The sequence below is a fragment of the Lepisosteus oculatus genome, chromosome 2 (genome assembly GCF_040954835.1).
Source record: "Lepisosteus oculatus isolate fLepOcu1 chromosome 2, fLepOcu1.hap2, whole genome shotgun sequence".
Classification (NCBI taxonomy): domain Eukaryota; kingdom Metazoa; phylum Chordata; class Actinopteri; order Semionotiformes; family Lepisosteidae; genus Lepisosteus; species Lepisosteus oculatus.
The window spans coordinates 60,202,570-60,426,451 of NC_090697.1; the positions used below are offsets into that span (position 1 = coordinate 60,202,570).

Here is a 223,882-nt window from a genome sequence, read left to right on the forward strand (position 1 = left end):
TGAAATGAAACACAAAATAAGTCTTCGAGCAAGGTATAATCAAGTAAAGGTGAAATTCATATTGAAAAAGAATGTGATCCATCTACAAAGGACAGAATGATCTTTAGTATTCTCTCTTTTAGTACTGTTTTGCAACCTCTGTATGACTTGGAACTAAGGGACAGAAATATTCTACATTTTATCAGGACATTTTAGTCAAGAGCTGGTGCCTCTTCTCAAGAAAATCAAGCTTGGTCTCAAATGCACTTTTAAATATAATGACAATTCAAAGGCTGCAATAAACTCAATGGTCAAATAGTCAAAAACCTTAAAATCAGTGTTCTTTGATGCTCATCACAGGTGCCTATGGCAGCTGCTAAAGAAAGCAAATCGGCAGCACAGACAGTGGTAAAATACGTCTCACAAAGAGCTTAAGAACCTATATAAAAGTTACAGGAAAAACCTCGTGAAGGTCATCCAGATGAAAGAGGTCTCACAAAATCCTGATTGCCAGGGTCTAAAATTTGAACATAATGCATTTAGAAATACTGTTTTGAGAGATTTCCTGCTTGTACAGTGCATCAATGTAATTATTATACAGTACATCATACAAGTATTTTTTTCAGAAAATATAAATGTACACCTGGATATTCAGTCTTGGTCAGTTTATAGTTACAGTTCATTAACATTATAAATACATTTGGAAGCTGTTATACTCAATAAGTACTGTATGTGTTGTAAGAAAATTGATAACATCAGATAAGAGATCAGCTCAAATCAAAGGTTCTGATTTATGAAAAAGAGTGTGTATGTTTTTTTAACTGAAATATCAACATTATATCTACATAAAATTTCAAAAATGTAACTTTGGTTAGAATATTGATAAGCATTTAGTCCACTTATATTTTCTTCATTTAATGGACAATAAAAGGACAGGACCTTTTTGCCGTATAGTGTCCTTATCTACAGTATAGCGTGGGTCCTAATATGGGGCATTAGGTCCCACACATGGTCCCAGTAACACCATATGATGTTATGGACTCTTGTAGTCTATATGATATGACATCTGAAGTGTTCCTCATTACCAAAGCAAAATTATAAGCAATGTGCAGTTATGACTGGGTACTGTCGTTACAGAAGTACTGAAAGCCTTAGGCTCAGGCTTCTTTAAAAAGGCAGTGACATAATTTTCCCTACTTTTCAGTCTTATACCACACTAATTGCCTGAGTAGTCCACCTCCAGTGTGCTTTGCAAGAAGCCAGTCCATTATTTCAAAAAGTATAATGGAAAGTGAGGAGCTTTTATAGACAGTGTCACAGTTCATTTTCATCTGAACTTTTTCAATCAGTTTTAAAAGGTAACGTGACACTTTGAATCTTGGGTTATACACTAGGATTTACTGAGAGCAACTTCTTTTTCCTTTCTGATGATAACTATAAGTGCTCAACTCCAAATCCATTCATCTTCTGCTGACATTTTAACTTTACTTTTACAAATCTGTAACTTACCACTTGCATTCAACTGCATTCTATCCATCTATGAATTGGCTTCATTACTCTGCTCTCCTCCCCACTGATAGCTGATGTGTTGTGAGCTGTCGCATCATCCAGGTGGATGCTGCACATTGGTGGTGGTGGAGGGGAGTCCCTTTACCTGTAAAGTGCTTTGAGTGGGGTGTCCAGAAAAGCACTATATAAGTGTAAGCAATTATTATTTTATTATTATTATGTTATTATTATCCTGGCCTTTAAACATGTATTAAGTTTTCAGATGTACCAGATGACTTTACAAACTCAAAATGCATTACTTCATTTTTTTATAAATAGAAACTTAATTTCAAATGTCATATCTGATGTTGTCATCCATTACATTATCTTCTGCTATAGTATTTGACTGATCTTTTGTAGCCTGACATCATATCACATCACATACCAGGAGCACCTTAGAGCTTATCCTGGTCAGTACTGGGATTGGAGACCTCTAGGAAAACCATGCTGGTGGTGAAGTAGTGTTAGTGTACCATCCATACTTCCATTTTCTTACCACATTCTTCCAATCCAGGATAGCAGGGAACCAGAGCCTATCCCGGCAAGCAACGGCCATTAGGCAGAGCACATATTGGACCTGATGCCATTGCATTGCAGGGCAGACACACAGACACACACACTCACAGCACAGTTAGTTTTTCGAGAAACCAGTTACCCTAACAATATACCTTTGGACTGTGGGAGGAAACGTGAGTACTCAGAGGAAACTCACATAACACAGGGAGAACATAGAGCACTAAGTGCAGGCAGATAGTACCCCTGGTCAGGAAATTGAACCCAGGGCCCTAGCACTCCAAGGAAGCAATGCTCACCACTGCCCCACTATGGCACCATGTTAGTGGGCCACTAAGTATTATTCTTCCCTCTAGACCACAGTTTTGACCAGAAATACTGGTCTGTAGATGGTGTGATCCTTCGTCTTAAAATGCGTATCTGACTACTTGGTCATTACAAGATCTCGTGTTGCTTTTGGAACAAGTAAAAGTGTTAACCCTGTTTCCTGGCTGAATTCCACTCACTCCTGAACTGCTGGATAATGTTGTTGCCACACATTATTCAGGAAGGTATTATACATCTTAAGTGGGTCTCTTTCTATGCTTGAACCACTTTGAGATCCCATGGGATAGAAACCACTGCATAAATGTAAAGACTTATTATTAGGAAAATAAAATCTAATCAGGAATATCTTTATCCCCACAAGTACAAAATGTTGCACTAAAAAGTATTATATTATATATTATATATTTTTGCTTTATTATGTTGGAGATACAGTATGTGAAATACATATAATATAATGATATTTATAGAACAGACATATTTTATTTCCCTTATTGACTATTAAAGGTCAAATGGTTTCCTAAAATAAAAAGTTACATTTAGAATAATTGACATGTCAGTTTTCTTCAGTGTCATTATATATATTTTTTGTCAAAATACTCTTTTTTGAGTTTTTTTATCCTCATAAATGTTTCTGTTCGCTCAAGATGTATACTCAAATGTATTTGTGATGAGAGATGCCAGTAGAATAACTATAGTCATTAGGTGTGGTTTATATTCTTTTATTGACAGTAATTCCACACACGGAACGACACTACATATTCCATAGGCAAGTAGCGACAGTAATATCCTTAACATTACAGCATGTCTGAATAAATTCTAGTGCAGATGTAAAGATAAATTTGAGTGGTATTTTTGCAGTTTTCATATTTACTGTTCTTATAATTGGCATTTATATGATTTGTCATTAATTTCCTACTTGTGTACCATGTTTTGTGTATACTTTCACCTTAATTTCACCCACTTTTTATTATGGTTACAGCAAGTGTTTTATTTTAATCCAAACCTTTATGAATTACTATGTACAGCATTACTTAACACAAAAAGCAACACAAAGTACATACAGCATGCATAGTAGGACTAAAAACAAGTAAATTAAATGAAAACGAAGTTAATGGTAATAACTAACACAGTAAATATCTTCTTTAATGTTCTGTCATTTACTTCATGGATTTTAAACCTGAACTTAAGGGCACCGTGCTGAGGGTCATAATTGTTTTTCCATCCATCCATTTTCTAACTGCCTCTTCCAATTAAGAGTATCAGGGGAGCCAGACAAGGCAGAGTACACCCTGGACAGGATGTCAATCCATCGAGGACAGACACACACTCACACCAGGGACAATTTTCCCAGAACCCAACCAGTATGTTTTTGGACAGTAGAAGGAAAGCAGAACACCCAGAGGAAACCAATGCAAACACAAAAACATCTAAACTCCTAGCAGATAGCACTCGAGATCTGGAATTAAACCCAGGATTAGGTCTACTTTTAAAAGACATCATGTAATGATGAAAGCAGAAATAAAGAGTATCCCACTATATAAGTTCTAAAATGTGAAACTTCCTTTTGATAGTATAGTACAGCAAATGTCAAACATCTTTGCACTCAACCATCGGTGCTTCCTGTAAGTGTACAGTGCAACAAAAAATGTCACTGCTACTCATGGATTCAATAGCAGAGCTACTTTGTACATTCCTTCAACAGCAGTGACATTAAACGTCTTTGCTAGAATGCCAAAATTCATTTTGACGTTTTGTTTGCAATTTTTTGTTGCTTTCATGTTTGATTCTTTGGTCTCTGTACTATACCAACAATACTGATTAGAAGCCTTTAAGATTAAATTAATCTGTACTTAGAAGTTTACTGTTGCTCTATTCAATAAGAATATCTTTTCAAAATGGCATCTTTAGAATAAGATGTTAAAGTAGTGATATATGTTACAGTGTGAGATATGAAGGAACAAGCAGAGGTTACAAACTAAAGGTTAAAAGAAAAAAATATTTTTATTTCTGTAGAGTTTATGCCTCAGTTGAAACATCTATTTTTTCGCACTTTTCAGTATAGAATCTTTATAAGATTGAATGGTCATGTGGGAACAGGAGTTGACTGGTTAGTGGTGCTAATTCTGAGAACTCTACTTCTCAGAGTTGTAGAACCTCAAATGGGGTCTGAGCACATAGCCTATTATTGCCATACAAAGCTCTTCCCTATTTGCAGAGCAGGTTATTCACTGAATCTACAACACTCCAATATATGTACCTGTGTATGTGGTCTAAATTAACAAAAAATGCTTAGGCAGGCAGTGTGGGAATAGGTTTTTTTAAGCATGTTGAAGTAAGTTCTGTAGTATGTCTTTTCCAACAGAAATCTTCTCCTAGATAAACAAAGGAAGCCTACACATTAGTGTCAATCCAGGATGAGCTGTTTTGTTTATTTTAGGGAAGTTTTGAGAGTAGTGATTGGAAGAATCTTAAGTATTAATCTTCACCCTCGGGACCATCTGTACTGGTGATTCTATGGTGATATGCTGGTGAAATTATAAGTATTTTGATTTACGATAATTGTTAATTGTATAGATTTGTAGTTTGTGATAAAAAACATTTTAGATTTATATGTGGGGAAAACAAGTGATCTGACGTTGATTATATTTGATTGCTAAACATAATGAATTAGCTATTACAGCAATGTTTAATTACCTGCTTATGTCTCATTTACCTTCAGGTAACATAATTAGGTTCTGGTCAATATGAATTTTTATCTGCTAAATGACATAATGTTCTTACAGAAGTCAAGTTACATTTATAATGGTCATCGTTTTTATAATTAGAAAACTGTAGCTGAGGCTTTGAGTGAATTATTGATGCTAGAAATAAGTAAGTCATCATTTTGTCTAAGTTGTTAAGACCACTACAATACATGTAAATAAAACAGTTCAAAACAGAGCAGTACTGTTGAGCAGTATCAGGAGGCTACAGTTCCTAGTTAAGAAAAATTCAAATTAGAGAAAATATTTGCAGATTTTTAAAATGTGGAATTGCCAGATTTTATAGATATTTATACCGCATCTTCTGTTATTTTATTGTCTATCCACCAAATCTTGATTTGTCTCAAAGAATCTAGAGACAAAGTATTCATGGGCCTCTAACTATACCAACAGTTCAGATATATTCTTGGCAGAAATCTTTACAAGCTGGGGGTAATGATTAATTATTTTACCAACTGATTTATCTGCTTGGTCAATTTCCTGCTTATTTTCTAATTTAAATCAATTAGAAAAAATTTTAATAACTCTAGATACACTGTACAACAATACAAAAAGGTTCAATACCAATTGATAGAGAGGCTCATCCATCAATGATGTCATAGCAAGCCTGCAGCTGCTTGAGACGTTGCAAGGTGTTAGACCTGGCCGGCCTTAAGATAAATTGGACCCTGTGTGGAGTAGAGGGAGAACTAGGAAGATGAGAGATTTCTTCATGCGAAAACAATCTGATCCATGAGACTGAAGTCATGGTCTAAGGATGAGGTCAGGTTCAAAGCCATGGTTTTCATTCAGAAAAGTTTTAGCGAAGGTGAGGAATGAACTCCAGAGAGAGAGACCAATATCAGGCACAGTGTGATTTGAAGTGAGGGTTTAAATGGAAGAAAGTCGATGGTAGAAAGCTGGGGATAATTAATTACCTCGTGCGGTGGCGCTTAGGGTTGATTAGGTGCTTGCGGCAAGTTGCAGCCGTAACACCAGGATTGTTATTGGGAGCTAAGAGATCCCTGATCAACCAATACTAATTTTGTCTCAAGCGGTGCTGAACCAACTGTGTGTTTATTGCTTGGAGAATCTGAGTCGAAGGCTCAGACTCTGACAGGGGTGTATGTTCTTCCAACATACCCACCTGTCAGGCCATTCAACTTTTAACTTGCTGAAAGCTCCAAAACGCCATACAGTAGACAGGAGAGTGCAATTATGAGAGTGGAAACACATCTCTCATAGATTGGACTGCAAAACTGCACGCACCTGACAAGTAACGGGAGTCTCTGATGTGCTTTCAGCTGATAACACCCAGGCTGGGAGTTGCCACTCTATCTCAGCAGTAGTATGTCATTCACTGCCTGGAAAGTTCTTGTCACAATCTGCTAGTGAAATTCAAACTCCAGATTGAAATTGGTGGCGTCTGGGCCTCAGGGCTCAGTGCTAATTCTAAACAAGAGTCTTTACTAGTTCCATCACTCAGGAACTACCTGATTCAGTCTTTCTGAATTTTTTAAGGCTGAAAAGGTTTGGACACTGCAGCAGACAGGAAAATTGGGAATACTTCTTGAGCATCCACTGTGTCTTCTCAGTCAGTATGTGGCATAGCTTCAGTTCAGTAAATGGAAGGAGGCTTTCTCAGATTCTCAAATGGAGTTGGCTGCCTTTCCAACCTCACATCCACATAGCATTTATCACAGAAAGAGGGGGAATGTGCATTCAGAAAAACATTAAATTAATGGAAGTGGTTTGGAATGGAAGAACAAAATGAGAGAGAGAGAGGGGGCAGGGACAATAACCTTTTGGCTTCCCCTGAAATAGGATGACACACTTGAGTGGCTTTTAAATGAATCACAGCTTTGACATTTCCACCCAGAAGAGGACTATCCTATTATGCCACACTCCACTGCCTCGCTGATGTGGCTGTTCTCCATTCCCACCTCCCTCAGCCTCAGACTCCATCATTCAGCCTATACCTCTCTCCCTTTCTGTGCTGTGGCAAGAATAGGAAGAGATAGGGCACAGTGGTCTGAAGCCATGCAGAGGTTAATGAACAATAGCCTATGAAAGCCTTTTAAGTCAGCAATAATTTTTACCCTAAACAAGCAAGACAACTACAAACATGTTCAGCCTCAGACGATGGATTTCCGTGAACAGAAAAATCTCTAAGTGTGGGAAACAAGTGCTTTATGTGGTCCATTAAATAATGAGCAGCACAAAAGGACTGCGCCTCCCTGCAGGCCTCAAAAGGCTTTAATCAGATGTCAACTCAAATTTCTTTCTCATATATCGGTCTTTTAAATAGAAGCTAAGTAACTTGGAAAACAAATCCAATCAAGAAATCAGTTAAGTGCCTCAGAACTAAAATAACAGGGTAAAAGGTTAAAAAAATATTCAGGGACATCGTGCAGTAAATATCTGAGTAAGGCTCAATGATGTCTGATACTCTGTTTAGAGTACTGTATATGTAACACAATACAAAGAAAAGTAAGTGATGTCAGGCTTCAGCCTCAAGAATGCACCACAGTCACAGTATTTCACATAGTTTTAATGTCATCATTTTGAAAACCTGTCAGGATATGGGTAGATTACAAGAGAAACTAAATATATAGAATACCAGCTGTTTGTTAAATGTTAAATAGCAATGATAAAACCATTTTTACTGTAGTTTTTTTAGAAGAGAAAGCAGTCTATCCCTGTTTATCAAGGAGTCTCAATTCTAGTACTCGGGGGTATATTTGTTTTCCCTTTTAATTTAAATATAAAAAAGTTGCTGTCTCCTATATATAAATAGATGCTCGTATTTCCTCCTCAAAGTCCAAAAATATACTGGTAGGTTGGCATCTGGGAACATTGGCCCTGGTGAGAGTGTGTGCATGTCTGTGTTTGTCTGTATGTCTATGATGGACCAGTGTCTTCGTCTAGGGTGTACCCTGCCTTGCACCTGTTGCTCACTGAAGGCTCTGGTTTCCCACAGATCTAAAGTAGAAGAAGCAGTTAGAAAATGGGTGAATGGATGTTATTTTCTAAGTAGATTCCCTATGTCAGGGTGACTTACGATACATACAATTCCAATCAACATCTACTTCTTCCTTTGCACCCTACAAATATGCCGACACAGATTCCTTCTCTAACTTTAATAATCTAACTAATAATCTAAATATTCTGTAATATAACTTGAATACTTTAAATAAATTTAAGGTAGTCAGAGGTGGCACACTTATCCTTCTATTCAATTAAAATGTTAATGTCTTGTTTGTAACATCTTGTTGTTGGTGGCACCTTTAATGTGTAAAACAAAATTCAATAATCTGACATTTAAAAAATTAGAGATGTGGGGGGACCTTTAAAAGGCAATAAGGCCCCTGAAGGTGCGATTTCGAATTCCAGAAGTGAAATTGATTTTTTCTGCTTTATTTTTCTTTACTGCTCTGGTTTACTTGTGTTTTCCAGCTTTTGTATCCATTTTATTTACTTTGATGTTTTTGCTCAATCTGTCTTCCATTATACAGAATACATAGATGTTAATGAAAGGCTCCAACACAAATTATGTGTTAGTCCCACAATTTGCAATTTAGGTATTACAAACATCTGGACTGGTCTCAAAATCTAATGAAGTAATTGCTTCTCAGGGTGTGGGGATCAGGGTGGGTGTGTGGGGGGGAAGGGGTGTGACATTAATGCAGTATGTTGTACATTTTACAACATACTAATTTAGAATTGTCTTCACAAAAATCACAGAGAGAAAAAATCAGTCTTTGAGGATCTTTTATTTTTCTAGTATAGCCTATCCCTTCAGCTGAAATTGTATTGACTCAGTAGATTAATTTAACCAGAAAAAACGCTATCATTAGCAGGAATCTACTTCATCTCAAAATAAAATAAACAGGAGACTAAACATTTGCAGTACTTAGTGGAGAAGTGATTTAATTAATTCAAGTGGGTAGCATAAATCTGCTTGTCACTTAAATAACCAATTGAAATGAATTAAAGGCACCATTATGTAGAAGTGTAATTGATAATTACCCTATATACGTCCATAAATCATGCGTTCCTGTTTGGTAGCATTTCATTTCCTTCACATCAATTTCTTCCAGCACAGACATTTGGTGTGTAATAGACCAGTGAATGCTGTATTCCTGGTACTCGAACACACAAAAGGTTACAGGAAATCTTGAAAAAAGCTTTATGGAGGTGATTCATTTTCAGTCCTTTATCTTAACAGGAGATGTGCTTAAACTACTTTCCATACCATTTTGTAATTCATGCCTTAAAGGTTTTACCAGTTATTTGTGTAGACAATGTCCTTGAACAAACAGATTATAAATCTAAGGAAAATCAAGGTGCTAAATATTAATTAGTTTACTGCTTCTCTCATTGTTTCACAATGCTCAAAGGCAGAACCATCTAAAGACATTTTTAATTCCACTTTTTGCACACATATACTGTATAAAGTCAGTGTTAGAAGTCATTGCAATTAGAGTGAGTCAGTATGATGAACCTGAAGCTAGTTTTGAAGAGTGGAACATACTTATGAATATATCTCACACTAAAATCCTTTCAAAGTTATGGTGCCTTTTAAAAGCAAGCAGTTGGTAAGGGAATTATGGGAATGCATATTAACTAGTATTCCCCTCATTAACTCAACGCTATTGGTCACAGAGCCTTCTGGTTGATAATATCTGATAATAGTTATTTTAACTTCATTTTTACTCTATTTCCCATTCATCACCCAGTTCTAAATCTATCCACACATGTTGCCTTGAATTCCCATAGCTTTCAATTTAATAGTTAACCTTTGCTGAGAATTGGTTTTAGAGATCAGGCAATTCTATCCAGCAATAATAGGACCGTTAAAACTGGACAAGTAACAGGATGTAGGTGAGCTCATTTTTAGAATTAATTATTTAATCTGTAAACTCCAAAAAGCACAAAGTAAATTTCTTATTTTTATGTCGTTATACAAGGTGCACTTAAAAGTTCTACTAAAACACCCAAAACATAATGATTTCTAAACATTTAGGAACCACAATTGCATTGTTTTTACAGTGCAACTTTAGTATCCTGACTGCATTTAATATATTCGCTCAGAGAAACCTGGTCAAGAAAAATACTAAGATTTGAAAAACACTTGCTGATGAATAGCACCAGGCTTCAGAGAATCATATCCCCCAATCTAAATGATTATGAGATCTTTCTATTTGTTTTAATCTACAAACGTCCGCTTTCTGCCCAGACTTCATTTTTCAAAGGGGTTATAAGATGACGTCTTTAGGAAATTTAAAGAATAGATTGGCTACTATCTGTCCTCAGGGTCCTTTCCACATGTTTGCCTTCATTGGTTCTCTGCAGATATGAACTATTTTCAAGACAGGTATATTGTTGGCTATTGCATTGTGATTTATGGCAATATAATTATGTTATATTGCAACAGTTATTGATCCTGCTCCATCTGGCTTCAGGAAATCCAAATAAATGAGATATCAGTCTGAATGATTATTATTGATGACAGGTATAACCACTAAAACCACTGATTGATTGACAAATTGATTCCACAGAATGCAATATCATAACTGCATAGGCAAAATATCAATTTCACTCATCAAGATATTTAAATTGGCATCTTTAAATGAATCATAGCAGGTGTGTGAAATGAACAAAACAATTGCAATAAGCCTATCAGTGGCAGATCATCCATTACTGAGTGAGCCTTCTGGTTAATAATATCTGATAATAGTCTCTGTAGATTTTTTTCAAGTATGTATTTACTGCAAAAGCTTTTGCAAGAAGTATCTGAGCCATACTGCCTATGATAGGATCTGTAGACACATTTGGCTTCTTATAAAGTATGGCCAGCATCTATTTTAATCATTCTTTCTTCATTCTTCGCTTTCAAAATCCTGCATTTGCAGTCATTGTTATTTTTGGTTTGGTAATGTTGCTATTTTGCCTCCGTTCTGTACCGTTTGATAGCCTTTAAAATTGGCATTTTCACGTGATTGGGGAACCCCCCTTTTTAAAGGTCACTTTCCTAAAATCAATTTGAAAATGTCATTATTAGATATTATACATCATATCTACCAGGAATAATTCTAAAAAGTTGAATGAGATTGTAGGTCAACAATTTCACCATAAACATAGTAGATTGAGAGGATGATACTGTTGATTTTCTAAAATATATAAATATTTTGATCATTTTTTGCATTGTTCCCTTAAGATCTAACAGCTCTGAAATGCTAAACTCCAAAATGCTGTTATTTTGACAGCTAATTATTTTTAGGTTAAATTAAAAGCCCACCTTCACCTAACAAGACTTAATTTTCATGTGTTCAATTTTGATTTCTGAAAGTTTCTGTAATGTCATTTCAATGATAACTGAATCAATTGTTATGACAGGCATGAAACTGTTTGAGACACAGGGTTATACGTATTTAATACTTCCCATTAAATAGACTCTTCCCTATTTATTTAATCAGCTACATCATAAGTTGGAAATTGTAGGGGAGTTTTATGTTCTCATAGACACTTGATGTTCTAAGAAGGTTTTATTTTAAAATGTAAACATTTTGGGGAATCATACTACAGTCTCTTTCACTTCTTATTCCTGACAAAGCTAAATGTAATTAAATATATTTTGTGGACTTTCTAGCTTTAAAAATATAAAGATCATCTGAAGCATAATATTTAAGATAATTGATTAAATGCTACTCATTTTTGGTTAGTAAAGACCCACATTTCAGAGACAAAAGCATAATCTTAAAATATATCAAAATGAAAAATTGGCCTGGGTGTGAATCAGTTTAGAGTTTTTAAGTGAAAAGAGTTAAGTGACGTTTTAGTGCAACACTGTAATACATTCAGTATGTCACCTTCAACAAAGCGTAATAATTAGATCTTCTCACCAGCGACTGAAATCCCATTGTCACCAGCACTAATCAAGACCACATCAATGAGACAAACAGTCATCTCAAAAGTGGAACCCGTAAGAGTCAGCAGCTTATACAGGTATACTGTAAATGACCAAGTACACTGTCATTTCATTTATGCCAGTACTGACTGGTCCTAAGTAAAAGTGTTATAAAAAACTCCTATTTGGAGTTCTTCCTTTTCGCACAGCCATGTAGATAAAAATCTGATTTTATGAATAAATTTTTTATTAAATAGTACTTCTTGTCACCTTAACTACAACATACATTATTACAGCACACTATTTGTATTTTTCTCAGCTGACACTTTTATCCCATGTGACTTACATCTGTACCCATTCTTTCATGTGGGCATTTTACTGTAGCAAAATGAGTGAAGAATTACTGAACAGCCAGGAGGATTAGAGCCTTAAAATCATTCAGTCCATGGCCCCCATCTCCCCTCCACAAAGTTACCAAAAAGTACATTACCTAAAATATATTACCACCTGCAATTGCTGTTTCTCATTTTGAACACTAATGAATTGCTTGTCAGTTGTAAGTTTAATTGCCACTTAATAAAGTCATGTCTCCTTGTCATTATGAGTCATTGTCAATTTTCTCAATCTTAACTCACAAATATTTTCCCATTGGCTTCTATGACAAATGTTAGCCGTGCAGCTCAACAGATGTCCCTTTTGATGTTTTGCCGTTTTCCCCTTGGTCTTGGTCTATGGTCACGGCTTACTTTGTTTTATTGTGGATTGTTATTTTTTTGTGTACTAAAGAAAGCATGAGCTGAAAGAGTCACAGATTTTACCATAAAAAATGCTTAAATGGCACCACCAGTAAATAGCAGTAAAGAACCTCTCATTTGTAGATAACCAATCTAACCAGTATGTTATACTATGTTTTTTCCTCAAGCAGCTACTTTCGAATGACTCACCTTCTATAAAAGTGTTATTTTTATCCATCTTAAGTCAACCCATGATTCACCAGCCAGCTGGTTTTGGAAAAACGTATTATAAGTACCTTCTTCAATTTAATTATCACACACACCAGTCCCTGCCCTCTACATAAATGTGTCTCTGTTAATACTATTTTCCACTGTGTACTGTAAATTAGAAACATTACTTTTCTTCTCTCAAAAGTTTAAATAGAATATTATTAACTGAAATTGCAAATATAAAAATCCAAAGATCAAGATTAAGAAGTTTATAGTCACAGAAAATAAGGCCTGCCTGAGCAATATCAGTTGAGACAATTGTTCCTTCATTGCTTGTCCCTATAATTTCTCCAGCACCCTAGGTAACAAGTAATGACTATTCAACAGCAATCAGCTCTGTTGATTTTAAAGCCAGTTACAACCATTAGCTCTTATAATTTAATCATACACAGTACTGTATGGTCATTCACAAGACAACATGTTTTCCATTTCCATCCACACAAATGGGTATTCTTTGCACTAAAATTTAAAATCCTTAGCCACAAATTCCATTTTCAGACTGTTATACTCAAAATAGGGACTGCTGCAGGTGGTTGATTAGCCCACATGGATAGCCTCAGTGCACTGAAATTATTTTTTATAACATTTTGAAATATCTAAGACTAAAAGATACCATGTCTGGTAAGAATCACAATTTTGACGAAAATAATATTGCAGATAAATCTAAGTAGACATCTCAGAATATTTTCTATGCTTCTTTTGTAAATGAAGAAAGACTTTGTCTTAAATCAATTGTAAAGGAAAAACAAAAATGCAGGGAAAAATCTACTATAGAAGTACCTATTATAAAACATGGTGTGCTTTTACTGTAGTCAATAGGCAAATGTGTGAATAGATACTAGAATAAAAACCATAGGTTGTGTTTTTGAGTAATGATACTGAACAGCATTTTCTTATCTCTGAAATACCACTAGGAGGAAAACTTGGCTGCATATTAAGGATGCAGAGACACTGATGCAAGCATTTTTAATATATTGATTAGTGTAACTCCACACTTGTTATTTGGCTTAACACCTAAAAAACTTAGAATATACAGTAGCTGTGATACCACTTTCCCACATCTGTAATTGTAGTAAAGTAGTATTAATAATGTCGTACTCAATGTATTACTCTTGTGGTAAGGCTAAAAGTTGAGTTATCAAAACTGTGCTGGACCTTCTTCATCAACCAACTAAACTCTCTATGGACAACTACCCCTTTTATGTACAAAAGCTATTGATTCCATAAAGAGTGTAACAACACATTCTTTCTGATCTGTAAATGTTGAAATTGTGGTTGTTACTAGGCATCATCTAATAAGGGATGGATGCTCATACCAGGTGATGTAATTAGTACCAAAGGTACAGTATGAGAACCATTACACTTATATTTAAGTAAACACCAGGGCAAACACCAGGAAAATGATGTTTAATGCAGACATGAGCTGAATATTATATGTAGGTAGCGAAACCGTAAATGTTGTATCTAAAATGTAAATCACTGAGCATGTACTGTAGAGGCTATCAAAATATATACTCATATTTTAAATCACATAATTAACAGTATATTGAAATTGTACAATGCACAAGTAATAACACATCTAGAATATTGTGTACACCTTATATCACCATGTTACAAAAATTACACTGCTGCTCTAAACAAATTCAGAGATGACTGACAGATATGATCCAAGAAAAGCGCCACTCTATTTTTTACCTTAAATAAACAAGACAAATGGAATTATATAAATCTTCAAAGAGATTGACAAAGTCTACTCTATGGACTTCTTCAGAATCAACTGTGAAAAATCAACCAGAGAACACAAATAGAAACTATAAGTGCAACTAAAACTGAGAACAGGTGTCTTTACACACTGTGTTCTGGAAGAATCGATCAAGCTACTCAGTTATTCTGTTGCTGTGTTACTGTATTGTAAAGCAGCTTTTGCCAATAATATACAATTGTTCAAAAGACTTAGACGCAATCAGTAGTTACAATTTATGTTTGTCATGAGCATCAAGGATTTACACAAAGTTCCCACTAGTGTTTTCTACTGTTATAATGATTTTGACTGTTATTAATACAGCTTAGTTTGCGAATGAAGATCATTTTCATTTCAAAATCTTTGATAAGCATGGAAAAAATCTATCAAAGTACCTGTTTTAATAGTTTATTTACTGTATATTCATATTGAGCTAAATCATCAAATACCAGCTCACAAGTACATGAGCACTTTTACCAGTCAAATATGACTGACTATATGTTATTTGTTCCTCACCACTAACATAATTTATTCATTTGTTTTCAACCATAAAACAACCATAAAACTTAACTACTTACACTACAATATACACTCAGGATTAACTTAGCTTAAAACAGAATTGCTAGAAAATTCAGTAGATCACTGTAGAATAATATAGAATTAAAAGCTTTTCCTCAGTATAGATTCTTGTACTGTATTTTTGGTGCAATTTGAAATCCATAATATTAGTTTTACTGTCCAATTTTAGATTACCATATTGAATGGCTTCACCAAACAACATTTATTTAATTAGGAATGATAGCACATAATATATAATTATGTACAACCTTATAGTTATTAACTGTAAGTCAACTTGGACAAAAGTGTGCTCTAAATAAATTATTGTTAAAGATTTTAAAACAATACTTTTAATTAAAATGTCAAATTTAATTGAATTTGTAGGAACTCATGCCCTCATTATCAGAAGCTGACTTTTAATTTTGCTTTGCAGGTAGAAACACAATGTTTATATATTCTTTGCCCAATACACAATTTGTTAGAGAGACAATTTTGTAAGGCAGATGCTGGACATTCATAATTTGAATTCCATTTTAAAGGCCATATGTCATAATATGTGTGGCAAGTTCCATCTCTGTCCTCACAGTGTTTAATATTAAAATATAATTGTGCCTTTGTGTGTCAAATGAACCAGTGCCCCCATCAGGAAAATTTCAAATGGGATTTCTTGTCTAGCAGTGACCTCTCATTGCCTTGGTCATGTAATATTGTCCTGGACAATGAGGAGGTGCCATCATTAATCTTGGGCACTGACAAAGGCCTTCGACACCAGAATTACAGTCAGAATTTGATTAGGTTCTGAGATAATGTGTATAAGGTGTACTTGTTTGAGATTAATTTAGAAAAGAAATACTTTGTTTCAGAAATAACTGGAGGAAATGTCTTTTTCTTTTTACCTTTCCAATTTTACATTAACGTGAATTCTGCACAATGACTGTTTCCTGTGTCCCAGTGGATGCAAGTGTATCAAAATTATTACTCATTAAGGAGAACAATTTCTGGAACTTTGGTGTGCTACAAATCAAAATCAGGGAGCATGTCACTCTTTATTATAACTCCACCAGCTCAGAGATGGCCATTATTAGTTCAGCCAAGCAAAATTAATTGGTCAATGGTATTTAAAGCCTTTAAGGGGATAAGAGACTCTGGAGACTGCAACCAATTATTGCAGTGATTTGATTTGTATTTTTCAGATGAGACTGCTTTCACTCAGCCACAGAAGAGATGTTGTTTAACTTTGTTGTTTTCCGTTTTTAGTGCTTGGGCTTTCCTTGTAGATGTCCAAATATAGGTTATCCTTTGGATATCCCAATTCCATATACATATATCCAACCACATGATCACCGGCTGGGGTAAAAATATGACTGCAAAAGTATAAAAAAAAATCTCTCCTTGAAAATATCTCACCTTGAATTCTAATGTTAATCTACCTTAAACCACACCATTGCGTGTGTCTGTCATCATGATTTATTATCAGGTTACTTATTATGCCAGCAGCCATATCACCCTGCAACTCACAACTAGCACTCACTGAAGCTAAGCAGGAGTGAGCCTGGTCAGTTTCTGTATGGGAGAAGCCCTGGGAAAGCTAAGGTTGCAGCTGGAAGAGATGGTAGAGAGGCCAGTAGGGGGAGCTCACCCTGCTGTCTGTGTGGGTCCTAATGCCCCAGTATAGTGATGGGGAGGCTATACAGTAAAAAGGTTCTGTCCTTCGGATGAGACGTAAAACCGAGGTCCTGACTCTCTGTGGTCAAAAATCCCAGAGTGTTTATTGAAGAGTAGGGGTGCTACACCGGTGTCCTGGCCAAATTTCCCGTTGGCCTTTACCATTCATGGCCTCTTAATAATTCCCATCTATGAATTGGCTTCATTACTCTGCTCTCCTCCTCACTGATAGCTGATGTGTGGTGAGCATTGTGGTGCACTTTGGCTGCCGTCGCATCATCCAGGTGGGTGCTGCACATTGGTGCTGGTTGAGGGGAGTCCCCATTACCTGTAAAGCGCTTTGAGTGGAGTGTCCAGAAAAGCACTATATAAGTGTAAGTGATTATTATAATTATAATGGGGACTTCCCTCCATCACCACTAATGTGCAGCATCCACCTGGATGATGCGACAGCAGCCAATTCATAGATGGAGATTATTAGGAGGCCATGATTGTTAAGGGCCAATGGGAAAGAAACACCCAGGGATGTTTAATGAGCACAGAGTCAGGACCTCAGTTTTACGTCTCATCTGAAGGACAGTGCCTTTTTTTACAGTATAGTGTCCCCGTCACTATACTGGGGCATAAGGACCCACATAGACTGCAGGGTGAGCGTCCCCTGCTGGTCCCACTTACCTTAGTTTTTCCCAGGAGGTCTCACATCCAGGTACTGACTAGGCTCACACCTGCTTAGCTTCAGTGGGTTATCAGTTGCAGGGTTATATGGCTGCTAGCTAGCATCATGAGTAACATATGATGAACTGAGGTACAGAATAGCACTTGTTATTGTGTTTTTTTCCTCAGACATTTAAAATGCACAGACTGAGATGGTTTATAGTGTATAGTCTGTGCTGTGTAACTGTTTTACCACAAAAGGCCACCAAAGTTCAATAAAACAGTAATGGCCACTGGCTACACATTTTCAGCTTCAGGGATCACATGGATAGCAGCTGTTTTCAAGTCACAAATGTAATGAGCCATATAAAGTGCTAACTTTGCCTGAGTGAAATTTAAAATGAACGGGAATTATACTTAACAGTATATTGATTAAAATCAACATATGACAAGCACAAGGTTGTAAAGGCTAAAAATAATAACATCAAAGCCATATAAATGAATTCCTATTTTATGGTTACCAATATCTTTCTCAGGAATTTAGTATTAAATTATCAGTTCAATTGATTATTATTATTATCATCAAAATTAAAATAGTAATGGAAGTAAATAACCTAAATAATAGCTAAGAAGTTGATATCCATATCAATGATATAAAAAATTCTTTATTTTTTTCCCCATATCATTACAAAGTGATTTCTTTTTTTAACCAAGTTCCGTCATGAAATGCAGCACTATCCTGATGTTATTGAAAATTGCTTTCAGGTGTTAGCCATTAGATTTCCAAACATGTAATTCAAATGCTTAAGTAATTTTACTTTTCTTTGCCTGATCTGCTATGAATAGGGCTTCTGGCGCACAGTTGTTGACCCATATACTGTAAGTAAATTTAGGATTTTTTGTGATTTTAAGTACTACACTAAAGCAAGGAATTATTATTTCAGTGTCAATGTCTTTGTTTAACAAACTGTGTTAATAAGTAAGTATACTATTTTTTAGTTGCTCATTTCTTACCTAAAGTATGTGGCAATCTTATCAATAAGTCTTCTAAACGATATAATTTAAAATATCAATATGTAAGTGTCTTTGTCCTGTATAATCAGCATATTCTAATTGCAATGCATTATAGATTCTGGAGTGAGGGCATACAGTATTCCATGGATGTTTCCTAGGCAACAGTCATGTGCTAACTCTGTAATGTTACATTAGATGACTGGTTAGATCTGGGGTATTGTGATAAGACAGTAAGACTGAGGAGTAGCTTGCTGAACGTAGTTCGTAGTAAGAACACTGTCCTAAGCACTTTTTTCCAATTATTTTAATTTCATAGCAGCATGCTACAGTTATCAGACCAAATAAGCATTAGATACTGCTACTTTGATGGTACACTTTTTAGTACATCCAAAACTACTTTGACATACAGTACAGTGCCTTGAAAAACTCTTGTAAACTCTTTACTTTTGTAAAATTACAATCAGTTGCATGCACATTTTTTAAACATAATATTTTTATTTAAAACCTGAATGCTCAAGCTGATGACTTGAAGGGTAAAATATTTCAGTAAATATAAGCAAAAGCTAAAGAGAATAACTGCAATATGTTGATTGCATAGATATTCAAACCTATGAATTACAGCTACAAATCTTTCTGGGTAAGTCTCCACCAACTTTGCACACCAGTCAAGTCTTCCCACAGATTTGCAATGTAATTCACTTCCAAGACTTTGACTAGCCTTCCATACATTTAATACAGAGAATTTCATACATTCACTTTCTTATTGGCCACTTATGCTTTGGAACATTGTCCTGCTAATAGTGAATTTTTAGTTTTGTTTTTTTTTTTAATAAATTCCAGCTAGATCTTTAATTGTTTTTGTAGTTCTACTGTATGAGTAGTAATCTAAAAGCAGATACTGTATGGCTGAAGTAAAATAATTTCTCAACCTACCATTTCAGAAATGTTTATAATTTAAACATGAAGATTTATCACATAACAGACATTGGAAGAAGACAAGAGAGACAAGATGGTGATTCTTGTCCTAACTGTATAAAAAAAAAAGCAATGGGTAATGAACAGACATTCTGTCACATGACCAACTGGAGGAATACATCCAGATAGGCTGCCATCGACATCTGCCTTTTTAAAAGAGAGCAGAAACTTTCTGATATGCTGCACCACAAAAGGAGAGAGCAATAGATGACTGATAGACAATCTTGTGAAGTGTGAGTTTTGCAGAAAGAATTTGATTTCTAATAGTGTTTTTGCAGCCAGTAAGCAGCTTAGCTCCTTAGCTGTGTTTCAGCTGAAACTTTGGAAGACGTCTGCAAAGACAAAGACAGACTGTGGGTAATGTTTCTGAGGTGAAAGAGACTTTACAAATGGCTTTTATTTGTGCATCAAAACAGGACTCAGGATAAAACCAGACCCCCATATTTCTCATAGTAGTGCATGACTTGAGGTCACTGTTTGCAAATTGTATGGAATTCAACAAATGGGGTGTAACTGGGGACAAGCAGGGGGTGCTCACCCTGCGGTCCATGTGGGTCCTAATGCCCCAGTATAGTGACGGGGACACTATACTGTAAACAGGCGCCGTCCTTCGGATGAGACGTAAAACTGAGGTCCTGACTCTCTGTGGTCATTAAAAATCCCAGAGTGTTTATTGAAGAGTAGGGGTGTAACCCCAGCATCCTGGCCAAATTTCCCATTGGCCCTTACCATTCATGGCCTCTTAATAATCCCCCTCTATGAATTGGCTTCATTACTCTGCTCTCCTCCCAACTGATAGCTGATGTGTGGTGAGTGGTCTTGTCGCATCATCCAGGTGGATGCTGCACATTGGTGGTGGTGGAGGGGAGTCCCCATTACCTGTAAAGCGCTTTGAGTGGAGTGTCCAGAAAAGCGCTATATAAGTGTAAGTAATTATTATGATTAAGATTATGATTATTATTATTAACTTCCCTGGGATTTTTGCACATTGCCTTGTCATGAAAACTCACGAACGTTTTCTAAAATTGCATGAGAAGCCACATTTTTTTGTTAGTTTTAAAGTTTCAAATTTGTTTACTTTTTGTGGTAATTTGTTACTATGACTTAAACTGAGAATGAGAAATTGAGAGATTAAGGCAGAGTGACATAATACCAGAAACTACTATGCTGTGACCCAGACTGAACTCTAATGGACTTGGTGGTCTATTCTTGTTTTGTGACTGGTCATTACATTTATAAAGTGATAGCTAGATACCATTCCCCAGTAAAAAGTAGAAAGAAATTTTAATAGACTCTTTATTTCTTGCAAATGTACATGTCAGAAACGTATTGACAAAAAAACAGGTCTCAGCAGAGTTTGAAAGATTTCTTCCTTCTAAATTGTCCCATGCATTGAGAACCAGCAAGGTTAAAAAAGTCAAACAAGGCTTTTAGGGCTCAATCTTCCCTCCAGTATTTACAGAACCTTAGCTCTCTGACCCTCAATCCAAGTGCTTCACCATATATGGCCCTTCCAATTCATAGCCAATCTTCCTGTAGTAATTCCTTGTACCCACACCTGAAAAACAAAAACAAAAAGGCTTGTAGGCTGTAGTGCTGTGCTGCAAATAATTAAATACATTAGTTTTAGGCTTGCTAAATGGAATCTTAAGGTACATAATTTAATAGTATACAGTATGGCTCTGAAAAGTACTGCATTATACTTCCTCTATTGATAATACAGCTGTTACATATGCGTAAAATGTTGCAGCCTATCTTACTACAGTACATTTTAAACAAACCTCTTCCCACTCACTAATTTCCTATGAGATTTTGCTGACTAAAATCAGTTTTAAAGAATGTGCTGGCTAGTTGCAAATACAAGTCAGTGACCAAAACACCGAAGATTGGGAGAAGTTTGATTAGATGGAGATCTCTACTTATAAGCTGCTGTAGAAAATGTTGCCATATACTTAGAAAAATTCACTGTGTATTTCAAAATTAGCTGTATATAAAAAGCTCTGGCGCCCCCCTTTGGATCCTTAAAAATTGTATTAGCCCACGGATAACAAATATTGCATTTAAACAAGATATTAATTAATAAATGCATAAATAATATTGCCCTAATATGTTAATATATTGCAATATACTGTATATGAAATACTACTGGCCTATGCAAAGTTCAGTTTTCATTAACAAAATAAATATTGTCACATGCCCCTTTGTGCAAATTAATTGGTATAATAAAGCAATAATGTCTTTTATATGTATATATGTTTATATGTATTAAACCTTTACTTGTTCTTTTGCAGACTATGCATGCTGACGCAGCTACTGTATCTATCTTGGTTAAAGGTTGTTTAAGTTAAGAACATGGAGGTCAGATAAAGTATATCTTATACTACAGTACGACCTGTGTCACTGATTTTCTTATGATATCTTATATCTTATGATATCAAATTTATCTGCACCTTCGCAACTATCCCTTGGTCACTTCTCACTCTGCAGGGGGTCCCAGCCTCCTTGTCCATAAAGGGGGGATTCAAGGGAGATGTGAACACATTTTTAGTTTGGTTTCATAACATCATTAATCTTAAGTCTTAGCTGTTTACTGTTTTTTTTTTCATGCCACTTCGAGGTGTAATGAAAAATGAAACTATCAATAAAACAACCACTAGGCCAGGTACAGAGAAACATACCCAAAGCTCTTTGTGCAGTGTTTATTTGTTCCACCTGTTCTCCCTACGACCTGTGAAGAGAGTGTGTGTTGTGCCCCAAATCAGGGCATTCTGTTTACGATTTAAGCCCAGTTCATCTCATGCAATGTATTGTAGATGTCTGATGAATTCTAATGAAAAATCTGTGCTTCTCAATGGAATATCTGATAATTATGTCACAAATACTAATGGTGATGCAAATAGCTTCACATAATGTTGTGAAATGCTTCTGTGAGCTGGGAAGCCGCTAATCGAAGGTGGTATAACTCGTCTGTTTTTTTCTTAGCAGCTAGTGACAAGTGAAAAAGTGGTGTATCTCTTTATGAGAAATGTATCTGCCATGTCTAGTTTCCCTGGTTTTCAGAATACTGTATGCCAGGTTCTGGTTAGGTGGCTGCACAGCTCTGCACTCAGATTGCTTTGTTATATAACAACACTCCTGGGTTTCATGAAGTTTCTTTTTTGCCTGCAACAACATTGGGATCACTGTTTGTTTTATTGGATTCCATCCAGATAATATACTTTGAAAACCCATCTATTGTTGATAAAGCCCATCATGGTCAAAAAACAACATTTGTCTGTTCATTTGAACAGTTCATTGAGTCACTAACAATTCATTGTGAAAACACTTGATGGATCAGTTTGTATCCCTATAATCTACAGTTAGTCTGCTGTTCCTGCAGGAAGAATAACGTCACATCCAGAATGCTATATCACCCTATAATTCACAACTGGCAACCCACTGAAGCTAAGCAGGTGTGAGCTTGGCCAGTTCCAGGATGGAGACCTCCTGGGAAAGCTATGGTTGCTGCTGGAAGAGATGTTAGGAGTTTTTATCCTGCAGTCTGTGTGGGTCCTAATGCCCCAGTATATTGATGGGGACCATAAACTGCAAAAAGGGCACCTTTCTTTGACTTAGATGTAAAACCAGGGTCCTGACTCTTCGTGGTCAGGATAAAAATATTCTTAATCTGATATCTGATGTGTGATGAGAGTACTGGTGTACTTTGGCTGCCATCACGTCATCCAAGTGAGAATTATACATTGGTGGTGGTGGAGGGGTGTCCTTATACCTGTAAGGTGCTTTCAGAAAAGCACTTTATTAATGTAAGAAATTTTAAATTGATGCCAAGAGGAAATGCCACCATTGAAGTTCTTTTAAGAAGAGAGACAATCTGGAAAAGAGGGGAAATATATTTTGTATACTGACAACAGGATATTTATATAGAATTGAAAAAAACAACAACTTGGCATACAAATTGGAAAAAGACAAATTCCATAATCTGTAAAGGTTTCTCTTATCTGCATTTTTCATATTTCAAGCTAAGGTTAATCCATGTATGAAGTAAAAGCAAGCACTGCAGAAAAGAGCAAGTTAATTAAGTGAGATAAAACAGCTGGGTGCTCTAGATAGGCTAACAGTCCCCCCCCTCTCACCGTGCCCCACATTCCACCCTTTCTCATCTCTCCCTCTCCTCACTGTGACTGGGTTAGTCTAGCTGTGTCCTGGTGGCGTTTGTGTCAGTGACTGGTGATTTGAGCGTGGCTCAAATGGAAAATTCCTTTCCTGCCCAATTAACTGAAGAAGTCAAGTCGTCATTTGCCCTGTCTTATCTCTAATTAGGGGCAGGTGTTTTCAGGCTCTTGAGGAATCAGAAGAAAATAAAGCCTGTGTAGAAATGGAGGAGGCTTTTTTTTATTAGATTCTTTACTCATTTTGATCTTTTGATCTTTCTTTTTTACATGCATTTAGATATTCCTAAATGCTCTGGAGACTGTATTCAGTGATGATGAGAATACTTCACAGCACAAATTATACATCTGTTTTACTAGTGCACGTACAGTATACAGTAGATTGCCATTTAACCAACAAACAGAGGAATTACCCTCTATTCTCAATGCCATAAAATATCAGCTTTTCGCATGAATGTGTGAATCTTGCCCTGGATGATACTAGTTACTATTTGCATATGTATTTTTTTATCATCAGCTTTTCACCAGGGTTCTCTTGAAAAAGCTTAATGTGTTTATCAAAGCAGTACAATTTAATAAGGCAGGCTCCATTATTACAAGCAAGCAAATGCAAAGCTCACCACTGAGCAAACTGCATGTATAAAGATTTTGAATAAAGATTTTCTGCAAAAAAGCAATGATGAACTTAACATTTTTTCAATTTCTCTGGTAGTTATTTTTGTCCTGTTCATCTTAAAGGAGGTAAAAGTGAAAAAGATTGTCAAGGCCAGAGTTAACATGCAAGACGCAGAGCCATCCAAATGATTCTGTCAGCATCAGGGGTGACGTATTTCTGAATTAATAGAAAATGATTGCTTTCTTGCCTTGCATCACTTACTAGAACATTGGTAATAGTGGTGGGAGAAAAAGCCTTTGACATTTAAAATTGTTAAGGAACAGTTTCAAGTTAGTCACATGATGAAAAGCTCCTATTAATACACCTCCCACTGAGGAAATATCATGCTAACTGGATCCCATATCCAGGGGAGCTGTTCCATTAATTTTCATACACATCAGTATGATGTTTAACATTTATGTGAGTGACCAGCTTTTATGTACTTACTTGTTTGAGAACAATTTAGAAATGAAAGGACAGGAAACTGGAGTTATGTTTAGCCCTTCCTTGATATTTAATCTTTTATTTTCCAATTTAGAACCCAAGCTAATTTCAGTTTTGTGGAAGATGTTAAGAACAGCATCAAGTTCTATCATTATATTTTTTAAATCATTCAAACACTGTCCAGAATACAAAAAAGTACAAAACAACAGAATTCTAATTCTTCTAGAGCAGTTGTTGTGTTAATTGTTTTATCTTACTGCAAAGTTATTCTGAGACAGTTTGTTGTCTCAGTTTGTTGTCGAGACAAAGAAGAACCAGGTTGATGCAGAGTTACATCAAAGTAAGTATTTAACTGATTTACAAAATACTAACAAAAATTACATCAAGCAAAGATCAGAGATAAAGGAATATATTAAATTAACAATGGTTACAGTTTTAGAATATAGACATGTAAAATGTTTTCTCAGCCATGTAAAATGAACAACACATCCTGTATTTAACTGATTAGCATTCAGCACCTCTCTCCTATTTTAATTATCCAATATCTCTTACAACTTTACACTGCTCTTGGTCTTCAGATTATTACTTCAGGCAGCTGTTTTACCTTACATATGGTAACGTAACTTCTTAAAACCTACCGAGGATTCATTTTCTGCTCCCATGGGTTTCTCCAAGTAAAATATTGTCGTTAGGACGTAATAATGGACTTCTATTCTGATCAAGTACCATAACTTTTAAATTAATAGACTTCAACTAGCCAAACTAATTGGTGATTTACATGTAAAATTTAATTTTTAATCCTTTAATTGATTTTTTAATAAAATCCAAAACAGAAAAGCAATCCTCTGAAATCCATTTTAAAGTGTACATAGAAGATCAAAGTCTGTATGTGTAGTACAATAGCAGAATAAGTTTTTGACAAAGCAAGTTAATACAAAATCTATTAGTTTTTGGAATATTATAGCAAGTTTCTAGATGTTTTCTACAGTAAACTATTTTAATTTACCTGACTTTCAGGCATATCAAAAGATAGAGGTTCAGTTATATCTCAGGAGAATCTGATTAGTGATTTCTGATTTAAATTGTTCTCCTATATAAGGCAACATACCTATTTACAGCAGATCCATAACTTTACATAGAAAGCCTGATTGAAAGGTTTCAAAACTATCAGTGATTAATGATTATTTTGGCAATTACTTAAAAAAACCATGGGGGAATGGAGTACCCTAGAAAAACATCCAAGGTCATCCATTGACAAGGTACGACTTGAAGTTCAACACTACATTTCTCATGGCCATGTCAAACTCGCCCAGCTTTCAAACTCAGACGTCCGTGTAGCAACTCTTCTATGTCCTTCAGACTGACTACCTGACGGCTGCATAAGAGACTGAAGGAGCCAGGGGAAGTGGCAGGCTAATTGAGGTCAAAAGCATTAATGAGAGGCAGGCAGCTGGACCTGACAGCAGCAGGACTAGCACTAGAGAATACTGGAATTATTAACAGACACATTAAAGTGCAAAGTATCAAAGGTACGTTTGTTCTGGAACTAAGACATCACACATAAAATATATTTTTTATAAACTGATATTTGTTACAGTGGATTTCTATTACAGACTGTCTTTGGCTTTAGGAAAAGGCCATATAGTGTTTTTCCTCCCTTAAATGAACATGCCTCTTTGTTCAACTTACATCTCTGCACATTTATCAACTAATGAACAAGATTGATGTTTTGCAATTGAAGTGGTGAGGAATGTCCAAACATCTTAAAAAAGGACATTGCAAACAATGACTTAAGGTTGAGAGCATTTCTAAATCTATTAAAAGAGAAGTATTACTTTCACCAACATGCTATTACTCATTTCTGACTTGTCATGTGCACTATTAATTTTTTGGCATTAATAATACCACCTTATATTTGTATAGCGCTTTTTACCGGATTCATTTTGTATCCCACTGAAGTGCTGTACCCTCTGGGTCCTTATTAACATGCCCAGGAAAGAAGTGAGGAATATTCCAAATAAACCAGAAGGATATATTCAGGTACTGTATACTAAGAACATCTGAAATATAATGTAGCTATGGATTATTGGTTATAATGCTTTTTAAATGGCATGTGATAATGACTTCAAGTAGTTCGGGATCTTGGTATGTTGTCCAAAATACAACACCTACTATATTTCAATGTCATAATGTGGGAATTTTAGGGAACCAATGTAAAATCACACTGCCAATATTTTAGGGCTCCATCATATAATCTAAATGCAGAAAATACCTCCTTCATGCCCACTAATACCATATTCAACAACAACCTAAGCTTCCTTACATCTCTGCCATGCAAATGATAACAAGACCCAGGCTTGATGAGTTCCCCTAATTCCATGAAATTAGACTGCAACATGTCTAAGCAACCGAACCACTTTTAGACCCAAAGAAGGCTCCACAGCCAAAACGTTGCATTTTCTATTTTCTCTTTTCTCTTTTCAACTTAAAAAAAGGACCAAGTAAAGGTAAATTGCATGCCGAAAAACAGAAAGAAACACAATGTTTTAGGCTGTTGAGTGTGAAGGAGAAAGGAAGGTAGCAGGAATGCAAAAACCCAGGATAAAATGGTAAACCATGTTTTAAAACTCTGGGATCTTGGGATCGTCTAAGTCCTTTCCACTTGTGCCTGCCACAAGGCTGGCATTACAACTGACCCTAAACCTTCGTTTTGCAGGTGGTGGGCCCACAAGTGTCTGGCTGCCTGGCCACCAGGCGCTCTCCGGCAAACGCCACCCCCAGGCCTGGCTCCAGGGGCAGATTCCAGTAACCCTGTCTCGAGCAGGGTGCATTCAATCTTAGTAGTCTATACTGTCTATAGTTCTATCATGAGGGTCTTTTTTGGACTGTTCTTTGTCTGACCTTTCAACTCAGACCTCCAGATGGAGAGGAGCCAGTTGAGGTGGTTTGGGCATCTCATAAGGATGCGTCTCGGTCAGCTTACGCTGGAGCTGTTCCGGGCACGTCCCACTGGGCAGAGACCCCTTGGCAGACCCGGGACACCCTGGAGGGATTATATCTCTCGGCTGGCTTGGGAGCACCTGGGGATCCCCCAGGAGGAGCTGGAATCTGTTTCTGGGGAAGTTTTTGCTGTTGGCTGATTTAGGCTTGCTGCAACCACAACCCTCACCAGGAAAAGCGGAGTGAAAATGGATGGTTGGATGGGATCTTGGGACCAATTAGTTACTAGCACCTGAACAATGTAGGGTTTCTTATCTACCTCTGCCCAGCTCTAATTTTCCTAATGTTCTTATATTCTTTAAAGGACAAGAAGTATCAGAAAACCTAGTGGATCCAACAAAAACAATTCAGCAGCAACCACCTTCTCATTCTATGTCTTCCAATCAAGTTTTGACCAAGCCTAGGATCAATAAACATTCACAATGTAGTAGTTCAGGTGGGTAGCTCCGTCAGCATGCATAGGCTGCAATGGAACAAGTAATAGGTTTATTCCATGCTGAAACGAGAAGAGAGAAAACACAATGTTTCATCTGTGGAAGGCTCCACGGCCGAAACATTGTGTTTTCTTTCCTCTCTTTTCAGCATGGAATAAACCTATTACTTGTTCCTTTGCAACATTCACAATGCTTTGTTAGGAAATTAAATTAGTGTTATACACAGTTATTTAAGGGCTTAAAGCACCACCGTGTGACAGTAGCCACTAAATTAAAAATAACTTTAAATACTATAAATTTGTGTCAAATTAATAATAATAATAAGAATAATTGCTTACACTTATATAGCGCTTTTCTGGACACTCCACTCAAAGCGCTTTACAGGTAATGGGGTCTCCCCTCCACCACCACCAAAATTGATTGATTTAAATATTTTCAAATAATATCTGGCCAGATTTCAGTAAAACATTCTAGTATTACAGAATATATTTCCTTCTGTCTTACAATACAAAAATATTTAAAAGGGTAAAAGAAAAGTATAATGTCTACACTGAGGGAACCTTTTACTCAATCTTGGATGTATAATGTTTTAAGCACTCACTGGAATAACGAACATTGAACACGAAGGAGGATGGTGTTTCTACTAATTATTTTAGAAAACTGAGAACCCAAGACACAGTTCTATGTGCTCTCACATTACTTTCCGTAAAAAGTGAAGAAACACCTAGTTCCAGGGTGGATTGTTACAACCTCACATCCCACCTTCGAAAATAAATTTCTAGTTCAAGCAAGTACCTGAGATTACAGCAATCTTTTCTGATCCATGTTCCTCTCGAGCAATTCTCTCGGCCTCCTCCATGAGAAGCATACCAAACCCCTGTGAAGAGAAGAGAAGTCAGTTAGCACTCAGCAGGCCATGTGAAGACAAAGTCTGATATACACTTAATGGTTTGCAAGAAACAGTCTAATAAAGCAGATAGTCTAATAAATAGCCATAGAATAGCTAAACCAAATGAACCTAAAAGGAGGAAATGTATGCAGCGAAACAATGGATGTAACTGCTACTGATCAGGACCATACAAATTCAAATACATTTGATTAAAAACCTAAAAAGCTCTGAAACCTTTTTTATCACAGTTAAACTTGCCAATCACAGCACAGCCAACCAATTACAATCCATTCAACTAGTGTAACTGATCTGTTCAAGGTCTTTTCAACACTTCAAATCCGTCTTCTTCAAAGGCTGGAAAAAACAGTTAACAGACACTTGACTGAATGGTTAGTGGTGGGAGTGAGGGGTACGGGGTATTTTGTTTCAAGCATTCTTAAAATGACTAAATTGAACAAACTGCCTGTTTCATTATTCAAAAGTAATTGGTGGTTTAAGTATTATAAATGTGACCCACAAAACCTGCTCTAATGTGGCTCCTCAGAACCACACCTTTCCAAGGTATACTGACATGAGACTGCTATAAATCTCAGTAAAGGATACAAAAATATTTATTTCAATAATAATATTATATAATGTTTAAAAGATAATAAAGTCTACAAAAGCGACTACTTGTAATTCAACAACAAAACAAATTTAAGACCGCATACAGCACAACTTTACAGTAATTGTCAGATACGTCACAAACAAATTAGCCACCTACATAACTGAAGCTGACATTGAGATTCCTTCAATAAATTATTGGAAAAATACCATAGGTCTGATCAGTTACCAAGAATCCAAAAATGTAAGTTGGGCTAAGTGGTCTTTCCCATTTGTCATCTCTTCTAAGATTCAAAATGGCTCAATGGGCCAACATTGTTTATTAATATGAGTGCCTGCAAATGTTACACACCTGGTGCTGGAACTTGCTGGGGTCACGGCTGCTCACAGGTACCACACTGCCGTACACATGGAGCTCCCTAACAATGGATACGCCTCCCTTCAGCTCAGAACGGAAAGACTCTGGGGAGCACTTGCGCAGGCGCAGAAGGCCTATAAGGATGTCTTGCTGTGGGTCCTCGTAAGACAAGAAAGTCTCCCAGCCACCATTTGCCACATAGTCTCTGCGCACCAGCTCCACCTGTCCGACCACATAGACACAGACATTAAGCACGCTGCAGCCTTGGGGCTTTTATTGAGTAATTATATCAGATATCACCCGCTGCTTGCCATTTATAACCTCATTATCAAGGTAATGCTTTGGGGTCATATCATTAGGCCTGGTCTTCTCTATTGACTATTTCTACTACAGAGATTAAACTTTTCTTCAGAGACAATGCCTTTGTTTGAGAGTAATAAATATGTGATAATTATAATTAACCAGTTAAAATAAAATCTGTGAGGCTGAAAAAACAACAGCAACCAAAAAAGTGTTTATTAAGTTTCTAAATAAGCAACTATACAAATACAATATTTTACTTCTTATGCATAAAATTGGATACATATTTTGACAATTTGTCCTCCAGACCCCAATACATTATATTGTTTAAATACAGTGATCTTACAAAATAAAATCACACCTTATTTACAAAATAACAAGGAAACTGGCAGAGTGAATTTAATCCCCGTTTGTCTGGGATCAAAAACAATGAAACAGTTGTTCTTTTGGACTTTTGCACTAGACTGAAACATTCTGTTATTCAAGGACAATTCAAGAGTGAAAATATTCTACAGACTCTATAGGCTATAGAAGCACAACAAATTGTGACAAGGACTCAGAACTTTTGGAAACCAACTTAGATGTTAGTGTATTGACTTAGCTGTGAAAAGGTTAACTTTAATCTCCAGGAAGAGGACATAATTAACTTTGCCCCTGTGCAGACCTTTCTTATCAGTGTGCAAGCTGTTATTGCTAGCAAGCCTGGATCAGAGGTACTATCTGTGGTTGTCATCTGTCTTGTTTCTCTGTCCAGTGCTATGTTATCTGCTGGCCGCACCTCCCCCTATATCCCCCAACCCTGAACTATACTTGATTATTGTCCAGTATTACCTCTTTCTTTCTTTGTGAGACCCTGTTTAGAAGGCCCCGCTCCACAGACATAGTCTGGGGGTTTTTGGACTTTATACTAAGTGAAGAGCTCTGAAGGAACGTTTTTACTAGATATTATGCCTAGGTCTTCTCTCTTCATGAAGCCCAGAAAACTTGAGCCTTCTAACTATGCAGATTAGACAATTGTCTAGTAAATCTGAAGATATATTTTACAGTTCTAGTCTATTAAAGTTTTTTTTAACATGCATGGCATTCACAAAATGATTACACAGGACTAATAAATACAGTATTGTTATTATAAGAATAACATAGTTTTTAATGTTTTATCCCTATTTCACGTTTATTACTATAAGTATGAAGTTTCTACACAAAATAATAATATTCATTAAGTATATTAAATAATTATAAGCTTAGTTCAACATTTTCTCCATCTTTAGTATAATTCTACTTACTTGGTAGGGTTTGACTTTATGATGGATTTCCTGAATGCCCACCTCTCTAGTTCTCACATCTCGACACTGTAAACAAAACAAAATTAGAAAATGACTCAAACAGAAATAGATATAAGACAGCCTAAACATCTGGAGAAAATAAAACCTTCTTTAACTGAAGATGGCCAGGATGGTTTTTGGAAACATGAACCATATTCTGGCCCTGCAGAGGATTATGGGACAGTATTTTTAATATTCTTTCTTCTGCTTGATATACATAGTAGCACAACATTGTCTGAACTCTTAGGACAGTGTGATCTCTAACGTCTCACCTCAGTGCCCATATCCTTCATTCGTGCCAGAGCCAGCTCCCTCAGGTTGCCATGTTCAACACCAGAGCTTACAAGAGGCATGGGGATGTCTCTGTGAGAGGATAGCACTGTTAGTAAGATTCAAGGTCAACAACAATCAATATTCTTACCCCACAGAAATGACCTTTCCTATCACACACAGCAAGTCACTGTGGAGAGACACCCCTTTTGAACATAGCCTTTCACAGGAAAATGTGATTCAATCAATTAACTTGACAGTGGAAATAAACGGCAACATGCTGTTTTCTAGCACTACTTGAAAGCTTATTGTGTTACTGATCCTTCCAACTATAAGAGACTATCTATCTCTTTTACATATGGCTAAGTACAAGAAATCAACTATCCATAAAATGAAATAACCAACTTTTCTGCAGATATTTAGAACAAGCAAATTTCTAAGAATGTTTTCTTTTTTTGTGTGTGTGACAATCTTATATACATATAAATAAAAACTTTCCACAATACTTGTGTTTGGAACTTCTTAATCTCGCTGGTACACTCTGGTGCTGATAGGATGCTTTCCTATTGCTGAACATTTCAGTAACTCTGTCATGATATCCTGTCATTCCATGAGCACATAAAACACCTTAAAACAGGACATATTCTAAAACAGATTACTTTTATAATTTATGTACGTATATGCCCCTTAAAACCTTGGAGTCCAGCTCATAGCTCAGTCTTTGTAGTACATTAACTTTTGTTAACTACAAGGTACATATCAAAGCAGGATTTGTCTTTGAACTTTATAAATTCAGAAACTAACACTTCAGCAGTTCCAGTATATCCTCCCTTTCAAAACTTTTGAGCTACAAAGTTATTCAATTAGATAAACATATTAAGGCTTTCTAGATTCCCAAAATGTTGTTTATGTGTTTTGAAATGTTTTTAGTATTAAAGTATTAGTTAAAGCATCCAAAATACCTTTTAAATGTTTATTTGAGAAAATAATTAGATTAACTAACCTGAATGAAAGCCAGGAGACTGAGCTCCCACTGGGCATACTTCTAACCAGAATTACAACTGACCTTTGCACCCGGTAAACGCGGGTCCAGGGTGGCACCAGAGCCAGGATGCGGGCTACCAGGTCCACCAGTGTACTGGGTGAGTAGCTCTTGTAGCGGCCGGTCTTCCACAGCTCATACAGTCCTGTGCCACGGATCACCAGTGTCGGATACAGTTTCATCCCATCCGGCCGGAACGCAGGATTCTCAAAGAACTCCTGAAGGGAAAGGAGAAATTAAAAACAAGAAGTTTAATATTTAAAAAAAACCAAAATACATCACTTGTAAAATTACACTGAAACACTTCAGAAACACAGCACATATTGACATTAGTTCAAGCAGGTCAACATATTGACATTGTTGATTTGTTGTTACAATGCTAGAACTCAATCCATTACATCTTCATGTAAGGTAATTCATGCTAGCCATGTTCCATTATTTTTGGGGGCATTTTGGGATTCACATAGTGTCTTGCTCATTCTCTAATGATGCCCTTCAGGATCATACCTCTTATTGTGATCCCTTTCCTTTCTTCCTTTTGATTATCTTTTTTTCTTTGCTTCTCTCTCACAACTCCTAACATTTACCCTCCATCGTCTCATCACATACTCTCAATTTTTTACACATTAAATCTCCCCACAAAATATCTATTACACTACAGGAATATTCACTGTGACTAGTACCTGCTCTTACTCTCTTGGATGTTTTCACATGGAATACCTTATGCACAAGGCAAGCTAGTATTCATTCATACTCTGAGGCATCCAGTTTTATCTTTCTCTCACCCTTTAAGTATCAGTCACAAAAAATATCTCACAAAATACCCCTTTCCCTCTGTCAATCTGCAGCTGTTGTTGTTATTCACAATTTTCTCCGTAACACCTGAACTCCAGTTCTCACTCTCATTTAGGGTATCAGACAGCACTTCCTTCCTACAGTACTGACTGCTCCATTATAGCACTGGTCCTAGAAACCAACAGTGCACTTCTTCACACTTAGGCCTGGCAAAACAAGTTACCACACAGCCCATTTGTCTAGCACCTGTGACACCCCTCAGTCCAGCTTCGCTATATATAGGGTTAGTCAAAACATTGTCGACAAGCATACAAAAGCATAAAAAAATCCAAACCTTCATGGCCCTGTGTGAAAAAGTGATTGCCCCCTAAACCTAATAACTGGTTGGGCCACCCTTAGCAGCAACAACTGCAATCAAGCGTTTGCGATAACTGGCAATGAGTCTTTTACAGCGCTGTGGAGGAATTTTGGCCCACTCATCTTTGCAAAATTGTTGTAATTCAGCCACATTGGAGGGTTTTCAAGCCTTAACTGCTTTTCATGCCACAACAGCTCAATTGGAGTCAGGTCAGGACTTTGACTGTGTGTTATCTTTGTCTAATATTTCAATTTGTTTGATGATCTGAAACATTTCAGTGTGACAAACATGCAAAAAAATAAGAAATCAGGAACACTGCAAACACTTTTTCACACCACTGTATGCTTGTCGACAATGTTTTGACTAACCCTATATATAGCGAAGCTGGACTGAGGGATGTCACTGGTGCTAGACAAATGGGCTGTGTGGTGAAATGCCAATTATTTCACTGGTTTTTTCTCCTCCACAGATGGCGTCACCTGTAGAGAAATCATTTTGTGTTCTCTGTTATCATGAAACAAGATTAAGCGTTTCCATGCAGCGGAAGAGAGTTATCGACAGCATTTTGACTAACCATGTTCCGTATATAGCTATCAAGCATCTTACTTAGTTTCATCGGTCAGCTATCCTATCAAATCTGTCTCTACTAGAACCCTTGTCTGGACTTAACTCTGTCTTTTGGGCAGGGCTGTTTCTGCATACCAAATACTGACACCTCCAACAAAGAAGCAGTCGGATGGATTTACTTCCCTTTGCTGTGTGCAGGCACAGATAAATTCTCTCTCTTTAGTCTACTCTCTTGTAAGTCTCATAAAGTTATCACAGACATGGCTCATTTCATAGGTGTCTTATACTCCACCAGCCCAGGGGTGTCTAGTTCTAGACTTTTTTCCAATTACTCAGCATTCATCATGGTGCAAAGATACTCTTGTGTAAGCCTATCAGTGATTTCCCAAGGCTTTAGAACATAGTATCTTTAGCGAAGTGGTCCCTTTGGCATTACAGACACCAATGAATCTGCAGGTTCATGTGAGTACTTCTTTGTTCAATTCTACTTTAGGCACTGAAGTACTTAGCAAAAAATAGGTTATTGACCTCCCAGCTGGTGTTTTCCCAGAGGAAAGAGTGCATGGACCCTATCCACATATAATGGTATGAAAGCTGAAGCCGTAAGGTGGCTGATACATAGACATTGTGGGAATAAGGTGAAGATGGGTGGGTGATTCTATTTTTGGGGTTTAACACATTTTTAAAGAACAAATAGTTCTATTAGCAGTAGATGGAAGACCTGCTTGTTGCACAAAGCTAAGGTATGCGTATACGTGATCTGACAACTGGAATCAATTTCCTGTCGTTAAACTCTGTTTATTTTTAAGTTTATTTTTAAGAACATAAAATATTTGAAAATAACACTAATATGAAGCCCACCCATTTACAACACAATATTTTTAAAATGTATTCCAAATAAATGACCCCATTAAGTGTCTTATGCACAGGTAACTTATTGTGACAAAACATTTCGGTGAGGGAAAAATAGCTTAGGTTAATGTTTAAAATTCGTATTTCTATAAAGTACGATTTTTTTCAGTATGCATTGTATGCATAAATAACCCCATTCGCAGTTTTTTAATGGAAAACGTTTATCACAGTCACTTCCTTGTGATGTCTTGCAATGATGTAAATGATAGAAGCTTCTACGTTCACAGATTGTCAAATGAATGAAGTTCACTGTGCCTCACAGAGGAAAGGCAATTTGTAATGTTGATGAACAGTAACACTCAGAGGAAAGTGTGTAAGGTAACAGCAAGAGAAAAAAACTCAGTAAATATAATAGCTCTATATTACAATTTTGCAGTTTGACTCATTCCGATTGCAGAATGAGCACAGCTAATAACATCTTTCCCTCTTCTCTCTGGACTTCTTGCCACATTTCTTCATTACCTGCTCCATTACCCTCAGATCCACCCTGCATGAGCTTGACTTAAATCCTCTTTCACTGTGTCAGTCAGAGAACGATTCCAGTTCTGCAAACAAGGTGCCTCCCAAACAAAGTTTTCTATTTTCCAAGTGAAACCTGTATTATTATTATTTCAGATTTTTGCTTCATTCTAACTCTTCACAAAAACTTGTCTTCCTTTTCGAAGTGCTCCTATGGTTTTATGCAGCCTTCATTGCACACTACCACACTAGATTGAGGGAATAGTAAGCTTTATGCAATACAGCAACTAGAGATATTTACATGGTATTTTCAGCGTAGTGACCCGTAGTGATACTGCTACAAATGGTAGGATAAAAAGTGCTGAAGACCAATATGAGGTCAAGTGCATTAAAACACAAAGAATAACAAAAATATAATTACTTTTAAAGGATATGACCTTTTTTATATTGGAACAATAACACTGTCTTGACACTACTTATGTCTGAGCATGTAGAAGCCTAACATGAACAACACCAGTTCTTCAGGGTTTAGAATCAAGAAGGTCTCTTTAAATGATCAGCAGCTGAACATCACATTAAACTGGTCCAGATAAGTCAATGATTAGCTGAATTAGGTCATTAAGAATCTAGGTGGAGTACGAAATCCCACAGACAATGAGCCTCCAGCCTCCAGGACATGTTTATGAATTGCACACACACACATACTGTATATTCATTGCTGTGAAAGGAACAATGGAGTGATTTAGCAAGTTTCTACTCTTTTCCATCACATAGAAACAATTCTATGGCCATTTTTCTTCATGCAGAAATTCATGCAATTGTCCACTGTACTAAGAAAACAGATAATCCTCTGAAGTACCTGAAGAATTTTCTATGTTGCAATATATTGCAACTTCTGAACGTATCCAAGACGTAAATGCACTGTAACAAAGGCCTGTAACAAATTGACTTTTCTTTAGATCGAATGCATTTAAGTGTTGAGGTTAGGACATGTTTAGAACAGTTACTTTCATGCTCTTTCCAGCACTATCAAGAGTAGGTTATCTTTAGCAATGTGTATAGTATAAACCACAAAATTCCCATAAAATAAATCTTCAGTAATAGCCAGTCTCTAGTACACCCCAGGCTATTGAAAATATAAACACCATGTCCATTTAAAAACTGGGTTATGTTCTTTATCCTATGTTCTGAACCCAGCTATAGTTCTAAAAGCCCAAGTCTCATTTTCTTTAATATTGTGATATATGTGATACTTGCCTTCATTAGTTATTCGTTGCCTTTTAAATTCAGATCTTTTTTTTGTTATACCCACCGAGTTATGGAATCCATGGCTGAGTGTTTTTTTTAATGTCATGGCTCACAGCTATGAATCATGCGACATCACACAGGAAAGAATAAGGAATTTCAGATACTCCTTTGACCTGCCACCCTTCTCACCACTTCTGTTTTATAAATGTTATACGTTACGTAGTCCTTTACTGGAGGTTTATCTCCGGTTGGAGATATTTGGCTTCTAAGTTTAGCAAACACTAATTCAGCATAGCATGAGGTGGTTAAGATTTCTCACTAAATAATTTCAGAATCAGGATGTGGAAGCTATAACTATGATATGTGATTTCTTTTCCTATGTACATTGTTTTAAATTTCCCTCAAAGGTTTGTACAATTACTTTCACGAAACCAGATTAATTGTGCTTTGAGGCATGACATTCTGAAAATGCTCTGAAGCACGAAGGCTAAATGTAACCAGTTACATTTAAAAGAAAAAGAATCCAAGGTGTGTAAAAAGATAAATTACTAGATGTTTTCGGCCAAGAAAATGATGTCCACAGTTCCGCAGCAAAATGATTAAGTTTCAAAGGTAAGGCTTTAAAAAGTCTCATTCATTCAAAAATATTGCATTTCAGAAATAAATACTTTAAGACAGTTGCTGATGGGAGATGCTATTACTGTACTGTCCCAGACTGTGAACAAGGAACTGGAAAAAAATCTTCTAAAAAGATCACCAGGATCTCAAAGGCAGTATAGCCTCTGACTGAGCAATAATGACAGTGCCATTACTCAACTGAGCTCTAGCACACTGATAATGGAACCATATCTTAATAGAGTGCACATCCTATAAACCTTCATCCTCAAGAAATATTGGATTGGCAGGGAACAGAAAGAGAGCGACAACAAATAAAAACTACAAAGGCTATGTGAACTTTGAACTTTTTCAAAGTGTAATGTATACGAAAAACAGTTTTGAAAAAAAAAAACACAACCTAAGATTGATAGCCAAAGCAGTTTCACAGATGCTTATCAGTTTTATCACCACCATTTACACAAAAATGAAAATGAGGCCATCATTGCTCAACATTTTCTGACAAACTCAGTGATTCTATCCAAGTGTAGATTTAAAAAGGGACAACATTTCAACTTCCACAATTCATCATGGGAACCAATTTAATGCACTGACAATTACTTGTGGAAAAAACATTTTTCATACCAGTAATGTTGTAAAACATCTATAGTTCCCCACTATCCTCAAAACTTATCTCGTTTTATCTCGTTGCTCTTCTGTGGATTTTTCCCAGATTATTCCCAGGCTATTCTTTCTTTTAAGGTGGAGACCATGAACATATAAGAATGTTAAGAAAGGCTAAAAATAAGGGGAGGCCAATTTGCAGTACATAGTATTCCAGCCATGATCTAATCAGACTACAACACATTTTAGTATATCCTCTCTTCCCTTCAGTTTTACAATTTACACATTTTATGCATCACAATTTCTTTACTGTTTTTGGTTTTGTACGTTTTCCAGATGTTTAGAGCAATGAAATTATTACAACCCTGGAGCCATGTCCCTGTTCATCACTGACAGAAGCACCATGACAACCCTTTCACCAGCTAATCACAGATGGTAAAATGTGGTTTCCCACATTGTAACGTTTTTGCTAATCTACTGATGGGTTTTCTTCTACGGTCCTATTGCTTAACTCTTTTAGTCATATCCCAAAGTCATGCTACTTTAAGGATCCAAAACCCAGTGACTCCCAGTGGGCTTCACAGCATCCTAAGGGAAGTTGTGTTGGTAAACATAACCCTGTCTCAAATCTACAATCATAACATGGAGACGATAACCCAAACCATGAACCTTAAATCTCACAAGATTACACACCAACAATACACCCAGACATAAATTAAACCACATAACACAATTATAACTTTCACCCACAACCATATAACCATATAGCCAGATCTATAATCCAGCTGTCTTTCTTTTTATCTTTCCTTTTGGGATTATTGATAACAATGTTTCCCCTCACACTAAAGCTTGTAAAAGGAAAAAACAAAACATGCAGTGTCTGACCACATGCTTTCTTCCACGCTTAAATTCAGTTGGCAACTCTTTAACTATACTGTAAAAAAAGGCACGTGTTTGGACCACAGAATTTTTTTCAAAATTGAAAAACTTTTTCCCACATTTAGGGAGCTGTTTACTAAATTACTCCGCCAGCACAAAGAAAATGGCATAGAGGAGATGGTCTCAGGCTGTCAAAGTAAATATAATACAGAAGACTATACAGACAACTCACCCCCATATCACATAACTGAACATTACTGCAGAAGTACGTTGCACACTGCTAGCATTTTGTAGTGTCCATAGCTGTTTTTTAAACCATCTACCAGTCCAGAGCTGACATAATTAAAGTCTATTTCATTGTTTTCAAAACATAAATATGCATAAATATAAATATAGAAATGCAACATATTCTGTTGGTTCAGATACTCATCTTTGTTTTATGTCTCTCCGTATTTATGTGAAAGCTAAAGGGTTTCAATACAATTCATTACCACACACACACAACACAGATCTCTAATACAACTTTCGTGAAAAAGCCACGTAACTACAGTGAGTTGAGCTACTGTATGTCCATTAAAGACTGCCCTAGTACTCACAATGAACTGCTCCACATCTCTTTCCAGCCCCACATTAGGAAGATCCGGCATCATGTGTGCCACTACTTTGAATCCAGCATCCTTGGCTAGGTGGAACGACTCACAGACAGCCCTCACTGTGTGACCCCTGCAGACAGACAGATAGACAAGGGGACAGTGAAAGACATTTATTTCCAAGTTTATTCATCCCCCTCAGTCAAAACCAAATCTAAAATTCCAATTATAATCTTAAGAACACCTACGAGAATAGTTTTATATTTAACATTACATCAAAACCTCATTTCAACAAGTTTAAATAAATTGATGTCAACATTTCTACTCTAGGGTTTGTTTTCCATTGATCATGTTAAGGTAAAAGTGTCATATTATGTGATGTGTTCAAATGACAGATAATACAAATCCCCAGAGAAACATTCAAATGTAATCATTTTGGATGAATGCCTGAAAGAGCAAATTCCAACAAAAATGAAGAATTCTGTGATGAGTGCACACTATAAATCAGACCAATTAAGTCGCTCCAATTAGATGCTTATGTTGTATGAATGCAGTTGATTGAAAAAAAGTTTTAGAACTTTATCTTGACTTGAAAGAATTTTAGCACTAAGAAGTTTAGAATGGTTTATTATTTGAGCCAGTTTTTGTGCCAGTTGCCCAGCGCCTGAGCTCTGACCTGTTAGTGTCTCTGGCCACATCTTCATACACACTCTGCACACCAATCTCCAGTCGAGTACAGCCATATGACAGCATGTCACTGAGGTGGCGCTTGAGGCAGTAGTCTGGCCGTGTCTCAATGGTAATGCCCACACACTTAGTCTTACTGCGCTCTGAGTACCTGAGGGGAAACACACTATTATGTTGGGTCTTCTAAATAAAAGAGGTACGAGTTCAAACACAAAAGGAATATCAAAAGAGTTTTTATGCTAGTAAAAAGAAGCCATTTTCCATATTATTTATTATATCCCTGGAACAGAGAAAGATCCCGAAATAAATATTTGTTTTACTCAAGAACATTTAAATTTAAACATAAATACAACTGCTTTTTAACTACTCCTATGCAATATTTTTTTACCTATTTGTACATTGATAAAAACAACCCCTTGAAGATCTATTTTTTCTTTTTTAGACATAAAAAGGTTTTATTTCTCTTATTAAAAATCTGAATGTCTGTATCTTCATGATTTATTTCTGTAACATTAAAAAAATAGAAGCCATTTATTAAAGTATCAAAATCGTCCTGACAATTTTCCACAACATTGTTTTCAAATAATTTGTGTAGTTGTTCAAAAATTCCTATCCTCTTAATAGAAGCCACTATATAAATCTAACAAGACAAAAATACCTTTGAGGTTAGAAGAAAAAATTCTAACTGTAAAATGAGCACTGTTGTAACCTAGTCAAGTTGCAAAACAAAAGATAGAGAATAATTAATAATAATGTAATACTGGCACCTGAATTTTCAATATATCAATTTTGAAGGCTTAAGGAAGTAGTCATCTAGTTAAATGAATAACAAACTAGAAACTTCAATTATTCTAATTGAACTGCAATTTGTGACTCAAACATTGAATGGCAAACAAGACTAATTGCCCCCCCCCCCAAAAAAAAAATAGCAGAGATAGCAGAAGACTACATTATGGATTGAAGAAAGAATTCTTGCTCTGTAATCACAGTATTTTCTTTGAGGTGTCATTTATTAACTGTTTTAACTGTTCCATATCCCTTCAAGGAGCAAACTGAATTTACAGGAAATTTTGAAAATACTTTTCTCGGCCTGAGAGGTCTACCCCCCTCCATCCTTCTACTCTGCTCTTTCAGATCCTCTTCCTATCTGGTCCCTATCACGTCACTAATCCCTAACTCTGGGAGAACCAGATAACCCGCCAGCTTCTGAGTCTATTGCTGGATGAGTCATGCTGTGATCATACACCTCATTCCCACTGGCAACAGAAAAGTAAAGAAGGAAGCTTTCTCCTTGAAATGTTGCTGACCCAGAATGTTCTCTTCTATTTTTGCTTTTCTGATATAATTCACAATATTCTCCAAGGCCTGCTGCCCATTGTAATAAGGCGGTCAGTAACAAAAAAGAAGCAACTCTCAACAAGGAAACAAAAGTTTAAAACCTCTTACAACATCTGAAACTCAGATGAATATTTCAGGATAAAGGAAGATGAAGTAAAGCGAGAAAGCAAATGTGATAAATAAACTCTCTTTTAACTCTTCACTTTAGTCCACATATAACAACAACATGAATATATTTTTTATTGATTCTGGAGTACAATACCTCCTGTATGTAGTGTAGCATGTTCCCACATGTTTTCACAAGAATTTCCTCCCATCTCCCAAAGTTGAACATACCATGATACGTTGACATGTAAGATTACACAGGGCGAAAAGGTGATAAAAGGTGACTGAACACAAAACTGATCAGGAATTAAAAGGTATGTTTGAAACAAACAAAAAATGAAATTAGCTTGAAAAGTAACTGTTATAAGCTTTAATGAGTCTTTTTTGCTTACATAACACTTTAAATTAAAATTATATACTGAGAAAATATAAAGAAATGTTGACCCTAGTGCTTATAAAGCCACTATCCTGTCTGTTCATAATGGCTTCTGGGAGGTGGTAGTATTACGAAAACTCCACTCTGCCAGAGCCAATACCTTGGGAAAACCAAAATCAATGGTTGTTTTTGCTTGAAAATATAAATATTTGTTGTTTTGCTAATGAAAGGAATGTGCAAAGTTTCTAAATAAACTATACCTTTTAGAAAGGTACTGTTTAGAAGAGGAGCTTCAACAACCTGTGGATGAGATCTACAACCCACCATGTAACAACTGCTGTTGACTAAATTCACATTCAGGTTAAGAACTGTTTCTTTTTTCCTTATTTTTTTCCTGTTTTTGCTATGGTAATTTAAAGAAACATAGGGCGGAAATTTGGTGTAAATAGCAAACCTTGTGTAAACCTTGTAAATAAACCTTGTGTAATAGCAAACAACTGCATCAGTTAGCACTTGTTTAGGAATCATCTGTGTGAGACTGTTATACTGAAAGAAAACTGTTGACTTACAGCAAAAAAAACTTTCCTAGTACAAGAATTTCTCAAGTTACATGATCTTAATTTGTGAGATACAAAAATACAGATTTGAGGTCACCTTAGCACACTTGTGCTAGCATAAGTAAACTTAACACAGTGTTTGAGGCAATATACTGTACACTGTGCACACCTAGTTTGCACTATGCAGCTGAGCTCTCTTTGTCTCCGTTTTTTGCTGCTACTGCTCATCTTTAATCATCGCACTCTAAACTAAACAAAACCATAGAAAATCATCTTAGTTTCATGGTTGTTTCAACGATTGCTTATACTGAAAATCTAAAATATAATCAATAAAATCTACTGTGTAAAATAAATCTTTACACTGACATTCATGCACAGAATTTAATAAAGCATTAATGTATATTTAAAAGACTACTAGTACTATTCATACAAATATTTTGTTCCATTTTTAGGTTATATACACTTACAGTGTAAAAAAGAAAGATGCAGACAATTCTATGGACACTATTCTTCAAATTCTGCTCACTGCCCACCATGTACAAAGGCCTTCCCTTCACATTTTACATGAAACTGATAAACATCAACAATCAATTAGCTTAAAAATCAACTTTTAGCCCGACTACATAAACGTCTTATTTTTATTTAAAAACTTGCAAACTTTGTAGTCATATGTAACTCATAAGATGTGCGAATTAAACTATTCTTTAGTGTAAACATTAATGTATTGTCTATTGTCAACACTTTATTTGGTTTAGTTTTATATTAATCAAATTTGGGATCTACTTGTCTTTGATATAGTTGTTAACCTACCTTAAATCTGTATATGTTCTGGTAAAGTCTTTATGTATATAGAAATTGTAGGACAAAAAAAAGCATAAATAAGTATAATTGTTTTGTTTCACTGTATGCTGTGCTCCAGCTCCCAGTTTTGCTTTTACTAGATGAAGTTAATTATGCTTGTTCACACATTTGAATAAAACACTCTTCATACATTTTTCTGGTACACTTTTTTTTTTGTTGTTATATATAAAGATAGTGTAGAACATCTACATCACAGTTTACCAAATTACCGAAATGTGCAAGATATTTATATAGATTTTTGCAAGATAAAATGTGTCCAAGATTACTAACATTAAATATGGTGCTGATTAAAGTTCTGTTGCAATTAAAACTATTAGCCATCCCACTTATAACTAACTGAACATCACATTACTTAATAAAACTGGCTATGTTTCTGAACAGGGACCTCTGAAGAACTTAAAATAAGAAATAATTTTGCATAATTTAGTTAATACCACCCAACCTGTTTTAGTTGTATAATAAAAGTGAAGAAAACAAAATGAAGAACCAGCACACTGATGGGAATCAAGCACTGTATACTGGGGATACTTCAGAAATCAATATGACATCCTACTGATGCTGTTCACTTTCTCCAGTGGGCCAAACACAGACTCCGCTCACATTTCTGGTATCCCCAGTCTGCAGTAGTGCTTGTCCATTTATGTGGAGTTACTGCACCCACAAGCTATATTTAACCAATCCAATACCACCAATAAGAATTTACAAATAATTAGTTTTACAAATCATTAGAAATGTTTGAACGTTATAATAGGAGAGGGAATAAGCATTGCTATATTTACTACCACTAAGGACATTTCAATCTCACCACAAATGGATCTCCTTTTCCATTAGAATGAAATTGAGATTGGTAACTAAAATAATTCAAGTATTATTAGACAGCTTCAGAATAAAGGTAAGAATATTATCACAATTACAGAATGTAATGTTATGGGTTTGTGGTGACCTTTATCTTCTGGTTTCAGATAGTAACATGACATAAAAATAACACAAGAAAATAAATCCTATTTCAAGGATAGTTTTTGGTGGGGGGTAGTGCTACTTTTTAAGTTCGTAACTTGTTTTTACAAAAAAATAAAATTCACTCTGTTCACTCTGACACAAATTTCTAAGCCACAACCAAAGGCATACCAGACACTCTGCTCATGCTTCTGAAAAAGACAGTGTGCTTGATTCCTCAGGTTCTCCTCCGCCCCTGTCCCCTGTCACAGGCACAGATAAGATATGTGCCTGGAATCGAACATGCCCTGGGAGAGAGGTGGGCTGCTCTGCCTGATTAACAGCCAGAGCAATTAAACTTATCGTGTCATCTAAATGAACTGGCAGATCAGCTGGCATTGATAAGCGGCCACCACCTTCACTTCAGCTGCACGTCTCCTCGGTAATCCAGGAGACCTCTTCCACAGAATATTACCTATTATCGCAGAAACTGAAATCCCAGATGGCTTTCCAGTCTCATAACAACTTCAGCTAATCTCAAATAAAGGGTAGGATGAATAGCATGAATAATAACATAAAGCCCCTTTATATACTTCTACGCCCACTTCTTAAAAAAAATGTACTAAGTCATTAATCGATTTTATCAGGCATTTAATGTAATTCTCCTAGGAGCTGCTCTGTAAAAGTATATAGTGAGGCAAACAAGAATCAGCTTAACCAGTGGGAAAGGTCTGGGTAGTGTGTGTATTGTATATATACAGTATATAAATACATATAAAGTTATAAGCAGAAGTTAATTCCATGTTCAAAATTAAAAATAAGAAAAAATAACATTCTAGTTATGGTGCATTTTTTATGTATGCCATCTATAGAAGTCAGCACCACCTTCATCTCAACTGCGCTCCACGGGCCAAAACTGTTGTTCTCCCTACTAATCTCTACCTCTGCTTGTTGTTTTGCAGGTCACACACTTACTCGAAATTCCATTTGAACCACCATGTGTAAATGTACATACCGTTCTGCCCGTGATATATATAAATAATACAGAAATATACACTCTTATGTGAAAAGCTTAATGTTTGGCTACAATATGGAAGGATCTAAAGTGAGCTGTTCATGCAAAGAAACCCTTACCTAGCACTAGCAACAAGCAGTTCTGCAAGGAAGCATGAACCAAAATTCATAAAAGTCAAAGAGGCTGCTAAACCGGTACAGGAAAATGTCTAATTGAAGCCATTGCTACTCAAGGTGGTCTAATCTAAGGGTTCACATACTTAATAACATGGTCACATTTACTATTGGATTTTATTGGTAATTAATCCACATATATAATATATTATACCCACCTGAACTACTATAATATATTATGTCTTTAAGTTATGTTTAATCAGGTTATCTTTTATTTATGAAGACTTCTTTCATGAAGGAACAATCAGTGAAGAATTCAAGGGCCAAAATCCAAGTTCCATACAGGTCACAGATGTATCTCTATTCTAAATCTACTGTACTGTAGGTAAACTAAAACAGTATAAAATATGTTGTTCTTCAAGCATAATACAAGATACAGTAAATGTAGGGACAAAGCAAACATTACTGCATTATCTAAATAGGTAATTCCTAGCAAGATTATGCGATTAGGAAGAATAATTGGAGTTATGCCACTGTAAACTAAATAAAAGTGTGTTACAAACTCTACTGTGATGTTTAGATACTTTTTGGGCATATCCGAATTTAACAGATTTACTCCCAGTTGCGCAAAGCACCGGCCTTTGTGCCCATAAGACACTCCAGTTTGCTCAGTGCATAAAGAAATGACAGAGAACACTGCCCCTGGTCATCATTATAGTGCGAAAAGAATGGTCTCAACTCACACAAAAACTGAAGCTGAACATTAATAGATGAAGCTCTAGGCTGGAGCAGGCAGATACAGTAGCAGTGCTGCAGGTGAATCCACAGCACAGCAGAGACTTCAAAGCCTGCCCTTTCAGAAGAGAGTGAGCTTGATCAGATCGCAGGTCACAGCCAGAGGTCGATTTAAGCACTTGATGGGCCAGTGGGGTAGAACCCTTATACTCCACTGCTCCATTTTCATCATAAATGTCACATGGGCTCTTCAAAACAGCACAATAGTCTCTTCTTTAAAAATATTAAACATAAAAATAAAAAAACAAGACCACAACCTGCAAAATATACCATTGAGTTTCATGATAAGCAATTTTAACTTAAATATCTGCAGTCAAAGACATATTGTTCTTTTTTATTGACAATATTGATTTTGTGGAATAACAGTTGATTTTTGAAAGCCTCTGACCCAAATTGAGCAGCCTTAACAAGGAAGTAAAACGGTATTTGACAAAAAAGAAGCATCTGGCAAAAAGAACACATCGTAACACACAGCAAAAACGCTCATTCATCTCTGTATGAGGATAAATCAAGAAAGCAAAATGTACTATTTATGAAAGACAGCTGCCCTATTGTAGAGTGCACCATCACAGTAGCAAGAATGTTTTTTGCTCATTGTGGCTTTCTAAAAGTGTGATATGCTAAGCTAATTTCTAATATGACACAAAGTGCACATTGAAAAAATACTCATAAGTACCATGTGAATGATTTTGAAAAAGGTTGACAAGTGTATGTGATGAGCAATGACCTAAGCAAAGTGTTTCTGCTGCTGGAGAGGACCATGTGCCCAAGACTGATAATGTAGGATATCTGCACAAATTAAATCACAATACAGCAGTAAACGGCAGTGTTTTATATAGTACTTCGATCACTGTTACCAATCCCTGGCTGAAACAAGTGGTTTAAAAAAGGGAGAACAAATTGCTAAAAAAACACAAAATAGTTCTCCAAATAATATTCTGTTGTGTTTTAAACCCAAAATTGTGCATTTTTGTACGTACCATCAACAGAGATAAAACATTTGGGGATAATTAAAATAGTTAATGGGCATTTGCATTACAGTTTGGCACATGAAGGAAACTCATCAATGATGACAAAAACTCAAAATGGCTATTATTAGCTTTCCTTGCACCATGCGTGTTGAATGTTGCGAGAAACTTGGGAAATGTAGAGAGAAATATAAAAACAACAGACATTCGGCACAGCCTTTTACGATGCTGAACAAATTCTCTCTTTGTACAGCCTCTTTTAGGCCTCAACACCATTGAGGTTGATGTATAAAGTATAAAAAAGGCCATTTCCTTCTTTATTCATAACATCTCAAACATACCAGATTTTAAATATTTTAAACATACTACACTTTAACCATTTATACAATACTTTACCCAAGTTAAATGGCATTGTGTTGAACTTCAGGAACGAAGAGACATGTTCACTGAGGCACAACAATTTTATGTAGGTTTTTGCAACTCTGTGAATTTAAAGTTTGATAAATCAAGGCGCTCTGCTTCATCACTGGCGTTATGTCCAGTTTTGAACTGACACACACTTGGGTGAAAGGCAGCAGCGCTCGCACCACCTGCTGGCCATTAACTAAAACAGCAGTCGGTTCACACCAAAAAAAAAAACTAAATTAATAGAAACTGAACATGACAAAAAATTGATTTCAGCAGTGTGTATTATGCATAATTACCTTTACTTGGGATATGGTCTCTTTCAGCTTGGCAAAATAAAGACAGTTATTTTGGTATGGGTATGGTTTTTTGGGTCCTTTAAGCACGAGGTATTGCATAAGTTATTTTGTAGAGTATTTTCAATGATTTAAAAACAAACTTCTGAACCTTTGAATTTGAACTACCTCACATTGACTGTGTGTGAATCTGCAAAGGCATACAGGCACAAAGCAAGAAGAAATTTTGGTCTGGCTTCATGTTTATGTTTTCTAGTGTTCTAGTTTTACAACATGATGGTGACTGTAAGCCGGAGCCTGTTTTTTCACAATTAAGTTTAAAAAGACAAGACTGCATCCTTTCTGTCTTTTCTAGGTGGAGGATCTCTTTTCAAAACTAATTATCATTAAGGACACTATTTTAAATCTAAAATTACAATGCAATTTAAAGCAATTACTAATGCTAAAATGTTAACTGTAGAGATGCAAGTCTGAAGACACACCATCACAAGTATTGTCCACAAAACAGATTTCCACTGATTCTGTTACTAGAATCATGTGAAATCATCTGCCAATTCTGTTACCGATCCCTGGCTGAAATAAGTGGTTTAAAAAATGGAGAACAAATTGCTAAAAGCCCTTTTTCCAAAGCCCGTCTCTGCAATACTTTTGACAAGACCTTTTTCAGATACACAAAGTCAATCCAATCCAGCAAAATTACAAAAGACCACAGAAATGTTATATGTTTAACAGGAAAACAAATGTAACCTGAAAGTAATACCACTGTATGCTATCTAGTCTAATGATACTGTTTGTTTTCAGCTGCAATTTCACAAAAACTGAGATTCTTAAAATATTGTACTGCCATTAGAAACAGAGTTCTAATAATCATCACCTTGTCAGACTTTTCACAAGATCTCAAGTCCACGTAAAATAATTAAGTATAATGAGCACTTCAATCCCCAAAATCCCCACCCCCCTCACAAACTTAACTGAAGGAGATTCTGATAAAAGAATAAGTACTGCACTGAAAATATATCGGAATCTTGTAGAATACATACTTAAACCTGTTCCACCTCTGATTTCTGCTCACAGAGGCTCAACAGCTTATATGATAGGGGTCCTATAATTCTATCAGTGAGCATACTGTAGATATCAAGTTGTTCACTGCACTGTAAAACAGTATTTCTTACTGTACACTGAAAGAGATTCACATAGAGTCCTGAGTCGATTCAAATTCATTCTTTTAATTCTTCAATCCAAGACCACCTATGTGGACCCAAATCGGAACATTTACCAGCAAGAAATATCGCATTTAGGATCATTATTCTAATAATCAAATCAGAGGACAGATCTATTCAGATCAATTGGAGGTCTGCAAAAACTAAATTCATGCTGTGCGGAAATCCATCTATAAATGACCTATGTGACATAACAATTCATATTCCTGCAGTGAGCAGTCAACATGGATGTACAAACTAGTACCAGTAAAAACCATGAATCTACTCTCCATTGAGCAGGTTTCCCATAAGCACTAAGGCAACTCTCAACCTTTGACCTGGGATGACATTAACAAGCCATACACCATCCACAAATTACCAAAACAATGACAGTTCCAAAGCATTAAGTTGACACCTGCCCTTCTATTAAACTGTCTGCAAATTAAGCTGATGACAGCAAAAAGACGAGTACAGTGTTAAATGCTCTCCACTCATAGGGACAGCACTTTCACTGTTAGAAGAAAGGCTAAGTACTTATCTCAAATTAACAGATGGTAAAAAAACTGATAACAGAGAAATAAAGAATCGTGGACATGACTGATTTCTATTTCCAGCTGTTTCAGAACTAAACCTGTTGAAGGAGGGAAAGATATACTGTGAGGCACTGCTATTTACACAGGTTGCCCTGCAATGACAACCAAGGAGTTGTATATAACCTATGTCTTTAACCCATTTGCTGTATACTAAAACAAAGAATATCAAAGTTACCCACTGGAAGCATGACTGAGTGCTGAATAAGCCCAAAAATATATCACTACTGGTAATTACTCAAGTGCTCACCAAGATAGAAATTAAAACATGCCTCATATGGCACAAAGAAAGGTTTATATTTAATAGTACTAACATAGAAGAGGCAGACGTGTTTTGGGTACTAGAAGCACCCATGTTTAACAAACACTAGTGATGCCTAACTGTATCCTGCGAATTGCAATTGTACTTAAGAAAGCAACAAATGTTACTGATAAGCCACTGACAACACTACTACAGCAGACAGGAACGTTCTCATGGACTGAAGAATTGCCAATGGAGCGCCCATTCATAAAAAGGCGACAGAACTAAAAATGTAGACCAATAAGTTTGAATTCCATGTGCAGCTGTGCAAACATGAACTAGAAATAAACTATATTAGCACATACTTGGAAATAATATCCTAGGAAATAATCAACATTGAGTTAGATAAAGCACGTGCTTAACTTGTCAGAATTCTTCAAGCAAGCAAAAGTAGTAATGGATTCAAACCGACCATATAATAAGGTAAATTTAGTTTTTCAGAAGGCATTTGATAAAGCTCCTTATAAAATATTGTAAGATTACAGACTGGAAGCATTCAGGTAAATATGTGTATTGTGATTCATATCTGGTTCATTTATATGAAATGGTATACAGATAAGGGCAAATGCTCAAACTGAAGTCATATAATAAGCACAGTACCACAGGGATCTGTACTAGGACCCTGATTTCACTTTATGACCTCATTTAAAACACAACATACAATCCTGTATCCAATATACACAAAATATATTTTTTCCCTGGAATCATTACAGAGAAGGACAATCAGATAATCAGATACATTCCCAGTCTTAAAGGAATGACCTACACCGATAGACTAAAAGAACTGACACTTTTTAGTCTTCAATAGTGATAAGTACAAGAGAATGTGTTTCAGATATGAACAAAATCACTGCAATAGTGTTCTTCAGAATCAAATGAGAAGCACAAGCCAGTGGACATGGATGGTTAGTGCACATGGATAACTCAGATAAAAAAATGTGTTATGTCACCTCATTTTTCAATACTTTAAACGAGGAAAAATCTTCTTGAGTACATAAATACCTCCATATTACTGCATATCAAAACACTAAAACCTGCAAATTGCAAATTCCCAAACACAGCACATCAACGTGATTTTTCATTGAACCAGAAACAGATTTGAAAAGAAAGCTGACTTCAAATGACGTATTTACACTTTTGCACTAGTGACTGAGTTAAAAGTTTTGATTTTATCTGGGAAGTAGTCTGTGTCTATTTAAAACAGAGCTTGAGATATTTCATGGGTATGTTTCTAAAGAGATAAAGCGGCTTTGACCGCCTAGGTGACAAACCAACTTTGTTCAGCCTAATAAAGTCTAGCAATTACTCTGTAACAACAGTGAAAACCTATCAGCTGGAATGACAGGATGGTATGCTGTTCTACAAAATAGGTAGAAACAGCCAATAAAAAAGTGTTTAATGATCCCCTTAATAGCAATCAGTTTTCTTTACTTATCCATCCAATCAGAGAAACAAATGGGGAAATGCTCCAAAGATTGCAGCGTTTGCACTTTGAGGGGAAAAAAGCACAACGCTGCCTGTCATTCTGAAGTACCATGCAATTTCCTGGTCAAAGTTGCTACAGCAGCAATAAAAACGTATTAACTTCTCTAATGCATTCTTTTTGTGACAAATTTACCCTCAGACTCAGTGAAGACCCTTGGCTTGCTGACAATGACAATATTCAGATTAAAAGAACAAGCTGCAGTGATCTGAAAAATATACCAGTTCACTTCCCCATAAGTTACTTCTGTTCTTTAAATACAATACCTATAACTTTAATACTCAGTAGTCACTTTTCTTTTTCAGTCAAGCTTTGAATTTTTACTCCCTTTTCAAAACAGTGTCTCATTCGTTGTGTTCATTGTGTTCAGTGCAGGCAGCATGTTTCCCTCACATGTACCATTTGAGCCCAGTGGAGAACAAGGTCATTGCTTTTGCTGTTTATTATTGCCTACCTCCTTGTACTGGTAACACAGCAATAATTAATAATTATTTCAGGGTAGTTATTTTTTAAAATACAGGAACGCCAGTGTACATCCAAACATCCAAAAAACATCCAAAAGCAGTGTGCAAATAAGGTTTACTACTACATGAAATGGGATGAGACTGGACAGATCTGGAGAAAAATATTACAGCACTGGTAACAACAGCAGAAAAAATTAGAGCAGATATAACAATGGGGAACTAATTAATCAGGAGGAAGCTCAAAATCGCACCATCAGAATCATATATTTTGCTGTGAGCAGGCAATTTTATTATAATCATTGACAAAGATTTCACCATGATGAGTCGCTTGGATTCCTCACTGGTTACAGATGAATACACAAACTTCAGTTAGACTGAAAACATCTGAGTAATGCACTTCAAGAACTTCAACTTTACTTATACTACAACTCAACTTATAAGCATAAACCAATATATGTACACCTATCAACCAACAATATGTCCTTATATATCCTTATTCAGATACTCATACATAACTTCCCTTTACCAATCATTCTGACAGTGTGTTACTCATTCATGTTTAGAGCTGCAAAACACGACAGGTGCACCTTAATGCTGTTAAGTTCTTTTCAGGATCAGTAATATCTTAGGACGTACAATACTGCCAACATAATTTGAATGTATAACAAATGAAATTTTAGCAAAATCAATGCAAATAAAAGAATGCTTTCCAGTTGGTGAGTAACAATGCACGTTACTAAGTCTGGTCCATAGTCAATAATTCTACTTTGAGACACTTTAGATCTTATAAACTAAGGGTATGTTCACGGAATAAATTAAGAACATCAATTTCCCCATCTATTTTAGGTACCTTATACAATCCTCTAGTACCCTTCTTCTCTTTACTCCAGTAATTCTTGCACAAGCTTCATAAATTCAGTATACTTTGTATTAAACCTCAACTCAGACAAATTTAATAAATTTCACTTTGAATTGCCTCCAGAATTTCTATTGACTGATCATTGCACCTGCATTCTGTTGCTAAGAACCACATGACTAATAGTTAACTGATCCAAGGATCTAATCCAACCGTTTCTTGAAAGAGACGACTAAATGAGATCTTTAGAAGTGGGACCATAGTTACTGTTTTCATTTTCAAAGGTATTTTAGAAAAGGGATTGAAGGAACCTTAAGAATTGAAAATTACTTCCTGCATTTATTTTACTTCCTTTTTAAAATTGAGTTGTTTTTACTCTTCTGTGCTTTAAAAACAGTTTTCATAACTAACAATTATATCAAACATTTTGCATCAGTGCTTTTCAGAAGACAAGAAATGTTTTTGACGGGAAATGGCAAGCTACTGTAACTGGCAAAGGACTGATCTATAATTGCTAAGCAGTGCAAGATGTCACTACTTATGCTTAACATAGAGTGTCCTCTAGTGGAGATATGAGCACAGCTAGACAGGCTACTCAGTTTAATGTTAAATGAAAGCACTTATAATCAAATGTTAAAAGTGCACCACACCAGCTAGAAACATGGGAAATCAGAGGAAATTGCATATTGCAATTGACCTTAAGATAAAAGTAAATGCAAAGGCGATTATCTTGTACTGAACATGTAAGACTTTCTGCTGTGTGAGAGTACAAAAATAATGATGAATGTATGAGAATACAGCTCTGGTAAATTGTATGGTTTAAAACTCTATTTGTATATACCTGCATGAGGTCTGTGTGATCCATGAAATATATCATATAAAATATAATAAATAATTGCATTAGAAACTTTACTAAGGAGGCAGGGTTATACTAATTTTCAGGTACTAGTTACTCCTACAACCAAATCTTAGAGTTTAAGAACAATCCAACAAAGCCAGCTTTAGTATCATGAACCTCTAGGGCCAGAGTATTAGTGAATTGTCTGCACCCGACTTAAGTAAAGCCTAAAGAATCAATCACGTTCTGGGACCTTTGAAAAACACAACATAAAAAAGGTAAAAATGAATATACTGGAAGAGTGCCCAGGCTTTTGAACATGCCACATTCAGTTTTTTTCCTTCAATCTGTTAAAATCAGCAAATAAACAGTAATTGTGTATACAAATTTGCAGAAAGATGTCATGTTGAAATTTGTACCACACAGACCTTGTGTCAAGTCCTTTTCACTTAGAGATTCATTAGAACATACAATTTGGCCGGGGGTGGGTGACTAAACTTTTGCATACAACTGTAAATTCCACTGAAATATTATGGCATGACCTAAAGCAAGCTATTCGTGCAAGGAGATCCTCATTAGTTAGCAACTTGAAAATAATGCTTTCCACCTCTTTCGAGAAGATCTGTCATGGCCTACATTTACCCTTCCTGTTTAGGCTCCACACAGAAGCAGTTAAACAAACCAGAACTGTAAGAGGAGCCACAAAGCAGAGGAAAAAGTAAATGTGAATGCTGGGGCATTACAAAAGATGCAAATGTACAATGTTATCTTGAGCAACACACGTTGAGTTACCTGACAGCCTCAGCTACACTGTTCGAGGTGTGGCCTGAGAGTGCGTCGTGCAGGCTCCTGATGAAGTAGTCTCTGTACTCTTCTGACAGGGCCATGAACGTTCCGCCCATTACAATAAACTCCACTTTGTCCACACTGTGGCCCAGCTGCTTCAGCTGCACAGGAGTGCAAAAGAACAGAAGGAATGTTAAAAATGGGAGATGGCAATATCTCATTCATGTGGTTGACTGTAGCTTATAGTGGAACTTTTCACCCAGACACACTGGGTTCTGTATCTAATAGGAATCTGTAGAAACAAGAGGACATCTTTCACTCACAAGTGTAGTATGATTCCTGACAGTCAGAGAGGTACAAGCACAAAACCTCCCATAACTGCTTATAACACAAACCAGTTAAAGGCATGTAAGACACCCTTACCCCACTCTGTTATTCCTATCATTTTTTAATTTAAATTCCATACATTTCATTCTATTATATTGTGAGGCGCTGTTAGACTTTTCCTCTGTGAAGTAGCATCCTTCACTTCCCTAAATACTGCTTGGACCTGTATTTATCTCCTGCACAAACTACAGACTTACTGCCTTTTGATCTTTTATCATTCCTATCATCTCTGATATCCTTTTGATTAAGCTTCCAATGGCTACAGTCCCCAAAATAACACTAATGTAAGTCTCTCTTTAATATCTGTTAATCTCTTAGAGTGAATGTATACTTAGTGTCATATTGTATACAATAAATCTCAAGTCATGTGGGTAGTTATCTAAAGTTATAACTGACTGCTGTCAGCCAACGACTACTATAGTTGATACTATTTCTTAAATAAGTCATTGTTTCCAGCTTTGCTGGCTCAATAGTGTTTCATTATGGTCAGATCCACTGTAGCTTTCTTAATAGAATTCTTTCTCAAAATAATTTGCTACTGCTTTGACATGGAAGATTGCCAATATGGCCATGAACAACATATACCTATTCTGATTACTAGACCTGAACCCTCTTGCTTGTTTAGCTTGTGTATATAATGCTGTTAGCTGGCAGCCATAGGAGAATACATTCAACTGACAAGAAGACAGAAGCCCAAGGTCACCAGCAAAAGACATCAGACTGTGGGACTGGAATCTCTGAAACCTTTGTATTTAGTCTAAAGAGAAATGCGTAATATTAACATAAAAATCTAGAACAGTTTTATACCTATCCAACACCAGCTCTCAAAAAAATAAATGAAATATCCCAAGTTAATAATTTACTTTTTTTTCTAATACTTCATTTAGAATGATTCAGAAATACTGTACATAAAAACATCACTGTATAGTGAAGCTTATACAAAGAGTCTTGTCAAAGCATAGGCAAATGAGGTCACTGCTATTAGTACATAGATGGAATATTTTGGGGAACATTAAAAAATTATATAGAATATTTAAACTAAAGATGAAACTGACATGTTAGTTTTATTTTAGGAGCTGTAGCCATTGAAATCCATTAAAATGGAAAATATGCAAGATATGTGAACTAGCTGCAAATGTTTGCTGTCAAATAACTAAAATATAAAAAATAAAGTAGCTTTAAATAAACAGGATTGATTTTCAGTATTGTGGCATTACGCGGGGGCATGTCCAGTGTGAAGGCAGAGCCCTGGTCGAAGGGCAATGCCTCCCCATTGTATTCCCAGCTGTTTTGGCTTCCAGTTGATAAGCCCCAGCTGGGCGGGACCTATAAAGGCACACTGGACACCCCCCAACAGGACAAGCAGGGCCACCCCCGGAAGGGTGTAGTTTACACCCACAGTCCTGGAGGGGATAGCATCCACGTAAGGTTTTCTTTTTTGCCTGTCCCATCACACGCTTTCACAGGGGTAGGCAAACACACGTTTTTATTACGCACTAAGTTTTTGTTTTGTTTTTACCTTACGTGCCCAGCTCACTAGGCTGGACCCCGCTAAACAGGCAAAGTCCCGTCTGGTTATCGCTGTGTTAGCAGTTCTTTTTCCCAGGCTGGACCCTGTTAAATAGGGTAAGCCCAGCCTGAAGGTAACACAGCACAGCGGTACACTTTCTTTTTGTTGCATTTTTTCCACTATTTTTGTAATATTTTTGGTCCCTGCTTGCCTCACACAGGTGCTTCTGTCCCCTTACCCGGGGCGTAGACTTTTTACCGGTGCTTGCCACGGCACATCCCACTACCCAATGTCACAGTATTTACTAACCGCCCATGTGGAAACAATACAGCAAAACCAAATTAATCAAGAATATTGCAACAAGAATAGAGGAACAGCCTGATCATTCCATCAACAGTGTATTATGCTCACAGCTTTTTAAACCAATCTTATATAGGGACATAGAAAGACAAAGAAAGACAATGTACAAAACAAGACTGGTCTGTTGCTGCACGTATGCTTACCTGCTCTACACGATGGCGCGTCTGAAGGTAGGGGTCATAACGGGCTCGAATGGCTCTCATAGAAGTAGGCTGTGGAGCAGAGGAAAGCATTTAGGAGCCTTCTGTTCCTTTAAGTTATTAGAATTTTTGTCATTCTAAATTTTCCTCATCAAAAATTAAGCCAAATTGTTTTTTGCAAAATGGTAGGATTATAAGAAAGATTACAAAAAAGACAAAGCCTTTATACCCCCCTATATATTTTAGGTCCTGTCACTGTTCCAAGTCTGAATAGAAGATCAAACAGAAACAGAGAACACCTGTACTCACCAGCTTCCCATTAACCAGCGCAGTTTCTCACAAACAACTTTTTTTTAACCTCCCAACCTGTGTGCAAGCTTGCTATGCAACTTTGTTTAGCTCTCAGCCACTAGCATTTTACCTCATATCCTGTATAGGACTGTGTTGAATATTCAAAGTCTGAGTCGGGACCACCCGGGCAGTACCTGAAAAACACATTTATAAAGCGAGGAAGAAAAACCTAAAACTTCTATCAATTTTATCATTAAACACATTTGTTAACTTTAAGAGGTTTCACATAAAGATGGGTTTCAACATAAGCAACATATTGTGTTCAACTGCTGTCTTTGTAGAAATGTAGGCATGCTTAAATACATGAATGTTTTTTTTTTATTCAGTATGTATAGAAGGATACAGAATGTAGATAATAAAGCTTTCCCATGAGCAGAGCTGTAATGAGTCTAACATTCCAGAGAAGAGATAATGAGCTCAAATTCCAGGTGTCAAGCTGCTGTTGTTTCCATGAGCAAGTTAATTCGCTAAGATTGTTCCAGTTAATGCCTTGCTGTACAAATCAGAATTTGTTTTATTATTTAAATAAAGAACAAAAAAGTGAATACCACAAGATCAAAGGTAACACACTACCAACAATGATCGCTAATGTGAAGACAGCATTTCTAGGTTGGTTATAATCTACCTTACAAGGTAAGGATAGACAGTCAAGACAAATCAAAATCAGACAGCTGCAAAGGCCAAATTCTAAACTGCAAATTCTAGGCTATACTTGAGATGCCAAATTCTTTATGTTGTTTTGTTTTTGTTTTTTTATTCTCGTGTACCTATATCCACCCCATATCTTAGGCTTTGACTGATGTTTTTCACTGTAAATCGCTAATAAAGCAAAAGAAATTTCCAGCACACAGAGCCCTCTTTATCTTTTCTGTGGTAATCTGTGATTTTTTTAATATTCACAAATTTGTAGAATCAAGCACTGGGAATAGAAAAGGCCTGAACAAAGTAACCTGAAAAAAAATTACCACAAAAATGCTTCATGTTTCAAGACAGCTCCTCCCATCATGGCAACATCTCATACTACCAATTGGACCTTCAAATATAAAAAATCTACTGGATTCCCCAGGGAAAGGTATACTGTGTGATTGCTTGTGCAGCGCATTAATTCTCTCATCCTGAATAGTGCCTGCGGTGTGTTTAACACCTAGGCATTTGCAGTGCTACCAGTGACTGCTGAATTAATGTGCTTTCCGACATCTTAGATCTGCTGTTTCCTATATGGTTTTAGAATAAAAACATAGATGCAAATTCTTGCAGACATACTTACACACAGATGTTGCCTGTGAAGTTGATGTGAGGGCAGCGATGAGGTTTGCACATGACAGCAACCACTGCTATCTGCCCGGAATGAAAAAGACACAGCACACTCAGAATATTTAAGTAACTTCTGAGAATACGGACATGTTTGGACAGGGGACTCTGGCCTTGGTCTTAGAGAGGCCCAATAGGTTATGCTGAATCCCGTATTGCAAAGATTAGAAGAAGATGACGTCTTTGGCAGAAAGATTGATTAGTGAGAACAGTGACTAATAACTGATGAAATAAGACATGTGCAACAGAGTTCAGTTTCAGTGAAAGCTAGGTCACCTACCCCACTGGCTGTCCGGATGGGCTTGGCCTTCAGCTTTGGCACCAGAACCTGCCGGTATTGAGGTGGTACCGCTGCAATGATGTCCACAAGCCGAGGCTGTGAGGAGAGTCCATACTTGGCGGATGTTTTTGTTTTCAGTCTGCAGGGCAGGGTGGAAGACAGAAATTAATTTTAGATGAGTATCCCACTGACTAGTTAACTAACAAGTTGAGATATAGTATTTGCAAAGTCTTTAATTTCTTAAATAAGCTTAGCTCAAGTATACCTTTAGATGTCAAGATTGTTCACCAGTAAGATGTGCTTTCTAACTTTGCACTTTAGTGTACTTTAAGCCAAATAATATTTTGAGAATGTAAAAACAAAAACAGACTAGTAAATGCCAAGTTGTTTTTTGCTGCCAAGAATTATTGGTGATATTAAAATTTTTACTATCACTACAGTCATACTACATGTTAGAGACCAGCTTAAATTTAACTGAAAAGTACTGCATGTATAACAAACTTTAAAGTTAAGTCCTAAAGCAGGGGTGGTCAAATATCATTTAATTAATTCTAATACAAGTCTTTGATGCAATTAAAAATCACATTTTTACAAAATTTGGTTTACCACAATCCCTTAACAAAATTATCAGAATGGCTGGCCTTTGAAGTAACATACTGTCCAACCCTTTATGAATCATTATGTTTGTCCATAAACCCACATACATGTAATTTATGGACTTTCAGGCACAATAATTGTTAGGTGAAAATTCTGCCAACTAAAAACAAAAAAGACTATGACATTCTCTGAATATTGTTATTGTATTAAATGCATTCCACACTCAACCAATAATTTTTTATGTTTAATTTATGTACATTTCTATCACGATAGAAGATGAAAGATCAACATACTTGTTGAGGTTGATATCTTTTCCCTCTTCATGAGCCTCCACCAACTGTTTGATCACATCTGCAATTGTCATCATCATCAGCTCTGCATGGCTCAGGTCACCTGCCAAGCACACACAAGAACAGCTGATTTCAGTGAAGGGAAAAATTGCACATCAAAAAAGTGACTGAGGGAATAATAATAATTATAATAATAATAATTGTTTACACTTATATAGCGCTTTCCTGAACACTCCACTCAAAGCGCTTTACAGGTAATGGGGACTCCCCTCCACCACCACCAATGTGCAGCATCCACCTGGATAATGCGACGGCAGCCATAGTGCGTCAGAACGCTCACCACACATCAGCTATCAGTGGGGAGGAGAGCAGAGTAATGTAGCCAATTCATAGAGGGGGATTATTAGGAGGCCATGATTGGTAAAGACCAATGGGAAATTTGGCCAGGACGCCGGGGTTACACCCCTACTCTTTTCGAGAAACGCCCTGGGATTTTTAATGACCACAGATTGTCAGGACCTCGGTTTTACGTCTCATCCGAAGGACGGCACCTGTTTACAATATAGTGTCCCCGTCACTATACTGGGGCATTAGGACCCACATGGACCGCAGGGTGAGCGCCCCCTGCTGGCCCCACTAATACCTCTTCCAGCAGCAACTTTAGTTTTTCCCAAGAGGTCTCAATTTGCAATTCAGGAAAAGAAACTCGCCAGTAGTTGTGGGATTTTTTAGATTACAGTTCTATGGAAAGAAAAAAAAACTTAAGTATATATAAATAAACTCTAAAACTTACAATAAAAAACACTTCAAAATCACAACCTAGACAAAGTTTTCTTCTGTTTTATAGTGTTCACTATAAATACTAACACTATTTTTAACTTTTTAATTGCTTCCCTCCATTGTGTAGAAGATGTAAAGACTTACAGTAGGTTAGTTTATGTCAACATACAGTAAACAGCTAAGTCTTTTTTTATGATCATTAATGATCTGCTACATTGACAACAAGTCATTAAGATGGAGGACAAAGACTAGGGCCAATTAAGAGCATCCAACAATACAATACACAAATGCTAACATTGTGTACAGTTCACATTGTTATCTCAAAATGTGTAAAAACAACTATGAAAGGTTTTGACACAAGATACTGTCACCCTCGTATACCTTTCACCAATGTGTGTATTTTTCATTTGTATAAACGACATAAAATAAGTAATACATTTTAAGAATTAAATGGAGGCTTGACTTTCGTTACTTTTAAATAATGTGTCATCTCAAAACAAATAGCAGATGTTGATCTTATTATAAGATAAGTTCAGTATAATAAGTTCTAACAAAGACTACATAAACTATATGACTATATAACAAAGCTATATGACCCTATGTTGTGGTTGAGATTTGATGATTCTCAGCGACCACATACAAGAATGTGTTACACTGGCAAACACTTTAATAAAACATCATAGGAACTACTTTATCTTAACATCACAACATATACTTTCTGTTGTATCTAGGATAAATATTTAGAATCGCCAAGTCTTACTTTTCTTTTTCTGCTTCCCCATTTTCTTGTATTACGCTTTATTCTGTTCAGTTTCTGTTAAAATGTTTTTAAAACAACAAAAATCTGTTCTCAAATAAAAATATACATGCATATGCCGTGTCGCCTTACTATAGCGTAAACATCCTGTCTCTTACTTGTATCAGCCACATGCAACCAGCCGTAAACCTAACTGTCGAAAAAGTAGTAAACGGAAATACTTGCTCTATTTTAAAACTCCCCCTACATAACGGAAACATGTTATTTTGAAAACCGTTCCTAGATTTAAAAAACTGTCAGCAGCACGTCGTAAATCGTTTTTAGTAGTTTTGTGTGGTAATGTTAAAATATTTATAGTTTGTGTTTTCTTTACTTAACTATTCAGAATTGAATATTTATCAAGGGCCTTATTGTAATGACAATTGCCTCCATAAAGTGTTTTTTTAAACCCTCCAATTGTCATTGCACTTCTTTAGTACAGTACCTTTTCAACAGGCTTTTTGACTACTATAACAGGCACAATCTTTTAATACACCTGAGCCTTACTTTTATCCAAAACTAATGCTGTGGAATAATTCATAACAGACTAGTCCACAACACCATCTACATGTTAATCTGGAATCTCCACCAAAAGATACTAGTACAGTGACATTACTAAAATTAATTTCAATAATTGTAGACTGTCACATACTGTACTTGTCCCGTTGTGTGACATCAGAGCTGTGATAAACTCTCCTGTTGTTTTTAATATGTTAATGTACATGGGAAGCATATTTTAAAAAAAAATCCTATGCGGTTAGAATCGATTTGGAGGCATGGGGTTTCAATTTAAGATATACAACACTTCGCTGCGTTTATAAAACTGTCAACAAACAAAATGGATACAAAGGTTTTCAAATTAAAAAAAAGCATGCATTAACTTGAAGAAGCCTCTTATTCCTGGTAACAATCACAGCAACCTGGAGCCTATCCCAGAAGCATAACACACCATGTGGGATTATACTACAGACAGGATATTAGTCCATGACAGGACACACAAAGGACAATTTAGAGACACTTATCAGGCTATCCAGTATACCTTTGGGCAGGAGGAAATCAGCCAAAAAAATGTAAATTTGCTGAAAGAATATTATCCTGAACGATGTAAATTCAATAAAACGCCTATTCAATAAAAATAGAAACATATACTGCAAGAATATTTTATGTATATTTTGCAAAAGAACAATAACTTGAAAATTATGTAAATGTATTGGTTAAAATATGGTAATAGATTTGTCAAAATTAGTAGCCCTGCTATATTTGATAGGAAATGTTAAAATACGTTTTCTTATTTTTAGAGGCTTTTCTCAGATGCGATAAAACGCTCCTAGACATCAGTCTTCAGAAAGCACGCAGAGAAAGAGAATGTTTAGAGTGACCTCTACTGGGAAGGAAAAGCAATACATCAGGATGTACTGTTGGAAAACGAATGTCTTTGCTACGCAGTATCTTAATAGGAGCATTCACACCACATTTATGATCTTATTGTTAGCAAAAGTGAAGGTATTGTTAAACCAAATAAGACTGCTTTTTCAGTATGTCATTTTCAGAAATCCACACTGCAAAAGGGAAACAATGACACAAATTGAAACAATTGCACAGTTTCATAAATCTCTAAATGGCTCAGCTTGATAGCCTAAAGACGTACATACCTCTCAGCACTCATAGCAGCCAACAAATCTTTTTCTGGGCTAAAGGACAAACATGTAGACACTGAGATACGAAACATCTTAAACAGCATTAGCTGTAGCTCACACCAAGACTATATGCTGGCTCTTGACAGTGGGCAGAACAGTTACAGGACTCTACTGAATCCATGGAACTGGCACCTACACAATATAAACACATACCTGTAGCCTAATCAACAGAAAGGGACATTATGAGTAAGAACAGACCAATCAAAGGCATGCATTAGAAAATAAAGCATGCACAGATTATTTGCACCAGGGCAAAAGAACCATTCCTGCATCAGTTTACAGTAGGGCAGAGGGGGAGGGTTCTTTTGCAAGACTGAGCTACTGCAAACACATAGCTTATGCACTAGTTCAGAAATACTGAACTTTTTATAAAAGGTTCTATCCATTTATAGCCCAAAGCCAGAAATGCTTCAATGCATCTCAGTTACTGCATTAAGAGCAAAATCCGCCACGTCTTGCAATTAGGCAGCCAAAGAAAACATTCATATGAATTGTAGTAATGAGCTCTAAAAGAACATTGACTGATGTTGCAAAGGCCAGAGTTTCTGATTCAGCAACATGGCTGCATAACCAATTTCATACACCCACCACCTTCGTTGTATAGTAAGTTCATGCTCAAGAATCACACAGAAAAGACTTGCACGTAAGGAGAGATATGATTTTTATGTTTTCTTGCACAGTAGTAGAGGTGTATCAGCTGCTACACAGTTCTGCCAACCGACAGGATGAACTGAACATGGAAAAACACAAGAAAAATTCAAATACAATATTGTCAGAGTTTAAATATATTTTAACATTTTTTTTTCTGTTTCTGTGAGTCAGGGGTGATAAACTGTCAAGACCAGCATATTTGAAGAATTATGATTTGGGTAAAGAATAACTTTTTAAAAAATCTCCTATTCCATCTTCTAGACCTTGCTGAGTTTAATGTGATTCTCAGTGCAGATATGAAGGCTGTCATTATTCCACTGCAATATAGAGACAAAGTTTACGAATCCCCAATATTATTATTGGAATTACCCAGCTGAGATGAGCTGACCTGAGTGGAAAGTTGACAAAACATACATGTACTTGATAAAGCTGATAAATTTGACAAGCTCATGCAGCTCAGAATTAATCTTTTCTGAAGCAAGAGAATCTCTTTGTGCTACAAAGTATTGCACTCGCTCTACAAAGAAAGATTTTATTTCCTCATCTGAGCTACAGGTCTGTTTACTGTTCTAGTCAATACAGTGACTTCAGCAGTGCAGACAAATGTGCATTAATTCCGATTCAGATTTCAAATTCATATTTTCAGAAACAAATATATGTTACAAATTTCCTAACTTTTAAGTTTTTTTATACTTTTACAAAATGGTATACATTCCTTAATATTCGTGCCTTCATAGTATTCACTGTAAGCAAGCCCTTACCATAACATAATCTATACTGTATGATACCATAAAGTATCATACAGTATAGAGTATTCTGTGTATATTATTTTCAATATGTGAAAATGATCATGTTTCTGATTTCATGTTTTCAAAAAGTAAAAGAAGATGAGGAATGTGATTGTTTTAGCTGAATTGCTCACTTTGGCATAAATTTAATTTTTAGATTGCATGTCAAACCTTTGTTGTAGACCAATGTAGCAGTAAAACATTTTGTAAATGGATTCATGTAACATTTTAAGTGCTCAAAAATTGGTTGGAGCACACTCCCTTGGATGGAATTTATCTGTTCTAGCTTCCAAAAACACTTCTTGGAGAGGAATAGGAGGAAGTGTGCAGAGGAAGGAAACTAATGTTGTGTTGTGCCCCGAAGCCTACTGGGTCTCTGCAACACTGCACTGCCCTCAGAGCATTTCCTTTCATTCTATTTTGCAGTATCATCACAACTACAGAGTCCTGTCATAGCAAAAAGTCAAACAATTTACCTAGAGGTAGATCCAGGAAGAGGAAGAGTACACAGTGTATAAGACACAAGCAAGACATGAAAAATAAAAGAAAATCCCAAGACAGAGACAAAACAGCTTTTCTAATTATGTAGGCTGCTATGCTCCTCAAAAGATTGAGAATGTATGGTGAAGAACCATCTGGGCTCTATGGAAAGAGAGGGATGTGTGGGTCTTCGGCATATACCCAGATTGTCACATGTGTGTGTCCAGCTCATTTTTCTGTGGGACAGCTGCACATAGGGGTCCCTTTGAATAAAAGAGGTGATAACAAAAGGGGTGATAATGGATCTGTTCTCGCCTGTAAACTGAATGGCCCCAATGACTGAAAAAATAACTCACTTCAGGACTTACCGAGGGAAAGTATAAGCATGAGAAAGTCTGAATTCCAATTCTTTACTAACATCCAAAGCAATAAATGAGGAAACAAAAACATATTGAAACACATGTTTTACTCATTTTATTTGTTTCACAAAAATAAAACCATCACGCTTGATTTCAAACATATTGTGCTTGATAAAGAGATGACACTTTTTTAAATGCCCCTGATATTGGAATTAACATGTAATTTAAGAGCTAAAAAATATTAGTATGCTTTGCAACAATACTTGTTTTGTTGCTTAGTATTACAGGTATGAATGTTTTGAAGATACCATTTATTTTCCACAAAATGCTTAATAAAAATTACTCTCTCAGATCAGATTTGTTTTCCAAAGCTTTGAAAGACCCTAGTGAGATTAAACAACTGGGAATTTAATTGGTATTTAAAAACCTACTACCTCAGACTATTGATTATGGTAAATTATGATCCCAAGAAACTGATGGACTTGCCTGATCAGCCATCTCAGCTGTGTATCTTCTAACTTGTTATTTCATACAGTCTAAACCAACAATCATGCATTTGTTAAAATGTGTTAAGCATATTGGTTAACACACAAGAAATGATGCAACATATTAGCAGTATCTTTAAACAATGAATGTTGGATAGTATGACAGCTGAACTAAACTACATTAAATATTCCTTTTATAAACATATTACTTAGTAAATGAAGTGAGTGGAAATAGATAAGATCACTTTATTGGCCATTTACAATTTCTTGTATTAGGAATTTGTCTTTTCGCAAATAGATCACACCGATTTATATAACAAAATAACATTTCAAAACTCTAGTCTTCACATCTGAATATCATATTGTACAATAATTAATTATTAATTAATTATTAATATTATTGGTATTATTACTATCATTTACAATTATTAGCATCTTCTATATAAGTATTAAAATAATAATTGATGTACAAGAAGGGCTGCAGTTTCACAATTGCTTGTACGAAACAAAAGGACACCTTTCATTGATTTTACACTGTACATATACTGTGTAAAATGTACTGTAATATGTAATATGTAAATTTGAATTTGACTGCTTTTTAAATGTCAATGACTTTTAAGTTTTTATGTTACTTGATTTGCTTGAGAAGACTGATAAATAAATTACTGTATGAAATATTATAACTTACCTAAAAATTGAATAAATTATTTCAAGGGGAAATTTGTGCTGAAAGCAGTTAACGTTCTACAGAACAACATGCTTTTACTTCGATTAAATATTTTTTAAAAGGATCTGTCATCAGAGATATAATGCAGTTTGAGAAAGCTGAAGAAAATTAATATTTAGGAGGTCCACCATAAAGTTCTTTAAAACCTGGCCATTTCTGAACTATGTTGATCATTTGAGCTTCTCTTCTACTTCCTAGACCTTAAATCTTCTCATGCCTACAGATGATACTTGTTATGTGTGATCTTTTACTTTTTTTGCTTCTTAGGGACTGTTAGTGTAATTACTATTTAGTTAAGCTGTTTTGTGTCTTCTGTCTCTTCCTCCTTTAGTTTGATGTCTTTTTGTGAAGGAAGATTTGGGAGATCTGAGAAGGGAAATTCTGTATTTTTTATTTTCATTTTTTTTCATTTCATTAATCTCATATAACACACTGTACCAACAATTTACATGTTCACTAATAACATGTAATGTAATTTTTGCAACTTATACAGAATGTATTTTAGTTAGTTAACAATAAACAAATTTCTTAAAAATTATCTTATCCTCACCAACATGGCGTTGCGTGGTTGTCATATTACTTCCCTTATTTGACCTTATCTGTCGGAAGAGGTGGGTGGGGTTACTGTAGGTTAAACATGGCTGCTGTGATTGCAAGGGATAGATTCAGGAAATGAAACAGGTGGAATTCTTCATCCTGTCGTGGAGCTGTTTTGGTTGAAAGGCAATCTTTAAATTTAAAAGAATTGTAAATAGACTTTTAAACTCAGGAAGAACCACAGGGCCTTATTTATCCGGAAGCTAACGGTAGTTTTTCAGTACGAGAAACGTAATTTTTACTAGCTACAAATGGAAAAGAAAATGCATAGTTTATTTTAAAAGGCACTTTTTGAGAAGTGGACAAAAGCTGGAAGTTATGTCACAAAGCTGTGGGAGTAGATAGTGATTTTTAAAATATATTTAAACTTAAAACGTTTTGTTCGTTTTATAGTAGAACTGTTGCTGTTGATGTTTCTCCGTGCAGAAAGGAGTATCTGGTTTGTCTTCACAGTAATGTAATTGAAGACCTCTACAGTTCATAAAATATTTATAAACCTTTAGAAAATGGCGTTTTTCAAATGAGATGATTGACTTTAAGGGTTGTGAATAGTTTTAAGGTGAAAGGTGACACGCATCAGTGGATTTTCTTGTTTCACAGCTTAAGCAAATGCACCCTTCTACCATAGGAATCTTTGAATATCATATTTTAGTCAATTATTCTTACACGTAGTACGTGAGAACTTTCGTCTTGGCGTTTCATAATAAAGCTATTTAGAAAATAAAACTCGACAACAAAGAAAACATTAAAGATAAACCAGCGTCATCAACAAAATCAGTTTGTTGTGCATCGGAAAGGAACTTGGATCAAAATTAAATATTCCGGTTCGCTAATTTTTGCTTGACTGGAAGTGGACGGAGCTCTGAGTTAATTACGTACATGCGAGTTTTTCCTGTCTGGAAGGGAATTCGTACAGAACTCGGTTTCGTCAGAAAGCACTGGCTTACTAGACTTTGACGTCTAAATGCATCTGACTTCACTAAGAGATTGACAGGGATATATTTCCAAAACAAGTGACCTCGACGTGGACAGGACCGTCCGCTAGTGAAACATGGGCGAAACAAACGTCAACGACTCCAATGTGAAGGTTGCAGTCCGGGTTCGGCCAATGAACCGGAGAGGTAAGCATGACCTTAGTTGTGAAACAGGTTACTGTTGCTCCTCTTGCTGGGTGTCAGCCTAGAACAGTCATGAATTTGAACAAAAAGGGTTATTTTTCAGTATAGTGACATTAACTTACTGGGAACAGAAAGAACAGTGGTCATGTTTTGAAAAGTTTATAATACATTATAGTTTGAAGGACTTAATGTAATGCTAATTGTGTATTGTATTTCATGCAAATTTTTTATTTTAGTTTTTAATTTAAGTTTTGGTTTCAGTTGATGATGGGGTGGTAGAAAAGGTATTGGTTTCTCAGTGCTCTTTGGGTAATGAGTGATTGTTGTTTTTATGTAGAGACTGTAAACAAATCCCCATTTGACTTTGCACAAATTAGCTAAATATAATCTGCTAGTGTTAAAAATACTCTAAAATATCAGCAACATTTGTGCCCTATGTTAAATTCAGTAATCACCTTTTGCCAACATGACCTGTTTAATTTCCAGTTATTTCTGGAGATAACCATGAATTTGTGTGTGTTCATTTGCTAACAGCAATGTGTTCCTTGCAAGAACCCTCTGTGGACAAAATGATATATTTAAGGATTCACCCTTTAAATAGCGACTCTTGGACTAGTTTAATCGGTTTCACTTAATTGTTTAATTGGTATTGGCAATACAGACAGTTTTCTCAGAATGTCACCAGCACTTGGCAAAATAAAAAAGTTTTCTGTGTGCACACATCATTACCTGTGGGTCTGTACAGGTAATGGACAAAAAAACAGTCACACCTGGGTAAATGAGGAACACCCAAGTATATCAAAAGCAAGGGCTTCTACACAGGTATTGCTTATGTGTTAGACTAATTATACTATTGTAGTAACATCCCAGTGTGCTTAAGGTTGTATATAAAAATGCTGGAAAAATCTGGTTGCCAATAGGTTTTTATTATGGCCTCAAGGGTAGACTTCGGTGAGTTTGAAAGCCAAGTGATTGTTGGAATATTTGTCAGGTGCTTCAGTGACAAGAGAGCTGAATATGATGATGGTTCATGAGCAGCAGTGTCTAAGGCGATGTCTTTTCCTCTGAGTTCCATGCTGACATCATTAGGAAAGGGCAAAATGGCGTACTCCAGGACTGTGATATTCCTGCATTCATTTGATGTGCAAAGCAGAAAGCACTTCTAGATCAGTTGTCTTCAAATTTCAACCTGGTCCAGTAGCAGATAGTTTATTCAAAAAAGCTCTGCTGAGAACTCCACAGAGACGGATACCACAGTTGTGTTGTAGTGCACAAATCACTCCTTTAACTTGAACTTTATTGCCATATGTAACCGGTACATGTATTGGTACAATGGAATTCTTGCTTACAGAAAGACTCTTGATTGTAAAATAAACCACAAAGGGCAGACAGTTCATTTAGACCATTTACAAGCAAGCTCTAGATAATATACAAGAAAACAGTTCAAATGTAAACAATGCAGGCATGTAAACCATGACCATGATCCTTATACATGTCATAGTACACTTGTGAATCCAGTGGTGCAGAGACCACAGGCAATGGACTACAAAGTATTGGAGAAATGAGATCTGGTCAAATGAATAATCCTTCACTATGTTCTTGACAGAGGAAAGCAGATGTGGTGCCAAACTAAAGAATTTACAGCTCTGCTTGATTCCAACAGTTAATAATTCTGGTAGTTCTGTAATGCTGTGGGGCCCTTGTTCCAGCCACCATTTGAGTGCTCTCATTCTCTTGCAAGGCAAGGTCAATGCTGAGCACTATGCAGTGTAACTGAGTGGTCATCTTCACTGAGTGGTCATATTTCTTCCCCACTGAAAGGAATTTCTTCCAGGATAATGCCCCCATCTGCAGAACACATCTCCCAGTGGTTTGATGAGGATAAAACTGATAAAATCTATGTCATGACTTTATTTGTTAGTGGAGCATTTATGGAGTATTCTGGAAGGTTTTCTACTTGCATTACCCAGGTGTAAGTTGATGGCTTTCTGGTGGAAGAATTGTGCTGCATTCTGAGTTCTTCTGAGTCCCAGATGCTGGTAGGGTGTATGCCATAGTGCATACAGGCCATACTGGTGGCACCTGGTGGCCCAAATATCCTTTGAAGTGACTTTAAACTGTTTTTTCTTTTTTTGTCCAGTACCTGCAACTCAATCACTGGGCAGAGATGCACCTGAAGCACACTGCTAAGCATAAATTACAGAGTACTACACTGCAGAACCGTTAATTATCGCACACACAAGCAAAAGGACTCCCTGACATCTTGCAGAATGTCTCCTGGATGGGACTTTGAAGGAATAGCTGCTGCAAAGCAGCAGCTGAACCTAGTACACCTTGTCAAAGTTGTTTTGCCACAAAGCAAATCTTGCTCATCATTTCGTGAAACTAGAAATGGAAAATTTCAAGATAAAAGATGTTGCAAGAAAGAATAAATATATTCTTTTCACCACTGAAAAAAAAATTACTGATAATTAGTTGCAGAGTAGGGTGGTACATTAATTGGCTTCTAGGAAACTTGGCCCTGGTATGTGTGCCTGTATTTATGTCTGCCAGCCCTGTGATAGACTGGCATCCCACCCAGGGGGTACCCTGCCTTGCTCCTGTTGCTTGCCTAGATAGGCTTTGGCTTGAAATGACTAACTCTGAAGTAAACTGAGGTTATCCAGAAGGAAACAAAATATTCAGAGCCATCCAGCAGTGGTTTTCTGTAAGTTCTGGTTTCAGCTGAGCTCGGTAATTTAATTGAGTTAAAATTTGATTTGATTTATTTTTGCTGTGTCAGATTATTTCAGCAGCTGTGTCTATTTAACCAGCAGAGTAAAGCGTTTTCTTGCAGTGAGCCCCGAATATCCTGTCTCTGAGATGTTCTGGGCATGAATCTCCTTTATTAATGATTGTTGATGTTTTGGTTGTGGCTGTTTAAACCTTGCAGACCTAGTTTCAGTTAATGAGGATGCCTGTCTCTGAACATAGTCATATGGGGCTCCTGATGGTCTAGGGTTCTTAGAGTGTAGACATGTTGTATTACAAGAGAGCAATGTGCTATCCGGCTCTTTGCAGAGGTGGAGTGGTGGACGCTTGCCAAGGGTGTGTGTATTTACTTTTGACATGTTGGTTTTGTTTGTTTGAATGCTGTCTCTGCATATCCTATTGGATAATAGTTCAAGTATTTTACCGGGGAATGTTAGTCTCAACATGAAGCTTAGTTTACACCTGGTTAATGTGATCTGACCTGATTTGCAAAATTCACTAAGTTACTGTAACTATGCTAGAATCCAATCTACAGTGTGCATGTAAATTAGGAAGAGCAGTGATCCTAGTACAGATTCCTGTGACATTACTTTCCAGCTGTTATTCTCCCTTATCCGTACTCTGTTTTGTATTAACCAATCCCCAGTGTAAAGATGCATTATCTTAAATATTTACCACCTGCAAGGACCTTTATCAAAAACTATTGCCTGTTTAGAGAACTGACAAGTAAAAAAGATCAGCTTTTTCATACTGCATTTTAATTGTCACCTGTAAACCTGTTGTTATACGGGTGGTGACAAATTATTTCTAATTAGTTCCATGTCTTTACACATACTTAAAGTCTTACCTCTTAAATGGTTCAGTTTTCTTGTCCTTGTCATGTATGATTCCAACATATTTGCAATAACATGTCCTGATGAGTGAGCAGTGGAAGGGTTTTAATTGTATGTTTTTGTCTATTTTAACTTAATACAATTGAGATTTATCCATGGTATTTTAGTTCCTGTCACACTTTCATGCATTACTATACATATATTTAATTAAAATATCATAAATTATTTTTGATAATTTAATCAGGTTTATTCATTCCTTAGTAAGCAACTGAGTGTAATAGTTATTAGTCTTTTCCATTTTCTGGATGTTTTCTATTTTTATCTGTGAGAATACCTTGTTTCATCCTCTTTTGTTCCTTTGCTGTTGTAAAACTGGAAAAAAAACATTTCGCCTCTGTTGCGGTGTTTTAATCTCTCAAGACATCCTCTTTTTAAGATGGCAAAAAAAAATCGGCTCTTTTTTTGGGAGATGAGAGAGTGCAGCCGTTTTTCTGCAAGTTGCTTGAACACAAATGGCCTGACACTTATGAAGCTCATCAACTCTGATAGTGATACCTGGATTAGTTATTAACTTGGTTATTAATGATCAACAGACTCTCTCACTTTTCCACAAAGGGACTACAGTACTAAAATGCCAGCACTACAACTTCAGATTCCCACTTTTTTAGAAAATAGTGAATCACTATCTTTATTACAACAACTACCAAAAATGTACCAAAACGAGGTACATTCATTTGTCTTACTGCTACATTATTAGCATTTCTACAGATTCTTAAAAGCGGTCAGCCTGTTAACCTTATCAGCTGTTTCTGTGACATGTAGGTTCTGAATTGGATACTAATAATGTTTTAAGTTCATGCTGTAAATTATCAATTTAATAAGTAATGAGCTTCCTGAAACACAATTCTGCAATGGGGTGAGTCAAAAAGATTAAGATGTGTTATAGTATCTTAGCATTTTTATTGCTATATACAGTAGCATATTTATATAAAATCAGAAATAACTTATTGAATGAGCCAGGACTTTTTGATAGTATAGCCAGTTAGAATTTTGAATATTTGTTCTGATAGATGTGGAAAAGAATAGTGACATGATCAATAAGGCTTAGGTGCAATAGGTGCTAAGAGGTTAAAAGATAGTCTGTTTTACTGTGTTCATAAAAGAGAAATGCGAAAACCGTAACATTGAAATTTGCAATTTCAAGCATGATGTAGTTAGCGTCCTTAACTCCTGGTGCAGTTTAAAGACGGTGAAGCAGATCTCACAGCAATCAAATAGCAGGGTGATTTCACCATCGTTATTCTTTGCTGTTTTACCTGTAAATGTAGACGGCATGCTATACAGTCTCACAACTTAGAAAATTTGGCTTTAGTTTGGAAGTAAAAGTCTCCCCAGTCAGTAGCTTTGATCAGCTGTCCAGTCATTCTCCTAGTAAGGAGCTGATCCGTGTTTCAGTTAGAGGAGAGTTTATGTAATATGTTGGTTGTCTTAATATAAATGTTTTTGGTAAAGCTGATTGCACTAAACTATTGCAAATAAAATGAATGATGTAAAAACATTTGAGTAACATTCATTGGTGGCACAGCGGAGCAGTGGTAGTTTTGCTACCTTGTAGTGTTGCGGCCCTGGGTTCCAGGAATCTGCAAGGAGTTGGCTAGGTAAATTGGCTTCTGGGAAAATTGGCCATAGTATGAGCGTGTGCATTTCTGTGTCTGTGTGTGCCCTGCCGTGGGTTGCTTCCCATCTAGGGTGTATTTTAACTTGTGCCCATTGCTTGCCATGATAGGGATGTATTTTATTCTTCATTAGGCCAATTTCATGAGTCATGGTATACTAATCAATTAAGCAGCAGGTTTCAGCTTAATAGAATGTGTACTTTTTGAATTATTTATTTTTATAGAGCAGGTTAGCAAAGTATCTTCTTTACAAAGTTTTTAAAATTGAGTTAAGTTAAAAGGGTGATCCCAAAGAATGTGTTTGTAATGTTTTGAGTGAAAAGATTCATTTGCCTTTAAAACAATAAATAGTTTTAATCATGTTCTAGGTTCTCAAATTAAATTCTTTGTGTATATTCTGGTTTATTTCTGTTATTTATCTGGACTTATTTAATTGGATACTTTTAATAATTCTGACTAGTCCATAGAGAGCTTTCATGGTAACTATCTTTAATAAACTGAATGGTTTGATCTAGAAATCCTTAAGAAAAATCCTTTTTATAAGAACATAGTTGGAACAGAAACCAGGTGTCACTGTGACCTTGAGAGAAGCTGAAATTAAGACCCTTGTTCCAAACCATAAGCCCTTCAAAAAGTTGTGAGACTATAACATTTTTTGCCTTAAAGTGTTTGGTTGATTTGTGTTAGTTTTCTTCTAAAACTGCAGCCAGCTTCCATTTTTTAATGTCTCCTTTCTGTAGCTCCTAGAAATTATCCATCATAAGCAAAAATGACAGAGTTGGTTACTGTGATAGTCATGGTTTTATGAAAGAGATATGACCAGTTTATGTTAAGTCCATTGGCATTGAATTTGGCTGGATTAGGTTTTATAAATATGGATTTTTGCTACACTTTTATTTGCTCCTTTCATTGTCTCAAGTTCCATGAGTTTTAAAAAGCTAGTTTTTCCCATTCCTTCAGCAATGTGTACATCTCCCCAGTCCCTGCCCGCCGACACGCACATGACTGAGTGCTAATCCTTATTGCAACAGAAATAAAAAAAAAAAGGTTTGGAACACCTTTTTTTATGAGAATGTTAAATTTCAGTAGACTTTGGCAAGAAGATCTAAACAGGCTGCCAGAAATGCTCTCTGTGTAAACCCTCAAGTATTAGAAGTTGAACAGATTTCCCCTTGTTTCCAAATAATTACAATTTTTCCTTTAATTAGTAAATATTTGTAACTGGAATTTTAACAATACTTGTTAGAAAGGCATCATTCAGTATTTTTTTGTGATAAACATTTTTATGTATTAGTAAAAAAATGTGGACTGATTCGTTCAGTATTTTTGTAACTCTAGTTTATTTGGATATTTTGCAAGTTTTTGTCTAGGCTTCTGTTGCTGTGCTACACTTCTCTATCTTACCTCTGGCTGCAGTCTGGAATGGACCTATTATTTTTTTCTCCCTGGTGCTGACAAATGAATTAGTGATGATCAATGCCATCAAAATTATTTTGAGCTTATCTCCTGTACTACATTTTAAAATCAGAGATGACACGGAGTTACTTGATAACAGTACCTATCCAATTGAAACTGTATACTATATATGTAAGATAAGATCACTTTATTAGTGATCAGTTATTCACTTTAAATATACATTTTCTTGCATTAGGAATTTGTCTTTTCGCATAACCCAGCTTGCTCTCCATGAGACACACAGACAGGGAGAGAAGCTTGGGGTAGAGTGCCGGGTGAGCCATTGCACAGTGCTCCTGGAGCATTTGGGGTTAAGGGTCTTGCTCAGGGGCCCAATGGAGTAGGATTACTCGCCGGCTATGGGATTTGAACCAGCAACTTTCCAGCCACAGCCACAGATCATTAGCCACAGAGCCACCGCTCTGCCACTAAATATGTAGTTTCATATTCTAGTAATGCCCTTGTATGCTGTACTGCATTGTCTTCAAACTGTATGCTTTTTCTCTAACCTATAGCCCCGCAACTAATTAGACACTATAAGAGAATCTAGTGTTCTTGATTGGCACCTTAGAGATACAGTATAGGGAATTTCATCGGGTCTTTGTTTTATCTACCTTTTCAAAGAGTGAGTAAAATTCCTTTGGCATTTAGAAAAGTAATATGGAAATATAATAGTTCTATTCAGTGTTCCAGGTCTTCAGTTTTTATGTTTTGTCATGTGGTATCCCTCTAAACTTTGGCTGAATATTCCCACTTAACAATCTTAAAATCTGCTAATTATGAAACATGATAAGCTTCTTTTCACTTAACAATTGTTTTAGTCTACTTCAAATATAGTCCCAGAGCCCATTCAACTTGTTTTTAATTTCTCTGCAGTTTGTGCATTTAATTTCACTAGTTGTTTACATTTTCTGACTATTCTTTTATTCTTTTAAAGACTATTCCTTTCTGCATAAAGGATTTGTAAGGTCTGCATAAACACAACTGCAGTATTTAAAATATAGTTATCATGATTAAAACATCATCCTATCTTTAGAGATATCCTTATCTTTATAGAGTCTTCATTTCTGCCATACATATTAAACCCAGCTGTAGTGAGAGTGGCCTAGGATGGTCATTTATTTTATATTGTGTAAATTACTAAAAGGATTTGTAAAAATTAAATAATATAGTAAATCCTAGCAGCTCATGTTTACTGGCTTTTAGGCACCAGTCAAAGACTGTATTCTCTCCATTTACTTAATTTGCAAGCAGCTGGAAGATAGTACCACCATGCCTGTCTGCACAAAGTAAATCAAGTTTTTAAAAACTAAAAGAGGGCATTCAGCTTCTTCCACAGGCGTCTTACAATCTGGACACAGAAGAGTGTTGCCTTTTGATGGCAATACCCCAGATGAAAGCAGTTATAGAAAATAAGTCCACAGCGATATGATAAATTTAATGTTTTACAAGTCTTGTCTAAACAAAAGGCTGGTGCTTTATAGTTCAAGCTTATTACATTTACATATGTAGACAAGGATCTCAAATATTGTATAATGCTATTCTGCTTCATCTGTACCAGTCGCTGAAGTGTAAAACAAATTAGATCAAACTTTCCCCTTTTTCAATTTGAAGGCATACTAGTTAGAGTCCCCACTTCATGTTTTGTGTGGCTGAGGTTCAAATCCTGACATAAGTCAAAGGTTTCAAATAGCAAAAAGGCTCTATCATTGCCACATACTCGCCCTTTGGGCTAGGAGTATTGATTTCCTGTAGTCCAGATGGTAGTTTGTCAGATTTTCTTATCCATTTGATGAGAGACCTACAGTAGCCTATGTTTATTGTGTTTCCTAAATCCTCACAGTTGTGAACCTAGCTGTTGTCTTATTGCCTTTGCATATTCAATAATGTTGAAGCTGTCCTTAACATAAGTGTTTTTTGTTCTCTTTAATGACCAATGTGTGAAAAATGCTCACCTGTGCCTTTTATTGGTTCTGAATTTGTGATGATGACTCAAAGAAGCTGCATATTTAAAAACAATTAAAGACTTTGCTGTTCATAGTTTTCTATAAGACTTGTTTCTTGCCTTAAAACTCTTTAACAAGCTTCTTGTATGTGTGCTCCGACATGCAGTACTGTTTTTGTACATGATTTGAGATCTCTGCTGTTCTAAATTCCTGTTAGGAATTACAATATTATGCTTTACTGCTGACCTGTTACCTACATTCTAAATGAAAAGAGGTTTTGTATAAAATGTTTTTTGTAGGATGTGAATGGGAAATGTAAAGTAGTGGTTTGGGCATTAGACTTGTAACTGGAAGGTTGTTGGTTTGCGTACTTGCTGTGAATACTGTGATAACCTTGAACACAGATCTCTACCTTAATTGCTGTAGTCTACTCAGCATTTCTATAGGAAACCTTGCAATGGAAAATTAGGAGATAGCATGGTCTTGTATGCCTTTAGGCTTGAATATAGACAACAGTATTTTATAATGTAGGAGCTGATTACCATGTTTGAAACTCTTGTTGTAAATTTGCAAAGTATTATTTATTTATAATAACATATGCTCGTATCTTTATGTAAGGGAGTAACATAGTAATGTCTAGTTAATACACATTATGAAGTTGAGATTGTGAAATTAACCTTTCTTGCTCTTATTTCCTATTCCTTCCATGACCTACTCTGTAACATTGTTACATTAATATTGTAATGTTCTGTACTGAGTGATCTTTGATGTTTATAGTATTTTCTAGAATAAAGAGTGCCTTTTTGCTTTCTGTACCCAAGAATTCAAATTGTACAGTAAATGTATTGGCTGCAAATAAACTCTTTGAATTAGTACAGTTGCTTCTTTTCTTTTTTGTGCTAAAGAACTGTGATTAAAATGAATTAATGTAGTTTTACCCTGATAAACGTGCCCTGCAGATTCTTGTAATTCTAGAGAAAGGCTTAAATATGTGGTTTTGTATCTGAAAACAAGGTTTAGGGTGATGCATCTGGTTTTACACAAACCTTACTTTACCTTCTGTAAACATAGATATGGGTGTTAGGTGTTGCGAGAAAAATAGTCCCGTTGGTGAGTTGTAAACACAGATCCACCAGGAGAAATCTTGGACAAAATTAATCCAAATGATGTGATGAAATGATTAATGTAGTAGACATGCTCAGCTGCGAGGAGGGTAGCAGTTGTCTGGGGCTCAGGAGTGACTCGGTCAGTAAGGCATTTGTTCAGAACACAGACTACGGTCCAGACTCATGTGTATGAATCCTTGTCATGTTGCTAGCAGCTGAATGTCACATGGGTTCTCCAAGCGCTGGCACACAGCTGGTGTATAGTGGCTGTTAGTTGGACAGGACTGTCTTGCTTTTTAGCAGCACAATGGCGTTTGTAACTTACTGCAAATGGCAAAAAATAATTTGGTGTTCAGAAAAAAAAAGAATTTTAAAGCTAAAGAAAACGATAGACCATTCGACTTTTAAAAATTAGTTTTTTTCTGCTAGCTGGCAATGATGCCTTTAATGAGATCATTTCTATATTGCCAAATGTTAAACCATACTATTGTTCCAAGGTACATGTGAGTGAAAATGCAGTATTTGTACATAGTTAAGCGTCCTGACCACTGAACCAGCACAACTGTGTTTTCTTGAAAAGTAGTGTTTTGGGGTTCTGTTAGTGTGTGCAGGTTAAGTGATGTTGGTATTGAAAGCTCACATTTTCACAGATCGCCGTACCTCTTCTGTGGTAATGTAATAATAACAATAAAAAACTATTTTATATAGCTCCTTTAAAGGTGGCTTCTCAAAGTGCTTTGCAGAATGACAACAACAATAAATAAAAATAATACACAAGATAAAACATAATTACAATATACAGAGGAGACCGTGGTTGGTGGTACTAAGAAAAATAGAAGCAGAGTGGTAAAAAATTGAGCCAGTTAAGTAAAGGCTCTTCTAAAGAGAGCCTGGATTTGAGTTTGAGTTTAGAGAAGGTGACACTCTGATATCCTTGAGCAGAGAGTTCCAGAGCTTGGGGGCATAACAGGAGAAGGTCCTGTCACCCATACAATGTAGAGGAGCTTGAGGAACAGTTAAGAGACCAGAATTAGAAGAGCGAAGGTTGCGAGGTAGGGAGTAGGGCGATAATAGTTCAGACAGGTACTGAGGTGCCAAGCTATGCAGAGCCTTATAGTTGCGCATGAGGATTTTAAAGTTCACATGGAATTTGACAGGAAGCCAGTGCAAAGACTCCAGGAGAGGAGTAATGTGATCACTTGCACTAGACATGATCAGGATTCTGGCTGCCAAATTTTGGACATACTGCAGTTTGTTCAAAGTAGATTTAGATACCCCAGCGAGTAGAGCATTACAGTAGTCAATTTGAGAGAACACAAATGTGTTGATCAGGTTTTCAGCCACAGTTAGTGATAACATAGGGAGTAGTCTAGTGATATTTCTGAGGTGAAAAAAAGATGTTTTGACAATATGCTGCACATGTGGGTCGAATGTTAAGCCAGAATCGAATATCACCCCAAGGAGCTGGGTTATGCAAAAAGACTAATTCCTACTGCAAGAAATTGTATAGGGCTAATAAAGTGATGTTATGTTTTTCCAATTTAGACTGAAGCTAAATGTAGAATTTTTCCATTCGGGATGTAGTTTACTCAAGAAACAGCTCAAGACAAAAGCGTTGTGTTGTCTCAATGTAATAGTCAATGTCTTGTATTCTTCCTCATATAGAAAAAGACCTTAAAACAAAATGTGTGGTGGAGATGGAGGGGAACCAAACAATCCTGCATCCTGCCACTGGCAACCTTGGCAAGGGGGATATCAGGTAAGACTCTGCTTGCTCTTTTTGGGGAACAAATCTCACACAATGTCCAGGGAAATTAAAGGCAATATAGGCCTTGGTTCTGATTCTAAAGGAAGAAATGCTCTTAAGATTAATTAGATAAATCCCTTTTTTTCTTGACAGTTTGCTTTGTCAAGATTGCATTATTTAGTAGTTAATAAAATATTTATTTTGGGAAAACTGATTTTTGAAATCATTAATTGGTATTGGCAACACGGCAACTACTAAGATGATGTACTCTTGCGGTAACATACAGTAGCCAACCAGTTTTGGAAAGTGTTCTTCCAAAGTTATGAAGAAATCTGAGATCCACTCTAGTCTAGACTAGTGCCTCCTGGTAGCTGTCTGTTTCACCTGCTGAGGAGAGAGTGAGTGTAAATGGAGTCCTCCTTATAAGCATCCTTTCTTTGCCTGCATCCTAATATGCCTTGCCATGTGTCAGAGCATAATTCTCTTCACTTGACTGCTGCTTTCTTTCAAAAAGTCACCATAGCAACAGCATAAGGTCATTTTCAGGCCAACCTTAACTATTTCCTCAGCTTGACTAAATGAGGATGTAAAAAAGTTTGCTTTACCATCTACTACTGATCATAAACAATTTTGGTGACTTTTATTGGGGGTAAACTATTGGGTATAATACTCTGAATCTACCATCTGTCCTTTCACAATTCTGTTACACAAAGCTAGGTGGGGAAGCATCCCTACATTAAATTTCAGAGTGTAAAAGTCAGTGTCTGGTTGCATAACCCTTTGAGTCAATAATTGTGTGTTAGCAGCCCACTGAGTTCTGCCTTCACTTTTGTCTTCTGCATGTAAAATGCAGTATTTAAATTGGATTTGAATTCAGTCTGTAGAGAGACTACAGCTTTCGCTGTTAGTTTTTGTTTAGAGTTTGTCGTTCTTTTAAAGCAAGCTGTCATTCTCAGCAAAGCTACTACTTTGTCACGCACTACCTAAAGTCTCTTTTTAACTACCCATTTAAAAATGGAGACTTTAATAAGTGATATAAACTAAGTGTGTAAAACACCAAATCTTGGGATAAACTCTTTTAAGTGCCTTTCATCCTTCAAATATGTTACAGGTTCATAAAAGGGTGTATCTTTAGCTACCTGTATGGGCTTGTGTTAGAAGAAGCACCCATGTGATTCATTTTACAAGGGTACAATAAACCTGTTTCATTACCTGAAGGAGTGGACCAATTACATTTCTTTCCTTCTGCAGTTTACAGCACTATGACACAGTAGGGGAGTGGTTGCATGCAGGCTTCGGGTACTAGATGATACAAGCAACATTAATCTGATATAAAGTGACAACAAAGGCATTAGCGTGTGACCTACACTGAGCCTATAGCATCACAGTCATTCAAGCCTTACAAGCTTTGCAAAATTGAACAGGATGAATGTTTTGAGGGTCTGCTGTGTACAGGACTGCTAAAGCAGATATTTTAAACTAAGCGTGACACTAAGGTGTGACAGCTGCCTAGTTTCATGCTTTTCTAAAAATCAAGCAGATTTTTTTAAAAAAACAAACATTATTTAGGTCTTTTGCTCAGTTTGATAATTGCTATTTTATCATTGTCGTGCACTGACCTAAAGGAGCAGAGATGCATGATTTAGGTTATGCTTTCCAGCAGATCAGTTCATTATTGCTGCTGAGGATTCCCAATCATGCTGAATGATGCCGTCTGGATTACATCTGTGATCACCGGCATTTAGGGCTCAGCCTGTATTGTGAGCTGAGATAGAACAGATGTTTTAAGGCTGAAGTGTGAGGATTGACAGTCTGTGTCTCAGAAGTCAGTGTTGCAGTATTTTGGTATTGTAACTGTCATTTACATAGCCTCTTAGAAAGCCAAGTTAAGTCTGAACATAGAGGCATTCTTGTAACCTTGCAAGACGAAAATCTGCCCAGTGCCCATTCGCTTCACAACACAGGGGGCTTATGTATTGAATGGCATGGGTCTATAGGTTGACAGCTACCAAAGAATATATATAAATGAATATGCAACAGGCCAAGTAGGGGAGGAAAAAGACAGAAAAGCATGATACTTATTTTCATAACATAATTTTGTCTTTCATTTTAAACCATCAGATTTCCATTTTTTGTTGAAACCGGTTTTTCATTTCTCTATGAAAACCATAAACAAAAATAAGGTCTATAAATGATACAGATCACTCTTCTTCTGAAGGTTTAATTTAAATACACAGGAATCCTTACAGAAGTAATAGTCTGAAACCATAATTGCACATGTGGAATCTAGTTGTGTACATCAAAGGTTATCATATGCAATATGTTAGGAATACAGTAACACATTTGTTAAATAGTGTAATCTGATGCTTATTTAAAGCAAAATAACTTTTATTTAATACAGATGTGCCTGTTTAGAATTTTGACTGTTATAATGATGCATTTACATGTATTTTACATTCCACTTAAATAAAGCATGAGACAGACATTAGACTGTTTATGTATTACAATTATATAAAAGATAAATGTTGCACTTTTTGAGGTGTTTTGTTAATAACGCAGTATAAAAATCAGATGCATTTCCTATAATAATACAAGGGAATCTGATATTTTAATCTCCCTACTAACAGACACGGCTCTTCAGTACTGGCACATAGCATTTCTGTTCTTTAAGATGAAAGGGCTTCTCTTGCCTATTAAACATTCATGTGCATTATTTATGTTGTTCAGCTTCTACAGTGAAAATGCACTGTTGGCTTCAAAACTAGTCCTTACAAAGTGAGTGCTATATGGCCTTTCTATAGGTTAGACAGGACTGGGTGGTACAAGGTCAAACGTAGGTGCTAAATATTGCTGATCCTTGTCTGAGACCTATTTGAAGTGCAGAAGTGACTTGGGTAATCCGAAGAAATGGTGATAGGAGGTTAAAGATGATTGTTCTTATTAGAATCCTTTAAGGAGCGTGCACATCTTGAAGATGGGTGAAATTGGACAAGCGAGCTCTTCCCTTCCACTGTCCAGGGACAATTTTTCAGTGGAAAAAATCCAACCTTAGGCTTGCAGGATTGTTGAGTTGCTCTCAGCTTGTAGTTCTCTTCTTAGGAATGGGCTAATGTAGATCTGAGTTTCTAAAGGAAAAGTTTAATTTATAAAAGGTGATTTATGGTAGATAGGAGAATCATCCACTGTTATCAAATATCCCAAATATCTGGAAGAAAACACATTAAAGGTTGTCTGCGGTTTATCTTAACCAGTTTAGAAATACCATTCATAATTGTCAAGTTCACTTCTAGGACAGGGTAGGACAGGGTAGTCAACAATGTGTGGTTGGCCCAGGTGCAGCAAGAAGCAGTCCGGGCTTGTATTGCTGTCAAACAGGAATGCTGTGCAGATCAAGTACTGCCGAGAGGGAGGAGTAAGAATTCAAATTCAAACCGGAACACAGAGCTTTGCAGTTGTGTGTGCTAACATTTCTGTTATCCCAGACATTAATGGATGATAAAGACATATTGTTAAGTGGCATCAGAAAGAGCTAACTTTGTTTTTTTTTAGTAGTGCAACATGTGCACATTAAATTCTGTTGGTGTTTTTAGCATTAAAATGATCACATCAGGAAGTGACATTAATTACATTAATCATTTTGTTCTTTGAAACACATGTTACAGTGTTGTGTGACAAATGCATTACCTGCCCATTTTTTACAAACTGTTCTCAATTTGCAGATATGTGGTATACAACTAAAACATTAACAATATTTAAAGTTTAATAGAATTGATTTTGATAGAATGTGATCTAAATGCATGCGGCTTCTGTATGGATGTACACCGATGTTTAACACCTCAAAACTGGAATTTCTTTTTTAAAGTGTTCTGTTAATCCTATTTACTTGTGAAAGCATGTGGAAGTATTAAACACTCTAATAATAACAGCTAATAATGTACATATAAATTCTTTGCTCATAGGTGGATAGCATATCAGTCTATAATGTATATCATATCTAATTATTATATAGTTAAAGAACGGGTAAATGGAGAAATCCTTATTTGTTTCAGATTTTTTAAAATGAAACTGCAGTATCTTGCACCCCGGCAGATTTTAAAGTAGTATATTCAATAGGTGTTAAAATATTTTTCTAAATATTACTGTCAAAAAAGCACTCTTATACCAGAGTACGGGTACCATCAAAACTTTTCGTTTTCACTCTTTATAGATTTAAGAAAAAGAAAAGGATTAAAAAACAGGAGCCGAATGTATTATGAGCACTCGGATATCTTCTGAAGTTATTTTAGCCTTAGCCTTTAGTGCAGAATGCAGCCTAATGCCCTTTCTTTGTATTAAAAGCCAACAACATTTGGAAGACCTGTGCCAGGGTTGTTGTGGTGATTTTGGTTTGAGTTTAAGTCTAATTCTTTAACCCCAAAGCTATATTTAAAAAGATTATAGCCAAACCTTACACACGTGAGAAGACTTCATGCATAGCTGTTTGTGGCTCAAGCAGGAGGCCCAAGCATTCTCTGCTGTGTGAGGTGGCCTGATCTCTTCTGAATTTGAATTTTTTTTCAGTGGGGAAGTCTCTAGGCACAGTAGATGTTGGCCCAGGGCGCACTTGTTTCCTCACTGACTGGAAACAGGATGCCTTGTACTTTGCTGAGAGGTAGCAAGTAGCTTTGCACACACCATTTCAGGATGCAAACCACATTGCAGCCTAAATGTGTAAAGATTGCTATGATAGCTACTTAATGTGTAGTCCTTCTAGTCCACATTGTATAAGGTCTTTAATACCATTAGCCCTGTAATTTTAATTTAAAGGCTCCCAATTATAAATAAAAAAGTTAATCAGGTGGTTGTAGCAAAATTCTCCAGTAGAGTAGGTTGAGAAAGGCATAGGCAATATGTGTGCAAACTGGATTTTTACCTGTTTTACTTAGAAGATTATTTAGGTCATAACACATTAAGTATACGTTTCCACATGTGAGTTTTTAATCAATTATAGGAAATTTGAAGAGTTCTTATATAGATATTAATATATCTAAGTCATATAGCTCCAGAAGCCAGTGTACAGACGATTGCAAAACCTTTCAACCTCAAAAGACAGTTTCTTTTCTTGTCTTTGTATAGAATGAGATTAACGAGATATTCTCTCTAATCGTTGCAGTATTAAATTCATTAATATTCATTAATAAACAATGAGATGTGCCACAACATTGCGTCTGTTTTGCAAAATGTAATGCTTTAGTTATGTACCTTTCAGGAGATGTTTAATAGTTGCAGTTATTTCCTTTTAGCGCCACTCCACCCTTTAGAGACCAGCTATATTTTCTATTGTTACTTGTACTGTACATACCATTGAAATATTACATACCCCCAAGGGGTTATTGGCATTGCAAGTAAGATTAATTTTGAATGAGACATGTAATAGAAGCAATTATGGCTTTGCTGCTTCATGCTATTAATATTTAAACAGTGAGGGATTACATTCACCTATGCAACAGGCTGATCAAATAAGTAAAAATACAAGTTTTGTCCATATTTAAACTGCGATCCTGTCCTCCATGTCATATTAACTATAAATATAGTACTTGCAGAACTTATATTTTCGTAAACGGTTTATTTCTTTATTTATGCAACTAAATTGAGATTGAAATGTAAATGAAAATAGTTGGGGAGAAAAAAACATTATTGTACTCTGTTAAAGAATAGAAATACTTAGAAAAAGACAATGGTTTTAACTGACGCAAAGTGTGTTTTAAAACTGAAAGCCTGTTTCTGTTTTATACTGTACCTTTTTGCAAACTCTTTATTTAGGATGGGGTTGAAAACTCTTTATTCTGGGACTGGCAACCCTTTGTTTTGTGTTGTTGTGTGTTAATGAGGGTTGTGCTGTGAACTGTTAGGGAAGCCTGTGTGTCTAGGGAGTCTGCAGCGATGGGCTACCTGGGGCTTCCATTGCTGACAGAGACAATAGGGAGGATCTTTCCCACATGACATCATGGCTTTCCCCAAGCCCAGGACCGATTAATTCTGGTGCATGAATGGGACTGCTTGCTTTCTTTTATTTTTTTGTTCTATAAAATTATGGCTTGTTTGACCCCATTTTCTCCCTCTTTTGCTTGTTGGGGGGGTGGGGACTCTTTCTAAGCTCTCACTGTTATACAGTAAGAGCACCGTTCTTGGGGGTGGGCACTGAAAGAGTCGCAGCCTGTATCTGGTGATTTGTGTCTGGATTCTAGTAAAACTTACTTGACTGTGCTTTAAATTACCCCAGCATTGTTTTGGGTTTGTTTAGGCACTCTAGTCTAAGAAATACATTACAATACTTTTTTACGTTTCTGACTTTTGGGATACATTAGCTTGATATAATGAATCACCAGGTTATCATCAGCCTGATGACAGTGGTTTCTTCTACAATACTCTTTATTTGTTAGTTAACATAAAATACCAACTATTTTCCATCGCTAAACAAAAAAGCAATTCAGATTTGTTTAGTGTGATAACTCATTTCTTACAAGATAATATATAGACATTTACCACATGAACTTGTTTTTTTCCCCACTAAATCCTTAATGTGTTTCTTCCCTGACAGAACAGTGGAATAATTGATTTTCTGTACATTGAACAAAAAGTTACTGTGTTCCTTTCATGCTATAAATAGAAGGTGTTAGTTTAAAAAAAGATTACTGTTTTGGAAGTTTTGATTAATTAAATCTTTCCATTTGAATCTTGTCTTCCAGAATGTCAATTCACATTGTTGGGAGATGAAATAGGTGGATTTAAGTTCTTATTTCCTTAAAAGCTAATACTGTTTTAATACTTTTTACACCCCTTTCCCCCAATTTAAAATCTTTTGTATCCATACCTGTGAATTAAAATTTAAATATTAAATTAAAGGAAGCTAAAATTGCATACTACACCTGTAAGACCTGATTAAAAGTATTGTGTTCAATTTTGTTCACCACATTAAAGATTTTGTTGTTTAGTGCAAAGAAGAGTGACAAGAACATCCCGATGTTTAAAGGAATATCCTACCTACACTGTTAGGCAAATCTTTTTAGAGTTTAACTGAGGGGACTTGAATGCAGGATTCAGAAAGGCATTGACAGATTTACCCAGTGATCTTCAGAAACAGTGAAACACAAACCAAAGTACACTAATGGAAACTAAAGGGAAGTGCATTTAAGGAGGCACTTACACTTTACACAAAAGGTTGTGGGAGTTTTGAAAAAGATACCAGCCGGCCAGTCAGTGCTTGGATTTCTTTCAAGAAACATGTGGGTGAGATCCTTGCATGAATTAGCTACTAGCAGCTGTACAAGCTAGATGGGACCAAAGCCTCCTTTTTTCTTGTTTGTAGCCTTACTGATGCTAGATTTAACACTACAGATGCCCCCATGTCTGTAGCAGAGTTTACAGAAAATTAGCTCTTGCTGTCACAGTGAGAGGCTTACAGGTGTCTAGCACACTCTTTAGGTCATTAAGATAAGATCACTTTATTAGCCATATACAATTTCTTGCATTAGGAATTTGTCTTTTCACATACCCCCGCTTGCTCTCCATGAGACACACAGGCATACAGATGGGGAGAGAGAAGCTTGGGGTCAGAGTGTGGGGACAGCCATTTATATGGCACCCCTGTAGCAGCTGGGGTTAAGGGCCTTGCTCGGGCCCAACAGAGTAGGATTCCTTTGCCGGCCGCGGGATTTGAACCGGCAAATTTCCAGCCACAGGCGCAGATCCTTAGCCACAGTACCATCGCTCTGCCCAGAGCGGTGGCATAATTGCATGTAAGGTTGAGGGTCCTCTGGAAAATTCTAATATATTGATAGTGCAGAATCCAGGTGAATGTTGGCTGATGATGTTGCCGAGCCTCATACCTGTGTTGTCCGGACTATAAGACTTAACCTGCACTCTGTGCAAATGCATTTATTGTTTGAGCCCTGATCACCTAATACTTATCTGATGTTGCAGTTTTTCTGGTTACTAAATCTGTATTGGTTTTAATCTCGTGGGTAACTTATTTTGATTTACTTGACCCACATAAGAAAGCTGTGAGTGTGTTAGTTATGGTACGCCAGTTGCCCAGAACTCCTCGGTTCCTTGGGACTATATTTTCTTTTTTTACCCCTGATGGGATCATAAAAGATGTCTTGTCCCATGTTGATATAGTTTTACTTTCGAGCCCTAAGCATAACCTCTGGATGATAATTTCTCTGAACCATCACCAGAACTGTTACTTAAAAAATCCAAACCAGGGGGCTAATGTTACTGTTAGGGATTAACCGTTGCCGGGTCCAGTCACGCTTTGATCAGCTGGTGCTGAAATGCTCTGCCAGAGGAGCAGTTACTTAGCACGGAAGGAAGTCGAAATTGCTGTGCTCTTATGTGCACAGCGCTCTGCATTGCTCACAGTTATCTAGCAAACCATTTGTGAGAGTAATAGCTTTATCTCTGCAACCCATGTGTCATCTTTGATAAACAGTTGCTATTTCTGTAAATGTATTGTCTGATCCTCACCCATTCTGAACTGTAATACTGTTGACGGCAATATGTTATCTGTTTTGCTCTTTACTGTGATTAGTCTACACTATCACAGAAAATCCAATTTAAATGTAAAATTTTATCTCCTTCACATCTGATTAATGTGTTAAACAGGAGCGATTAGAAATTATACAAGGATTTGTTAGCAATTAAAGAAGAGTGTATTTGAAGCCCATAGGGCATTATTTTTAGTATGATCTATTGGCAGAATTTAAGTACTTTTTTCCAAAAGTTTTTGTGCAATAATTTTTTTTTTTAATGAAGTGTATATAGAATTGAGGCATGTGATTTCTGATGTGTTTGCTGGTTTTTAATAGAACAGTTAAGCCATTTATTTTTAGCTTGAAGTGTTAAGTGCATTGCTCTGCACAGTTTGACCCAGTTTTAAGACCATTTATTTTGCTATTCATACATAGAGGATGCACAGTTGCATCTAGTTTATGGTTTGCTCCTGCAGACATCTTCATCATCTGTGAAAATAAAGTAAGATGAAGATAATACAGTAAGGTGACACCAATAAATGTGACGTTTATTCCATTACCAAAGTTTCATTATGGTTAAATTAAACAACTGGAGTTCTTTTCAAATGTAATGTTTAACAAGGAAACTTGACATTTTAAGTGTTCAAACAAATAAAGTAGAAGGGAAACAACAATCAAGTAAATTAATTTTTCAAAATAAGTCCACTTATAGTGTAGTCCTTGGGGACTCCTCAGACAGTGCTCTCTAGATTAATGAGAGTGATACTTTACTTATCAAGAAAAATAAATATATGACTGAAAGATTTGAAAATGAACCTTCAGTGGTGAATATCAGATATATAGTTGCACAACAGAACTTTAACATGCTGTGCTAATAGTTAAATTATCCATCTAATATAATTTATATATCTATTGGACTACCATATGTAAGCTGAAATCAACATTTGTCTTTGTATGCCACTTAATTCAATTATATTAAAGGTAATGATATACCTGTTCCTGTTCGGAGTTTTTTAAAGGAAAATGTATTCCATATTTTTTTTAGTACTTCTAAAAAATAATGCAAAACAACTGATGTTCATCTTGGATAAATTACTCAGCCATCATATTTCTGCCTTTTGTTTTATTTATATACACATTTGTTATTGATATAACCTTTTTGGTAAGCATTATTAAAAAGCACTTAAACAGGGTGTACAAACAGTGTTTGGAGGCTGGAAGTAAAGAAGGCTGCATGAATTCATGCATTGACCCACACTTGAAGCTATTGTAGTCTTACTATCTACTGAAGAAAAAACATGGATGTGAGAAATGGCATTGCTCCCTGAAGTGAGATACAGCTAATGTTTTCCATGTTCTGTTTAGATCTAATCTGCCAGTCATAAGACGGCCAACTGATATAAATAGTTGTGCTTTCCTTGGGAGTTCTTCTGCAAGGCTATTCAAGTCTCATTGAAAAGGCGAAGCTGTGTACTGCTGATCAAAGCATTTTATAGTACATTACATTAATAGTCGTGTGTCGAAATAGGGGAGCCTTTTTTGTTTTCATCACAGAATAATTATTGGAGCATATTTCAGACTTTTATCTGCTGATCTTCTGTAAAAAAAATATCCAGTAGAGATTAGAGTTAAATATGTATCCAGTTTTTCACCATGTTGGCAAGCACACAACAGTACAGCCAACTGCTGGGAATAAAGCATGCAGAGACTTTGTCAGTACAGGATAAATATCTGAAAGTATTTTATCTGTTTGAGAGAGTTTTACCATAGACAAAAAAAGTGCCGTTTTAACTAACATAATGCTAAACATGTTTGATAATGCTCTTTGAGTTCAGGACTCCTGCGGTTGCAATGAACAGATATCTGATATAGTCTTTACATTAATGTATCCATTAAGGTAAACAATTGCTTGTATGGTGTAGAAGTTCACTCATTCATCCATCTGTTTTGTAGTTGATTTCTCCAGTATTGAGTCGTGGTTGGGCTGGAGCGTATCCCAGCAGGGAGAACCCATAGGAAACTGATGCAAACATGAGGAGAACATAAAAACCATGCACCTGGCACCCCAAGAATTTAACCCTGGGCCCCAAGGCTGTGAGGCAGCAAAGCTTAATACTGCCCCACCTTGCTGCCCTTAAATGATTCAACAGCAGAATATTGTAAAAATTGTCCCTTTCACTTCTGAATGAAACAAATGATTTTTGGGTAGTTTTTCATTTGCAGGTGATTGATAGTTCTGATACAATGCCGACACCTCCATCAATCACTAAAGAAGCCAAAGTGCCATAGACTAGAGAAAATGGCATAATCTGGTTTGTGCTTCACACTGATTTGCTGTGCTACGGCTGAGAAAGACATTTGTACATTTCTGTTAGTTTACAACCACTTTTTAGCATGGTAAAAGTATACTTCCATATAAAATGGCAATCCTATTGTGGTAGCTGTGATGCTCCTAATTACATTTAAAACTTCACATCTGTAACATTAAGTATAATTAATAATTGTATAGTCAAAGAAAATCAGACAACTAGAATAGGTCTCCTTTGTAACTGGTGTAGATGTAAATCAGTTTTTTTAGATGCTAGAGAAATGCTGTCCTAAACTTGGTTAGTCAGTTTGTTTTCTATAAAATGCCCAATTTCTTTAAAGGAGTGCCTTCTACTCTGTCCTTAAAATGTTTTTTTTTTGCTAATTACCCTCTCATACACAAGTTTGTGTCCTCCGTTGAGTTTGAAATTCCTAAAAGCTATTAATAAAGCACTGTCTCATTCAGCAGCATAGTTCCCAATGATTTCGATGTTGGAAGTCTGCAGTTTTAAATCATTTCTGAAAAGAACTACTGTAGAGCTTTGGCAACAGCTCTTCACTCTTTTCTTTGTAGTCTCTGATACTTGAGGTGAATTTCAATATGATGGAGATGGGGGGTGGATAAATAACTCTTAGCTATTTCTGGAATGTTAGAGCTGAGGAACTGTAGTTCTTCATATGATACCGACAAAGCTTTTTTTTCTGCAAACAAAGCCTTGGGTTTTTAGTACATAAAGATGTAGTAAAATATTTATTTTTTAATTGCTATGTGAGGGTGTTTACGTGGTGCATTGTGATAAGGTTTGTGGAGGAAAACAACTTAAGCCACTTGATTTAAAAAGTAAATATAGATTTTATCTGTTATATATACAGTATATGTATTCTAGTTTTAATTCCTTAATACAGCCCTTTTATGAAGTCGGAATCACCTTAGTCTACAGTGTAAAGTGCTGGTTCACAAGCAGAATGTAGGGGCAAAATTGGTTTAGTGAATCTTTAGTTTTGCAGCTTATTAAAGTGGCCTGTTCTGTTAGAATTGTGTAGATTCACATCTCCTTGTGTATATGATGTGATTGGCTTGCACCCAAGTCTATTATATAGGACTAAGTGGTTATTGAAAGTGGTTGATATAAAAGCAATTTACATAATGACCTCCTGAAACCATTATAGAGTTTTTTTTTAAGTGTAATCACACATTAAATCTTATAGGCGCAATTTAGTTTTGATGAATTTTATACTAGAAAAATGTTTGCTGCTTCTATCTTGATCCACTGTACAAACACAGAGTATAGGTTATGCTGCATGTGTTAATTCAATAACTTGCCTATTGAGCTAAGCAGACCACTTTGCAAGGAGAAGTATATCAGTACATTTACTTTTTCCAGAGAGGCATAACATTTAACTTTTAACTGTCTTTGCGTAGGTAGAAATTAGCCAGTTTTAAAAAATCAAATTCAGCTGGTTTCAAATAATGATTTCGTTTTATCCCACAGTTTTCCTGCTGGAAAGCAGTCTTGGGATTTTATGTCTTAACATATGAAAAATAGAATTTAATTTTTTTTTCCAAATGTAAAATACACTAAATTTCCCTTTTCTTCTTTCCTTTAATCCCCATGGGACAACTATTCTTCGCTGTTCCCTTGGATGACAGGTGCCAGCAAAAGGTAAGCAGTTTAAGCTGGTATTCTCTGGAGGGTTCCCTCTGTTTGTGTGGTGTGTCAGTGAGGAAGTTGTCTTCTGCTCTCTTTTCCTTCTGGTCTGTCTGCTGACTGAGCTGGTTCTGTGTGGCGAGGTGTGGCACAGTGCATAGGAGGAAGCAGGAAAAGGAGCTGTGTGTAGGGAAGGCTGACTGAAGATAGAAGCTAACAAGCATGCAAAATATTCTTTAAATCCTAAACATTTTTCTCTGTTTCCTGAGGAAGCTGAGTCACTGGCCTCCTTACAATGCAGTGAGTGGGCTGAGACCATTGTTTAACCTGGTATTAAATCTGAGCTCTTAGTACAAGTGAAAGTCAACTAATTTTTCCTGTTATATTTCAACTACATGCAGCAAATCCCCAAACACACTGGAGTCCTGTGGTTTTCCCCATGTATTCTACACCTGTGGCATAAATTGTAGCTGAGTGGTTGTCTGTCAGAAATTTTCTTACCAAATACAGCTTTGATTGCTTTGTTCTGTGTTTTTTTTAACCACAAGCAGTATATCTCAATATCATGAATGCATGCGCTAATATGTTAGGGTTCTACATTGCCTAGTCCTGGAGAGATGTCTAAAAGACCTCAAGTTGTGTTTATGATACACTGTGTGTTGGTTTTATCAACTTTAGCTTTACTGATTTAGGAAATGAAGCAAGACTATCATGATCACTAGGAACTTCAGAAGCATTCTGTGATGGTCGCCATCTCTCTCAGAACTGTACTGTTTTTCTTTTAAATGGAAATTGTCCTGTGTTTGTGTCTTAGCCCCCATAAGCTCACATGAAAACATTACCCACGTTTTGCAGTTTATTTCATCAATAAATCCTGTCCTAATTCTTTTTTCTAGGTCTTTGCCTATGATTACTGCTTCTGGTCAATGGATGAGTCAGAAAAAGATAAGTTTGCTGGTGAGTTAGTTTGACACTTTTGTTTCGATATTCCTGGGTTTATATGCACTTGGAAGTCTCCAAGGACTACGGACTTCATAACGCAGCACACACACCCATCATATCAATTTCTCTCATAAGCATGGTTTCTAGATGGTGCTGAAAGTGCTGAAAACTAGCTTGTAAGTGGGTGTTGGCACTGGCCTTGGGTTTCATTTGCCCTTTCTAAAAATCATCATACTCTCTGGCATAACAGCTGTAACAGAGAACAAATGATGGTCCCAAAAAGGACCAAAAGTTGCTTGTTAATATGTCATGTCATTTACTAAACCGCTTCGTACCATGCGGTGCCGCGGGAAGCTGGAGCCTACCCGGCAAGCAACGAGCGCAAGGCAGGGTACACTCTGGACAGGGCCCCTGTCCGTCGCACGGCAAGTGCAAGCCAATCATACATGGGGACAATTTGGAGGCCATGGTAAAGAGCGAGGGGAGAAATTTGGCCTGGACACTGGGATAACTCCCTACTCTTATCAAGAAATGCCCGGGGATCTTTAATGAGCGCTGAGAGTCAGTACCTCGGTTGAACATCTCATCCGAAAGACGGCACCCACTACAGTGTAGTGTCCCCGTCACTATACCGGATTAGGACCCACACAGAGAGCTGGTCCCACTAACACCACTTCCAGCAGCAACCATAGGTCTCCCATCCAGGTACTGTCCAGGCTCAACCGTGCCTAGCTTCAGTGGGTAGCCAGTTGAGAGCTTCAGGGTGATATGGCTGGTGGCATGCTTGTTAATATATATATTTTAAGTGGTATAACTCTGGAGGTTAGGGGTAACATAGTCATTAAATATAATTAAGCATATTAATCTCTTGGGTGACGTGGTGACACACCTTAGGAAACGGGGGCCCTGGGTTCCATGCCATACTTGGGATGCTATCTGCATGGAGTTCGTGTGTTCTTCCTGTGTTAGTGTGGATTTTTCCAGGTGCTCTGATTTCCCCCCACAGTCCAAAAACACCCTGGTAGGTTAATTGGCTTCTTAAAAAATTGTCCCTAGGTGTGAGTGTCTGTGTTTCTGCCCTGTGATGGATGGGTGTACCCTGCATTGCTTCCATTGCTCCAGGGTAGACTTTGGCTCCCAGCGACACTGAATTGGAGGAAGTGGGATGGAGGATGGATGGATATTATCTGCTTGCCTAAATAAGGAACATGTTTGTGGTGGAATTGTAAATGAACAGTTGCTACATTGCCACCATAGATAATGTAGTCTTCTCTTCATGAACATGAAGGTTGGGTAAATAACCATGTTTTAAGGTACAGGAAAAGCTAAAGAGATTTTTTATTCTATCATTTCTTGAACTTACTGAGTTATTGTGAAGAATACTTTTCTTAATTCATTTTAAGCAGCAGTGTAATTTTTATAGTTTGACGAGGAAAATTGGAAAAATAATTATTTTCATGTCTTGAAGTCCTTCAACTCACTAAAATAAAAAGTAATTAATAATAAATATACCTGCAAGAAATAATCATCATGCTCAAGGCTGACGTCTTTAGGAGATCAGATAGTTTTTCTTTGGATAGAGCATGTTGTCTTCTAATATAGATTCCAAGTGCCATTCCAGGTTTGCATTTGACCTTTATGGGAGGTTGAATGTCACATTCAAAGTCATTGTTGTAATGGCAAAAATGAATACCTGTTTATTTTCTGTGGTAAAAATTATCCTGTGTGTGTCCTCTTAGGAGTTCTACGGTAGTGTTGTGTTTAACCTTTAGTAGAGGTTAAAGATCACTTGCAAGGACATTTTTCAGCATATGTTGTTTCCCGTATGTCTGCATTAGTAATCAGGACCCTAATTGCACTGTAAGGCATTGTAAGAGATAGGAACAAGTAATAGGTTTATTCCATGCTGAGAAAAAGAAGAAAGAGAACACAACGTTTCGGCCGTGGAGCCTTCTTCAGGTGACACCTGAAACGTTGTGTTCTCTTTCTTCTTTTTTTCAGCATGGAATAAACCTATTACTTGTTCCTTTGCAGCCTACGCATGCTGACGCAGCTACCCACCTGAACTACAACATTGTAAGAGATAATTGCATTTGACCTTAAGGCTAGACCAGATATAATGAGCAATGTAGTTTCAGCTTCTATACATGTGCCAGAGTAACCATAATCCTATATGCACTTTTCAGGACACTATGTTAAGGAGATCTTTAACTTGGGCCTTTAGCAAAGGTCAGATTCTCAAAGGCTAGCATTTTTATGACGGTAATGGATATTGACAATAGGGCATACTTATGTTTTCACAAGATTGCTAAGTAAATTCAAAATGATTTTAGATTTAATTCAGAACTGGGCACACACCTTTCATGTGCAAGTAACCGAAATATTAAATACAAAATGCTCATTATGAAGAAGTAATGTTGAGTTACAGTCCATTAAAAACAAATTGATGCTCTGGAATCAGTTCACAATGTGCAAGCAGATGCATTCCAGCATTTAAAGGAATGCCCTGCAGTGATATGCTGAAAGAACTGAACATTTTTATTCCTGAGTAAAGGAGACTACAAAAGGACTTAATTCACATACTCCAGAGTCTCGAAGGCATTGACACAAACCTGGGGACAGAAGTAGAAGCTGTGTAGAGGTGCATTATGAACTGAGAAAAGGAGATGCTGTTTTTTAAGAAGGGTTGAATGAGTCTCTCTGGAGTACTCCAGAGTCTCTCTCTGAATGCTGTTGAAACTAATAACCTTGGCTTTTTTCAAGGTATGGTTTAGCGGAGTTCTACTCAGATCAATTAGCTTTTACCTTCCAGAAACGCAAGCTGGGGTAAATGACCCCCTCACATTTGTAACCTTTCATGTACTCATAAATTATCATGATAGAGTACACAGGGTTACCTGCATGTCTACTATGTTGACTGTCCATTCAGTAAGGACGTACAAGAAGATTTTACAGATGAACTTTAGGGAATGGTTGCAGGTCATAGGCAAGGTCATTTTTAAACCAGAGTATATAAGGGTTTCATGGTAACCATAACCCTGTCTGCAATCACTATGATACTGTTTTCTGAACAGCAGGAGTTTGATTCTGGCTGCATATTGACAATGGAAAATAAAATGGTGGTTAGACAGGTCAAAATGAGGTTAAACTCAATGATCACTATATCCATTGTTACTTGAATGGTACTACATTTATAATTGACCAAAAGACAGTTATTTGCAGGAAGAGCAGTGCTTCCAATGTTAATGCTATGATCACTAAAATCACACTGCTTTTTGAGTTAGTTGGCCGAACAGTCTTTAAGACTTTTTTGTGATGGGCCCACATTATTCAAAACGGTTAATAACCCATTGCATGTCCAAAAATTAACAACTTTTCATATGAACTGTAAGGGCTTTCTGTTCAAGAAAATCAAAAGTTCACATGTAGGTATAGAAAGGGAATACAATGACATTTCACTGACCTCTATTTTTGTCACATTCAATGCCTTTCTTTGTGTAGTTGCATAGTACTGTAGCTTTAAAAGCAGTTTCAAAGTTAGCAATAAGAAAGTGCCAATAACAACTGGAGACTTTCAGTGCTTATGTCTGTGACTGAGTTTGAGTTCCTCTGTCTTAATACTTGTACGTTAAATACACAGTTTGGGACATCTCTGTGAACTGATTTATCAGGTGTATTCATCTTTATTCTTGTCATTTCCTTTCAGGCCAAGATGTGGTTTTCCAGTGCCTTGGGGAAAGCCTACTACAGAATGCCTTCCAGGGCTACAATGCCTGTATTTTTGCCTATGGACAGACAGGTAATTAGGTCATCTGAGAATAATGAGTCTTTTTAAAGGTTAATGTTTGTTGTGTCCAATATTTACATGCATGTGAGATAGATGAGAATGAATTATGGGAATTAATATTAATTAACTTTTGCCCTTTTCACACTGAGATGAAGACTGCTATATGGTTGTTGCATGCCTGGCAGAATGAAGTAACTTGAGTGGTACAGTATGTAATAAAAACATTCTATAGGAGGTGTAAAGTCACTGGATGTGTGCTTGATGGAGACAAAAAAAAAAAAGGACCTAGGTACAGGTACAGGAAAGCAATTTTGGCACACCACTACAGTACTGTACGAAATTAATTGGGTTACTTTTACTTTTAAAATAAATGAGGGCTTACACCATTGAAACACTCTGAAGAAGTGGATTTTTAAAAGGAGATTACCCTAACACTAGAATAAGTATTTTTTTTAACAAAATAAAAAAAAAATCCTGATAAAGATTTGGAAAACAAGTATGATTCTTGTATTACTGTAACTAATGATGACAAAACATTTGAGGAATGAATGGTTTAATGGAAAAAAACAATTCAATCTGTTTGAATTGTGTAAAATAATATGTTTATAAACTGCAAGCTTTTTGAAAGCATTCTTTGCCCTGAAGAAACCAATGTAGTTTTCCATCAAAGAACAACAAAATGTTTGTGTGACTAATGCGTTATGTGAACTTTTCCACACGGTGTGTCTGAAATGGTTTTATTTTGCTTAAGCAGCATAGTTTAAATGCAGCCAAATATCAAAAGCAAACAATAATTTAGTGGGTGATCAATCAATGTTCCAATGTGGCAACAATCCTAAACAGGAAAATACAGCATGTTAAGTTAAGAAAAAATGTAATGTTGCTGTACTGGGATCGACTTGGAATGATGTACACAAACATAAACAAAACTACCAATCTGAAAAGAGAAGAGAGAAAACGCAACATTTCGTCTGTGAAGCCTATTACTTGTTCCTTTGCAGACAACGCATGCTGACGCAGCTATTCACCTGAAAAACAGTCTACTCACTTTCCTTTTTTTACTGTTTCAGTGTTCTGTTTTTAACTTTTACATTTGTGATCAAGGGTTTACATACCCCCTTAGCTATTTATGATTTCAATTGTTTTAAAAAATATTGGGGAAATTGGACATACATTCTGTCTTTGAAATGCAGAAAGACATATTTTTTCAAGTCTTTTGCAAAACTTGAGAGATGCTCCAAAATGGTAGCAAGTTGTTTCAACATTTGGGATTTCAGGTTCAGGGAAGTCCTATACCATGATGGGTTCTGCTGACCAACCTGGCCTGATTCCACGTCTGTGCAGTGCCCTGTTTGAAAGGACACTGCAATACCAGAGAGAGGAAGAAAGCTTCACAGTGGAGGTATCCTATATGGAAATATACAATGAGAAGGTCCGTGATCTTCTGGATCCTAAAGGGTACGTGAGATTCTTGATTTGTGATTTAAGCCCTTGCATTTAGCAGGGCTGTTTTGGATTTTGGTATTTTATTTCAGTTAACCTATTTATTTAAAAAAAGTTACATATACAGTATGAAATGGCAACATCAGAGGAATAAAAGTGCTGAGACCTCAATTTTATGACTTTGTCTTTGGTGTGCTTTTTCCCCAGGAGTCGTCAAGCTCTGCGAGTGAGGGAACACAAAGTTTTAGGGCCATATGTGGATGGGCTCTCTCGACTAGCAGTGACCAGCTATAAGGCATGTCAATGTTCTGACTGTGTGGCCGAGAACAGAAATGCACTTGGTCCTAGAAAAGCAAATTCTTCTGTACTGTGGGATTGTGAGCACAAAGTGCTCAGCCATATAGCATATGTTTATACATAGTATGGTAGTTATTTTATTTTAGTTATATTTAGTTATTAAGTACCATACCGAGACATCCAGAAATCACTGTGAGAAAGTTGTGAGACTTCAATGGATAAGGTTGTGAATGGCAAATGGAGGATTTTTGATTATTCTTACTGTTGTATGAATGATAAGTAATGATTAGTGAATGATACAATTATTTGAAAGTGATTTGTTAGTGTTAGAATGTTAATACATTTTACAATATTTTCTGAAATATGGGGAAAAAAATTTGAGTTTTACCAACACTTGAGAATCAATGTATTGTTCACAGGATATTGAGTCGTTGATGTCAGAGGGGAACAAGTCTCGCACAGTAGCTGCCACCAACATGAACGAGGAGAGCAGCCGTTCCCACGCGGTCTTCAACATCATCCTCACACACACGCTCAAAGACATACAGTCTGGGGTAAGACGGAAACTGCACTAGTTTAAAAACTTTGACCACTGTAAAATTATCATACAGACCCACAGGCCAGTGATTTTCCAGCCATGGTAATAACAAATGAGAGTGAATTTGTGGTTTTCTTTACATTTAAGATATTAAGCCATTAAATGGATCAGGCAGTTTCTTAATTAGTGCAAGTTAGTGTTCTGGATCATATTGTCTGAAGGGGATGTGCAGTTGACGTGTTCTAAACTAAAGTCTTCTTGCCTTCTCTTTTCTGTAAAATCTTTCTAATGTTTTTAGACAATTTAAGATGTTTTTAATCTTAAATCTTGGATCTGTTGACTTTGAATGGCCATTTGCGAAGATCTTGGTGAGATTTGTTTTAATGAGTGAGTATATACTCTTGTAAGTTTAAGAATTCTACAAAGGTTCCTGACAATGCAGCCTTTTGTTCAAAGGAAGAAAATAATACAAAGAATTATACAAATAAAATTATTTCTATTATGTCATTTTGTGACTTGGGTAACATTTTCAGTTTTCTGTTCATTTACACCTTTTATCCATGGTGGTTTGCATTTTACTACACCAAATTGCATAACTACTGGCGAGTTACCAAAATAAAACTTTGCTAAAGTGAAAATCTGTAACAGTCAATGACTTCTTTATTTACTTGAAAACAGAGTGGCGTGACAGCTGTGTTATGGAAAAAATTAGAATTGTTGCATATCATTGCAAAAGTAGGAGTTAACGTTCCCCCTTTACTCCATTGATGAAACAACTTCTAATTTCTCCACCTGATCTGCTATATAGTGGACCTTATGGAATATAAAGGTGACTGCTTTACTTCAGAGCAAGATGAAGTCCCAGCTGACTTTATATAAAGTGCTTTGATCCTTTTTCAAAATCTGCATTATAGCCCTATATTTATAATATTGTGTGGCCTAGCATATAAGAAGGGGAATTAAACAATCTAAACATGTTATTGTAAACTAATTTCTGTACAAAATAGTCTTTAGAATTATGATTAGAATTAAGCTTCATCAGTCTAGTATGCACTTGGGGTACTAGATTTTGTAGAACATTGTCCTTGACTGCATAATCTGAGGGTCGGAGAGGCAATCTGCATCCTCCTTTGCTCTGTGAAACTCTATCCTATACAAGTCACCAAGAGAGTCTGACTCAACAAGGGAGGCTATTGTTTTCAGATAGGACTTTAATCTGCCCTTTCTCCCACACAGCTACCTTCTAGTGTCTAATTTCTCTTTCAGTAGCAATGCACACTTCTGTATTTTCTTAATAGTGAATTTCAATGTTTTTCTTTTTTTGTGCCAAAAATGATCATCATACTTATTAAAAGTTCTAAATTGTTAGTATGCATCAAGAGCCCCAGTTTTACAACTAACCCATAAGTCTCCTGAACAAAGACAGATTTGTTTAAAGCTTAACATAATGCCCATGATTGTCAGAATGACTGCTAAAGCTCTTGTGGTGCTTGCTAACCTTAGCTTTTTTTCTGACACGTAACTTTGAAATTGATGAAATAATGAAATTAATAAACAGAAGTAGAACCTGGTTTACTGTAACCTACACTCAGTTGTTTGAAGTACAGCACAGTGCAGCACTGTTGTGGTTGAACTTCAGCATGTGTGAAATGTTGACTTTGTTATTGCAGGGCTTCAGAGCACTTTAAGCATGTTTGTACAGGTTTAAGAATTTATTTAGTCCTATAAAACAAAGCTTTGTGTACCTGATACACTCTGAGATCGTTGTGCATTCATTGGCAAATATAAGTGCTGGAAAGTCTATTCAAGGTGAAATGTCTCATGAGGTTTAACCTCTCATGTAGCACAGTCCATCATCATATTTTCAATTAGCTGCAAGATTACTATATTATAACATTACAATTTGCTTCAAATGATAAAAGCACCTTTTTCATGCCTCCTTTGCCAAGGCTAACCACTCTTTTACAGTTAGTCGGACATCAGGGCTTGTTTCTCACTCTTCTACATTTTCTGTACCTTTTTGTCTTTAAACCTTCTTAGGGACACCCATCTAAAAAAATAGTCTGGACAGTATTGATGTTTTGTAAAGGAAGGAAAATACTTTAAATTTAGACTGGTCAAGAAAATGTAGTTGTCATGCATGTGCCATGAGTTGTACCACAAAGAGAAACCTAATAATGGAATAGAAGTCTCACAATGTACCCCTTCATACCTATTATGATGTAGGAACAAAAACATATAACAAGGGTTTACACATTGTACTGTCATGCTTCAATGTTTTATAGCTGTTATACTGTAATCTAAGTATAATATTGCACACAGCAAATTTGTGTCATAAATGACATTTTCTACAGTTGGCAAAAATAATTTTAGTGCATTAATATACAATGCATAATAATTATGATTCCTTAAGAAGTGCCAGTTATAGGAATTGTTTATGGGAAGTAAAGCCAAAACTTGAGGTTTAGTAGTGGATAAAGTGGAAATATTGTTTGTAACACTTTTGCCTCTTAATGTTTGTGTTGAAAGATGTAGTTAATTCTTTCTAATCACTATTCAAAAATGGTATGATTGTTTACATTTTTATCTCCCCTATTTTTATATCACATTGCTTTCTTTCTTTTGTCTAGTTTTGACTGGTCTTTGAATATGCAAATACCTGTATCTTCAGAAAGAGATGATGAATAGTGTGAATTCACTGAGATCACTTGTACACTCACCTGAGAAGTTTAAGGCCAGTGCAGAGGGGATTTTAAAAGTTGCACTCATTCTTCACTCTCCTAGAATTGTGTCATAAATGACAAATCCTTTTACTTCAGTCATCTAGAGAGGAGACATTTTACATATTTGTCTGTCTTTTAAACAGTACCATACATTGTTGTTTGTTTTTTTTAAGCAATATAGGAAGGCAGTTTTACTGCTAAGACTTTTTGAAGTTAGTACAGTATTTCCACTTTTATATTCCAGACATGTGGGGAGAAAGTGAGCAAACTAAGCCTGGTGGATCTGGCAGGCAGTGAACGGGCCGCCAAAACTGGAGCAGCAGGAGAGAGGCTGAAGGAAGGCAGCAACATCAATAAGTGAGTCTAGCGTCTCTGTGTTCTTGGCACACTGCAGAACTGGTCACCAGCTGGTGCAGCTAGAATTTACCTGCACTTGGCGTTACTTCAAGGATATGTGGGTTTGAAAGGGGGTTCATTTGCTTTCTATAGTGGATTTAAAAGGTGAGGTCTAAATGCATCTCTGGCATGTTTCTCTATGCTCTTCTCCTGTTTGGGTATTTTCTTGACAGATGTGATGTAATTTTTAACCATAACGTTTTCCTAAAAGCTGTCTTGTGTTTGCCTTAATGCTTTGTGAAATCAGTTAAAATGGGTCGTTGGAATATTTTAAAAATTTGAGCCAGCAAAACTGCCTTGTATTACATTGGCTGTAAAACCTGGTTATTTGACTGATAATCCTTAGATCTCTGACCACACTGGGGCTCGTCATCTCTGCCCTGGCTGACCAGGGAGCTGGAAAAAACAAGAACAAGTTTGTGCCATACCGAGACTCTGTGCTGACCTGGCTGCTGAAGGTGAGCACCTCCCTCTGTAGGACTGTTATTTCTGAGGCACCCTTAGAAGAATACTCACTTCTGCACAGGCATTCATAATCACAGATTATCAGATAGTGAGGAATCAATTCTGAGCATTCTGATGATGTATTTTTTATTTCTTGAAAAAATTCCTGTATTTTTTAAAGCAATCTACTACACTATTTTCCAAAGCATTTCTGGTTTACATCTTTTGTTGTCAAGAAAATTAATTGTCACTAATCCTGTATTTGACATTCTTAATCCTGTATTTGTTAATTTAGGAAATCTAGCATAGCACTATTCAGTTCATTTAAACTATTTGAGGTACTGTTTATTGCATATCCTTTTACTTCAGTTTTGGATTCTTCTGTTGCTAAAATGATAGATTATTGTCTGCAGTGATGCATATTTGAATAGTACACAGGACTTTTATGCATTTAATAGCACTGGTGCAGGTTATTTGTAAAAGAAATTTAACAAATGGAATGCACCTTTGAAATCCACCCAGAGTTTTCTGGATTGGAGCTCTTGTAAATATTTCCAAAATTTGATTCCAACTGGAGCTTTACTGTAATTAATTACCCACTGGTTAGTTTGTAAATACTGTAGCAAATTATGCAGTTCGTAGTTAATTAATCTATCAATTTGTTTCTTTGATGAAGTGGCCAGTGTAAAACAGTCTTAGGCTTTTACATGATGTGAGGCACTTTTTTCAAGGCCAGTCACAGCAAGGCAGTGCCAGCAGCAGTATAATCTTTGTTAAAGAGCACTGATACCTAATAATAATGTCATGTACAAAAAAAGTTAGCCATATTAATTGTCATTGGCTTGGCACCATCGCTCAAGAGATTGAATACTATGTTTGAGAATTCCTGAATCACAAAAGGAATGCTGAGTGTTTTTGCAAATGAGTTATTTTATGTTTAACTATATCTAGGGTATGACATTTGACAGTATCATCTGCAGTCTTGTGTGATGAAATGCTTACCTTATACCATCAGAAAAGCCTCTCACAAATGAATTGATAGCAGATTTATCAATTTTGTTTGGCAGAATCTACAACACCTACAGTACCTGTGTCACTGAACATTTAAATCCACTATGGCCTTTGGATTCTCTTTCAGTGGTCTTAAGGGGGTTGAGAAGAGCCTCAGCTCTTCCATACCTTTGCTAGTTGTACTAGTTGGAGGTCTTGGTTGTAGGGATCTGGGTTCTTAAGGGTGGTGCTAGAAAAATGTCAAGTTATGAGTCACTGCTGACTTCCTGGATCTGAAAAATTCTTTTTGGGGTATTCAGACTTTTATCTTTTGATTTATCTTTTTGGATATGATTCTCCTGAGTAAGGAGCTTGCATATCTCAGCTTTGTTCTTGCCATTCTTAGAAATTCAGATGTCATATTGGACAAGGTGCATCATTTGCTGGAATAAAGGAGTATGCTGACAACATGGTGTAGTGATTGTGTGACCCTACTCTGTGATTGCAGTGTCCATATACTGTATATCATGATGCAGATAGTTGTTTGAGTGCATTAGAAAGAATAACATACCTTTGTTGGATGGTAATATCATAATTGATAAAGGACTGGAACAGTAAAAAACTAAAGTGAATGTCTGTAGTTTAATGCTCTTCTGTGAGGCTCAGGTAGTCAGATGACCAACATCTGACATACCAAACAAAATCATCAGCTTTCATATGAAATGCTGTGCAAATATTCTGAATAAAATGAAAAGACAGGGTGATTGTGGATGTGTTAAATTTCATGTCATTCATGAGCACATAGATTAGCATGGACTCTGGTATATCATCATAGCCAGCAGCCATATCACCCTGCAACTCAAAACTGGCAACCCACTGAAGCTAAGCAGGTGTGAGCCTGGTCAGTACCTGGATGGGAGACCTCTTGGGAAAAACTAAAGAATCTGCTGGAAGAGGTATTAGTGGGGCCAGCAGGGGGCGCTCACCCTGCGGTCCATGTGGGTCCTAATGCCCCAGTATAGTGATGGGGACACTATACTGTAAACAGGCGCCGTCCTTCAGATGAGACGTAAAACCGAGGTCCTGACTCTCTGCGATCATTAAAAATCTCAGGGCGTTTCTCGAAAAGAGTAGGGGTGTAACCCCGGCGTGCTGGCCAAATTTCCCATTGGCCCTTACCAATCATGGCCTCCTAATAATCCCCCTCTATGAATTGGCTACATTACTCTGCTCTCCTCCCCACTGATAGCTGATGTGTGGTGAGCGATCTGGCGCACTACGGCTGCTGTCGCATCATCCAGGTGGATGCTGCAGATTGGTGGTGGTGGAGGGGAGTCCCCATTACCTGTAAAGCCCTTTGAGTGGAGTGTCCAGAAAAGTGCTATATAAGTGCAAGCAATTATTATTAATTATTATTATCATACATGTCAGGTGAATGCTGGACCTTAGGATCCTGAAGAAAATGCTGCACAATTAATCTTACAAGGGTCGTAAAAGAGACTGCTCTGAAGACTTTAGGATGCTATCAAAAGAAATTTAGTATCTTTTGTCATATCTATGGATAACTGCAAAATGAGTGCAGAATTGACATAGCAAGTTATAGGATTCAGAAAATGTCTAATACGCTGTAGAGCTGTTTGCTCTTTATTGGTAGTGACAGTTTCGGTGCCTCTCTGTCCTCTAGGACAGTTTGGGTGGGAACAGCAGGACTGCAATGGTGGCAACGGTCAGTCCTGCAGCTGACAATTACGACGAGACGCTGTCGACATTGCGCTACGCCGATCGTGCCAAGAGCATCGTCAATCACGCGGTCATTAATGAGGACCCCAACGCCAGGATCATCCGGGAGCTGCGCGAGGAGGTGGAGAAACTGCGGGAGCAGCTCACTCAGGCTGAGGTTTGTGTGGATCATGGTTTATCTAAACACTCTGTGATGGGCTCAGATTGCTCTCCAGCAGACAACAAGGTCAAACACCAAGAATTGGGGGTTCCATAAAATAGGACGGAGGAGGCAGCAAAACATTTCTGTAGTACAAAATGAACATTTTAATATAGACTTTATGGTTTAGTATCATTCTATATTTCTGAGGTATGTTGCTTACATTCTGACACCAGCACATCTGATTTTGAAACCAGAACTCTTGATTTTGAGGGCATAGTTTCCGATGCAGATCTAAATTAGTTATAGGTGCTGATGAAATCTGTCAACTATCAGTAATGTGGTTTGAGTTGGAATTTTGGAAATAAAGTTGCAGCCATCCTATACGGCAAACCATTTTAAAATAGTTTTTCTACTTCACATATCATTTATGGAATTAGTTTTTTGTGGAGGGGCACAAGAAACTACTGAATTTAAAGAAGTTGGCCGATATAACACTTAGCGCAGTCATTCTTCATGAACAAGTCTGAAGTATTCATTCTGATCTTATTTTTCAACTCTGTTGTCGCTGTAATTCCTGAGATTTTAAAAGGCTTTTAAAAGTTTTTTTTTTTAAGATTAGCTGTCAGGGTGCATGCAACAGTCCTTGATCATGGAGAAGTTCAATCATCTCATATGCCGTTTTATAAGTTTTTCCAATTTTGTCTCTTTTACAGTCAATGAAGGCCCCCGAGCTGAAGGACCGCCTAGAGGAGTCAGAGAAACTGATCCAAGAGATGACCGTAACCTGGGAGGAGAAATTGCGCAAGACAGAAGCAATTGCACAGGTCAGTGGGAAGTAATGTCTTTCCCAGAGCCTTGATGGTCAGCTCTTTCCAGATCTCCTGACATTCCACAGGGAGCCATCCGGTAATCTCCCAGCTACAAAGAGGATCCTGAGCTGCAAACTGATAAAACCTAAACTATAAATAAAATACATTAAAATTAACAAAAGTAGTTCATATTTAACTATTAATAATGTGCTTTTCTGGACATTCTCAATAGTATTTTTCTCTCAAAATAAGATGATGTATGTTTCACTATGAAAACTAAAGATCACAATATTTAAAATATTTGATGATTTATCATTTATAATGTATTTGTTAATATTAAAATGTCATGATCACTCTGTGGACTGTTCAGTCTCAATATGCTGTAATCGTTGATCTCTAGGGATCTCTAGTAAACTGGCATGCTGTGGCCTGAAATGCACTTTGCTCTTCATGTGACAATGGGATCATGTATTTTTCAGGAGCGTCAGAAGCAGCTGGAGAGCCTGGGAATCTCCCTGCAGTCCTCTGGGATTCGAGTGGGAGAGGACAAGTGTTTCCTCGTCAACCTGAATGCAGACCCAGCTCTCAATGAGCTTCTGGTCTACTACTTGAAGGTCTGGTCACTATCAAATGCATTCAACATGATTCTTTCTGCTAGTGACGATTTTTATAGTTAATTCAGAGATAGAGTTATGTAGAATTTCCCTGATCAATTATTTTAGTGCGGTAATGTGGGTATTAATGTAATGTGAAATTGAAGTGTGAGAAGAATTATAACACAAGCTTCAGAATTGTTGCCTCTGTCAAAAAAGCATTAGTTCCCTTATAATATTAAAATAAATGCTAGGTAGATTTGGCAAGATTCCCCTACTTTAAACTGTGCTGTGCACACTTAATATCACCCTCTGTTTCTCGGACTTTAAAATGTAGATCTGCCTATCGATGCATGAAGGTATTCTCAGCAGTTCCTTTTAGACTACAAAATGCCCTGGAGCAGGATTCACTAATTACTTCTGGAGATCTCCAATCCAGTTTGTCTGGATTGAAAAACAATTGAATGTTATCAATGAAGCAAGTAATTTGGTCACATAAAGGATCATTGGTCCTTGGAGGCCAGAGGTTCTTTTTGTTTTTAATCAACAAATTAATTTAAAAAAGTAGTCTTAACTGATCACATTGCTCAAGGTATTTAGAAAGTATTCTTTTAAAATATACTTTTAAAACATTCTATAATTCTCAACCTGTAGTTACTGTATGTTACAATAGTGAGTTCAGTAATGTTGGGTTAGTTTTATAGTAGATGATAAGTACATTTCCAATTAAGAAACAAACTGTGATGTTTGAATTACTCAACCGGTAAATATTTGGGTGTAGCTTGTGCTCTGTGATCCAGACTTCTCAAGTTCAAGGCTGGTCATGTGACTAGCAGAGCAGGATTTTCCAGGCATACAAGATGTAAGATTGTTGGGATTAATTGGTCAGGACATTCTTGGGAGCCTGTAAAACAATACCCCTGTAACTTTCTGGGTGACCACAGGTTTGTGGCAATGTCTGTAAGTGACATGCGCTCCTCCAGTCAGCTCTAGACCCTCCAGTTGGTTGCTGTGGAGCAGGTAGTAAGTCACAATTGAATTGTTTGAATTCCTCATTCCCCTTATGTGGTTACATGGGGGTGTTGCTGCAAACTGAGAAGGAAAACGCTCGCTACTGTAATTTGAGTGTGTGTATAATTAAAAATAAGAACATAAGCTTAATGGCATCAGTGGAAGTATGGCATTTTTAAGCTAGGATACCTCCTTGTGTTGAATGGAGAGACATGATTTGAAATATTCATATTATCCTCTCTGCTTTACCCTTCCAGATTTCATGAGAAAGGCGTTTTTTTTGTATTGCTGTGAAAGTTAAAATATATCTTTAGAATATGGATGGATGCATGAGCAAATAGGGAATTAATGTCTAAGTGGTGCTTTTGGGGAATTTCTGGAATCATAAGTTGACCTCTAATGGCCATTCTAAGCAATGCAATTTTAAAGGTAGCAAAACAAGAGCTGCTTTGCATTTTGTCTCTTATCAGTCCTTCTTAATGAAGAAATTGCTTTGCGTTTATTTTATCCAGTCTTCCTAGTGTGACATTATAAAGAAGTCTATATGTCTCTAGCTTGAAACTAAAGGTCAGGGCAAGGGCCGTGAGAGACCAAAAGTGATAATGAATGTCTAAAATAAACATGGCATTTTCAACTTTGATTAAATCAAAACTTAAAAAATTATAAATGTCACATTGACAGCTCTCTTTTCTTCAAGCTTATCTTGTGCAGTGAATTGAAAGTAATCAATGCATACCAGGCTTAGGATTTGCATTTGGTGGGTGGGCCAGAGTTGCAATGTGCTGTTTTTGTGGAGAATTTAAAGTAAGGAGAATGATTGCAAATTATTGTCAGTTAAGGCCTGCCGATAATTCTAAAAAGAGGGTTCTGATGCTGTATGATCTTTTAGGACCATACTCTGGTGGGGGCTGCAGATTCCCAGGACATCCAGCTGTGTGGAATGGGGATCCAGGCAGAACACTGCGTCATTGACATTACTGCTGAAGGACAGGTCATCCTGACCCCACATCGCAACTCCCGGTACTATAGCAGCATCTCCCAGCTCAGTTGTTATAGAGTTAACCTCTTAATGTGCCCTGTAGTCCTGTGTGAGCTGTCAATCATTGACTCAGAAGGGGTAATCAGTTTCTTATCAGTGGTCCTTTTTTTCACACCAGAAGGCAACTCTGAGTTTTTTTTTCCAATGCCTAACAGCAGAAAAAGGCTCTCTAGCAGTGTATTAAGGTTTTTATAGCAATGGCAATTTATTGTTGTTGCTTTCAATAATTTTTATAATTTATTTTTGTTATGTGAGAAATTTCATTCCAGGTCCAGTCTTCACAAAACATTATGTAGAATTTTTTCAAATTGATCAATTTGTCCCAAATTTTTAACCAAGCTACAGTACCTGACAGGCTAGAAGTGAAAATTCTGACCCCTGAAGACCAAAACAATTTTTTCGCCTGCTGTTTTGTTTTTTTTCATATGTTTGTCTGTTGAGTGGACACATTAAGAAAAAAAAAACATTTGACTGTTCATACTCAAAGCCAGTGGGGTTAGCTTCAATTTAAGACCTGAACCAGGCTCCTGCTATGTTCTGTTACAGAGATATACAGTAACAAAATGTTTAAGGGGAGGAAATTTCAGGCGGACATTGGCTAAAAGGGCCTAGGACAGTAAGAGCTAAGGAGCCAATCCTGATTCATGGTTTAACAAGTTTGTCTTGATTCATGTGCAAGCTAACCCTGAGTGTTGACAGGTTTCCCCCTTTGTGATCCTGTAGGACCTGTGTGAATGGGTCTGCAGTGAGCAGCCCAGTGCAGCTCTACCATGGTGATCGGATTCTCTGGGGGAATAACCACTTCTTCAGGTCAGCACTGCTCTTCCACTTTTCAGGGGAAGCCTGAACAAAAAAGCTAATTTCGAAGTTAAACAAGATGGTCCTAGGTTAATCACTCCTTTTTAAACATACAGGCTCAATTCATGTCATGTTGATTCTAGCAGTTTAAGAAAAGTGTGTACATTTTACTTGATTCTTTTCTGTGGCAGTGTTTCTAATTTACTTTGAAAGATATTATGTGTAATGTGTCGAACACATTAATAAACCACAAAATCCCAAACAGCACCTCACACAAAAGAAAGAAAACAAAAAAAGAGGAAAAACTTGATAATCGAAGACCTTGACCCATTATATTGTATTGATGCATTGATCTATTTACTAATGTGGCACACAGACATAAGAAAATAACAATCTAAGTTTCAATGTTAGACAATGTTAATAAGTAAGTGAAATCAATAATTCAAATCTAGTTCTTGCAGCCTTTGTTAACAGTGGTTGTCTGACAGTATACAAGCTTCATTTTGTAGTGGCGCAGTACGATTATGTGTTGAATGAAGAGCTGGGTGGTTGGACAACTTTTCTGCGCACAGACTGATGAGGCTGTTCTCTCTGCAGGATTAACCTGCCGAAGAGGCGATCACGGGGGGAGCGTGAGGAGGAGGAGGGCGTGATAAAGAACAGTGGCAGCAGTGAGCAGCTAGAGGGGGACGGGGATACGGCCAGTGAAGTCTCCAGTGAGGTCAGCTTCAGCTATGAGCTTGCCCAGACTGAGGTGATGATGAAAGCCCTGGGTAACAACGGTGAGAAGGAGTATTTTTCCTTTAAAGTGCTTTCAGGCTTTATTTTACTGTAATGGAATGGGGACAGACTGTGGGCAGGGTTCTTTTTCATCTTCCACTGTTCTTAGTGCCTTATGAGCTACACTCAGTAGTTTTTGTTGGCAGTCTACATTCCTTTCCTCTTTTGGTGATCTCTGTTTAAAGCAAAGGGAGTTAAACTTGTGTGACACCGCTTGATCAAAATTGTTTTTTTATTTGGAGCACTTGCAGATTTAAAAAAAATCCCTGTATAAAGCCAATACCGGTTTAATACACAAGGAAAAATAACAGGCAACATTCAAAACACCACTGAAAAATATATTCCATGCCTTTTAATGTTGGAATGCAAAAAAAATCCTTAAATTGAGGAGAAGATTTAAAAAATTGGAGGTTTCTGGTAAAAATGCTTGTACTATATAAATGTAATTTATTAAATAGTCACACATATTGACATTGGAGTCAGATGCATTTCTTTCAGTACAACAATATGATTAAAAAGCCATTTTAAAACTCCAGTAACTCACACTTGACACATTAAGAAAATTCCACTCTTTTTTGCGTGGTGACATTTTTTGTCTGCATCGTGCATTGCACAAAAGTTGCCTGTTCTAGGTTTGGGGCTGAGGTTAAAGCCGTCTATATTTAGAACTGAGAGCATAAGGGTAATTTCCCCATGGCCAGAAAATCAGATAGTCTCGACTCTGAAATTAAAAAGTTAAGTTATACATTTTGTTTCATTTAGGTTCATTATTAGTGTAACAATACAAATAATGGATAGGAAAATTAATACTTCCTTTGTACCAATTTCAGTTTTTAAATCTTTAAACTTCAGTACAGCAGAGAAAGCTAATGCTGTCCTTCACTGTCTCTTGTTTCCTGTATTAGAATGATTTGTTGCAAATTTAAATGTTCAAGTTTTCTACACAGTCTTCTTTCTGAGAGAGTCAGACTCTGAATAATGCACAAATCTTGGCTACCGACATCTGTTCCATTTTGTGCTTAGTTTTGGCTTTATTAGTGCTGCTCTTTTTCATGTGGCATTCTCAGGCTGTGTTGGTGTTTGTTGTGAAGTATAATGAGGGGTCTCTCTCTGTCTGCCCCCAGACCCCATGCAAGCGATCCTGATGAGCCTGGAGCGGCACCACGAGGAGGAAAAGCGCTCGGCGCTGGAGAGGCAGCGCCTGATGTATGAGCAGGAGTTGGAACAGCTGAGACGGCGGCTCTCCCCCGACAAGCAGCAGCAGCACTACCGCAGCATGGAGCGCCTAGCTGCGTCCCCCAGTGCCCAGCAGAAACTGCGCCAGTGGAGCGAGGAGAGGTGAGCTCAATGAATAAACTGGTCTTGAAGGTTCATACATTCTGCTGGCTTGTACGTTCATTGATCTCAGAGTTCTTGCTTTATTTTACATTTCAAACAATTGCTCATGAAGTGTTCTTGGGCTTTCACTATATCCCCCATCTTGTTGCGTTTACAATCCACTCCATCACACAATTTTGCTTCAACTCACTTCCTAATTATTTAATTGTACATTGGCAAAGAGAAAATAGTAAGCAAGGACTGTATATGTCCAAGCTCTGCAATGGAGTGAATGGAAAAGTCTGTACATTGGTTTCGGTGATGTGTTTAAAAATAGTAAAATGAAACCAGGACCGTTTTTATTTCATTCATTGCAGAAATGACATGCAGCAAAAAGGCAAATATTACAGGGAGACATTGATTGTTTTTATTTAGGGTTAATAAATTAAGTCAATTTAAATGAATATCCACTCTGTAGGGTACTTCTAAAGAATAGCTTATCATGAATCATAGTATGGCAATGTTTTAAGAAGCAAAATGTTTTTTGCAACCAGGCATTCAAGTAGCCTTTTCCCGTAGTCACACTAGCTTAAATCAGCTACCCAAAACTAAGGCTTTCAAGGTAGAAAATTATTCCTTGAAACCTGATAGTGCTGTTAAATCTGTATCTAATGGTATGCTTTTGTCATTGTGACATTTTTCGGGAATAATTCTGACAACATGTCTGTGTCCGGCCCATCAGAGAGGCAGTCCTGACCCGCAGCCTGCGGAAGCTGAGGGAGCAGATTGTCAGGGCCAACCTGCTGGTGCAGGAAGCCAGCTTCATTGCAGAGGAGCTGGAGAAGAGGACAGAGTATCACGTCACCCTGCAGATACCTGCTTCTAACCTCAATGCTAACAGGAAGGTCAGTCCACATTAGAAACTGATGTGAACAAACTGAGGTTATTGTTTCTGTTCTTTCATTAAAGATTACTGTTTTATGTTGTTTTTTGGGCACTTGCCGCAGAAATTCAACAAGCCATTTTTTACAAACATTGGAGGCCAAGTGCATATTATTAGGAAATGATGCTGGGATAAATATTACTTTGAAAAGGATTTTGGAATTTGGACTTGATGTCCATGATGGACATTTCAAAAATATGAAGAGAACTCGCTGCATCACCTGCGAATACATATCTAATTCAAGGCCCTTCAGGACAATTCCGGATCACTCAGATGACACCTTCAGCAACCTTATTTACTGCATCTCTTGCAGAAAATGCCCAACTATCTACATTAGGGAAACAGGAAGGAGACACGTAGTCAGCTTCAGAGAACATCTTAGGGCTGTTAGGATAAAAGATTTCACCAAGTCCGTAGTTTCTCATTTCACCTCTAACGGCCATGATCACACTGATCTCTCCGTCTGCGTTCTCAAAGAAGGGTTTCTTAACTCCTATTGCAGAAAGACATCCGAAACCAAAATTATCCGGAAACTAGGTTCACACCTTCCCCCTTCTCTCAACGACAGACTCGTTTCCTTCTAATCCTCTCTATCCATTTGCAGGTTTCGACTTCACACCTCTCTCCACTTCGTACCACCTGACTCCTGCCTCCCCCCTGCTCTCACCTCTACACTCCCGGCTTTTGTTCTCCTAAACTATATAATCTCGGCTTACCTCCCTGTCTTTTTCACACCTGAAGAAGGCTCCACAGCTGAAACGTTATGCTTCCTTTCTTCTCTTTTCAGCATGGAGTAAACCTTTACTTGTTCCTCTGCAGCCTTTGCAAGCTGACGCAGCTACCTGCTTGAACTATTTCAAAATATATATCCCTTGATGCATTTTTCCTCTTACTGATTAAAACAGAATCACTTTGGATTGTGAACCAATTTGTAGGTGTGTAGGTGTACAAGAGTAGCAGTTGTACATTTGAATTTGTGTTTTATTGGGAAAGCTCTTGATTCAAATTTACACGGAACAAAAACAGATGCCTAATATTTATTGTAGTTTAGGTGGATGATATTTATTTATATTGGGTGATTAATATTTATTGTGTTGTCTTGCTTGTCATGGGACTATCATTATCTATAGGTATTGACTAATTTATTATATTTGAATAATTTATTAATGACTGCAATAGGATTTTTGTTAATAGTCATTCTTAGCGATATGCTATCAGCAAACTGAATCACCTCTGCTCTCCGGTCTACACTTGGATTCTAGTTTATAGGCTGTACAGGTATAACAGCAGGATTACTGTACCATATCAAGTGTGCGGATCATCAGTCAGTGTGAGAAGGAGCTGGGAGACCATGCCGATGCAGGGTTCACCTGTGTTTCTCTTTCTCCCAGCGTGACGCGGTACTGAGCGAGCCGGCAGTGCAAGTACGAAGAAAGGGGAAGGGAAAACAGATCTGGGCTCTGGAGAAGATGGAGAATCGACTGGTGGACATGAGGGAGCTTTACCAGGAGTGGAATGATTTTGACGAGGACAACCCTGTATGGCAAAACGCTTTCTTTTTAGGCTTCTTACATGATAAATGTGATGTACTTTTTATGTCTAGTTTATTTTGTTTTCTTTGATGCGTCTTTATTTCCTACATTAAATTTTGTCTTTTGTTTATTTCATTTTTGTGCTAATCTTTTTTGGTCTTGTTTTCTACATGTGTACTCTTGATTAATCTTCTTTTTCTCGTTTTTGCCTACTGGAGTGCTTTTGTAATGTGCAGCTTAAATTTTCTTGCTGTGTTTTCTACATAGCCCCTGGCTCATGAATTACAAGATACTAGCCATGTTAATAGGGATTCAAATTGGTAGATTTAGCTAAGACATTGGTATAGTATGTACATACTGTATATACTTTATGTATTAGGCTGTTTTCTCTGTGGTTACTTGCCTCCACTTGGTAGTGCTTACTTTAGGATTAGAGAATCAAACCCAGTATATTTTTCCCTTGGGCTTTGTTAATATCAAAGTTAAAAATGTTTTAGTTGTCTTGTTATAGTAGTCTTGTGCATCTCATTGTTTTCTTTTCTTTGGAAAGGCCTGTGTTATTAATACAGTATTGAAATCTATTTTTCTTCACTTTTCTGTAGGTAATGCGTTCCTACTTCAAGAGGGCAGATCCATTCTTTGATGAGCAGGAAAACCACAGCCTGATTGGTGTGGCCAATGTTTTCCTCTCTTGCCTCTTCTATGATGTTAAGCTGCAGTATGCAGTACCCATAATAAACCAGAAGGGGGAGGTAAGGCAGTTCAGTGGATAAGTGCCATGAGATCTGGGTTGCAGTTTATCTGGTACTTGGCTGTCTTTTGACATAGTATTGAGAATCCTCATTCTTCTAATCACTTTGACCAGGGCCGTGATCATAATTGTGTAATTACAGAAGCTTAGTTAGTTTCGATCACTCATGATCATTTCATTGTAGAAATTCTGAACATCACTGGAGGCATTACTAGTGATCTAGTGATGTAGATTTAATTGGTCAGATGGTGTACAATAATATGTTTGCAGCATTTAATAAGTCGTCCAAGATTTATGATCTAGAAAACTCTCCAGCAGTGCATTACAAGATTTGTACAGCATTTCTTATTGGATTGGTAATTCGGTATTTGAGTAGGGACATGCTTGGTTATATCTTTCAGATAATGTCTGTTTCGTTGTATGATTAATGTAATTCTTTTGCAGGAAGGTGTAGTTATCATAGTCCGGATGTGAACTGTAGATGCTTACTGATACCAGAGTTAATCTTCAATACCTCTTTTTTTGTTTTGAGTCTGGGTTCACTCAGAGCTTTGTTGTGTGAAAACAGTACCTTTCTGGTAGGTTGCAGGGCGGCTCCATGTGGAGGTGGTGAGAGTCAGTGGGGATTTCCAGGAGAGGCTGGCTGGAGGTGAAGACCCAGAAAGTAGTGCTGAGGGCGAGGTGCAGGACCGCAAGCTAATCTGCATGGTAACCTCATCTTTGGCCCTAGTGTCATATTTGAGCACCCAGAGCTCCTCTTTAATAGTAATCCAAAACAAGCATAAAGTGTGTCAGATCTTTTCCTTGTTTAGAAGAACTAATGATACTCTCCACAGCACTGCCTCTATTGTGGTTGCAAAGCTTAATCCAAACACGCATGGAAAACCTGCATTTATGGACATTCCTTAGGATAAGAAAATGTCCATAAAAAAGTCCTTTCATGGTTTCAAAATGTCTTTCAAATGAATTAGCCAGAACATTTAAATACTACCATGCATCATTTTAACCGGTATTATGCACTCTAGTGAAATATAAATTCAGTCAAATATTAAAACTTGATTGACTTTGACCGATTGGATTGCACATTGTTTACAGTGTTTTAGTAGAGAGACACTCATTAAGATGTAAAATACTAAGTAGGTTCCTTCATAGTCTTTTCAACCCTATCAACAGCTGAGTTATTTTAGCCTTGCAATATAGGACTCCCCTTTAAACCCAGGAATATATCTGGCTGCTATTCTTCTGACTGTAACTTTCAGGCAATACAATGGACAGATATTTACGATAATCTAAGGCATGCAAACCTAACAAAATTACATGTTTGTTTTTCTTTCCTGATGCAGGTAAAGATACTTCAGGCCACAGGATTGCCACAGTACCTGTCCAACTTCGTATTTTGCCAGTACTCATTTTGGGACCAGTCTGAACCTATAATAGTTGCCCCAGAGGTAGACCCCTCTGCTTCCTCACCAGCGAGTAAAGACCCCCAGTGTATGGTGGTTTTTGACCACTGCAAGGTGAGTCTATTATTGAGGGCAGGACTGCTAACTGCAATTAGCAGTTGAATAAATTACATTAATCCTACCTGGGTAATGGGTATGTAACTGCCAATTTGAATTAGTTAAGCCTTTTTGTATACATTTTGTTTTAGTTTTGAAGAACATGAACAATGTCTGGGCGGCACAGTGGCACAGTAGTTAATATTGCTGCCTTACAGCTCTGGGGCTCTGGGTTAAATTCTGAACCTGGGGTGCTATGTGGAGTCCATATGTTCTCCCTGTGTGTGAATGGTTTTCCTCCAGGTGCTCCAGTTTCCTCTCACAGTCCAAAGACATTGCTTCTGTGAAAACTGGCCCAGGTATAATTGTGTGGGTTAGTGTCTGTGTGTGCGTGTCCAGTGGTGGACTGATATCTTGTCTGTGGTGAATCCTGCCTCATGCATGTTGCTTGCCGAGATAGGCTCCAGGTTCCCCACACCCTTGTATTGGATAAGCAGTTAGAAAATGAATGGATGGTTGAACATTGCTCATTTTTCCTCTATAGGAACTGGCTGTGACTGTGTCAGAGGACTTCATAGAGTACCTCACAGAGGGGGCTGTGGCAATCGAGGTGTATGGACACAAGCAGACAGACCCACGAAGAAATTTTGCACTGTGGGACCTGGGCATCATTCAGGCCAAAACACGCACCCTCAGAGACCGGTATTCATGCTTATTTCTTCTGCTCATCCACAAATGTACAGATTTGATCCTTTTAATTTTCTTTTAGGACACTAATTTGGTAATTTACAACCTTCAACAAGTTACTTGCATAATAAGCCCTACATATCTGTCACCATCTTTCATTATACTAATGCAAAGGTAAATATGGATTCAAATATGTATATCGGTGAACTAACTGTACTGGTAACTGTTTATATTACTGTTCATTAAGAAATCCTACAATTATCATAATGCAACACCAGATGGTGGTGTTAGTCCACCTTGTGCCATTTTCCTAGCTGCAATTATCCATTATTTTTGTGCTTCTTAATCTTTTTCTGATATAAATAATTCAATCATTTCATTTTTTGTCCATATGTTGTTTTTTAATAGCAAATCATTTTTGGTATGACATTGAGGAAATAGCAGAATATTATTCTTTCTGATTTGGTGCTCTGTGCTTGTGAGAAAATAAATATTGGCAAAACTGTTCTACTATCTTAAATATCACTTCGAAAGAGGTGCACAGGTCAAAAAGTCACAAAACATCTGAAAATAAGTATCCAGTGATTATTTAATGACTAGTGAGAAAATGTATTTTGGCATATTTTCAATGATAATACTTAGTGATGTTTAGTGTTTTCATGTTTCCTTTACAAATTAATTTGGAATATACACAGTAACAAACCATTCTGTATGATCTGAATTGTTTTCTCACATTTTCTAATTTCTTATTTTCATATGGCATCTTCTTGTCAGTGTGGGTTTTCCAGGTTAACTTCAGTTGCTTTAGGAATGTTTACACTTGAAATTGTCATACATGTAAAAACGATCAAATTCTTTCACTCTGTCTTTTCATCCACGTTGTTTTTAGCTGAAAATAATTGCATTCATATTTTTAAGTAAGATTGAAATACACGTCTTCACTTTAAATAGCATAAACCAAACTTAGTGCATTTAAATAACACTCAGCTAAAATGAAGGTAGAAGAAATTTTTTCAGTCATAGTGTTTGTGTGGTGCAGGTGGAGTGAGGTAACCCGGAAGGTGGAGCTGTGGGTTCAGATCCTGGAGCTCAATGAAAATGGAGAATATGTTCCAGTTGAGGTTGTTGCTGCAAAGGACGTTCGCACTGGAGGGATCTTCCAGCTCCGACAGGTTAAATGTTTTTCTTTATTTTAATATCTAGGCAAGCTACTTTTACAAGTGCAGGTTAAATGGACCATAATTTTACTTTTTTCCCCCAGGCTGTGGTGGAATTCTGTGGTGACACTTCTATCTTAAATTGCAACACGTATGAAAAGGAATTGCATGATAAAGCTGCATTCTCATGTCAGTGCTTGGAATGCAGTGTTTTCTCATTTTAGAGATAGCAGGTTGAACATCACCTGGCACTGTCTGATCAGTGAAGTGCAATCGGTTGAGAGCAGTAGGTTTTGTTTGGGTGGACAGTGAATTTTTTGGCCTGAATGTCCAGCACTTATGAGACTGCTATGTTATGTTATGAGCTGTGAGCTGAGTTGCTGCCACTTATCTGTGTTTTTGGTGTTTCCTTAGTGTCTTTGTATTGGAGCATATGTGCATATTAGCATTAAATTACACTTGTGCATATGACAATAAACTGAACTGTATGAATCCTCTGTCCAATGCATTACTCTGCTGTTTGCTTTTTGGGCATGCAGTGTGAAATTGTACGATTTTGTGTTTCAGAGGATGTGTGCATATAGTCCGCATTTTTCCTGTGGTGATTAAAGCATTCTTGCAGCAAGTTGTGTTAACGAAAGATTTGCAATTTTAGTGTTAAAAATAAAGGCGTGTAATTCAAACGTCTGTGCAGCGATACCAACGGCACTTCCGTTAAGTGAAAGTAAAACTGCTATGGATGCTAATTCCCTTTCAGCTTCAACAAATGGCTGCATGATATTCTGTGATCAATTGGTTACTAGCAAACAAGTTAGATGGCTGTAACATTCTGTGCATTATAAGCGGTATTTTGTTTGCTCGTCTGCTGTCCCATGATGAAGACGGTTGACGTTTTCCTTCTTTCTCACTCAGGGCCAGTCCAGGCGGATCCAGGTGGAGGTTCGCTCAGTGCAGGACTCCGGCACCATGCCGCTCATTGCTGAGTCGGTGCTGGCTGTGTCAGTGGGCTGTGTAGAGATACGCCAGGCTCGTTCTGCCAAGAGTGGTGAATCTCAAGAGGTAGGTCTCAAGAGGTTGTGGCTCATTCTGTAGAGGAAGGACTGTGCTTAAATTCTCTAGCATTACAATCTGAAAACCATTACTGACATATCTATGCTACGTAGTATGTAACTACCATCGTTGTGTGAATGGTAAGAAAGCAATCCAGAAATTAAAACCAGTGAAAACAAAGTCTAGAATAATAAAAAAAAGACGTATAGGCTATACTAGATTGTCACTAGCAGAAATGAGCACTTCTGTTTGTTCTGTTGACGTGCAGATATTCTTCAAAGCTGGTATGGAGTCAAAAATAACAGCTGCATTTTGGCTTATATAATACAATGTAGATGTAAATGAAAATCTGCGTTACATTCATGTGTAAATGAAGTCACATGGCTTTAGGATGAATTCAGTAAGTTACAGATAGAACGTTTTTATAATCTTTTTAATCCCATCAAGTTAATGGAGCAAAATATTTTGCTTAGATGGTGCCCATGTGTTTCTGCATGTCAATTCAAGAGATCCCATTATTAGTACTGTTTGTGTTAGGCTGTATTCGTGGATAAACTGGTAATAAAGAGAAGAGAAGTGCAGTGATTCTAATGATAATTTTATGTGAATATTTTGGTATTTGTACTGAAACACTCAAACAAGACATTTAAAGACATAAAATATATATACATAGTAAGCTGCATGAGATCGATATGTTATGTTTGTGTTATAATAACTAGTACTTAGTTGAGTTACCCACATGTTGATCATTAGGTGAGGTGTCAAATATTCAACTCACACTAAAGTGAGCAGAGCTATCTTGCACTACGTTTGGTAGTTCTGTAACTTATACTTGTTTAAGTATCAGTGAATTATTTGTTTACTAAATTTTTACAAGCACTTGAGTTTATTTTTCCACTTAACAATGTTTGAAAGTAACTATTTGTATAAGAGCTATTTAGCTGTAGTATAAATATATGTTACTTTTTAATTGTTTTTACATTTAAAAAGGGTTGTTGTTTCCATATTTTATGGTAGTTATGGGCTCATTTGACCTGAAAAGAGAATTCTCGGGTTACAAGAGCCAGTTACTAAAATAACTATGTATTCCAGAAACTGTTTTGACTTGTATGGATAATATGACTAAATGTTTCTTACAGTGGATGTGGAACAGCTTGAAACAGATTTTATTTTTATTAACCGAGATTCCTTTTTTGAAGGTAGAAGATGATGAAATGGACAGTTATCAGGTAACCTTCATACATTTTGTCCAATTCTTGGAAAGCTCATCAATGAATACATGCACTCTCCTGCTTCTGTTTACGATACATTTCTTTTATTCATTATTTTTTCACTGAACTTGGAATGTTGAGAAAAACATTGGAAGCTGCTTTTCCTTTAGTAAATAATGTTATGTGACTTTTGCATTGTACCAGTGTTATTCGTTTCAGGACTTTATTAATATGGAATTTATTAATATGATAAGTACCATGTTTAGAATCAGTCCTGTTCATCTATGGGCCTTTGAGCCAATGTGAAGCAAAAGATGAGTAATATAGAGTGTGTTGGAGAAGTTAGGTGACATTTTTAACCTACATGGTGGGACTTTGATGCTTAAAATTTTTTTAAATCTAAATAGCTACATTATTTTTTTGTATTTAATTTGCTAATATTTGTTGCTCTTAAGAGTTAGAATAAATGTCATTGATATATAAAATGATGTACATGGTGCTTTTGTAAGGGTGGGTAAAGACAATAAGCAGATGAGTGTTGTGCTGTGACACTGCAGGAACGCGACCTGGAAAGGCTGAGGCGACAGTGGCTGACTGCCCTGACCAAACGACAGGAGTATCTTGATCAGCATCTGCAGAACTTGGTCAGCAAGCAAGGTAGGAACACGTACCACACAGCTATAAACCTTCTCACATTTTTAGAGACTGCGGTGTGCTGTAGGTTTAGGTCTTCTTGACCTCCACTGCTGGGTGTTGACTGTTTCTTTAAAATGGAAGTTTACCTGGGTGTCATACTGAGAAAATTCTTATTCTGTATATACAATATACTCTATCCTCGTTAATCTATAGATGCTATCATATGGCTGTCTTGAAAAATAAAAATTTGTTGTGCAGGATACTGCATTCTTCTTACCATTTTGCTTTTGAGTAACATTTGAAAATACCTCAGCCCCTTTCTCAATAGGGCAATAATCTAAACGTTTTATGTTTCTTAACTTTAAGCTCCTACACCAGTCTTAAGCCAAAATCAGAAACCTTAAATACATAAAATACAGAAAGTGTGGAAAAATTAATACAAGTGATAGATGTATAGTAGCTTTGAAAAAAATCTCACAATATTAATCTGATCTTTTTCATATTGTAACACCATCATGAACAAAACTTTGTCTAACTTTATTCAAAATTAAAAAAGCGTTGTTCGGTTACTTGGTAACTGCGGTGTTCAAAAGTTATTTAGCCAGTAAAATGCAAAGTTGATAGGTATTGATTCAAATATGGCACTACTGTGTAAACCAAGATGACTCTTTTGATTGCAGACTGTTCCTAGTTCAACATAAGATGCTATTATCTTTTGATATAAAGATTACATTGAAACCTCTGAATATCACCACAAATTTAAACTATTTTATAAAACCAGTATAGCTAAGTAAAACCAATGTTGGTATTCATTATATTAAAATATAATATATTTTTAATGGATGTCTCCACATAAGATGTGCATTAAATGCACAGCATCTCACATTCTGATTTTGTTTATGAAGGTGCCAAGTAAAATAAATTAATGCCATATTATATGTAGTAATATGGCATTAATATTGGTGCTTCTGGTTTTCAGATGATTTGGTTGTTCATAACCAAATCATCTGAAAACCAGAAGCACCACCTCTCTTCAACTTTTTACCACTTCTCCCATATTTTCTTTAGACAAATCGGAGGATGATGTCTCTCTTTATAAATACAATTAAAATATTATGTGTAAACAAGCATTGTGACTTGACTTCAATCTTATTCTGACATTTCAGACGTCTTTTGTTTAGAACAGACTATGCAGTAAACTTAGTTTTCCAGGCAGTTTTGTTTTTATAAATGTATTTTTAATGGATGTCTCCACATGTCTCCACATAAGATGTGCATTAAATGCACAGCATCTCACATTCTGATTTTGTTTATGAAGGTGCCAAGTAAAATAAATTAATGCCATTTTATATGTAGTATATGAACAATCAAATCATCTGAAAACCAGAAGCACCGCCTGTCTTCAACTGTTCACCAGTTCTCCCTTTATTTTCTTTAGACAAATCGGAGGATGATGTTGACAGGGAATCTCAACTTCTGGAGTGCCGGCTCACACTGACAGAAGAGCGTAACGCTGTAATGGTGCCCTCTGCTGGCAGTGGCATCCCAGGGGCACCAGCAGAATGGTAAGGTTATTGCCCATCTTGTAGTTTTTGATACGATAAAATAAACAAATTTAAGCCCATTTTATGGTAACACTGCTGTCAAATGCAAAACCCTTTTGATGTAATTGAATGTCTCCAACTTTACCCTTACACTTGCAACTAGTTCACCTATCTTGTATTTCTTTCTGTTGACTTTTGAGGTGCTTGGTACAAAGAGCCACACCAAATTAAAATGAGCAACCTTTAAATAAGAGTGACATTTGTCCACTTGCAATTAAACAGGTTTAGGTACAACCAGCTACATCTGCTAAGCTGACGTTTTGCTAATAGAGAGGAGTTTGATGCCTATGATTATCCCACAGTCTCAAAGTTTTGCCACAGGTGCAGCTGTGTTTCCATCAGACACTGGTTCGACAGTAGGGGAAGGTTTCCATGCCTGTGCATCTGCGTTGTGACTGTCTTTGTGAAAATTTTTGGTATTTGTACTGGTGCACTCTGTGTTTCTTTGTCTACTTTTTTCCCCCAGTTTTTAAGATGCATTGATGAAAGTGGAATACAGCTTTTATCTTTGATATTGTGCTTTTGTAATCCTTGTACTGCTGCATCCCAGCTGGAGCCCTCTATGTGGCTCTCAGAGGACTCCTGTTTAATACCCAGGATCTGATTTTAATTAACTTTAACTACCTTAAATCTTATTTTGAACATTGTAATCCATGGCAAACAAAACATTGCAAAATAAGGATTGCAACAGATCGGGTTCCTCAAGTGTGTCCATATGCATGGCAGTTATGCAGCAAGAATATCACTCAGTTTGTGTGGTTATTGAGTGCAGTGCACTTTTCTTAAAATCTCTGACTTATACTGATTGTATTCCGCAATGGTACTGATCCACTAGTGAGAGGAGTTTTCATTTTGTACATCTTTGTTATTGTAGACACAGAAACACAAACAGATTTGATCACTTTTAACATTTTTATTTTAAAAGCAGTTTATATCACCAGCATTTTCCTCTACCCTGTTTTCTTCTTTGCAACGTTTCATCTTTTTTTCCTCCTTTCTAGTAGGGATAAGCAACTGTTTCTTCAAATGCAATAATTCTGGTATAAACCTCTAAGAGCTGAGATAAAATAAATTCAATGGGTATTTATTTCAATGTCTCACCACAGAGTTGAGCCAGTTCAACACTGATTCATACCTTTTTCCTCCTTACTGTCCATTCAGAAAATACATTTTGTACAAAACAGCTATTTGAATGTGTAATGTTCAACCAGCAGACTTGCACCTTAAAGTTTTAGAAGCTGACCATGTGCATGCAGATGAAGCTTCAGGATTCTGAATACTCTGTGTTTATTTATAGGATTCCGGTTCCTGGAATGGAAACCCACATCCCTGTTCTTTTTCTGGACCTGAGTGGTATGTATGTCTTACAGTGAGCAAGGAAGGATAGAATTCATTGAATGTCCTGCTTCCGTTTTTCACGGAATGTGCCTGTAATCATGCATCACTAACAACCAAGTTTAACTCTTCTGATGTTCTTACCTTTCGTGGTTCTGTAGCACAAAGGAGCATAAGGGACATGGTGATCAACACTCTTCACTAATTGACTTGATGCTCTTCCACAGCAGATGACTTCAGCTCACAGGATAACCTTGACCAGCCAGAGGCGGGTGGCTGGGATGCCACACTCAGTGGGGAGGATGAGGATGAATTCTTTGAGCTGCAGATTGTGAAGCACCATGACGGAGAGGTGAGATCTGATGACACTTAATACTAGAGGTAGCTTGAAGTGAGTGCTGGTATACTTCCAGAGTAAACTTCAGATTCACGCAACACATTCTGGAAATATAAAGGTGATACACAGCATTTGTGTAGCTCTCATCAAACTAAGGGGTTTGGAATAGTTTACAGCAGTACCTTGGCCAATTGTATATTGAACAGCAGCTGTCTATAGATTCTCTCTGCAGAAGCCTTGTTATCATTAATGTGATTTTTAAAAATATGGATTAATCCCCCACTTGCAGGAGTTTCAGTCTTATTAAATATTGCATGTAATATTAAATATTTTGTATGTAAATGAGGGTAACACTGTACAACAAATAAAAGCTGCTTTCTGATTGGATCAGGGTGGTCATATTTAGGATCAACAAGGATCTATCACACAGTTTCCACTCATATATCTTTTAAATATTTGCTTTTGGGAAATCTTATTTTTTGTGAACTCGGTCATTCCTGTAAAAAAATAACGCATGCTGATATCCATGTGATCTTACCTCTTTTGTGTTATATAATTGCATACAGCATGCTGTTATTGAAACCATTTATTTTGAATCTCAATTTGGTGAAAATGCATTTTCATAAGAATAGAAAGTAATACATTTGCTATCACTTAGGTGACCTTTTCAGCAGAAATATTAATTGTTCTTCCACAATTTATAAAACATGACAGATATCTCCAATTTCATATAGTACAGTGAATTATTGTAATATGTATTTGCTTCAAAACGTAACCAGTGCTTTGCAGAAAATGCTAATTATTGAAGGTTTTATAACAGATGTCTGTGGTAGAATACAAAATAATTTAATACAGCTGTATCCCTCAGCATTGAGATGTAAAAGAACTGCCTATAAAGTGTTGGAGAACTAACAGTCTAACATTAAATCATCTGATGATTCATAGACTCTTAGATCTCTTAGATCTTGTATTTTGACAGTCACAACACTGACTATATAATTGAGTCTTTTCTCCTTATCAAAGACAGAAATCTAGTGCTTCATAGATACAGAATATGTAAAGAAAAGTCTCTTAAAATCTTTTCTTCAACACAATGTATAGCATGGTAGGTAGCAGCTAACTAGGAACACTCTGATTGTGACCCTCAGTACTACTAAAACCCCTCTCACACCACAAAAGATGGATTCTTCATTATAGACTGTGCAAATATGTGAACTCTGAGACACACGAATATCCCTCCTGCTTGCACTAGGTGAATGCAGAGGCCTCATGGGATTCAACAGTGCACAACTGTCCCCAGCTGAGTCGAGGGGCGGCGCCAGACCAGCGGGTGTACCTGACAGTAAAGACCACTGTGCAGCTCAGCCACCCTGCAGACATGCAGCTCATTCTGCGCAAACGCATCTGCGTGAATGTCACTGGCAGGCAGGTAAGGACTAGGCTTTAATGAAGATTTTATTTAAGTAGAGTTAGAGAGATAATGAATTCATTGCTGACACACAGACTGGTCTAGTTTGACTTAAACCCCTAGTGGCCAGACTAGACCAATAACCAATATGTAAAATGTCTTGGAACTTGATTTTGTGGACTTGCCAGTATTTTATTGATAGAATGGAATATTAAGTATTGGTGATCACTTAAGCTTACTAATAGAAGTTAGGGGACTATAAGCTTTTTTCCTTCAAATATTGTATTCTCTGTCATCACCTTTTTTATTAATACAGCAAATTGCTGACTGCTTATAACAGGCATCATTTCAGATATCTAGACACTTAACAATGCTCATGCCAATTGAACCACTTGTAGAGAATCACACAGCCTTGCTATTGAATACTTCGTACTTTATCAGGTTTTCTGTGTTTTGCAGGCAGTGAATTTGACTCTTGTTGATAGGGATTTGATTTAATTTATTTAATTATGCAAAGTATTCCAAATCTAGTAATCCTTTTTAAGACTGAGTACTTTTTTAAAAATAGTTTACTGTCAGACATTTGTTGCAGGATGACAAGTATAAATTTGGTTACAATAGACGGGGGCTCCTCTTTTCATGGTGTGTGAAAATAGGCAGCAAAATAAGAGAAAACACACACTACAAAACACACTCTTAGGTTTAGTGTTTGTGAAATTACATCATTCTAAGAAAACCTCTAATTCCAATTTTTAATAACTTTCACTGTTTTCTGCTTTTTGTATACGTACAATACAGGGCTTTGCTCAAAGTTTTCTACGGAGGATGTCTCACAGAAGTACGATCCCTGCCTGTGGAGTAACCTTTGAGATTGTGTCCAACATTCCAGGGGTGAGGCAACAGATGAACACTGTCACAAGCCATCCAAAAGCAGATATCAGTTAAATTGAGAACCCTGACATCCAAAAACAGTTTGGATTACAGTGAAATGGACAGATTTAAGCCCTTATTTTGCTTAAGATCAGTGCTAAAAATAAAAAGTAGTTTGCATGCAGGATAAAGCCATCTTGATTATGGTTTGTTGAAATAGTAATGTGCCAGTGTTATTGTAATTTTTGTAATTTTCTTACTTGTATTGAATTTATACCAAAAATACATTTGTTAGTATAGCTACAGAAATGTGTTTTTGAGCGCACTAGAAATATCTTTGTGCATTTCTAAAGTAGAATATATGATTATAATTGTATGTAGTTTAATGAGTAACACATATAGCAGTACAGTATGTCAACATTGCTCAGATGTGTACTTTTTAGTAAACTGGTAGATACTGCTACAGTATCTGCACTAGTACTCAAAGGTATTTGCTTAGGGACGGAGCGGTGGCTCTGTGGCTAAGGATCTGTGCCTGTGGCTGGAAGGTTGCCGGTTCGATTCCCACGGCCGGCAGAGGAATCCTACTCCGTTGGGCCCCTGAGCAAGGAGCATTAACCCCAAATGCTCCAGGGATGCTGTACAATGGCTGACCCTGTGCTCTAATCCCAAGCTTCTCTCTCTGTCTGTGTATCTGTGTCTCATGGAGAGCTAGCTGGGGTATGCGAAAAAAGACAAATTCCTAATGCAAGAAATTGTATATGGCTAATAAAGTGATCTTATCTTATTACGGTTGAACACAAATTTATATTTGCATTCACTCATCTTTATTTTAGATTAAAGCGTGGTTTATGTGACGATAAGAAAATAATGTATACCAAATCAAATACCCTCATGCTCTCCTTTAAAATACAACAATGACACTGTTTTTTTCTTTGTGGTTGGCGGAGTATGGATAAAAAGAGCAGTGAAGCATCCCACTACTTTTGCAGAACAAATGTTAGGTGAATTCAACCACACAGCAGTCTTGTGCTTATATCTGCAGGATGCCGAGGGTTCGGAGGACAGGGAGATGCTAGCGCGACTGGCAACCAGTGTTGAGAACCAGCAGTCAGCGGACTCAGAGGCGGCCATAGAGAAGTACCTGCGCAGTGTGCTTGCTGTAGAGAACATCCTCACACTAGACCGGCTACGACAGGTTAGCAGAGCTCTTACAGACTCAGCCAAGTTCATCCACTGCCACTAAGCACTTAAGTTTGGCAGCAGCCTCTTTGACAGTTATTCTTCAGTATCATGAGACTAAAAAAAAATATGAGAGCAAGACTGTACTAATATTTTGTATTTATAGGAGGTCTTTTCATCTCAAAGGGTTTCTTAGCACTTGACCATCAGCTGCACTCGCTTCATAAAAGAAGTGTTCTGCCTCTTACTGTGATATTTACACCGAGGCAGAATTAACATCAGATCAGTGTTAGCGTTTTTGTATAAAAATACAGTTTTAGGATTAGACTTAAGGTTCAGGGCTTTGAAACTATTTATATCATTTGTAAATAATTTTTTATTTCATTTATGTAGCCAGTGATCCCATGATCACAAATGTGGCACAGATGACCATGACTTTACTGGATCATCACCACAACGTCAGTATTACTCTTTGAAATAGTATTGTGGTCAAACGGCAACACCAACACATCCCACGCCAATTTAGAGTTCAATGGCAATTGTTTATTTTATAGTCAAAAGGTCAAAAATAAAATAATAAACTAAAATAAATTGAGCTGTTTTTTGTGCTCCTATGCTATCTTTCTAAATACTGGGCGCAGCTAGTCTGGCATGGGTATAATTTTCTCCACAAAACTGCCTTTGTAAAGAAATGAAAAAGAAACATTCACAAGCCAGTTTCTCTTTGCCAGGTCAGTATTGCATACAAAGTCCTCTTCCAGTCTGTTTTAGTTTAATTACAATGCTTTTATTTTGTGCACGTGTCTGCCTCCTTGTTTTTCTCTTGGGACCCTCGTTCATTTGCCTGACTATAGCTGCCCAATTGTTCCAATGCTTAGACTTAACGTAAAATTTCAAAAAGTTGCCCTGGACAATGCTAAAGCAAACAGTGATAGTAATCTATAATAACAGAAACCATGTGATGATCTCTGAAGGCTCTCCCTTGAGTGAGGGTGTGGGGATACTTCTCTAAGAAATATTCTTTTTAAGTTCAGACTGTTTTAGATTAATGAAATATACAGCATGAGTAAAATAAGTTTGATTCTTATAGGTGGCTAAACATTTAATTTGTATGAAGTTCTGGAGAGAGTCTGAGTGCAGCTCATCTGGTTAATTGCTTGTCAGTGTACGCATTTTCAGTGTTTCCCCCTGTGTATAGGAGGTGGCAGTGAAGGAACACCTGGCTGGGAAAGGAAAGGGGAACAGGCGCAGTCTCAGCTCCCCCAATGTGCACAGGGTGAGACTCAACTTTCCCTCTCCCCGGGGTAAAAAATCCTGGGAATAGTTTTGATCATCACAGAAATAAAAGTAGTCTATATAATACCACTTCAACACAATAACAAACGTGTATGTGTATATAAGAGGTTTGGTTATGCTACATAATGCTACAGAAATCTCTGAATGTGTATATATATACATTTTAAAATGAGAATGTTTAAATTGTTTTATCATGTTAATCCTCTTGTATATTTTTGTGAAGGGCATTGAACTTTCATGTTTTCTAGCAGTCTGATTAAGTTCCCAAGAACAGTTGGGTTTTTAGAATGACAAAGTTTTTTTTTTTTACTGTGCTTAACAGAATAGTTTTTTTAATATGATCCAGCATACACTTGTCTTCAGATCTTCTAAATACATAAAATACTGGAATTAGGTATCTTGGACATATTCAGTAAATTGTTGTATTTCCTTTTACCAGCAACTTAATGCTAGTTGTTTCAACTGATTGTATCATCCCAAAAAAGTGTTCATGCAATTCACAAGAGCTACAGTACAATAAGGGCTGTGCTGCGTGCATTATATTATAATAATCCTACCATGCTTAACTGTTTATAATGTTTATAAAATGTTTTTGATTTATTGCGGTTTAAATTTGGAGTATTAATAACAGGATTGTTTTTCAACTCCATACCAGTTGTGTGAATATTAAACCCTTATAAAAACATAAAGGACTGTTCAGAAGATGATGCTGTTTTTTGTCTCCGGTTTTCAACTAGATTGGAATTTCACACTTTCAATCATGGGCTAAACAAATAATATTTGCAGTGGACAGGTTGGAGATTAAATTGTTATTTGACTTTGGTTCCTACACCAATTTATAGAAAGCTTCTCCCAGTCTGCAATTAAGGTATTTTTCTCCTCTCCTACAGCTGTCTGGGAGCCGCCAGGACCTTTCGCCTAGCTCTCAACTGGAAAATAAGGTAAAGGAGCAGTCAGGTAGCTATCCCTGGAAGCTGGGGGTATGAAGATGCCTATGGTCAGATGAAGATCATATGTCCAGAAATAGTACAAATTTGTTGTAGTATATTTAAGTGGAAGTAAGTTTGTCTGTAATGTAATTGCACCCTTATTCAGTATCAAATGCTCCTTTATAATACCATCTGAAATCCCATTGGCCAAGGTAACAACATTGAAACATTGAAAGAGCATATTTAAAATTGATAGTGGTCTAGCAATATAATTTGATCAATTTTTATTAAATTCACTACAAAATATGTAAAAAAAATTAATAACTGTGTGAAATGTTTTAACTGTGATATTGTCATCCTGTGGTGTGCAGACTCCATTGTTCAATAAGTCTGACCACTGAAAGTAGTCATTGTCAGTACTAATGATCAAATTTAACAATAAGTATCTGGAGAACCCATTCAGGAAAATGACGAATGAAAACATAAGGTTGTATTAGTTTCTTTTTTGGGATACCCTTAAAATCCTTATCCTTCTCAGTGTCCACATGATTAGGGGAGGAGCAAAACTCTGGAGAAACTGAAGGCTCTGGAGGAACTATTTGGACTTGTGAAACTTACTACCTCTACTGAGTGACAAAACCATTCTTAATCCTTTTCTATTTGCCAGTCAGTAAAGAATCAATTCCTTTCTCCACGTCACATTGACAAAACATTTAGTAAATTTTATTTTTAAGAATTTGAGTCTGGCCAGGATGTTTACATGCTGGCAAACCCGTATCCTGTTAATTTTCAATCTTACAGCAAATGGTGAAGTTTTTTATTGCCACATCTATTTTGAAAAGGCTGTTTTCTGCATCTTAAGCACCCATACCGTGGATTATGGCTGCACAAAGTGATTTCTTTTTTGTTGAGTTTACAAAGAGGAATGGTGTTTATGAATGGGTACTCAAACTTTCGGATTACATTTATGAAATAAATTTATGAATACTCTTAAAGTAGACTAATGATGTTTAGAGGCAATGAATAAAACCAGAAAATAATTACATTTTTGTTTTCATCTGCCAAGTAAAACTGGAATTTTAATTTGTTCCCACCGAGAACATGTTAATCAGTTCATAACATTACAGGTGTTCTCTAAAACATGTTAATCCCTGTGGTTGAGGCTATTCCCCATTGAATGCCACTTTAATTGCAAAAATATTACAACTACAGTGTGTTCTGGGTAGGCCCTTGCTATTATGAGGTCACATATTATAGTCTTTTCAAAATGCTATGATGTCTTTGAAAATTGGATACAAGTTTCTTTTATATGGCATAATAAGTAATTGTTCAGTCAATTGTTTTGCAAAAAACATGACAATGTATGCCCACTTTTAATTTTTTTTTTGTTGGGGACACTTTTGCAAATTGGTAACTGAAAGTGTCAAGTTAGTATAAAACTAATTAATGTCAGCATGGATAAAACTGATAAAATGCCATCCTGGGCCATGGGTTGGGCACTTTGGCCCTAGAGGGATCTGTAACTGAAATATGGAATCACTAAGTGGTGGATCTCTCTTTTTAACCTTTATTTTTCTTTAACTTTTAGGGCCGTTGGGAAAGTCAGCAGGATATATCTTTGACTTCATCTCAGTTCAGTCGAACACCACCACACCCTTCACTTTCCAAGAGTGCTGAGCCAGAAGCAGGTAACCTTTTTAGGAGTTGCATCTTTTTCTTCAAGGATGCTGTTTGGAGTCTGCATTGAGCTACATTTTTCGTACTCAATTTTTATCTCTTATTTCAGCTATTATTGTATGTCACTGCATTTTCCCATTATAACTGTCTCATTATGCATTTGCAAGTTTTCTTTAACTTGGCTTTGCGTTTTGTTGAGTTTTAAATTTCAGTAGCCTTTCAAAACTATTGTGGAAATTTTATTTTTCAGACCGATTCATTTCGGTCTTTAATTTCATTCATAATTTTTTTTATTAGGTTTGGCATGATCTTTTATTGAAGCACATAATCAGAATGGACAACTTTTTTTTAATTTTTATATAAAGTCAGTCTCTTTGTCCCACACTTCTCTCCATTTTTTCTGTGTTGCTTTGTCCCATGCTTCTGCACTTTTTTCCTCTCCCTCTCTGTGTCACTGTCTCGCCTGTCCCTGTCTCCATCCTCGCTTCCTCTAGGTATATCTGGACTGGCTGCCTCTTATCTCTCCCCAGTGAAAGCTTTGGTGCCCCAGATGCCCAAACTGCTTAAGTCTCTTTTCCCTGTCCGGGATGACAAGAAAGACCTACGACCATCACCTCTTGCTCATCAGGTGGGGATTGGGGGTTTGCTTTAATTTCTCTGTGAGACCAAGGCTCAGTTTTAAAAAGGGTAACAAATGTACCACTTAAAGAGCCTTATAATTTTTTAGAAGGACAAAATTGCAATAATAAAGATTTTTCATAATGTGTTTTAATGGAGAGAATATTACTTCTTAAAATTAATTTAATTTAAGAAGAGTTAAAATGAGGTGATTGTCAGGGATGGTGAAAATAAGTATAATATCACATTAAAAAATGCCAGTACTATTTAATAAAAGTTATCCTTGAAGAATTGAGAGTACTCTGCCTTAGCTGCAAAGTATTGGTTTATAACCCCTCACCTCTTTTGCAGCAGTGAGCAATAGAGAAAAGGTTATTAATATTGTACAAAATGAGCTTTTATCTAAAGTCAAAATACGTTTGTACAGATCTTTACTTTTGAAAATATTATCTCCTCTACTAATCTTATTTCATAGCATACTTATTTAACATTAGAGTCTCTTTCATAATGTGATTTTGCCCATTTCCATTTGTTTTGTTAGAGAATACAAAGGATACCATTTTTAGTTGAAGGGCAAATTGTATTAACAGGATTGGTTCCAGGGAGTTAAACTCAGGCCATTTCTGATCATGCATTGCAAAAACCTTTTTGATGTAATGAGAAACTGAGCCACTAATGACATATTGTGGGATGTTTGTACGTTTGCTAACCAAAGCATAACATGGACGTAGAAAAGTTAGATCATCAACAATAATAGTGGACATGTACAGAGGATGATAAGGAAAAGTATACTTTTGTCAGTAGCTGTCCTTATCTTTTATCCTCAAAAGACAGCAACATCTGGGTTTGGGGTCAAGTCACGTCAGTCCCAGAGTCTCCCCGCAAAATGTACGTTTAGTAAATGTGTACTGCTACAATATTTTCAGAAGGCTTTAGATTACGTTCCTGACGAAAGATTAAATTCTCAAGTTGCAGGCAGAGCCCTTCCTTATTTTTGCCAGATGCTGGTATAGTAAACAAAGTAGTGAAGTTATAGAATTAGAAAACTTTGAAGTATCTGCAAAGAAAAATCTTTAAGATTTATCTAAAATCCAAGACTGGGCAAATACTTGGCATGCAGTCTTTAATGTACACAGGTGCAGAGTATTACACCCAAGCGTTAAATTGGGAATGCCGAGATTAAAGAAGGCACCTGTGAAAAAGACTTAGGTAATTCTATTAATACAGTATTTTCGTCTGGTCAATGTGCAACACAACAAAAAAGCAAACTGGATGTTAGGATATATAGTTAAAAGCATAGAATTTAATTCAAAAGAAGTGATTTGAAAACTGTAAAATACATGAAGAAAACCTCATTGAGAATATTGTCTACACTTTTGGTCACTGTTACAAAAATGTATTCCTGCTCTGCTAACCAGATACATTCCCAGGCTTAAAAGAATGATGTGGTGTGTCAACACTTTCCCTGTAATGGGATTTATAATGAATATGCTTTGTTGCCTTGAGCAATGCATATAAACCTTGGTTGTATTGCAGGTGGTCCTCCAGGAGTGTGTGAGGATGGGAGATGACAGAGTAGTTGTGTTTGATCTCCTGTCTCAGGTCTCATACTTGCTAAGTCAATCAGATCCCAAGCACCTTTACCCTGCCCAGCTTGTGCTGATCTTCAAAATGTATAGCACAGGCAATGTAGACTAAAGGAAAATTTGAGTATAAAGTTTCTCAATTGCAATTTTGTTTACTTGAAGGACATAATCTGAAGGACAATTACCGAGGCGATTGTTTCAGAAAATCTTAAAGCGCATTAGTGCAGAATTTGTGGAAAATGAAAAATTGCTCCAAAGGGGTTTTCTTTTCTAGTTATGGGTCATAAAAGACTTTTTTATTCCAATCCTGGCCGACAGAGGAAGGTGCACTTGGGAGATGCGCAGAATGAAAAGAATCTTAAAATGGTGCTGAGATTCAGTAGTTTGCATGCTTCAGGATATAAATGACTAAATCTTGAGAGTTATCCATGTCAGCAAAGATTATAAAAATTATACAACAAAACCTACATTTGAATAGAAGTTATATAACAGCCTACATGTTCTTTACAACAAAATGAAGACATTTTTCCAAGAAATTGTGGGGTTGGAGGCAAGATGAATATACTGTAACACAAGAAGCTGATTCTCCTCAATTAATGAATTAATTTGCCTCATTAAAGATTAACCATAACTTGTAAATCTTCATGTTGATTCACTGTATATATTATACGATGTTAAATCCTTATGGTCTTAAGGGCATAGTTTTAATAAATACTGTATGTGGACAATTAAAATTTCTTTTAAGATTTCAAACTGAGATTTTAATTAACAATGGCCTGGATTTTGAAATCAAGATAGCCATGGGAGAGTCCAGAGAAAAATGCACACCTGAAAGAAAAAAACAAAACACTAATCTCCTTTTCTTACCAAAAGCATATTTTTTTGCAGTTCCAGAAGTGCTTTCATTTTTTTCTATTAATACCCCCATGTTTGAAGAGCCTTTGAAAAGTAATGGATTGTCAGAGGTGAATTATATTACATAGATATGGATTTTTTTTTCTTGCTGAGCACTGCAAATTCAGTTTTAGCAAGCATGCATTTCTGTCTCTGCAAAAAAGCTTTCTCGATCTATATTTCTCTAAAAGCATACTTTTTTCTCAAGCTTTCATCTTTGGCATCAACATCCAACAAATAACTGTGATCAAAACCTGTAAAATTAGAAAAAAATGTTGCAGATATTTTGATTGAGTTGACTTATCAGAAATTGAGAGATTGTGTGTAGTGTTTTGAAAAGCAATCTAAATGTTTGTATTATTTCCTCTAGTCTGTACCTCGTATCATGGTGCAATCTGCAAGCAATGAAGAAAGTCCTCTCAAACCAAAACAGGTATGTTTCCTATTCAGTAAGCCCTTTTGGAAACAAGGTGCACAGTTGTCATTGAAATTACTTAGAACTAAAAGTAATTGTGTATGATCCAGATTAATACTTTACAAAGTCATGATTCTTGTTAGAAAGTGGAGTACTTGTATATTGCAAAATGACCTCCAGGCAATTTTATTGATGTCATTCCTTTCAAGTAATCAATATGGAAATTAAATATAGTATTAAATATATATATATAGATTTTAATTGAATTAAGAGGTATGCTCACTTAGAATAAGTGTTTTATTTCTTGAATTATGGCTAATTATATAATTATCTGCAAAACTGATATAATTCATACCCTTTTCTGTAAACTAAAAAATGAAAGGGTGTTTTATATTGGAGTAGCCATGTTTTTCATTTGTGTTAAACTTGAAATATTTGTTTATAAAATGAAAACGTCCGATGATTACTGAATACAACCATTATTTTTTGTGCTTTCATTTTGGTTTCATACTGTAAAGTTCTAAACATTGTAATCTGTTGCAACATGAAACCGATTTCCTTTTTCTTTATCTGATTGTAGAGGACCAAAGTAAGCTTCTGTTAATATTTAAAATGTATTTCTGTGAATGTATACTTGTCAATTACCACTTTTCTTTAAAGATCTCTTTACCATAATTTTGAGCATTTCTCAATTTGAGATTATTATGATTGATTAATTGTCTGTTTTGAAACTTTGTTGTTAACGCTTATAAATCGTTTTCGATTCTTCAGTCTTTATTCTAACTAGATGATTTCAAAGCAGATTTGAGTATTTAAAATTTTTCAGTTAATAACATGTTGTATACTATTACCTAGGTCCCTAAGAATGACAGTATCTCTCCGGCTGCACCCACAATAGGATCAGCCAGACAGTATGAGAAATATTACCCTACTGAATCCATAAGTACTGCAGATGGACAGTATGAGAAATGTTCCCCTGTCAAATCCATAACTGTATTAGAAGGACATGATGACAAACACTCTATAGCTGCATCCTTAGCAGTAGTGGACAGACCATCAGAAAACCACGAAGTGCCTTCTGTACCGGAGACTCCTGATGTGCCTCAAAGCCCTGCCAGTGAGGTCTCTAGTGGCTACTTCTCTGCCAGTATTTCTACAGCTACCCTCTCTGAAGCCTCCATAATAGGTAGTGATTCTGCAAGTTCCCCAGTCAACCAGGCCTCAGCCAGTAACATAATTGTAGCCCATCTTGGCAGCCCTGGGACTGACTCTGCTGCAACCCCAACAAACAATGGAAAAGTGGCCGAAGAGGGCCTAGAAGTCGCAGAGGCAGGGCTGCATCTGGATCAGTCTCAAGGATCAGTGGACAAAAACGGAGAAGCCTCTCCAGAAACAATCGACACAACAAAACCTCCAGAAATCAAACCACAAATGAAGCCTGAACCTGCTCTCTTGAAATCCTCTGCCTCAAACCCCTTTAAAATCCAGAAAGTCAAGACGTCAGACCTGAAATCTTTCACCCGTATTCTCGCAGAAGAAACCACTCTTCAGGAAGATGGGAATAGAGCCTTGGTAGAGAGAAGCATGATGTCAAGGGGTAGCGATCAAGCTGAAGTGAGGGAGGAAAAAGTCCAGTCGACGAAAGAGCAGCCCAGGTTCACAACAGAGCCAGCAGAAACTGAACAGCTGGAGATCGGTTCTGACCCGGAAGAGGCGAAGGAAGCTGTGCTTCCTGACTGGCTCAAAGAAGGGGAATATGTTACAGTTGGGACCAGTAAGAGTGGTGTAGTGCGCTACATTGGACCTACAGATTTTTCAGATGGTGTTTGGGTTGGAGTTGAGCTTGATGTTCCTGCAGGTAGGAGATCCTTTATGATGTTCTGCCATTTGTTACAACATGAACAGTATGAAAATGATTTTAGAAATGTCTAATCATAGGTAGGATGTTGTGTGAATCTATTTTATTTTTGTAAAACAGTATATTTATTATTTAATGCAAAACATATTTGTCATTCCCATGACTTTGCGGGGGTGTAAATTGTATATGGAAAACTTTCTAATGCAGGACACACTAATTGCTTGCTGTTTTTGTTGATAGCCAAGAACAGTCAAATCTGCATTAAGAAAACCGCTCAATGATTTTCTTATAAAACAATTTTCACGAGATTAAATGGTATATTGATCTTGAATGTACATTTTATGAATGTCTAATTCAGTGTTAATAGTTTGTGATACTGTCTGGACTATAATGTAACAGGAGATATATTTTGTTAGATGGGTCTCAGGGAAACAAACACACAGACAGTGTAATAAGTTACCAAACCAAAAGATTCTTCCAAAACAACTATTTTCCCCCCAAAAAAATCACAAAACTCTTCATGGGCTCATTGGTTGCTGATCTGCTAACAGCCACTGTAAGACTGCTTCCTGCTTTTTAACTGAGACACAACCAATTGTCATCCTTCAATTGGATGATGGGGGATAGCAGATTATTCCTCACTGTTGTGTAGCTTAATGTTGTTCTGAAAATATCTGCTGTCTTGTCTAAACCTACTGCCCATCTGCAGTATCTGCCCCTTATCTAATTTTTTACAATTTTTTTCAGTCCTTTGCTGCTTTCAGAATTCTAAAGTTACACATTTCAGCTCAGAAAATAATGCGATATGCAGCTCTTTCAACACGTCACATTTACCAGAACACTAGAGAAAATGCATGCAGTGATTATAATTAAAGCAACCTTTTTCTATGGTGTTTCTTAGTAGTAGGATTTCATAGGATGTTTAGTATTGAACAAGCAATAATCTAGGAAAAAAAAATTTCTCAGGAGAATCCACTTTTCGTAAGAGATGCTTACTTTGGAAAAAAGGGTATTGACCATCCTAACATAATTGTAGTGCCTGCAAAGGGTAAACTGAGATAATTTTTCCCCTTAAGAGTTTGCATCATAAGATATTTCTCATTCAAATATAGTACCCCATAATAATCCCTTGAGAATAATTTAGTATTCTTACTTCTAGTTTGTGCAATGACGTGTCATTAAGAGCCTGTATGGTGTAACCAACACGATTTCTTCCTCCAGGTAAGAATGATGGCTCTGTAGGAGGGAAACAGTACTTCAAATGCAACCCAGGCTATGGTGTACTGGTGAGACCGGACAGGGTGAGTCGTAGTAGCGGGTCAGGCAAGCGCCGCGGAGAAAACCGCCGGACTGGGAATTTCTCTGGCTCCAACCCCAATCTCGCCGCACTAACTGCTATGGTGAAGGGTGAGGGGGCTGCCAGGAAGGGGGAGAACCGCAAGTCATGGAACAGCTGAGAGAAGGGCAAGGCCAAGGAGGAAGCTGGGTTTCCCTCTGTCTGACACACAGTCTCAAGCCAGACTGTCCCACAGGAGCGAGCCGCCACAACTGCGCGTGCTACTGGGGTGGAAGGGGTGTTGGCAAAGACTTGAGTGAAACGCTGCTTCCTAGCCTTGGAGAGGTCATTGCGGAGAACTGCATCATGCTGTGCAAGAGCAGTGAGGTTACTAGCATCCGTAGCATTCTGTACAATGCTGCCGTCTTTGTGTGGAATATCTGGAAAATGTCTTTGTTCCTGTGCAGTGGGATAATTGCACTAATTATGTCCTCCTGAATTAGGTGTCCAAACGCTAATACTAGAAACTGGCTACCCTTTGCCGTTCAGATGGCCCTACTAAGACTCTTATCTCTGGACCTTCCTATGATCATAGAGCTTTTATGTTTGGTAATGGAGTGTATTTTGTCTCAAGATTTTTATGACTGCTACTGCTATAATGAAATTCCAGATTTTCTGATGGAAGTTTGATATATGTTATAGTTGATAATATATGATAATCCGGGGATATACGTTTTAGAACCTCTATTAAGATCTCTCACTTTGATGAAAATCATAATGGTCCAATTTCTTTCTTCACTGTTTTCCAAAAAATGATAGATGTTCCTAAATGTGCCTTTGAGAATTGTTTTGTTTTAATGAAAATGCCTTTTAAAGAATTAAAGTGTTCTCAGGGACTGGTGATTGATAATAAATGTGCCTTTGGGAGATGGGGTAATTATATACTGTCTAGTCATATGTATTATAAACTGACTCTGCTATGTCAGGAATCCTTTTTTTTGAGTGAATGTACAATTAATGAACAGAGGGGCAAGGTAATACAGATGCACAGATCTTGATGTCATACTCCATCATTATAACAAGAGTTCTCAACTTTGGCACTTCCATTCCATGCCATTACAGGACTTCTCCATTACAAAATCGTGAACTGATCCTTAATTTGCTTACTTCAGGTGCTGAAGATCACTTAGCTACAGTAGATAGGGATTAGCTGGGACAGAGACATGAAATGGAAGCTCTTGTACTAAATAAACAGTGCAGTGAAGTTATTGGTAGTACCAACTATCAGATACAGATAATAACTTTTATCAAGTTTTACTTTATGCATGTCAGAGAAAATGGGATTGAGGATTGTGGGCAGGGGAGTATTACATACACACTTTATTACACCACAGCAAGGGTGAAGATCTGTCTTGCATTCACACTACTGCACCAGTATGCTGACAAGAACCCTTTCTGTACTTTGTCAAAATGTGATGCCCATATTAGTTTTTTTAAATTCTGTTTGACTAATCTCGTCTATAGGTTAAAATATAGTTGTTTATGGAGTTTTAAAGATGAACAAGGATGGCTTTCAAAGCTTTTTACATTAGTTTACGTTTCCAGTCTACAAATAAAATCTAGCTAGGTTTTTAAAAGTATGTTCAAGAAAAGAATACTATTGTAATTTCTCCTTCCAACACCTGGGTTTTGGCTTGCTTTTTATACATATACCAGACTTAAAAGACCAGAATATAATGACCGTGGGTCATTCAAAGTATATTTTTACTTTCCTTATCCTGTGGGTGTTTCCTGAAATAATTAAGAAAAATCTGAAAAACTCCTCAGCCCCTCTTTTGTTCCCACTACACAACCTGTGGTTTACTGTTATTTAGCTGAAGCATTTAGGTTTACCAGTGCTAGGTCTAAGCTTCCTCTGGTGTTGATGAGGAAATGGTTTTATTGAAATGCCTTAACAAACTGCATTTGAGTTTCCAGCTGATCAGAAGGCTCCTCTTACCTTATTATCAATATTAAGAAGGTGGAAGGCTTTTGGTGCTTCTGTCTTGCTGTGCATTGAGCTTGTGTAGTAGGAAGAATTGTTTTGAAGTAATGGGAATAACCTGTTGAACTGGAAATTTATTTTAACACTATGGACATCTGGCCACACTAGAAACTGCAAACTAACAGTTCCTTAAAGTGTAGGAAAACACTGAAATTTTCTCTTTTTAAAAGTATGATGCTACTTATCTTGCTATAAAGATGATTTATCCCATTGTTCATTTTGGCTGACGTCCTAAACATTACAGTTTCTATTTTTGAGTTGCTATTAATAATGTGGTTGACATACTGTAGTGTCCCTTAGTCACATTAACACTGAAATTAAGAACAACGCTATAGTTTGACATCTTAAATTCCAGAATAACGATGAGCTGTGCATAGCAATTAACATGTTTCATCTACTTGTATTGAAACAAGAAAATGTTTCAAATAGACAAGTTCTCCAGTGTTAACAGACATAAAAAAGCCCGGTCACTATTGATGGTTGATTTTGTTGTACAGTAGGTGTTCCAGAATTAAAAGCATAAAAGCATTTAATCTTTCCATTTTAAGCTGCTGATATTTACAGAATGATTAGTATCATCAGTTAGAACAAATACATAGTAAAACGGTGAAATGTGTCTGTTGGTTTTAAGGCTTGGTTGCAATCTAAAACAGCATACTAAAAAATGAATATTGTATGATTTATATAAATTGATTTTATTTTAATCTTATTTCCTGTAGTCTCTTGCCATGCTACAGAAATTCCCTGGAAAATGTACACAATTCTAATGTGCAGTTTATGATTTTGCCTAGTGATCTACGTGTGATCTAGAAAACATTGTTTCTGGTAAACATTCTTTGAAATTACACACACAGATTAGAAATGTGCAATAGATAAATTAAACAATGGGAAATTTTATTCTCTAAACTGTATTTTTAGAGCTTTATTACCGAACCAGCCTTTTGTGCTGATTGCATAGAATCTATCTTTTAGATTTTGTGTGTAGATGAGTCCATTAGGAATAAAATGCTTATCTGTATTTTACCATTTCATCAATTCCCTCCATCAGCTGCAGTAAATATATAGTTTCTCTGTGTGAATATTAGAATTATGTATTTTCCCACTTAGAATCTGAAGTTACATACACTAATGCAACACATTCTGCTTGTATATACATTGCTGCCAATATTGGATAGGTTTTAAAGCATTGTGCCTTTATGATACTTATTCCTAATACTTTAGGCACTTGACATAACATATCTAAGTAGTCAAAACCGAAATCCTCCTTTGCATTGTGTGAGCTGTTCTCAGAGGAAGTATTCTCTTTAATGTTCTTTTTGTATGAATGCTAGACTGTAACAAATCTCTCTGCTCTTCTGTTTCAATCTGGAAGCGCATCATTTAAGAGCAGGGTGACTATGAAGTTACTTAATTCCTTCTTTTACTTATGACTCCCACATTATGACACCTTGGTAGAAAAGAGTCTTTGCATTGTGTTACACCACATGTGGAGAGTTGTATATGCACAGAGGTATCAGATAAATTGTCTTTTAGCAAAGCTTCTTTCCATGATTACCCAACTTTTTTTTCTATAAGCATTGCCTAAGGGGGGCTTACAGTTTGAGAATCATAAGCAAGGTAACTTTACAGTAACTTTATAGTACACGGTATGTGGAAAGTGCCTGAAGATTATAGTTTGACCTAAAATCACACAGTTTAAATAAGGACATTCAGGTTCATGACGAGTGATCTTTTGCTTCTCTTTGTGTGTGTATACCGGACATGTTTGGAGTTCATTTAAAGTATGCACAATCTTTAATTTATGGAAATGCATAGGTTTGCACACCTGCTTGTACAGGGAATCACTGACCCTTAAATACATTTTTATGAATATTCATCCTCCATTTCCTGCCATCTTATCCAATTGCGAATTTGGACAAAACTCCAAGTTCTGTGTTTACAGGACCAGTTAGTTTTTCTTGTGTATTTTTTATTATTTTTTACACATCAACATCCTGATATGGGAAGTTCATACCTAAAGAGTACTGTTTGGAATCCAACATATTTTGCAACTTTCACTATTTGTTTAAACCCAACTGCTCAGTATTACAGTGTTGTTAAAGATTAAAATGTGCTGCCAGAGTATTTTGTTATTCACTTTATAGTTTAGTGCACAGTGTTCTGGTAAAGAGGAATAGTAGTGATATCTGTGTGCTTCACTTGTGGCCTTTAAAATTCCACATCTGGTATCTGCAGTTCTTAACGGTGCTGTGTTTCATGTGGGTGCTACTGTATGTTTTCTTTCACACCTGTATTAAACACCTCAAAGTGCCTCAGGAGGGGTGACACTTGGGATGGAGTAATTTATGGTTGCTATCACATCACTTTTAATCTGTTAAAAGTCTGCATTACAGCAGATAAAGTACTTTCCTAGAAAATGAAACTTTGAGTCCTGTGTTTGCAGAAGCCTTTGTTGCATGCAGTTTTGGTGTCCATCTCCTGCTTCTTATTCCAAGTTAAAAAGTATTTGGAGAACAGATTTGCATTGACTTTGCCTTAAATCCATCAGTGCTAGACTTGGACCCTACATGGGGCCTCGTTTTTTTTTTTATTAACCTGCATTTTCGAAGATGTTCAAGCTACTAAAATCTTACTTAAAATGTAAGAGACAAATTGAACTTCATTCTAATCTAGTTCTATTATTTTAGATTCCATACTGGAAAGAGTCTTTTTAAAGAAGATATACAGTACTGCGGCATTAGATTTGGAGTAAACTGTATATGATGAGGTGTTGTAGCTTTCATCACATACATATTAGCAAGACAAAGTATGAATAACCCTGTTTTACGTGAACTGGTATTAGTATTCACATGCTATATAACTTAACTGCTAGTGTTTGCAAGGCTCTGTGCTGCTTTAGGTGGTTCTGTGATGTGAACACGTGTATAAAGAGGATGCTCAGTGCCAGTTGCATCCCTTTGGGACCAAAATGAAAAGACCATTATCTGTTTGGTGAAACAAAGTATTGTACTTCTTAACTGATTTACAATATACATGAACTGAAGTGGACCATATATAGTTTATTCATGATCTAATATAATTTTAAAAATAAATTATTGATAGGATTGCCCTTTTATTTCTTTTTTCGTGTATGTAATAACAGGAACTACACAAGGAGTGATAATGCATTTACTCCAGCTTCTAACATATATGGCTGTTCTTCTGTCACTCCTGCACTTCTATAGGAGCCCTTTACGTGATTAACTTGCAGTATTTGTTAAATTGCTCATTTTCACATCATTTTGTGTGTTGCCAGTGGATTTCTGATTTTGGTATTTCAATTGCTGCCGCTTGAGTGTGCCTATCTTTTGTTTCTGATTCTGTGTAGCAGGTTGGTGCTTATGTATATGTATACTTTATATGTACAGATGCACGTCCTTTAATATATTGAGCACAATTTTTCAGATGATTGAATGAAATTGAAATTTTTAACTGTTATAATTACATGCTAAGATCCAAAGAAAATCATGTATGAAATTGTATATTTTTTTGCTTTCTATCGTGTTAAAAAGACTGTACTATAATCACACTATGATCTGAATAAAACTTTGAACGTTTTACAGTGACAATGTGAGAATGACATTTTATTTCACATGTTTTCATGGCATATTATGAAGAGAAGACTAAATTGATTGTCTTCCTTACCTAAACTACAGCTCCTGCCCTGGACATACAAAAGGGTCTGAATTTTCTCTATGGGAATCCCCAGTGGAGGGTAACAGAGTTTACGGATTAATTTGGAGGAACTATCAAGAAAGGGACAGTCGCATAAACCAATTTAATCCTCTGCTTTTTCAAGTCCATTGTTTTCAAGGTCAAACAGTGCTAAAAGCAACACTATGCTTTGGTTTGAACTGTCTCACTTTGGTGCAAATCATCCATCCTCAAAATGTATTTTTATGAGATTACTGAAGGGTTGTACAAAATTTAATTACAAGTGTTGTAACTTCGGAAAGCTTAACTTTGTCTAATGCCTGGTTCTCGATTTTTTTTTATTGTGCATTTCAACTCTCCCATTCAGGCAAAAATGTTTTGAAAGGTTTATTTTTATAAAGGATTTAGTATCTCTTTTTATAGCAACCGTGTGTAGCATAACACACCCTTATGATGGGGTTATTAGCACAGCTGATAGAGCTGTAAGGGGCGTATAACTTCCAAAGCGTGCAGGCAATTTTGAAACTGTCAGCCTAGGCTGAGTAGTTGAGGTGTTTTTGTTTTAATTTAGGCTTCAAAAGGAAAGATGGGTAATAGTGAAGTATTTCCTTAGTGTTCATTTTCACCCTGCTTCTTTTGTGCATAAATCTGCCCTTATTGAAATGCTACCATCGATTTCCCATCAGCAAACTGGAAACAAAAGAAGACACAGAGATGCTTTTCATTGATATACATTTTATTCTCTAATAGGTACAATACTAAAATAAACACAAGTTTAAAAAAAAGTTTTCTTAAACAAAAAAACTGTACAAAAAGCATATATATACTACAATTTAATTACAGAACAGTCTACTGTCCAAAAAAGGCACTAAATTCTGAAATAGGAGATACAATGATATAGGACTTGTTTTAACTATTTCAAATCGATACAACAGTGATCTTTATTTTGTTCACGTATTCAACAAGGACTCTGCAACACGCAGGGGACAGCTCCACTCTGAGCCCTGGGCAGCCAGGGCAAAGCATCCCCTCCCTCTACTCTATTGGGCAGCCGCACACTGAAATTGTCATTAATCGTCATAGCCAACCTGAAAACTAAAAGTAAAAGAGTGTGGTTTGGCACAAATCCCCCCAGAAAAGTGTTCTACCTTGTTTTATGAAGAGGGTTCTGAACCTGTTATGGAGTATATCTTTTGCTCTCGGCGACATCTATAAAATCCAAGACTTTCAAAAAACAGTCCTCAGAACTCCAGTCTCTTCTGGTTATCATTCCAGCTGTGCTAAAAGTTCCATGCTTAATTACTCCTGTTTTTAGAAAAAAGGTCCTACAAAGTTATTTCTGAAAATGTATGAATTTAATCTCGCAACAGATTTGGAGCTGAAATCATAAATGGGATATTTACTCCAAATTGGCACTTCAATGAATGGACTCAATATGTAACGGAGCTCAGCTGTAACAGAAACCTGAAGACACTGGGCCCCATTTTAGACTTTTCCAACCCTGCTGGAGTCCAAACTGGAGATGGTTATAAACAGATTCTCCAAACTGGAGTTTGAAGAAGTGAGCTTCGAGGTTCTCGTACAGCGCAATAAACCTAGGCACACCATTTTGTATTTTTTCCTCCTTATCTGAGGAGGACAATCACCACAACCACCCCCTCTGTGTCTTTTAAAGTTGCAAACCGCTTTACGCCATGGAAAGGGTTAAAGTGGTGCAAATCAGGTGTAGCTGGACCACTTTAGCTCTTCCCCCAAGTCATTAAGCTTTTGCTTGACATAGAAAACTCAGAGTTGTGGAACCCAAAGATTGGAGTGGGGAACCACTACTTTAACATAATGGGTTTAATTACATAAAGTAATAACATTATTGCAAAAATAATATTTAGGAATAATCTCAGACTAACTGCTGTGACTAACCGGAATGAGTATTCCTATATTAATATAACCCCACTCTTCTGCTTTTTACATTTTGCACAAGTAATGTTCTTCAAAAAGAACCCTGAAAACATCACAACTATGGATTTCTTAACCAGGCCTTGCATTTAAATATGGCTGAAGGTTACAAGTCTCCCCAGTTGAGAGCTTGTTCTTTCCATCCTGGAAAAGGGGATGCTTTGCCTCTTTGAAATATCTTACAGTTAGAAACACAAACAGGCAGACTGACAACACATCAAAATGAAAAAAAAAAAACAAAACAAAAACACAAAACACTTCAAAATGAACAGTTAAAAAAAGCAGATAAAGAAAAAGAAAAGGTCATTCTATAATTACATTTTTCTGCTTAGCAGAATTTTTTTTCACCAGAACAAGAAAATGAACCCAAAAAAATTACAAATACATTGTCTGATTTTTAGAAGTCTTTTCTTTTCTCTTAAGATACATATTTGATACAGAATCAAGCGCTATGTTAGTTGATAGCAGAGCTTCAAAGAGATTCAAGCTCTGAAGCAGCAGAAAGATTTACCAGTCAGCTTAGCTGTCATTCAATAGCTATTACTTTAGGTTAAAAAACTGGGTTATCTCACATTAAAAGCAGCATCCTATAGGCCGTAGTGACAGCCTGGTTGGGAGGGAATGGATATTTAGTGGCTTGATTCCCCTCCTCCTTATATGGTAGAGCTCCCTCTCCTCCTGTTGCACATTATCTGTCTTATCCTCTCTCCTTCAGGCTTACACTCAAGGTTCACCTGGCTAGAAAACAACAGCTGCCACAAGGCCACCTAGGAGTCAGGTGCTTATTCCAACATGAGCTGTATCCACCACACAGAGGACCGTGTTTGTGGCTTCTAGAAGTATGGCCTTCCAAGTTCAAGATGTCTTGACCTCTTTGAGACAAACTGCTTTGCAAAGCCGGCAGTAAGAAGAGAGCAACGGGGTATGACAAGACTAGATATTGTACACAAAAAACGGAATTCCCAGCTGATGCATTTCCATAAAAATACCTAAATTATCCATCCATTTTAGAACTACTTAATCCAGTTCAGAGTCACAGGGCAGCCAGAGTCAAACTGGGCAAGCAATGGGTACAAGGCAGGATACACCCTGGATGGGATGCCAGTCCATCGCAGGGCACACACAGACACACACTCACACGAGGGCCAATTTTCCCTGAAGCCAATTAACCTACCAGTAGGCCTTAAGACTGTGAGAGGAAAATGGAGCACCCAGCAAAACCCCAGGCAAACACAGGGAGAACATACAAACTACAGAATTGAACTGAGGGCCAATTAAAAGCTTATTTGAGGTATTTAATACTTGGCCGATAATGAGACTTAGTTGACCACAGGAAATTGTATCTTCCAGCTGCATTTTTTCTCATTTACTAAATCTGCTTTTTTTGACAAATGACTTTATGCAGTACTGACAAGGATTCACATGCAAGACCTTTTTTCTATTAACTTGCGATTCAACCTTGAACAGCTGTGAGCAGCTACAAAATCCACTTCCTCTGCGATCTTGAATTCCATTAGTCAAAGAAACAGTGTTTAAACATACTGTTATTCTTTAACGCAAACTGCACAAATTTTATGGAGTTAAAAAAATTAGCATTAATCAAATACTAGTATAATAAGAATGCTTATTAAATAATTTATTCTCTTACTCTATGGGTATTTCTTGAACTGCTTAGTTATAAAATCTAAAGGAAATCTGTGAATCTTTTTTCACTCACTTGAATAAACATTTTTTGTTATACGATATCACAGAAAAAGATGCTGAGCAACACTGTCTCTTCCATGTCTCTTTCCTTCTGTGAAACTGCAAGTTACATAATTAACTCAATTTAAACCCTCAATTTAAACTTTAAGTATGAAGTCTTTCAATCAACCCATTGGAGACAAGTATACTGACAGAAGTCAATCATTTCCTAAGAGTCATGCTACATACTGTACTACCTTAGACTTTAGAATGGCTGTATTGCAAATCTTATTTTACAACACAATTAAAGGCAAAAAATGCTTTACAATAAAAATGAAAATCTTAACAGCTTCACAGCTGCCATGTACAATATTAGATTAAAGTGCCACCTAGAAAAGACACAAAAAATCTTTTACATATATATGGTAATCTTTTTTTTTTAAACCGCAGCTGTTTCAATGCTCAAGGTATATTTTCATGTTTAACACTCTCCCTGAAACTCTGGAAGTCTTCTCTACACCTGAACTAACACTAACATCTGAACACTACTATTTCAGCTGTAGGAAGATCACTGTACCCTTAAGATCCTCAAAAGGCAACAGAGATTCTAATAGAACCAATAAAAAAGCACATTTTCATGGGGAGGTAATACACTATCATACAAAGTGTTTTTGTATTATTGTGCTGGCAGGGATAACAGCCATGGTTCTTGGAGTTATTGCTTTTTTTCTGTAATTCTGAAAGATGCACTGCTTCCATCTCAGTTTTTGCAATACTGATATCAATAGGATATACCTCGTTGTTTGAAGAATGCTCTGTAGACTCTGTTGAATTTCAAAAGAATCAGGTATTTGGGAGAAACAGCTCCATTTCAATTACATAAAGTCGGGGCCACAGACTAGCACCTAGTGGTATGCTATGGTATTCTTTTATTTGGTATCATGGCATGTTTTTTTTTTTACTTTCTCACTAGCGTGTAAATGGCAAATGCTAAGACCTGCTATTCCCATTGCAGAGTAAGTCATAAAAAAGAAAACCTTTTAGAAGTCTGTTAATGAAGGAATACGACTTATTTCAGTCCTCTATTAATAAACTTTATGAGCTTTTCCATTGATGTAGTATTTAGTATTTTTTAACATGTTAATGGAGGGCCTGAGTTTCTAGTATTTGACAAAGAACAAAAACAAACAGGAAGATCAGTAAAATCCTTATGATGGATAACCACTAACAAAGTACCATTGATCAACATAACATGCCGTGCTCTGCTACACTAATGAACTGTCAGCTGTCAACGAGAAGAACCTGTGCTTAAAGAGATGGATATTTCAAACCACGTTCTACCCAAGACTACAACAGCTGCTCCATTCTTTCTGATGGTAATAACAGAACACTTCCTCTAATACTAATACTGCACAGAACTGGGAGAAATGTGAAGGCTCTGAGCACCCTCATGTACACAGTGTCCCCCTCCCCTGTGGAGGAGCATAGCGAACACACTGGCATGAGCAGAAGTGAGAAGGGACATTTAATACTTCCGCTTTGTGGAAGGAAAGAGCGGAAGAAGGGGGCGAGGGGCAGTATTCACCTGCTGGAAACCTGGAGGAGAGAGGCTGGCCACAGGTGGCGGGGGGAGTGGTGAGGGGGGACAGGTGGCGGCCATTTTCTGTCACGCTAGGCGTGTAAAAGCCAAGGCAAACGGCACCATGCCAAAGGGAGGTATGTAGGGTTTCATAAAAATCTATATTTCAACAGACGACGGCTTAATACATATTCCTGTTACAGACATTTACCTGCTGAAGGAGACAGGGGCGCAAGAAAGGGGTGGGGGGGGTAGATAAATTAAGGACTCACAGCAGATCTAAATCTATGGCCTACGCATAGTTTTGGTCACCGTATAATGCCTTCCCCCGCTCCACATGCACACACACACACACACGGAGAAGCGCACACGCGCACACAAGCACACAGACCCCTTTCCCAGCATCACTGCCCCTCTCCTCCCCATACGGCCTCAGTCGTCGTCCAGCACCTCTGTCTTGATCTCCCCGGCGCCCCCCTGCCGTGCCAGGGCCAGGATGGTGTGATTGACAGCTGCCATCTCTACAGCAAGCGAGATGGGATCCTGGTGGTCACTGTGGCTGGTGTTGTCGTCCTGAAGGAGGGAGGAGACACCGGTCAGAAGCGTTTGGCTCCCCTGCTCAGGGCCGCCTGTTCCCACAGGGCCTCCCGCCGCCCTGGCAGCCTCAGACACTGTGTCCCAACAGCGCACTGCCAGTCAGCTGGGAAGTAAAGTTGGTAACTATAAATTGCAAACACATTAGTTTAAATTGGTCAGTACAGATCATTCTAACCAGCTGCTACATGGTGATCAAACCTTTCTTTTGCCCATGGCTTATTGGCAAAGTTCAAAATGTCAAAACATCACTGTTTCATTAAATTAAGAGTACTCCTCAGTAGTAGTTCGATGAAGTACAATAATTTACTGTCAGGAATATTTCTTGCAAATTGTGTACAAAATAGTACAAAAGAGGGTCTCCTCAATTATGTTTACGACAAAGAAGGAAGTTTATATAGAATACATCAGTAGTAGGTTTGTCCAGTAGTAGGTGAGGACCTCTAGATATGCTGAAGACCAAAGCCATCTTTTTATCACTTCTCACAGTCTCACTCCGATTTGATAGGCACAGCCCCTCACACCAGCAAGATCAGAATTAACAGACAACACCAGCACAAAAACTGCTTTTCGTAGTTGCTGTCCATGCAGGCATATAATTTAACCATGACAATTTCAACTACTGCACTTCATTTAAACTTGAGTAGTGATGTTTAAGTGGTTAAATGATAAATACCTTAATACTGATTTCACATAACATTTACATAGCTGTTTAAAATTGGGCCATTTAAAATTAGGTATACACAATACAATTTAAGACATCTACTAAGATTAAGTTCACAAACTAGAAAATGTGGCACACTGTCTATCTGATCAACTGGGACTATGGTTTTGTAACTTTCTTAAATCTCAAAACTCAAAACTCTATGGGATCTCAGGTAAATGCCCTTTGTTGTTTTTTCTAAACAACATAACCATAATGCATGATGTTTAAAATAATTATATACACATTTTAATAAATGCAGTCAAGGAAATTCAGAAAACTGAAAAAAAAATGTTTAAATAGTTTCCGAAGTCTAATACGTTTAATATTTAAAACAATGTGTTCTAAAAATACTTATTTCAAGACTGCTTGAAAAATCATATAATTTGTATTGATTTTTAAAGGAACTGGGTCAAATCAGAGCTAACATTAGGGTCCTGAGGGTTCATCTTGATTAAAAAAATGAGGATAGGTTTTTTTTTTTAAGTTTGGTGTTTTGTTTTAAAAGTAAATATCCACCACAACATGCTCATACTGCCACTGGCCTCTTGATGGCAATGGTGTCAGGTTGAGCATGAATAGATTCTTTTTATTTAAAGAATGCTAAGTGTGATGGTTAATCACCAGAAGAAATTAAATCACCTAGACTGATTTTATTTTTATTTAACAGTAATTACATTCCTAATTTAATCTTTCTTTTTCACTATTTAACCAACTTCAACTATTTCAAATCTCTCTAAGTGGTGTAGAACCAATTTAAGACATACCTTTACTAGAACGCTGAAGCTAACAAGGCTGGGTCTCGACTGCTCAAGGGAATCGAGTTGCTACTGCAAGGGGAGCTGGGGGTTCAAATGGTGGCACTGTTGCCTTGAATCCACAAACTTTAAACTGTGAGCTCTGAATGGTGAAAGAGCACTACGTGATGAAGGAGGTGTTTTTGCTTGGATGAGATCTGATGTCCTGACTACTCCTGGTCCTATGGCACTGTTCAAAAGAGTAGCGGTGTGAGTCTGAATGTCCTGGCTCACCTCTAGTTCAGACCCTCTCAATCTCACGCAGGGTGTCCTGGAGGTTTTTGAAACGCCTGCTGGTTCTTATTCTAGCTCAGTTTAATTAGCCTTCATAGAACTAATAAGTTGCCTGATTGGATCGTTTGCAAGTTATTTTCTTTTCTATTCAAAAGTTTGTGAAAACAGATTCTTATTGATTACAGCTATTGCGTATAACAGCAAGGAAACCAGATGACATCCAGTAATCAACACTAATTCAAGATGAATGGGTAAAGGTTCATTCCATACTGAAAGGTAAAGAAAAGAAACGCAATGTTTCGGTTGTGGAGCCTGTTTTTCTGTTTACTTTACACTCCTTTATTCCTCAATTTAACTACTCACAAGTGCTATAAATGAGGTTGTTGGGTACTGCCACTTTATTCTGGGAGAATATTTCTTAGGCTTTGGTGATGGAACTTGATAGAGCCTATTAAAACGAAAAAGCAGAATGTTAAAATGGTAGGTTGCCCCCCACCTGCTCAGAGTAGTCATTGCCATCGATGTCATCGCTGTTGGAGTGTCCTCCAGGGCTCTGCACATCTATGCCATGGCTCTCCAGGATTGCTGCTTCTTCGAAAAAACAGACCTTACCATAACATATCTGAGGAAATCCAGGCACTAGTCTATACTACAAACTGACTACAGGACTCTGGGAAGAGTTGGACCAACAACACTGTTAATTTCGATAGATAATGTACATATCAGACTTATATGCTGACATAAAGCAAGTGAATGAATTTGTAGCTGTGATATATTTCCCTCTTAAATATGGCAAGAATTCCTCTTAACTAATGGGCTCCTAGGCATGAGTTTAATGACATATTTTCTGTTTGTGTCCAAAAACGTTGATGTCTTTTTATGAGCATGAAGGTGACATGATTGGAAGAACACAGAAGGATAACAGACATGTCTTTCCAATGGAGGAATCTATCTACTGGCTTGAGGCTCCATGGCACAGCTGGAGCTATCCGTGTGATTTTTAGCATTGTAAACAAGTTCCCTGTCTGACACATTACCAATATTAGCTCTTCTTTTGATTTCCTTCCGCCGGTTTGCGAACCAGTTATAGACCTTCAGTGATGTGACTCTCTCTAGGTCTGACAGCTTCTTCCCTAAGGACAGAGAAAGACGAAAGTGAGACTGTGACAATGACAGACACAGGAAAAACAGAGATAGTACAGATAAGGAGAATAGTGGACTATGAGCTGACTAGAAGCAGCTGAAAACAAGGAGTTGAACAAAGGGTTACACTGACCTCAGTGGTGAGAATATCCTGATTAATTCTATAACACCTAACATTTATGACCATTTGTGTAGCTGGATATTTTACAGAAACGATCCGAGTAAAGTTCCTTGTCCTTGAACTTGAACCCACTTAAACCCAGAACCTTCAGATAACAGATTTTAAGATAACTTGAGAATGAAAGAGTTTACCCTATTGAATTTAGTATAATTAGAAATGGTTATTTTTAGCATTACATTTTGTTTTTCATTTTCGCATTTAGCATACTGCAAAAAATAAATTTCTGTATTTTACTGGGACCATATTCAATAGAAGACATTCATGGGTTCTAACTGGTATGCTACCAGGAGAATAAAGGACGCTCTTGGTAGGATGTGTTTTCCTTTCATTGAAAGTCACAATATTAAAACCAAATGTGCTGGACAGCTATCCACTACACACCACCCTCAGTATAAACTACGAGCCAATACTTTGTGCTGCAGGCCTAATATGATTCCTGTCTGCCAACTTCTTTCTTTCACACCAAAGCTGCCTATTTATAGAACTAGCAAGTAAAATCCCTAGGCGACCCTACTGAGTCAATACATACAGGAAGAGCAATAGAAAACAAATGAGCAGATGTTCCACTCCGGTTTCCATCTCAGGAACTAGTTACTCTTCTCAGCAAGATATTAAAGAATTTCAAAAGGCAAACAATATGGGATATAAGAAGAAACCAGACACTTAATCTATTATTTTTTCTTTTATGTACATTCTCTCCTTACCTAACACTACAGATCCCCGAGATATGCATCAGTTTATTAATGGAATGAGTTTCTTTCTTTTATTGCCAATTGTCTGTTAAATAATTAATGACATTTTTCTGCTTCAAAACATACTATTATATGAGAATGACTATCTATATACTATTTTATATATATGCTTTCTGGATCTTTTGACTTATTTTGTTTAACAATTTCAATTATCACAGTCAAGGAAAATTGTTGCTGTGCCTTTTTTATCATAAATATACATTTTTTTATGTCATGTGTCTCAAATATACTGAAGAAAATTTGCTAAAAATAAATATTTTACAGACAAAATTTCCCTTTAGCAGATGTTGTCCATTTGTTAAGTCTGTTAAAGCAAAGCCTGCTTAACCGAGTGCTTACTACTATAGAAACAATATTGATGTGGCAAATACAATCATTAAATAGAGCACAGTAGTATCAGGCAGCATATATATTGTGTATCAGGCAATGACTGACATGTCAGAGGGCTGACTTTGACATGATGGTTATGTAAATGCTACAGGTATATCAAAATTGCACCATGTGGCACAGTGCTGCTTTAATCACTTTGCTTCGGTTTCAATAACGGCACAATACAGTAACTCCCCCATTTCAGCTTCCCCACTCCATTCTGCAGATATTCAAAGGTCTCACTTATCTTCTAACAGCCTTACCTGGTTTCTGAATGACAGCGTTGCAAGCATTGGCAATCTCTTCACGCTTTGCCTCATCTGGGTACTGATTTTCATTGAAATAGCTAGGAACAGAGAGACAAAGTCATGAAGTAAATAAAGTGAACTTTATTTGTCATTCCAGCCATATACATATATACAGTGGAACGAAATATCGTTCCTCCTCATCCACGGTGACAGAGAAGTCAATCGGAGAAATCTGTTGATGTTACTGCTTCAAGTTATTTTAACACGTTAAAATAATCGTAAAAGGGACACAGGTCGAGAGAGGCAGATCAAGAGGAAAACCACAGGTGGAAATAGGGAAACAAGGAGAGAGATCAAGTACATGAGAAACAACTTCAACCATGAATATATTTTAAATATATTTTTGTAAGTATAATAATCAGATAACATTCATGGTCTTTGGGACTCATACACTATACAATATGTGGAAAAACATAGGTAGTGGCAGGAACATTTTCCATTTTCTCCCCACATATTCTAAAATAACTGCAAGATTAGGTTCTTTGCCTTTATCTTAACCATCAATCATTTACCCTAACCTTCACTGTTTTCAGAGCCAGTTGTTGAAAATGCTCTGAAAAAGACATTTCATTTAGTCTATTTTAAGAATGTTAACTGATTATCAATGAAATTGTGTATGCTCTGGATAGAAGTCAAGCAAAGCCCCTATTATAAGGAAGAATTAATCCTATTCATTGTCTAATCACATGAAATGCTGTCATTGTGTACTTCTGGTAAACATGAAATTCTGAATTTCTGTACTTTGAAATCCATAATCTGTCATACTTGATTATGTGGTCTGTAGAATGCTTCACTGCTTCATTGTCATGACTATTTATATTTCTAGTTAGCATTTAATCCTTATTTGTCAGCAAAAGTAACCTTTAGACAGAGTTTTTCTTTCAAGTAAAATTTTACAAGGGAGCAATGACAGCTGTCACTATAATTTCTGACATTTTCGCCAAAAATAAACCTTTTATGGTACTGTTTATCTAAAGCACTTTCACAAAATGAATATATAAATTTAAACTCTTAAAAAGAGGTTTCACCTGCGATTCTGAAAATGAATTTAAAAAACGATTGCTCACCCATGTGGTCTATCTACCTAATTCTTTGTGTGAGGAATTAAGCATGAGTTGTAACAATGTAAGGAAGGAATTATAACGATGATGGCACAGGAGTTACAACAGGACACACAGCAAGAAATAAAACGTTTTTAATGGGTGAAAAGAGAAAACAATATAGAAAAAAAACAGGTAAAAGGGAGAATAAAACATAAAACACAGAAAGGGCAAGTATCTGGGAGACCTTTTCTTTGCTTTGGCTGTCTACATGCCAGTCATCAGGTGCTGTTGTTCGTTGCCGTAAGAACAGCACAGCGTTGCCTTCCACCAGGTCTCAGCAACTCACCTCTCCATCACTGCCAGGCACTCTTTCCTCCAGGTGAAGCGGCTGCCGCGTCGCAGACGGAAGCTGCCCGGCGTGGAGCTGACGGGGGGTGGCGTCTGCCTCCACTCTGAGTCCTCCATCGCTAGAGGGGCTGGGCGCATGTTCAAGGTGGCACCTGCCCAGTGAGAAATGTCAATCAGCCACACATTTAACAACATGCCTTCAAGAGCCTGGGAAGACTCTGAAGAGAAATCACCAGTCTTTAATAATAACTAATAATAATTGCTTACACTTCTATAGTGTTTTTTCTGTACACTCGACTCAAAGCACCTTACAGGTAATGGGGACTCCCCTCCACCACCACCAATGTGCAGCATCCACCAGGGTGATGTGATGGCAGCCAGAGAGCACCAGAACGCTCACCCCACACCAGCTATCAGTAGAGAGGAGTACAGAGTAATGAAGCCAATTCATAGATGGGGATTATTAGGAAGCCATGACTGGTAAAGACCAATGGGAAACTTAGCCAGAATGCCAGGGTGACACCCCATACACTTTCTGAGAAATGCCCTGGGATTTTTAATGAGCACAGAGAGTCAGGACCTCAGTTTTACGTCTCATCCAAAGGACGGTGCCCTTTTACAGTATAGTATCCCCATCACTATACTGGGGCATTAGGACCCACAAAGGATGCAGGGTGAGCTCCCCCTGCTGGCACTATTAACACCTCTTCCAACAGCAAGTTTTTCCCAGGAGGTCTCCCAACCAGGTCCAGGCCAGGCTCACACCTGCTTAGCTTCAGTGGGTAGCCAGTCACAGGGTGATATGGCTACTGGCTTTAAAGCAGTTTTTGTATAACATTTTAAATAGTTTCTTAATCAGAGGTTTTTTGCAACAGAGAAGAAGAAAACTTGGCTTACATGTAGAATGGTTTTATCACAAGCAAACTGGCAGTCTAAAGCAAAAGTAAAAGTACTCTTGTCTGTCCAGCAGGTGTTTCTTCACATTGATCTATTAAGAAATGCAATCAGCATAACTTCATGATACATATTGAAATGTTGGGCTCTAACAATACTATTCACACACAAGTTAAAAATTGTATTACTGGTAAAAAAAAAAAGATAACCGAATAATATCCCAACATCTAAAAGTGGATTCGTTTTAATATTACATAATCTGAAGTAGTTCAAGTAGGTAGCCGCATCATCATGCATAGGCTGTGAAGGAACAACTAAAGGGTGTCCATCAAAGAAGGCTCCACAGCCGAAACGTTGTGTTTCTTTTCTTCGCTTTTCAGCATTGAATAAATCTTTACTTGGTCCATTACACTATCTTAAGTAAGCATGATTGGGTATATGTCCAAATTCCATGTTCAAAACAACTATATTTATATCAATTCAAAAGTTCTACAATATTTATTGTCAGGCATTAAAAGTTGTCATTAAAAGTAGGAATTTAAATAATTTTTGCTCAGGATTGGGGGCTTCATACTTGGGAGGGATACAATGTCTTATCTTATTTGGGTTTTTCTTATGTTCAGCTGTAACTTAGTCAAGAACTGTAACTCAATCTACAGACATAAAAAGCCCTAAAGCTGCAGCAAATCCTGAACAGGGCCTGCATGGCAGAGGTATAGTGAGCATCACCTGGGGTGGTTTTCTCCAGCTGATACCATCGATAGAAGGCTCTTTTCTTCTGTTCACTGAGGTCAGAGCCCTGCTGCAGCAGCCAGTGGGAGATCCGACTCTGACTGATGCCTGCCAGTTCAAACACAGCAGACCATATGTTTCAACAGCACATTCCCCCACACACAGTCTGCAAGCAGCAATAATAGACACAGCTACGTCTGTTTCAAACTACCATGCAACACTGCAGTTTTAACAACTCGGATTTTGCATTTTTCAGTTTAAAATTCCAAAAATGTACAACAAAAACATTACAAGGGGCTTTTAAAATGTTCTGAAATCCATGTACACAGAAAACAATTTTGCAGATTTGTGTAATGATCCTTCAGCTTAACTATACATGTCCTTCAAGGTAGAAGTTACCCAACTGCAACAGCTGTCTTAGAGCTCTTTAAAACCACTCTTTTAATGGTGGACCTCACAGGCCATCAGCCTAAAACCATGTTCACCGATGTCAGAACCCTCATGGTTATGATGGATAACTCAATAGTTCAAAACGACTACAGAGAATGGCAGCATGTGCAACCATGTTCTTGTGACTTGGCAAATTGTCAGGCAGCCACAAAACAAGAAAGAATTAATTGTTGTGTGAAATGTATTTTACGTACACAGCCCCCTTTCAGTCCCAGAAGCTGCTGGCATGCTCTCCTGGGGTAGAGAAGGATTTTACCACACTCCACAACCAGGAGTGGTGAACTCTCATCTAAAGACTTTCTTTGAAATCGTGACAGAACAAAATATTGTTCACTTGTTTAGTGAACTACAAACAAAACGTGTCATTAAAAAACTGAAAGGACCATCCAACTATTACATAATATGCCCTCAGAGGAACGTGTTTAGTTAACTATAAATTTTGGAAAAGGTCTGACTCGACTTTCGTTCTGAGTGGGGCACAAACAAATGCCTGGAAGCCATTACTTGTAGTGAAGGAAGATGTTCCCTAGGACATCTCAAATGGATCACAGCAAGACTTACCTGTAACCTGGGCAACTACGGCCTGGGAGATCCGCCTGTTGGCCAGGAAGGCCTTGATCTCCTCTTTGATGATACTGCTGTCCCTCCTGCATGAAAAAGACAAGATGAACAGATGCACAATGGCTGGGTCAAAAGCCTTCAAAAGGAACACATTAAGCAGGAGAATTAAACAGGGAGTGCTTTCTTTCGGGGAAAAATGAGATGTTTACATCCTATTGTACTGACAACACATTTTGTGTTTCTGTGGTTAAAAATGTCTATCTCTGCCGCTTGCCTTTTTAGAAAATCCACTTAAATTTCAAGGGAGCCCTTAACCGTGGAATTCTAGGCCTGCCAATCTACCTTATCCCTCCACCCCTTTGGCTCTCACACACAAAATTTCCCTCGGGCCGCCATCGTGGACAGGATGCAGCTGTCAAATTTCTCTAACAAATCTCCCATGGGTTGTTAAAATCCCTTCCTATGTTTCAAATAAAAGCACAAGATTATTTCAAGAAAATAAAGGAAGACATCTATTTTTTTTTTCAAAAACCACTTCAGGCAGAAGGCTGTACAGCTGCTCTCCAGGGAACGTTTTAACTGACTATATTTTTTGGTAGCTGTTTGTGGGTTTCTTTTTCTCACTGCAGTAGATTTCTGGTACAATGGTGTGATGGGTAACTGACATCTGACACTAAGCGACCCTGGGCTAAACATTTTGTTTTGTTTTAGGTCGAAGGTTTAAAGAGATTGTAAACCATTATGCTCAAGCTAGTATACTGACAGAATGCAACATAAAGAATTCAGATTTGTTAGATCCTGAGATATGCAGTCACACACATATCTGTCTTTGAATATGTAAATAAAGTAAATTGAGGAAATACTTTTGTAATAAATTTCAATCAAAATAAGTTTAATCATAATAGGACATGATTACAGTGAAGCCTAGTGTAAATGACAACGCAACATGTATTGGATAGAATACTAGATTATTTATGAAGTATTAAAATATTATACATTATGCAGTGATGTCTTATATCTCAGAGGGTATAATTCGTATGATGGCACTAGGCATCAGCTGCTGCATTACAAGGCACATTCAGATAAAGAAGTGAGAATTATTCCAACAACTATTCAAACTGACCATCCAACACTATTTATGGCAACAATCTTGTTTTTTTAGAAGTGTCCCATTCCAGTACAGACCAGTTCCGACTTCTGAGATCTGATGAGATCACACTGGAAGGTGATAATGCTGTCTAACACCCATTTTTCCATCCCTGGATAAAACCTGCCTTTGAATTGTACTTTTATTGCATTCGCTAGGTTCAAGCATAGGACCTTACTTAATAGAGCTAACTGCCAGCCCTACACACTGCTCTTATTATGATTTTGCCTAACGATATTGCATTAAAGTCTTTGTAAGAGGGGACAATGCAGTTCCTGAAACCTCTTGGACCAAGAACAGACTGGTACTGTAAGCCTAACCACACCCGACCCTGCTGCTGTTGATGTCATTTACCTCATGAGTTCCTCCACTTTGTCATCGATGTCCAGATCCTCTTCGGTAGCCTCGAAGCTGTATGACCTCGCCCCTACGCTGTTAACAGTGTAGCGGCTGGGCGACAACTTGCCGTTGGGAGTGGCGGACATGCTCTCCCGGCCGTTCTGATTGGCTGTGGCGGCGCTGGGAGGTGGTGATGTGTCGTAGCTGTTGCTGGGGGAGGGAGAAAGCCCTCGGTACTGGGTCTGGGTGGCAATGGTGGTGGTGGACGAAGAGGCTGCCACGTTGTTACTATTGGTCGAGGTGGTGGTGGTGGTTGTGGTGCCGCTCCCACCTCCCCCACCGTAGGCTGGCCGGCGCCCAAACTTGTCCCCGTGCTCTCGGTCTAACCGGTCCAGGGTGTCCAGGGCATGCAGGATCTCATGCTTGGTCATGCCCGTCCGCCGTAAACGTTGCAGCAGGTCAATCTGCTCAATGGTGAACCGTGGCTCATCAGTGTAGTGTGACATTCTGAGAGAGACATAAAGGGGAAGGTGCTATCACTGTGTTTACTATTATCATAACGCAGAAAGAGGAAGTGAGCCCCACCTCCTCTGGTAAACTGGGAATTCTTATAAATTCAAAACAAGATGATCATCAGACTACTGCAAAAATCAAGGCTATTACATCTGTGCAGTCATTACCTTCCCAAGCATCTAAGAGAATCAAAACGGTTCAAACAGAGCGCACACACATTAATCTAGTTCTGCAAGACACAGCAAGGGTGGAGTACAGTTGATGGGGTATAGTACTATCAAGGGAAACTCTTGTTCACTCCACAGGAGATGTGGAAAAAACAGGAAGAAATGTTTCTTTAATTACTCTGTGAAATGGAATATGACATTATAGCTAAACAGGAACTGATGCTATGACTCACACAAATCAGAGAAATTAGACCTCGATGTGATATGCCGTGATAAATCTTTATCTATGGAACTTTATATATGCATAAGGTAACTGTAACAGTTACAATAACTGTTTCTCAAAACCAGCCTCTGTATTGCTACAGATGTCTTTCTGTATTTCTGCCCATAATTCACATTGTGAGGCTGCTGAAAACTTCCTTTTTCTCCTTTTCTTTGACTTGGTTGCCCAACACACCTGCCCTAATCTCTCATGGCATGGTAAAGAAATAGCACTCCTAACACACTGCCTGTGTTCTAAAATCCTCTTCACATGGTGATACAAATTGACAAAGTTTTTATTTATATTTTTTTATATAATATGATGCTGGCCACATATCTCCTCAATTCATGAGCTTGATTACTTGATTACCCTCAGCATAAATGAAGAAATACGAAACAAAAAAAATAATGTTCTCATTTCAGCAATTATGTGACTTCATAAGGGAAAAATAAGTGCAAACAGGACAAGGCAAACAAAAGCTGTAAGCATTACACATAGTTCTTAGGGAAGCCCTAATATTTTTTGCACAGGGCTACAAATATATATATTGGTTGCCTTCCAATTTTGGTCCATTAACATTTGCTAAAAAAATAGATACAATTATTAAGCACCAATAAATTTAATGAGAAAACTGAGAAACAGGGCCTCCAGGTGCCACCTAGTGGATAGATTTGGTCTGTTTAAGGGCATCCTGCAGAGTGCTCAGGGGTTATCAATTGAGAAGATGGTCTGGACTGAGAAAGGCCATCTTTTCTTTGTCACTGCAGATGGAGCAGTCGCTAGCTCTTGGTGTGACTGGATCTGCACAGATATAAAAAGGGATTAAGCTTTCAATTTGTAAAGGATTTTTAGAGGGGAACACTTGAGGGAAAACTACCGAGAAATATTTCTCTGGCAGCCAACCTAGATTTTTTTTGCAGATTACAGAGATGAGTCACAGACAGCAAACGCTGAGAATAGATCAAACTCCGAGCAACCTTCGTCTTAAACAATGGCCCCTGGCAGGCATCAGGCCAAACACTGAAGTGTTTTTTCTTCCTCTGCAGTTGTCACTTAAGAATACATCACACTGGAATTTAGAAGCACCTGTCCAGGCACTTAGGTTTCTAGCAAAGTCTGTTGTGTCTGTAATGGTGACAGAAAATTGATGCAGGCTACAGTCTGGCATGTTTACAATTGATTTCTCTTCTATCTCCAGCAACAACTGAAAATGCTGCCTTTATGCTGTTTCTATTAATCAGGGGAAGAAAATGAAACACAGAATGAACTGAAAATTAAAATAGCAGTGAATAATGATGAAACTGTCTTGCTATAAGATTTTAATAGGGCAATGCAGATCAAACTGATCTTTTAAAACAGAAAAGGTCCACTAAAGCAGATACAGTACTGTACAAATGATGGAAATAACATTAATTAAATAAAATTAAGCAAACTTTTGGACCTTTAACATAATAACCCAGCAGATGAAATCCATTGTGTGTTATCAGATTATTACCCATAAGTACACAAATCAGTGCAGCACTGTTTCTTGAAATATTCAATAAGAATCATATTCCTTCTTAAAGATTCTTCACTGTTGATATTTTTATAGACGTTTTGTGGCATCATAAAAGCTAGATGTATCAATAAAAGATTAAAGAGAACAAAAAATAAAAAAAATGAAGCAGTCATTTATTTCAACATGAAATCATTGTTTAATCAGTTAAAACCAAACTCAAAATTTTATTTCACTAACAGTGGCTTTTTACAATTATGTTTTTCCCCTAAACTCAATGAAAGTCATATTCCTCATCTGTTAAATAACTAATTTTATTATGTACATTTAAATAATTACATTAGTGTCTAAGCTGTTGTAATATATCCAATATAATCCAACATTCAAGATCCCGAGTTCACAAAAGAAAAATAATTTTAAGAAATGCACATTTACAAAATTCAAATTAGTTAAAAATAAAAGCATGTAACACAATGACAAAAGTAAAAGTAATCAGGGCAGGAGTTACAGGCTTATCTATTGTAATATCATTAGGCAAAGTTATTAACTCTCTGTACGTGAAACATCATCCCACAAGACACCCCATAGACTTGGAACCTCATATCAATAGAACACTAATCTCTCAGTGGTATTTGAAATCATATGAACAGCTGGAATTAATTTATTCATCTTGGGAACACGATTCGTATTCATACTAGGAACTCACTATAAGAAATCCTTACAGTTATAGATGAAAACTTAGACTTTCTGAAGTGTGTTTATTTATAACTAGGACATTAGAATCGATTTAGCTTGTTTTAATTCAGGATGACCAAGTATCTTTACTACGTACCTACATAATCTTGAACAGCACATTCAAGCATGTTACATTTTGGTTCACAGAGCATACAGGCTCCTTTACACACTCCGAAGAGGGATCCCCTCTGACATCACTGTGAGCCTAGAGGCACCTGGGTAGCTGCAGAGGTCATTGTTCAACATGAGGCTGAGATCACCAAGTACTATACCACCACTAAGGGCAAACTGCTCAAGGCCCATAGTGACATGAACCAGGTTTAAATTCATATTGTTCATCAAATAACATCATTCAACCTCCACTTTCAGCAACTACCTTTACTGCTTTGCTGGATGAAGCAACTGAATTTCATGAATGTTTTATTTTAAGGCACTGCAGAAAAGTGGCATGATAAATACAATCTAAGAGTCAATGTTCACGTATCTTTCAATGAGAAATATTTTAAATGTATTTGACATTTTGGAAAAAGAGGTTAAATTATGAATCCAAGAAACCCTGTAGGACAAATAAAATCAAGAATGCAAAAGGCACTATTTCTATAACATCTGCTAAATCAGCAAAAGACTTTCAACTTCCCTTACAACTCTGATAAAGCACTGTGGGAAATTATGCTGGAAATTCCTTATTTAGGTCTGACTATAAATGATCAATCTATGGTTTCAGAAATGTCTTTATACTGTATATTACACTACTCTATTCTATACCTAGCGAGACATCAGGTGAAAAAAAGCTTGAGATGAGTCAGCCATCTTGGTGAAAGTAAAGTGAAACAAAAAAAAACAAACCCTGTCCTTTTTGTAAAGTTTTTGTCACAGTTTTTAAGAGAACAAGGTGAAAAATGGCAAAAACAATGAGAGTGCAAAGAGTAAAGGAGAAAAAGGAGGAAAAGGAAAATGCATCAGATTTTGAGAGAGCATGTGTGTGAGCTTTCAAAATAGTAAATAAGTAAATAATAATAATCCCTTACACTTATGTAGCACTATTCTAGACACTCCACTCAAAGCGCTTTACAGGTAATGGGGACTCCCGTCCACCACCAATGTGCAGCATCCACCTGGATGATGCGACGGCAGCCATAGTGCGCCAGAACGCTCACCACACATCAGCTATCAGTGGGGAGGAGAGCAGATGGGAAATTTCCAATGGGAAATCTGACCAGGATGCCAGGGTTATACCTCTACTCTTTATGAGAAACGCCAAGGGATTTTTAAATGACCACAGAGAATCGGGACCTTGGTTTTACGTCTCATCCGAAGGACGGCGCCTTTTTACAGTAGGGTGTCCCTGTCACTATACTGGGACATTAGGACCCACATGGACTGCAGGGTGAGCACCCCCTGCTGGCCCCACTAACACCTCTTCCAGCAGCAACCTTAGATTTTCCCAGGAGGTCTCCCATCCAGGTACTGACCAGGCCCACACCTGCTTAGCTTTAGTGGGCTGCCAGTTGTGAGTTTTAGGGTGATATGGTAAAGTATGATGGTAAAGTATCAACTAGCTATACCTCTCAAAGAATGGTTTGCTATCAAGTGTGATATAAGGGTATCACAGATCTTATTCAACAATGTAAGACATTTCTAATCAGCTTAATTAATGCTTCCTGAATTTCGATGAAACTGATGTCCCTGAATCCAAGCATGTCTGAAACACCCTCAAATGACCACAACCACTAACACCAAGTTATATCACGTGCAGCTAGGCCACCTCAACATCTAGACCACTGCAAAGTTGTCTACCTTCAGAAGCCCACCCATCTGTCTGAACCCTGAAACTAGTTCTAATAGAATGGGTTTATTCTGGGTATTGTGGTAGAAGTTAACTGAAGATTGTGGAATATAAGAAACTAATTGGAGTTATATCTATCATGCAACACAGTCTTTAAAGAAGACCTTTTAGACATATCTACTTTAATTTTACTCAGGATCTCAAGCATATGTTCTTTGCAAATCTACTTAAAATTAAGAAAGACCTTACTATCCAAATAAAACCTGAAGGCTACAATTGAAGGGTGACATGGCATAGCTCACTTGCAGCTCTGGGGCACTGGGTTAAATTTTCAGGATGCTTTCTGCATGGAGTTTGTATGTTCCCCTTGTACTTGTGGGTTTTTTTTGCTGATTGCTCCGGTTTACTCCCACTTTCCAAAGACTTACTGATAGGTTAATTGGTTTCTGGGAAAACTGGCAAAGGTGTGAGTGTGTGTGTCTGTGTGTGCCCTCAGATGGACTGGCATCCCATTCAGGGTGTGTTGCACCTTCCACTCATTGCTTGCCGAGATAGGCCACAGCTACCCCATGACTCTTTATTAGATAAAGCGGTTACAAAATGGAGGGATGGATGGCTACAACCAAATATGAAATTAGGGTGGAACAGAAGCTGTCATAGCAGTGGGATTCAAAAGCACAAGGACTGATTTTCACCAGTTTGTATCCATTGAGTCTACCAAAGATAAAGATGATCTTAAATAAAGATTTTGTGTGTTTAAGTATAATCATCCACATGGCATTTTTACAGGCTGAGGTAAGTGACAATGGAGGTCTAAGAATCTTAGATACAATGGGTAACACCTAACTAGTGTCACAATTTCTACTTCCTAGAGCTTCAAAGCAAGGGATGTTTACTTAGTTGTGCTGGGTGTGAGAGACACTGATCAAAAGAATCTTCTGTGAGATCAGACGAGAAATTGGCAGCTTTGGAGGAGCACACAGATATTTCAGTGAATTTAGTTAGACAAAATGTAGAGTTGTGCGAGCCTAGAGCTGAACAGTTAGACAAAGCAGAAATAGGGGAGACTGAGGTGCCACTAAAAAGGAAAGAACCGTTTTGCCTGTGGATAAGTCTGTGATCGAGCCTCAGGGCAAAAACAATCCTTAGCTGAATTTACTACAGCAGTGGTTCTCAAACTGTGGTACGCGTACCGGCAGTGGTACGTGGCGTGCCACCAAGTGGTACGCCAAATGACCCTGGAACTGTGTCGTGTGCGCTGAAAAATCGGGACGGGTTTTCATATTTTGTATTTTAATACTTGTCGAATACGCAGCCTACGTACTACGATACAGTGCGCGCTAATAGTTCAGTGGACACAAGAGATACTCTGTAATTTTATACCACTCTATAGGAATGCGTGCTACGGATGCAAATGACCAATTGTATTTAAAAAAAAGCTACTGTATCTCCAGCAAATAGGGAGAAAGGAGAATGTGTGTGGTTTTGGAACAATGCTAACGTTGTAAACACAGGAATGCATAGAAATATGAGCTACCAACGCAGGTAATCTTGTGAGCACACGAAAGCGTGATAACAGAAAAATATTTAAGAACTGTTCTAATTTGAGAAAAATACACCGAGCGTCTCTGTGTTTCGCTCCCATGCGCATGAAATAAAAACTTTAAATAAATACGGAAATAAAAACGGAAACACGGAAAAATGCAAGCTTGCGGATTGCTAAAGCAGGTAAGCTACAGTACACTATTTCTGAAGAACCTTATTTACCGTTGGCAAAAGAGCTGACACGTATTATGTGTAGAGAAAAAGCTGCTAAACAGCTCGACCTGCTGCCCCCCTCCCCCTGAAAGACACAGTCATTCATAGAATTATTGAAATGAAGGATTATATCAAAAGTACACTGAGTCTGTAGTCGATTTGGTCAATTTGCTCGTTTACGTTAGATACAAGTTTGAGGGTAGGTCCCATGAAGACTTTCTGTTCTGTAAACCGCTACCAACAGAAACTACAGGAGAGCACATATTTCAGCTTCTGAATTAATTTATCGAAGAGAATGGCCTCGACTGGATAAAATGCGTCTGAGTTTGTACAGATGGTGCTAGAGCAATGAGAAGCCGACATAACGGTGTAGTTGCACGAATTAGAGAGGTTGCTCCAGAAATTAATGGACGCTTTACAACATCCACCGCGAGACCTTTGCCGTCAAGAAAATGCCTGACGATTTAATATGTTAGACTCCGTTGTGAATTGTATCAAGGCTCGAAAAATTAATTCACATCTGCTTTGCTCAACTAAACAGGCTCACCCCTCTCACTGAAATGGTGCTTTTTTATTAGTCGTTGTTAATGTTTTTTTTTTCTGTAAAACACTTTGAGAAGCCACCTTTAAAGGCGCTATATCAAATTAAGTTTATTATTATAATATTTATTATATGTAGTAGTTCAGGTGGGTAGCTGCGTCAGCATGCGTAGGCTGCAAAGGAACAAGTTATAGGTTTATTCCATGCTGAAAAAAAGAAGAAAGAGAACACAACGTTTCGGCCGTGGAGCGTTCTTCAGGTGTGAAGGCATTGAAGAATAAAAAAAAGTTTATATATGTAAATTGAGACAAATAATCCCTATCCCAAAAATTGTAGTGCACCACACTCCAAGCAAAAGTTGGCACTGCAGTGAGAACTCCCAGCCAAGTTCAAATTGACACCTGAAGAAGGCTCCACGGCCGAAACGTTGTGTTCTCTTTCTTCTTTTTTTCAGCATGGAATAAACCTATAACTTGTTCCTTTATTATATGTATGTGTGAGTATGTGCACGCACGCTCATGTTGGTCATTGGTCATTGAGTTGGTCATTGAGAATTTCTGGGATTCCTATGAGATGATGACTTGTAGGTGGTACTTGGATGCTTTGGTTGGATTAGGGGTGGTACTTGGTCCAAAAAGTTTGAGAACCACTGTACTACAGCACTTAAGAAGGCACTCGGTGACCCACCGCTCGAGACTGCCGCACAGCTACCAGTTCCACAGCAATGGAGGAGGAAGAGCTTCACCAGACGGGAGACACTGAAGACAGCAGCACAAGGAGAAGCTGGTGTCAGTAGTCAGAGCCACTGAGTCCCTGATCTGACAGGTCTGACCAGTAAATTGGACTTGGAGAAAGAATGCAAGAGGCCTGTGGCATCACTAGATCAGAGCCTATCTGACTCCCTGGCTCCAGATGAGGTTGGGGTATGCCGCAAAACCCTTCAGGAGCAGGGGAACAGCTCCGAAATCTGCACTCCAATTTTAGGGGTTGTCTGCAATAGTGCCAAACAGTTTTCTTTGCCACAGAGCACCAAAGACAGGTCTGACTGACAACCTGCGTCACTCCATTCTTCTGCCTGCATCAGTGATGCACATACAGTAGCAGTCCTAGTCACTCAGTCTCTCCTGAGTCTCACTGCAGCAAGAGCATAGACAGAACACTGAACCCATCTTGTCTCCAGACAACATCAGCCTTACTTCCATTTCCCCCCATTCACGGCAGCAAGACTGGACAGCGCCAATTTGAACTTGGCTGGGAGTTCTCATTGCAGTGCCAACTTTTGCTTGGAGTGTGGTGCACTACAATTTTTGGGATAGGAATTATTTGTCTCAATTTACATATATAAACTTTTTTTTATTCTTCAATGCCTTTTTTACATGGTTTATGTTGTGTCACGATTATTGGGTTTAATTTTTAGGTAAGGACATGGCTAAGCTCTTTTATTTTGCTTTTACTACTAGTTTGAATTTTAAAACTTGTTTCAGTTGTGCATTACTGTGATTACATTGTAATTATAATAATAAATAATACAATTTATTTTATATAGCGCCTTTAAAGGTGGCTTCTCAAAGTGCTTTACAGGATGACAACAACAATAAATAAGAAAAATACACAAGATTAAACACATTTACAATATATAGAGGAGACCGTGGATGGTGGTACTAAGAAAAGCAGGGGGGTGAAGAATGGAACCGGTTAAGTAAAGACTTTTCTGAAGAAGAAGGTTGTGAGTATGGACTTGAAGGACTTTAGAGAAGGTGACTCTCTGATATCCTTGGGGAGAGAGTTCCAGAGCTTGGGGGCATAACAGGAGAAGGTCCTGTCACCAATACAATGTAGACGGACTTGGGGGACAGTAAGGAGAGCAGAATTAGAAGAGCGAAGGTTGCGATTTGGGGAGTAGGGCGATAATAGTTCAGACAGGTACTGAGGTGCCAAGCCATGCAAAGCCTTATAGGTGAGCATGAGGATTTTAAAGTCTACACGGAATTTGACCGGAAGCCAGTGCAAGGATTTCAGGATTGTAGTAATGTGAATTTTTGCACTAGACCTGGTCAGGATTCTGGCTGCTGAATTTTGGACATTCAGTAGTTTGTTCAGAGTAGATTTAGATACCTCAGCAAGTAGAGTATTACATAATTATTTTAGGATTACCTATAGTTAGTTTACATAAGTCTCAATTCTGTTTGTTTAGTGCTGCTTTTCAAACGTGGGTACACAACTGATGTTAATCAATGTTTTAAACAGACACTTGGGAGTATTGTCTTCCAACCAGTAGAGACAATTGAGCACTGTCTAGGTAAAAGATAACTCGATTGTTTTCCTTTGGTTAGAGCTTCACTTGAGACCAATCTCTTCCATTGTTTTATGTCTTGGTCACTTCAAACAAACAAAGTAATGTTGAAATAGGAAAAAAGATACAGATTTTCTTACTCTTATGTTAGATAATGCTAACACTATTTTGACCTTTGTTGCAACTTAAGGGTTCTTTAAAGTTTATAAGTGAATTTCAGTGGTCCACACTTAAGAACATATTTTGATTAGGAAGCTATAGCCATTTTCCGACACTTGCCAACACTAGCAAGTGCTGTCTGTGTCAGGTTCAGCAGAAGAGCTAGCGTCGGTGGCTGCTAGGGTTCCCATACATCTGGATTTACCCGGCCATGTCCTCTATTTTGATCCTTATATCTCCGTCCGGGGGAATTTTCAAATATCCAGAAATGTCCAGACTTTGATCCCATTATTTTCACCATGAAGAATAATTAATAAAGTTATAAAGATAGTTAGAAAGAGAGAGAATTTCTTAACTTCCCTAGTTCCTTTCACGAAGGAACTATGCTGTCGTTCAGTTTTCGTCCTGTGCGTGTATGATTATGTAATGAGAGAGCGAAATCAGTCATCAATATCAGTGTCTTTACTCAGTCTGTGCAGTGCAGCAGCATTCCCTTGAAAGGCTCCCTATTCTGTTTTCCGTTTTCCTACCCTCAAACACAATGCTACAAATGTGAATGTGTAAATTTTCTTTAAATTACACTTTAAATTTTAAATTTAAACTTTAAATTACTTTTCAGATATATTAGGTGCTCTTATTTATCATTTACAGACCCCAATACTGATATTCAAATGCTTCTTCCATACCAAGTCTGGTATGTGGAGTACTTACCACATATATATTCCAGGAAAAAATATGAAAATTAGTTACAGATATTAGAGACCAAATCCAGCGACAAGGGGGGATAAAAAATGTCTTAAATAATGAAGTATACAAGATTCCTCTTAATTTGGGAAACAAGAAGCAAAGAATTACTCGTTTTCCACATTCCAGCCTTCCTGGTTGGATCTCAAATACGACCAAAAAATACAAAATGATGGGGGGTATCAAAAACAAATGAAATGTGGTGGCAGGCAACAGGACCTCTAACTCCAGATTACCTACTGTTATCTTGGATTTTTATAAAAACAATGAACAAACAACTGTTATCCCACCTCAAAATATTTTTGGAGAAGCCTGCTTCTTAGATAATGAACTATGCCCCTGTTTTGAGAACATTACCTAAAGTAAAGTAAAGCTTTAAGTAAAGCTCAAACCTGGTTATTTTTTCCAATAGCAATTTATTTATTTTCAGTTAAATATTACTTCTGAAAACAGGCCTTAAAATGAAAAAAGAAAGCTCATGCAGTAGAAGCAGCATATCAGATGCTTATGTAAAATGTGTTTAGATTTATTATCCATTGTACAGATGTTTTTCTCATTTTGTGAAAGAAAAATTAGGACTAATTTGAAAGACCTGGAAACCTAGGTCTATAAGAGAAGTTTTCTTCTGATTTAAAATAATTTGATCATTACACATGGCTTTTTAAAAATATTAGGCTATACTTAACTACAGAGAGATCTTTAAAGGATGTTATTTCTCACGATCTTAAAACTAGGACATGGCAATTCAATTATTCCTCCTTTTAGCAGACTTCACATGGGACAAGCTGGTGAATACCTATGTGTTTGGCTTGTGTCCTTAAATCCCATGACTAAACTGTCCATCAAGGTGGATCAAAAGCTGCACCTACATGGGGACCACATCGAAACTGACAATTGTTGGAATTTTACAATTAATATATTGAAAACTGAAAATCACTTTAAATGGCCTTCTGCCAAGGAACTAGATGTTTCTGAAAAAAAATATTTAGGAGGCACAGATGCACATTGTAGGCTCTGCCAGTAATGTCTTTCATTAATACCACTTTCTACTCCCTTCAGAGAACTCAAAACTTACAAACTCTGGTTTAATAAAACTTTCATCTTAAAAAAAAACAAAAAATATGTTTGGCTTATGAGGAACTTTCTTTCAAAAGTGGTAAAATCAGGATAAAATGAACAACTATGCAAATGAACTATTTCAAATGAAAACCATTCCTACATTGGACATACAATATAATGTCAGCATTATGGTATGAACATCACTCTATCAAAGCCAAAGTTATAGAAATTACACAAGAGCTTCCAGTCTGTTCAGATCATGAAATAGCATTTTCAAACATAAAACATTTTCTGTGGCATAATAAATAAGATTAACACACTACATCAGGTTAAATTAGTCATCATAAAATCATAAAAATGTTTATGTATGTTAATGCATATTAGGAAATGTTTTAAACTAAAGACTAAATTTCTCACACTTAAGTTTCTCATAATTTTGTTTAAAAAAAAATTCTAATAGTAAATGTGTAATTTTTATATACAAATCAATGGCATGTTATGGGCCAGAAAACATGCACACTAATAGACGAACAGTGTTTACCATATGTATATATAGTAAACCATATTTACCATAAATATGTTTACCATACTGTATATTCCAAAACATACCATGACAGGGAAAGTTCACTATGGCTTAAATTATCACATAAAGTAGGTGTATATGTTTAAGGAGTTCAATTAATCGGAACTCAACAAAAGTGTATTTTTGTAAAGGCTCAGTGAGTACTAAGGAGATGTAGAAGCTATTTTAAACAGACTGAATGGTGGAAGGGTGAGGAGTGTAGAGATATTTTTAGCTGACATTAGCGTCTCAGATTATAAAAAGCAAGCAATGGGCTTTGTGCCTAACTGAGCCTCCAATTAATCTCTGATTAAAAAATTTCAAAGGGGAGTTCCAAATCTAAATCTCTCTTTCAGTGATCTTATTGTTCCTTCTTTCCATCATAGTGCACAACAAGGTCAGAGGAAAGAAAGACTGTAGAGATGAAGATAGTTATGCTCCAGCAGCTGTCCACTATTATAGACATAACACAGCACAGCAAAAGGAATACACTTCCTTGAATGTAGCAGTGGACATGACATCAAAGGCCAATTACATGCAACCGCCATAGAGAAGACCAGACAATATCCTAAGCATCACTAATGCAAACATTTCAACAGACTTACAGACCAATAAATTAAAGATGAATACATTTAATTTAAACCACGCATAAATCTTTGGCATTGCAACCTTTATTAATGCTAATTTAAATTCAGCAAAAAATACAACTCCCAGCACGTTAGGATTTTTACAGGAGATAAATAAAATACATTCCAAAATAGTAAAGAATGTTATACAATATGTACAAACTGAGCATCACTGGGAGCTGGGGGGAAATAAACTAACCTAAGTTAAAATATAACAGTAAGGACAGAAAATTTTCATTTAATCATCTATTTTCTAATTGCTTCTACAAATTCACGATCACAGAGGAGCCGGTGTCTATTCTTGAAAGCAATAGATGTAATGCAAGGGATATCCTGGACAGGACTCCAGTTCATCAAAGGACACATGCAGACACAGACACACGCACACACTCATACCAGGGCCAGCTCCCCAGAAGGCAATTAACCTACAATATCAGAATGTGTTTGGGTTGTGGGAGGAATCCGGAACACTTGGCCCATCAGAACATAGGAAGAACAAACTAATTCCATGCAGAGAGCAACCCGGGTCTGGAACTGAACCCAGAGCCCCAGAGCTGCACGGCAGCAATGCTAACTACTGTGCAACCATGCCACCCCTGTCTTCAGAACTATGAAAACCATTTCCTGCCAACAGGTAAGATTCTCACTGAATATTGGTTTGACACCTTCCGTCACATACAGTACAACCTACAGGATATTACAAAAATCAACACCAGATGCTGGATATTTCAAGTTCATTACAGCACCTTAATTTGAGCAAATCTTCGTCAACAGATGAGCAGAAAGGTAAGTGAAAATAGCATTTTATACAGAGTACTTTTAAACATTAATCTGCTGGATGGAACACCCAAAAGCATGGCGTCAAGCAAATTTTCCCATAATTTTTGGAAAGCAAAATAGTTCCAATAGTTTTACAGATTGTACAACTTTTTATCTTTTTTCCCCAGAATTATATTTTGTTCCTATATAACACTCAAATCCTAATAGCATATTCCTGTGGCTATTAGAACTGCAGCCTCACAGTCTTGGGTCCTGGGATGTATTACAACATAGTCTCTTCTCAGGTAGCCAAGGATACTTGTATGCTCATCCTGAGTTGGTGTGCATTTTCTCTAGACACTCGGGTTTCCCAAGACATTCTGGTGAGGTTAATTGGTATGTCGTAACTCCCTGTATATGTGTGTATGTGTGTAATTCTAATGACTGACATCTGGACCACAGCGTAGTCCTGCTTTGCACCTCTTGCATACAGGATAGGTTTCATGTGCTAGACTGCTAGCCTTACTAGGAATAAACAGACTTCTTATAAAGGACAGAACACTTAAATCTATCTGCACATTCTCTGAGAGATGTAAAAACTTAACTATGATAAGGCAAGTACGGTAGGGTCAGGGTCCTGTGAAAAAAAAAAATCATACTTAATTTCTCCGATTTCTAATTAAGGCTGAATTAAATGTAACGGTCCTCAGAAGTGAGTGTTTTTGTTTCCACAGTCAATAACAAACAGACAATTTCATCCAGACCGAACAACAGCCATTGATACACTGCCTCCCCAGATCCGATGCCGAGAGAAAAGACACAGGTTCTGTCTCAAACATCATTACATCCGTTCCTCTACTCATTTCAACAGCTACACTTGTGCAAAACTCTCCTGACAACATGTCAGCAGCAGAGAAAACAGAGAATCTCCCTTTGTTTCTATGTCAATGTACAATGACCTAAAAAACCCTATTACTTGAAATACCTTGATTCCATTTTACTTCGACAGACTCAAAGCTCCCTACATGTTGAACTATTAATAAAAGCCTCAAGTGGGTTCTTTATTGTGGGACACAACAAACATTTGCTTTGGGCCAAAGCACTTTGGTATCTTCAGTTTATATCATGTGTTAGGTACTGCATACCTAATACATTCTACACAATGCACCATTAAGTCAATAAAAGGCACACATACAGCTATAAATGTAAGGTGCAATGTGGTGATGCACATTAAATACTAAAAATAGCTCTACTAAATGGTAAATTGTGTATTTGTGCAACTAAGTATTAACAATATTAAGAACTGCTTTAAACACTTCCATAAACTACAGGCCTGTAAACCTGTAAATATAAACTAAAACTATGCTGACTGTTCAAAACTGCCACAATAGTTAACATGCTATGATATGCTTTGCTATGTTAACTGTTTGCTAATATGTGGGTGCCATTCAATCAACCAATTATCTAACAGATTCTGACAGCATAGCTATAAATTTTATTAAATTATTTCATGTTAAATTATATTCTCTTAGTTGATGTATTTACAGTACCTCTGATAAAAATGCAGCTTATGCAGTATTTTAGAGCTTCTGGTTGAACGGTTCTAGTGTTAACAATATCTCAATACAGATTTTGTATACCTACCTCAACAATATATTACAAGAGACTTCCTGTTTCAAAACAATCTGCAAAAAAACGAAAGAATGTGACCACATTTTTAAAATGGTAATTTTACAGAACTCATAATGCCTTAAAAAAGCAAGATTAATTCATATCACCTATGTGAACAATCACTTCGATTTTAAAAGTAGATTTAGTTTATCTGTGTAAAAAAGTCTTGACCTCAAATAAACTCGTATTGCTTATTTATGATCCAAATGCACAGGATTTGCATCTTTTTATTTAGGCTACAACTCTCTGTGACCATGGCAAATTCATGTGAAGTGAAAACGCATTACTCAAAATGGCACCTTATTAATACATAGTAGAGCAGAGTCTTACAGATTGAACAGACAGCTTACGGTACAGTCTATCGCAGCACAAAATGTGCATAGTTAAGTCCCTGATGTTAAGTACAAAATACATCTTAGTGCATACTCTACATTTCCACTCTAGGCCAGTTGCTTGTTAAAGGCAGTCATTACTGCAAAATGAACTGTGAAACTGATACAATATATATAGCTCATCAACACTCTTTTGAGTTTTAAAAGATCACTAGCTACAATAAAATAATTTGGCATCTTTACAAATTTGCCATCTACTGATGACTGATCTTATTTGTCAAATTTGTCATCTACTGTATAGTGGCACAATAAAATTCCAAAAGGCTCACTCACCTTTAGTTAGAAGACAGACAACTACGATTACCATTAACACATTCAGAAAATATAGGTTTTTCTTTTCCTGAAATCCATATTGCAGCACACCAGCCAAAAACTATTTCAAACTAGTGACAGCACTGTTGAAAGCAGGCATCCATGTTTGAAGTAATAACATATAACATATCAATAACAGACTGTATACTAATCAATTACATACTCAAGAAAAGGGTGTGGGTAAATGTCAGAACTATAATTTCTCAAACACATTTTTTATACTGGCACACTAAATAACTGCACATAATACACAATATGCATTATATGAAGACTGATATATTCCATGAATACTATCTGGTCAGAAATCACTTAGATTGTCTTGTTATATGCAGTCATCTCTAGAAACACAAGCTGTAAAACTTGGTCCAACTCCATTCCCTGGTGGGACAGTATGTCTGCAGATTTTCACTTCTACTCATCTCTCATATCAATATTGGATTAATTGGATCAGTTTACCAATTACCCCCTTCTCTTCAAATATGAGCAGACTTTAAACTTTAAATGGACTCAGGAAACCTGCAGACACAGAACCGGTGTTGGCCCATCCTTCTGTAACAAACCAATGCTGGACAAAACTCACAGCCTCACTTCTCAGTATCTCACTAGAATCTGAAAATCACAGCAAGGTGGAAAAACAGACCACTGACAAGAATCAAGGTTTTAATTCTTTTTGATAATGTTTGATTATGTTTCTTTATTAGCCCTATACAATTTCTTGCATTAGGAATTCGTCTTTTCGCATACCCCAGCTTTTCTCCATGGAGACACAGACACACAGACAGGGAGAGAAGCTTGGGGTCAGAGCGCAGGGTCTGCCATTGTACGGCGCCCCTGGAGCAGTTAGGGTTAAGGGCCTTGCTTTGTTATTGTATACAGCATGTATATATTGCATATGTGGGTCATACTATGACAAATTATTACATCTGAAGACAGCACCATCTCTCATATTTCAGTGAAATGAGCTGCCTCTTGTCCAGCTGCAGTTTGAGTGCTTCCAGTTCAGAAATTAATCCTGTGCTGGTGACGTCACTTGACAGTTACTGTGCTAGCTTGAAGAATGTGCATCGTGATCCAACCGATATCAACATACAACGCCACTCAATTTGGCCCCTTCTGTAGAAAATGTTCAGACTCGGACACAAGGAATCCCAAGATGATATAAAGTTCCAAACATATCTTTTTTTCTAAGCTCCAATTAGAGAAAAAAAAATGTTAGGTTTTGATCAAACTACAGTATGTAGACAACATTATGACTAGATAAATGTAAAAAAAACAGGCAAGAATATATGAACTTACAAAATGTCCTAAAATCTTTGTCAAATATAAATTCATGTTAAATCTGTATGAAATAAAAATAGATTAAATGTTTTAGATTTACTTTTAATACTGAAAATATTAAAATTATTTTAAGAGGTCTGGAGTGGACGTATTGTTACCATAGCCAAAACGAACATATTAACTTAAGAATAATGCTTCTCAGGGAAATAATTTTCCTTTTTACTCTAGACAAAGATTTGTTGGACCCATCTAACCATACAATCTGACAGAGTGGTGTGTTAAAGTGACACTTCAAGGAATTACCGTCTAAAAGTCCTATTTTGAGTAAGTTGGGGTGTGTTATTTAACAGTATGAGCTGTTGCCAGTGAGGCTTTGGGCAGTTCTGGGAGGTGATTCTTGTCATTAAATTGAACATCACAGATAAAACATGCTACAGTAAAACTTGTTTTACTTTTTTTTTTGCAGGTCTCGAGGTGTTCTGGTTAGTTTCCTGTTGTGTTACTACTGACAGATCTAGAACAGCCACCTTCCCCAGAACTTGTCATCTTAAAACTACATTTCTATCAAGTTCTGGTTGACAGGCCGTAAAACACAATAACTCAATTACTGTGCCTACCTTCCTGTATAAGAACAGCCCTTTCTGTTCTGTATTACAACATTATGACAGCCGTTTGTTTCTCATACTGTGTGCTGCAGTGCCAGGAGTGACACATAGGAGATGCACTGCTTTCGATGACAACAGTGCAAGTTCACAGTCACCAGGCAAGTGATGGAGGTCACCGATTGTCTGATTGATAAGATAACCCATTGCATCGAAGACCACCTCATACCAGACAAACTCAATGATGCCATCACTTAAGGAACCCCAATAGTTGAAGTGGAAATCTCTGAACAACGGAGCTTAAACTACATTCTGAGCAAAACTCTTGATTGATTGAACAACTTCTACGTGTTTTTTTCTTCAAATAGCTTGAAGTCTGTTTCGTTTCACTGCTTTAAGTATTGCTGAAAACAACTCAGGTACAGCTACAAAAACTATAATAAAACAGAAATACAAAACAATAAGACTAAGCATGTGAAAGATAAAGTTTCTGTGAAGAAGTAGTAAAATAAGAAAAGGGAACAGTCAAGCCAGTACATCAGAGTAGTCAGACATAGGCCTGGTGCATCAATGTGTACCTCCACGGCCACAAAGCCCACTCCACAGTAAATCAGACAGCACATTAGATAGGCACTTTACCCACAGTGGAAAATAAGGCCCCTAGGTTTCCGCTTATAAGCACTCAGAACACATCTCTCAGGAGGGATGAAGTGATCAGGCTTTGCACTAAACATATCAGGTTTTGACCTCCCACCATCACAGAATGTAATGTGGAATTTGAGTCTCTGACTGCAATCTTAATCTGACTAAATACTGAATGGCGATAAATGAACAAAAATACAGTTTCCGTGTACAGACTGGGATTAAAAATGACTGGAATTATGTGTTCATTTCTGTGTGAGTTATTAGCTAAATTATCAGGATATTCCAATCATTTTATCATGTAAACGATTAGTATTTAAATAAAAAAGATCAACTAATGTAAATTTAGAATTTCATCAATGGGAACCAGTTAAACATGAGAATACATACATATAAGCTATTATCATTTTATTATCATTAACCTTTTAAGGTTCAATCTAAATTGAACAATGTATGCAGCTCTAGCCACTGCAGTGCATCTCATTTCCATGCAAAATCTTATGATTTTCTGATTCTTCTTACCTTTCTTAAGATTTTCATCTCTTTTACAAAGTAGCAACAAGCACTGAGTAAGAATAAAAACTGAAATGCTCAAGGAGGACAGTCCTGTGCTCTGTGCATTCAAAGGAGAGGCTGATGCAAAATTACAGAGCACATGTTTGCTGACTTTGGCCACAGGCTGATAAGTCACAATTAAATAAGTACGTGAACATTGGAAACAGAAGAAATGGGAATTGTACAATTTAATTGTTTACTTGCATATAAAAGGTGATATTTCAGAAGTTAAAAATATACCTACCACTTGAGGTTTCAGTACAGTTTTTACACCACGTTTTGAGAAGCCGAGTTAAGTGGGAAAATTCGCACTTGAACTGCATCTGTTCTCATCAGGACAGAACTCTGTTATGGTCCAATTAAATAAATGAAAACTTTAAATGCCACATGAATACCACACCAAATTAAGCAGAAGCTTAAATATGCAGGGAAATAAAGAAACTTAGAGACATCCAGGGTTGTGAGGGAGCTGGAGCGTCTCCCGGCAAGCAACACGCATTAAGCAGAATACAGCCTGGAGGAATGACAGCCCATCACAGGGCACACACAGACACAAACATGCACACAACAGCGCCAATTTTCCCAGGAGCCAATTAACCTACCAGTATGTCTTTGGACTGTGTGGGGAAATCAGAGCACCCCGAGGGAACCCATGCGATGATGAGAAAAACACACAAACTATACAGACAGCACCCAGTAACTGAACCCTAGGCCCCAGTGCTGAGAGGCAGCAACGCTAAACACTGTGCCACCCAAACTGAAACATGAATTCTCTATATACTGTATAAGGTCCGACAAAAATGAAAACAAATTTTGAGATGCTTTTGGTTTTCCCTCTGTCTGGGCTCTTGCTAATTATGTTTTCTGAGGCCCACATTATGACAGCCACTCCACGTAACACAATGTAAAGGCCATGGAACACCCAAAACATAAAAGAGTAGATTACATAGGTAAATAGTAAAGTAGATAGGTAAATTATTTAATTGGTTGTGTTTGGTGAATTTGTGACATTTTTGGAATATTTATTGTATTTCTATAACCTGTACTGTACTGTATGTGTGACTTAATGGATACCTGGGGAAGAGACTGTATTCACTACTGGAGTGGCACACAGGACTCTGGTAGTCTGAGGGGGGATTCATGTGCCTGTTCTGGGCACAAGGCACTGGTGCAGAAAGAGAGTCCATATGTCTGATGAATGTTCTAGGTTCAGGCTACTGGAGTGAATATGGAGATCTCTTCCAAATGGCAAAGTTTTTTGTCATTGTCCCTGCTGACATGAAGGGCTGCATTCATCCCATGTATCAGAGCCCAGTAGAAACCATTAGGTTTCATTGCCACATTAACTATCCTGGTGGAGCTCCAGTGGTTTAGCAGGGAGTAAGTACTTGAAACCATTTCTTCCACACTGGATAGAAAAAGAAAACAGCAGATCTTAAGAGTTAATTGTTACACCAGACTAGAAGAAATATTTCTTTTGAAATATCTAGACTGGAATGTTAGTAACAGCAGGTAGTGGGGCTCAGTAAATTCTAAAAGAAACTGAACAAAACTGCAATGTCTAGAACAATTCCCAGATATACAGTGGTGTGATTTCTTATTTTTTTGCATGTTTGTCACACTGAAATGTTTCAGATCATCAAACAAATTGAAATATTAGACAAAGATAACACAAGTAAACACAAAATGCAGTTTTTAAATGAAGGTTTTTATTATTAAGGGAAAAAAAATCCAAACCTACATAGCCCAGTGTGAAAAAGTGATTGCCCCCTAAACCTAATAACTGGTTGGGCCACCCTTAGCAGCAACAACTGCTATCAAGCGTTTGCGATAACTGGCAATGAGTCTTTTACAGCGCTATGGAGGAATTTTGCCCCACTCATCTTTGCAGAATTGTTGTAATTCAGCCACATTGGAGGGTTTTTGGGCCTTAACCGCTTTTTTAAGGTCACGCCACAACATCTCAATCGGATTCAGGTCAGGACTTTGACTAGGCCACTCCAAAGTCTTCATTTTGTTTTTCTTAAGCCATTCAGAGGTGGACTTGCTGGTGTGTTTTGGATCATTGTCCTGCTGCAGAACCCAAGTGCGCTTCAGCTTGAGGTCACGAACAGATGGCCAGACATTCTCCTTCAGGGTTTTTTGGTAGAGAGCAGAATTCATGGTTCCATTTACCACAACAAGTCTTCTAGGTCCTGAAGCAGCAAAACAGCCCCAGACCATCACACTACCACCACCATATTTTACTGTTGGTATGATGTTCCTTTTCTGAAATGCTGTGTTACTTTTAAACCAGATGTAATGGGACACACACCTTCCAAAAAGTTCAACTTTTGTCTCGTCAGTCCATAGATTGTTTGGATCGCAGCATGATGTCTAGCTTTTGAGGATCTTTTGGTCTACTTCACTTTGTCAGGCAGGTCCTATTTAAGTGATTTCTTGATTGAGTACAGGTGTGGCAGTAGTCAGGCCTGGGTGTGGCTAGAGAAATTGAACTCAGCTTTCCAAAGATGTGATAAACCACAGTTGATTTATATTTTAACAGGGGGGGCAATCACTTTTTCACACAGGGCCATTTAGGTTTGGATTTTTATTTCCCTTAATAATAAAACCTTCATTTAAAAACTGCATTTTGTGTTTACTTGTGTTATCTTTGTCTAATATTTCAATTTGTTTGATGATCTGAAACATTTCAGTGTGACAAACATGCAAAAAAATAAGAAATCTGGAAAGGGGCAAACGCTTTTTTGCACCACTGTACATTCTACAGATTTAATGTAGAGAAAATACTGTAGTGGCTTTTAAAAGAAAACGCCAAAACCAGAAAACTGATCATGATTCAAATATTTGCTCTGGTTATGGTCATATAAAATGCTGCAGCTATGCAATTACTTCAAACTGTCTTAATCCTTGCGCATTCTCCCTCAAACAGCTAAGGAATTACAGAATAGAGTCTTTAATTGACATGCAAATAACATTAGTTTGATGCTGACCAACCAATTTTGTGTGTAAAAATAACCACTGTAAACAGTTAAGAATAACTGCCAGCAAAAAGTGAAAAGAGACATGCCACTTTCTGGCTTTCAGTACTAGTATCCTAAATGTAAAATGTCAAAATTCTACTTCATACACTAATAGCAACTAATACTATTAACATAAGGGCATGAGATCAAGTAGTTGCATGAAATTACAGTAAAACCAATCAAATTAAGAAAAGGATGCAGCAACTTAAATAGACTATGTAGGATGACTACTGCTACTTTCTAACAGCTCAAGGATCTTGGGTTTTATTTCTGCCTCAAGTACCTGTCCATGCAGAGTTTGTTTTTTAGCATGTGTCTGTGTGTTGTTTCTCCAGGAGCTACTCTTAAAAATTGTTTCCCTGGACTTTAGCCGAATGAGGTAGGTGGCTGCCTCTTTCTCCCCTATACTCTGGTTGCAGGGGCAAGAACTATAAAGATAGATTGTAACTGAAAAACACAATTAGACCAAAAATACCCATAGACCTCAGTTCTGCTTGTATCTTTGAACATTAAATTTATACTGACATGGCCTTGTGTTTTCTGCTAAACTATGTTTCTAAAAATTGTGACTCTCTGCTCACAGGACATGAAGTTTGTTTATTTATTTGAAATAAAAATATAATTTCTTCTGAACTTGATCTTACTTATTATGAAAAACATATTGTGAATCTCTTTCGGAATTGCTCATCTTACAGTTCAGACTGTAGAAGATTGTACTTATTGTAAGTTATTGCAAGAGAATTCCTGTAACCAAGGAAACACTTTCATTCAACAACAATGCTGATGTTTACATTTACTTATACAAAATCCTTTTCATGAAAGATTAGAGGCTATTTCACTTCTAATGGAGTACCGTACCATTTTTTTTACCACCATAAACTCAAAACAGCACACAACATGAAACAGAAAGCACAATGTGGTCTGGCTTCTTAAAATCGATATTATTGAGAGGAAATCAACAAATTTCATATTATGAGGCAATTTTATGATTTGAAACCTTAAACTACCTTCAAAATACAATAAACAGGCACAAAACACAGTCACCTTAAACATAATGATCTTACCCTTGCTGAAGCTATGAAATAAAGATATTGTTTTCATTAATGCGGACAGGGTGTCAAATGAATAAAATTCACTTTATGGAAACCAAAGTGGTATTTTGAGATATTTTAAGTATACGGTAAATGAACACACAAACACATTATATTGATTCATTCCTGAGGTTGAGGAACTTTTAATACAGAATTCAAAATAAACCAATATTAAGAGATTAGGCTAGCAATTTGTGCACAGAAGTGGGTTGAAGGCATTTGCCGAAGTCATCCATCGCAATATCCACATGGGACACCTCCACCACACATGCACACAAAATGGAAAATGTTCTAATAATTATAGATCAGTTTATTTCATCGCTTTATTTGATTTACAAAATCCATTAGTATGGACTTTGCATGGTACCCAAAGGAGGGTTACGCATATCCAACAAGAGGACGGCGATAAGCACTGACGGAAAGGTGATGAGATACAATGGGGAAAGTTAATACACTGGCAAAGTTCCCGGGGAATATAAAAGATAATTACAGTGATGAATCTAGACTTCTCAGGGAACAAAAAACATAAACATCCTCTGTGAAATGCAGCTGCAGTATGTGCTGCAGTCATGTGCGCTTATAGTAACTGCCTCCAACAAGCAGGGGTCCAAAAACACAACACAGCTATCTTGCTTATTGTTCATACACTGGCAGACAATCGTCATTTACCACTGTCAGCAGACTGCAACACCCCAGACGATCATCAAAGAACTACTGAAGAGAAAAATCAGAGCTGATCTCACCACATCTCAACTCAACAAAGCTGAGCCTGATCAATACTTGGGTGAGGGGGTTCTGAGGAAAATCAGGTTGCTCCTGGAAGATAGTACTCAAGTACAGCAGTTGGGTCTGTAAAATGAGTTGTAATGCATGTGCCACTGCTGGAATTTAAAGCAAAGGTTTGACTTCTATGGCTGGATGTTCACATAATGCCATTTGATAAAGTAAGGGCCCTTGTTATCTTGAAGGAGCAGCATTGTCGCCTTCTAGGCAGATATATGAAGCTATGCAGTTTGAGCCTGTTCATAGGAAACCCCAAAGAAAACCAGACTGCTGTTGTAAGTGGAATTGGTGAAGGAATAGATCGCACTTTTCCCTCTGGGCCAGAATTTCCAAACCAATGTCCCCGTATGGGGACCTGTTACAACTGTGCTCTAGGATTTGCTGACATTCAGATACTTGAAATAGAAGTCCTGACAAAAACCAAAGATCCTATGACATTTTTAGAAAAGGTAGGAATGTTGTCTAAAGTAGACTTTGATCACGTACAGTCTGGCTTTCCTAAATTTTCCTCTAAACTGAATTGGTGAGGCTGTTTCTCAACTCAATCCCTGAACTGCTGTATAGTGGAGCTGCTGGCACATGATTGCTGCCTAGGTGGGCACTGTGCTACACAGGTAGAAGAAGTGGGTCTTCTCCTGTATGTAAAGTGCTTTGAGATTTATTGGGTTAAAAGCCCAAGTTTCAAAGAAGTTTCCAAGCCTTGACGAATTCTAGTTTAGGCTTTGATGGTATTGTAACTACTAAAGTAACGTCTTGCAATGTTCACCTTATTTTCTGTAAGGGGATCTGCTGGCTAAGAATAGTACCCATGTACTTCGGCAAAGAACGCTATGCTGTAATTTTTGAGGAGAACAGTTCTTTATTATGGCCTTGGTAAAGAGTAATATAATCCCATGAAACCCATTTGTGACATGATCCAACAAGCATTAAAGTAAGCATAGACAGTGCCTATGAAATTGCCCATCGATATCTGAAGATATGTTAGTTAAATTCAAGTCAGGACACAGACCAGATCACAGAGGGTAAACGATGACAAAATGCAATGACAGTTCACCTAAAAGAAGTAAGTCACACACTGCTGCCAGTCAGTTTGGGAAGTGACGCAGCACCAATTTGTTAATGGCACCACACAATTGGTCAAGACAGATGTGATATCATAATTTCAGATCAAGGTGGGTTAGTGTCTTCAAACATGCCCTTTTTCCACCACCTGTTCTCCAAATGGGGGCAAGTTACAGCCTGGATACCTGTAGAAGTTCACGTTTACAAGTGGAGCATACGGCCCGTGACTCACTTTGGCAGACAGCCATTTAAAGGAAAGGCTGACTAGACATGCTGATTTTTCTTCAAGATACAAATGCAAATCCACACTGAGGTAAAATGGTGCGATTCTCTTTATCTCTGAACAGGTCTAACATTAACTGCATTATTTTCTGATCTTAGAGTCTAACTCCAGTACACCTCTGGAAATTATTGAACACAAAAAGTTTTCACAGTGTTCTACAAAGAGAAACAACAAAACAGAATTAGCAACACTCACATATGTCAAAACGTCCAGAACTGTGGATTTCGCAGTTATCAGTGAAGGATTCTTCACTTACTGTTGTATTTTAGACAACACAACATTGTTTGCTAAAGGTACAATGACTGCTCCATTCTGTACACACTATGCATTGAGATTTATTTCTAATTTGTACTGTACAGAGCAATTATCATAAGGTCACAATGATATGTAAGAGTCAAAACGAGTCAAAAACTGATTCATTCCAATTCATTTCAAACAGACAACTTTAATTTTCTTCTGTTTTTGATGCATCTAAACGATGCATTATGTAGAACAGCCCACTCAATATTCCCTTGATCTATAGCAATTAATTTGAACATATATTACTGAGAAAGAATGTGTTGATTCAATAAACAAGGTCAGACTAAATATACTTGACACTATTAGGACGATGATGAACATGAATGATAATCGTTAGGGAGTTAGTATTTGCTACTACAGGTCATACACCTCCGCTCGGTCAGACGTCACACATTCAGAAATGAGTTACGTCATTATACTTCAAGACCACCAAAACGCCCACACCGCCCAAAAGCTACCACATACTTGCACCACCAAAATAAACACACGTCCCAGGGTACAATGTTTACGGCTGCTGGAGTAAGAAACACCATCCACCCACTGCAACACCTAGCGTGCTGCACTTTAAAAATGTGTAAATTATGGATCATTTTAGGACTACTGCATTTCGAGTTGATAATCCAGAAGAAATGCAGGTCGCTTATTCTTCCCAAAATATGAATTAGTTTGCATTTTATAGACATGGCATCGTGATGAACATCTAGCTGACAATGCATTCTCAAAGGACATTCTGTGTTGAGAAGCACATACTGTGCGAACAAAAATCTGAAGATAACTCCCCCACTAAGCATAACACTGATAACACTTATGATAGTTAATCATGTTTACTTTTGCAGTTTCAAAAGACCTGGCTTTATGTTCAGATCGGAGTCAGTGTACACAAGCAACCAATACACGTTTCATTAAAACTGAAATACACCTGATCAAAATTCGACCTGTATATCATTCGAACAGTGTAAACTAATCCAGACGCTGCATATTGACACATAATTCTTACCTTTATCAGTTTATCTTGGGCCTCCGTCCACCACACCATTTAATAACAGGAATACAAATAAATTCCTAGAGTGATCCCGCGAATTTAGCACCGAAACAAAACATACACGAGTTATTTTTTGAAACCCTTGCTGTCCTTTTCCTTCTAATTTGATTTCAGTCAGAGACTAGACTGACTTGCCTTTGTCTGTCTGACAGCAGCCATATTGACATCAACATCAGAAAGCAGAATGAGGTTCGTCGGGAACCGTAGTTTCTCACAAAGTATAAAACCGAGTCCCTCTCAATCTGAAGCGACAGGCTTCCACCGAGAACTACAATTCCCGTTAACGTCATGGACCTACTCCCAGCGGGACTACAAAGTAGCGGCCGACAGAAACACTCGTCACACGTCGCTCTGCGTTCTGTTCCCTTTTCACCCTTTGCTCTAGCTACCCGGCAGTGAAAATTAAAAAATAAACTACATCTCCCAGAGGAGGTGACCACAGGAAGTATGTTGAAGTGAACTATCAACTTTGACTCTTGAAATCCAAAAGATTTGGCGTGGGGATTGTAAATATATACTGTACATCTAGGTCATCTGACATAACAATTCAGGATGAAACTAGTGAGTATACAATTAAGTTATTTCATTTCTTGTTGCAAAGTCCAGGCTGCAATAAGCATGGGTCAGTTGAATGAGGGAACTTTAGAGAAACTGGAACGTTTTTTATGTTATTAGCAGGAAAAGGTGACTGAAGTTCGTTTGGACAATTCACGTTACATTTTACAAAAGCTGGACACGTGTTGAATAGAAATAATCTAATGTTTACCACTTTACTAATGTACAGTATATGCATTAAGGAAAAGACTAGTGCACGCAAAACCTGACGTATTAAGCTTAGTGTCCTGGTTTAATTCAGTTTTGGTTTATTTTAAATCTGGCCTTTCTGCAATTGTTTTAATTCAGATGACAAAGCAGTTTCGTACTTCTTCACATTATCTATTGTGTGTAATCAAATTGCTGCACTTTAATAGATGGAGTCGGTCCCTTTCATAAAGCGCTTCACGTCTGCAAGTAATTATTTTTATATAGCACAGTGTTGCTGAACGATGAAAATAAGTACAGTTCAACGTCATGATGTTTTGCAAGCAAATTTAGTATTTTACTGTTCTGTACTTTGTTTTGTACTTACAGGAAAAGATTTGTTCACCGCTTTAAAAAAATGTTCTTCTTTTACGTAATCAATTGTAAATGGTTCGATGTCTGTTCCAGTTTGTCTGATGGACTGTAATAAATCAACTTTATCATGTATGTCATCACTAACGTCGTGTGAATAAAGAAGGAAGAATATCCCAGTAGTTGGATTTAAATTTAAGAATTGAAGCTCATAAAAAAAAAACATTTTTCTGACATAGCTTATTGATAAATACTTTTAAATGCAATTGCCTCTCATGGTTTAAAAACATGATGTGTGTTATCCTGTATTTGTGTAGTACTGCTTGTCTGGTCATCCAACCTTGCCCTGCAATGTCCTCAAATTCAAATCTACAACCATCATGCTGGACTGTGGGCTTGACATGACATCAGCGCTGCACTTCCTGCCTTTGCCTCTAGTACATAGGTAAGACCATCAACAAAAAAAATAAAAATACAGTCTTCATAGTAAAATTCACACATGTTATTGGTGAAACGTTTTTCAAAGAACAGCATGGTGACACAGTATATAGCATGTTTGCCTCCCAGTGCAGGGGTCCTGGGTTTTAATTCCTGGCATGATCTCTGTGTGGAGTTTACATGATTTTTTGTGTTTGCGTGGATTTCCTGTGGGTGCTCCGGCTTCATCCCGTGGTCCAAAGACATGCTGGTAGGTTCACTGGCTTCTGTAACACTTGCCTTACTGGGAGTGTGTGCCCAGCAATGAGTTGGCATCCCATCCAGAGTGTAGCCTGCTTTGTGCTCAGTGCTTCCAGGGATAGGCTCTGGAAGGGCCACTGTGACCCTGAATTGGACGGGCAACTATTGAAAGTGATGATGTTGTGATGTTTTACAAAGGAATTTGGCATATTCTTCTTGTTCTATGTAATTTTAATTTCCCAGAAACATCCTCAAAATTGAGTGAGTGTTATCTTTTAAATATAAAGTTGACCTAGCATGTTCTCCCTTTTTCCTTTGTGAATTGTTTGTGGAGAATAAGTAAAGAGGGTTGGATTTCTTCAGGAAAGCCAAGATATTTTACAAAGCTGTTAGATTGAGAGGATAAAATGTGATCTGATGGTTGGCTGAAAAGCCCACTTCTCCTATGGCGATATTTATATAAATCAAACCACTCTAAACAAAGACCCTGAAGATTTGTTGGAGCGTGCGATCTAGTTGTTTTTTTTATTTGTAGACTTTACAATTCCTCGCAAACAACTGGACATCCAAATAGTGGAGAAAAAATAAAACAGTCAGCATTTGTAAAATAATTATAATGCTTATTTGGAAATCAACATTTTAAAAACCTGGAGCTTGAATGAACAAAGATTTGGTTAGAAGTATAGAAAAAAACAATCTAAAAGAAATGGCCAACATTCATTGTCAAAACTCATAGTTTTGTTAGTTTCAAGTAAAATGAGCTGTATCTAATTTTTGGTTTCACATAAAGACATTTGTTTGTTTAGTTAAGTAATGATAGATCTTGATTTTGTTCACAAATCTTGATGTTACTTTATTGTAATATAATACAAATCAAGTCTGTTTAATGGCAGTGACAATGAAAGTTATAAATACAAGACCTTTAAAAATTGTTTATGTTCCTTGTTAATGTTTAGAATTGTAATCACTACCACTCAATTGCACTAGTCATTAGCTGTAATTTGCACTCTAGTGCTGTATTTTAAATTTAATTACAGCTCAGGTTTGGAGTCACTCGATGGAAATATTGTAGTTATGTAATTCTTTTATTTATCAATAAACAAATCACATACATAATTGGTTTACAAAAAGAGGAGAGATTGGGTAGTTTGCATTAGGTAGAACATAATAATAATTTCTCTGACATTTTTTTTGTGATTTAATTAATGCATAACAAAATAGGGCAGCATTATTGTGCAGTGATTAGAATTTCTACCTCGCAGTGCTGGGGCGTTGGGTTTAGTTCCTTGGGTGCTATCTGCGTGGAGTTTGAATGTTCTCCCCGTGTTCACATGGGTTTTCCCTGGGTGCTCTAGTCCAAAGACATACTGATATGTTAATATTAGCCCTAGTGTGTGAGTGTGTATGTCCTGCCGTGGACTGGAGATCCATCCAGCATTTATCCCACCCTGTGCCTGTTGCTTGCCAGGGTAGGCTCTCACTCCAGTGACCCTAAATTGGATGAATTAGGGTGGACTATGCAAACATGAAAGCTTGATATTTTGTATTCTAACATTTTTATTAACTATTATTTTTAATGTATTACTCTTTAGCTGTGATTTATCCCAACATTATGCCAGTATAAAACTTACAGTTATATATCTTACAGTTATATAGTGCTTTTCCGGACACTCCTCTCATAGCACTTTAGAGGTAATGGGGACTCCCCTCCACCACCACCAATGTGTCCACCTGGATGATGCGACGGCAGCCATAGTGCGCCAGAACGCTCACATTGCTATTAGTGGGGAGGAGAACAGAGTAATGAAGTCAATCCATAGATGGGGCTTATTAGGAGGCCATGATTGGTACAACTCAATGGTTAATGATAGGACTTAATTATATTAAACTACAGTAAATGCTGTATTTGTCATCATCATTTAGTAATTCTGTCTGAATTACTAAATTTTGCAAAAAGTATTTGTAAGTATTACCTCTCAGTGAAATTATTCTGAAGTGAAGCACATTTGTTAAAGATTTAAGAATTTAAAATAAGGACACACCTGTACTTTTACATGTTTTTGAAAGACTAGACATCACTGTCTTCTATTTTAGTCTGTCCTATTTATCAGATGTTTATTCCAACAGAGAGCCTTAAATGAATGGATTGTTTGTTGATCTTAAGAGATTTGTTATTTATAGCAAGAAGAAAAGCTTTAGAAGCCCAGATAGTTGTATTAATAGTTTATATATTCTGGTGTTTCAGCTTGTACAGCTGTGTGAAGAAAGAGTTCAAAAGCAAATTAAAGCCAGAATACTTCCTCCGCATGTTTCTTCACCCACCAGAAATGTAGCTTTTTTCTAAATAGCAAAAGACAGGAAAAGCCTATGAAGCTGGACTGAGAAGTTAATGCTGAGGTTACATTGTTTTTTGGGGGAAAGTCAATGGGACAGTTTGTTGTATACAACTATATAATTTACAATGCTCTGTAAACCCTAATATATTTCTGTCTCCTAGTCAAAGACTGTCCAGGCTGCCTGGCTGGGTGTCGAAGGATGGGAACACTCTGTTGGAAAAGGTAATGAGACCTATAAACATCACACAGTTGAATTCACATGAAGTGTCACCTCCACAGTGGTTGTAGAAAACAAAATAATAATGTTAAATGGTTTGTAGAAATGACCTGCTCAAGACACAACTTACAAATATTATATTTATGAAGCTTTATTTTTGCATAGATTGGTGTTCCAGTTTTATATAAGATGATTTTTGAGTTTTTGTATCGGTATTCTCAAGTATTTACATTATGATTGTTTGTATGAAAACCGGCCAAACAATTATAATGATAATTGTTTAAAATTAAGTGAATCATTTTGTTGTTTTCAAACGTGTATTAAATAAATGGCCCTCTCTGCTTTGTCACATACATCAGCCCAGCACCACTTTCAAAATCCAAGATTGATCCAGCTGAGCCAAATTAGACATATCAGAGCTCAACTGGAATGAAAATGAAAAAAGACTGTTTTGGATCTCTGCACGATTTGATTTCTATTAAAATTGCCTTAAAACAGTAAGAGGAGTTTTTCTATTACCATCAGGTAGAAAATACATAGAGTTCAGAGTTTATAACAATTATCACATATAATTACAGTTAAACTAGCTTACTTGATTATGTACAAGATCTTACCAGTGATGCACATTAAAGTCTGGATATTGGACTTTAACTTAAAGTTTAAGTTAGTGTATCATTTAGTGATAGGAAGAGTTGGGAAAATTGCATCATCATAACCTCCATCCTCTCTGTCTTTCAGGAGCTGAAGGAATGTGCAGGCAGAGTGTTTGTGGACTCTCTTCCAGAATTCTGCCTCCCTGAGGTGCAGAACTGCAGTTTTTTTTTCTCCTGTCATATTCTAGTCCTTTGTAATATATAAAATCCAGATATTTTAAACTTTTAATTGTACATTTCATAATTTACCCTGTACTATAGCATAACCCAAACTCCATATCACAATTTCTCTACTTTCATTAAGAAAAGTTGTAAGCTTCAGGTAAATCATGTCCCCAAAAATATCTAAAATATTTTTAAAGGTAGAACCCAAGGAATATTTGTAATAAAATATTACAGTTATTATTTTTGTGTAAATAGCAGGTCCCCACCTTGATATTGATATTTTGAATGTTCCAACAATAAATTAATAAAGATGTTCTTTATGCATGAATACATTGTATAAAATGAGTCTTATTTGACTGCCTTATAGAAATAAACATAATAGGTGATACTGCCTATACTTTTTTTCTCAACCACAGAAAGAGTTGCTGGACCTATCTACTATTGATGTGATCCTTATCTCCAATTACCATTGCATGATGGCTCTTCCGTATATCACTGAGCACACTGGATTCACCGGCATGGTCTATGCCACAGAGCCCACATTCCAGATAGGCAGGTAAGAACAGGTGGAGAGAGTTGCTGATGGCTATTAATCAAACTGTTTTATAAGCTAATCAAACAAATGAAGATGATTATGTAAAAGAGCTAACAAGTTGACCAAGTCCATCCATTGAGGTTGGATGAACTTCACAATGACTCTCAGTAGTTGCCAAGTGTGTTGTAGATAGTCCAGTCAAGATTTGTTTCTTCCCATCTTGGCATTTATAGTTTTCTTCCCTTATTTGGTGAGAAGAAGCTGGCTTCTTGAGTTTTGTGGTGATTGATGACATGTAAGGCAGTGCCTATTGCTGAACAGGCAAGATGCTTCAGCAATTTGTGATACACCCAAAAAGAACTTTGTTACCACTATGTAAGAACAGAAAAATGGTTACAAATGAGAATGGGCCGTTTGGCCAGACACTAATTGATCCAAGGATCTTATCAAGTAGTTTCCTTAAAGATGCCAGGGTATCACCTCCAACAACATGGCTATGTGACTTACTTCCGTACTTTTGCTTCAGCCTTCTGTTCTTGGTTTTAAGTGCACTTCCACATAGTAGCTTTATGTTCTTAGAATTCAGTATTAGATTCATTGTCCTTAGACTTCCTGTGGAATAAGCTACATCCACTTGTTCTGGAAATTGGTTCCAGATTGCCACAACCCTCTTCATAAAGCTTTGTATCCTGTTTTTTTGGTCTTAAATGGCCCTCAGTTTTCCAATTGCGTTCCTGGATCTTTGTGATTCTGTTTACCTTGAAGGGGTCTACTGAGTGGTTGGTGCCTTTACGGATTGTGAATACTCGAAGCAAACGTCTGTGCTAAATTTATTCAGTTGCATTATGCTGTCTGAATATGACATTTGCTTCAGGCCAAAGATAAGTCTGGTTGCTCTTCTTTGTACTTTTTCTGGTGCAGCAGTATTTTTCCTGTAACACAGTGGTCACAATTTAACTGGATATTCTGACGTGTAACTATATTAGTCTATGTAACAGTATGATTTTGTCATGACTTTCTTTGATTTAATTTTTGCAATATATTTAAGAACATATATTTATCCTACAGTCTAGTTGAAGAACGTTATGAGTCTGCTCATATACTCATAGTTGTTTCTCACATTTTGCTTCCTCCAGCTCAGTGACACCCGTCTAATACTTCAGATTCACTTGTACCTTGTATCTATTATCTTGCACTTATCAGGGGAAAAAGTGGTTGCTGGGTGTCTACCCAGCCCTAAATGTTAAGGTCTGAGGCCTCTTGTATTCTTGTTGTAAAACCAAAGTGGTAGCAGTGGTTGTCATTGTGTGCCAACATTATACTTGCCATGAGTGATGTGGTGTGCTGAGCACCCAGCCCACAATGCTCAGTTAGATTTCTACTGTTGATTGAATGAACGAGGAAAGCTTTTCAATGCCTGATGTGTAGCTGGAGACTTTGTGGCAGATTTGACAAGTACTGGTTTAATATGAGAAGCTGCTTTGTTGTATTAAATTATTCTAAAAAAATAAACTCTTGATTTGTTTGTACAGAATGTATTATTTCAAACCTGCATATGGATATTCAGGGCATTTAGGTGTTCTCTAATATTACCCAAATATATGAGATGCATCCGATTCAAGACCTAGGCTTAATTTAATGCTTCATCAATACACCTAAAATAGGAATTTAATTACCTTAAGACAGTTTATCAGCTATAGAATTAATTAATTTGGTTTACGATTGCAATACATTTATTGTGTTTTAAGTTTTATGTCTTTATCCTATTGCTTTGTAAATTATCTATGTATCTGCTGTCAGTCTGTAGCAACCTCACAAGTGCAGGGGTCTTGTGTGCCACAGGTTTGTAAGCCCTTTAGTAAGCCTTTTAATGGCCTCACTGCAGTCTGAAGTAATTTTGCCTCAGTACTCTCTTTGTGCTTTTAAGACTTGTATATAGGAAAGATTGTTTTCACATAACTTTGTTTGAGGATAAGTCTTATATTTTGCACTTTACCTAAAGCTTTCTTATTTTTAATGGGTTTAACAATTAATGGTTTATAAAATAAAGAACGTTAAAATAAGATTAGATAGCTGCAATATTGGTATTCTACAATGAAAGTCAACTTTATTGCCAAACTAAACCTTTGGGTTGTTAGGAATATTTTGTGGTGTGCCAGAAATAACAGAGAAACAAAAAAAAATACAAGAAGAGAAAGAAAAATAATAAATAACACACATAAAACTATCATATACGGAATACAACATGATGCTACATTACAGTGAAGATAGAATCCACACATTTGCCAATAAATACTTCCATAAATACTTTTATAACAGTGTTGTGTTGAGAAAGCGAATCTTCTCAAGGTAGGTGTTCATCAAGAACCACTTTGTTCTGGATTTGATACATTTTAGCCTTCTTCCCATGGGAAGAAGCGCAAACAGGGGAGAAGCTAGGTGAGAGTGCTCACTGATAATCTTCAGGGTTTTTCCATTTAAACATGTTGTGGATATGGAAGCAGATGGTAAGTCACAGCCAATTATTTTTGAAGCAGTGTGGCCCTCTCTATCCAGCTGTTTTGTCTCCTGAGTGGCTGAGTTTCCATACCAGACTGTCAGAGATTATTTAACCATGTCGGCAACAGCACAGTAAGCCTCCACAGTTCTGTCCCTGGGACAATAAAGTTTGAGTAGATTGTTTAAACAATATGGATTTTGGAAGCCAAATTTATACTGGCCCTGAAAGTTTCTTCATCTGTAATGTTCAAATCCCTATTCCAAATATTAACAGCTCCTGAATATTTGTATGAAACCTCTAACATGAAAATATTAATAAAGAAAGCCTATTCCTTTGTTTTTCCCCCAAATCCAGATTAAACATTGGGTCTGTTAAACACTATAGGCTCACATGGTAGAATGGAGAAATAAATGAAAAAAGGAGGTGCCAGGGTTTTATCAGATTGTTTTGAGATTAGAAGTCTTGGAACAAGTGAAATCTATCCTTAATTGCAGATGTCTTAAAGGGAAACCAGACAGTGTTCAAGTGAATGCCAAGATACAGAAGTGTCGGAATTAAATGAAGCAGTTCTAAGAAAACAAAGGACTGGGAAAAAAATGAGCTTGGCAGAGCTAAAACCTTGTGGACCTCTTTGGCTGCAGGGTTGAACATATACTGTACCATGGGATCACTTTACTGTAGATATGTATTTAGAGTTTGCCGTCTATCCCTGTATGCTTAAAATGGAACAATAAGAATCATAGAACTAAAACTGTTTCCAACAAGGAAACAAATTACGTTTTATTGTGGAGATGTGAGCAAGAAGAGGATTGGGAAAATGCGTTCATCTCTTCAAGTCAGCATTTACATTTTTTTAAAAAATGTTAGCCAAGTTGACAGCTTGCTCTGAGGATTATATCACAGTACCAGGGTCCTGCATTTTTGGAGTTTGGTGGCAGAAAAACTAGTTCTCTCCATCCCAAAATGGAAAGGCACTAATGCAGACTTGGACCAATTCATTTTATGCCCTGATATAATACCAAAATCAATAAAAAAAAACATAGAAGCTACTGTAAGGCACAAGATAGAATTGGGCCACATTCCATACCGTAGATACAACAGTGTATCTTTAGCATCGGATGATATGGAGTGTTTATTGTTAATAGAAACAAGTACATTTTTGACTGATATAATAATCTAATAGCTTCAACGATAGTTGTAAATGGGCCAAAACAATTGTCACCTTGAAATACCTGTGAGCACTTGCTGCCTATTCACCACATTAGTGAAGGGTCGACATATATACTTAATCATGTTAATGAAACCTGAACCAAAATTCATGATCTAAAAAATTAAAAATAATTAATTATAAAACTATTAAAAGTTTTATAATAAAAATTACTATTCCTGATCAAGTCAAAAGTCTTCTCAGTGTTCAATGGAAGAATAGCATAGGGGGAAGCGATATCTGTATCTGCATGTATAATATATAGGAGACGTTGAACTTATCAGTATCAGATACTCATCTCCCTTTAACAAAGCTTGTCTGATTGTGGTGTAGTAATTTGGTCATATAGACCTACTGCCATTCTGACAGCACCTTGGCTTTACAGTAGCTAGGAGGCAGAGCAAATCAAAGAGTCAGGGACAATAGCCCACACAAAGTGTGGGATCTTTGTCATCTTTTAATAAAAGAGATAGAAAGGGCAGTATTAACATCTCTTAAAAATGAACCCTTCTGAATTCTAAATGGCATTATATATTATTTAAAGCAGAAGAAGCCCTAATTGGTGCCAAAATGTCAGATAAAATAAAGAAGCCTTTATGTCTTGAAGGACCTCCTTTAGCTCAGACAGTGTTCTAGACAACTTCAGTACAGCCATTAATGCAGGAGAAATTCCAGATGAGAGAAATGTTTTCTGAAAGTCAAAATAGGCCATATTCTCTATTAAGCTAATTGCACGCTTAAAAATGTTCTATTTAGATCTCTGCTCTTCATTATTTTTTCAATTGGGGGCCACTTCAGCAAAACTACCATCAATGGAGAACCACATTAACAACTAAATTAACACACTGCTTATTATTGCTTAATGATATGACTTTTCAAAGCATGTTGTGTAGGTACAAGTAACAACTATGTCCTTGTAGAGTAAAATGATACTCTTTTCTATAAAGTAATCATGAAAATGTATATTAAAAGGCTTCTATGCAAGTAAAAAAGCAAATGCAAAACTTTAAACACCGGAGGAGAGAAAGTATTTTTCGACATTTTCTTGGATGGTAGTGCGGTGGTTAGCGTTGCTGCCTTGCAGAGCCGGGGCCCTGGGTTCAAACCTGGACCTGGGGTGCTGTCTGTGTGGAGTTTGTATGTTCTTCCTGTGTTTGCGTGGGTTTTTTGCTAGGTGCTCTGGTTTCAAAGACACCAAAGACATACTGATAGGTTTGTTGGCTTCTCAGAAAATTGGCCCTAATGTGAGTATATCTGTCTGTGTCCTGTGATGGACTGGCCAGGTTATATCCCGCCTTGCCCCCGTTGCTTGCCAGAATAGGCTCTGGCTCCTCCACAACCCTGAATTGGATGAAGTGGTTGGAAAATTGATGGGTGAATATTCATTGTTGAAAAGGTTGGATGATGTAGGTAATGAGGAAAATTACAGTATTTTTTGCACTCTGTGTTTCAGAACTGGGAATGATATATCAGACACCATGTAACAAAAATTATTTGGCCTTAAGCTGAATTTTCATTATATCATTTGTCTGATTTTCCACTGGTTCTCTTTCTGATTTAATATAGCAAAAACATGCGCTCACTATTGACAGACATGACACTTATATGGAAGGGTTACAAAGTCCATGTATTCGATAACATCTCAAATTCCAGTAATTTCTTTCAACACTTGTACAGATTAATTCTAACTGAAATATTTCATAAGCTTGGTATTGTCTGAGGTTGACAGGTTAGGAAAGTGTACAGTGTCAGGAGTAATAATGTTATAGTCTGGTTTTGAAAACTGGTAAGGACATGCAGCATGATAGTGGGAAGAATTTGTTTTCCTTGCAACTGGATTTAGCACATTCAAGTGACAAGTGATGCCAGAAAATGCCAGAAGTTTTTGTATTGTTTGTTTGCCTTTATTCTTTATTTTTTATATACATTGCTTCCCTACGACCTTTTGTTAATAATATTAAATTAATCTCCATCACTCTGTTAACCAGATTTGCTTACCCTCTAAGTATCAGAATTGGTTGTTACAACTTGTTGCTGAATATTCCTTATTACCAATCTCATGTTTTGGTATTTACACATTACCTTCAGTCGTTTAGTTTTCAGCTCTCCAGTCTTGCATTGCTCTCTTCTAACTCCGACTGACTGATGTCTTTTTCAACCTGAGCCAAATTTCTTACAGCTGTTTGTCCTTTGTTTGAGCCCCCTGTCCCCCAGTCCCATGTTTAAATAGTCTTATTATAGGAACAAGTAATAGGTTTATTCCATGCTGAAAAGAGCAGAGAGAAAACACAACGTTTCGGCTGTGAAGTCTTCTTCAGGAGTGATTTACTTTGCAAGCAACTTATAGTGTCAGTATAGCAGTAATATAATAATATACACATGAATTTAATGTAATTTTGCTTTATTATACTAGTTCACAACAAAGGAGCTTGTTTGGTGTGACTTCTTCAGGCACACCTGAAGAAGGTTTCACAGCCGAAACGTTGTGTTCCCTCTCTTCTCTTTTCAGCATGGAATAAACCTATTACTTGTTCCTCTGCAGACTAGGCATGCTGACGCAGCTATCCACCTGAACTCATCTTATGTTGTGTGGTTAGTGCAGCCATGAACTGCAATACTTTCTGTAGAAACTGTTTAGACCTATTCTTAGAAATGCAGTTCTGCTCTTTTGCTGCTATAAATCATTTCAGAATCAGTTTGGTGCATACCATAGAATTTATGCTGATAGCAACTGAAATCCCTTTGGTAAAAATTATGTGAAGCCCTGGCTGTCATCGGCAGAAGCCATATCACCCTGCAGCTCAACTGGCAACCCACTGAAGCTCAGCAGGTGTGAGCCTGGTCAGTACCTGGATGAGAGACCTCCTGGGAAAATCTAAGGTTGCTGCTGGAAGAGGTGTTAGTGGGGCCAGCAGGGGCGCTCACCCTGCAGTCCACCTGAGTCCTAATGCCCCAGTATAGTGATGGGGACACTATACTAAACGGGCACCGTCCTTCGGATGAGATGTAAAACCGAGGTCCCGACTCTCTGTGGTCATTAAAAATCCCAGGATGTTTCTCGAAAAGAGCAGGGGTGTAACCCCGGCATCCTGGCCAAATTTCCCATTGGCTCTTGCCAATCATGGCATCCCCATCTATGAATTGGCTTCATTACTCTGCTCTCCTCCCTGCTGATAGCTGATGTGTGGTGAGTATTCTGGAGCACTATGGCTGCCGTCGCATAATCCAGGTGGATGCTGCACATTGGTGGTGGTGGAGGGGAGTCCCCATTACCTGTAAAGCGCTTTGATTGGAGTGTCAAGAAAAGCGCTATATAAATGTAAGCAGTTATTATTATTATTATTATTATTATTATTATTATTATTATTATTATTATTATTAAAACAATTGGCTCATTTCCTATAGGATACTTCTCACAGACTTCTCATAAACCTGAGCTTTCCTGGTTGAGCATATCAAAGTTATAGCAGCTGTATTATAAAATAATGTTGTAATATTTTTTATTCAAGCTCGTGCAAGTTCAGTAAAACACTGCTATTGAAATGAAAAACTGGAATAGAATGGATTTTTTTCAAAATACAAAAACAACAATTATTTCTTTTTAAAATTCAAAGGACAAACTCCTACAGAGAAGACATCTTTGAAAGGATATCAAAGTAATTCTCTAATTAGAAACACCTGATTCTCATTTTAGAATTCGAATCTAATTTTGGTGTATCACATGGGAATTGGTTTATGTTAAAGTATAGAGGAAGTAAATCTAATTCCATGTAATTTAAAAAAGGATATCATTTTTGTCTCTTATGCAAAAATGTGTAATCAGTGGGACAAAACATAATGTGTTTGTGATTTAATTACCAATTGTACAGCCAGCTTTGCAGTTAGAATCACAAAAATTAAGATTATTTTTATTTTTTTTAGTAAAGTGAAACACCCTTGACAGTTTAATAGTGGGGTAGCATATGATCATATGATGATAAAAACAGGGGAAAAAAAAGAAGAAAAATAAATGGGCCTATAAAAAATTGAAAAAAGGCAGTCAAAAGCAGTATTTCTAAGAAAAATGTGATTGATCTAGTCTCACGTCATGGCTAAACTAATCAATAAAAATGCAAATCTTAATTACTTTCTTAGATGCCTGGGTTATACAATCTTGGCATATTTAATTTATACTGTATTTCAAAAAGAAATAAGATGTTAAGGGAATTTACAATTATCCTTTACATACTGATTTCAGTCACGATGTAAAAATGCATGACTCATTAAATTAGATTAGTGGTGCATTTACACCTGCAGAAGCAAGGAGAGTTTTATGTGTCTGTAGTTAGAAGGAAAAATGAACATATTGGCCTCATGTACTATAAGAAGTCAGGGAGTCTTAAAGTTAAAGTAATGTAACCAAATACTACTTCATATTATATACTGTAAATGTATTTCCAAGTTTGGCTTTTGTGATGATTAATAATATCCTGTGCTTTCCTGTTGTCCTTTTCCTCACGTGCTACCTGATAAACTTTACTCCCCCTCTCTGCCTGTAGGCTATGTCTGGCTTGCTTTGGTGTATCTCCCATTAGTGTAAATCAACAGTAGTTGCTTACTGTTAAGTGACTATGGAATTACTACATTGTTTTCTAGGCACATTGTATTCTATTGCTTTATTCTTTGATCTGTTATTTTTAACTATAGGACGTTCAGAATTTCGTATTAGTGTTTTGTCTCAAAGATTCTAATTACTCAGTCTTGCTTAATAAATAATAGTCAACTAGAAAACTTTACACAGTATTGAAGGCTTCCAAGCCAGCTCCTTTGTTGTGAAATAGTATAATAAAGCAAAATAACATGAATTCATGTGTATATTATTCATCACTCGGGGCTTGAATTTCACCGCTATACTGACACTAAAAGTTGCTTGCAAACTAAATGAAATATTACCACTGAGGTTCCTGAACTTTACCTGTCTGATATTAAGATGTGGATGCAACATGTATTTTTTTAAATTACAATATGAAGCTTTTTGGCTTCCAATAACAGCAAAAGGAAGATTGCCATTTCAGTGTCATTGATGGTGCTGAAATTAAGCCCTTGATTGAGGGGAGAAACCTTGTGCCCCAGTGTTAAGGGTCAGTGCTTTGCCTGCTGATTCAGGTGCTCTTATTTTACTAAAGGCCACACTCTCCACAATGTGGAGCCTTCTCTTGTGCAGCTTCCCATGCAGTATTTATTGCCCCAATCTGTTAGAGATGCAACAACTGTGAAGAGATTTAAAACTACTTAAAAGATTTATTAATGCATAATTGTCTCCACAAAAGCAAAAGCTATGATGCATCAAGAAAATCAGCAGTGCTAAAATAATGTAATAAAGCCAAATATTAGTTGTAAATTAGGTGCAAATTAAAATCAGGTTGTGATATTGATGGAATCTTATACTTAGACTTAATTAAATCGGTATAGCTGTTTCTAAAACAGAGCAAAGTAATTTTGGCAGTGGGTGGCCATCTTTTGTGTTAATTGGCTTTTGAACAGGGGCAGTCTGTAGTTTAGGCCCTGTGTCAACAAGAACAAAAGGCAATCTGTAGACCATCTAGGTTTACACAGAAGCTTATGCCCAGTAAAGTAAGTTACACCTTCAAATTTTGGAGTTAATTGGTCAAACAGTTTTTGAATAGGAGGGATTCTGAGGCTAAAAAGTGTCACTTAAGCCAATGATTTGCAGATCAAAGGTTATTTAAATTAAGACTTAAAAAGGCAGTTATGCAGCCCTTTTAGTTTATGCAAGAAGGCTGTTGCAGAGTCTCTAGAGTCTGGAATAATAATTGCTAAGTTAAAAATTAAATCGTGACAGTTTTTGAACAGGCGGAGTAAAGTGGTTCAGTACATACTGCGCACTTAAACATAAAACAAAATGAAAATATGGATAGAAGGCCACCTTGGCTTACGCAAGAACCTTACTTTTACTTTTCATCCTGGGGTTACTGGACGTTTACTTACCAGGTTTAATTGCCCGAGCGGGTTTTAAAGAAGTAGAATAATCCATAACAGGCCAAGTTTCACTAAGGATTAGGTAACCCTAGTGTGAATGTACCTCACAATTTCCTACAGTTATTTTTACAAGTCAGAAATAGTTTTGCTTGTTAATAATAGTAATAATAATAGCTTACATAGTTTTTTTTTCCATTAATTCCTTACGCTTATATAACGCTTTTCTGGACACTCCACTCAAAGTGCTTTACAGGTAAATGTTCAACATCCACCTGCGACGGATGATGCGACGGCAGCCATAGAGCACCAGAACGCTCACCACACATCAGCTATTAGTGGGGAGCAGAGTAAAGAGGCCAATTCATAGATGGGGATTCGTAGGATGCCGTGATTAGTGAAGGCCAATGGGAATTATTTTCGAGAAACACCCTGGAAATTTTAATGAGCACAGAGTCTGGACCTCGGATTTACTTCTCATCTGAAGGACAGCGCCTTTTTACTGGGGCATTACGCCCCACACGGACTGCAGGGTGAGCACACCCTACTGGTCCCACTAACATCTCTTCCAGCATCACCCTTAGATTTCCCAGGAGGTTCCCATCCGGGTACTGACTGGGCTCACACCTGCTTAGCTTCAGTGGGTTGTCAGTTGTGAGTTGCAGGGTGATATGGTGCTGGCTCAAATGAGATAAAACCTGCCAATTCAGTTAGAAGATTCACAACAATTTCCAATAAGATTTTAAAAGTTTTCAAATATGTGGGTCAGAGTACCCCCTTGGGGCGGGTGATGCAGGGTCCTGTGTTTCATCACAGATTATATGGTTTATCTGTCTAATCATACTTGTGAGATGTGTAGCCGTTCTCTTACCTTTGTTTTCAAGGGCACTTTAAACCTGAATAAATAGTTTGATTAAACTGGATTACAGTGCTTTTTACCCCAAGATCAGGAGTGGTGCATATATTTGTATATAGGCTGGCTAACTGAGCTAACCATAATTATTAGCATTTGGGTGTTTTTGTTTTCCTGCCAGACTGCTCATGGAAGAGCTGGTGACATTCATGGAGAGGGTTCCTAAGGCCCACTGTGCCACCTGCTGGAAAAACAAGGAAATACAGAGGTATAAATTATACAGCCAGTTCAGAATTCCACCCTCTGGAATTGTTCAGCACTGTGCAGGAGATGGAAGGCCAAAGCATGCTGCACAAGTCAACATTTTCTTTGTACTCTGATCTTTTAGTTCTTTTTGTTTAAATCCACAAATGTGCGCATCAGTTAGATACAGCATCATATATAGCAACGTTATACCTGCTAAAATCATGCATGGGCATGAAATAATTTCACAGTTCTAAAGATCACTGGTATTTCTTAAGATCTATTTAGATGGGTTTTGCTGTTTCACAGTGATTATTCACTAATTTTATGAAATCAGACACAAATAATTTATGGTATTGTTGCTGTGATATATGTACAAGTAGGTAGCTGTGTCACCATGCATAGGCTGCAAATGAATAAGTGAAGGTTTATTCCATGCTGATAAGAGAAGAAAGATATGTTTAGGCTGCGAAGCCTTCTTCAGGTGTGATATACAGTGTGTACTATGTGTTCCAGGATGCTCCCAGCTCCATTGAAGGATGCATTGGAAGTGTGGACCTGGAAGCGATGTTATAGCATGCAGGAAGTGAACTCTGCCCTAAGCAAAGTCCAGCTTGTTGGATACTCTCAGAAAATCGTAAGTTGAAACATGTAATTTTCTTGGGTGACAGGTTTCCTCTGCATGGGGATGGTTTTCAGTTTCTAAGTACCTGTCACAGTCTAATTACTGCTGCCTGTGCTGTACTGCTGGAAGGGGACTAACCTGAATTTCAGGATACTTCCAGGGCTACATGTGGTGAATTAATGAATGGGTGCTACAGTATGTGCAGTATGACTTGTCAGACATGTCAGCTATTTCATAGTTACGGTGGAAAATGTGTATGCCATCTGTAAAAATAGGATTTTATTTAACTTTTATATTTAAATGGTGCTTTGTGCAATTTATGTGCTGATTAAAGAGAGCTTTGGCATGCTGCCACTCCTAATGTCCCACTCGATTTTAATAGAACTAGGGATTATGGAACAAACTACTCAGGTATGTTGTCAACGCTGATACCCTGGTTTCTTTCACAGAACAGTTGAATAAAACCCTTGCCAATCAGCTCCTACCAAACTTCCAAGATAAGCCTCATGGACTTGGCTACTTTTTAACCTTTCTTTAGAGCAACACTCTGTAGCATTCTTAAAGCTTAATTATTCCAAATTTCAAGAACATACATTTAAACCCGGAGAAGATCTCCAAGCCAAATATCGTGCCTATATAGGAGCCTCTGATTGTTTACATGCTACACTGTTGCCTCATGATTTAAATAGAATCTTATTATATTTCAACAGATTAATCTGATTAGAGTTTAATGGGGTTTAATAATTTTAAGACATGTATGTCCACAGTTTCATTTATGTTTTGTTCTCACCAGGAGCTATTTGGTGCCGTGCAAATCACCCCTCTGAGTTCTGGGTATGCATTGGGTAGTTCCAATTGGATCATCCAGTCACATTATGAGAAAGTGTCCTATGTGTCTGGATCTTCACTGCTCACCACACACCCACAGGTAATGTAGCAATCTCTGTAGCAAAGAGAACAGTTTTGTTGTTGTAAGTACATAAACATGTGACTACCCAGAAGGAATTTTCTTGAGCTGACAAAACAGTAAACTATTCAGGATCACTGAGCATTGCTGAAATTTTTCACATGGTTCCTTTTTAAAATGTTAGAAAACAACACTAGCAGAAATAACTAATTATGCCTATAATTAACCATGACTGCTCTGACATTCTCGATGAAAGCTGCTCAAGCGGTTCTGTTAAAAGTTTGACATAGGAGTGGATTTGAAGAGTTACAGTATGTTTTCCTGTGCTACAGTAAGTGTTAAAGAGTGTTAAATACCAAGCCAACCTGGTATTAAAAACAAGATAATCGAGATGTTGTTGTTGCAGACATAGAAAAATGTTTTTTTTGTTTTGTCAATAAATCTATTATCCTACTGAGCAGAAAACATGTCTTTAAAAGTGATTTACTGTGAAATAAATGACATCAGTTCATTGACACGCCTGTTGTGTTGCAGCCAATGGATCAGAGCTCTCTGAAGAACAGCGATGTGCTGATTCTAACTGGCCTGACACAGATCCCCACTGCCAACCCCGATGGCATGCTAGGGGAGTTCTGCAGCAACCTGGGTAAGGAATAAAGTAGGATTTCTGTACAGTGAAATGTGCGGGAAGCTTCTCACTAGATCTTAAATACCTTTTCACAACAAAGGGGACTAAATAAACACATTGCTGAGCATATTGTAGATGCAATATCAACATTACTCTTCCAAGATATGTTTCACATCCCAGTTCTGTACATCCCAATACTTTTGTGTACGTTCACAATTATCAAGTGTACTAATGTATCCATCCTTCGCAGCAATGACTATCCGTGCTGGAGGTAATGTGCTGGTGCCCTGCTACTCCTCTGGAGTGATCTATGACCTGCTGGAGTGTCTTTACCAGTTCATCGACTCGGCAAACCTCAGCTCCACACCCTTCTACTTCATCTCCCCTGTGGCTAACAGCTCCCTGGAGTTCTCTCAGATCTTCGCTGAATGGTGAGGACCTCCCAGACAATGCTACAGGGGCTTGTCCAAGTGTGGTGTTTTCAGAGACTTGGCTTTGCACTTGTCTATGATAAATACTCTCCTTAGAAGAGGACCAAAAGGGAGTTGTAGTCATTAATGATTTAATGAAATACTAATTATGCAGTAAACTGAAAATGACTTGTCTTTAAACAGTTTTATTATTTAATTAGGACAAGTAATTAAAACCTGAACATGTTGGCATGTTTGAAGATTTTTCTTTTCTTCACTGAAAAGGTAAATCACCATCTGTCTTTTCTTCCCAGGGTGCTCTTTGTGTTGGAGTGTTTAGAATCATTATGTCCTCTCCAGAAGCCATTCAAATCTGTCAAAAGAATTAGACAAAAGCTATGTTTTGCCTCTGTAATACACTGAAATGTTATGTTTGGGTTAGAATTTGGTTAGACCACAAAGTTAGAGAGAGACTTTTGTCTGACTTTCAGACAGATTTACATGAAACAATTTGGCAAGCGTGTTTATGGGTGAATGTCTACATGGTTATGAGTATGTTATTATCATGTTTTTTTTCACCATGACTGTTGGTCATTTGTTTCATTTATGTCTGCTTAATAATTATTAATGTTATGTTTTCTTATCCCAGGCTCTGTCACAACAAACAATCTAAGGTCTACCTCCCTGAGCCCCCCTTCCCCCATGCAGAGGTAAGGAAATGGAAGTTGATTGCCTTAACAGGTTTATTTTGTTTGCTTTTTTGTATTTAAAATCTGAAATTACTGTAGTGTGTGTACTTCTCATTTCCTCCCCCAAAATTGATGTCTGTGTACAAAGGGGTTATAAAAATCTTGAAACCATCACGAAGCACTATAACTGTTATCTGCATCTCTGTAAGGAGCACTCTTTTCCTCTACTATTCGTAAATTCATTATTCCATGTGCGTAACCTTTGAATTTCTAATAATATGGATGAATGGTTAAAGACATGTTCTTCTCAGATTACAAGGCTTTGTGACCTTATAACTATCCTGTTTCTCAGAATTTAAAAAGTAGGAAATATGTCTGATGTACGTTTAATGAATGGAGGGTTCTGGTTGATTTTAGCAAATTATTTGTTCTTTTTTCATTCTTGTTTGCTGTCTCAGCTTATCCAGACTAACAAGCTCAAACACTATCCCAGCATTCATGGAGACTTCAGCAATGACTTTAGGCAGCCCTGTGTGGTCTTCACGGGCCACCCCTCACTGCGTTTCGGGGATGTGGTGCATTTCATGGAGCTGTGGGGCAAGTCCAGCCTAAACACCATCATCTTCACTGGTAAGACACTCCTGAGGGGAAGGGAAATCACAGAGTATGAAGACAAAACTTGATGAAGGGCTGGTGAACGTTTTTCAATTCCATGGGACCTCTGTCGAAAGTGAGGGCTAATTTATTAAGTAATTACATGCCACATATTTAGCCCTGTTAGAAATGATTGCAGACCTCACTCTACACCTTGTGAAAAAGGAAGTTACAATCTTAGTGCCTAATAGGAGTATATTGGAATTGGGAGAATAACTCACAACTTTTATCTCTAGTCTAAATGGATGTTTGGCAGGCGAGGTATATATATTGACCCGCAATTTACGGACTAAGAGTAGGGATGTCCCACCTGTGCCTTGACTGTATTCCACTTTGGGCTTGTACATTAGAGCTAATTAAATTTCCTCCTTAATTCAAATGGAGAAGTGTTGTCTCATTTCCCCTGTTCTGCTGTGTAGAGAAGCTGCGAGTGCACAACAGCTGTAGTGCAAATGGCGATACACAGCTCTGATGAATGAAATGTGTTCCCTTTGGTGTGTAAAATCTTAGGGATAATTTCTGATGAACAATATGATACAAAATATTCAGCAGTTTTGAAAATTATGGGGTCAATGTGAACATTTTGTAAAAATATAATTCTGAGAAAGTTTTAACATTGGTTGTTGCTGTATGTTGCTGCTGCTAATCTCACAGAGAATATTTATGTTGGTTGTAGATTTCTTATATCAAGCCTAGGTTACAATTTCTGGTGATTCTCATTGTGGATCATGTTATTTAATTTCTTTCCCTTTTGGACCTATAGGATTGTGTTTACCGTATATTCCCAGGTGGTGTCTGTAGGTGCTTAGGTTTAAGAGATAGTTATAGGGACGTATTAACATGAACATTTTGCTCTGCCTTAACATAAGAGGTGAAAAGGGATAATATAATTTATTTCGTTATCTAAAATCCTCACACATGACACTTGACCTGCAAGTTGTATATGATGATGTTCCTTTACCATAGTCAGACTTAACCAACTAATTTCACAGATTTGCTGGAGCTGGAGGTTTGCTGGAGCCATCTGGATAAGGCTTCTTCAATGGTTATCAAATGGGAATTGAATTCACAAACCTCATGTTATGAGCCCAGAGCCCAAACTACTTCTCCACACTGCTATTCAGTAAACTTGTCAGTAGCTTGACCTTCAACATATTGAATTGTGCAACTACCATAACTATTAAGATGCAACTAAAACGGCAAACATACAGTGTCAGGAAGCTAGAGATGGCTGCTTTCCACTCCTCTAATAGCCCAAACAAACTATTGTTAAATGATTAATGAACTTTTGTATAAAATGACATGTCGTGGATGACAGAATGTACTTTGTAAATAGTTAATACACTTTTTGATAAAAAATGTATTTATTTTTTTATAAATAATACAACTATCAAAGATATACACCAGGAAATGATTAATTATTATGATAAAAATAGCAATGGACAGGAATATAAAGCAGTGCTTTTCCTTTTCTTTTAGTTGTATGTCATTTTATTTTAAATGCTCCATATTAAAATGGTCTTGCAATTTAATTATAGTTTTACAGAACAGATGCCTATATGCTTGGATTTACCGAAGCTAAAACAGTGCTTTATTGGGTGTTTCCTATCTTATATCTTCACAGAGCCTGACTTTTCTTATTTGGATGCTCTGGCTCCATACCAACCTCTCGCCATGAAGTGTGTTTACTGTCCCATCGACACCAGACTGAACTTCATCCAGGTCTCCAAACTGCTCAAGGAAGTTCAGGTAACCACATGGGTCTCAAAACCAGCACTGTCTCTAGTTACTGGAATTCATGTGCCCCTCTCTGTTTGTTAGAAACTTTGGTCTTTTATTTTTGAGAAATCAAAACTAAAAAACATATTAACTTGCATTGTAGTTCAGGTGGGTAGCTGCGTCAGCATGCGTAGGCTGCAAAGGAGAAGGCTCCACGGCCGAAACGTTGTGTTCTCTTTCTTCTTTTTTTCAGCATGGAATAAACCTATTACTTGTTCCTTAACTTGCATTGGCTTTTTTTTATCAAGATAAGTACTGAACTGCTGGGACTTATTTTGTTCAGAATCCCTTTAATAAGACAGTAACTTTTTTAAAATAAATTTGTAGTTAGATTCTTCAGTTTTCTTAAATTTAGCACCAATGTGTTCTCTTGCTATGTTATATAAATAAGTAGATGGCTTGATGGGGCTTAATTTTGGGGAGATGAAGTTTGGTACTTTCCAGACCTGTGTGGTCTTGCCATCGGACAGTCTTATTCTATAGCCTGGTCTGTATGAATTTAAAAATGTAGAAATTTATAATATAAAATATAGCATGTACAACATAAAAATACATAAAAAATGTATAAAAACATAAAATGATTTGCCGCACAATAATATGTACCTAGTACTGTTCCTAAAAAGTAGGTATAACATGAACTCATACTGTAGCTGCTAACAGTTTTAGTCCTAGCTGTGCCGTTCGTCAATTTGAAAGCAGAATTTACAGTTCTCCTTTGTGTGTATTTATGATTTATGCATCCACAAGACAAAAAAGTCTGTACATTAACTAGGCTGGGACCAGAAGGCCTTGCATGTTAGAACACGAATTTTAAAATCAGTCTTGGGTTTAGCTGGTGAGCAGCGCAGAGATACATGATCCCGAAACCCCCCCAAAATAAGCATTTCATGATTTTGTTCTGGAAGACACCAGGGCAAGAGCCATTTTGTCAAAATCTGTCTTGGAGAGAAGAATGTTAATGATTTAAGAACTGTTTGAGTACTTTTTCCTCTGTACAAATTTAAGAACTGAATGTTTTTAAACATAACGGTTTTAGCTAATTTGTTTAAAGGTGATCAGAAAAGAAACTAAAGCTTACTTTATATCGATTTACAATATGAATTACAGTATTAATTTATGAGCTATGGATTTACAACAGCTCTCTTTAAGGTAAGCCCTCTTTTTTTAATTTAAGCGGACCTTGTTTTATTACTCTCTCTCTCACTTTCTTGCTTTCTCTTTCTCCATCAGCCCCTCCATGTTGTGTGTCCAGAACAGTACACCCAGCCCCCTCCGACCCAGTCTCACCGCTCAGACCTGATGCTGGACTGCCAGCCACCCCCCATGCCATACCACCGCTGTTCTGTGCTCAGCCTACCCTTCCGGAGACGCTATGAGCGCATTGAGCTGCTGCCTGAGGTGAGATCTGAGAGGAACACCAGAGGGCGCTAAAGAGGCACTGTCATTTGTAAATATCAACTATAGCCAGGCGCTGGTGCTCACTGTACAATTCCATTAGCCACTCTCCCTGAACCAGGCCCTTGGAGGATAATTCTCATTTTTAAGTTATTAATCAGATAAAGGTCTTTGAAAGAGAGCTTTAGAGGAATAATGAGCTGCTATTTAGTATTTTTCACAACAGACTCTTGTAAGTTTTAATATCCATAATCAATATGGATATTAACAATTGGTTTAGGAGAGCAGGCCTTATTTAATTATTCTGAAAATAGTCATCACTGCTAGGTATCAAGGTTTAGAGCAAGAGTTCTTTAAAATGACTCAGAAATCATTTAATCAGATCTCGCATTTTAAAATCAAAATATATCTTCTTCTGGGTACCACCAAAGCTACTATTAATCATTAGCATTAATGCTTTCTCTGCTCCCAACGCATTTATATGTGGTATTTCAGGAATAAAATTAGTTTAGGCAAATAAAGTTGGAAGAGGTTGTGAGTTAGAAAAAAGAAATCTCCATACAGAACTGCTGGATTTGGGGCACATTTGTTTCTTTGTTGGCCCATTATAAAAGTCTGCTGGAGTGCTTTATACCATATATCAACTCCCACTCATGGTTTACACAAGAACAAGAAGCAATGTCTGCCTGAGCTGAGAGAATAAGTGAATGCAAGGTGAAATCATTGGGGATCTGTATGCAAGGATCTATATTTAATCTGCAGTTAAACAATATACTGGAAGTATTTTAAATTAATAAATTCAGTAGAACATTTTACTTACATTTGCAAAGATGGATGAGTATTCAGTGAAGAAGTCATTGACAATTTTGCAGAGTTTAATCAACAGTTTCTTGCACTCAAAATATAAAGAGACAATACTTCTCTGCTGTTAGATTCTGCTTTTTTCAGTTGCTCATTATTTTTACTTATTCTTCTTACATCCAATTAGGGTTTTAGGGTTTGTTTCAGCATCTTAATTCCTGGGGTGTTTCTGTCAGTTTTCTGTTCATTTTCAACTGATGTTTGCAATCGGATCTGATCTTTTCATCACACATTAATGTTATCCTCAGAATTTGACACACTTTAACCCAGGACTATTTTCATAAACTGTCTGTTGGGCCAGTTGATCTCATCCTCATATAGTCTGATTTGTTATGACAGGTACAAGACATGGGCATGGCTGGCTTGTGGAAAGGCAGCGGGCTTCGTAGCTCAAGTACATTACTGCCTGTCGCTGAGCTTTCCTTACAGATCACCGCCTCTTCCTTGAGCTGCTCACAGGAAGTGAATGTTGCATAATTGTGTTGATTCTTATGGCAGATAGGAGATGATGTACAAAATAGGGCTTCCTTTATTCTGTTTACCTTTTTTAAAATTGTGAATTGTCTTATATTGGCATAAAGCTTTTACTTTTAGCAGGATTTTAGTTAAACATGTAAATCAATCTACTAAATTTAAATTTTAAATAGACAAATTAAAAATATGATTATAATGGAGTATGTATATCTTTTTATTTTTATATTCCAGTAGGCATATCTACATATCTGAGCCATGAAAGAATGTTTTAAAACAAGCTTATAAACAGCAGTCTGGTTCTGAATGCTGTCTCTGCTCCTGGGGTCAAACTTAGCACTCAGCCACAGATGCTACTATGGTAGACTCAAATATTGTATCAGAAGACTGTCACTGTGAAAGTGCATGGAAATGGTTCAATTTAATTATAGTTTCACGGAACAGATGGGTTTCTAGTGGTGTGACAGTTTGATCTATTCCAGCTTTAGACAGTTATACTGACAGTAAGTCAACATAATCTCCTGCTTACTATGAGTAACTATGAGTAAGTAATGAAGTTATAAATACATAAGAAAATGTAATGACAACAAGCACAAACGAGCTCATAGTTTTCCACATACCAGTGACAGGTGTACACATTTTGCTCTTATGGTTAAAGTAGACTTAAAGTTTGGTTCCACATTGATTTCATTATTTCATTTCAGATTGGAATTGCACTTTAATGCTTGTGTGTATATTAGAACTGAACTAAAACAAGTACCATACAGCTTCTGTCAATTTTTGCACTCTGATATCATCATTACCAGTAAATCTTTCATTTTAAAAGAGAAAGTTACCCTGCATGTCAATTTTTGGGGAAAAAATAAGAATGTAGACCAAGAGATGGTAGACAGTAGATCAAAATTATCAATTTTATTTGCACTCTGGCTCAGTTCTGATTCTGAGGAAGGAAAGTGTTTGTCTGTTTCTCCATCGTAGTTCAGATTTGGTCAGTGACTACTACTGAAACTAGCAGTTTAGTAAAAGTACAGGGTTGTTCACTGTTTTGCCATAGAAAAGAACTATGCCTGAACAGCTAACCTACTGTAATTAATTGCCTGCTCTCTTTATTCATTCTAAGAACTGGGACTTCATGCTCCATCTGTCTGTGATGTACAGTAGTAATAGAGTCAAAAGGGGATTTGAGTTCTGCTTATCCCTTTAAAACAGGAACAGCATTCACCTGGTTAAGAATGGATGAGTGCCTACAGCTAAAACCTATAAAATGCATATTTTTAATGGGGTTGATGGTGTTATTGGCTCTGTGTGTTTATGAAGAAAAAGGTGTTCTGTCACAGCCCCAAATATAGTTTAGAAGGATTGCATTGACTCAGCCTAACATGTTACCAAACCAAATTCTATGCATTAATATTTCCCTGTAAAATAAAATGTTTACGTGAAGTTGACTTAGAACCAACTTTACTTATTCTCCTTAAAAGTTTAAAACCTTAATCAAATCTTCTCAAGCAAGTATAGCTAAGTAAAGCTACAGTTCTTTTACTCAATCATTAGAATTCATCCCCGGTCCTGGAATGAGCCATGTTTTTCATCTCTGGACCCAAAGTCTTTTGTATCCGTGTCTATTGTAGTGAGACATGTCCTTATGCAGCACTAAGAGAAGCCTGCAGCTTGTAAAAGCTGGATTGTCTGAAATCGGTATTCAGTATGAGTCTTGCTGAGGTTGTCCACCATATGGAATTATGACAATGTCCAGTTTGAGTTTGACAGGTTGTCAGTAGGACAGACAGCACTCACCTTTAGTGATGGTAGGAGGACAACATTGCGCATCAGTATCTTAGGTGATGACAGGAATGTGACATGTTATCCTTTCAAATTTTAACTGCAGATGACAGTGGGAGAGCAATGGGCACTGTTCACCATCACTGAGAAATATTCCATAGTGGCCTGTAAATTGTTGGGAAACAGTTAATCCAGAGCAGTATTGAAATGGCCTGCTTACACAATGTTAGAAAGTTCAAGCAGCAGTCCAAATAAGCCTCCCTGCTCACTGTAGCAGAAGGAGTCCCGATGTATTCAGTGGAGTTCTCTGAAACAAGCTTTTGCCTTCCAGCTCGCAAAATCACTGGTGCCCTCTGAGATTAAATCTGGCATCTCCGTGGCAACGGTCTCTGCTGTGCTGCAGTCCAAGGACAACAAGCACGTATTACAGGTCAGTGTGCTGGGAATTGTTTCCTTGCCATGTTTTCACTGCGAATAAGGTGCAGCAGGGAGACCCATCCACTTGTATAGAGCTCTTCAGCTAATCTGGAGTCTTGAAATGAATGTTGTTGCAAGAGGTTATGTCTCAGAATAACGTAAAGGAAAGTACATGTTCTGTTTTACTTCTGTGTATTTGTCACCTCTGCAAACCTTTTATGTTCCAGACTCGGATGCTTGTTTTTTAAGGCTGAGGCACAGGGGATTTTGTGTACATAATGTTATGTTCATACAAAAATATTTGCCGGCCCTGCTGTTTGTAGGGTTTGCAGGAACTCAATTTAATAAAATAAACATAATGTTTAAAATATTTCTGAAAAAGAAACAGAGATTTCATGTTAATTTTATCTCTTTACTAATTCTATTATGTCCTATATATTCTGAAAGACATTTGGACATTTTCTCCTCGTATTTATCTCTTGTTTGGTCTGGATTTCTAGAGAGAACTTTTAATATCCGCCTCAGACAACTTGGATTTTCACTTTTTCTTCTACTGTCTTGTGTGTGCATGACCTAAGGACAAACTGAAGTTGAAAGTTAAGGGATATGACAGATATGGTATCAGTATAGAACAATTGGCTAAGAAGAGACAAAGTTTTATAACAGAGTGTATTAATGACATTAGCATAGGAGAGACAGGCATAATGTGGGTATTAGAAACAGGAATCATCCCCAGGACCTTAACGTGTATGGTTGGAATTTACTTTTACAATTAGAACTTGGACCATTAAATTCAGAGAATATTTTTATAGTTACTAGGAATCATTCAGTATAATTAGCTGTGCATACACAAAGATCAAAAAGCTACAATATGTCATTTTATTCACACAGTTTAAAAAATGTGTCAGTTAAACCAAGACAAGTATATACTGTATAAATCTGGCTGTTTTGTCAATCACTTTGGATTACAATAGCTAAGGAATACTGCCATACTTGGGTGAATGGTAGTCTACGCTATAAAGTCTCACAACATAAACAATAATCTTAAACACCCAAAAATAAATATTCTGTTACTTTCATGTTACAATATGATTGTTCATATTATAGAACATATATTTGTTTAGAACATTGTTTTTCTTCACAGATAAAATGTGAATATTGAATGTGTTATACTTCTCAGAATTAACACATTTGGCCAAGTAACATTTCCTGATGAAATCTGAGAACTCCCATGGAGAGAGAAACTGCTGGATCCATGTCAAAGTTTGTCCAATGGGCACTGTGCCGAGATTTTTGGGCAGAGGGAAAAAGTTCCATTGCTTGGTATTTGGATGGAGATGGGTCTCCCTCTGAAACATGCACAAATTCTCTAGACTTGGAAATGTGGCATCAAGATGAGACTAAATTGAAAAAGTTCACCAATACTTTATAGCAGCTAAGCTTATTATACCTTTATATTGAATTATGCTGACAAATATTACACTTTATTTTATCAGGCAAAGTCATAGTTGGGGTCTTATCATAAAAAACCTTTAATTGCTGAGGATGTTTTTGGCAGAATTCTGGTCTATGTACAGGGGGCCAGCAGGGGGTGCTCACCCTGCGGTCCATGTGGGTTCTAATGCCCCAGTATAGTGACGGGGACACTATACTGTAAACAGGCGCCGTCCTTCGGATGAGACGTAAAACCGAGCTCCTGACTCTCTGTGATCATTAAAAATCCCAGGGCGTTCCTCGAAAAGTGTAGGGGTGTTACCCCGGTGTCCTGGCCAAATTTCCCATTGGCCCTTACCAATCATGGCCTCCTAATTATCCCCCTTTATGAATTGGCTACATAACTCTGCTCTCCTCCCCACTGAGAGCTGATGTGTGGTGAGCGTTCTGGCGCACTGTGGCTGCCGTTGCATCATCCAGGTGGGGCTGCACATTGGTGGTGGTGGAGGGGAGTCCCCATTACCTGTAAAGCACATTGAGTGGAGTGTCCAGAAAAGCGCTATATTAGTGTAAGCAATTATTATTATTATTATTATTTTATTATTATTATTATTATTATTATTATTATTATTATTATTATTATTATTATTATTACTTTCACACAACAACAGCAGTACCCATTGTTTAAACATACTAATATAGCACCCGGCCATAAATATAGTGACAGAACTGCACCAAGTAATTTTCTCTCTTTGGACCACTTTTCTTTCTTATTTTCAATAACTACCTATGCCGGAATCTAGATTATTATGTTCACAGATGGTGGCTGGAATGGAAATTCGAAAAGGTTTAATCAAAATTCAAGACACGACAAGTGACATTTAATGTAGAGAATTGCATAAGTGTCAAATGCAGATAACATAAAACTGTAAGTATAAAAAGTAAATCATATTGGTTTAAAATGAAAATTAAGAACAAACCCCGAAACTCTCAAATATATAATGTTATAAATGACCTACAACTCTTTAAATGCTGTGTGTGTATTTTCCTCAAAATAAACTTGTGTTCTGTACTGTTGTGTGCTTGATGTCACTCACAGCTGCAGGAGAAAAACAAACTGTTGGTACAAGTTCCAAGAAAATATTTTCTCTGCAGCTTTCAGTGGTGTCAAACAGCTAACAGCCTGGAGAGAAGGGGTTTCCTGCTGAGGAACTAAGATTTCCTTATCCACATTACCTTAGTTTAAAGAGTGAATTACACAGCTGGGGTAACCGGAACTAAAGTTTTCATGTGCACTCTAAATATGAAAGCTAAACTTCATGCATTCAAACATAAAAACATATTTTGTGGTCATAAGCTCTTGACAGATTGCTTTGACATATAGAAAGCATATTTTCTATAAGAGTTTTAGAAGAAGAATTGTGGAAATGAGCAAGTCCACATTACACCAGAATATCAGGAGTGCCCCATGATAATACTGATTCAGATCTAGATTGGGTCCAGTTACTAGCTTGGCCTTCATGTATCCTGGAGTTAAAAATAATCAGTTTGTCTATTATCTTTAATACACAGGGCATCTGTCAGTCCAGTTGTAGAATATATTTGTCAATACTTGTAAACACTGCAAGTTCAGTTTAACAGGATTTTGAAAAAATGATAGCGGGGAAGATATCTATTTTATTTCCCATGCATTATGGGTTATTTATAGCTATGGGTTAGCTTGTGATTTTATGTTAAAGTTTGGAATCAAAGATAAAAGAAAATTTAACCTAAGCACATTGCGTGTATCAGTTATCTCTTTATGGGTGCTAGCTTACATGGAGTTCATCGGGATAGGGGTGGGAAAATGCCTTTATTTAGCATTTTGTTTTTTCCCCAAAAATGCACTTTAATTTAGATTTCTAAACTGTATCAAATCAGCCATCTAAAGCTTGGGGGTGATTTTTGCTCTTGCCTGTGTTTTATGAATCCACAAGGTCCGCAACACATCCTTCACCATTTATGAAACAAATTATTTTGCCGATGCCTAGAAATTAGTTCATGCTTTCATCTGCTCAAGACTGGACTACTGCAGTGGCTTGATAGCTGGATCAGCCAAGAAAGTACAGTATGTTCAGAACTGTGCTGCTCGAGTGCTGACTGAGTCAAAAACAAGTCCGACCAGTCTCGTATAAGATTAACTTTAAAATTCTCATCTTCAGAATACACCTCCTAAACATATAATAAACGCACCTCCTGCTGATGTTTTCAGATCACACCACAAGACTCATTTGTTTTTAATTGCCTTCACTTAATTTTTTTCTTTACATCATTTGCACAGTTTTTGTATTATTATTTTATAATTCTTTACATTTTTCTTGTTAAGAACAATTTACGTAAAAAGTGCATTGAGAATGGTCTGACTTGAAAGGCACTTGTGTAAGAATTTTTACTTCTTCATTTATTTCAACATTTCTAGCTTCAATTCAATTGTAACGGAGCTAGAAATTGTTGGCACATTTGTTGGCGTACTTGCATCTGATTTGTTAACTCTGGGACTGTTTAAGAAAAGGTGGAGTTGGGAGCTGGGAGGTGCAACAGGAATTATTGGCGAATTAGGAACTGAAAGAAGCGTGTGTTCGCTCATTCTCATCTCTCCTCAGCCTCCCCCCAAGCCAGCTCCAGCTCCCCCATCTAAGAAGAGGAAGCGTGTTGTAGAGGAAGCACCTGAACTCCGAGCACCAAAGCCCCTTCTGAGTGGTTCAGTGCCTCTCGAGCAATTCCTTGCCACTCTGCAGAAGGTAGGACTGTCTTCCCTTCTGTCCGCAGGCAGAAGCTGACTACCAGCTCAAGCTCTGATCTGAACACGTGTTGCCCTGAATGTAATTTGACACTCCTCGTTTCACGAAATCGATATCAAGGCTGGTGTTTTGTGGTCTGCTGCTATATTGAAAGAAACAGATTTTACATGATATAAGAGATGGGGCTTATGGAGAGTGCAATCCTTGATTTGTTTCATGGAAAATGGAAGATATTGAATAAAGATCAAAAATATTAAACACTGTTTTTGCCTGGCAATAAGTCAGTAGGACATCTTCCAACATGTCTATGAATTTGCTTTATTGATCAGTCACAGGTTAAATAAAAATAAAAAGCTTGTAGATGGCTTGAAATGCCTTATGATATAGGTTAAAGGACAGAATCAATGTCTGGAATATCTTTGTGTTAAATTAATTTAAGGAAGAGGATACATTCTCTAGGGTGACTGGTTTAACTTTAGTCATGCTGAAAGTGCTAGAGCAAAAACCTTTTTTTCTTCCAAAACAAATCCATTTTAGTAGGAAAAAAGTAGATAAGAAATTCTCACTGTTTTGACACAGCTCTTAATTTAATTGAACTTTTGAATGTCACTAACAAGTTTTTTTTTGCTAGCAGGTTAGAGACTTTAAGTTACTTAGGAGATGCAATAGTTAAAAGGCTACATCTATGGTTCTGAGAATTGTTATTCTAACAATGTATTAATTGAGAGCCCAGTGGGATCGAAAACCTACTGGTGTGTTGACCTCTAGAACCAGGATTGGGAACCCCTGTTCCACACCACTGCTCAGACACTAATTGGCTTTCCCTGTGTCCCTCTTCACATTTGTCTTTGAAAAGACATTTTTACTCAAGCGTTTGTGGTCTAGAAAAAAACAATGTTAAAGGAAGCGGCAACTATCACAGAACACTTAGGGAATAAGAAATGAAACGAGAAAGCAGTAACAGTACTTTTTGATAGCAGGTCTTGTATAGTAGAGCTCTGTTCTGTTATTATTCCATTCAATTCAAAATATTTGTTTCATCCCTAGGGGGGCAATTTAAGAAAAAAATCTATTGGACAACCCTCGATTGACTTACATTTAGGAGTTAGTGCCATTGCATTGAAAGCTCACTGGCATGCAGTCTTATGCTTACATTTGAAAGATAACATGTCCTTCCTGAAGAGCAGTGTTTTACCAAATAATCAGGCTTCTGTCTCAATCTTATCAGCTAGGGAAAACATGGCACACTTTCCTCAGAGCTGACATATTCAGCAAGCATGGTGCTCTGCTGAAAACAGACACAGTCACTCTGCCACTTTCCTTAGCTCTACTGTAACTCCTGTATAATTAATCATTTCCATTTCCAGCACTTATTTCTTTGCTGGCTAAAACATTACCATCCCCTTGCCAATTGAAAAGCGTCCCAGTGGCAGGCAATGTGTAGTTGGTTTAAGGATTGTGAGACCTCCATTCTCTTCTTTGTCCAAAACAATCCACACATCCCAACATCCAATGAAATATCTAGTTGAATCCAACATACATTGGAAAGTTCAAAGGTAGTCCAGCTCAACTTTTCCTTACTGCTTGTAGAAGCCTAAAATATTATTAGCAGGGATTCTAATTGTGGCCAATTAGTGTGTAGATGTCATTTCTCAGTTGTTAGCATTGACTCATCAGACATGCTCAAGGGACTTTAACTTTAGCTAAAAAAGAGTTGAGTATTTTCACAGCTGTATATTATCACCCCGAATCTAAAATGTGTAATAAATAGTTGGACTTTGTTATCATAAATAACACAATGATATAAACATACATTAAAATCAACACTTTATTCTGTGTTGTTTCATCCTATTTAGGTTTCATGAGGTATTCCAGTGTATTAACAATTTAAGATACTATTTGCTGAGATCTACAACTGTAACTACAATGTGATATCAGTTTGGAATCATTTTATAATATTATTTCAGTGTTCTAGTTTTCATTTTTATATTAAAAAATTAGCCTTGCACTGAGGTAAAGGCAAAATTCACCAACAACGATTTGTTCAGTTGTTCCAGTTTCTGCAGATGATGTTTAACTGCCCAAACTAAAGCTAAAAAAAAAAACATCAGTTGGATGCCTAGATATGACATGACTTTTACTGTGTGAAGAGTTTTCCATTTTTTATGTGGAAGTGTTTGACATAACGTGAGTATCTGGATAGGTGGCACATTCAAGATGGGTTTTTGACTGTCCGTTGGCTGTCTATGATGCGTCTCCTATGTCTCTGGTTCCAGCATGGCATCACAGAAGTGAAAGTGGAGGACACACCAGATGGACACATCCTTCACCTGCAGGATGAAGACACGCTCATTCAGCTGGAGGAGGACTCTACGCATATCGTCTGTGACAACAACGAGAGTCTGCGAGCCACACTGAGAGACCTGGTGCTGCGCTTTCTGCAGAAACTCTGAGGCTGCTGTCATTTCAGCGCTTCTCCATGCCTCGTACCCATTGACCAAGCATCTTGACAGTTCACTTGTTTAGTTCCGCTCAGCAAACAATTGTCACCGCAGCTGCCATTTTTCAAACATTGTTTGGCTTGAGGTCCTAGCTGAAAACCTGACTGGCAATTTTTACAACAAACAGGAAAACCTTTTACTTTTAGTGGCAGTTGGGATAAAATCCCCACATGTCGTAAACAGCTATTTTGTACTGTATTTGTATAAACTGTTTTAGTGTCTTCCATGGACTTCAAGAGCACAAAGAAAAAAAGTAAAGGAAGACATTTTTGTTTCAGTTCAGAACCTTCTATTTGAACTTATTGCAACGTGGGAATGGTAACCATCAAGTCATACCTCCTTATTTTATGTGTTTATCACCTTAAGTTATCACTTCTTAAGCCATTTGAGGGAACAACACATAACATTGTTAATATTAAGAGCCATGTGTGTATGGATTTTTTTAAAGCACATGTTTTACATGCTGTTTTTAAATAAAATAATTCTGTTTCTCTTTAAAGTCAAATATCCCACAATGCTAACAAAACCCCAACAACAACAACAGACCAAAATATGAGATTGGGCCCATTGGGTAGATGATGTAGATATTCTGTGTAGCCTTTTACTATTAAAAATCGTTTGACAAAGCTCTGTCAGGATAATTTTCTCTTGTACCCCATCAAACAATGGTCCACAAATGCCAAACTTGCTTCATTATTTTCTTTTTTACACATACAGGGTGTGAGTGATTTGAAGTGATGACTCATGATTTAAATCCTTGGAATTGAAATTGTCTACTTAGAAGAAAAACACTGGGGATTGTCAAGTTTAGAATCACTTCAAACCTTTAAGAAATAGGCTGAAAGAGATCAGTAGTTTTATAAAGATCTAGGGCTGACAACCTTTGTAGATTGTATAATTAGCTGTATACTAACTTGAATGAAACTAAGAATTTACAGTTTCTCTACAAGTTTTGATTATTTGGATAGAATCAAAATATATAAAAACTGCACTTGTAAATCTACATGTTGTTGCAGAAAATGTAGCTCTTAGACTGCCCAGAGATAGCTACAGGGCAATCAGAAAAATCACAGGAAGGGACAGTGACCCTTAAGGTACTGGTAAGTATAATAACTCGTTTTATAGTACTTTTCCAGATCTATCATACCATATGTACAAAATACACAGTAATTGGTGTTATATAAGCTTTCTCAAATGTTACATCAGCATTTTGCGATTCAAAATAACCCACAAAGAAGTAACTAAACTGTGATTTAGGGGAACACCTACAGTACCATAACCAACTATACTGCTAAACCAACTTGCTGAATAAGAATTCCTGAGTAAGAGTAGCATTTCTTCCAAATTGCATGAACAGGAGCAATCTGAGGGTTGTCTTTGCCTTAAGTTACCATGATGAAGAAAATTTAAACAAAATATGTTGATTTTTCCCCATTTAGATCTCTCGGGATTGGAAAAAGCACCTATTCATATTCATGAAAGTACCTATGCTTTTTAAAAATGTTTGCTCATAAACAATGCTTTTAATAGTGTGGTGTCTCCGGGGGAATAGTTTATGTAAACGAAGGTCGTACTTACACCACACTTTACTGTCCTCCGATCCGTGGCGTTTCTTCCAACAACTGTCTTCCTAATACAGTCCGTAATCCGTTCCCTTAATCCTGATTCGTTCCGAGTTCCAAAAGTTCGTAATAAAGACAATCCGCGATGTATCCTAAACCAGTGTCCGTAATCCAAAATCATAAACCTTTCTCCTTGCAGTCGTTCGTTAGCCCGATCCTTAACATCCACCTCTTTCCACTCTTTTCCTCCAAAACGCATTCACCTTACCGGCTTCCGCGCTGTTCACTGCCTCCGGGCCACTTATATCCCGGTTCCTGATGCGTCTCAGCTGTGTCTCGTTGTCTCTTAAGGTAGACCCTTTCCATCTACTGGTCAGCTGATTCTTTTTGTCCGCCATCTCGCTAAGGTCCATCTCTAGCATTTTCAGCGTTTCGTTTCGGAAGTACCTGTTAGAGATGACCCTTCCCCGTGTCCTCTTACATTCCCTCCCCCTGAGATCAGCCCCGACCTCGGGCGATCTAGAAAAAAACAAACAGTGCATTCGGGAGAGAGGGTCTACATTTCCTTGTTTCCTTCCGGGTCTATAGACCGTCTGAAATTGAAATCTTTGCAGACTAAGACCCCACCGCGTAATTCTATCGTTTTTATCCATATTTTGTAACATCCATGTTAATGGCGCATGATCTGTGTATAATATAAATTGTCTTCCCAATAAATAATACTTCAAATAGTGTAGGGCCCATTTGATTGCTAGACATTCTTTCTCTATCGTGGAATAGTGCTTTCCGGCCGGATTCAATTTACGGCTGATATGCAGAATAGGATGCTCCAGTCCTTCAATCTCCTGCGACAGAATGGCTCCAATCCCAGTGTCTGAAGCATCAGTTTGTACCATGAAAGGCTTACTGAAGTCTGGTACCTGTAAGACGGGTTGAGAAGTGAGAGCTGCTTTTAAGTCTTGGAAAGCCCTCTCTTCCACGTCGGTCCATTTTATTTTCTCCGGACAGCTCATCTTCGTCAGATCGTGTAGAGGGGCGGCCATGGCTGCAAACCCTGGGATGAAACGCCGATAGTAACTTGCCTGTCCCACAAACTTTCGAATTTGCTTCTTGGTAGCTGGTTTGGGCCAGTTCT

The 223,882-nt window shown here is 37.1% G+C and overlaps 4 protein-coding genes across 13 annotated transcripts; 2 read left to right on the forward strand and 2 right to left on the reverse strand.

Annotated features, from left to right (window-relative positions):
- Positions 1-20,907: 20,907 nt before the first annotated feature.
- On the reverse strand, positions 20,908-62,074 carry elp3 (elongator acetyltransferase complex subunit 3). 4 transcript variants are annotated; one of them, XM_006625697.3, is made up of 15 exons: positions 61,877-62,074; positions 60,340-60,439; positions 59,450-59,588; positions 59,126-59,196; positions 57,929-57,992; positions 57,511-57,579; positions 55,117-55,271; positions 40,818-40,979; positions 40,148-40,274; positions 33,140-33,333; positions 32,076-32,166; positions 31,765-31,830; positions 30,176-30,403; positions 29,127-29,208; positions 20,908-21,187 (listed from the first exon to the last, which is right to left on the reverse strand). In XM_006625697.3, the coding sequence occupies exons 1-15, from the start codon at positions 61,896-61,898 to the stop codon at positions 21,111-21,113; spliced, it is 1,647 nt and encodes a 548-aa protein (XP_006625760.1). In that variant the 5' UTR covers positions 61,899-62,074; the 3' UTR covers positions 20,908-21,110. The 4 variants fall into 4 exon arrangements, with proteins under 4 accessions (XP_006625760.1, XP_015199036.1, XP_015199021.1 ...); XM_015343550.2 differs by having other exon boundaries at positions 62,032-62,049; XM_015343535.2 differs by having other exon boundaries at positions 62,006-62,023.
- Positions 62,075-67,725: 5,651 nt separating this feature from the next.
- LOC102685707 (kinesin-like protein KIF13B) lies at positions 67,726-144,989 on the forward strand. Of its 3 annotated transcripts, none has more exons than XM_069179957.1 (40): positions 67,726-68,817; positions 80,247-80,340; positions 92,800-92,812; positions 93,694-93,754; positions 97,446-97,538; positions 98,804-98,984; positions 99,177-99,264; positions 99,686-99,820; positions 102,772-102,884; positions 103,270-103,381; positions 106,042-106,254; positions 106,953-107,063; positions 107,528-107,662; positions 109,542-109,672; positions 110,415-110,501; positions 111,087-111,271; positions 112,394-112,607; positions 113,329-113,491; positions 114,921-115,067; positions 115,664-115,813; positions 116,395-116,520; positions 117,156-117,329; positions 117,856-118,013; positions 119,038-119,170; positions 120,068-120,214; positions 121,405-121,434; positions 121,974-122,073; positions 123,491-123,617; positions 124,954-125,009; positions 125,219-125,343; positions 126,581-126,757; positions 127,535-127,627; positions 128,652-128,804; positions 129,987-130,064; positions 130,975-131,025; positions 132,602-132,701; positions 133,185-133,318; positions 136,159-136,221; positions 137,059-138,061; positions 139,283-144,989. In XM_069179957.1, exons 1-40 carry the CDS (start codon positions 68,748-68,750, stop codon positions 139,516-139,518), a joined length of 5,760 nt encoding a protein of 1,919 aa, XP_069036058.1. In that variant the 5' UTR covers positions 67,726-68,747; the 3' UTR covers positions 139,519-144,989. The 3 variants fall into 3 exon arrangements, with proteins under 3 accessions (XP_069036058.1, XP_069036061.1, XP_069036060.1); XM_069179960.1 differs by having other exon boundaries at positions 133,221-133,318; XM_069179959.1 differs by having other exon boundaries at positions 125,222-125,343.
- Positions 144,990-145,789: 800 nt separating this feature from the next.
- hmbox1a (homeobox containing 1a) lies at positions 145,790-187,763 on the reverse strand. Of its 5 annotated transcripts, none has more exons than XM_015345711.2 (9): positions 187,335-187,763; positions 160,900-161,391; positions 159,399-159,484; positions 158,385-158,495; positions 156,760-156,913; positions 155,326-155,408; positions 153,655-153,750; positions 153,114-153,202; positions 145,790-150,862 (listed from the first exon to the last, which is right to left on the reverse strand). In XM_015345711.2, exons 2-9 carry the CDS (start codon positions 161,388-161,390, stop codon positions 150,722-150,724), a joined length of 1,251 nt encoding a protein of 416 aa, XP_015201197.2. In that variant the 5' UTR covers position 161,391; positions 187,335-187,763; the 3' UTR covers positions 145,790-150,721. The 5 variants fall into 5 exon arrangements, with proteins under 5 accessions (XP_015201197.2, XP_015201190.2, XP_006625761.2 ...); XM_015345704.2 differs by having other exon boundaries at positions 153,114-153,205; XM_006625698.3 differs by having other exon boundaries at positions 153,114-153,208.
- Positions 187,761-221,811, forward strand: ints9 (integrator complex subunit 9). The gene is made up of 17 exons (XM_006625699.3): positions 187,761-187,940; positions 188,810-188,937; positions 191,668-191,728; positions 192,462-192,524; positions 192,958-193,097; positions 203,794-203,880; positions 204,372-204,492; positions 205,274-205,408; positions 205,922-206,033; positions 206,266-206,446; positions 207,075-207,135; positions 207,573-207,744; positions 209,393-209,517; positions 210,778-210,945; positions 214,385-214,483; positions 218,547-218,684; positions 220,961-221,811. The coding sequence occupies exons 1-17, from the start codon at positions 187,932-187,934 to the stop codon at positions 221,135-221,137; spliced, it is 1,977 nt and encodes a 658-aa protein (XP_006625762.1). The 5' UTR covers positions 187,761-187,931; the 3' UTR covers positions 221,138-221,811.
- The last annotated feature ends 2,071 nt before the right edge of the window (positions 221,812-223,882 follow it).

Excerpts from the sequence above, each read along its gene's own strand:
- ints9 (XM_006625699.3), top strand. Across the intron at positions 188,938-191,667 it reads CCTTTGCCTCTAGTACATAG|TCAAAGACTGTCCAGGCTGC; the intron begins GTAAGACCATCA and ends TCTGTCTCCTAG. Across the intron at positions 209,518-210,777 it reads AACTGCTCAAGGAAGTTCAG|CCCCTCCATGTTGTGTGTCC; the intron begins GTAACCACATGG and ends TTTCTCCATCAG.
- elp3 (XM_006625697.3), bottom strand. The coding sequence starts at position 61,898 with ATGGGGAAGCAGAAAAAGAAAA. Across the intron at positions 40,275-40,817 it reads GTGGCCAGAGACACTAACAG|GGGTCACACAGTGAGGGCTG; the intron begins GTCAGAGCTCAG and ends GTCTGTCTGCAG. Across the intron at positions 21,188-29,126 it reads AAAGATTGCTGTAATCTCAG|GTGTGGGTACAAGGAATTAC; the intron begins GTACTTGCTTGA and ends TTTGTTTTTCAG.
- LOC102685707 (XM_069179957.1), top strand. The coding sequence starts at position 68,748 with ATGGGCGAAACAAACGTCAACGACTCCAATGTGAAGGTTGCAGTCCGG. Across the intron at positions 125,344-126,580 it reads TGAAGCACCATGACGGAGAG|GTGAATGCAGAGGCCTCATG; the intron begins GTGAGATCTGAT and ends TGCTTGCACTAG. Across the intron at positions 128,805-129,986 it reads CACTAGACCGGCTACGACAG|GAGGTGGCAGTGAAGGAACA; the intron begins GTTAGCAGAGCT and ends CCCTGTGTATAG.
- hmbox1a (XM_006625698.3), bottom strand. The coding sequence starts at position 161,390 with ATGTCACACTACACTGATGAGCCACGGTTCACCATTGAGCAGATTGAC. Across the intron at positions 159,485-160,899 it reads AAAGTGGAGGAACTCATGAG|GAGGGACAGCAGTATCATCA; the intron begins GTAAATGACATC and ends TTTTTCATGCAG. Across the intron at positions 150,863-153,113 it reads GCAATGACTACTCTGAGCAG|GACGACAACACCAGCCACAG; the intron begins GTGGGGGGCAAC and ends TCCCTCCTTCAG.